Source organism: Myotis myotis, unplaced genomic scaffold, assembly GCF_014108235.1.
Source record: "Myotis myotis isolate mMyoMyo1 unplaced genomic scaffold, mMyoMyo1.p scaffold_m19_p_3, whole genome shotgun sequence".
Lineage (NCBI taxonomy): Eukaryota > Metazoa > Chordata > Mammalia > Chiroptera > Vespertilionidae > Myotis > Myotis myotis.
This window is the reverse complement of record NW_023416335.1, coordinates 14,500,260-14,788,617: the sequence shown is the minus strand read 5'-3', so window position 1 is coordinate 14,788,617 and position 288,358 is coordinate 14,500,260. Positions and strand designations below refer to the sequence as shown.

Below are 288,358 nucleotides of genomic sequence, written 5' to 3'. Positions count from 1 at the left end.
TCCTGCACATCTCCCACTGGGGATGTGCCCGCAACCCAGGTACATGCCCCTGACCGGAACTGAACCTGGGACCTTTCAGTCCGCAGGCCGACGCTCTATCCACTGAGCTAAACCGGTTTCGGCAGAGCTACCTTTTTAAAACCCTACAATATTTCCAACCTCTAGTAGTGCAATTGCACCTATGATCTCGCCTCCCACAACTGCAGGCGCTGCACATGTGCACACAGGCTCACACACAGTATTCATCCCTCTGAATGCCCACATTTTTAGTTTAATTGCCACATATGACAAATATTCCTCTGTTGTCAAGACCAAGTTTGACATAACCCATATAACAGCTAAAAATATATCCTGAAGAGACCATTTTTCCTGAAAAAGATTGCCTTTTTAAAAAAAATCAAAATTTAGAGCAGTTCTACAGATGAAATTTTATTACTACTTCTGTCTGTTCAGAGGACAACAGTAATACAATGAGATATACCATCCCTGCCTATAGATTAATTACTGACTCATCGAACACTAATTAAGACGCCTTTGCTTGCAATTCTATCAATTAGACTTGTGTCCCAGACAGAAAACAGTCCACCTGAGAAGCCCGAGCAGCCAGGATGTGAAGGGTGAGATTAAATCCACAGGCTAGTGAAACAGAGTTATTGGAGGTGATAGCTGGACACCCAATGGGGGGGAAAATAATGAGTCTCAAACCCCAGAATCCTGCAACTTAAAAATATGATTTTCAAAGTGAAAATTTTAGTAACTAAATTCCCTGTTTATATCTAAACTAGGGCCCAGTGCACAAAATCACGTGAGACCCAGACCTGGCACGCCGCGGGATGCAGCGTCAGTCATCTCCTGGTGACCATCATTATGGTGTTACGACCACGGGGTTTTTATTATATAGACTAGAAGCCCAGTGCGCAAAATCATGCGGCACCATCCACCAGCACAGCCTCGCTGCACTCACAGCCCCGCCCACCCATGCTGGTTTTTGGTGTTACGCCACAGGCCTTTTATAATATAGATGAGTGGTCTTGAAAATCAAGAACATCTCAAAGAATAAAGAGAAGAAAATTATGAAGACAAGATAAGAGGCTCAGAAAATACACCCAGGAAACTATGTGTAAAAAATTAATGTTTGCCCAGGTGGGTATTGGTATTAAGATATGGTAACAGTATTGCAGTTACATTGAGGGTGAGATTCAGATTGGTGCTCTTATGAGTGAAATGATAAGATGTCAGGGACGTGTCTTAAAATTCTCGAGAAACAAACAGAATGAAGGAGAGTGCAATGAAATAAAATAAGAATGATAATATGTTGATAATTGCTGAAACTGGATAATGGTTCATGGAAATTTATTATACTGTTTTACAAGAAGTTGAATTAGAACCAAGTGCCCGGCCAGTGTGGCTCAGTGGTTGAGCATCGACCTATGGACCAGGAGGTCACAGTTTGATTGATTCCCAGTCAGGGCACATGCCTGGGTTGTGGTCTCTATCCCCAGTGAAAGATGTGCAGGAGGCAGCTGATCAATGATTCTCTCTCATCATTGAGGTTTCTATCTCTCTCTCCCTATTCCTTCCTTTCTGAAATCAATAAAAATATATTAAAAACAACAACAAAAAACACACAAACTAACAGAGAAAGGTGGAAAAAAGTTTTTTTCAAAGGGTGGAAAATTGAGAGTGGCATCAGCATGGTGGACCAGAGTCTCTGAAGCTCCTACTACTATTAAAATATAACTAGCTTCTTGATAAATTATAACAGACAAATGTTATAATGACAATGTATGCCCCACATACTAGAAAATAAGAGAAATGTTCAAGAACCAGAAACAAACGAATAATAAAAGCAGAGACCTAAATCTTGAGTTGGGAGCATACGTAATACACAGCTAGCTAGAAGAAGAATTCGTAAGAGCAGTGGCCCTGAAGAAACCTCCTCATTCCTAAATTAGCACAGCCTTTTATCTCTGGCTCCTTTGCCACTTGGCATAATCCATGTTACATATAGCAAAAGTTCATCCCTTTTTATTGTTGAGTAGTATTTCATCATTTGGATGTACCACAATTTTTTTTAGTGGATTTACCAGTTGAAGGATGTTTGTATTAGTTCCAGTTTGGGGCTATTATGAATAAAGCTACAATAAACATTTGCATACAGATCTTAGGATGGACAGGTTTTCATTTCTCCTAAGAGTGGAATTGCTAGGTCACATGTTAAGTGTTTGTTTAACTTCAAAGAATTTGCCAAGCTGAAGGAAAAACAAAACTTAAAAAGACCAAAAAAAAGGAAAAAGAAATTGCCAAACTGCTTATCAAAATGGTTGTACCATTTTGTATTCCCACCCACAAAGCAGAAACGTTCTGGTTAACCCACATCCTTGAAAACATTTGACACAAATAGGTCTTTTTTATTTTGTCTATTCTAGTAAGTGTGTAGTGATATTTCATTGTGGTTTCACGTTGCATTTCCCTAATTTCTAAGGGTGTTGAGTACCTTTTCATATGCTTATTTGCCATGGTGAAGTATTTGTTAAATTTTCTTTCTATTTTTAAATGGTATTGTTTATCATCTTGTTATTGAATTTTAATTATCTCTATATATTCTACATCCGAGTTCCTCATCAGATTTGTGTTCTACAAATATTTTCTCCTAATTTGTTGCTTTTTTATTCTTTCAACAGTGTCATTTGAAAAGCAGTTTTTAATATTGATTTTGTTAAATATATCTATTTTTCTTTCATGCTTTGTACTTTCTTGTGTCCTAGCTAAAAAATCTTTGACTAACCCACTATCACAAATATTTTCATATTTTCTTCTAGAAGTTTTACTATTTTAGCTCTTATGTTTAAACCTATGATTCATTTTAAGTTAAATTTTGTATATAGTTTGAGGGAAGAGTCAGGTTTATTTATTTGTTTGTGTTTTTACATATGAACGTCAACTGTTCCAATGCTATCTGTTCAAAAGAGTATCCCTTCCTCATGAAATTACCTTTACATCTCTGCTAAAAATTCTGTTGACCATATTTATATGGATCTATTCCTGGACTCTCCCTTCCATTATATTTATCTATATCCCTGTCAGAAGACCAATGCCTCACTAACTTAATGATTGCAACTTCATAGTAAGTTTTAAAATTATGTGCTGTAAGTCCTCCAAATTGGATGTTTCTTTTCAAAATAGATTCTTTGTGTATAATTTTTATTAACAAAAGTGAAAATTAAAAAAGAAAGTCCACAAAGAAAAGAAAAAGACAAGTTAAGAACTTGAAAAAGATATTTGCAACACATATGAACAGCAATGAATCTTTTATCAAATATATATATGTATTTCCTACATATCAATAAAAAAATACACACAACCCCAATGAAAATCAGAAAAAAAACACCTACAAACATTTCACACGAAAATGAAACAGTAACAGCAAAAATAAACATAAAAATATTCTCAACCCCTTGATAACGAGAGAAAAGCAAATTAAAACCAAAATAGGTTATCATTTTACAACTTAGAAAATTTTGCAACTTGGGAAATATTAAGAAATTTGACAAAATTAACTGTTGGTGAGAATGGGAAGCAATAGAAATTCTTAAACACTACCAGTGAGAGTAAAAATTGGTAAAACAAACAAACAAAAAGCACTTGGAAAACATTTGGCTTTATCTAGTACAGTTGAACCATAAAATTTTAAATCAGAAACAGCTATAATATTGTTTAGTGACACATAAAATATTTTTTAAAAGTAGGAGAGATGAATATTATATCAGAAAAGGATACTCAGAACAATTTAAATGTACTCTTAATATCCTAATTCCAAAGATTAATGTGTATAGAGTTGTTTCATAAATTTGTCACTATTATTATTTTAAATGATATTATATTAAAAAGAAGGGTAGGTACCACAATACTAAGCAGATGTAAACAAAATAACCTGAGTGAAATGTAAATTTCAGACAAGATGAAATTTAAATTTATAAACATTTCGGATAGAGGCATAAAATTCAAATGTCCAACACACTTTGCTTTCTTTCATCCCAATTACATTTAATAGGGCATTATCTAAGGAAAAAGAGAGAGAGGGTTGGGGGGAGAGAGCGATATGGTCTCCACTTTCTTGCAGCAGGACTTTAAATGTTGCTTGGCTATCTTGCCAGGTTACATTGATTTCCTAGGAGCTTTACAGTTTTAACTGTATACTGAGGCATAATAGAGAGAAAAATGTACCTGCGTAGTATACAGTTCAATGAATTTTCAAAAACATAACAACCTGAGCAGTTAGTCCCAGATCAATAGCAGGACATTTCTAGTGCCTCAGAAGTGCCCTTCGTGCCCCTTCTGGTCACTACCCCCACCCCTCAAATCAAGATAACCACTAACTTGATTTCTATCAGCATAGGCAAGTGCTGCCAGGGTAGCAGCTCTCTGTTTAACAACACAGAGGATGGAATCCATATTGTTTTGTATGGCACCTAGAATGAAGACATTTTAGAATGGTCATATTCCTCACTATCCCATGTGTACTCCAAGACACCAAAAATAAATAGAAGTAATTATTTGATCCTAAAGGTACATCTTGTGATGCTATACACATGTTAAAAAATGATTATATATATAACAATGGGGTGACTTTAAATATATATATTTAAAACAGTGGGGTGACTTTATACTCATTCCAAGTAAGAAATTTTCAAAATATTTATTGAGTACTGCTACATGCTAGGTACTGTGCTAAGTGCTTTGCATATATAATCTTAGTTTGTCTTCATACAGATTCCCTTAAAAGTGAGCATAATTATTATCCTTATTTTCCAAAATAAGAAACTGAGTCTTAGAGATGTGAAGCAACTTTACTAAGATCACACAGGTAATAAGAGTGTCTTTCTTACCCCAAAGCCCACATGCTCTTAGTTATACTATTAGGCCTTCTAAAGATAGTTGATTTCTCAGTGTGTAGATAGAAAAAGCAGAAATAGCTACTATGTACTCTGAGTCTATACAAGTTATCAGATAAACTGTGTTCTTGACCACAGGAGAGGACATAATCATTTAAGAGGTGATATGAAGAAGGGAAAACTAAGATAACCCCAAATGACCCTTGTCTTGGGCAGGCCCCTGCATCTCCATAGACTGAGCTTACTCAGGGTAAGTGCCACCTTCCCACAGACTTTCAGAATATCCGTGTGGAAGAGGAACTCTGATGTGCTGGGCTCTTTTCTACATTCAGATCAGCTCAGAGGTGGGAGAGGCAGGGAGGAACAAGAGAAGAGGTTGGGGGCAGAGGGACTTGAGATAATGGAAGGTACATGTATGGCCCACACCGTTATTTTCAAAAGCATGAATGTATCTCCATGAGTGGGAATCCATGACTCAGGCCATGCCTGAGTGCCTAAGGATTTGCATGATCTGGAAGTTTTCCCCCAGCTTCCTCAGTGTCAAACAGAAAGTGAAAAGAGTAGAGGCTTGCACATGGAAGAAGTTTTCTTGAGATAATCATCATCACCATCTCAAAATAGTCCCTCCATCTTGTCAGCAAAAGTGATGACATTTGGACCATCTAGAAAACATGCAAAATATGTGAGAATCTACTGAATCTTTAAGAGGTGAGCAGCAATGGAAAAATAAATGTTTGGCAGACCTACCCTGGGGAGCTCATCAAAGCCAGTGAGCTATTGACTAACAAGTCTGAGAGATGGACAGATCTGAGTATATGAAAACAATGCCTTCATTTGGGGGACATATTAAATTTGGGGTGCCTACAAAGATGGTGAGTATGCAGTCAAATATATGAGTTTAAGTTAAGATGAAATATTAGGGCCGAAGATAAATACTAGTATTTGAGAGTGAGTCTTATAAGAATGGTAACTGGATCCCTGAGAACAATTGTAAATAATCCAGATTCTAGACAGCAGATAGGAGAGGTAAGATAATGATGTGAAAACCTGATTACTCAGAACATCAGGCCTTGTTCATGGTGCCACTAGAAGAAAGTAAGAAAAATAAAGAGCATATTGAGGCTGGCCTTCTAATTTAGCTCTTAAAAGTTCAAATGTGTCAGTTCTACCTAAGTACTATAACATAAAAATTAAAAGCACTAAGTTTTAAGACACATAGATACAGAGGACAGACGGACGCTATCAGAGGGGAGGGGGCTTGGGAGCTGGGTGAAAAAGGTGAAGGGATTAAGCAACAACAACAACAAAACCTTCATAGCCCTAACAGGTTTGGCTCAATGGATAGAGTGTTAGCCTGAAGACTCAAGGGTCCCAGGTTCGATTCCGGTCAAGAGCATGTACCTTGGTTGCAAACAGATACCCAGTAGGGAGTGTGCAGAAGGCAACTGATCGATGTTTCTCTCTCATTGATGTTTCTAACTCTCTATCCCTCTCCCTTCCTCTCTGTAAGAAATCAATAAAACATATTAAAAAAACAAAAACCTTCATAGACACAGACAACAGCATGGTAATTACCAGAGGGAAAGGGGAGTAGGGTGGTGAACACGCAATACAATATACAGATGATGTATTACAGAATTGTAGTCCTGAAACCTGTATAATTTTATTAACCAATGTCACCCCCAATAAATTAAATTTAAAAAAGCACTAGGTTTTAGAATCAGGTAGACCAGGATTTGAATCACAGTTCCAAAATGTACTAAATGTATGATCTTGGGCAAGTAATTTTAATCTCTGAATTTTAGTTTCTTCATCTATAAAATATGGTAATATTTATAGTAAATGACTACTTACTAGTTAGAGACTTAGATTAGAATTAGAATCCTATCTAATAAAAGAGAAACATGGTAATTAGCATATGACCGCTACCCTTCCCATTGGCTAATCAGGGCGATATGCAAATTAATTGCCAGCCAAGATGGCGGCCAGCAGCCAGGCAGCTTGAAACTAACATGAGGCTTGCTTGCTTCAGTGACGGAGGAAACCAACGTTCCCCGCCTGCCTTGCCGGCCTCTGAGCCTGCAGTTTGAAACATTGTAACAAATACAGAAGCTAAACAAAACCCCAGAAACCTGCTTTCAACGAGCCGGGATCTCAGATCTGGAGTTATACATTGTTTCGATTATAGAACCCAAACAAACCAGATACCTGCTTTCAGCAGCAGAGGCCTCAGAGCTGGAGCCAGAGCTAAAGCTGGCCCAGAATAAAAAAAAGAAAAAGAAAAAAAGGAGCAGTTGGGAGCTTCAACCCTCAGCCCTTCACCCAGACTGGCCAGGCACCCCAGTGGGGACCCCCACCCTGATCCAAGACACCCTTCAGGGCAAACCAGCCAGCCCCCACCCATGCACCAGGCCTCTATCCTATATAGTAAAAAGGTAATATGCCTCCCAGCACCGGGATCAGTGGAGCTGAGAGGCCTCCCGGCACCAGGATCAGCGTGATAGGGGGCAGCGCCCAAACCCCCTGATCGCCCTGTGGCTCTGTGTGTGACAGGGGAAGGTGCCCCAACCTCTTGATCAGCCCTGCTCTGTGCCTGATACGGGGGAGCTCCCCAAACCCCTGATCACCCTGCGGCTCTGTGTGTGACAGGTTGCGGCGCTCCAACCCCCTCACCCCACGGGCCCTGCTCTGTGTGTGACGGGGTAGAGCCATAACCTCCCCATCGGCCCTGCCCTGAGTGTGACAGTGGCGGCACCCCAACCCCCTGCTCGGCCCTGCTCTGTGGGTGATAGAGGGCAGTGCCCCAACTCTCCTATCGGCCTTACTCTGTGAGTGACAGGGGGGAGCTCCCCAACCCCCTGATAGACCCTGCTCTGTGCGTGACAGGGTAAGGAGCCCCAACCCCCCTGATGGGCCCTGCTCTGTGCGTGACAGGGGGTGGCGCCACAACCTCCCCATCAACCCTGCCTTGAGTGTGACAGGGGATGGTACCCCAACCCCCCAATCGGCCCTACCCTGAGTGTGACTGAGGGTGGCATCGAAACCTCCCGATCCGCCCTGCTCTGTGCATGACAGGGGGCGGTGCCCCAACTCTCCAATCGGCCCTGCTCTAAGCCCGACCAGGGGCTGCACCTAGGAATTAGGCCTGCCCTCTGCCACCCGGGAGCAGGCCTAAGCCAGCAGGGTGTTATCTCCCGAGGGGTCCCAGACTGCGAGAGGGCATAGGCCAGGCTGAGGGACCCCCCCCCCTTCCCCGAGTGCACAAATTTTTGTGCACTGGGCCTCTAGTTATATATATATATGTGTGTGTGTGTGTGTGTGTGTGTGTGTGTGTGTGTGTGTGTGTATTACAATGCCTTGTAAATAATAAGTGTTCAAAAGATGATATATAAAAACATGATGATGATTATAAGAGGAAAATAGTTAGGTATCTGACAAAAATCCAGACACCTCCTTCCATAATGTAGAGTTGTTGCTAGGAAGTAGATACCTAGGCAGGGCCCATATATCCCAAGAAATAAATTTGGAGCATGGTAGAGCCATTATATACTTGGAGGAGTATTTGTTAGGAGAGTTACAAAGAGGAAATCACAAATAAAGTAGCAGTTAGTTCACCCTAATGGGTTTTAGTGTTCACTGACATGGCTCTTGTGAGTTGAGTATCTACCTAAGAGGCACTGGTAGATAATAGTATCATTCTAGTGTCCTCATGCCCCACTTCTGTACTCTTCAGAGCATTAAATACTCAGAGATGTATACTCCAATCTTTGTGGAAGGAGAGAAGCTGATAGTGTTGGTATTAGATAGCCCAGGCTTTTAACAACCCATCATACCAAAGCAAAGTAGGCCCTGAAAGAGGGTGCAGGAGGTGGGAGTCAGCAGAAATGTGGTCAATAAGGAATTTCTGGTGGCAACGTGCCAGGGGGACTTTTAAAAACAAAGATGTTGAAAATTCATTTTTGAGTTATTTGCATTGCTGCAAGGTAAACCTCCTTCCCCCCAAAACTTAAACAAATTTCACACACACGCACACACACACACACACACACACACACACACACACACTACATGTCTATACTACACATCCCTACACAATTTTCTGTAAAGATATGTCTGAGAAGCTTTGGGAAATCTAAAATGTAATCTTGGTTACTTAATAGTCTCTGAGAAGCATTTATTAAAATACTAGAGGCCCAATGCACAAATTCATGCAAGGGGCTTGGCTCTCATAGCCCTGGCTGCCTCAGCTGGCCCTCACAGCCCCTCACAGCATCGGCTGGCCCTCGTAGCCCCAGCTTCGTTCAGACGGTCATCTGGATGGTCATCCAGAAGGTTGTCTAGACAGTTGTGCTGCTGTTCAGCATATTAGCTCTTTATTATTATAGGACTAGAGGCCTGGTGCACGAATTTGTGCACCAGTGGGGTCCCTCTGCCTGGCCTGCAGGATCAGGCTGAAACTGACTCTCTAACATCCCCTGAAGGGCCCCAACTTGTGAGAAGGTGCAGGCCAGGCTGAGGGACCCCACCAGTGCACGATCGGGGCCCGGGAGGGATGTGGGAGGTTGGTCAGCGGGGGAGGCACTGCAGGAGGGCTCCAGGGCATGTCCGATAGGCAGGACCCCAGCAGCAAACTAATCTACCGGTCAGAGCATCTGCCTCCTGGTGGTCAGTGCACGTCATAGCGAGTGGTTGAGCGGCCTTAGCATATCATTAGCATATTATGCGTTCATTGGTTGAACGGACAACTGGACAATTGGACACTAAGCATATTAGGCTTTTATTATATAGGATTGGTCTAACTAAAAAGACAAAAACCTAGTTAACTACATTGTGCCCAAACGGAAGGATAATGGTAAACATGAAACCTGCCTGGGCAGAGGGCAGAGTTAGAGAGTGTTGAGCAAAAAAGAAAAAGAAGGGTCAGAATTTATTTGTGTATATCTGTCCAGGGAGAAAACCACTGGGCCTAGTAGACAAGACCACTCCATGCAGGAGAGAGTTCTCCATTGAAGGAAGTGGATATTTTATAGAGCACTCCATAGTAAAAAATGCCTCTTAAATTATTAATCTCAGCAGTTTTTGTAATAGCAAGAGATCACAAGTAACAGATGTGCCCATCAATTATGGTATATCCATACAATGGAAAAATGTCCAAGTACAGTGTTAAGTGAAAAAGCAAGGCATATAACAGTGTCTAGGGTACTCCAGACGAACATATAAAATGTAAGTGGAAGAAATATACACACATGTATGTTTCTACACATCCATTTTATCTCCACGATGAAGCACAAGAAACAAGTAGCTGTAGACAGGGACTGGAGAACTGGGCCCGTAAGTGGGAGAATGCTTCTGCTTTCACTGTATTCCCTTTGTTTATTTGAATTGTTTAGCATGTGCATGTTTATTATTACCTGAAAAAACACATAGTAAATAAAAAGATAGAACAACAGAAACTATGTAAAGCTTTTTATTTATTTTATTTATTTATTTATTTTTTTTAAATATATTTTATTGATTTTTTTTTACAGAGAGGAAGGGAGAGGGATAGAGAGTTAGAAACATCGATGAGAGAGAAACATCAATCAGCTGCCTCTTGCACACTCCCTACTGGGGATGTGCCCACAACCAAGGTACATACCCTTGACTGGAATCGAACCCGGGACCCTTCAGTCTACAGGCCGACACTCTATCCACTGAGCCAAACCAGTTAGGGCGCTTTTTATTTTTTAACTTTAGCAAGTCAGCTACACACACACATGAGAACAATGAATGGGTAAATAAAATTGGATGTACATTTTAATTTACTCCCTTCCTTTTGATTCTAGCTGCACCAGGGCCTTCCTAAAATTACAATTGGCTTCACATGTACATAAGTCTATAGGGAGGAAATGAGCTGCTCAATTAACTCTTTTCTGGTCCACTGGTGGTTATATTTCTTATTCTTTTTAATATATATATATATATCTATATATATATATACACATATATATTGATTTCAGAGAGGAAGGGAGAGGAAGGAAGGGGGGAGAGAGAGAAACATCAATGATGAGAGAGGATCATTGATTGGCTGCCTGCTGCACACCTCTTACTGGGGATGGAGCCCACAACCCAGGCAAGTGTTCTTGACTAGAATTGAACCCTGGACCTTGCAGTCCGCAGGCCGGCGCGCTATTCACTGAGCCAAACCAGCTAGGGCTTCTTATTCTAAACTGATCATCTCCTCTTGGAAATGTGATTAGGATGATATGATAACACATATACGATATATGTTCTCCTGTGCCTAAGCTGCACATCTAGATCTGAAACTCCAACCGGAAGACGAGATCCCGGAAGGGGGATTTGTCCTGGAGATCGCTGGCTGGTCTACCTGGAACCCTCCATGCCCTGCAGGGGTGGCTAACGCCCAGAGCACAGGAAGGGCGGGTTGCCCAAGAGGCCACGTGCACGTGGATGGCATTCTTCCCCTCTGCATCCATCCAGCCCTTCACCTCCTGGACCCCAGACCATTCCCGGGAGGAAAGGGGAACATGCAGATCTGTCTCACTAGCCAATGGTTCCTACCTCATTTGAGGCCTGAAATATTAGCCAAGGGCCTGTAGGGAACCCAAACAGTCAACCAGAGCAGCGAGCCTGGGCTATTCAGAGACTGTCATTAAAGACGATTTCTTCGGCCTGGGCTCCAGGGAGGAGATTTACCAGAGGCAGCCAGCCTGCCCAGGCTGTGGGAGCCCGTCTCTCACACACGGCAGCGAGGGGGTTTATTCCGACCTGTGCCGATGAGTCACCGTATTGTAGCTGTCTGACAACCACGTCAGAAACAGACAGATGACCTTGACCATGGGACTTTTTCTTTCAGGGAAAATCAAGTGTGTTTCCTCATAGTGGTACTGAGGCTGGAAATTCTCAAATCAGATCAGTGAGAGACGAGAGACGCGTGGGCCTGCCAAGCGAGGGGGGGAGCGGGGAGGGGGGGAGCCAGACCCCTCTCTCCTGGCGGTCTGTGATTCAGTGTGCTTGGGGACCCCGTAGGAGGAACAGCATTGAATTCTGACTATTGCTGAGCTGAGGTGGGAGAGGAGGGTAAATTACTTTTTTGAGGGGGGAAAGTTATAACCGTGTGATTCTTGCTGCCACTAATGATACTGCAAATGCATAATAGGCTGTAAAGCTCAGAAACTGGGCTTTGCTTCACATTCCCCTTCACTGTGACTGCCTGCCTTTCCCCACAGTGAAATGGGGAGGCTGTTGAAAGGCCCACAAGCACCTGGTGCCTTGGTTGAGGGGCCAGGGGAATGAAGGAGGAAATCTTTGTGAACCCCAACAGAGGTAGGAGTGCGGAGGACATTGCACTCTCCGAGGCTGTGAGGTCACCCCCTTGATGGACTCCTGCCTTCCATAGTCTGTGAGCTGCACAGAACACAGCTTGGGGGATGCATAGGGGCTGTTTCCAGAGCCAGTAGCAGTTTGCTGCAGCCCCCTTCTCTCCTCTCCTCTCCATTTCTTCTGCACAGAAGTACCATTCTATCAGCTAATAGTAAATTCCAAAAAAAAGGGGAGGGGATAAAACAACAGGTATTTGGAGATGAGAAATAAATAAGAGTGGCTCTTTCTCTCTGAGCTAGAAGAGGAAGGAATAAGAAAATGGTAGAGATTAAACTCTGAATCATAAGTCAGATGTCTCAGTCCTAGAGAAAAAGGTAGAGAGGATAGGGTAGGGGGATCAGCCCAGAGCAGAGCAACCCAAAACTCAATTTATTTCCAGTCTGTCTTTGTTTTTATTTTGGCTGAAATTTGCTGCAATAAATGTGTATAAAATACACAAAAAACTGATAACTTTGTTTGCTCCCGGGAGGAAACCTCTTATGGCTTCCAAGTATTGAAGGAGGTTTGAATATTTGCCTATTCAAACTACACATCAATAAAATATGTAGGAAATGAATGCTCTTCAACTCATGGCAATGAGAAAACAATGGTCCCTGACTGAGAAATTATGAGGATAATGTTACAGGCAACCCATTAGCAAATGAAACACCTATAGATGACAGTCCTACACACACACACACACACACACACACCTCACTTCCAATACACGGCAGGTTAAAGAAGTTTTAGCTTTGAGACTCAAGAATATGTAAATCTTGCCCTAACCGGTTTGGCTCAGGGGATAGAGCATTGGCCTGCAGACGGACGCAAGGGTCCCAGGTTTGATCCCAGTCAAAGGCATATACCTCGGTTGCGGGCACATCCCCAGTAGGGAGTGTGCAGGAGGCAGCTGATCGATGTTTCTCTCTCATTGATGTTTCTAACTCTCTATCCCTCTCCCTTCCTCTCTGTGAAAAATCAATAAAATATATTAAAAAAAGAATATGTAAATCTTTAATAATATTTCTATCTTAATAATCATAAAAGTAACATACTAAATGTAGAAAATAGTGAGTAGTATTTTTAAAAATGAAATTACATTTCCTCCTACAATCAGAATTAACCCCTTTCAGTACTTGCCCTATCTAGAGGTAGTTGAGTTCACAAGACCAATGCTCAGTCATATCTGACTAAACCTCAGCCCAGAGAGAGAGATGACCGCTTAAAAATTCTGCCAATCCAAATCCATAGATTAATGTTCTGAATATTTTCCATTTAGTCTTTCAACAAATAAAGCAACATTTAAATTTATTTTTAAAAATTTTATTATCTCAAGATAGTCAAATATCTGATTCCTACAATATGGAATCCTTCATAGAATACACCAGTTTTTCCTAATTTGGATAGACTAAGATTGAGCTTTTCCAGAGAAGAGAAGTGGGCCACCATCACCCACAGGCTACTCCATGGCCCACTGATCATGAAGAAGTCCTGGCCTTGAACAACCGCATCTGCATCCCTTGGCTGCCTCTTTAATATCCACGCAACACTCCCTCCAAAGAAATAAAAATTCAGTTTGTTTACTGCATTATATTCCCTAAGTGGCACTCCCTTTGGAAGGCTCAAGTCAGGTGAAGTGAAACAAACCCAGAGATGCCACAAATAGAAGCCATGGAAGGTGTGTTATTCAGCACAGTTTAGAAGTGCAGTCCCCAAAATGTCACACAAAGTATTTATATTATGGGCACATTTGATTCACTTTCCTTTTTGTCACAACGAGGTAGAGTTCTCCCCTTAAAAGTGGGGCTTTGAAGTCAGCCAGAAGGGGACCCAATTATCTAATTGGGACTTTGGGTTAAATTTTTCATCTCTTAAAACTCTATTCCCTCATCCAGGAAATAAGGATAATAATACCTTCCTCGTGGAGTTTATGAGAGTGCAAATGAGAGGATATAAAAAAATTAACCCAATGCATGCTCCATGGTACACACCGAATCAACATTATCCATTTTTATTGTCCACATATTGTGGAAATAAGAATGCCTATGTCACCGAAACCGGTTTGGCTCAGTGGATAGAGCTTCGGCCTGCGGACTGAAAGGTCCCAGGTTCGATTCCGGTCAAGGGCATGTACCTGGGTTGCGGGCACATCCCCGGTGGGAGATGTGCAGGAGGCAGCTGATCGATGTTTCTCTCTCATCGATGTTTCTAGCTCTCTATCTCTCTCCCTTCCTCTCTGTGAAAAATCAATAAAATATATATATAAAAAAAAAAAAAGAATACCTATGTCGTGGGTGAGTAAGCATTGCTTCACAGTTTCCAGGGTCCAAACTCTTATATTCTGTTTTTTTCTGGGTTCTAGATCCCTTGACTTCTCGGGAGCCCCAAAAAAGTAACAGCTAATTTCTTGGGCTCCATCCAGTTCCATTCCTCCACCCCCATGCCCCACCTCCTATGAGTGAGCAAACAATACATCATCGTGAAGGAATGAATTTTATTGTTTAGGATTTGACCCAGATCACAGGTGAGCTGTCCCTAAAAGAACCCTGAACAATAAAAAGTTGGCTTCATTTTTTTTTCCCCTGAAACCCCAAATAGTTTGGGAAGTTTGGCAAGGAGAGGGCACAACTTTTCCAAAACTTGCCCCCGCGTCAAACACTTACAAAGTTCTCTAACATCAGCTGCCAGCTTCCCAGACAAGAGGAGAGCATCCCAGCTGCTAAAGGACCCAGTGAGTGAGTTCAGAGGACTCGAGAGTTCCCAACCACTCTTTTCCAGATCACTGTGCTGGGTCTCAAGGTCACAGAATTTGGAATTTTTTTTCATGACAAACAAAGCACATATCCTATATCCCACAGCTTTGAGCAATTCAACATATAAGGCACTTGTGTTCAAAATGAGCACTTTCCCACCGTTGCGAGGAGAGAGCCATCCAGACTGGCTTGATTCCAACGCGCTTGCTATGCTCCCTACATTCCTCCACTGTGTTCCTAAAAGGACTCTATGAGAATACATACTACACTCCCACGACATTTTCCCTTTGCCCCCCACTCCACCCCTGGCATTCCCACCCCACCCCTACCAAATAATAACTTAAAAAATTAATAAATAAGATGCCTTGCATTTGTGATAGGTCTTCCTCAAAGCAGGCTGTGTCCTGTTTATGAGTAAAGAAATTAGAATGAAATAACTTAGGCCATGAATACAAGGCATTATTGTATTGAATAAAACAAGAACTATAGGAACAAAAGTCAATTCTACCCTCAACATCTCAATATTGAAGAAAAGAATGACTTGATAAAAAAAAAAAACAGAAAGAAAAAAAAAAACAATGAACACAAAACCCCCAAACCAGGACAGCTAAACCTAGCAAATATTGTCTTTTTCAGTTTAAATTAACATGAATCTATAAGCTAGGAGTCAGCCACCTGTAGGAAACCTGTTGAGAAGGTAGAGCAATTAAATGGAGGCTGGGGGCCTGGGGCACTGGCTATGAGGAGAAGTTCATATCCCAGTGAAATATCCATTGGTAGGGTGACCATACATCCCAGCATGCCTGACATGATCATGGATTATGCTTGTAGCCCTAGTTTAAGAAGTAATTGCTCCTCTTTTCTCTCTCAAAACTGCCCTTATTTGGATGACAAGTTACATATTCACCCTACCCATGGGGGTCATTATAAAGGTGATAAATGTTCCATGAGGAATAATAGGGGAGACCCATTTCTGTAGAAGAGACAAACTATAGGTGAGATGATATTCCACAGGGGATGCTGTAAGGCATAAACACCAACAGAGAAACATGGATATTGCACGGGGAAGAGCCAAGCTGCAGGGACATCCACAGGGACATCATATCCTGTCACAACCCCTTGTCCTTTGAACTCCCTGTGCCATTCTTGCCATTTATAACATTCTGGCTTATCTTATAGCTATGTGTTTGTAATACATACAGAGTAATTTTTTCTACTAAGATGTAAATCCCTCAGGATAGATGCCTTATTTTTCTCCTTGTTTCCTCCACAGTGACAAGAAGAGGTTTGTGCACAGAGAAGTACCTAATAAATTCTTGTATCTTCAACTAGAGTGTTGTGATTGAGGTTGCTAGTTGTCCACCATAATCCATTTCATCTTTATTTCTGGGCATATGAGCAGACCACATTTCCCAGACTCCTTTGCAGTTAAAAGTGCCCTTTAACGAAGTTCTCCTCCAAGGGAATGAACGGAAATGATACCTGTCACTTGCAGGCTTGAGACTTAATAGAGTGCTCTGCCTCCTCTGTGTTCTTTTGTTACTTTCTACTAGCAAACCCACCCACCATACAAGCTACAACAAAGTGGCAATGGTGAGACCCTAGTTGATGGTGAAGAAAACCAGTGAAAGAACCTGGGTTCTTGATAGCTAGCGAGGAGCAGGACTGTCCGCCAAATTGACATGTTTCTTTGGATGGCTATGTGAGTGAGAAATAAACTTGTATCTTTTTTATCCACTGAACTATAACGAATCTCTATTGTTGTAGCTAACCCTAACCCAACGAATAGAAATATAAAGCCAGTACATATATCCTAATGGGTCAGGCATCTTGTCTGCCTTGTTTTCACCTGGCAGGAAATAGGCATTAACAACTGTCGGACAAATAAAATCACCCCCTTCCCCGAGGGAATAGAAATGCCCCCCTGAAGCATGTGTGAGAGAAAATTTACTGATAAGACTGAGGCCCTCCTTAAATACCACTGGAAAACTGCTGCTCTAATATGGAAACATTCCTATGTAGAACTGTAACCTATTGTGAGATTAAAATAATATTATGATGTTGAGTCTGAAGAGGGAAATTAGCATTTATTAATTAGGCAGTTCTTCTCCAATACTATTAATGAAAGACAGTCCCTGACCAATTTGACTTCATGTATATACCTCTTTAGAGAAGAGAATGATGGATAAACCTGAGACAGATTAATTAAAATATAATAAGATTATCCAACTCCTTTTGCTCTGTTCCTAATTTTACCAAGCAAACTTGTAATATTATTTGATTGCCTAAGCAAATTTCCCTATTAGAAGAAAAGAAGAAGTACTTATTCACCAATGCATACAAACCCAAATGTTTGTATCCATGTATCAGTCTGGCTAGGCTAGATTATGCTGCAAAAACAAAAACTCTCTAATCTATGTGGTATGCAAAAATAAAGTTTTATTTATTGCTCTTGCTATCATGCTCATCACAGGTGGATCCAGTTCATGTGTGATCCAAAGATCTAGAGAGATGGAGTACCTACTACCTGAATGTTGCTAGCTCTGCCAGAAGGAAAAAATAAAAGAGAGAGAGCTGTGGAGGATCTTGAATCAGCTATTAAATGCTCCAGTGAAAGTGACAACTAGCCTAGTTTGCCAGAGACTGTCCTGGTTTAACACTGTAAGTTCTATGTCCTGGGAAACCCTTCACTCTCAGGCACACTGGGATGGTTGGTCAGAGCTCTAGCCCCAACATGACACATACCATTTCTATTCACAACTCAATGTCTAGAACCAGCCACGTGGCTTCTCCCAACCACAGTATAATCTGAAAATGTGACCAGAAATATTTGCCAAGTCCTCATTTGGTTAGAGTGCCAGCCAAATACACCAAGGTTTCAAGTTTGATCCCTGGTCAGGGCACATACAAGAACCAACCAATGAATGCATAAATAAGTGGATGTTCTTTCTCTCTCTCTCTCTGTCTCTCTCACCCTCTTTCCCTTTCTCTCTCTCAAATCAATAAATTTTTTAAAAAGAAATATTTACCAAGCAGCATTAATACAAACTCTTATCATAAATTGCTATTCTAATTTGTAAATCACTCATCAGTTTTTCTTTTTTTCCATTTTGCTTTTGATTGTAAGGAAACTTGGCTATATAAGTAAATTCTGAATTTGGCCCAATGTATTGAATTTCTATTTCTACACTGAGTTATGCAAGAGTTACAGAGATGAGTAAGCTGTAGCCCTGTCCTCAAAGAATTCAAAATTAATAGAGGAAATAAGATACAAACATTATAACACAAGAAACAGAAAAGCATAAAAAGAGCTGAGGCATTAAGAGTAAGGCGAAATCGCATCAACTGAGAAGACATCCAAAAGAGTAATCCAAGAGGAAGAGTATTACCCCACAATAATATTCGTCATAGACATAAGCATCTAAAAACATCAAAACCATAACATCAAGCCCTCCAGGAAATCTTGCTCCATTAAACAAACCTTCCATTAAATCCTCCCAAATTTAAGACTTTTAAGACTGATCCTAAAATCTGGGGTAGTTACTTAAATGTTATTTTTCTAGACTTACAATAATTTCCATGCTCTTGACAAACTAGAAAAAAAATATTTCTTCAACAATAAGTATTTATAGAATGCTATGTTGTTCTACCAGTGTTATTTTCCTGATGGGTGTTAAGAAATACCTTCTGGATTATAAAAATCTTCAGTAACATCCCTCATAAGGGAAAGTTAGTATTGATGTGTGGGGATGCTTTGTATTGTAATAACTCCTTTTGATAAAAATGACTAACCTTTGCACAGTCCATCTTCAGTTAACAGGGGAGTGGTCATGTCTGTTATCACGTTTAATGAACTGGAGTCAGAAACAGATTTTTTAAAAAGTGATATCTTAATGTTTCTCTCTCTGGAGGACCAGGAGTGAGACTGCAGTAATTAGGTAAGATTTTTTAAGTATTTCTACCAAGCGATAATTTGTGGCAGACTCTCTTCCATCCAGGTTTTGTTAAAGCAGTCCTGGAAAAAGGAATCAGAAGTGGGTAAGACTGATATTCCTTTCTGTGGTGACCCCAGGATCGCAGGAACCTGTCACTCTGACAACTTGTGCTTGAAAACATGACCAGGTCTTCCGCGGCTTTCAGGCTTCCTCGTGACCGTGGAAAGGGCGTTCATTTCACAAACTGATTGTGAAAAGCCACATGCGACGTGCTAATGGGATTCACCCGTGTCTGAGTGCCGACAGCCTCAGCGAGGGCAGCACTCTCGCTTTTATCTGCTCATATCTTGTATCTTGCAGCATCTACCTACTCCCAGATGGTCATGACCTGAGTATCCCCTAACCAGTGTGCCTCCAAAAACACAACAATGGCAATAACCACGGGCTCCCAAAGGTGTACGCCTACAAGGCAGCGTCTGCATATACAAGTCAGATTATCCAAAAGCTTTAGAGGAAATCATTCATTCACAAACACTTATCAGCCCCTACTGGGTCAGGCACCTGCTGAGGAAAGTAAGGCTTGGTCCCTGACATTAAAGGTAAGATACACAGGTGAAGTCAGAACAATGGATAGAACTCCAGTAGCTCCAGGTGCTCTGTCCTGGTGCCGTCCCAGAGGAGGGATGGCATTTGGGCTTCGAGGGCTGGCTGAATTGTAAGAGAGAAAAGGGGCCTTCTTGGCAGAGCAAATAGCATGGAGGTAATTGCATGGCATGCTTAAAGACGAGTGAGAAGTTCAGAGTGGTAGTATCATGAGGGGGGAGGAGAAACAGAGATTTGCTCATTTGTTCAGCAAAGACCTATTAAGAATTTGATACTAAGCCTTGGAAATATCACAGAGACTAAGGCAAACTGTAGATGATGAAGCTCTCATGATTTAGGCAAGAAACAAGCAAACAAATGAAACATGTAAAAGAATTTCGGATAGCGATAAGAGCTAGAAAGAGAATAAAACAGAATAATTCGGTGGTAAGAGAGAAGGGCTTTCTTTCGATAGGTGGTCAGAGACAGCCCTAACGTGGGGAGGGGACATTTTGGCTGGGAACCAAATGTCAAGGAGGCTGCCATGTAAGTTCCCAAGAAGAGAGGTTCCAAGCAAAGTGAAAAGCAAATGCAAAGTTGGGCAGTGATGCACTTGGCCTTACCCACTAAGATGATTGCTTAGAAATCCAAGTTTTAATTCATAGTTGATTTTGAAATTCTATTCAGTCAGTGACCTTTTAACATACCTAAAACTTATATAAATAATCCCTGACAGAGATCAACACTAATCCTTTATACCTATGTACTTCTAAGATGTTTATTTTAAGAACTTTGTAAAGAAAGGTGATCTCCTCTCCACCTATCCAACCGCCCAAGAAAGGAGGTGAGGGTTGATAATGTATAATCCAAACAGGACTAAAAAGGAAAATTATAGTTTTCTATCTAGAGTAGAAAGAATCTTAAAAGTCATCTGCTCTAACCCTTCCCCTTCACCCCCATTCCACAGATGGGAAAAACAAGGATCAAAGTGTTTAACTCACAAACAAAATCAATGGCAGAGCTGGGATGGGAGAACAGCCAGGTCTTCTGACTTCCAGTTTTAATGCTCTTGCCAGGAGTTTTTGTTTGTTTGTTTCATTTGATTTTGTTTTAAGAAAAATTCAAGCCTTTAAGCAATATTAGTTTATTCAACTGGACTGAGAAAGAACATTTACTATTCCCATCCATTTCACTTTAAACAGAATCACACACAAGAACAGGACAATTACGTAAGAGCCCATCTATGAACATCTATCAGATACACTTGGCCTGGCTTTCCCCTGCCCCAACTCCACCTGTGGGCATAAAAACAGCACCTGCTCTCAAGGGCCTCGGAGAGTGAAGTTTTACTGTATACTCCATTTCAGTCATGGGAAAATCAGACCTAAAATAAATAATTACTCTGCAATTGAGCAGGCGACCTTGCAGTGGAAGTGTTTTTTTACTCTTGGGGGAGGGGATTCTCTCCATTTTTTCCCATCAAATGATCAGAGCCATTAAAATCTTGAAGGAGTTAAAAAAACAACAACATTCCCAACCTTTCTGTATGGAAAATGAAAAAAAAAATTTGCCTTGAGAAACTTTTGGCATTTTCTTCTTCCTCCTGGTTGTGATCCATGCGCCTGAGAAAAGCCAGCCGTACATCTATTTTGGTCCACCCAATCCCAGTGCTGCAGGAAGTGCAATGACACCAAGTCCAAGTCGTGCTCAAGTCGGGCTCCGTTTAGTTTTGTGTTGGAAAGACAGTCCTGCCTTCTGCACAGGCTCTGTGGGCGATTTCATAGCTGCCCTGCGAGCTCCCTCCATGTGATTCAAGTCTCCCAGAAGGTTTGTGATTGAAAACACCCTCTGCTTGGGGTTTGTGTAGATATTCCTCTGACACACTCCCGCTCATGCCGCAGCTCCGAGGGGAATTGGATCGTAAGTCATGAAACCAAGCTAATATGACAAGCGGAGAAGAGCCATCTGGCAAGTTTGTCAAACACTTTCCTTGTGTTTGTTAAATCCCTTTTCCGTGTAAGTCACTTGCCAGGAGACCAAGCACACACTTCAACGAATCCTGAAAGTCCCCCGAAACTTTCTCAGTGGGAATTAAGGGCAGGACAATAGTTAAGCCTTTTGAGTATAGTTTGGCTCAGTGGATAGAGTGTCAACCTGTGGACTGAAGGGTCCCAGGTTCAATTCTAGTCAAGGGCACACGCCCAGGTTGTGGACTAGATCCCCAGTGGGGGGCATGCAGGAGGCAGCCAATCAATGATTCTCTCTCATCATTGATGTTTCTCTCTCTCTCTCTCCCTCTCCCTTCCTCTCTGAAACCAATAAAAATATATTTTAAAAAATAAATAGATAAAATTTAGACTTAAGAAGGAGGACTTAGATCCCTCAAAGTTAGAATATTTAATTATGGCGCTATGAAAGAGACATCATTAAACAGACTTGGAAGCTTCTAGAACTACCAATAACTGCTATAACAAACCACCTTTTGGTAGGTTAAGCACCAGATTGTTTCCCTTGACATTCACAAGAGGCTGAAAAGAAGGGAAAAGAGAAGGACACACACATACATGCACACCCACAAGTACACGCACACGTATGCATGCATGTGTGTGGGTCCCCAGACTTAAAAGGCAGAATCAAGTCTTAAGATGGTCAAAGGGTGTGTGTCAGTCCAACCAGGAGAAGAGGGAGAACATGAGAAGGCCTCAGGCTCCCCTTCCAGCTGGTAGTGAGTAGGGAGCATGTCAACTATTAGATGAAATCCAATCAAACCCAAAAGAGTCTTTAATAAAACACCAAATGCCTTCCATTTTATTCCGAAGCACAATTTATCTCTCTCTCATTATTCTCTCTGGGCCCTGGGACCATGGAATGCCAAAAGATTTAAATGAGTCTTGGTTTAGCACCTAATTATTAGCAATTGCTATTTCTGACTTTGGTTTTATTCATGACTTAATCAGTGAAAGGCACATTGACTCTGGGTTTGGAATAGCAAAGTCGAGCTTCCCCCCACACCCTACATCCCAGTCACCCCCAAGTCCCTGCAGCCACCCTCCGCCTCATGCCATCGTGACACCAGAAACACAGGTGTGGCCTGTCCCTGGCCTCAGCTGACCCAACAGCTCGGCAGCTGACAGTGTGAGCTGGGGTGTTGACAGCTGTTGTTACCCAGAGTTCCTACAGAGATAAATGCCAGAGGTGGGGACCTGCAAAGCAGATAAAGTTTGTTTTAGCAAGCCGAGGTGATGTCAGATGAAGAATTTACTAAACAGGAGTCTCCCGCCCTAGGCGAATGAAGGGTTTTAGCAGAGTCTTCAGCTATCACATGTTCCGCACATGTTCCTCACTGCTCACACTGATGTTCCATGAATTCTCCCCACTCCAGGGTGAACTAATTGGAAACTTTAGGAAAAGGTTCTCATTAAACCCTCAAGTACCTATTCTCCCAGGATCTCAGTGGTGGTGGTGGTGGTGGTAGGGGGTGGGTGGGGAGTCTGGCTTCAAGTCTTTATCAGGGATCCTAAATATTTTTACTTCACTTTCTCTATCTTATAAGTGTGGACAGTCAGAGTCAACCCCACATCTCCGGCTATTTACTGTCTCCACAATATTAGCTTTTCCATACTTGGGAGAAGAATTTATTTATTTTTAAAGAAAGGTACCTATAAATATGTTAAATTGGAAGAATTGAAAAGTTTAAAAATTGAACAATTTTGTTTCAAGTAAAGTAACCAAGGCCTAACCATGTTTTAAAATTTTTATTTATTGATTAGAGGCCCAATGCACGAAATTCATGCACTCAGGGGCAGGGGGATTGTGGGGGAGGGTTGTCCCTCAGCCAGCCTGCGCCCTCTCACAGTCCAGAAGCCCTCAGGGGATGTCCAACTGCTGCAGATGCAGGAGAGGCTCCTGCCACCACAGCTGCACTCACCAGCGGAGAGCCTTGCTCAGGGCTTCTGGCTGAGTGGTGCTCCCCCTGTGGGAGCACACTGACCACCAGGGGGAAGTTCCTGCATTGAGCGTCTTCCCCCTGGTGGTCAGTGCGCATCATAGCGACCGGTCATTCCACCCTTCAGTCAATTTGCATATTAGCCTTTTATTATATAGGATTTGAGAGGGAGAGGTGAGAGAGGGAGAGGGAGAGAGAGAGAGAGAGAGAGAGAGAGAGAGAGAGAGAGAGAGAGAGAGAGACAGCGATTTGTTGTTTCACTTCATTTATGCATTCATTGGTTGTTTCTCTCATGTGCCCTGACAGGGGATCAAACCCGCAACCTTGGCATATTGGGACAATGTTCTAACCAACTGTTTAGGGCAAGACCTAAACATTTTTATGCGGCCTCTCCCGACGTGGTGCCTACTGTGCATCTTGAGAAGTTATTTTTCCAGCCCTTTTCTAACTATCCATGTGAATAAGGGCTAGAACTAGTCTGATCACCTTACTCTCATTTGAGTTGGAGTTGTATATATTTATTCAGTTATTTCTTCCAGTTCTATGCTCTAACTTACTTTCAAAGCAACTAAATATCATCCCATTTGATCTTCTCATCACTAATCTGAGGCACGGAAGTGACTGAATGGAAACCAGGGTGTCCTGATTTACAGGAGAGGTGTGGGCTCAAGTTTTCTGTTTATCCCATGTTTACAGTCTCACTGGACCCACACAGAGAGTCTCCAGGCCACTTTCCCACCCACAAGGTCAAAGTCCATTTCCATCCATTCACAGGAGCTGCTAAGTGACTTGAAGGTCAAAAACTCTGCCCCCCCCCCCTCTCTTGACCCCCTGGTCAGGTTAAAAGGGTGAGTAGACAGGAGAAACAGGAACCAGAAGAAATCAAGGTCTCTCAGGGGGTCTTCCCTTGGCCCCAAATGTGCCTCTCCCTCCTACCCCTACCCCCATCCACCAGGTTCAGCCCCATCAGGTTCAGCCCCAACGTTTTGGTTCTCCGGGATCAGGTTTGAAGAGGCAGAAGGGAGCAATGACCACCAGAACAGCGGGGAGCATGAAGCCTTCACCTGAGTGTCAGTCACAGCTGGGAAATCAGAATCATTGATCCACACATGGTGCTGCTTCATTCCTGGAATTTGAAGAAGAAAATGCAGATCACAACTGTCTGCGTGCAAAGCACATTACCGGTCCTGGAAAGCAATGTGTGTTGAGAGAGAAGGATTGGCCTGGGGAGAGGAAGCACGGTGTCCAAGCGCCTACTCCTCCCGTCTGTAGTCCACTGCCTTCCCCTCTTATCTGGGGCATGGCTGCACTGCAGACTAATGCTTAAATATAGACAACAGATGAAAGAAAGGTTTGCAGCTTATTCAGGCATTTGCTTCTCTTTCTCCTTTGTTTTATTCCCAACATAATAGTGCCCTGAATTAGTTGGGTCACAAAGTACCCCAAAAGAGGTGAACTTTATGAAACAGGTGGTGATAAGGGATGGTGTGGAGAGAAGGTACTGAGAACAATGGAAAGTCCAGCAACCCGCATCTGGGAATTTGTCCTAAGAAATAACATGTAAATATATGTATCTTAGCATTGTTTATAATAACCACAAAAAAGGAAAAAAAAAACATCAATAGGACACAAGTTAAAGCAATTGTGATATAGGCACAGAATGAAACACTATAGAGCCGTTTAAAGACAACATTGTAAAAACAACATCTAAAATTTTCCTATTGACATGATTAAATGTCTACAGCATGGCAAGTTTTAAAAAAGCACATTGTGAAGTAGCATTTATAGTATGATTCCATGTTTTGATTTTTAAAAAAGCACATATGTGTGTCATTTAATCTTTTGCAAAAAAGAAAAAAACATATATTATACTTATTATGCTATACTTATTAGACTGGAAAAATACACACTGAAATGTTAATGGTAATTGTGGGTGGGGGTGGGATTCTTGTTTATGTATAGAATGTCTTTACTGTGTGAACTTTTTATAATGAAACACGCACATACACACATGATCAGTTTTCATTAATAAGAAAGCAAAGCCTGGGCTTCTGGCAGGTAATCGGCGGGAGCCCTGACAGCTGGGCTCTGGAGCAAACATGTTGTGCAAACCGCTCATGGGGTGACACGTGCCGCCCCCCCTGCAGCACGTGGCTGCCTCCCGGTGCCTGGAAGGAAGAGAACTCCGAGTGTCTGCCGCTGTCCCCAGCTGCTTTATGGAGCAGACTTGAAGATCTGTGCTTTTGGTCCCTCCTCGGAGGAAAATAAAAACAGCAAATGAGTCAGAGAAACTGGGCGTAGGAAAAATAAAATAAGCCCCCCATGTTAAATACATTCATCTAAATTTGGATGCCATATCCGCTTTCCCCAGGGTCAAGTTCAGAGTGATAAAAGAGAGAATCTGGAGATAATCTCTGGGTTCAGATGCATAAAGACCAGATAAAGCAAACAGAAAAGGAAACGATTATGTCTTGTGACATTTTATGAGGAGATCACCTACCTTTTCTTCCTCTCCACCTCAAGCAGTTTTTAAATGAAGACTCTCTCTGGGTGGTGGTATGTTATAGTTTCTGTTATTTCCCCAAGCAAAGACCTGGACTGGCAGATAAAACCTTTCCAAAGGGGTGAAGAAGGACTAGAAACAGACATGAAGAAGAAAGAGAAACAGACAGGAACAAGCCCTCAGGGCTCTTCCTGTAGGAGATCATCAAATGTATTTTTACAAGAAGAACCTGAAGCTCAGAGAAGTCCTAGGAACTTATCCAAATTCACACAGCTTAATCCGTGGTAGAGCTGAATTGGGAATTCTAGTCTTGTGTACAGACTTGAATTCATAACACATTCTGACATCTTTGGTGGTGTCATAGTGATGACCCCAAACGTAAGAGCTGGATCAGACTCATGATCCATCCAAGGGCAAAGCCTGATATTTTGTAAGTATTATGAGTAAGGACATTTGACAGTGATGGCCAGGCCAAATTGTTGGGCAGCCCCAAAGGCAATAACTCCAAATATCCTTTGGTATCTCTGCTTTCTCTTTCTACCCTGCCAAGCTTCTCCCTTTCCTTTCTTTGGATACCTCCAGTGGAGAGTGTAAGGGGACTAATGTTTAGAAACTCTACGTGCAGCTATTGCACTCACACTGCACCCCGCCCGCCCCCCCCACCACCAAAACACAATTTTGTTTATTTTATCCACATTGTCTCCTTTAATCCTCACAACAAGCCCTTAGACTTAGAGGGTATTCTTATCAACATTTTCAGATGAGGAAGCAGAACCTTCCAGAGGTTAAATACTTTGTGGTTGGTCACTACTACATTGCTTGTACAGTAATGTGCTTTAAAAATCTTCAGTAAAATCAGTGAGATACTTGGACAATTCGCCTCTAAACTATACTCTGGGGCAGTTAGTGAGTCTTCAAAGACAAATAAGGTGCCAACCCTCCAGGCATGATTAACAGATGATTGCTCCTATCAATACCTTCAGAGGAGTTACTTAGCATTTAAATTAGAGTATGGAATTCTACACTAAGGAGTCTATTAATGAGCAGAAGGGCTGCTAGAAATATTTCTATGGTGAAATGAATGCATGATGTGTTCAAAAATAGGCCATTGGTTAGACCGATGACAGTCTCCAATGCCCTTTCATAAATGAGGCCTACAAAGTGGGCAAGTCAGCAGGTCCTGTGTCCTGCTGATGTAGCAGAAGATGCTCCCTGCCCCTCCCAGCAAACCTTCCCCGCAAGGTCCTTGTCAGAGCAACTGCAGGGCGGTTTGGGTGGGCAGGTTGTAGGACTGTGTTGTACCAGCCTGTTAATCAATGTTTGTGTGCTTGACCGGATTCAGTCTAAGACTCATTTTCACTGTATCCGAGAGCACCACTGCTGTCCCTCTTGAAAGAAAGCATGAAGGCCAAAGGGAACAAACAGAACCATGGGAGACCAATGCTTCTGTGAGTCAACAAGTAGGAAAAAATCCTTATTGACTAAACTGTCTTTAATCTTCAGGACCTTCTATAAAGTGAAGCCTTAAAAATCCTACTTCTGATTCAGGAAGATGGCGGCGGTATAGGCAGACGCGTCCCAGGTCGTGTCACTGAGCAAATGGAGTGAGCAGCTGAAACTAGTAACATCCACCCCGAATTGGCGAAATTCCTCAGCTGGCGAGACAGTTTACAGCCGGGAAGAGCAGAACTCCCCTGGAAAGGTAAAAAAACCAGGGATTTGGGCAGGAAAGTTTGCCAGACCTCTGAGCCCAGAGAGTCGGAGGGAGACCGCGTGGCAGACAGCCGCGTCCCTTGGGACAGGCACAGCCCCTGACGGGGGAAAGGAGAACCGCGGGATTCCTGGCGCTGCCGGGGGAATTGAGAGCTCGGTCTGTGATCACAGAGGACTGAGCCTAAAGGGGGCAGCCTGAAGAGCTGATCAGACCATGCAGTCCCGGTAAGAGAAGAAGCTTACAGAAACCAAGCCTTCCCCGTTTCCGCGGCCAGCGTTTGTTTGTTTGTTTTCACTGAACCCTGTTCATGGGACATTTCGGATACAGACACTCACCTGTGCTGAAGAGAGGGAGAGTGTGCGGAGGAGTGGAATCTGGGGAGAGACTGAGGAGAGAAGGGGGGCCGGGAGAGGTGGCAGCGAATTGAGTGCTGAGACACCCCTGAGCCCACGTCTGAGGCAGCCATTCTCTCCGGAGAGTGAGACTCCTCCCCCCAGCCCCCAGGCAAGGAGCACAGCCACACCCAGATTCCACCCTGTAGGAGATCAAGGATTAAAATAACCTGATCAGTCCCTGGGAGTTAACAGGGTCTGGCCTATAGAGGGATTTTCAATCCCAGCAACAACACAGCACTGGTAACTCTTACGCAGCCAGCTCTGGGCAGTGAACTTCCACTGGACAGAGAGGCCCTGTAGCCTCAGAGGCCAACCCCAGAACACTGCCACCCAGAGGCTGACCCACAAACTGACTCTTTGCTAAACACAAAATAAGGCAGTCTGGGAAACAAATGCGGCTTGCTTTAAAATAAGGACTGTGGTTTACAACACAGAGGAACAGTGTATCGCAGGGAAACTCAACACTCTCCTGAATACCGGGCAGGTCTAAGGCGAGCCACACTGAAGAATAGAAGAACCGAAGGACCTTCACTACTGCAATATTTTTTTTTTTCTTTTTTCACCTTTTAACTAAGAAACCAATTTTTTTTCTTTTTTTTTTCTTTTTTTTTTTCTTTTCCTCTTCTTCTTTTTTTTTCTTCTTTTTTCCATCACCTGATTTTACCCTTTTAATTACTACCTTCTTATTTTTAACCAGTATTATTACTGCTACCATTTTACCATTTTTTTTAAAGTGCCATTTTATTTTCTCTTTATTTTATTTTGGGATTAGTGTTCTCCATTCTATTTTCATCGTTATATTATTGGTTGTTTCTAGTTTGCATTTATCTCCAGGGAGCTGTTGCTGGAATTTGTTGGGATTAATGGCTGTACTATAGGAGCATTCTCCTCATATAAAAAGTCTCTTCCCCTCTTCCACTTCATTCTCTCTTTTCGCTCTTTTTTTTTCTTTTCCTTTCTTTTCTCGCTTTTACTTTCCCCCCTCCTTTTTCCCACTTTCATTTTTGCACTCCTTTTTTTGGTCCCTAATTTTCTTTTCTTTTTTCTCTTTTCTCTTTTTCTCTTCCTTCTTCCTTATCCCCTAATTCTCTTAATTCAGGTGGTCACCTTTATTTGGGGTTATTAATATCGTGAATATATTTGTGTATAGTGCCTGGTACGTGGTGCCTTGTTGTGTTGTATTTTGTGCCTTTAAATCAACACAGCAGATCCAAGCAACAGCAACCTCCTGAGCACCACACCCTCTGCTGAGGAACAGCAGCTGTACGTGAAACCTCGCCCCACCAGCCAGAAGAGCCACCACAGCTGTGAACAGCACCCACCAGAGGAGTTACTGCCAACTGAAGAGCAGCTGCTACTGCAACCGCCCGAAGAGGAACCGCAGACCAAGGAGTCACTGCCACCAAGGGAGCAGCCACTGAACGACTCAACGTCTAGATATGTCAGTGAGATCAAACATGGGTAGACAAAGAAACCCCCAAAGGAAAGAGAAGGAGGACTCTCCAGAAAAGCAGCTAAGTAATACAGAGGCATGCAACATGACAGAAAAAGAATTCAGAATAAGGGTCCTAGAGTGCATAAACCGGATGGAGGAAAAAATCGACAACCTCAGCAAGAAGCAAGAAGAAACAGATGAAAAAATCGATAACATATGGAAGAAGCTAGAAGAAACAGATGAAAAAATCGATAACATATGGAAGAAGCTAGAAGAAACAGATGAAAAAATCAACAACTTAAGTAAGACCCAAGAAGATATGAAGAGCGATATAGCTGCAATGAAAAACTCCATTGAAAGTATCAACAGTAGACTAGGAGAAGCGGAGGACCGAATTAGTGATTTAGAAGACAAGGAAGCAAAACACACCCAAAATGTACTGCAATTGGAGAAAAAAATGAAAAGACAGGAGGAGAGCCTAAGGGAGCTTTGGGACAACATGAAACGAAACAACATACGAATAATAGGGGTACCAGAACAACAGAAGGATGAACAAGGATTAGAAAACCTATTAGAAGAAATAATATCAGAAAACTTCCCTGAGGTGGGGAAGAAAAAAGTCACACAAGCCCAGAGAGTCCCAAACAAGGTGAACCCAAAAAGACCCACACCAAGACACATCATAATTACCATGGCAAATGTTCAGGACAAAGAGAGAATCTTACAGGCTGCAAGAGAGAGACGGAAAGTTACATACAAGGGATCTCCCATTAGATTGTCAAATGATTTCTCAACAGAAACACATCAGGCCAGAAAAGAATGGACGGAAATTTACAAAGTGATGCAAAGCAAAGGACTGAATCCAAGAATACTCTATCCAGCAAGGCTATCATTCAAACTTGAAGGGGAAATAAGAAGCTTCACAGACAAAAAAAGGCTAAGGGAGTTTATCACCACCAAGCCAGCAATGCAAGGAATGCTAAAGGGACTGGTATAAAAATAAGAAATAAAAAGTTCAGAAAGAAAACAGCCACACAAAAACAGAAATGCCTACAAACAAGTACCTTTCAATAATAACTTTAAACGTAAACGGACTAAATGCTCCAAACAAAAGACATAGAGTGGCTGAATGGATAAAAAAACATGACCCATACATCTGCTGTCTACAAGAAACCCACCTCATTAGAAGGGACTCACACAGACTGAAAGTGAAAGGATGGAAAAATATCTTTCAGGCAAATGGAAAGGAAAAGAAAGCTGGGGTAGCAATACTTATATCGGACAAAATAGACCTCAAAGTGAAGGCCATAACAAGAGATAAGGAAGGCCACTTCATAATACTAAAGGGATCAATACAACAAGAAGATATAATCCTGGTAAACATATATGCACCCAATGCAGGAGCACCCAAATTCATAAAAAAACTCCTGGAAGATATCAAAGGAGACATCGACAACAATACAATCATAGTAGGGGACTTTAATACACCACTGACAGCACTGGATAAGTCCTCTAGACAAATAATCAGCAAAGATACAGCAATCCTAAATGACTCACTAGATCAGATGGACTTAATAGACATCTTCAGAACACTTCACCCGAAAGCCAGGGAATATACATTCTACTCAAATGCTCATAGGACATATTCAAAAATAGACCATATATTGGGTCACAAGCAAAGTATCCCCAAATTCAAGAAAATTGAAATCATAAAAAGCGTCTTCGCAGACCACGATGGCATAATATTAGAAATAAACTACAATAAAAACAACCCAAAATACTCAAACACCTGGAAGCTGAATAGCATGCTATTAAATATTGATTGGGTTACCAATGAAATCAAAGAAGAAATTCGAAACATCCTGGAAACTAATGACAATGAAAACACAACAATCCAAAACCTATGGGACACAATGAAAGCAGTCCTGAGAGGGAAGTTTATAGCTCTACAGGCCTATCTCAACAAACAAGAAAAAATGGTAGTAAATCATCTAACTCTACAACTCAAAGAATTAGAAAGAGAGCAACAAGAAAACCCCAGAGTGAGCAGAAGGAAGGAGATAATAAAGATTAGAGCAGAAATAAATGACATAGAGACCAAAAAAACAATACAGAAAATCAATGAAACCAAGAGCTGGTTCTTTGAAAGGATAAACAAGATTGACAAACCTCTAGCCAGACTCCCCAAGAAGCAAAGAGAGAGGACCCAAATAAACAAAATCAGAAACGATAGAGGCGAAATAACAACAGACCCCACAGAAATACAAATGATTGTTAAAAAATACTATGGACAGCTCTACTCCAACAAACTAGACAACCTGGAGGAAATGGACAAATTCCTAGAAAAATACACCATTCCAAAACTCAATCAGGAAGAATCTAAAAATCTCAACAGGCCAATAACTATGGAAGAAATTGAAGCAGTCATCAAAAAGCTTCCAGCAAACAAAAGCCCAGGACCAGACGGCTTCACAGGGGAGTTTTACCAAACATTCAAGGAAGAACTAAAACCTATCCTCCTCAGACTACTACAAAAAATTCAAGAGGAAGGAACACTTCCAAGCTCATTCTATGAAGCCAGCATCACCCTAATACCAAAACCAGGTAAAGACAACACAATGAAAGAGAATTACAGGCCAATATCCCTCATGAACATAGATGCCAAAATCCTCAACAAAATCTTAGCAAATCGGATCCAGCAGTACATCAGAAAGATCATACACCATGACCAAGTAGGATTTATCCCAGGGATGCAAGGATGGTACAATATCCGCAAATCAATAAACGTGATACATCACATAAACAAATTGAAAGAAAAAAACCACATGGTCATATCAATTGATGCAGAAAAAGCATTTGACAAAATTCAACACCCATTTTTGATAAAAGCTCTCAGCAAGGTGGGAGTAGAAGGATCATACCTCAACATAATAAAAGCCATATATGACAGGCCCACAGCCAACATCATACTCAATGGACAAAAACTAACACCATTTCCCCTAAGAACAGGAACAAGACAGGGATGCCCCCTCTCACCACTCCTGTTCAACATAGTACTGGAAGTGTTAGCCATTGCAATTCGGCAAGAAGAAGAAATAAAAGGCATCCAAATTGGAAAAGAGGAAGTAAAACTGTCCTTATTTGCAGACGACATGATATTATACATACAAAACCCTAGAGACTCCATCAAAAAGCTACTGGACTTAATACATGAATTTGGCAATGTAGCAGGATACAAAATTAACCCCAAGAAATCCGAGGCATTTCTATACACCAATAGTGAACTTTCAGAAAGAGAGATTATAAAAACAATCCCGTTTACCATCGCACCAAAAAAATTAAGCTACCTAGGAATAAACTTAACTAAAGAGGTAAAAGACCTCTACTCAGAAAACTACAGGACGTTGAAAAAAGATATAGAGGAAGACATAAACAGATGGAAGAACATACCGTGTTCATGGATTGGTAGAATCAACATCATTAAAATGTCCATACTACCCAAAGCAATCTATAAATTCAACGCACTTCCCATTAAAATACCAACGGCATACTTCAGAGATCTAGAACGAACTCTCCAAAAATTCATCTGGAATAAAAAAAGACCTCGAATAGCTGCAGCAATCCTGAAAAAGACCAAAGTAGGTGGGATCTCAATACCAGATATCAAGATGTATTACAAAGCCACTGTTCTCAAAACTGCCTGGTACTGGCACAAGAATAGGCATATAGATCAATGGAATAGAATAGAGACCCCAGAAATCGGCCCGAACCAATATGCTCAATTAATATTTGACAAAGGAGGCAAGAACATACAATGGAGCCAAGATAGTCTCTTCAATAAATGGTGCTGGGAAAATTGGACAGATATATGCAAGAAAATGAAACTAGACCACCAACTTACACCATACACAAAAATAAACTCAAAATGGATAAAGGACTTAAATGTACGACAGGAAACTATAAAAATTCTAGAAGAATCCAAAGGCAACAAAATCTCAGACATATGCCGAAGCAATTTCTTCACTGATACAGCTCCTAGGGCACTTGAAACTAAAGAGAAAATGAACAAATGGGACTACATCAAAATAAAAAGCTTCTGCACAGCAAAAGAAACCATCAACAAAACAACGAGAAAACCCACTGTGTGGGAAAACATATTTGCCAATGTCATATCCGATAAGGGCCTAATCTCCAAAATTTATAGGGAACTCATACAACTTAACAAAAGGAAGATAAACAATCCAATCAAAAAATGGGCAAAGGACCTAAATAGACACCTTTCAAAAGAGGACATTCAGAAAGCCAAGAGACATATGAAAACATGCTCAAAGTCACTAATCATCCGAGAGATGCAAATCAAAACAACAATGAGGTACCATCTCACACCTGTCAGACTGGCTATCATCAACAAATCAACAAACGACAAGTGCTGGAGAGGATGTGGAGAAAAAGGAACACTTGTGCACTGCTGGTGGGAATGCAGACTGGTGCAGCCACTATGGAAGACAGTATGGAGTTTCCTTAAAAAACTGAAAATGGAACTCCCATTTGACCCTGTGATCCCACTTCTAGGAATATATCCCAAGAAACCAGAAACACCAATCAGAAAGGATATATGCACCCCTATGTTCATAGCAGCACAATTCACCATAGCTAAGATCTGGAAACAGCCTAAGTGCCCATCAGTAGATGAATGGATTAGAAAACTGTGGTACATCTACACGATGGAATACTATGCTGCTCTAAAAAGGAAGGAACTCTTACCATTTGCAACGTCATGGATGGAACTGGAGAGCATTATGCTAAGTGAAATAAGCCAGTCAATGAAGGAAAAATACCACATGATCTCACTCATTCATGGATAATAGAGACCATTATAAACTTTTGAACAATAATAGATACAGAGGCAGAGCTCCCTCAAACAGATTGTCAAACTGCAGCAGGAAGGCCGGGGAGGGTTGCGGGGCAGAAGGTAGGGGGGTAGGAGATCAACTAAAGGACTTGTATGCATGCATAGAAGCATAACCAGTGGACATAAGCATGGGGGGATAGGGGAGGCTAGGGGACTGTCTAGGGCGGGGGGATAAAATGGACACATATGTAATACCCTTTGTAATACTTTAAGCAATAAAAAAATAAAATAAAAAAAAAAAATAAAATTAATTTTTGTGAAAAAAAAAAAAAAAAAAAAAAATCCTACTTCTGTCATAAGTTCTCTAAAGGTCAAGCTGAATAGATAATCCACTTTAAGTCCTAACAGGAAATAAATGATGTTCCCCTTGAAGTGTGCACTTAGGATGTGTCATGTAAAATTCAGTACCAGGCTAAGAAAATGGGGGTGGGGGGGATGGAAACCATGGACACACATTTTGCGGTGTTCCTTTTCCAAAGGCCGGCTTTATTTTAACTCTGGTAAACCAGGGAGACGCACTCTTGTCTTTCATGTGTTAAGACTCCAAGCTGCTGCTGTTTCAAGCAGATTGTCTGGATCATCAACAAATACTTATTTTTAGACCTGGAAGGATAAGAATTTCCTATCCTTGGAACATCCTCCAAGAGAGGTAGGGCCTTGTTTGTGAGTATTATCAGCAAGGATAGAAAGCAGACAAATCTTCCCCCAATTATTTTTTTCCATTCACATTGACAGTTGACTGGATGTATTTCCAAATTGGACCCCCAAAGAGAAAACATCATGAGCAGGAAAATTGCCTCAATGAGAATGAACAGTGTGTTATTATCTTTAAAACATTCATCTTTGCCTTTAAAACACACGAGCTCACTGCCGGAGACCTCTGTGAACGTTTTCCCTGAATGCATTTATGGTAGTGAGACAAGCGAGACCAACATGTTTCGTGGTACTAGAAACATGTTTCCAGGCTGGAAGGGAGCTTACAGGTGGTCTAATCCAGCATTCTCATTGTACAGGTGAGAAAACAGGCTTGCCTGATGTCCCATAAATCCCTCGAAGAGAACTGGAAGAATGCAAGAGTTGGGAATCTCAAGTGTCCTTTTCCTAATACTGTTATCAGAGGATGGCATGGGTGAAATTCCTCTCCGTTGCTAGTGGGAATGGGGTTCTTACAAGATCTTGAGTAAGAAGAATTTTCTAAGTCTTTCATAGGAGAATGAATAAGTTTTACTTGCATGAAATTACATCCCTCGGTTTCCAAAGTCCCATTTCCTTTAATCCAGTCCTGGAAAATGTGCAGCTGGGGCTTTCGTAGAGCTAGAAACAAAGCCAGTGTCCAGAGTTTCCCTTCCATGGAGAAACTGGGTGCAATGTAGCATCAAGCTAGTTAAAGCCCATGAATCCATTGTGTGGAGTCCACATGGCTGTGGGCCACATGGATGAGTGCAGAGCGTGCAAGCCCTGCAAGCCAGAACGTCAGAGGGCCAAGTGCGCCAGAGGACCAAGAGAGAGAACTCCCTTTGTTTAGGAGCTTATGTATCACAGATTTCGTGCCCTTGTGGTGGTCAAGCCAATTCTTGCCAATGACCTGCTCCCAGGTGTGACTGACAGATAAGCACCTTCCCATGTTACCCAAACTTTACTGGGCATGCATCTAAATTGTAGCTTCCATTTGATCCTTTCCAGTTACTAATTAATAGCCAGGTTATTACAACGATATCAATACCACTTACTAGAAACTAAAGTTCCTGTGGGTTCCAGGCCATCCCACAGAGTTGGGCCATTAATAGATAAAAATCTCTAGATCCTTGTGTATGAATCCTTCTATGTTGAGTCACACTGGGGTTAAAGTGCCCAGTAAACCTCCTCTTCTCCACACTTCTTTTGAAATCTTTAGTTCCTGCCTGGAAGGACTTGAAGTTTTTAAGACTTGTCATTTATCCCTCATTATAACAAACACATGGAAGTGAGACCACACTTTTCACTCCTTGCATAAGCAACTACCCATCCACAACCTGAAGAGCTAAATGGTCAGAGCCCTTGGCCGGGGTGAATGGAAAGCCTTTGATGCTTTTGTGAAGATCTGGAACCTTCAGCCTGAAGTAGCAATGGAAAGGGAGAGAGGCAATGTATTCCAGACATAGTGGATTTCCTGAGCCTCTCCAGTGAATTTCCTGATCCTCAATGGGTCTACTGTCCTGGGTCCACTGAATACAAGGATAAAAGAAATAAAGTGTGGGGCTTGGAGATAAGAGAGAAAACCTAGTTTATTCTAACTTTTCCCCAGAAACTCTAAGCTCCTCCTCCTTATTTTCAGAGCACTCCCCTAGGTCTTTCTCCCTGTTTGACACTGTCCATTTGTCCCTCTACCCTGAGAGGTATGTCTTTCTGGAAAGCAAGGGTGCTCTGGATGCTAGGAAGTCCAAAAGCAAGAGGACCTGGTGATGTTAACACTCAACCTCCTTTTTATTCCTCCATACCTATTCAACATATATGTTCTGAACACTTCTTTCCAGGCTCTGTGTTTAGCACTGAGCCTCTGGTTTGAACTAACTCTGACATTTTCCCTGCTGACATTCTGTCTTACTTCTGGGGAGCTGACCAGGGCTGGTCCTTCCCCCTCAGCTCTTGAACTGAGAACTCTGCGTCCTCCGCTGCCTTTCATCCATTCAACAAAGACTTCCTGATTCATCTCCGATGTTTGAAACACTGTGAGGTTACGCAGATGAATCAGGTAAGCATCCTGTCCTCATTGCCGGAGGGAAGATGGCCACATAAAAATAGAATGCCCAATTGGGTTGTTTCCAGTTTGGGGCTATTATGAGAAAAGCTGCTATGGGTATACTCGTACAGTTCTTCTTGTGGACATGATGTTTTCATTTATTTGGGGTAAATGTGTTATCCAAAGGTTCATTATTGGGTGAGTAGATAAACTATGGTATATTCATCCAATGGAATATTACTCAGAAATAAAAAGAAATGAACTGCTGATACTTGCAGCATCATGGAAGAATCTCCAAAATATAAGAGCAAAATTCGGGCACCAACAACTTCATTCTATTTGATTCTTTTATATAAAGTTCCAGAACAGGAAACACTAATCCATGGTGAGAGAAATCAGGACAGTGATGGCCTCTGGCAGGGGGGAGCTAGACTGGAAAAAATATATAGAGAAAATTCTGTATTTTATCTGGGATGGTAGTTACACAGATGCACACAGTTGTCAAAACTCACCACACTGTACATTCAAAACCTGTGTCCTTCATTATATGTAAATTATACCTTAATAAACATTTATTTTGAGAATCTGCACAGTTTTTTGCATCAAGAACAAACGTGACAGAAAGTTAAAATTTGACAATTACTTACCGATTGCATCTGTATTTGTTAGTTATTGTATTACTGATATACTTTTCTACATGTTCAAAAAATCCACAATAAAAAATACTTTAAAAGTTAAAAAGCAAGACATAGAATAATTAAACCCTAAGTTAGAAGGAATCTTAAAGTTCATTTAAACCAACTTTCCATCTTGAACTTGGATCCCCTTAAAACAGGGGTCCTCAAACTTTTTAAACAGGGGGCCAGTTCACTGTCCCTCAGACCATTGGAGGGCCGGACTATAGTTTAAAAAAAAAACTATGAGCAAATTCCTATGCACACTGCACATATATTATTTTGAAGTAAAAAACAAAACAGGAACAAATACAATATTTGTATTTGCATGTGGCCCGCGGGCCGTAGTTTGAGGACCCCTGCCTTAAAACATCCCTTAGATGGCTTCCAAATTTGACTTGAACACATCGAAGGAGAGCGCTTACTACCTCCTGGGGCAGCATATTCCAAAACTAAAATGATGAGTGCAGTGGCCAGAGAGGCACATGGAAGGGTGACGTGGAAGTTCGGAGAAAAAGGAGGGCCTCTAGACAGCCCACCCTCTTTTGGAACAGGTTCACTTGAGAACTACCATTCATGGAACACTGACTAGGAGTTGCCAGTGGAGATGCAACACTGAGCAGAGGCTGACTGTGTCCCTGCCAGCGGCAGAGCTGCAGCCAGTAGGTTGGTCTGCATCCTTCCTCTCTGTTTTACATTTGCCTTGTCTCCTAGCACTGACCTAGCTCCAGGGGTGAGCTGATCTGGCAGAGAGAAGAGCAAGAGGGGAGGCTGCCCACATGGAGCCTGACCTAATAAAGAGTCAGAGCTGGGAGGCCGGGCTGCATGCTGGGGAATTGCTCAGAGGACCTCTCTTCTCTCCATTGAGGACGCAGGCAAAGTAAAGAGAATATTCTGGAAAGCGGGGCCCATGAAGGACAACACTGACCACACAGAGGAAGCTGGGGACAGGCCAGCTATCCCATGGACATCACAGTGCAGCTGGGCGGCTCTGCCAGCAGAACCCTCCGCTCTCCAAGCTGCACCATCACTGGGGAAAGTGGGGCTCTAAAGACCCTGTGAGCCTGACTGCTTGTATGTCAACCTCTCCCTGTGTACCCTGTGCAGGATCAGGTCCAAGGACAAGCGACAGATTAGCTTTCCTATCACTTAGGGTTCCGAGGTTGCCAGCAACAGAAAACAACTCTGGAAAATCTAGGCAAGAAAACAAACATCTTGGACAGACACAGGGTAGTTCCGGGAATGAGAAAGAGAAATGAATAATCAAACTCTAAACGGACAGGAGCCGGGGCCACCTGGGACCTGAGTGGCAAAATCCTATCAGCAGGCCCAGTGGGACAAATCAGTTCCAGCGACCTCATGTCTGCTCAAGAGAAGGAGTCTGACAGGCCAGCTTGGTGGCTGTATCCATCGCAAGCAGGCAGCTTGTTTGACAGTCCCACCAGAACGGAGGGAAATCATGGTGCTGTGGCCAAAAGAAGGAATATTGGATAGATGAAATGCCTGGCATGATTCCACTGCCCTCAGTTTGTGGTCTGTATCCTCGTCTGCCATTAGGCACTGTCCAGGTAACGCGATATTATGGAGCACATGGCACTCTGCACCTGAGTGCACCAGCTGCACGCAGCTTCCTGCATTCTGCCAGCTTGGATTTCAAACAGGAAGCAGGGCAACTGGAGAATGTGGGTTCCAGAATATAATTGTCTCCAAAGCCACCAGCCAAGTTATGCTCATAATTGTGTGTCCCAAGTCCTGCGGTTTGAACCAACCTAAACTCAAATTGAGTAGGGGTTGTCCCTGAGCAATCCCTGAAGGATCTTTCTGACTTGCCTCTGTCTCCATGGGGCCAAGCAATTCTCAAGTCTTCCCTTGCAAGGCCTGCCCCAAGCGGGGCTTTAGGGAAGGCAGTCATGTGTCTTCTGCAGGCCGGGCTGGGGGTGTATGCAGGTAGGAGAAGAGGTCCTCGGGACTGAAACTAATCTGAGCCTCGCCTGTAATCTGTGCCAACTCCCAAGGTGACCAGGACCAGGAGGCAGGACAAGGTTGGGGGAGGAGGCGGGGGTGGGGACCACACTCACAGGATGATGGAATGCCCATCAGCACCATCTTCAGGCTGGAACGCTTACGAATCTGGTTAGCGTCACTCATTCACCCAGCAGAAGGTGAACCCCTGGAGTGCAGGGTTGCTCCTTGGTTTTGTTTACGGCTGCGCCTCCACTGCCTAGAGCAGAGCTGACCCATCTGGGAGTCATGAAGTGTTTGCAGCACGAGTGGGTATCACTGCTGTGTGTTTACTTCAATACTAGTTGGGGGTCTTCTCACCCAGCAGCAGGGCCTGCCCGTGGAGAGCGGCTGGACAGGCACCTCTGCCATTCGGTCCTGGCCATCGGAGGCGGCTGGGAGACCGGGCCAGGCAGCTGGCCAGCTGCTCTGCAGAGCTCAGGGCTGGGGTGAGTCAGGCGCTCCGCCTTCAGCGCTCAGCTGCAGAGGCCGTGACGCAGACCGGTGGCCCCTCTGGGCAGTCGCTTGCAGCAGAAACACACAGACAGACACACAGAGCCCTGAGCTGAAGAGGCCGGAAGCTGAGCGAGCAGGATGGTTATGTAAGAGACAGAAGATGGGGCATCAAAGGCCTGCTCGGTGCTCCCCCACACTGACTATTCCTGGGCGTCTCGTCTTCCTTCAACTCCAGAGGATGTGATGAAAAGGAGGGAAAGAACCTGCCCTGCATGGAGCTTCATTCACAGAGCTTGGGAGACAAACTCACACCCTGAAGAACTCAGGCACCGCAGGGGCTGAGAGGGAGCCCCTCCCCACACAGCCAGGCCCCTGGAGCCCTCTTTGCAAGGGTGGCTTCCACCCCAGCCTCCTGCCCCTAAGCTGTTTGCTAAGCCCGTGGTCAGATCTCACCCTGCTCCCCACTCCTCACCCCGGGTTTTAGGTCTGTCTGGTGATTATGGTCCCTTAGCTGCAGCCCCTCTTAGCTCCTGCTTTCCCCCACCCCACCCTGCCCCCCAGAGCTTCCTTGCTGTGCTCTGAAAGCACCTCCCTTTGACCGTCAACTGTCCCGGGGTGTTGAGAGCTGGTGTCAAAGCTGTCCCCCATCAGCCTGGCAAAGCTCATCTTCCTCTTTGCCCGGCACAGCCACTCGGGGCCAGTGGAGGACGTTCACTGCACCCCAGACGGACACCTGAATCCCCTTTAGTGCCATTTCCATCCCCCTCCACCTGTACCCACCAGGGAGGGGGCTCAGAAGTAGGACCCTGGACCAGACACCTGAGTCACAATCCTGGAATATCCTTTGGAGTTCCTACCAGGGAACCTTGAGAAGGGTGCCCTCAACTGTCCTCCTCTGTGAATTGGGCGCATTCGCAGGACCCACCTCACAGACCTGCTGGGAGGTGAACTGGGTTACTATAGCACCTAAAACAGCTCATGGCATGCAGCAAATGCTTGATAAATATTTTAAACTATTACCACACCTGTCCTCATCCTGCCTACCCTTCAGGGCCTAACGGGAAGTCCCATGAGTTCTCTCTCTTCTTTGAACTCCCATTGCATTCTCCTCCGAATCACACAGAATGCTTTGTGTCGCACATCGCCAGTAGCTTTTACTCCGTGTGGTTGCCTTTGCTCCTCAGGGAGATGTGAGGAGCAGCGTGAGCAGCGTGAGCAGCTCAGTGTACGGCCTCTCTCAGTTGCCAGTCATACTGCACACCACCAAGATGTGTGTGTGGGGTGGGGGGTGGGGGGAGGTTGGAGGGCTGATTTCTTACAAACTGATTTCAAAACTCTTTTAGGCTTTTCATATTTGAGTTCAAACAACCAAAGGAATATTTTTCACAATCTATTATGTGTAAAATACCATGGAGACAAAAAGAGTAATCAACCCATCTGCTCAGAAACCTTTGAGTCATTCGTGCCTGGCTCTCCCCAGTCCCCATCTCAAGAGCACTCACTCGGCCCTGTGGCTTTCACCGCTTCCTTCCCCTCCTGACTTCTTCACGGCATTGCCCTCCTCTGGGCCCCTCTGCTTCTTGTCTAGACTGCTGTGAAGGCTCCTGGCAGGCCTCGCTGCCTGCTGCCTCCGGCCTCTACCTACAACCCCAGGCATCTCCTACCAAAATACAAACCAACCCTGTCACTCCAAGAGTTAGAAACGGTCAGTGTTTCCTATTACCCATGGAATAAAAGTTCCAGTTCCACACAAAGTCACTATCAGTGTGGTCTACAACCTTAACACACTCAGCTCCTACCATCCTCACTGCATACCTCCCAGCTATCTCATGCTCACACCTTGACAACTCTCTTCCTTCTTTTGAGAACAGCTCTCCTCCCCCCTCTGCTTTGCAACCACCACCCTTCCTTCAAGGCCGGATCAGATGCCACTTCCCTCAACTTCCCCAAAGTTTGTCTCTGCCTCTTTCTGCTCCCACAAACTTGGTGTTTTCCATTATGAGAATACCTGCCACTGTTTGTAAATGAACTTCTCCTACTGGGTGGATACTCCCAGGGGAAGGCATGGCTCCAGCTTTGTTCTTTTGACACCCTTCCCTTGCCTGAATTAGATGATCAAGAAATATGGGATTGCCCTAGCTAGTTTGCTCAGTGGATAGAGCATTGGCCTGTGGACTGAAGGGTCCCAGGTTTGACTGTGGTCAAGGACACATGCTGGGTTGTGGTCTCGATCTCCCTCCCTCATTGACTCAGCTTCAGCCACACTGGCCTCCTTGCTGTTCCTCACCCAGGCCAGGCACATGCCTGCCACAGGGATGTTCACTTACTCTTCCTTCAGCCTGCAATGCTTCCCAAAGGATGCATGGCTCACCCCTCTACCACCTTCAAGCCTTCCTATAGGTCATTCTTCCTGTGAGGTCTTCCCTCAGAACCTGTTATGATATTAGCAATTTACTTTAATATACTTCGGTATGGTCAGCATGTACCAGCTCATTTGAGTTTTAATTCTAGAGATGGTCTGCAACCAAGAGTGCTCGGCTGGCCTCTACCAGAAGAGCTGTACTCTGAAACTGCTATTCTGGGAGCTTCTGTTATCCATCCACATCTCAAGCAACAATCAACACTTCAATTAGCACACTAAACTAAAAAATAGGTCTTTATTGGTGAAACTAGAAACATGTTAAGTAGTGTACCCAGAATGAAGAATTTGCTTTCTTTGGTAAAATTAAAAAAAATGATTTCTGTGAATGGCCGCCAGTAGTCGGCTATTATCATTTAGAGACTTCGGGCCATTCCCTGCTCTTACTATATGTAAATGGGGTATATGAAGCACTGAATGTGAAAGGGACAGATAGAATGTAGGAAGGAAGTTTTGTTCAGAAGGCTTGTAACCTGACCCCGCGTCCATCAGGAGAGACTTGTCCCATAACCAGATGTTGATTTGAAAGGATTTGTGGTGCATGATTCCAACATGGAGGCACAGAACCTCAGAAATGTGGACAGGTCCATGGGAATTCATAATTGGTTACATGAACAATTTGGGACCTGCTTCAATAACATTTATCCTACATAATAAAAGGCTAATATACAGGTTGTCCCCTTGACCGGGAGTTCGACCAGCCTGCCAACTGCCTGCATCCCCTCCCCCTGGCCCTGACCCAATCGGCCCCCCCACCACCCCTATTGGGGCGGGCTGGCTGGACCTTACCTGTGCACGAATTCATGCACTGGGCCTCTTGTTTGGTTAATAAACCGCATAAGAGAATCTGGTTTGAGATGTGTTTTGATTATTCCCTGATAGTGACATTATGCGGGAGTGGCAACCCTCACTACCTCAAACTTAGTAGCTTCCATTATTTACCCAAAAGGTCTTAAGAATCAAGCATATCCAAAACAGCTTGGGTCAAATTTTAAATGGCCTTATTTTAAATGTTTACCATCCTCCCAGGCTCTGCATATCTCTCTATTCCTGTGTTATTTTTGTCCATGACCTATACTCAACATCTAACATGCTATATATGTTACTTTTTTTGTGTTTGTTGTCTGTCTCTATCTGCAGATGATGTAAACTCCATGAGGGCAAGGTTTTTTATCTTTTCTTGTCTGTTTTGTTCATGACCATAACCCAGTGTAAATAACCGTGCTTGGTATAATAACAATGCCTGGATGTCTGTTTAATAAATGAATAAAAAAAGATAAGGGAGTACTTCGAGAGAATAGACAAAATGATGACAGAGTTCAAAAGGAAGAGGATTATTTTGGGCTGGAAAATCAAGGAAACATGAATTTGATTGTGCCATGGGACAAGGAGAACCAGTGTAGTCTAAATGCATAGAGATGAATTTATTGCTTGCCAGGGAAAGAGAATCGCATCGTTTCAGAAAGGTCAGTGAGTCTCCGTGAACTGAAAGTGAAAGGGACAGAGCTAATGTGGAAAAGAAGTTTTGTCTAAATTTCCAACTGATTCAAAAGTGAAGTTTGAAGTCTCCCCTGAGATGGGCTATTATTCTGGTTTTGCATCACTCGGACATGGGGCAATTCTCAAGCAGATCCAGGATGGGTTGCCTAAGGGCCTGCTGGGAGTGAGCTGGGGATTGCACAGAGGGCACATTCACATGTGCACGCTCAAAGCTTGGCGAGATCTTTCTCAGACTGTCTCAGGAGACCCAGGAGCAGGGCATTTGGGGCAGAGAGAACAGTGTGAGCGGAAGCACTCAGGAAAGAAAAGAGAGAGCTGATCTGGGGAAGACACAGGCCAAAGGGTGATTGCAGATGAAGGGTCAGAGATGTTGGTGGAGGAGGTAGAGGTTCCACTGTGGAGCCCTTGAATGTGGCCACCAATAGAGTCATCAAACATTTGTAATCAGAAAATATGCCCAGCTGTGTTGAAGACGATCGATCCAGCAGCAGCGTGTAGCAAGAAGAGGCGGGGGTCAAGTTAGGAGGCTGGTGTAATATCCAGATGAGAGGTAGTAAAGGCAGAAAGACTAGAGCAGGCTGTCAGGGAGGTGGTCAGAGAAGAGGGCACGAGAAGTCACAGACAGCTCTAGGTGAGGCCATGGTCAGTCTAATGCCCACTGCTGTGTGTATCTCCTGTGTTGACACTCTCCCAGATCCTAAGGCCTGGGGGCTCAGCCAGGAGGCCACCAGCCTGTCATTGTGGTTTGGCTGGCCAATGGGTGGAGGTGGAGGGAAAGGCAGGAAAGTACAAATTCCAGTTGTCAGTGGATAATGTAGCTGCTCCAATACACCCCCCCCGGCCCCGCCCCCAAGCCCGCACTGACATGCAGAGGTGGTCACTCGGGGAGTTCAAGGTCTTTAGGGCCAGCAGGTGGAACAACCTTCCATCTAGGAGGTGGGGGTTCAGTGAGCAGCATCTAGCCCTACCACCAGACCCAGCCAAGGGAAACAAGATTCAGCCAGCAAGAGCCCAGGCCCAGGAGAGGTTTGGAGCTGAAATCATGGTGAGAGGCCAGACCCAAGGTGAGGCTACCGAACGAACCACAGGGCCTGCCAGCGGGTAGGGGAGGGTGCCAGTCACAAAGCCAGGATTGGTGGAGGGACAGTGGGGCTCAGAGACATGTGTGTCTTAATGAATATGCTGAGGGAGGCTGGGAAGCCCTCTTTTTACTCAATCTCTCCTTCCCCACTCCTCAGCAAAGCTTCTGGCAGACACTCAGCTATGGAATGGGCAGCGCTTATTTAACCTGTGTCGTTTTCTGTTGCATTGGGAAGAAAGGGGGTGCTTCTGAGTCCACGATACCCAAATAAGCCTAACACAGCTTCCCCTGCCAAGCAAAACAGGCTGGCTTCTCTGTAACCTCGTCCCCTTTCGCACCTTCTGGAGAAGATGGGAATTAGCAGTGGGAGGACAGGGAAAAGACACCCAAGGGCCAGCTGCTTCCATGCAAAGCTCTTCACATGACTGACCTCTTCTTTCTCTTCATTCATCTGCCAGAGGGTGCTGCCCACCAGAGCCCCGACCTCAGTGGATGGTGAGCGTGGGAGAGACGTGGGGGTGGCCCTTGGAAGGCACTGACTCCGGCAGCTCTGTAACAATCTTCTGATTGAGAAACTCTGTCCCTGTCCTCAGGGACGTCCTCCACACACTGCCATCTAGAGCAAGGAGAGCCAAGCTCTCCCAGCGAATCTGGCCCTCTCCCATCTTCTTCCCCTTCTTCGCTCTCTACAACTGCTCTTAGCAATTGCTTCTGACTCTCCTGACAAGCCATCAGTCATCCTGAGCCTGGGAAACTGCTCATCACTGGAAGCTAACATCTAGTGCAAGAGGCTTTTGCCTTGGTCTCACTCCCCTGTCCCTCCCCGTGATTGTTAGGGTAATGCCCTTAGAGATGAGGCTCCCTAGACCTCCCCGACCCTCATCCCAGCAGGAGAAGGAGCTGCTGTGGGGAGGGTCCAGGAGTACAAAGCAGGCTCAGCTGTGCATGAGGGGACCAGGAAGGGCCCCAGGAGACCAAGATCCTGTCCTGGAGGTTCTGAGATGTCATGAGGTGGGCACAAGGGATTGACCCATCAATGCATCCATCTGATCTCTGGATGGGCATGTCTTTGGGGACTTAAGAGAAGTGAATGACTCAAGAGACAAGACAGGGGAGCTGGGTATTGAGTCAGGTACCACGCCAGGCTCTTTCATGTCATCTCACTGAATCCTCGGGCTTGCCCTGAGGTGTGTGCATTTCATCTTTGTTTCACAGCCAGGGAAACCAGGGCTCAGAGATAGTAAGAAACCCACCTATGGTCACACTGCTAGAAAGGGCCAAGCTGGGGTCCAAATCCAGCTCTGGCTGACTCCAGAACCTAAGCTCTGTCCATTCCCTGAAACTAGCCCCTGAGGACAGAATGTCAGGAAGAACAATGGTGAGGGGTTCAGGTCTCTTTCTGGGGAAAGCTCTGGTATGTCACCAAAATTCGTATCTTAAAGTTCTAACTCACCCGTTCCTCAGAATATGCAGAATATGATGCAAAGCCATTGTCTTTAAAGAAGTAGTTAAGTTAAAATTAAGACTTTAGGGTGGGCCCTAATCCAATATGACTGGTGCCCTGAGGAAATTAGGACACAGAAGAGAAGAAGGGCATTGAGGACACAGAGAGAAGGCCACAATCTATAAACCAAGGAGAGAGGCCTCAGGAGAAAGCACTCTTGCCAACCCCTTGATCTCAGACTCTGGCCTCCAGAACTGTGAGACAAGACATTTCTGCTGTTTAATCCACTCAGTCTATGATCCTTTGCCATGGCAGCCTGAGCAAACTAAGACCAGTCCCCATTCACTAAGCGGCCTTTGTTTTCTAGACCTTCTGCAGGAATTTCACACTGAGTTATCTTCAGAGTGGAGCCCCATGCAGGAGGCTGAGCAATTGCTGGTGTCCACAGAACCCCTTAACTAACCGTATACTTTGGCTACAAAACTCAGCATATGACATATGCCGTTGTCAACTATCTTTCCGTTGTGATGATCATGGCAACCACCACCTCCGCCTCCCCTCAAAGCAAGACCTGTAAGAGTGTAGGAGAGTGTCAGGTGGACAGATGCTGACCTCCCTGACTGCAGGCATAGCTGACCTTCAGGCACTAGCTGGGTGGGGGGCCAGGCACTTCCCCTGTGGCCTAATTTGAGCAACTACTTTTCTTCTGTAATGATCACAGGGAAACAAAAGATGCCTCACTCCCTGGCGCTCCCTGGTCCTCCCCATTCCTGCCTGTCAATCATCACTGCTGTCGCCCTTCCAAACTGATAAGTAACTGATGATGCACTGATGGCAAGAAAACCCAGACTGGAGGTGGAAGAAAATCCGTCTCTGAATTTTTTGAACATTTAATTTGAATACATCCTGTCACAAGTGAAGATGAGTTAACACTCAACCAAAGAGAGTGTGGGGAGGGAGAGAAAGCCCCTTTGAATTGCAAGGGCTGGGAGAGGAATAAAGTGGGTTTACAAAAATGAGCCCAAGTATAGAGGGGGAGGGTGGAAATAGATGTTTCAAGAAGAAAACATAAATGTTATACACAGATGTATGTGTATGTGTATGCATGTATATGTGTACATGCATTTATGTATGTAAGTGTGTGTGTGTGTGCGCACACACACACACATCTCTGCAGTTCAAGGCCTTGGGGAATCCCATACAGGAAAGGGCCTTTACCAGCTGTCCCACAGGGGAGGTTTAACCCCTCTCCAACATTTTTCTTAATTCTTCTGTCCATTGGAAAAAAGGCACAAAAACAGGAGCCCTCATAAATAAGACCGAAAGAAGAAAAACCCCTACATTTTTAGCATTCTGTGGTTTATTATTCTTCAAATTTGATAACTTCCAAGTGGAAATCCTGATCATTTTTAGAAACGATTTCTTCTGTGTTTTTCATAACCCTTAAACCAACCACAAACACCCCCAAAGCAGTCTGCTCTAGAATTGCATCTCTGACATATGTGTAAAATATTGAACAGCAGGCTTTGTTTACTCTATTTTTATGCACATGTATAAAACACGAGAAGGACAAACCTCTGCCTGACTGACCTAAGATTCTAGACGAGAATACATTCTGACCACACTTCATTTCAAGCGTGAAAAATAGCCCATCCGAAAGGGAAAAATATATGCGGTGTTTATGCCTCAGGCCAGGAAGTGTACCCTTTCGCTTGGGTTCTGCCCTGAATAGTCATCTAGACACATCAGCGCCTCTCAGTGTGACCGCCCTTGTGAGTTTCAGTTGGGCGGAAGCAGTTAGTTTGGTCAGAAGTTCCCCTCAAAGAACATGAGAAGATGAGATCTGCGGGTTTGGGACGGGGCTGGAGAGCGCCCGGTGCTCCTGGACCGTGCACGGAGCAGAGGAAGCCTGGGGCAGTTGGGGGGGAGGGGCAGACTAGTCAGCGGCTGAGGCTCTGGATGGGTCTCTCCAAAGAAGCGAGCTGCAGCCCTGGGCACCAGCAGCAAACATCACAACCACATAAAAGGAGCAGGAAACGGTGGCCAGAGGAGCCGGCAGCAGTGGTGGTGTGGTAGAGCAGGTAGTGTTTGCAACAACGCGAAGAGCACAGATGGAACAGAGGCTGGGGCGTGCAGGGTGGAGAGATGGGAGGGCTTGTGGTGTTTTTTCTGCGCACAGTCAGAACAATCAATAAATGAACAGATCTCCGTTCCAAACTTTCTGTGCTCGACTCTGGCCTGAGGACTGTAGAAGTTTTGTCAAGATCCAAGAGCAGATCTTACAGTGTTGCTAAGGCAGATAATATGAACAGGGGTTATAATGTGAATTAAACAAGTATACAAGACGAGGGTGGATGGGAGAGTTGGAAGGGGTCGACCTCAGCGAGTGTACCTCAATCAGACTGAGGACGTTTTTAGCAAAGGCCAGCTTAGGAGTACCCTAATTAAGTTAATAACAATGTACCTACCTATATAGTTTAAGTTTAAAAAATGTGGCTCTCAAAAGAAATTTCAATCGTTGTACTGTTGATATTTGGCTCTGTTGACTAATGAGTTTGCTGATCACTGGTCTAGGTGTTAGTAACATTCCCATTGAAAAGATGTGGAAAGTGAAGGTCAAACTTACCCAAAGTTCCCCAGCTGCTAGATGGCAGAGCCCACATTGAAAACCACATTTGTCAGCCCCAAAGCATGTGTCCGTTCTCATTGCACCAAATGACACCCAGGTCTGGAGAGGACGCGGCTCAGACTCAGGGTGGCATCCAAAGGGGCCCTGAAAAAAAGGGCGTTGGCGGCCTAGAGGACAGACCTCGTCACCTAGTTACTTGGTGGGGAGGTTCAAGACTGGCATAAAGGACACAGGGCACTGGGAGTTAGGGCTGGGGTGGGGGTGGGGAGAGAAATAGATTAAAAATAGAGTTGGCGGGGTGCTAATTAGTTAAGCCCTAATACATGGGATAAATAGCAGGATGTAATTAACCACTGCTTAAAGAGGACCCTAGGTATTCCCCTCCGAGAATAAATCGTGTGGATTGTTATGCTAATTCCTGTTCCTTCTGATGCTGGTAATCTGAGAATTCCATCCAGCTGAGAGAGGCTGTTCAGATCCTGACTTCAGAAAACCACTCTTCAACTGAAGTGAATTGATCAGTCTCACGGGGTGTCAAAGGCCTTGGGGTTTTTGCTAAAATAGTTAGAGATGACTATTTAGGAATTGTTGGTTCTAGGCCCCTTTCTTCTGTCTACCAGAACATGCAGAAGTAAGGACTCTCGGGTTTCTAAAGGACTAGTTTCTAATCTAGAGCCACTGTTGGCGGAATGGGACCTGCTCCTCTTATTCAAGCAAAATTCTAGTTGAAATTCTGACACCTCTTTTTGCACTGCCGACCACCTGGTCAAGCTGTGATATGGCTGTAACGAGGATCAGAATATGCCATTCTGGCATACGGGTTATTTTGAACTAAAGGCAATTGGAAAAAGCAGACATAAAAAGAGCTCTCCGTCACCCTTCCCATCTGCCTAAAAGCAGGCTGTAAATTGCCTGTGTGCAGGTGTCTCCTTCTGCCCCACCAGGAAGAGATCAATCTTTATCACCAGAGGCAGTGATGGAACCAAGATGAGTCTGCACAAATAACCTTACTAAATAGCCCTTATGTACCATTACTTTCCCCCATTTATTCCTACTCACCTTCCCACAACTTATCAGCTCCAGAAGCCCAAAGCCCCTTTCTTTTGTCTAGTCCAGTGGTTCTCAACCTTGGCTGCGCATTAGAATCACCTGGGAATCTTTTTTAAAATCCTGATTTCTGGGCCTCATCCTCCAGAATTTTAAAAAGATTCCCAAGTGATTCTAATGTGCAGCCAAGGTTGAGAACCACTGGTCTAGTCACTTCTTGACAATTTATTGTCCTTTGTTAAAATGGCGTGTAAGCCCCCGGGTCTAACTACTTCTTTGGATTTTCATTTCTTTTCTGGGAAGTCCCTGTGCACCTGTAAAAAAAAAAATTAACATCAATTAACATTGTTTGTTTTTCCTCCTGTTAACCTGTCTTTGTGAGTTTAATTTGCAGGTTCCAGGTACAAACCTAAGAGGACAGAGAAAGATTATTTTCCTCCCCTACAGGTATGATGAGAATTAACCAACCATCACAGAAGAAGACCTCACGGAGGCCAAGATGTGGAGGTGAAGAACAGCTGAAACATCGGAAAGGCTCAGGACAAACTCTCCTCACACTTGCTAGGCAGGAAGGACTGTGTGCAGGACGAGCCAGCAGTGGGTAATGATGACCTGGGGCTGCGGTAGCAGGCAGGCGGCACCACAGGGGCTTCCTATACATTTGTTTTACGGTTTCATCAATGAAGAAATCATGCCCCAAAGCCCAAGATTTTCTTTGATCATCTTAATTTTGGGTTGTTTCATTGCTTTCAATAACAGTTTTGGAATATGCATGAACAATGTGATTTAATGTTTACTTCTCAATGAGAATTTTTATTTAATAAGTTCACAAGTCCAAAACTCTTTTCTGACCTCATACTCCAACACATTTGGAAAATATGTTTATTGCTGTGTCCTTGGAACAATGATTCAGACATTTTGTTGTCCAAAAAAAAAAAAAAAAAAAAAAAAACAAAAAACCAAAATAATTACATTATTTTTTTTCTAGCTTGACAAATGGTAAAATTAAGGTATAGAACAGTTGACCTGCTTAAGGAGACAATGAAAGTTATAGAATTGGGCCCACACCTAGGTCATCTTGCATCTAGGTCAGCTCACAGCTCATGGTCCAAGGCATAGATTTTCTACAGCCTTTGCATCATCTTGGCTCCCTTGCAGCTTCAGACCAATTGTTCATCTATTTTTAGCAGGCAAAACCACTGGGGAAGAAAGAAGCTAACAAATGAAAGGAAAAGATATAAGGCACAAGGGCAGAATGAATATCAGAGGTGGGATAAAAGTTAAAAAAAAAAAGTACCCTAAAATAAATTCAGGGTAACATGTAAGTAGATGAGATGTATGTTATGCACAATTGAATTTTTCTTTCATTTCCCTAATCCCACAACAGGGTTCAATTCTTTTCTTGACTGAACCCCCCTCACATTTTGTTTGTTCTTCCCCAAGGCCATTTATTAGATCCTGCCTCCCATAACATACCGTCACAATCACACCCTGACCAGACCAACTAGGTTATAAACTATTTGAAGGCATAGGCAAATTTCTTCCCCCCATTGAATTTAACATGCTTGTTGGATAACCAGGAGTGTATTCACAGCTAGAGTGATTAACAGCAACAACAAAACTGCTGGGTCCATTTTTATCTTCTATTTGGAAAAGCATTTGTTTCCAAAATGTGATTTTGAAAAGCTGAAGAACTGGCGGGGACATTACCGCTTGCTTGACTAAACAGATAAATAAAAACCACCAACTTTGCTCTCCGTGAGCACAGGAGGGACAGAAAGAGAGGAGTTTGAGCCTGCGCTTTGCGTTGTGGCATTTGAGTGCGCCTGGCGTGGGGGAGGGAGGGGGGAAGGCTGCTGAAGCTTGGCGTGGGGTTGACAGGGGGCTCTCCTGCTCAGATCACACCGTGTTGGCAACAGACCAGACATGAGGAACCCGCAGGACCTCTCTTAAACCTTTGTCACCTTCATTAATTCAATAATGATTTTTCAGGCAAGTTTCATTCAGGCACTTTGGGACAGGGCAGTGAGTCAGAGGTTGGCATTCAAACCAGAATAGAAGCCATAGTCCTCTCTGGGGAGCGTCCTCTGGGCTTTAAATTCCCAGATCATACAACTTCCTAATTGGTAAGAAATGTTCTTAAACAAGAGCGTAGGTTTCACCAGGCCTGACAGTGACTCACCAGGTGCTCCAAGGACTGTCTGATGAGAAAGAAGTTGGATTCACATGTCACAGTAAATTTCTAAAGTATTTTCCACCCGGAGGTTTATTGCTAAATATAAGTAAAATATCTCTCCTTGGGCAATCCCATTCCAGCTCCAGCAGATAAGCCTTCGGTAATTAAATTAACTTTGAAATGACATTCAGACAATGTCTTCCTTCCAAATGCCTTTGTTTTCTCCAAGATCTTACTGTCAAGCTGTTTCACAAGTTCCCGCGTTCACCGATTAAGCGCCCCACCCCCAGCCCGCATACTAATTGAGACGTTTTATCCTCTCTGTGTTCGGTAGGTGTAGAGCAGTCCCCACATTGCATTCATTTAACTGTGTTCCCAAAGGCCCACACACTTACAATACCAAAAATTTAAAAAAAAAAAAAAAAGATCCAGGGTGCTTAAAAAGGATCCGGATAAATGCAAAATTTAAATCACATTTACTGAAACGCACACAACTGACAGCAAATTCCTGAGTTGAGGAGAGAGGATTTTTTTTTTTTTAAAGTAGTCTCTTTCCAAAATCAGGCATTCGCGTCCTTATTACAGGGGCTCTCGGCTTAAACCCTTTCAGTCCGAAGCTGATCCCCGCCCCCCCCCCCCCCGTCCCCCCCGGGCGCGGGCGCGCAGGCGCGGGCACGCACACGTGGACACACAATCACTTGCACGCGCCCGCCCACACCCCCTTCCCTGCGAATCTCCCGCGGGATTTACAGGTTTCGCCACCGCGGATTACTGTCAGGTGCAGAAAGCAAGCCTTTGTTCCGTGAGCATCCTGCCCCCCACCCCCCGGGTTTGACTTATTTACTTGCCACGTGAGCTCTGAGCCGGGGCCGGTCCGGCGGGGAGGCCACCCCAGCGCAGGGGAGACAAAGGCTGGAAGCGCGCGGCCAGTGCGGCCCGGGGACGTCCCCCCAGCTCCGGCGACACGTGCGAAATTGGCCCGACCTGCCTGCGACTGAGCGGCTCTGGCACCAGACGTTCTGTGCCAGCCCGCGGGAAGGCGTCGGTGTTCCGTTGCGCGGGGAGGGGGCCCGGCGGGGGCCAGAGGATCCCTGGATGGTCGGGGCAGGGGGACTCCGCAGAGAGGCGCGCTCCCGGGGTACCAGGTAGAGCGAGGCTTTTAGACGGAGCCTCGCAGCCACCGCGGTCTAAGAGAGACCGACAGTGGCCCCCTTTGTCCTCGGGAGGGAGTACGACCCCCTCCATTCCCGAGAGGCCAAGCTCGGAGAGCCTTGGACCGCTCTCCTCACAGTGCCCGGCGTGAGCGACGCGCCTCGGGCGCAGAAGTTAAGGGCACCAAAAAGTCAGTGGTCAAAATATGTATCCTAATGCAATGCTTTCTGAAGCGATTAAAATTAATGCCAAAAAAGTATGTTGAACAAAAACACTAAATTCTAAATAGAGACAGGATCAGTGCAGTGCCCTGCTGAGCCAGTTTGTAGCCATAGGTCAAGGGAAGATTCCCCGGGTGTCGGGAATTTGTGGCGCAAGGGGAGAGGAGCGCGGGACTCAGGCGTCGGAAGTGGAGGCCCCTGAGAGCCGGGTAGGGGAGTGGCGGGGTGGCCCCGGGGGCCGGAGGTGAGAGATCAGGAGGGGAACAAAGGCGGGGCGGAAGGCCAGTCGGGGGTGGGAGAAACGGGAAGGGTTCGGTCCTTCGTTGCCGGGGTCGGACTTCCACTTGGACCTGGAGTGTAAGGCTCCGCGCCGCCAGCGAATCCTGCAGGGTTCCCGCTCGCTGGTTAATTCTCACTAACAAGACTTGGCAAGATGTCGGGCGAATAATTTTTGGCTTTTGTTGTGTCCGCATCGCGATGCACACAAGCCCCCTGACAAAAGCGGCTTCTGGGAAATTAAATGCATAACTAAAAAACGGGGGGTAGCGGGAAAAATGCTACCTGACCCGGAAAGGGGACGCCCCAGAGCTTATTAAACCCTGGACGGTAAATTTCTCAGGGTCTAGCTTCGCACCAGATGTGGGCCCTCATTGTTATTTCCCGAGAAGACAATTTGCACATGTGCAATACGGGGTGAGGACTTTTCCAAGTCACATAAATAAATAAATAAATATCGGATTTTTTTTTTAATTTTTATTTTTTTGTCTACTAGGGTTAAACAAACATCTTTAGGAAGCGTGGACGGGAGTAGCACCCTGCCTTCCTCCAGAGGAGCAACGTTCCGGCAATGAATGCCTCCCTCTGGATCTTAAAGCAGCTGCCCCAACACCCCGCTCCCATTACTGGACTTCGGGGCGGGAGGGCTTTTCCTTTCATCTTCTAAGTTGGGGTTTGCCCACGTCCTCGGGAAGCTATAAAGCTGATTTAATGGCGCAAGATGAAAATCGATCACGCTAATGCATAAGCTAACGTCAGAGGAAACGCACTTGAAAAAAACGGCTAGCCGGGCCCAACGCACTCGGTAAATCTGGAGCGAGGAGGTTCCGGGCCCTGTCGGGTGGACGGCGGCATCACGGTCCCCACTCTGCTTGGATGCGGGGAAGGGGACTAGCGAGGCTGGGAGGGGGGAGGGGGAGGAGCAAGGAGGTAAAAAGGACCAAACCCGATCCCTCGCCTCCGTTAGGCCGGGCTCTCAGCCGGCTACTTTCTTCCTGCCAACGCCGCAGCCCGGGTGGAGTCCCGGCACCGCCGCTCGCGTTGGGTAGATCGCGGATGGCGGAGGCTCGCGCCCGCGGGCTGACGACGAGAGGCGCCGCCGCGCTCCATTCACAAAGTGCCTGCGCGCAGCTTGCCTGCGGGTCGGCGGCCTCCTCCCTCTTCCTCTAGGTCCGGGTTTTATGAATGGGCCGGGCGACTAGCGCCCAGCGGCCTGTTTACTCCGCTCTTTGTGACGTCGCGGCCTCGTGACTGAGCGCGAGCGGCCCGCACTCCATTCACCCGCAAGGGAGGGGGCGGGAGGAGAGGCCGGCGGGGCGGAGGGGGCGGGGATGGGGCGGGGAGCCCGAGCTGGGGGCGGGAGGCGGGAGGCCCCGAATGGAAAGGGGCGGGGCTTCGCCAGGTAGTACTGAAGCTGCCCTCTCCCGGGGGAGAGCAGAGGAGCCTTAATAAATCTCTAAGCCGAGGAGGAAACTCTGGCTGGGGCAGTGCGCCGAGCTCCGGCTGCTCCTGGGGTGCGGCGGCCGAGCGGCGGCGCCGGCGGCGGCAGGAGCAACACAGCGGGCAAAATACAAAGAGGCCAGGACAGAAGGGAGCCCTCGGCCCACTCGCGTAAACACAGCCCCCTTCACCGTCGCCTCCCCCTCGCACCGCGCGGTGCTGCCGGGTGCCCGAGGCCGCTCGGACTGTTCTGTGCCTGCGAGACTGCGGAAGGAAGGCTACTGGGGACCAGACGGTCTCCTGTGCGAGTCCCTGAGGGCCAAGTTTCTGGCCACTTTTGCACGCGCCCTCCTTCAGCCCTCGCCCGCCCCTTCCAGCCGCCCAGCTGTTGTTCGCCGCCTCGTGTGCCAGCGGCCCCGGTTCCCAGCCACCATGGTGACGGTGGAGGAGCTGCGGGAGATGGACTGCAGCGTGCTCAAAAGGCTGATGAACCGGGACGAGAACGGCGGCGGCGCCCTGGGGCTGCTGAGCGGCGGCAAGTGCCTGCTGCTGGACTGCAGACCGTTCCTGGCGCACAGCGCGGGCTACATCCGAGGCTCGGTCAACGTGCGCTGCAACACCATCGTGCGTCGGCGGGCCAAAGGCTCCGTGAGCCTGGAGCAGATCCTGCCCGCCGAGGAGGTGCGCTCCCGCCTGCGATCCGGCCTCTATTCGGCCGTCATCGTCTACGACGAGCGCAGCCCGCGCGCCGAGAGCCTCCGCGAGGACAGCACGGTGTCTCTGGTCGTGCAGGCGCTGCGCCGGAACGCCGAGCGCACCGACATCTGCCTGCTCAAAGGTAAACGCGGGCTCCAAGGGCGGTGTATCGGGGCTGAGTGGCCAGGGGAGGAAGTCCCCGGGGGGGGGGGGGACTCGTGGCGGCGGGGATCCCCGCGAACTCCTTTGTGCGCGTCGATGTGCACGGGTCTGCCCGGGTTTGGGGCGCTCGTGTGCAGTGCGAGCTCCTGGAGTCCTCGGGACGGTGAGCGCGCGTTTCCCCCGTCACCTGCCATGCTGCACCCTTCCTGGCAGTTCTGCGTTTGTTTACACTCACTAACGGTCTGGCCTCGCGGGCGAGGCGCCTCTTCCGCGTTGCTCACCTTCCAGGGAAGCGCTCCTAAGTGTCACTGTGCGGGTGGGGACAGGTTAGGCCTGTTAGTTTGGCGCGCCGAGGCCCTGTACCGAGGTCCGACCCCGAGAAGCCAAGAGGCGGGGAACGGGTGAAGGACGGGGAGCGCCAGTTCGATGGTACACCTGCCCCTCGGAAATGCACCGGGAAGGTCGGGTTGTGGACGTTGCGTGGAGCGGTCTGTACCCACCCCCCGCTTCCCCCGCTGCCGCCCAACTCGAGTACCTCCCGGGAGAGGTGGTCCACTCCTCCGGTGCCGACCGAGCTAGAGGCTCTACCCGCCGGCGCGGGAGGCGGGAGGAGTGAGTGTTTGGGGAACGCAAGGCGGGACAGTGCCTCCCTAATATTCAGGCAGCGGAGTAGTACGACCTTTTGTTCAGGCGCGATTCTGGAGGACCAGACGGAAGGCTTGATGTAGAGAACCCTGGTGCAGCTCTTCGGGGAGGAGAGTCTTGCCAAAGCTGGAAGCCGGTTGCCGACCTCATACCGTCCAAGTAGCTGGAGGGAAGGTGCGCCGGCCGCACCTGCGGACCCGGCCGCGCCGCTGGCCCTGTCGGCCCTCGCGCGGGAGGAGCCGCAGGACGCGGGGAGCGAGGGCGCCCCTGGCCGCGATGCGCCCCTGCGCCCCTGCCTCCGGCCGCCGCATTCCGCGCATTCTTTCGCCCCGTCCGGTCCTCGCTGCCGAAGCCGGGAGGCGGTTCGGACTCCAGCCTTCAAGGAGCCGCTCGGTTCCTCCTGCCGGCGCCGCTCGCCTCCTCCCTCCTTTCCCTTCCTCTCCCGACCGGCTCACCCGGGAGGAAGGGAGACGGTGGGGGGAGGAGGGCGGAAACCTCTCCCCGCCGCCCTGTCCGAAAGGCTGCACAGAACTGCCCGGCGGCGACGGGCCGGGCTGGCCCCGGTGAACAGCGGGGGGCTTTGTTCTCGGCAGTTGTTTCCTGGCCATTTGACCTGTCAGCTGCTGGGGAAACGCTGCCGTTGACCTGTGGTTGAACCGCTCAGGCGATTTTGCTGATGCTTCTTTCCGTGGGAGGCTGCCTCCTGCACCTCCGGCGGAGCCCCGTCCTCCTCCCTTCTTCTCAAAGCGCTTTCAGAGAAAGTGCCAGGAAGGGGCCGGCGCCGCAGGGACCGCGCGCGGAGCTGTGTCCGGTCCGGGTCCCGGTTAGACCGTCCGCGTGGGGCCGGGCGGCGGCATACGCCCGCCTTTCCGTGCCCGGCGCTGGAGGGAACAATAAGAGAAGCTGCTTTGGGGCGAAAGTCCCTTCGCGTGGCCGGGTGTGGACGGGTGTCCCCCTTGCTGCGCTGCCCTGGGGCTCCTCCTGATTTAGAGCCGCAGCGCGTGCCTCCCTCGGGGGCTTCTGAACCCAGAACCCTTCTCGGGGGAGGGCAGACCCACGTGGAGTCTGGGTTCGTTTTGTTTTATTTTTCTTCCTGGAAGATATCCGGAGGGGACCGCCCTAGAGCGGCAGCTAGGGACCTTGGCCCTTGGGCTTCCGGGCGGGCGCGCAGAGACTCAGGCCCCCTTCCCAGGGAGGGAAGCATATTTTTAAGGTTTCCTCCTCTGGCTTGCGGCACCTCCATGGGTCCCCCAACCCCATCGGGAGAGCCCAGAGCCAGATCGATTCCGAGAGACGCCTCCCGGACTAGCCACTCTGCAGGAGGCAAATGCTGATGTAAAGACTGGGTAGGACCCGAGCTTCTGGGTAAAATGACAGTCCCCTGGCGGTTGTCGAGGTGCCTGGCCCACTGAAAAGCAGCGTTCCAGGGGCTGCTGCCTCCCAGGCCTGCACTGCCTCCTGTTGTCGGACCTGGTGCGGCCAGGAGGACGACCCTATGCATCTCAGAGTCCTCAGACATCCTCCCTCTGAGATGCAGAGTGTCTGGGCCTGGGTCTCAGGTTCAGCTTGTCTTTTCAGGAGCAGGCCATGGGCGTAGCCAGGAGGGGCCTGGGCTGCATGAGCAGAGGAAGCCTGCCCTTGGCAGCCAGGCCTGACATTCATTCTCAGGGGGGCCAGCTCTTCCAGCTGGTTCTGTGGGCTGGCGGGCTGTCTTGGAGGTTGTTACCTGGGTCATATTCTGTTCAACTGAGCTTATTGTCATATACGTGCTAAGCTGAGGCCCTCTTAACACAGTTCCTCTTCCTTCTCTTTGCCTTTTCCTGGAAAAGGCTTTCACCCTGAGGACAGAAAGAAATTGGGCAGCCTCTGCTCCCACGCCCCTGGGGAAGGTGCTGTATGGGGGAGGCAAGCAATGGATGCCTCCTGCACCCCAGTTGAAGGCAGCGGGGTGGAGGCCATGCGTGTTGTGGGGTGGGATAGGGAACGAAATAAAGGGAAACACCGGAAACAGCCTTAGATGATCTTTAGTCAATCCCTGAATTGATTAGGGGTTGGGTCATTTGGTTCCCAGTGGAGCAGTTCATCTTATTTTGTAGCTCATGGGCTTTTCTGTGTGTCTCGCGTCATGTGTGGTGCTGGGTGTGGAGTACACGTGGTTAGACATGAAGCCAGTCATCCAGTTGTTGGTGTCCGCCATCCGGAGGGACCATAAAAATAGCAGGGTATATGTTCAGAAGTTATATTATCCTTCCTGGCCAAAGGCTATTTAATTCTACCAATTATCATTATGTTTAACATTTTGATTTTTCTATGTTTAAAATTATGTTTAAAATTTCTGTCTCTTTGACCGGGCAGTTGCAGGTGGTTCATAACTAATACCACAGGTAAGAATTCAGAGTTAAGAGTAAACTTTACTTAATACCAATAAAATGCTGCCAAGTTTTGCTAAAAGCAATAACCCAAATCACTACATTTCTCTGGTCTTTTTTTGCGATTAAAATTCCCATTGGGGTAAACTTTTTTAAAAAGCTAAGTTTATTTAAAATCCTATGAGGCATTTTTAGGGACAGTTTAGAAGTTTCAGTTTTTCAGCTTTTATTACAATACACCTCTCCTTTCAAATCCCTTTCTCCTTCATAAATCCTTGGATTAGGGTTTTAGACCACCCCCCCCTCCCCCCACCCACACACACACTCACCTTGGTCATTAGAGAAAGACAAAAAGAGAATTTTTTTTATCCTAATGGAAGTCATTCCTTACCCCATCTTTCCCAAATAACAAATCAGTCTGTTAAAACATTATCTTTCCCTTTTCCTGTCTAAAATTCATCTCAGCTCATGACCGTTGTCAGTTCTTCAGGTTCTGAAATAAAAGCTGAGAAAGTGGGAGGATCCACCAGATATTCCAGCTTCTCACTCCCAGTTGGAACTCATGGGCCCCTTGGGCCCCAGGCCTGGCCAACCATTCAGAAGCTGATATCACACTTTCTGCAGAAAACAGCCACCAAGGGCAAAAGAGAAATGGTTTGGGGGCGTGATGGGGCTCAGCCAGCAGCCCTGGCAACTCTGGTGACTCTCTCCTGCCTGGTCTCACTCTGTCCCTACTTGTCCAGCCCATCTCAGGTCCCCAGGAGGTGAATAGCATAGCCCCGGTGTGGGGGGGGGGGGGTGAGGAGGGGAGGAGGATGCTGAGTGAGGTCACATACCTCCTCCACCCAAAGGGACTGGCTTTTCTCCTTACAAATAAGACACAGAGCCTGTGACAGCCAAGGATTTTAGAATTACAAAAAAAAAAATAAAAGGGTAGGCCCTAAAGATAATTTCTACCCCCTATTTAATTTGTTACAGAGTTACAAAGAATGAAGCAAACTCACTACTTTTTGCATCATTTGAACTGGATGCTTCCAACACACCAGTAACTGCAGACAGAGTGTCCCGGTAAATGGAGAGTGAAAACATCATCCTTACTAAGCCCATCGCAGCTCCCTGGGGCTTGTCCCTGATGCTTATAAGAGAGCTGGGCTGCACCCACCAAGATGGGCTGCACAGACGCTGAGGGGCGGAGAGAGGAGGGCGGCCTTTTTTAAGGAGCCAAGACATTTCTTTAAAAAGGCAGGACATCTGAAACCAGATAGCTGGTTTCCTTACTGGGAGGCAGTTCCCGCCTAACAAAGGGGAAGTTTGACAGGAAGGAAAGTTCCCTGAAACGGAAGCCAGCTTGCTGAACGCAGCAGACAAAACAGGACTGGGAAGGACTTGCAGACAAGACCAGCCGAGTGGGGCCTCAGGTGTCAGCCAGTTGTCCCAGGACAGGCAGCTTTGTGGTGAGAAGCCCACTTAAGTAAAATTTAATAACTGAAAACTGCTCAGCATTCCATGGGTGCTTACTAAGTCAACACCCACCTCCAGGGAAGTGCTCAAAGCCAAATGACCTTCAAATGACCTCAGACTTTCTTGCTGGCAACATATGCCTCGTATTGATAGGATGTCTCTGGAGAGCCGGGCTGCGAGCCCTGACTGTGAACGGGTGATATGCTGAGTGTTAGGGGGGAAAGCAGCAGCCACATTAACATTGGCGAACCCGGTCCCGCCAGTGCCAGTCTTCCCCATCACAGACCCCATTAAGGGCCCTGTTATGGTGATGGGATCAGCACCGCATCAGCCTGTCCTTTCTGAAGCGCCCTACACACACTCTCCCAGCCCTGCATGGACGGGAGGCCAGTCGGCCATCATTGCCAGTAAACTCTGAAACGTGCGTTGCCGTGAGAGTGAGAGGAAAAGGAGAGCACAGAGTTGAACTAGAAATGTTCCCGAAGGAAGTTGGCTGAGAAATTATATTCCCTCCCCCCCCTCCACCCCCCCAGAAAACCCAACCATTCCAGTTTTAAATGTAAGATGAGAAAATCAGAACTTTAAGACTAGGAAGCGTATTATTAAATAAGAACATGGAAGAAACAAACAGGTGAAAATGAGTCAGAGTCTATTATGGGATGACATTTACTAGGGCATAGAGAAAGCAGGTGGAATCAGTAATGAAATTGTTTTGAGATAACAATGAAGATCTTGAGCACATAATGTCAGTTTGTAGTTCGCAGATAATTAAATTGAGGAATTTAGAGGTGATATAGTCTGAAATCCTTTCATTCTGAGGGCGGGAATACAAAGGGTGAGGAGAGAGTGTGCTTGCTCAAGCTCCCACTGGCGCCCGCACCCTGCGCTCTGCCCCCTCTCTGTGCACCTGCAGGAGGCATGGGCTCCAGCCCGGCCCACGGTGTCCTGTTGGAATAAGCCTTCTTCTCCTAAGTTCTGGATAAAACTTGGTGATTTAAATTGAGCCCTGACAGGGCTGTGGCTCTGGTGTTTGCGTGGATTTGGGAGTGTGGAGGGGAGGCGCTGGGAAGCTTGGGAGCATATTTTGACCTCCCCACCCCGCCACAGTAAGAATTCATTTTCATTTCCATCCTGACCCAGTACAGGGATGCAGACACACCTGAAACCAGAGTTCCGTGAAATTATAGCGTCTTTAAATGCCAGTGCATTCTAGCAGTTTCTATTTTATTGCGTTAAATTTAAAAGGCTGGTCACAGCTCCTCATGACAACCTGGAGGTAGGAAAGCACTGGAAAGAAGTGGGGTTCGGTGAAATGCCAGCAGTGTTCTGCCGGGGGGGGGGAGGGGGTTGCATGAAAACGGTGTCTTTGCATGTTGCAACCAGCAAGCAGGCCGTGCCCTGGAGGAGGACCACCAGGAGGGCAGAGCTGGGTGAGAAGCAGGGTGGGCCCAGACAGCTGGTTAGAAGCCGCCTTTGAGGCCAATGGGCTGAACGCTGGCTGTGCCCTTTCCTGGGGCTGCCCTGCACCTCAGCTTCCTCCTCTGTGACACTGGAACTAGCCACACCTTCCTCAAGGGCTGCTGGTTGGACACATGTATGGGAAGAGCCTGGCATGGTAAGCATTTCCTCTCAAGAGTGCCCATCATTTTAATTAACACGGATCTGATACAGAGGCGGCTTCCTGCGATGTGGCCTGGTAGGGTAGACTTGGAGGTTCCTAACGTGCACGATTCCATGTACCCCACTCGCCTGCATGCTTCTGGCCCGAGGGCAGCCACTGGCCCCCCAGAAGGCCCTCCTTTGTAACAACCAGCCGGACCCCCAAAAGCCACAGGTCCAGAGTGAAAACCCCTTTCATTGCTGCCGCCGTCACAGATGTGGCCCTTCTGTGCTCCTGTCCCTCCGGCTGATCTGCTTCTTCCCTTAAGTCCCTTTCTGCTTGTTCTTTAAAGATCCGCCAGAGGGCACTGACTTTTCAGCATGTTTCTGTTCTGTTCCAATAGTGTCTTTTACTGACCATTTCGGGTCTGGCCTCTGGGTCACCTCTGTCTTGTCCCCCCACCGGCCACTCCCCCGGGGTCAGCCTCTGACTCAGGTTCTCTGCACCTCCCGGTTGATGGAGCCTGGGAGGCAGCGGATGTCCCAGGCCCGGGAGGGTCTCCAGCCCAGAAGTGCGGTACCTGTCCTTCTGCTGGCTGAGTGTCGGGTCTGAAGACTCCAGCTGGAAAACACAATGACGCCCAGGAGGAGAAGGGGCCCAAAATCTGGGAAGTGGCCAGGAATGCTGGGGTCCCCTCGTAGGTGCCCAGAAAGGAACCTTCCTTATGCGTCTCCCTGAGGCCAGGCGCCCACTGGCCGTCCCAGTCAGTCCTGCGAGGACTGCTGGCGTGGGTGCTCCATCCCATTACATGGACGAGGAAGAAGCTCAGAGCGGCTGCGTGCCGGCCCCAGGCCCGTGAGTCTGACTGCACAGGCTGTGTCCCCTCCAGAGCTTCAGTCTGGTGCCCTTCCTGTACCTTCTCGGCAGTGGGAAGAACATTCTTTTTAAAAAATATATTTTTATTGATTTCAGAGAGGAAGGGAAGGGAGAGGGAAAGAGAGATAGGAACATCATTGATGAGAGGGAATCATTGATCAGCTGCCTCCTGCACGCCCCACACTGGGAATGGAGCCCGCAACCCGGGCATGTGCCCCGACCGGGAATTGAACCGTGACCTCCTGGTTCATAGGTGGATGCTCAACCACTGAGCAACACCGGCCGAGCCACGTGCTGACTTTTGTGTAGGTGTTCAACATGGTCTGTTGACTGATCCATTTCCCTTTCTACTTTCTCCGAAGGGGAGGAAGCATTTACAAGGTTTCCCGTCTCAGATGTTTGGGGGGCAGCGGTGTCGGCAGCTAATAAAGGAAAGAGGGGGCAGATGGGGGTGATAAGGGGAGGGAGAGCTGCCCTGTGCTGAGGTCACCGCTGAGGCCACCTACCGCTGAAACTGGCAGCACGGGTGGGCCCCTCCCCAGGTTGTCTGTCCAGGGAGGCTGGTCATTATGACTCAGCAGGAGCAGGTGCCTGTGACTGGAGAGATAGCCATTTATTATCCCGGTGAGGGAGGGAGGCAGCGGAGGGGAACAGAGCCTCCGGTCAGGGAGGAAGAAGTGCAGGCCCTGTTTCTGTAAGCCTTATGATGTGGCAAAGAATCATGTCCCTTCCTTTCTGAAGCAGCTTCTAGGGCTGGAATTCTGGGCAAGAAATTGACTAACCATCACATGTCAGCATATTGGAAGGTTACGATGAATGTTACAGGGAACAGTGGCACCAGGTCACTGAGTCACCAGGATTTAAAGGTACTAGCTACACACGTGACCATCAGTTCAAGGGGTCCATTAGAATAGTTGTTCCACAACAGGCAGGCCCTACTGAATTATTTTTAAGTAAATTTATGGTTTAAAAAATTAGATATAATTGACATGTAACATTAGTTTCAGGTGTAAAACATAATGATTCGATATTGACTATATTGCTAAATATCACTGCAATAAGTTTACTTAACATCTGTCACTGTCTAGGGTTTAAATTTTTTTTCTTGCGATGAGAACTTTAAGATCTAGTCTCTTAGCGACTTTCCAATATGCAATACAATATTAATAGCTATAGTCACTAAGTGGTACATTACATCCCAGGACTCATTTATCTTACAACCGGAAGTTTTGATCCCCTTCATCTACTGAATTAATTTATAATCCATCTTTGGTCCTACAGAAACTGCAAAGTGAAACACAAGCAGGGCCAAACATTGACGGTAGTTGGCAAGTTACTGCAGAGCCATGTCCAGAAGTCACAGGATCTGAGTGGAGGCTGAGCATTTCTCGTCTCGGAGTGGTTTCCTGCCTGCCTCTGCCCAGCCAGGCCTTTCTGCTTGGCACCATCCCACAGGTTTAGCTCTTTTCACTGAAAAGATCTCCTTTCCCCGGAAGGTGATCTCACAGATAACCATCCCAGGGCTTAGCAACTCTCAGGTCAGGAAATCCTCCCTTGCCCCAAACCTGTGTGTGTAGCAAGAGGGGTTTATTTAGATTGAAGCCCATTTCCTCTTGTTCTGGCCCCTTGTCGACGGAACAGCTGTTCACAAGGCTGGTCGACTGGCATCGGCTTTGTTGCCGAGATCCAGAAGGGCTCCTGCCAGAGTAACCTTTTTCCTTCTCCCCCCACTGCAGCTCTCCAAAGGAAGGGCTAAATTGGGGAAAGACAGACATCTTTGCAGGTTTCTTGTTCTTATGGACACCCACAGCAGCCTTGGCCTGTCCTCACCCTAAGGGGCTCCTCTGGAAAGAGGCCCTTCTGCATGCCCCCTGCACATCTTCCTCTGTGTGTCTGTATCCCTGAACGTGGACTCAGCATCTCTGGAAAAGGCTCCATAGCCATTTTCTCTGGGCCCACAGCGCCACCCAGTGGTAAATGCAGGGACAGCTCGCCTCACTCAGTGCAGGGATAGGATTCAAGTTCTTTGTGGTTCCTGTCTGGCTTAGTGACCCCATTAACCTGAACTTCTTTCTCCTCACAGGTGGCTATGAGAGGTTTTCCTCCGAGTATCCAGAATTCTGTTCCAAAACCAAGGCCCTGGCAGCCATCCCGGCCGCAGTGCCCCCCAGCACGGCCGAGTCCTTGGACCTGGGCTGCAGCTCCTGTGGAACCCCACTGCATGACCAGGTGTGTGGGGGCTTCTTTTCAGAGTTCTGCTTTCAGAGGCTTTGGATATTGGGATGGGTTGTAAGGTAGGTTAGGAATAGGTTATTCCTTGGAATTCTCCCTCTTCCCTCTCTTACTTTCCTAACTTAAGAAAAAAATAGAAAGACATAACTCTTGCCCTAGCCAGTTTGGCTCAGTGGATAGAGCATCGGCCTACGGACTGAAGGGTCCTGGGTTTGATTCCGGTCAAGGGCATGTATTTTGGTTGCAGGTTCCCCAGCTCTGGGGTGCATGCAGGAGCCAACCAATTGATGTGTCTCTCACATCAATGTTTCTCTCTGTCTCTCCCTCTCCCTTCCAATCTCTAAAAATCAATGGAAAAATATCCTTGGGTGAGGATTAGCAACAACAACATTTAAAAAGACGTTACCTCCCTGATTAGTCTCTAGAGTTATGTGTAGACAAACAAGGAGGCTGCTGAGGCTGGACGTGTGGACCTACCCTGCAGGAAGCTGAGCGAACACCCTTCTTTGAAGGAGTGGCCTGTGGACCCCACCCCGTCCAGAACACTCAGGCTGCCCCCACTTATAAATGACATAAATGGCCAGCCAGCTCTCCCCCAAGAGAACCGGCATAAGCCATTCCATTTCTTACAAGCCCATCCCTTCCAGCCCTTTTCATGTAGATGGAGAGGGGTGCACTTATGGAACCCAGCAACTCTGCTCCCCAAATCTCAGATTGCTTAGGAAGCCGTCCTTCATTTAAGCCAAGGTTACCTAATTTTGCCAAGATCCCTCCTTTTGTCTGTGAGGCCGGCATGGCATCTATTTTTGACGTAACAAGTGAAGAAGTATCCAACCTAAGAAGTCCTAAACCACCCAACAGATAGCTTGGTGATGGGCAGGTGTAAGCTCTTAAAGTCACAAATGGTGGACAAGCCAGCACCGTGTCTGTCTCCCTCTATCACGGGGGAGCTGCTTGAACAAGGCTTTCCTGTCCTGGCTTCTCTGCAGAGGGCAATGTAAAGGCGAGAGGAGTCCCACTGGGCCACCGCTCCCTTCAGGAGCCTCCTCAGGATGAGGGGAAGCCTAGAAGGGCTGTGTCCAGGCATTCTCCCCAGGGCGGTGAAAGCCCTTCTCCCCGTCCCAAGCACCCCAGCCCTCTTCCTGCCTGCTTTGCACTCACGATGTTGGGGGTCTGTTTTCCCTCTCTGATGCAGGGGGGTCCGGTGGAGATCCTCCCCTTCCTCTACCTCGGCAGTGCCTATCATGCTGCCCGGAGGGACATGCTGGACGCCCTGGGGATCACGGCCCTGCTGAACGTCTCCTCTGACTGCCCGAACCACTTCGAAGGACACTATCAGTACAAGTGCATCCCCGTGGAGGACAACCACAAGGCTGACATCAGCTCCTGGTTCATGGAAGCCATCGAGTACATCGGTAGGTAGGCTGGCCCTGGTGGGGACTGGGTCCAAGGCAGGGTGGGCAGGGTGGTAGGGACCATTTGTAACTCCTGTGGGGGAAGAAGGGATGGAGAGGTGGTTGCCAGGGTGTACTCTGCCTGCCCCCCGCCCCCCTTCCAAAGGAAGGCCTGCCTGTTGCATGGTGTGCTGGGCAGGGATGGGAAACCTGATCCTAGCCCGTGCTGTTAGCTTGCAGAGCCAATAGCCTTTCCCTTCCATGTCTCCAGGTTATATTGGTGATAAGGCTCCTGGGATGGGGAGGAGGACAAAGAAAGGAGAATTGAGTCATTATTTTTATTTCTGCAGAGGAAATCCTTGAATGTATTGGGGTTTAGCATGTGTTTTTTCCCAAACTCAATGCATGGGTTAGGTTGTCTCAAAAACAGCCTAGAATGGTGGGGATTCGACAGCCCCTCCACGTAGGTATCCTCCCTGCCCCCTTTCCGTGGGAGTGCCCCATCCTCTGACACCTGTCCAGCCCCCTCGCCCTCCCTGCTTCCCTCCCACCCCCACTGCTGGTCCGGCCGCCTGCCTAGGCATTTGGGGCGGCCTGTGTGGGGTGGGGCGGCCTGTGTGGGGTGGGACGTGGCTGCGCAGGCGGGGCACTGACGCCTGGCTCCCCGCAGACGCCGTGAAGGAGTGCCGCGGCCGCGTGCTGGTGCACTGCCAGGCGGGCATCTCGCGCTCGGCCACCATCTGCCTGGCCTACCTGATGATGAAGAAGCGCGTGAGGCTGGAGGAGGCCTTCGAGTTCGTCAAGCAGCGGCGCAGCATCATCTCGCCCAACTTCAGCTTCATGGGGCAGCTGCTGCAGTTCGAGTCGCAGGTGCTGGCCACGTCCTGCGCCGCCGAGGCCGCCAGCCCGTCGGGGCCCCTGCGCGAGCGCGGCCAGGCCACCCCCACGCCCACCTCGCAGTTCGTCTTCAGCTTCCCGGTGTCGGTGGGCGTGCACGCGGCCCCCAGCAGCCTGCCCTACCTGCACAGCCCCATCACCACCTCCCCCAGCTGCTAGGGCCGCGCGGGGAGCCCCCGAACCAGGGGCCTTCAGCGACAGCCGGGACTGCCCGGCCGGGGACAGGCCCAGGCCCCTGCCGTCACTTGTCCCCGGCCGGCCGCCGGGCCGCCAGATGGCAATAAGGACTCTGCAGACCTGTTCACAGCCGGCAGAGCAGCCCTCCGACCTCCAGCAATAACGCCGCCGCCGGGCGGGGAAGACCTGGGCGTGGTGTGGGAGTCCCTGTGACGTGGCGGATGGGAATCTCTTACCTCATTTTTCTAAGCAGTAAGGCTTGAAGTTCGGAAACCCACAGGTCCTGGCCAATGTGCCCACGCAGTTTTACGAAAGGGCGGGGGAGGGGGGAGGCGGGACAAGAAGACGACGAGTTGCCCGAAGTGCCTGGTTCTGTGTGCTTGGCCCTTTTTGTGGTTGAGGTTACAGGGACTTTCCTCTAAAGGAGTCTTCGAGGACCCGGTTTTCCCTTCTAAGTCACAAACAGGTGAATAATTCTGCTTCATAATAAATAAAAGTATTTATTAAGAGCTTCCGCGAGAATCTAAGTACAGGGGGTCTAGCGCAGTGACTGAAGGATATGCTTTTGTGACGGCATAGCGGCGGCTGACGTCACAGTGGGCACAAGAGGCGGCTGACGTCACAGAGGCCAGGAGGTCCGTGGCCCCCCCCCCCACGGGGCCAGGCTTGCATCTGGTCCGCCCGGACTGGCGCTGAGGCAGGCAGGGCGCGGTGGAGGAGGAAGAAAGGGACTGCTTTTTAACAACTTTCCAAGCTGGTTCCTGGGCACGTGGACGCCGAATGACTTCAAACCACAACAGCACAGCCTTTTCTCTCTGATGCTCAATAATTCAGTTCGGCAGGTGGGAGCATTTTTCTCAGCCACCTGCCTGAGGACTTGCAGACCATCTGTGACAAATGCCATATCCTATCAGGTGCTCTAGACACGCTGGGTGCAGTTCAGCTTGTCCCGGGCCCTCGGGGAGACCAGCCAACTAGAGGCACACCGGAAACGAATCCTTTTGTACATGGAAATACCACCTTTTCTCCTTTGCATACATACGTTGGAGATTTTCATGTTCGGGGGTTACTTGGCATGAAGTGCAACCAACAAGTTTAAATTCCTGGTTTAGGGGAATGTCTTCAATGGCCCGCTTTTGAATAAAAAGGGGAGTGGACCCCGCGTTTCAGGTCTCCCTGAAGTCCAGGATGGCAAAAGCGTGAGAGGGGAGTTGGGGTAGAGACTTTGCTTAGGAGGTGGCTGTGGGCTCCTGTGAAGGTCGTCATGGGCATTTGGGTGCCGTTTCAGGGTCCTGTCTTGAGATACTGCCACGTGAAGGGGCCTCCCAAACAGAGGAGGGGCTTCTGGAGGGAGAAGGGGCTTTCTGTGGGTTGGGCTTGCGGGGAGGGAGAGGGAAAACAGCTACGTGTTATTTTGTAGTTGTGTGGAACAGTGTTGTTTCGGAGTGCCGGATTAGAGGTAATTGCAAACTTGTCTAGAAATGAGAGCATTTTTTTAGTCCCTGGAGAGCCTAGATCTAGATGGACATTCTTGCTCGCCTGTGGATAACGTCCAGCCTGTGTCAGGGCGGTGTTGGGGTGCACGTCTCAGCCTGGCGGTCCAGACAGGGCCTGGTTCCTTACATTTCCTTCGCGAACGTGAACCCGTGTTGGCATTATTCGTCCTGCCTCTGTCAGGCCCTGTCCTTGGGTGGTGATGCCCGAGATTCCCTCCTTCCCCGGGAGCTGCGCAGCTGAATAGTCAGGGGCGAGGGGTGGTGGGGCTGGGGTTCCTGGACAATGGAACTGTTCAGACACAGCACAATTGGGCGTTCCCCCCTTTTCCTTGATTCCTGGAAGTCCCTTCGTGTTTTGTGGTAAATGAGGTCAGGTGGGTTCTGCAGCTGAAAAAGCTATGGATTCCAACAGTGGGTAGGCCTGGAGGAGGGCTGCTCGAGGGGGGAGGGAAAGTATACATTTGCCAAAACCTATGTATCCTTCCCCAGACGATCCCAGCCTCATGGACGTCAGAGCTTGGCCCATTCAGGCCTTCCCCCGCCTTGCAATGCGAGTCTTCTAGCGCAGTGTCAACTGCTATTTATAAAGCCATCTTCTGGGTACTGGTAACAGCGTGAGTCCCCAGACTCTCAGAAATAAAGTAGAGAATTGGCTTGATTGGAAAAGGGGGTTTGGGGTTATTTCATCATCAGAGGCCACTTGGATGACTTGGAGTAGCTCCGTGAAGATACCACCACAGGGTCAGTCCAAATGGCCAGTGGCTTTCAGTCGCCATCCCTCCCATGAAGTGGCCCCTGGTGATGAAGCCTTTCTGTAATGGCCGCTTCCACTGATGATCAGCTGTGCTGCTGGCTACTAAAGTCAGTGGACTCTGTCTTCTGTAGAGACCAAGGAGTGCTGCCAGTTGCCTTTCAGAACCGGTGCGGCGTAAGGGTGTTTTTTATGGGATGTCAATTATACAACCAATAAGATGTTCACTACCAAAAATTCAAATAACACAAATACATGAGTAAGGGAGCAGCAAGGGAAATGGACTTGGCTTCCCCATGGAGCAGCATCCGGCTGAAGTCACCGTGAGCAGGTGGCCTGGAGAGCCCAGCTTCAGTCCTCTCCTGAGGCCATTGTCCTCAGGTGCTCATTCCAGGTGGATTCCAGATGGATTTCAACAAGGTTGGGAAGCCACGAGGCCATTTTTAAAATCCTTGGAAGGTGGACAGAGGGAGGTGGGATGGGTGATTCAAATGTGAGGGGGAGGGGCTGTTGGCCACCAAGCCCACCTTAAAGCAGTGGTGACCTGCCCACTCCCGTCAGTTGGGGAGCTTAGAAAACCCTGCTGCCAGGCTATCCCAGACCAATTCAGCCAGGATTTCTGGAAGAGGGCCCCAGGCATCAGCATGTTTCAAAGCCCTCCACGCCACCACCAGGGGCTTGTCACTGACTGGTTCAGCCTGGTCTCACTTGCAGTCCCAGCCTGGCTGAGGTTCAAGGTGGTTTCTCTCAGGAGCTCAAGGAGCATGTGACCTGAAGGGGCCACCATTTCATGCTTGAAAGCTGATCTGGGGAGTATTGTTAGGGAACTGAATAGTGTCTGCATGTTGATGTTTTTCCTTGGAAGTCTCCTTGTCTGTCAAGATGGAGAGTTTCACCTCTTTGAAGATACCCCTCCCGCCTCCCAGGAGCACAGGGGCGATCGGCCTTCCTCAGAGTTTGAGTTATCCCAGGGGGAGGCTTCTTCACCACCGAGCAATGCAATACTTGTAACTTGTGTAAATAGCCCCATCTTCCGGAGTGATGTCATTTCTACATTTGATATGCTTGTATCTCTGTAGGATGTATATAGTCTAGGGGATTTTCTTTTTTTTTGTTTGATTTTGTTTTTTAGAAAAGTCAACATGTCTGTTTTTATTTATTGCTTGAAAAAGATCATTTGACAAAAAATAAATGCATTTTCAACCACCTTTGGCTCAGGCTATCCTTTCCTTGGAAACTGCTGCTATGATGACTTGGCAGGGGAGGAAAGATTTGGGCTATTTAATACCCTTGTGCACTTGGCAATATCTACAGTGGAGCCCGGCTCAGCGAGCCCACTTCTGCTCTCTGACCACCACTCAAGGATGGTGACAGGAGAAGACCGATAGAAATCTCCAACAATCTGATTTCTCTAGGCAGAGAGACCACCAAGAATTGAATGATAAGAGACAGGGAGTGTCTTCCATCTGAGAAGGTACTTTGTGCCCCGCACAGGATGGCGCGATAAGGATGGCTCCTCAATGGCAGACGTCAGTCTTAAACAGCCCAAGCACCAGTGATTAGGGCTGTGACAAGAACGTAGAAGGCAGTCGCACTGCTGGGACACCCCTCCCCACGGATAACATTCCCACGCTGACTCTATGTCACCACTTTGGTTGGTTGTATATGGCTTAAATTTAGTAAATTTACTAAAAATCACTGAATCGCTTCAAATGGGTAAATTTTATGGGATGTAAATTATACACCAATAAGATGGTCACTACCAAAAATTCAAATACAAATAAATGAGTAAAAAGTGAAAGTTCCTCCGCCATATCCCCACCTTACATCTCACTCCTTTTATTTTTAGTAACCGAAAGGAACATTTGGTGTAATGACTTTGAGACATTTATTTATGCATTTTATAGTTATGTGTCTGACAGGATACTATTCGAGGCATCAGCCAGGATCTTTCCCCTGGGTGTTCCCTGCCCTCAGTCTGATCAGCCATTTACTCTTACTGCCCCACGTTAGGGATGGCGCTGGAGAACACAGACATGGAAGACTCATCCTGTCTCTTGTGCTGCCAAGGCACAAAGCAATAGAGTTGGGCAAAGGTGCTTGCTCAGTCAGGTGACGGTGGTGCACGCACACACGCACGCACGGGAATCCCAGCCGGCTTTCCCATTTCAGGATGCACGGCTGGCCCGTGTCTCACACAGTTCTGCTTCACCCTTTTTAATGGCTGCATAATATTTGATAATGTGGATCAATTACTTACAAATAGCAAAAAATTTTCACTTTTTATTTCTTCTTTAGCTTAAGAATTATATAGGGCAGAATTTTAACCATTTTCATCTCACAGCATACCAAAATGTATTTTTGTTGCCGATCTGACAAAAAAAAAGTATAATTAAAAATACTATATATTTTTATTGATTTCAGAGAAGAAGGGAGAGAGAGAGAGAGAGAAACATCAATGAGAGACTCATTGATTGGCTGCCTCCTATACGCCCCCCACTGGGGATCTGAGCCCACAACCCGGGCATGTGCCCTGACCAGGAATTGAACCATGACCTCCTGGTTCATAGGTCGACACTCAACCACTGAGCCACGGCAGCCGGATTTCCACATCTTTTCCTGGCTTGATAGCTCATTGCTTTTTAGACTGAATGTTATTCCATTGTGTGGATGCAGCAGTTTGTTTATCCTTTAACCTAATGAAGGAAAGGACATCTTGGTTGCTTCCAAGTTTGGCAATTATAAGTAAAGCTGCCATAAACATATGTATACACACGTTTTCAAATATCGAGAAGCATGCTTGCTGGATTGTATAGTAAGAATATATGTTTAGTTTTGTAAGAAACTTCCAAACTGTCTTCCAAAGTGGCTGTACCATTGTGCATTCCCACCAGCAATGAATGACAGTTCCCACTGCTCTACATCCTCACCAGCACTTGGTGGTGTCCATCTTCCACAGTTTGGTCCTAATAGGCGTGTAATGGCATCTCATTGTTTTAATTTGCATTTCTCTGATGACATATGATATTAAATATCTTTTCATTTGCTAGTCACCATCTGTTTATTTTCTTTGGTGAGGTGTCCACGTTTGGGGCTATTTTTCACTTGGGTTGTTCATTTTCTTAATACTGAATTTTAAAGAGTTCTTTGCATATCTTGGATAATAGTTCTCAATCAGATATCTTTTGCAAATATTTTCTCCCAGTATGTGGCTTGTCTTCTCGTCCTCTCCAGTCTTTCACAGAAGTTTAACTTCAATGAAGTTCAGCTTATCAATGTCTTCTTTTCACGGCTTATGCCTTTGGTGGTGTGTTTTAAAGTCATTGTGGTGTGGGGTTTCCAGTTCTGCAGCTAAGCAGCTTGCAACCTGCCACCCTGTCTTAACATGTAAAAGGCTGAACAGACTGAAAAGTCAACTCTCCTCAGATGCATAAGAGAGGTAAGGACACAGGGAAAATGACTGTCCCCCAGAGGGAGAGACTGACAGGAGAATACGGAATATAACAATTTACCGGACACGAGACACGAGTGGAAACCGCTATGGGAACCAGGGCTGGGTAGGAAAAGAAGGCCATACTTAACGAATTGCTGGAGGCTCGGGGTGGACAATTCTGGGAGTTAAAAACTCCAGGGGGACCCAGTCAGAGGGGCCACTGTAATTTTGTGAGATTTATTTCTAGGAGCTCTAACAGATTCCCACAGTAAATACTGGAGAAAAATCTCCTTGTGCTTCTGGCAGGGGGAGAAGAAACTAGTTTGAAATATGCCTGAGCATCGCTCAGAACAAGTCCTGCCCTTAGCTCTATTCATTCTCTTAGTAACTCTACAAAATAGCTGGGGCAACTATGGCACAGGGCAGATGAGGAGCTTCCTAAGGTCACGGGGCCAGTAAGTGGCCGAGCCAGGCTAAGAGCCAGGCAGGCTGATGACGGAGCCGGTGGTCACCCCATACAGTTCTTTGGCAAACCTGCTGCACTAAAGGGACTGTCCCGTCACCTAAACTTCTTGCTCCACTTCCATTTTATTCTGGGACCCCAATAGCATTTGATTGGCATCACCTTGTACATCTTCCAAATACTCCTGTTAAATAACTATTTGGCAGACATAAGAGTAGAGACAGAGCCGTCACAGAATTTCCTCGGAGTTGTGAAGCAATTTAGTAGCATACGTCATGGTTTCCTAACAGCTTCAGCCCCGACGTATGGCCAATGATTCACATCCATGCTTTGTATCACGTACTCCTGACATGTAAGCAGGATCAGGAGTCAAGATGAACAGACTTACTTTACAAGTCAGTTTCTGGCCAGGAAAAGTATGTGAAGAATCATATTAACAAAATGAAAATGTTACCTACATATTGTCTTACTTAAGCTGAGCTGTTTTATTAGCCAGACGACAGGTGGAAATTAGTCACAAATGAAGACATAAACTCACCTCCCCTCCACTTCTGTTGCTCAGTCCAGGTCCTCAGGGTAGATGCCAACACAGAAAACCTGGCAGCTAGTCCCAACTTAATGGGAACAGATGACCTTTTATTATTCCTAATGTAGCACCATATGCCCCTTCTGCCTGAAGGCCTATTGGACTGCCTGATGACCCTAAAATCATGAGGAGAAGTGAACAGTGCAATATGGTAAAGGTTCACAAGTGCCATCACAATATGGTGGGCGGGCCCTAACCTGAGAACTGGGCCACAACAACCAGGTACTCAATGTTGACAGTATTATTCAAAACCAGTTCTTCAGCTGGCCAGTGTAGCGCAGTGGGTGAGCATCGACCCATAAACCAGGAGGTCATGGTTCGATTCTTGATCAGGGTACATGCCCAGGTTGCAGGCTCAATCCCCGGTAGGGGGTGTGCAGGAGGCGGCTGATCAATGATTCTCTTTCATCACTGATGTTTCTCTCTCTCTCTCCCTCTCCCTTCTTCTCTCTGAAATCAATAAAAATATATTAAACACATGCACGCGCACACACACACATGCACACACACACACAAAACCAGTTCTTCAAAATTTGCTGCCCAGGAAGCACCGTCCCTTTATAGTAATAGGACTTAGTTTCCTAGGAATTTCCTGTAGAAAATACATCCAATCCAGCAAGTGATTTATAACCATTCCTCCCACCCCCCATAAACACTTCCCCCAGTGCCTCTAACCCATAGGAGTTCAGCTATAAAAGCAGGCCCTTGGAATCCTTCTGTATCAATGATCAAACCAAGTTGCTGATATTCCAAGTTGTTTATTCATATTCCATTTGCTTTTAATGCACAATTCAGACCATTTCTATTTCTAACACAGCAGTAACCAAAGGGGAGGAACTGAGTCCAATGGCATTCAGAATCTGACCTCACTAGACACAGATGATAGAAAACCTTGCAGTAGCAGCACCTCGCTGTCCTCATTCCTGCTTCAACACTCACACTCCATACAGTCAGGGTTTGGTGGTGAGTATCACTCAGAACCATAGTCTATAGTGGGAAGAATTCTGGGATATAAAAGAAACTATTTCACAATTTAGTGTCAGTTTCTTCATCTATACAATGGGGATTAAAATACCCGCTTCTGCAGGGTTGGTAGGAATGCATACGACACACCTGGTTCACTGTATGGGCTCAGGGAGAGCTACTGTTATTTGCAGGGCTGTCAGTGCTTCCAAGTACTGAATTTATGTCTCCTGGCGGCTCTGACAATCCCTCTGGCAAAGAAATCTGATAAAATTCTAGCTTCCAATTTGCTATCTAGTGAATCAGTAGGTGTGGAGAAAGGAGAGGGGGAGGAAAGAAACCATTTTCTCAGTACTATGTGCCAGGCACTGTGCAAGGCATTTCATGGTCACCATCACAGGAGGCAAGCATCCCCTCTCCCGCCTCCAACAGGACAGGTGGAGCCAGGGGCTCTCTGAGCACCAGAGGTGGGCAGGGCCTCTGATCCGACCTGTTAACTGGTGCGAGGTCTGGCCGGCCCCCACTATTGCAGAGACATTTCTAAAAGCAACCTGCGCTCACTGACCTTCTGTAACTCTCGCATGAGCTTAGAGGTGAGGACAAGGCACTCCCAGCACAGACCACACTGGAAAGTCAGGAGGGAAAACGGTTGTTTGGGTTCTGACAGTTTTAGGTCAGTTGTGTTAAGGTTGGGCAGGTTAAAATGAGCAAAAGGGAAATGAAAACACTTCAGAGCTAACTGCTGTCCACATACAGGATATTTGAAAAATGTTTTTATTGAATATTAAACAATTACAAGTACTGTAAGTTAGACATTTAGCCAAAGCACAATTACAGGTTAAATATAATCATAAAGATGCCTTAAATAGGAACCCACCACGCAGGCAGGTTAGCTCCTCGCGGCCCTCTTTTGGAAAGTAGAGGGGGACGGAGAAAAGGTCTTCCATTCCACGTGAAAGAAAGTGAAGGCTAGAATTACATGCTGTAAGCCATCTTCCATGACCAAATCGATAGGGTTGCCAGATTTAGTAAAAGAAAACACAACAAAGCAAAAAACCAGGATGCTCAGTTAAATTTGAATTTCAAATAAATAAAAAAGAATATTTTTACTGTAAATGTATGGCAAGTAACGCACCAAACATAGGTAAGCTAAAAAATTATTTACCTGAAATACAAATTTAACTGGGTGTCTTGTATTCTCTCTGGCAATCCTACAGATAGACAAATGCAGAGAAGAAAGGGGAGGGGACCGAAACCCTTGCCACAGAGGGTCACACAGACAAAATAAAACTACACCAACAGGGAACCAGAGTCACTCCACTGGCACCACACAGAGCACGACACCAGGAGAAAACACAAGTACTGCGCTAAACGCGGTCGCCGGGAAATACTGTCGATTTCCTCCCGGCTGGTTTTGTAAATGTTTTTGAGAAACCTTGTTGAAAAAGTACCTTTTAGTCTGTAGGTATCAAAGACAAACACTACTATCACAAAGACAGGATGAACTTGAAACAATGGAAGCAGAAGCAGGCATATATGCACATGAAGAGTTTAAATATTTCGTATAATGAATACAAGGGTTATATAGTCAAGGTCATCTTCTAGCTCTAGGCTGTTAGCCTTGCAGATTTGGGTTCCTTTCTAATTTTTACTGTTGTGTTTTCCAGCTTTTTTATCCTGAACCGTGGGAGGGGCAAGGAGTGTGTAAGGGACTCCACTATCAGTTTAACTGCATTTCTCTGCAAATGCTTTCAGGGTTGTCTGCAGAAATAGGCAGACAGATAAAAAAAATAACAAAACCATCTGAATTCTGGAGAATGAGAAATCCGTTGGAAAAGATGGGTAGCAGGGTGGGGTGTGGAGATGTGAAAGTGTAAAACAGAAAATATAAGAGAACGAAGAGCCACAACGCAGCCACCTCTCCAGTGTGAATGCTGTTTCAAAGGAGGCAGGCCCATGCGGATGCACAGAACCATCACACCCGAGCACATCTGGTCTTGGAAAGTATAGGGAATCTTTAGCTTCCTACTGCTCTTCACGTGTCACCATGGTTTATGTTTTAAAATGACTGAAAAACAGCTTGTGCAACACTGAAATTCTACAGGGTACCGCTTTGTGAGTTGTTGCTGTATCTCCCACCTACACAAAACTTAGCAAGTTTTGAAATCTTTCTACATTTCTCCAAACCAGATGATTTGGCAACTGGAGGATTTCCGACATAAAGAAATTGAAATGGGCTGATTGTATCAGCTCTCTGCATGGAAGGGAGCATGACCTATGAAATATACCCTCATCACATAAGCCTAACAGGTGTGAGATACACAGAGACATAGCCACTCACTGACACCTTTCAAACACCAAGAAATGGAATTCCAACTTTTTATTAGGATATAAAAGGTTTAAAAGTTTCTGCCATAGTTAAGGCTTTCGTAAGAAATATTTAATTGTATATTAATTTCAGAATCCACAAAGTGTCTGAAGAAGCCTCACCTTGAAGGGTGGTTTTAAAAAAAATGCATTTCCTTGTTGCTCACTAGATGTGCCCAACCAAAGCTCAAACATTGTCTTCACAATTACTTTCTTTTCGTTTCTCTGTCACTGATTTGACATTAAACAAGTTTAACTTTAGTCTTGAAATAAATTTTTGACACATGAAACCCTGTATTAATGTCGGTTTTTAGTGTTCCCTGAATGACTAAAAATCTCTTTCACTATGCAATATATCAGCCCAAAAGAAAACTGTCACGCCATGGGCATTTTTGGTAAGAAGGCAGTTTATCACAGATTATCATACAAATGGGGTCTGGGCACACTGGGGAAAGGTGCTTAAAATACACACCATTCCTGTTTCAAAGAGTTTACAGAAATCCAGAGAGTGCACATGTTTAAAAAGAAGGTGTGTGACATCCAATAAAACCATTGTGCAATTGGGAGATGTACTGAAACAGAAAAACCCAGCCAGCTCACTGAATTCTCACGCTGTTCTTCCAGAGTACACCAAGTTTTGTTTTTGTTTTTTGTATAAAGGCTATAATAATAGAATATTAATCTATATTACTTTATTTGCCACATTCAGGCATTTCTCAATGTCTATCAATGCACTGAGAGCAAAGAGAAATTAGTCTAGCCTCCAACATCAAGCTCAAATGAACACAAGGATGCTGTTTCATGGAAACATCCTAATGATGTTTATTCTATTTATGTTATTGAAAAGCTAGAAACTCTCAATTCCAAGAAGGAAAAGGTCAGTAAAAATCCTGGTTGTACTGCTGTTATTTTGCAGGCATAGAATTAGAACTCTGGGTTCCATACTGTCATTTGTTTAACGAAGTAGCAGGCTGAACACCTGGGTCTGGGTGTGATATGGAGACAGAAAGGTAGAGTCTCCTTTTGCAAGATTCAAAATGAAGGCAGGAAGAAAATGAGTGGAGTCAAAGGTAATTGCTGGCGCTATCTATAATTTCAGATGAGCAGCCTGGGGAAAAAGGGAGGCCAAGTAGAGGGAGAAAGAGTCCAGTCCAGAGCACTTAACTTGTCTGTCTCAAGCATCCAGGCTGGCCATGCCTAGTACCCTGTCAGCACTGCAGTAGAGCTGATGGTGTCCAGATTCTCCCCTCATTGTTTGCGTAAAGAGCGGCCAGTTCAGGGGAGGCCATGTTGGAAGTCCTCAACTTGCTAGTGTTTCTGTAGAGTAGGTACGTATACAAGAACCTAAGTGGACTTCAGCCTAGCTCAACGCCACGCTTTTACATCCCAGAGGGTTTTCACAGTTCTAGATGGGAAGCCCAAATGTAGCTGACTTTTGCTAATTTGAGTTCACTCATGATGACCTTTGGTTTTCAAGTTGTGAAGACATGTATTTGGTGCCTGTGAGATGTTAATGAACCCATTCTCTTTAGCAGATGAATAATATGTACACCTTCTTCCAAGAACTACTATATACTTGAATCATTACAAGACAAGAAGCACTGCAAATGTCTCCCTTACATGGTACCTTTACTCGGCACACAGAACAGACGATACATAACATCGGCAGTTTAAATACTGAACCACAGTTTAACTTCTTAAGTGTAAGGCTGAAGTTTAAAACTGGCACATCCATTAATCCAGTTAGCGTGATGGAAACGACATACAACCACAGTCGGGTAGTGGCCTTTTTTTCAAAGCTATAAAGCTTTCGATATCTATACCATAGTAACCCTTTTACTTAACTAAAAATCACAGCTGTGTTTACCATTTTAAACTATATCTAAGTGGGGAGGTAATATACACTTTCACAGCTACTGAAAACTACACGGATGCCAATTTCACCAACCCATTGTTACACAGAAAAACAGAAGGAAAAGGGGCGGGGGGAGAAAGCCCTCTTAATGAATATCAAACTTCAAAGCTCCATATGGAATTCTAGGGCTATTAAATAAGGAGCCAAGACACACACTGAAACTTGATCAGTAGCAAAAATGGAGGCTAATTCTTGATTTAATTTTGAGCTAGAAAATTCAAACTAATGCCCAGTGCCTACTTCTAGCAATGGACTCAAGCCAGAGAGAAAGTGAAATGTATATTTTAAGCGCCATTCTAGGAATTTTGCATGTAACTATTTTATTTTTCTTTAGGCAATTAAATGAGGTCACAGCTTAATCAGCCTGCATTAAAAAACAAATTAGTTTTCAGGACTTTAAGTTGAAATGGCAAGTCTGTGCCACCCTGTTTTTCCTTTTCTTTACCACATATTACTTTGCTTCAAAGCTGAGTAGGCGCGCAGCATGTGAAAGCAATAAACCAATGCACTCATTCGATGTCCAGTTAAGTGAAAAGGGCGAACGTAAGAACTACAGTGCCTAATTTTTCACAAATGTCTACGTGCACTGAGCAAATGTTGATTAAACAAGCTAAACAAAGTAGTAATTTCATGAAGTAACAGTATGGTATTTCTCCATCTTCATTAAGAAAATAACTGAAAGAGCTTTGGTTTCAAGTTTTTGTTCTCCTTGTCTATAAGATGTTTGAAGAAACCACTCTAAAATTTAGTGCAGGGACCTATCTAAACTATCTGAAGAACCTCACTCAAAATAAGCGCCAAATCTTGAGTAAACAAAAAAGTCCTTGCATTTGTGCCTATTTATCTGCTAAATAGGATTTAAACCCTAGCTTTCTAACATAGAGAAACAATAAGTGATATTTCTGTGACTCCAATGAAGCACAATATTTTGACAGAATTTGGATAAGGCAGCTGTTCTGGAGCAATGATTCTGGTGGTGCGGATTAAATGAGGAGGATTTTTTCTTTGAGGCGTTCCCGCAGTCCCTTTCTGCTTCAACAGCCCAGAACCACAGGCTCCTCGCACGGAAGCGGCTTCTCCTTCCCAGCCCTCCCTGGTTGTCTCACCTCCAGGCTTGATGGCAGCGCCCCTTCCCTGGCTGCGCTCCGGTGGGTCCCAGCAGGTCCTGAGGCCTCTGAAGCTGGTACTGGAGATAGCAGGCTCTCACCCTCTGCTTCTCACCTTGGGAGCTCCAAGCCAGGCTGATGTTTGTGCCTTTCCCTTGTAAGACTGGCCAATCAATAAAAGGACTGAAATCTGATGTTTTCCCTTTCCATCTCAATTTATGTTTATAAGAAGTACACATATAAAATAAATCAAAGTGAAAAAAGTGGAGACTAGTCTTGTTCAGCCAGAAGCTTAGGTTGCATTGCTAATGATTTTAGTCAGTGTGACTTTGTGCAAGATATCATCAAGAAGGCTCCAGCTTATTATCAAAGTAAGAAAAAAAAAAAAAAGCCAATGACGCCTGTTTAGAAAAAACTAAGAATGAGCCAGGGTATGCGTACTTGTTATATAAATGCCATATATAACAAAGCAAATGTAGTGTGTGAATTGGGAACATTTGGGAACGTACTGGTTATGTTTTCTTTTTTTCCATTTCCAAGTCTAGATCAAAGCAATCTTATTTTAGAAATGGATAACTGCAATGAAAGTGAGCCTGAGATATATTAAAAGGCCGCCCCTGTAAACATTTCCTCAAAGGGAACAGCAGCAGTTGAGTATGTATCAGTTACTCATACTATATCCATCACTATAGCAATGCTTCGTAACGACAAACAGCTTTTCTAGGCTGTCAGGGATTTATAGAATGTTGGTTTTGTTGGAAACAGTCCATTCGAGTCCAGTCCTAGGTTTCAATCTGATCTGGCTTTCCCAGGGGGCATTCACTAGGTCTTCTGCTCTGCGGCAGTTGCAGTCTGTGAAGGAGCTTCCGGCTTCATGATCTGGTACGTGATGAGATACTCGGGGTATGCCTGAGGGACAGGAACGAGAAAGGTCACCCTTTTGGCAGCTACAGTAGTAAAGCCTTACTTATGTGAAAGCCTCAGAAGCTGTTGATCCAAACCAATATTCTACTCCATATGCTCAAAGTCTACAAAGGCCATCCCATTAACAGGTGCCCGAAAGAGGAGATGCACCTATATGTCTGCATACACACTTACAAATCCTACAATCTAGTCATTGTTAAAATGTTGTGTGTACTTTGAATACTGTACATTGGTTACACTGCATTCCTCCCTCATTAGAGAGCCAGGTGCCTTAAATAAGAAAACCAAGGCAAGAGAACAACTCTCCCTTGTTCACCTCACCTAACACAGTGCTCAATATAGCATGTGTTCAATACAAGTGCGTTAGATGAAAGAATAACTCTGCTGAACCAATTTTAAATTCATCACAGATGATGATGTAACCCACTGATCTCTAAGAAGAAAGGAGGAGATATGTTGAGTCACCAATAATGTAGAGGAGACAGTTTGAAGATAATTTTTAAAGCCATCCAAATATGAAAGAAATGATCTTTACACTAACATAAAATATTGAAAAGTATAAAATATACTCACAGTTATGAAATCACTAGAGGCCTGGTGCACGAAATTCATACACTGGGGGAGGGGGCGTCCCTCAGCTTGGCCTGCACCCTCTCGCAGTCCGGGAGCCCTTGGGGGATGTCTGACTGCAGGGAGCGGGCCTAAGCCAGCAGTCGTATTTCCTTAGCACTGTCACTGCGCTCACCAGCCATGAGCCAGGCTTCTGGCTGAGTGGCACTCCCCCTGTGGGAGCGCACTGACCACCAGGGGACATCTCCTACATTGAGCGTCTGCCCCCTGGTGGTCAGTGCGCATCATAGCGACTGATTGTTCCGCCAGTCAGTCAATTTGCATATTAGCCTTTTATTATATAGGATTTTATTTTTGTTGAATGTTTAGGTTTACATTTTTCATTGTGATTAGACAGTGATGGGTCCTACAGGTTTTTTTTGTCACCGTCACTGATTATATTAATACAAATTTCTAGAAGTGGAATTACTGAGTCAAAGTGAAAGTATTTTCTCTAGAAGTCTAGAGTTTCTAATTTAAACAAAAATTTGACAAATTTATTCTTTGGTAGCTCTTAAACCTTTTTATTTAAAAACAACTGCAAACTTACACATTAAGTTGCAAAAGTGAAAATGGTACCCCAAACAACTGTATACCCTTTACCCATTTCCATTTATTGTCAAGGTTTTATATGTCTTATTTGCTTAATTATGTACGCTTCCTCCTACCTCTATATATACCAGGCAGACAGATAGACAGATACACAGACACTTTTTTTCTGAACCATCTGAGAGTAAGTTATATATATTTTCACAGTTCTTTATCCCTAAATACGCCAGTATTTATTCCCTAAGAAGAGAGGTATTCTCTTACATAGCTGGGGGTGGGTGGGAAGAATTAACCAAAGAACTTGCATGCATATATGCCTAACCCATGGACACGGACAATGGTGTGGTGAAGGCCTGGGGCAGGGGGCTGGCTAGAGGGATCAATGAAGAAAAGAGCGACATCTGTAATACTTTTAATAATAAATATAAACTAAAAAAACCACACAATTTTATAATGCTAGACTTCTATCTATCTATCACTCACATTCCAATTTTGTTTGCTGATTTAATTTGGGGGCAGAACATTAAGTTAGTTGTCCTGTCTCTTGGATTTCATTTAATCTGGAAAGTTTTCAAAGCCTTTCTTTGTTTTTTATAACATTGATGTTTTTGAAGAATCCAGTCTTCCCACATTTTTTATTAATAGAACACTCCTCATTTTGACTGGATGAGATTATGCATTTTTGGCTGGAATACTACACGGATGATGTGCCCATCTCAGAATGTCACACCTAGAAGCACACACTGTCTATCTGTCCCTTATTGGTGATGTTAATTCTGATCTGGTCTGGTATGGCCCCCCCTCCAATGTATAATTACTATGATTTTTTTCCTCTTTTCTAACTAATATAAAGACCATGTAAATATCCTTTTCCTTGTTAAAATCCCCTCGATTTAGCATCCATCGATGATTCTTCCCTGGTCTAATTTTTACCACAATGGTTCCAAGATGATGATTTTCCCAATCTGGTACTCCCTCCACATACACCCATCTGCCCATGGCTTTCTACTGTAAGCAAAAGCAAAAGCCTTCCTTTCCTCTTCACTTATTTATCTATTGTTATCAGTAAAGCATTATGAATTCCTATTTTTTTCCTAATGGTTTAAAATTTATTACTGTGCTTATTTGGTGTTCAAGTTGTCGCAGATTTGGCCAGTGGGATGGATTGCCTTCACGCTGGCTCAGTGTCTTTGTAACCAGCCCCCATGATTTTTTTAAATTATTTCCTTTTTAAAATATATTTTTATTGATTTCAAAGAGGAAGGGAAAAGGAGAGAGAGAAATATCAATGATGAGAGAGAATCATTGATTGGCTGCCTCCTGCATGCCCCCTACTGGGGATCAAGCCTGCAACCTGGGTTTGTGCCTGTGACAGGAATCGAACCCGGGACCCTTCAGTCCACAGGCTGACCCTCTATCCACTGAGCCAAACTGGCTAGGGCCCCATGATTTTTTTTTTTGAGCATTTCATTACTTCCTGGCATTCCAGATGTTCCAGGCTCACCTTGCTCCTATTCTGTTCTCTTGTTCACAATGTTACTTGGTTGACAGGTGACTAATGGGTTTTGTGTGTAAAGTTGATGCAAAGAATTTTGTTATCTTCATTCACAACCTGAAGCAACTAATGCTATCAGACTATGAGGTAGGTATTTTATTAAATGGCTTTCTTTAACTCTTACCTGGTATAAGTATACTGTATTGTGTTTAGTAACTGTGTATGCTCATCTGATGAGTAACATACCTGTTCTCCTCTGTAGATGACGTATTCGGCGTACGCCAGCCCATTCACACTTGGTCTCCCAATCACTGAGTGATGTCCTGGAGGGGCATGAGCCATTTTCATGGTGCTGAATTGCAGAAAGGATTTTCCAAGGGTCACTCGACAGAAAAGCATTTGTCTAAAGGAAAGAGGAAAGCAATGCCTTGAAGGAAGCTTTAAGTCTTAAAATATAATGGTTAGGTTTGATTAAAAAAAAAAACTTAACACAAGGCAAGCTAACTTAAATGTCCCTTTCATATTCATGAGTAGAAAGGATGAGATCTGACATACTGATTTATCATAAACAGTAGGCGCAATAGTTACCCTTGAAGTTTAAAGTCGTTTTGGTGTGGTTTAGAAATCAATCATAAAAAATACCTGGCATGTTTTGACCAGTGGAAAAAGAAAAATACTTGTGAAAACCGAGTGCTTATACGGAATAGTAGGAATAAAGTGAAGAAAATAAGCAAATGGCAGCAGCAGCTGAAGTTAAGATTTGGCTTTACTCATTGTGAAAAGTAAAAACTGGGATGAGATAATAACAGTAAGAGTGGCTCATATAAAAAAAATACTTGCTTAATCACAAGGCTGACAATTACACTACCTGGGCAAAACATGAATTGGAGCAGATGTTAAATATTATAGAGGAGAAGAAAGGTTGGCAAACTATGACTCATGAGTCAAATCCAGTCTGCCACCTGTTTTTGTAAATAAAATTTTATTGGATCACAGCCACACACTTATTTACATATTGTCTATGGCTGCTTTTGCACTGTAAGGGCAGAGTTGAGTCATTGTGATAGGAATCATATGTGGCCCATTAAAGTTCAACAACACTTAATATAAACAATGTTTAAACTAAACAGTAAGGTTGGTCACACTGTTAAATGTAAGTAGTTATTCAGATAGTTTGTTTTTAGTAAAGGAGTCTGATCTTTGCAATATAACTGATCAGAGATATTATTTTCAGTCAATTAAACACTGTGCCATACTTAGTATAATTGGGTCCTTCCTAGGCTGGCTGTTTTAGTGTGATGCTACTGATGACCCTCTGGGACGCTGGCTTGGTTGCAACTGCATTTTCTTGGACCCAGAGGAAAGGGTTTTGATCACCACAAGAGGGAGGCTTTCTGAGCTCCATACCCACATTGTGGCAGCATCATGATATCATTGGCCTCTGCCCACTAGGCCAGGTAGGCCCAGTGCCATGGCCACTCCCAATCCATATGTCACACAAAGCCTGACCTGACAGGCTTGCCTCCCACCTTCTGCTTCCTGCCCCAGGGCTTCACTTTGCTGCGGAGGTGGGAGAAGCAGCAGGATCTGCCCAGCGGCCCATTGGGCTGCAGGGTGTAGTGCACAGGTGGGGAGTACTAGTAATGGCTCCAGCCTGCTCACCCGCTTGCCTCGTGCATTGTCCTGCATTCCAGAGATGCAGCAACCCAAAATGGGGCTTGAAGGGATTACCAAAGGCCTGTGGAGCAAATGTTGACCAGTGCAAGACAGGAGCCAGCAGATAAATTCGTCTCTCTTCTCCCACGATGTTCTGTTCTGAGATGCTTTAGTTCATACGGCTTCTCTGAAGATGACTTCTGGCCTGAGCAACCAATTGCACTCATCCTGAAACTGCCCAGCTCCCGATGAGCCTGTCTATCCTGCCTCCTCCTGGACCTCACTTCTTTTTATGCTCTCATTCCTGCTTCCCTGGGATTGCACTCCCAAGAAAGTGCTGGTGAATAAACTTTCGCTTCAGGCTGTTTCTAGGGAATCCTGGCTAAGACAAAAGCCATGGTTCTAATTTTAATGAATGACTGTTCATCCTCATCTAGGTTCACTTTTATTGTTTATTTTGGTTCCAGACGAGTTAATTTGAAGCAACAAAGAGAAACTTTTGCATGTTACCAATCACAGTAGACTTAATGAAATTTCTTTCTGTATATGGCATCCATCTTAGAACTGCTGACCGCTGCAATTTGTTTCAATGTAACTGAGAGTGGTATGTTTTAAGGTCAACAATTACAATGAATTTCAAGGTTATTTGGGTCTTTTTTGAGGTTTTAACTGAATTATAAGATTTCTTATTAACCCAACTTTGCAAAAAAAAAAAAATATTTGATTAATTTAAAGAGAAATGTAATAAACTGCAATCTCTGTAAAGTACAATTCCTTGTATTTTTTCTATCGGCAAGGAAGGGGGGAGGGAAGGGAATAGAGAAGGAAATTTTTTTTTTCACTGACTTTAGAGAGAGTATACTATTATTCTCTCCAATTTCTGAGCTTTAAAGTCCTATTTAAAAAACTAATATTCATTTGTTTAATAGTTCCAGTTAATATTCTGAAGTTGGACTTTTTAAGGCCTATTATATATCCTGCCTTAAGACATTACTAGCAATATCAGAAGCACATTAAAGATTCTACTTGTTTATAGAAGTTGTGTGTCTTAGTTCAACATGACTCTCTAGTCAGAGCTAAAGGTTCTTTGTTCTAAAGAAATAATTCTGACCCTTTTCTTGTTGATTCTGAAGCAAGAAATGTGAAGCCCAGGGAAGAAGCCAAGATGGAGGGAGGTTCATTGTAATCTATGATTGGTTGACATATATTTGGTTTTATCACCACTAATATCAGCCCTGTTATCATTGCTCCTCTTAGGGCTGGCTTATCAACTATTCCGACCCAATTTCCAACCTGTGTGATTCATTAGGATTAAGACTGAGAACAACTGTGGCTTCTGCATAGCCTGAGAAACTGTTCATGACCTGAGGACAGCAACCATTCCATGAAAGCCAAGATGCTCACCTGTGGCATATATAACATGACCGATCTTTGTGCGTGGGGCAACCTGTTCCTCCTCCAATCCCATAAACATACTGGTTGCTTTTAGAGGAGTTTTCAGCAAAATAAATCCCAGCACCAAACATTCCTCCTATATATGCATGTCGCTCATCAAATCCTTTATGAATAATGGCATTAATGAAAGGAGAACCTAAAAATATAAAGATAGTAAAATTAGTTTTTGGACACTTTTCTAGAGTATCAATTAGTTACATACTATTTAAACTTGGTAGGTTAATACTAAGCAATTAATATTACATAACTGAAAAGTTTATTTTGTAAGATGTCTACTATACATAATTTATAATGTACTAGAACAGCGGTTCTCAACCTGTGGGTCGCGACCCCTTTGGGGGTCAAACGACCCTTTCACAGGGGTCGCCTAAGACCATCGGAAAACACATATATAATTACATATTGTTTTTGTGATTAATCACTATGCTTTAATTATGTTCAATTTGTAACAATGAAATTGGGGGTCACCACACCATGAGGAACTGTATTAAAGGGCCGCAGCATTAGGAAGGTAGAGAAACACTGTACTAGAATCTTATCAGGACCTCTAGTGCTCACCAAGCTATTATTTTGCAAATGCATCAGATTTTTAGGTAGCAAAGTATAATGTGGCTTTGAAAATACAGATTATTTTATACCCAATCTTTAAGCAAACACAGATAATCTGATAAACTAAAACAATTATGCTAAACTATAATAAAAAATATTTCATTTTCTACATGGCTCAACTTGTAATATAAGTTCTGAAACAATTTCAGATCATTTGTTTTCACTTTAAAAAGCCCATATAAGAATGTAATGCATTAGAAAACTGGAATTGACTGTAATTATTTGGGAAAAAACCAACCCATTTTTAATGTAAGATGAATATAGTCAGTAACACAGGCTTTTTATTCTGCTGGAATTTGTGAAAGCCTGAGAGATGTCTGTAATTACTGGCATGACACTCACCATGAAATAACATGCGCTCATTGTGATGGTTGTGATTCTCTTCAGACACTTCCTTTTGTCTGTGACAGAATCGTTCCCTCAACTTCTTGTTGACAACTTTTTGAATCTTTAAGGATGAGGAAGAAAGAAGCCATTGAGTGTAACGTACGTTAATTGGCAGTTTATGATTTAAATTAAAAGTATGTTAGAGGAAGGTCCAATTTTTGTTTTGTTTGCTTAAAACATTACTAAAAAACTAGAGGCCCGATGCACAAAATCTGTGCAAGGGCCTTGGCCCTCATAACCCCAGCTTAGTCCGGAAGGTCTTCCAGACGGTTGTTCTGCTGTTTGGTCTAATTAGCATATTAGCTCTTTATTATATAGGATAATAAAGATGCCAGGTTAGTGTAATTCAGTTGATACTCTGGTTTTTAGTGACGTACTTTTTTTAAAAAAAATCTTTATTGTTGTAAGTACTACATTGGTCCTCCACCCCCCCCCCCCCACCCCATTAACCTCTTAAGCTTGCTCCTGCCATACCCTTCCCCCGTAGGCCCTTAATGCCCCATTGTCTGTGTCCATGGGTTATGCATACAAATTCATTGGTTGATTTCTTCCCACCCACCCTCCTCTGCCTTCCCTCTGAGGTTCAACAGTCTGTTCATGCCTCTATGACTCTGGGTCTATTTAGTGACATAATTTTTAGGTATGGTTTTTGTTTGTATTCTGCACTAGACCTGGCTATACCTCAGAGCTACCTGAGGAAGAGAAGGAAGAGGTGGAGGAAAGAAAGGTGGAAGAAGATGGAGAAAAGAAGAAGAAAAAAAAGCAGGAGGAGGAGGGGGAAAAAAGAAAGGAAAAATGAAAGAAGAGGGAAAAGGGGATATCTGTAATATTTTCAAAAATAAAGATATATTTTTAAAAAATTAAAATAAAAGAGGAGGAGGAGGGAAGAGATTATTTCTAGGCTCCTCCCCAGACTTATTGAATTTTAGGATACAGGGGCCTGTCAATCTGTATTTTGCAAAAAGCTCCCTGGGTAATTCTGATGAGCACTGGTATAATTTCCACAGGTCTATTAACCCAAAGGATTAAATTAATTCTCAATAGGCTTTGTTCATCTTCATGATATCCCTTTGGAAAAAAGCATACAGCAGTCATCTATTCCATATTATTAATTAAGGCACTGAGATGAGGAGATATATGCATTCTGATATAATCACTGACTCAATTAGATGGAAAAATCCAGGCCTTTATTGCTACTTTGAAATGGTGATAAAAATGAGTGTCAGCTATGGTCTGAATTGATGGATGAGCAGGGAGTCTCATCACCATATCTGCATCACCAATACCAGCTGACCTGGCCTGTGTGTGTAGCTTTGATGTTTCCTGGATGTCTCGACTTCTAATGAAGTACGATCTTGAGGGTTAAGACTGTATCGTAGTGAGGAGGGTGACACGTGACTGCAGGGCAATGGGTGAATGATCATCCTTGATTTGAAAACATGACTTTAAAAACCAATTTTAATCACTGTTTATAATTGCTTTTCAGAAAGCCTTGCAATCCAATTTTCATCCTGAAATTTTAAAAACTTACTCGAATGACATTGTATCTGTTGAAGATGCCGCCGGCATTACCACCATCTCTGTGTTCTCGAATCGTACTTTGCATCTACAGAATAAAATAAAATAACTTTTGAAAATATGCCAGTGTATATTCTAAAGATACTCTTTCTGTTGTTAACATTTCAATTCTATTATACTGCTTCACTGATTAGTCTAAAATTTAGCACTTATAAAAAATAAATATGAGTCCACTATAAATTGATCAATAAGTTTAGTAGGTAAGTATTTCTGGTGAGAAAATAATCATAAACATAAATATTAAACAGCTGCATTTTCTTTTCCTTTTTTAATAAAAGCTTTGAAAGATTTTTCAGTAAACACAATGGGGAAACATAAAACATCACATTAAGTCACCTACATGACTATTTTATGTTATTGAGAATGGAAGCAACATTGTGACTAAGTCAAACTAAAACTCCTCATATTCTATGAATATCTCACTGGACAAATGCTAAAAATAAACAAAGAATTTTAAAGAAATCAATAATTTTTGTTTCCTAGGTGAAATATTCCATATTCTATAGACCAGGGAAAGTTGAATATCACATGTAACTAAGTGGAATAACTTTCTTCTCAACACTACTCATCCTTCTTCCACTTTCCAAATTAAAAAGAATTATTATAGAAAAGTAAAATGTTTTGAAGACCTAAATTTCTCATAGAATTGACTCAAAGAGTTAATTCTCTAACTTACCACTCCATTTCTGAAGTTATTTACCACATTTTGACATTATTATCAGAATTTATTAACTACTAGGAGATTAGGCAATAAGACATTAGAAAACATGATGCTTTCCTGAAAAACTGGTTCAGGATGAGCTGAAATACTAGCCTAAGGTAACTGTCCTGAGTTTCCAGAATGGGAATAACAGGGGCACTATTTAAAAAGAAGAAAAAAACAAAAATGTAGGCATGCCTTTCCATGCAAAATAATGCCATTAGGCACCTTGCTTATTCTGTGTCAGAGCGAGGCAGAAGCCATGGGTAGAGAGGGATCTCTATGGCACCCTTCTACCAGCAGGTTCTGACAAACTGCCTTACTATGGTACTTTTAAAAGCATTGTGACTGAAGAAATGAAAGGTGACTCCAGTCATGAGGCATACTGTCTAAGCATATGTGAAAATTAGGCATATTATTTTATAATCATGTTCTGTAACACTACATAAAAATCAAGATGGAAATATATTTGCTATCTAGGAGGCAAGATCCTTACTCCACATCATTTTTACGTAGCATTTCAGCAATATAAAAAAAATAGTCCTAATAGGGTCCTTACTTACATGGTTTTCAAGAAAGTCTACAGAATAAAGACAGATCTGAACCATCCAATGGAAACCCTAGGCTCACGATGAGAAGCCATGTGGCAGAGTTCTAGTCCACAGTCCTATTCTAATTTTGGCAATATTCCACTACAATGGCTAAGGGAGACAGAATACTACATAGGCAAATGTAAGTAAGTCAAAGTGAGACAAGCTTACCTAATCTCCTGGAAAAATAGGTTTTAGGAAAAGATAACTAAAAATTCTGATGTACATTACCTCTTCTTCTACTGACTGATATTCCTTATCCTCTGGAGCAAGATCCAGCAAAATAGTTCCCTGATTAACACAGTGAAAAGTCAAATAAGGGTTGGTGCCTGTAGGAAAGAAAAGGTAACACAGTTAACAGGAGTCCACATTATGCAGGTTCTATTTTAGGGAAAACTTTGTCAAAAGTAATTGATATTTTGGAAGAAGTCTAAACTATTTGTAATTTGAACCTAATTATGTACAATTATATAAATCAAGTGAATCCAAAGACATGTGAAATAATGGAGATATGTTTGGGGATCAATTTTATCTGTTCTTAAAGAGTTCCTTGTACACACAGCAGGGTTCAACAATTACTTGTCTAACTAAATTTGATCAAAAACATTCATGAAGTTATGTTTGATACAAAAGAGAAACACACTGCAATTATAATGTATTCAGGTCTAAAATATAAGACGTATCCTTTTCTAAGAACTCTGTGAGATGGCTTGAAATGGTCACTCATAATAAGTTTAAAATACATTATTATTGTTAATTTCATTATCCCTGTTCCTTTAATACAGATAAATACAAAGACTCAAGATCAAAACCACTAACATTTAGTTTCATGTCATTCCTGAAATTGTATTAGCTCTGCAGACTAATTGACTAATTCCAGTTATTTCTTTCCTCTCCTCTTGCTTTCCTACAGTGAAAGCACTTCTAACAAATAGAGAAATGATAAACACGGAGGCATACAAAGAACAAAGATAGGAGGCTTGCAACAGCAAAGTGTGATGACAAAAGACAGAGCTGACAGGTGTAAGGGAGGGAGAAAAGTTCAAGGTGAGGTAAGAGAGGAGGTCAGATTATGAAAAGCCATGTTGTGAATGTCTGACTTTATCCTAAAAGTAACAGGATTCTGTTGAAGGGTTATTAGCAATGAAATGATATGATCTCAATCATGTTGAAACGAGTCTTCTGGTAACATTGCAGGAAAGGTACGGAAGGGAGGAGAAGGCGAAGGCCGAAGAAAAGCTGGAAGGTGGTTGTGATATTCCAGAAGAGAGATGATGGTGACCTGGATTAGGTGACAGCAGTGGAAAAGGACAGAAGTGTAGATTCCGGAGACATTTAAGATATAAAGTGTGTGAGAGAGGGAAAACTGACTCAATTCCAGCTAGAGCAATTAGAGGAGAGCAAAGCCAGTAAGTGGGATGGGGAAGGCAGTCGAGCACATGAGCTCTGGGGTCAGACCACCTGAGTTCAGATGCCTGCCCTGACATTTATCTTACACCACAAATATCTGAAATTTATTTTTTCTGAATAGCTTACCTTGTTGTCCACCTAAAAGTCTTTCTACTCCTTTGATTAGTTTATGGCGGTGTCCATATGCATTGATGCCTATTTCTTTCAACTCTTCATGACCCATATCAGCCAATACATCTAGGGTAATCTGAAAAGTGAAACAAAATTAATTGATTAATCTTTAATAGTTCCTCAGATGATGAAAATTCTTCCATTTGTCTTCAATGCTATCTATGTATCTATTCAAATTAAGAAAATTCTGTTTCCATTATAAGCATGAACTTAAAATTTTCTTAAAGTTTTCTTGATAATTTTATCAGCTTTCTGCTCACTTTAAATACTCCTTAATTGCGTGTAGTAAATGGAGAATTAAAATGGGACGAACAATGCTAAAGAAATAAAAGATGATCATTGCTGTATTTCCTTTTCATTTTTAAAAACCAGCACCTTTTGCTTGCTTCAAGATACAAGAGGGAACAAACGTAGGCCTGAAAATGGGGAAATACCAGACACTAGTATCCAGCAGGTAGCCACTGTGAATGGTGAGGAAATGGAGAGGTGTTTAGCACAATGAAACAGAATGTGGCAAAAAGGAGTAAGTGTATTAGGTAGTGAGGACTTATATAAAAGTAAGGAGGAATTCCCAGAGCTAAGAAATATTCAAGCACACAAAAAAAGACTCCCTTACAAAGTAGTGAAATTTATATCATAAATAATGTAGTTACCTTATAGACCATTTTATATAGAAGCTATGTAAAGAATTCCAATTTGAAGATGAGAGTTGATGGATTTTAAGTTCTCTTATAAATTCTCAGATTTAACAATTCCTGAAGCCTAACATACATTCTATATTTGTACAAAATAGTTATTGTTAATTTTTGGTTATTCATCCTTATAAATGCAGATGATTCAAAATTATCTAATTCTTTGGTTGGCTAAAAGTAACTGTGACTGACTCCACCGCCATTGAGTGGCAGTGCTCTGAATGCACGGGGTGAAATCATGGCTGACCACATTTCTTGAGGGCTGAACATGCAATTTTCCAGCTCAGAAGAAACTGGTTCTGTGACCATCCAAATACTACTTCACAAGATTAGCCTCTGATTTTTTCTTTCCTTGGAAAACTGAGAAATCTTTTTATAGATACCCCTTTTTGAACTCAAATGAGATACTTTTTATCTATCCATAGCTTCTCTACCTTTACACTTGTATATAATATTTAAAAGACTGATAAATTAGGCCTGGAGCTCTTCTGATTTTTATTGTTAGAATGAAATATTATATAATGAGTCTGATCTTCTCAGTACAACAAGCATTCATCACTCAGTCTTTGGAAATAATTTGCTATATTGCTCCTAAATGGCCATTTAAGAAATAATTGCTCCACTGCACAAAATGGGCAATTCACTTCCAATCACCCAAAGGAAGTTTTCAGCAGCCTTTAAAAAGCAACAGTTCTGAAATATACATCTTTGAGACAAATAGTTCATTATATAGTAGGAACCTTTATATGTTTAGCTAGATGGGATTTTAATATAATTTGGAACCATGCACAAGGTTTTCATTATTAACATCCCACTGTTTTCCTTCTAAATATTCTAAACTTCAGTTCAAATAAGGACTGATGTAAAAACAGGGCTTAATATCTATGTGGTAGCTTTAATTCATACAGTGCTTAAGCTTTTCTGAATTAATACGTGTAGTACATATCTGGAAGCAGAAACCAGGTCAGCAAATTACAGTATTTGTCCGTTATATAGCTCCAATCATAAAATAATTACCTCATTTATTTCTCAAAATAACCCATCAATAATGAGATGAATAAGTGCCAACAATTTTTGGAAAGAAAATAATGATTTTTAAAAAATTCTTTTGAGGCAGTTTCATAGCCTAAGTTCTGACATGTAATCAAACATATTAAACCAGACTGCTTATACAGATGTGACAAATAACAATGAAAGACTCCCATTATCTGTTAGACTATTTGGGGGAGAGATATAAAATACTGGATTTCTCCTGGCTTCTTTAGAAATTTGTTGTGGGTATAAAAATAGCAGTTTAGAAGAAGAAGGAGAAAAAAGTGAAAAATAACTCAATATTAAATGACTCAAGAGAGCTTACCTGTTCTGTTTCAAAGATGTCCCGAAGGTGTTCAAGACCAAGGCTTTTTAGAAATTGGCTGATATTCATGTCAAGACCCGCAACTAAAACAGACACAAAGTTTCAGAAAAAAGTTTATCAATCTAAAGGAAGTTCCAGTATTTTTTAAAGCCATGGCTCTCTGACACCTGTGGCTGTGCAGATGACTTTACATAGCATAAAATAATCCTAAGTTTCATTCAGATACTTCAAGTTTTTTCTGAATTTGGTTGAGAAGTAAAAGCAGTTATCTTTATCAAGTCAGTAGTATTTATATTAATTTTAATATTATAGTGCATAACATAATGCTTTTAGTGTAATATTCAACTGTAGATATAAAATTCCAAATTTATTCAGCTACCATTTTAGTTTTCATTCCTTAAATAATCTGTTTTTCCTGATATATTTCAGTAATAAGACCCAATTTCCAATGGTTGGAAATTGATGTACTGAGATATACACAAGTAAGGACAATGTAGATGCCAAGACATTTATTCTATGAAGACATATTTCTCATAAGCTGCTGTATATATGAAAACCTACAGAGAGTTAAGATATCTGTAAGTGAGGTGTTCAATGATTACCAATAGAAAAAAAGGGAATCTGTTAATTAAAACAAACAAAAGACAAGAACCAAATAAGTATTCCCAGGGCATACTCACCTTCTCCTTCCTTCCTTTCTGTGCCCGCTGCACCATCCCCCGTGTTGGACGCCCCTCCTACTGCCAATTCCGCTAAAGGGACAGTGAGGTTATCTATGCTGCTGGCAGCGGACAGGCAGGAGGGGGTGGATGCTGGTGAGATGAGAGAGGCACTCACTACAGTGGCCTGAGGTTTAAAACAGGTAGGTAAGGCCTCTGGGGGCATGGCATCTATCAGCAAAGCTCTGATATCGTCAGCCTAAAAGTGATACAAAAAACACAAAAATACCACATTTTAAAGTGGTAAGCTTTTCGTCATTTCTTCCTCTTCCCTTCCCTTATCCACAGCTCTGGAGACTATAGTAGTTTCAGTAGGTAGAACTGGAGAAACTATTAATTAAAAAAGTATTTCATTTTTTGAGCACTGAATGTACAGTTTGAAGGCTATAGTTAAGAACACTATTATACCTATACTTGAAATATGCTGAGAGTAGAGTAAGTGTCCTGGCCAGACTACAAAAAAAGAGTTAACTATGAGAAAAAAATCTACGAATGTGAACTATGTTGACTCCTGAAAATACTTTTAACATTAAGTGAAAAGTGTACACATAATTGTTCAGATTACACGTGTATTTAAAGGATATGCAAGTTAATAAATATGTGAAGAGTTAAAAATATTTCATCTTTCATTTTAAAAAGCACATTTCAGAGTGTTAATTTTTAATCTTTGCTTTAGAAGTAGTTTCCATATTTATTTACTGTATTTTGTTTATATTTAAGCAACTACAATAGTTTTTGTTCAGCTATTTAGTGCACATGATTTAATGTACAATTAAAATCTGCTGAACTTTTAGAGGAACAGTACTTTAATTTGGCTAGCTACTCATGAACTTCATAGTTTGTTAGCCATAACTGGTGTCAGAGGATGTGCGAGACAGCTTCCAAAGACAGCCAGACATCCATCCATCCCTCTGTATGCATGTCTGTTTCCCTTCTCTAGAATCTGGCTTGCCCATCAGTTGCTGTGACCAATAGAATGCAGAGGAAGTGATGGTCTGAGGCTTTTGAGCCAGGATTTAAAAGGACTGACAGCTTCTACTTTTCCTTCCTTAGAAGCTATCCTCCATGCGGTAAAGAAGTTTGGGGTAGACTTCTGAGTGATGCATACCATGCAGAGAGGCCCTGTAGGATGAAAGGCCATCCTGGACACTGCAGCTTCAGCTGAGGTCCAAGTAAGGTAAGTGCACAGACAGCAGAACTACATCGCTGAACTCAGTCAACCCACAGAATCACTGTATTAATAAGCCACTCACTCAATTTTGGTTAAGCTACTAAGTGTTTTGGAAATCATTTGTTACTTAGCAATAGATGCATGAAACAGAATGTGTCTTGGAAATGTATTTCTGGCTTAAAAATATGGTTAGTTAAGGTGACCATTATTAACTCAGTGATTTTCAGAAAGTTCAGGAAGATAATGTGTGTTTTAACTTTGTAGTTAAATAATATTTAACCATAAAAACTAAATTCTTAGTTTTGAAAATATTTCTACAGTATATCAGTTTATTTTTCCATCTTCAGAAGAGTAATATACTGCCCAGAAGTAAATTTTTTCTAACTATCCCAAAGCCTCAGGTAAATTATCATGAACAGCAGTTGCTCTAGAGCAGTGGTTCTCAGCCTGTGGGTCGTGACCCCTTTGGCGGTCAAACGATCCTTTCACAGGGGTCGCCTAAGACCATCCTGCATATCAGATATTTACATTACGATTCATAACAGTAGCAACATTACAGTTATGAAGTAGCAATGAAAATAATTTTATGGTTGGGTCACAACATGAGAAACTGTATTTAAAGGGCCAGAAGGTTGAGAACCACTGCTCTAGAGTAATACACCTAATGTAGAAGGGATAAGATATTTTTGTAAGTATAGTTCTTTGAGAATACACTCTACGTATTTTTCTATGATTTATCTTTTCCCTCCAAGTTAAACATGGAAAAAAGAATTACATTAGCTTACACTACTTAGTTTTTCTTAACAGAGTTTTAAAGTATATTAAAAAAGCAAATTAAAAAAATTTCAGAAGGAAGGAAGTCTGTTCTTATTCTAAGTGAAAAATGCATTTTAATACTAAAGGCCCTGGTATGCCCTGCAATGTAATATCATCTCTGAAAGTATAAAAAGCAAGTGTGAGGATTTTGAAATGAGGACTTACTGTTGCCAAATCTAAAGGTGTCTGACCTTCTTGGTTCTTCATAGTTGGATCTGCTCCATGTGCTAGGAGGAGGGCACATAACTGGGTCCTTCCTTTTTGGGCTGCTTCATGAAGAGGAGTAAAAGCCCACTTATCTGTTGCATTTACACATGTGTTGTATTTTATCAATAATGCTGCTATGTCCACATGCTGAAGAAAAGAAAATGTGAAGAGTTAAGAAAGATTACCTGGTAAAGCTCCATCACAGACACTTCCTTTATTTCACATTTCATTCCCTCTAGATCTCTATGAAGAAGTTTACTCTATAAAAGGAGTATTTACCCTACCCGCCTCCCCTGTATTCTGGACTACATCCTTCCTTGCCTCCTACAGGATATCAGTTCCAAAATTATTATTTTGTCCTGTAATCCTAATTCTTCATGGGAAAATTTAACATTTTTATTTAGCCTTCTAACATATTCAGGCCTATCTTAAAAACAAACATTTCTCTTCTGACCCATTACTAGTATAATCTGGTTTATTTATTAAAACAGTCATCTCAAAGCTTCTTAGCCTTTGGGAACGTAACATAACACAACAAAACCGTATTTTACAAAAACTAGTCTGTCACGTCCAAAATGACTTGGGGGGTGAGGTTATTAGCAGCAGACACATTACTAATAACCTGGGCATGAGATGATGAGATCCTGAACTGTGGACTGTGCCGGTTGGAGAAGGAAAAAGAAGAGCTAAATCTGAGATATTTTGAAGGGGAAAAAATATTGGCTTTTAGAAAGACAAATTAACTACAGAGGAAGGAAAGAAGAAAAGTCCTTTGTAGGAAAAGTTTAAGTAGGAATCCTATCTAATAAAACACAAAAAGGGTAATTGACCGTACCTTTGCTACGCTTCCCATTGGCTAATCAGGGCGATATGCAAATTAACCACCAACAAAGATGGCAGTTAATTTGCATATGTAGGCTCCAAGCGGTGGAGCGAAGCCAAACAGCCCCGAAGCCGGATGAGCAGCAAGGCCTCACGGCCCGGGAATCAGCGGAGCCGTGAGGCCTCATGCCCCCGGAATCAGCGGAGCTTCAAGGCCTCACAGCCCCATGGCCAAGCAGAGCCGCGAGGCCTCACGGCTGGTGGGGGGGGGAGGCCCTGGCCGGAGCCCAGCCAGAGCGAAGGCCTGGGTCCTGGGTCCCGGAGGAAAACTGGTGCCAGCAGCCAAAGGAAGGGAAGGCCTATTGCATGAACCTCTTCATGCAACAGGCTTCTAGTCTATAATAATAAAAGTGGAATATGCTAATTAGACCAGACAGCACAACCATCTTCTGGGAGTCCTTCCAGATGACCTTCGGGACAAAGCTGCGGCTGTGAGGGCTGAGGCAAGCTGCCGCGGCTGCGAGGGCCAAGCCCCTTGCACGAATTTCGTGCATCAGGCCTCTAGTGAAATTATAAGAACAGCAAGGCTCACTTGGGGTATACAGTTTTTGGGATAAAATATCAAAGCCATGATATTCTGTAAATGGTCAGACACAAAAGGTTGAAGCACAGATAAGAAGGCATCAGTTATTCATTCAATTACCCACTCACCCATCAACCAAATATTTATTGAACACCTACTAAGTGCTTGGCACTAGAGGTAGGAACTCCAGGGGAATGACAAATTGGAATACTGAGTTGAAAGCTATAGCTACTTGATAAATGAGCTCATTAAGAAAAGGAAACAGAAAGATAATCACAAGGGGGATAAAGCCTTAAGAACAATATTTTGGGAAAGGAGAGTGGAAGACAAAAGGGGCAATAATAACAGCAGAACTAAAAAGAGGCAGGACTATGAAAAACAATGTAGGAGAAAGTTTCAGGAGAGTAGGTTCTCTCAAATAATACCAAAGATTTCAGCTTCTTTAGAAAGTCCTTATAAAACAAGCTTAAGACAATGGATTATGCAAAGGTGATACTGATGCAATGATTAGGCTTTTGAGAATAATAAAAATTAACTTTATTCTTATATACACATTTAAGGATGCTAGTTTGGTTACCACTAAAGTACTTCTGAAACCCTTTTCAACACCAATATTCTATAATCTTTGTGTGCAAGTGGCACATTGGTGTCCTTTATGGATACATTTCCTGGAATAACTTGATTACTTTAAAAAATATATCTGTTTTTATTGATTTTTAGAGAGAGGGGAAGGAAGAAGGATAGAGAGAGAGAAACAATGATGAGAGAGAAACATCATCAAATGACTGCTTCCTGCACATGCCCCACTGGGGCCTGAGCCCACAACCTGGGCATGTGCCCTGACTGGGAATTGAACTGGTAACCTCTTGTTTCCTGGTTGACGCTCAACTGCTGAGCCACACCAGCCAGGCTAACTTGATTACTTTTGATAATTAACTCAGAAGAACATTATCTTTTGAGAATAAATTTCTAGCTCACGCTATTGCTCAACTTCAATATATTGAGTTATCTGAACTGAATTTCATGAGAATGGGAAGAGACAGTGAAAGGGAAGACAAAAATCCCAAGATGGGATTTAGGACATGTTTTTTCCTATTTTCCTTAAGACAATTTTGGCTCTCTTAAAGGTACCTATTTCAAAAAGAAAAGGCACTTTTTTTTCCCTAAGGTATCATTACAGTTTTTTTTTTTTAACATAATATAAATACTTACTCATTTTAAGAAAGGTAATTTGAGAATACAAAGAGAAGGAAACTTATTAGAAAATACAAATCAGATTTGTATAGATTTCTAATAAAGATTTCATATTTACTTTGACGATATAAAGACCAAAAACAAAAAAAAAAAGAAAGCATAATCAGGGGAGGATTACTGAGAATAGGATGTTTTGTGATCTTTTTGGGATTTTGAATAATATCATCATTATAAAGCTAATCTTAACATGAAGATAAAAATAGGCACCATCTATAGTACTATGTCAAAATCACTTAAAACAAAACAAAACCTAGTCATTTATCTCCCTTATTAGGAGGATACATCTTAGTTATTTTGTTTAGTTAACCAAAAGCATGGGATAATTTCAAGCTTTTTCACAGTAAAGTTACAACTTAAATTGTTTCTGATATTAATTTTACTCTACTCCCATGGGTACTGAAAGAATAATACAATTTGGTAGACTAATTTTCACAGGCTTCCAAAATTAGGTAGTCCAAGGATAATTATGTGTATGTATATAAATTATGTGTATGTATTACATATATGGTGTGTATTATTAAACTTTCTTTAAATTTATAGTTTATGCTTGGGGAAACCAGTTAAAGGCTTTTAAAACTTGCTGACAAAAGTCTGACTGAAAGAGTGATAAATAAAAAGGAGTATATTACTACCCACGTACACTAAAAACACAATTATTAAGTTTTTTAAATATCTACACCACTGAGGCAAAAATAGAAACTGAAATTTAAGGCTGACACATGCTATAAATAAGCTGCAGGTCAGTTCTATACCACAGATAAGAGCAAAGTCCTGAAAAGTGAAATGGTGAAGATACTAAGTACTGGCAGGCCAAGAAAAGGAACTGAACCCTTAGAATGTTTCCAGGAGAAACAGTCCATTTAATATGGTTTCAGAATCCAGCTTTCAAATGTTTTAAATGACAAATACAATGTAAAAAGGGCCCTAATTTAACGTAGGTGGGAAGCAGAAGAAAAACATGCTTGGTTTTTGCAGGGGGCCTGAGGGAGTCAGGATATTCTCATTCTGAAGGGCACGGAAGAAGAGAGTAAGAGAATATGAAAATCACAGTGACTAGTTTTTATTTATAGTTTGTCAGGCATTGGTAAACCTGGAAACTGTCCTCATCAGTAGTGATCCCAACTGTGAGACCCCTGGTACGCACAATCTGGCATCTGTGAGTTTTATAGCCCAATTGGGACTAAGTGGATGAGCAGACAAGCACAGCAGCGTTCATGCTCTCCCTGTGTGATTCACTGGGCCTGAAGTGGTCCGTGGTGACTCCAGGCAGTCAGTTCCAACATATGGCACCAAGGCAGCCAATACATTCCTCTTCCTCTTTTGGCTGATGATTAGTTACAGTGTTTTGAGAGCATGGCTGGACTTTCACTGTATGGTTTTAGCTAGTCAATTCAAATTCTATGAAACTATATATACCAATAGCTCAACAATTTACTTGGTTATTTTAAAAATGTGGATGATAAACATAAGCAACCACAATTTCCATGTCTACAAAGGATTCCTGGCTTTTATAATTTCTAAAATCTACTTGCAGTAGAGTATTATCTGTATCAATAAGTATTAACTGAGCTGCCATTATATATTTATGATTTTTTTATAATAATAAAAGCATAATATGCTAATTAGACTGAATGTCCTTCTGGACATCCTTCCTTCTGGTCAAAGCCGCAGCGGTCAGGGGCCACAGCAGAGGTGGCAGAGGTCCCCAGCCATGGCAGCGGCAGGCAGGGGCCAGGGCCAAGGCTCTTGCACAAATTTCGTGCATCGGGCTTCTAGTTGTACTATAAAAAGTGTGGTCCTTGGCCAAAAAGAGTGTTGAGCTTAATTGGGAAGGCTAGAAACACTCTGAATAGAAAATTATAATTGTGCTAAATTATCTATTTATTTCGTACATAGTATACATTTAACAAAACAGTAAATGTCAGTAAAGTTTTCTAGACTTAAACTTTAGCGTGCTCACCCCATAGGATGCTGCATTATGAAGAGGAATTAAGCCACCTTTGTCTTGGGCATTAACATCTGCTCCATGCTCTAGAAGATATTCTGCTACTTCCAGGTTATTGTAGCCGGCTATTAAAGTAAAAAAAAGGCAAGCATGTCAGTTTAAAGGGGAAAAAATTGTATATAAATAATAAGGATCGAAAAAATGTTAAAGTTGTAGTACTTTTTGCTTTAAAAGCTAATACTATTATCACATAATTAAGAGACTTTACAGTAAGAGATTATATAAAATTTTGTCAATCAAAAGCATTTACTAAGTAGTACTCTTTATGCTCAGCATTCATCTCCCAATAAGCTGTAGTAGGTACCAGAGGAGGGACAGTGAGGCTTAGGCATGCTCATGATGCTGACCTGCCAGGTGCAGAGGGGTTGAGTTTCTACCCTGGGTGTCTCTGCAGTTGATATTCTCTGGGGTGCAGAGTTTTTGCACTCTTGCCAGGCAGCCCTTCTTGGCAGCATCCAACAAGGCAGCATCTCCTCTCAGCAAGTCCTGAATATCCGTGTCTCCTTCTTTAACCAAATCTAAAGGTGTATTTCCATCTCTGTTCTTTTTAGTTGGATCTGCTCCATGCTACAAAGAAAAAACAAATGGGGTTTGTATTTTCTGTAGTATCTTTCTTTAAGTTAGTTTATTTAACTTTACCTTCACTCATCCAAGGAAAGTTATCTATTCTTCATGCATTTTGAACAACAGAGGAAGTATCCTGTTTTATTTTTCAAATTCCCTACTTAGCAGTGTACTGGATCAACTTTCTAACTACTACTAAACCAAAGCCCTAAGTCTAAGGATGGTGAAATGGCGAAGATACTAAGTATCTTTTACTTTTTATCCAATATACTTTCGCAGACTCCAAGCTGTCTTTAGAAACACCGTTTCCTTTTAAGAATAGTCTGGATGTAAAATTTTGATCAGATTTCAATTACACAAAGATATTCAATGAATAGCATGAAAAAGAAGTAAAAAGAGGAGCACACACAGGTAGAAAAAGTACTTAATTCTAAATGCAGAAGAAAATTTGGTGATTTTAAAATATTTTTATTATAAGTCTTAACATCTATCATGAAATGAGGTATAAATATATTAACAATTAATTTGCTTTTAAGAGTTTAATCATATATACTATGAAATAAAGTAAATAAAAGTCAAGAATCTTTATTATGACAGTCTGCTATTGGCCCACTGGAGAAATTTGAAAGATACAAGCTAGACAATGAATTCAGTGACTTACTAACCAGTGATAATAGAAATGTGCACCAAATACAGTGTTATTCTCAATACTCATGATAATATATTTGATGCCATAAGAATGGTGGAAGAAGAATTTTATTTATATTTAACCCAGGACAAGTTTTTCTCTAGTTAAAAAGAGAGAGAGAGGGAGAGAGAGAGGGAGAGAGAACGAACTACATGTCTAGTCATTTTTCACATCCTTTAAAAAGAACACAAAATTATTTAGTTTCACATAACTATTAATTTCTACTATTTCATGTATATACCAAAAATTTATATAAATAACTTTGTTTAGAGATTACCTTACATTTTAATTAAAATCTGATATTAAAATAAAGTTTTTATAAGATATATTAAATAACGTTTAATAATGAGGAGTTTAACAATAAAATAGCCAGTAAAAAAAATCAAACTTGATAAAAAAACTTGTTTTTCTTTGTACAAATGTTTTCTGATATCAATACTATAAGTATTAGATAAGCAATGCAAACTAATTCAACTCTCTCCAAAACCTACCTTGATGAGCTGTAATTATCTGAACTTAATCAAATCAGTTCAGAAGGCACTTCAGACACTACTCAAAGCTATGTAAGTATCATGACACCACACTTAAACATCCTCCTAAAAAGGAAAGTGGAAGCGGCTCTATAGCACTTATTGTACATAACAGAATTTACCTTGATGTAATTGTATATACTAACCAAAAATAAATATAATTACTTTATAATTTTTAAAATTACGTACTTTTAAAAGGAGCTTGCAGATTTCATACTTTCCTTTAGCTGCTGCTTCATGGAGAGGGGTAAATTTCCATAAGTCCGCCACATTGACAGAAGCCCCATGCCTTACTAAAAGCTCAGCTACCTCATAGTGTCCATATGAACAAGCATTATGAAGGGGCACCAGGCCACTAAATAGAAAAAAATTATTTTTAAGACATATGACAAATCTTTTGAGTTAAAATGATAATTATGAAAATAATAATGAAATTCTTCTATGGCATTGACCATACTACAGACTCACTTAGAAAATTCTCCTCTGGTCTTGAAGATATAGTCATCCATTTCCAAGTGAGGCTTAATAATTTTTAAAATGTCCCTTTAAATATAAGGACTTTCCATAGTTTCTTAGTGAAGGATATAAATTCAGTAATCCTTATCCTTAAAATACATATATCCTTGAAATACACACACGCGTGCGCACACACACACACGCACACACACACAGAAAAAGGTTGCATCACAATACTTTCTTTTTATTTTATTGAGTTAGAGAAACAAAGAATCAATGTATGTGCCCTGAGTGGGGATGGAACTGGCAACCTTGGTGTATTGGGATGATGCTCTAACCAACTGAGCTAACTGGTCAGGGCCTCCATCACAACACTTTTCATTTAGGTTTCATCCCCTGGCAATATAAAGCAACACTACAAAGTGATTTTAGGAATAACTACTTAATAATTTGGTTTATCCTCTCTCAAATTTTCTTCCATTTGGGTTTTCCTAACGATAACACTGCAATCTTATAAAATGTACAATGCAATTTAGGTTATTTATTTAGGCAAATTCTACCTTTCGGTTTTGGTTTTTATTTTTATGTTTTTTGTGTAACAGTTTAAATATTTAGGTGCCAAGCAATGAAAACTCAAAATCTAAGTGACAAACTTAAGTATTTGTTAAAGAAAATAATGGTGTGAACCATAAACTCCAGTCAGATGAGAAAATAAAGCCACCTTATTATGAGCAAACTATTCTGAGATGACTCTAAGTTCTGCTGAGAAGGCAGCTGATAGTCTAAAGGGACCAAAAATGTTCCCATAAAAAAGGGTGCATCAAAAGGGTAAGTTTAAGTTGCACTTAAGACATGGAACAAACTAGGTACAAGTGCCTTTTTATTTACAGATCATGCTTTTTTTTTCCTTTTTAATGTTTTGAGATCAAAATTCTAAGTGCTAAAATGGGCAATATTAACAAATGTTGCTCTCCGTACACTGTAATACTTTGAAAGAGCTAGTGGTACTATTACTGAATACTTATGTCTGATGTGTCCCATAACAGTTAATTGAAGTTTAAGTTGTATGGTTTAGTTCTATAGTATTGCATAGAAATGTGCTTACTTATATTTTGAGATGACGTGAAATTAACTCAGAAGAAGCTCATTTCAATTAAAACTTCCTCTTGCATTTCTAAATAGCTTTCATGGTTGCTTTAAAAACTCTGTCTAGCCCTAGTTGGTTTGGCTCAGTGGACACAGTGTCAGCCTGGGGACTGAAACGTCCCAGAGTCTATTCCGGTCAAGGACACATGCCGGGGGTTGCGGGATCAATCCCCAGTAGGGAGCATACAAGAGGCAGCCGATCAATGATTCTCATCATTGGCGTTTCTATCTTTCTCTCTCTTCCTCTCCCTTCCTCTCTGAAATCAATAAAAATATATTTAAAAAATAACACAACTCTGTCTAGATAAACAGAAATAATTTAGTAAACTAATATAAAAATATAGATGTGAATTAGTAAAAAAATAAAATGTTTCTATTTTAATACTGATGACTTTGGGATGGATGGCTTCTTTTTGGAAGAGATTATACATTTTTTAAGGCAAAACAAGGGTTAAACAATAAATTACAAACTATATAAACACATTCATACTATATTATAGGCATTAAAAGGATGAGATAAACTATTAAATACTGATATGGAAAGATATTCAAGATATACTACTAGATGAAAAACGGAAATTGCAAAGCAAATTGTCTGGAATGACATTATTTATGTTAGAAACAACCACAACCCCCACAGCAGCATACACACTAGTACATGCATTTAAAAAATTGGGAGGATTACAACAAAATTTTAATGTTGTAATTAATCTCTAAGAGGTGAATTTTCACTTTCTATACTATACATTTCTATGTTTTAGTTTATACTTTAAACTTTAAAACACTTGCATTACTTTTTTTAAATAGGAAAAACAATCAAAGACCTAAAAAATATTAAAATACTTTTTTTAAGTCTCAAAAGAATGAATCCCAAACAGTTGGATTCTAACACATACCCTTTGTCTTTGGCATGGACGTCGGCACCGTGGTGTAGAAGGTACTCCACAACAGACACACGATTATAGCCTGCCGCAAAGTGTAAGGGTGTAGAATGCCGGCCCTCTAAATCTCGGCAATTCACATTTTGAGGGCTGCAAAGTTGCTTTTATGGCACATACACACAGACAAACATAAGAGGAACATTAACATTTAGTCACAGACTTTGCTCCAAAATACTACAGGTATCTGGATAACTTGTAATTTTCTAATATTTATTTCCAAAGAATAGATAATACAAGTGATGTTTAAAAATCAGTAGTATGTCTAAAAATATTCTTACTATTTACAGAGCAATTGACTCTCACAAAATCCTAATAAAAAGGAAAAACCCATAATAAAACAAGCATTTGCAAGGCAACTGATGCCTTACTTTTTCATTTTTTAAGGCGTTTGCTCCCCAAGACTGCTAGTCACAGCATTTTTGCATGCTCTTAGCCATTCTTCTCTCAAATAAGAGCAACCCCACTTGACTGCAGAGTTACCCAGAGTTCTTGTCTCCTCTGATGGGGCAAGAAAAAAGGCTCTGGAAAAACTGTATTAATTCTGCTTGGGCCACACACTTGGCCCTTTGATCCAAAAGTAGAGTTTGCTTATTAATAAGTGACAAAGTTTAGTTTGAAAAAAATAATCTGGTATGACTGCCAATAACAATATTGCAATTGGCCTTTCTTAAAAAACAAAACAAAAATATAATAAAACCAACAAAGCCATGCAGTCCACAGTGCTTTACTTGATCTTTGGGGGATGTTTGTCTAACTCTACAAGTCGAACTGATTGTAATTGTATTCTAATTTTTGGTTTTACTTCCACCTCTTTCAGCTATGCCCTCCAAATCTCTCCTCTATCTCCTTTTCTCCTTTTGAATGTTACCATTTCAGTACCAACGCCACTCTCCTTGATTACAATCAGTAGAAGCAAAGTAAGGACTGACAGGCTGCATCACCAGTGGTGACAGACGAAATACAATGATATTGGAACAATCATTTACAATTTGTAAAAAATGTCATATTCTTTCAGTAAATTGCTATCTGTGAAGTTGATAATTATCTCCATTTTATAAATAAACCAAGGCTCAGTGAGGTTAAGTGAATTCCTTTTTAATGGGGTTGGTAAGGAGTAGTAAAGACTCAGACCCTGTTCTCCTGATCTTTTTGGTGCATGGCTGGTTAAAAATGAAGAACCTGTTTCTATTGATATACTCAGTAGGGGCTTTCACACTGGTAGGGTGAAAACAGGACTTTTCAGACGGTACAATTTTTACATGACAGAAATAAGTCTGGGCAGTATTAGGGAGAGCCTACAATCGCATCGACTCTATGTGGAAAAGCACCAGACTCTAACTTCTGAAGAACATTATCATCTGATCAGGTCAAACATCTTATCTTTTCATGGTAAGTGAGTCTGTGGCTACATTAACACATAAATTAGAGAATAAAAATATACAATTAAATAAAAACGAATAAATTAATACATAAACTAAAAAGAAAGGCTGTAAAAATTTCTAGTAAACACCAGTGGTGTCTTACATGATTGAAGCACTTACTCTTCTGGTTATTATTTTTTAATTTACCTTTTTTTTCTCCCCAGAGAAGACTGGCAAAATCGGAATGAGGGAGGAAATGAAGAAACACAACTCATTTTACCAGGTTATAAAAATAAAACCCCATTCTGCTTATTAAATACTTGCTTTTCGATATTTGGAATTTTTTTAATCTCTAGTCTGTTTTACTTCCTTTTTGAATGACAAAGCAATTTCACATCCTTTCTAGCTGCTTTATATAATGTCAAATATGTTACTCAGCAAACAGCTTTTCTTCTAATATCTAATTTCTAATACTTTCTAAAACCTCTAGGAAAAGAAATTTATGCAGCCTAATTCTCACTTAATTTGTGCTTTTTCTTCCACCATTTTGATTCCATTCAAAAAAATATAGTTGGTCTTTTATTGTGAATAGACTGTTTAGGAAACCGGAAAGGAGCAGTATATTTACACACAAAAGATAATGGAATTTTGTTAATTTATTACATTAAAAAAGTTTTAATTTCATTATAATGGGTACATCTAGCAATTCTAGTGCTGATATTACCATGCTGTGACACAGAAAAGGAGTCCTAATCATTTTTTATATTTAAACATTTTCCTTTATTAGGATACACTTCAAATTACAGAGTATTTTTAAGAAAAAAAGAAAAACACACTGTAATTTTAGATCTAAGAGAACTTGAAATTTTCTCTCCAGTGGCTATTTATTTACTATTTTCTTTAAGTAACTTAGATGTTATTATATGATGAAAGAAAGACTGAAAGTGACCAGATATTAAAACAAAAATAAAATTTCTAGGCCACAGAGCTTAAAAAGTGTGTACCGTCACTTTCAAATAGTATACGTCATCAACAGTGCTATAATTAGTTTACTAAAAGTCACAAAAATAGAGTTGGCTTATTAATAAGTGACAAAGTTTAACTTGAAAAATAAAATCTGGTATGACTGGCAATAACAATATTGCAATCGGCCTTTCTTAAAAACAAAACAAAACATAATGAAACCAAAAACTATATCCCTTTCTTCTATCTTCATCTCTACATGAATGATTGTAGATGGGAAGTGTGTGTGTTTTTAAAAGTATATTTGATATTAGAATATACTTTTCATTTGAGAAACATTAAATTTATAACCATTGTTTATACCACAAATAAAGGTTGATTAAAATTTTCTTAGCAAGCAGAGTTACATAAAAAGGAAAACCCATCTTCTGCATATAAATAATTCCTAATGGTTGCAGGATCATTCTTTCCCAGAGCCAATGTGAGAATCTCTTGGAAAACTTCAAGAAACAATGTTTTAAACATTATTGTACTACTACCTGGGCTTGAACTAGCTTAGAAATTTATGAACGCAGCCAAAAGTAACAATTTAATTAATGTAAGTGAAAATAAAAGAGCTATCACATAACCACAAGAAAAGTGACTAAAGAAGAGTTTAATGAATGTAAGGCACATACTAGGAAACTTTTTGTGGTTAGAGATCTCTCTTGTTTATGCACCTATTATGCTCATTCCTTTCATTGTTTGGATTTGAGTAGGTTCACTTACAAGCTTAAAGTGAAATGGTTAGCAAAGCTTCAATAGTGCTACTCAAGACATTAAAAGCATTAACTTACCTTCACAGTTTCCAAGTCTCCAGCTTTAGATGCCTCTAAGAGTCGATAGTCAACATCAGAAGTACGCATAGGTGTACTTTCTGCATAAAAGGAAAGACTAGTGTTGACTTTCAAGGAATCACAGAGTAGTTAAAGAGGGTAAATTATTTGGTGAAAACAAAGAGAGAGATTAAAGGATCAGATTCTGAGACCTATCTTTTTCAAACAAAAGATAAGTGGTTTCTTACTTCAATCTATATCCATCTCATCCTAAACCAAATTTAAATAAATTCTAAGACACATAAATCCGTCTCCAACCCTGCTACTCTATTCTTCAAACTTTCTGGTCAATACTTGACATAGGGGAATGAAGATACAAAGCACCACAAGATCACGATCATCTTCAAGACCGATTGGTTTTACAAAGTGTTGTAGCAAAGCTTTGCCATGGATTTTGTTATGCAAACCTAGGGAAGCCACTCAGCTTTCAGTACTTAATGTTCAGCCTTTCTTTTGGGCCTCAGTTTCCTCAATATGAGACAGAAGTACTACTCCTTAAATCAGTGATCTTAGAAAACATAATCAGTGTACAAAAAAAGGCCTACTAAAAAAAAAGAAATTTAATTCACATTCAAAATGTCTGTAAAATGGAAGGCATTATGCTAATTGAAATAAGTCAGTCAAAGAAAGATAAATATCACATGATCTCACTCATTTGTGGATTATAATGAACAATATAAACTGATGAACCAAAACAGATCCAGAGACAGAGAAGCATCGATCAGATGCTCAAACCTCAGAGAGAAAGTATAGGAGGGTGGGGGTAAGGGGGAGAGATCAACCAAAGGACTTGTATGCATGCATATAAGCCTAACCAATGGACACAGACACCAGGGGGGTGAAGGCATGAATGTGAGGGGGGGGGGGGCAATAGGGGGTTAAGGACATATATGTAATACCTTAATCAATAAAGAAAGGAAAAAAAAATGTCTGTAAAATGAGAGGTGTGATATAAATACTAAGTAGAATATAATTAAATTGGGCTGTTAAGTCTATAAGTATGAGGCTAACAAATGGAGTCTTTTGATTAATCCAATATAAACAAAACAAAAATGCATTATACATTGGCCTCAATGAAAATGTTTTTTAAAAAAATGAATGTACTATATCACTCAAAATACATTTATGAACAATAAGTGCGACTTTTATAATGTGTACACACATTCAGATAATAGAAATAAAGGACTGAAGTCCAGGAGAGTGGGTTTAGACTGGGCTCTATTAACTGTGACAGACAAATCACCTAACAGCTTAGTTTTTGCACCTATTAAGTGATTGCTGGTTTCCCTTAAATTCCTTTCAGATTTAAGATTGCATTACTTTATGATTAGAGACATCTTTATTCAGTCCACTGTGCAAATGGGAAGATCTATTGATACTAAAAAAAGGTTTTAGATTTCAGAAGAAATACTTCTCTTTCTACTCTAAAGTGCTTCGTTCAGGAAAAAGATTTTTACAGAGTGAGTTATGGGAACTCTTTAACGGAAGACAAACTGCATTTATTTAGTCATAATAATAATAGCAAATAAAACGTTAAGATTAAAGGGAGGAAAGAATAGAGTATTTCATCTAATAAAGTACATTTTTGAGATATCAAAAATTATTTTTCTTTGAGTGAGAGATTATTACATTTGTTAGTTAGGAAGCGTTGAGGAAGGGAATTAGGTTTTGCTCATTTTTATATTCCTTTTTACATGAAGATCATTCAGAAAGGATCTGCTGAATTGACTTCCATGCTATTCTATGTTGGGCCAATGATGTCAAATCTTACCTCGTTGGCTTCCCTTATTCTGTCTTTCACATCTCATTTGCCTCCATTCTAACTGTGCATGACATTACTGCATTTAAGGTGTGCATATTATGTCCCAATGATAGTGATTCTGGTAGTTGGTAAAACTCATTGAAATAGCCTTAGGGAATCTATAGATGATATTTTTAGTTTATCATTTCAACAGAATAAAATGACAACTGTTTATGTACATAGAGTTAGAACTTCAGATATTTTCAGATTCTAGCATTTGAAGGATACAATTACTATGGCTGAATTTTTAAATTCTAAAAATGATTTGAAATTGGCACACCTGTCGATGCAGACTGATTTATAAAAGATATAATTTTACAATCACACAAAAATTGCTATCCTATATAATAAATAAAACCCTAATATGCAAATTGACCAAACGGCAAAACAACCGGTCTGTGACGTGCACTGACCACCAGGGGGCAGACACTCAATGCAGGAAGTCGGGCTCATGGCTGGTGAGCACAGTGGCAGTAAGGAGCGAGGGGTGTCCAGGACTGTGAGAGGGTGCAGGCCAGCCAGGTTGAGGGACACCCCCTCCACCCCCCACCTCCCGCCCAGTGCATGAAATTTCGTGTACCGGGCCTCAGATGCTTCTGAAAACTATGAGAAAGACTTAGTCCTAATCAAAGAATAGAGTTATTTAAAGATATTGGTTAATTACTATACAAATAATGCATCCATTATAAATCCTGAATAGGTTTAGATTCATTTTTAGAAATAATGTGAACAAAGTATTAGCTGAAAGGACACACACACAGCCCAGGACCTTTATACAACGAGATGCACAATTAAAAAAAAACACATAAAAATGAAGTTAAAAAGGAAATACAGTCAAAAGAAGACTAGCTGATATGCAAAATACTGTATTAATAAAATTCTTTATAAGCACACTGACTTCAAAGAGGATGAAAATAAATATTTCACCTAGGGTCAAAGGCTAGAGATTGGTTTCTAATTTTTTTAGAAACCCTAATTCTTTCTGTCTCACTAAAATGAAAAAACAAACAAACAAAAAGCTAAATAAGGACACACAAAAAAAATGTCAAATATCCACTATACTATGTTAAAAAAAGCTAGAGTTTCAAAGCCTGAAAGGCCGTTGGTTATTTTAAAAAATCTCCTGTAGACTTGTTTAGTATTGGACTACAAAACTGGCAATAGGTCTGAATGGCTTATTTTAAAATGCAAATAAATGCAAATGGGGATTTCAATTGTAATTTAGCTATCATTAATTCCCCAAATCCTGACTTCTGTAAAGGATTAGGTAAAAGCGATGCAATAACCACAATGGAATATATAATCAGAAGAATTCAAGTTAAGATCTGTTCAAAAGAACTGTCTGTGATGCTAGTAATACTCTATCTGTGCTGTTTAATACAGTAGCCACCAGCCACGTGTGGCTATTGAGTGTCTGAAATGTGGTTAGTACAACTGATAAATGATTTAAAATTCTAATTTTAATTTTAACTAAATTTAGCCACATGTAGCTAGTGACTAACAATTGGATAAGTAGGCTTAGAAAGAAAAGTCCAATCTTCTAAAACAATTTTAAAATGCTCATTTATAAAAAAAACTGCTTATTTTCTTTAATCTGACATTAATTTTGACATAAATATTGCCAGTAGTTTATAATTAAGACTTACCGTCATTTTTTTTTTTTTAATGTTATAGTTAGGACATTTAATATAGATTTTTGGAAGGTATCCATATAGTTAGACCATATTATTTATGTATTAACTTCTGGATAGTAAAAGGGATATTACAAAATATTCATTATAAAAAGGGGGTCCTGCACCTGATGGAGTAAAGGACTGGGCTACAGGTAAGAACAAGAACTAGGACTTCTGAGTTGTAGTCTGTTGCTTTCCCCATTTTACTTTTCCACTTTGTTATGTTATTCTGGAGCAGATAAATTCCACAGTCAAAATTAAAGAAATGAGAAATAAGGGTCAGGTATAGGAAATTTCTGTTGTAGCAATTTCATCATTTTTCAGTAGGTGGATTGTGTTATTTTGTCTAATTTTGGGGTTTTGGGAACTAGTGTCTATTTTTGTATCAGTCTTATGTATATTCTTCCTCAATAAACATGCATATTCTTCCTCAATAAACTAAGCACTTAAAGTATCAAACACTGTACTAGGTGGGCACTGTTAATACTCAGCCAGGTTTTATAATTATATTTAAGCCAGGAAAACACAAGATAATTTCAGAAAATTGCAATGAAGTTAAATTACAAAACACAGGTCAGAATATAACATTTGTAAGAACAATTAATTAAAGATCCTAAGCAGATGAATGACCTGAAATTTTCTCTATTGACAGATTTTAGAGCTACCATAATTCCACACTGTTTATATGAGCTTTAACTAACCTTTGATTGTAACACACAAGTCAGGTTTTTAATTTAAACCTTTTTCTCATGATACCTACTTCACCTCACCAAAAAAGCTGACAGAGAGAGCCATTGGCTAAACTATAAGGAAGGAAAGGCAGCAAAAATATTCAAACAAACAAACATTCCAAGGAGCTGCTAAAAACAGGAGGTACTAAGTTTGTCTGTGTTCATTAGGGGATGGGACATGGGAGAGAGAGAATAATGCAATGGTTAGCGATTTGAACTCACCACTCAGGATCTGCTGCACTGCTTCGTTTCCCATCTGCGCTGCAGTAAAGCCTTGTAAGGAGATGATGGAGGGGTCAGAGCCATAACTCAGCAGGAGGCGGCAGGTCTGCAGGTGACCTGCGAGGGCAGCTCTATGCAAAGCAGTCTGACCAAGAGTGTCCAGCGCATTCATCTGTAAAATCATTGATGGGCACATGAAATCGAATATCTAATTTTGTTCCCTTTTATACTCAAGCAAATAATTTCAAATGAGAAAATGCAATTGACATAGCTTTTGAAAAATGCCAAAGATAATTCATTATTAATTTCGCTCACTGATTCCGTAGAAATATCATCTTAAGTTAGCTTTCTCTGATCACCTTACTGAAAATCATAACAAACCTATTCTTTCCCTAAATGACCATCTTTCTGTCCATCTTCTACTCCCTGCCATTCCCCTCAACACTAGAATATGGCCAGGACTTTGTCCGATATCCACTGCCTATCACATTAAAGATGTACATTAAATACTTCTGGATGAATATGTTTTATCAAACTTGTTCTCAGATATAAAAACAACAGAATATGTAAACAAAGACAGTTAAAGTGATTCATTACGTTTTTTTCTAATTTTAGTAAATAATTATAATAACATGACCTAGTTGAATTACAAACACATTTAACAAAAAGAATATAATTTGAAGATTCACATGTTCCATTTTTAAAGGTCTGAAGAGTTGTAAAGAATAATAATTTAGTTAGTTTTAAAGCTAGGATATTAAACTTCTGGACTATGCTCATGATTTGATCAAACCTTACTGATCCTAAGCTGTTTTCCAGGATGCCATGTAAATACCTTCTACTCCAGTCAGCCCAAGTCCATGTTCATTGTACATATTGCTACTTCAGAGAAAAGCCCTTCTTTCTGCTGCTCTGGATTATGAGATCCAGTGAAAGTCCCACTCTTCTAAGAAGCCCTCCTTGAATATTTGAAGCCTCGATAATTTCTTTCTGAACACCTATGTCAAGTCAGTGCTATCTGAAATATTATAACATCGTGATAGTTTGCTTCCCAAGTAAAACTAAGGTTATTGACAATATGGACTATATTAGGTTTTCTGGGTCCTCTATAAATTCCTGTTAATGGTGCATAGTAAATTATCAAATATCTGCTTGCTGCTTATTCAAAACATTTGTGCACACCTACCAAATGCATGAGTAAGAAAAAAAGGGGCTCTCGGCCACTGGAGCTTACCGTTGCATCGGTGAGTGTGGCAGGGGAGCCAAACCTAGGTTTGAAATGAATGACTCTTTGCTTTTGCATCGGACTCGCTGGCTCCCTGTGGGTTCTTGGGAATCATGAAATCTGGGCACAACATTTGGGGGCTCGTCCGGGATTCCCAAGACCATCGAGGGACCCCCGATCCGAAGAGTCTGACTGACCGCGGTATGTGTGTGTCGTTGTATGTTCTGTTCAGTGTGAGCTCGTTTCTGGAATCTGTAATTGCCTGAGGGGTCTAGGCGGACGCGCCATGAACGACCACAGGCGGGGGAGAGTTGGAAGACGTTCCGCTCCCCAGGAGGGATGGATATGCCCCTCACCCCAGGAGGGATGGATATGCCCCTCACGAGGGATGGATATACCCCTCGCGGATTTGAGACGAGGCAGGTCGCTCCTGCCGGTTTGGCGTAAGGCCAACGTCTAGTTGCTTCCATGGAGTTGGAAGCCTGTATTTTCGGGCCCTGTTTAGTGTTCTGTGTTTGTACTGGACGGATGTTATGGGATGGACTCAGACTGCTCCTTTGGGTATTGTGATTGATCATTTCAAGGAGATTGGGGGAGGCTTTAGAGCTCCCTCAGGAGTTGGGAAGTTGTTAGGAATTGAATGGATTGTTTAAAGTCTGAATGAATGTCTGGTGAAAGTGTGGGAGTGTGGAGGGAGGGGGATTGCCCTCCCCCCTCCTTTGTGTGGCGGTCGGGCGGCCGCCTGAGTGAGGGTCTGTGGAAATAGGTCACCCCCTCCCCAAGTAAATGCGTCTGGGATTTCTGTGCACGTGTTAGGAGAAAAGCTGGCTTAAAACTTATGTGCGCACCGTCCATTTTCGGATAGGGTTTTGGGCTAGCATATTTAATTTGCTACCTAAGATTTTAAAAAGTTCTGCAATATAATGTTGGCCATCTCTCTTTTAGGGGTTTTGATTTGCTCTTCCCTTGTTTATTGTGAGAATGAGGAAATCATATTTTCTGTCAGAGAACAGTTTAGACCGCCACAATGTTGAGCTGCCTGACTTGGCAGCCACCATGTTGGCCGCATGGCATGCCGTGCCCCTGGGGGCCGCCATCTTGGAACAGCAGGCCCCTCCCTCTGACTTAGTCAATCACAAAAGGAATGTCTGCTCACTGAGGCAGGATGGGATTTCAGGGGTGGAGTTTTAAGGCAGAGTTTTACTAAGGAAATGCAGATGGGCCAGAACGTGTGCCTGCCTCCCAGATTTATTTAATACTAAATTAGCAATCACGGTCTTAATATAATTTTAGTGGTATGATAGACCAATGTTTTGAGCAGTTGGCTTTATAAGGCCCGACAATAGAGCTTGTATTTTTTAAAGGGCTTGTAGATAGAGAATTGAAAAGCTTTTACAAATTCATAAATGCATCCAGGATTTCTGTGCACATGTAAAGGAAAAGGCCAGTTTAAAAACGAGTGCGCATAGTTTTGAGCTGAACTTGACCTTTTGCTGTGTACAGAATAAAAACCCAAGACTGTTTTGGCCTTAATAGTTATGGGTTTGCTTCTTGAATTCCCCAGCAGGAAAATTGTGACCATTTTGAAATTTAGCAGCTATGCCAGGATAGCAGTAATCCAATTTCTAAAGTAAAGTACAATTATTTCAGGTAGAAACTGTGGTTTAAAAGTTCTAGCTACCTGGAAAGCATGGCCTTGGTATGATAGGAGGAAAAAGAAATATTAAATGAATGGTAAACCAGTGAACTGGGACTTGTCACTGATGGTGGATTGTGAAAAGGGCTGGACGTGGCCTAACTTCTCCTTCCTTGGTACCCCTGAAACGTCTGAGGGTACTTCTGGCCTTGGTTTTCCAATGTGTTAAATCTGTCGATTTTGTTGTTTCGCCGAAATCCTCTTGAAGGACATTGAATGGTTCTTTCCTTCCTCTTTAACTTTTGGGGGATTGTGTGAATGGATTACTGATGTAGATTATCAAGAATCTCTAAGGTACTTGTCCTGTATCTGGAGGAATGGCTTCTAGATGGTATTCACCATCTCTGGGACTTCCGGAGGGAAGTCAAAGCTCGGACTGGCTAAGGGTTCGGATCTGGCCTATCTTTTAAAAAGGTAGAAAAGAAGCATTCCTAGGCAGTTTTCTACTGCCTCTGTTCAGGGACTTGTTCTGTATCTCGACACAACTGAAACTGATTTGTTGGTATTTTGTGGTATAAATGTGGCATGCACCTCGAAGTTCTTAATGGGGAATGTATCTAGTTATTGTGTCTATTTAGTCTTGATTTCCTTGTTCAATATGAGTACCATTTCTATCTGGATGAGACGTAGGTCAAAAGTCCTGTCCTGGGATGTGGGAAAGGGAGGCCTCCACATCTGTTCCTGTCTGCTCACTGAAAGGGTGTAAGTTGGATGTTTATTTGATGTTTGTATGTCTACTTGGGTATAATTATTTGTTCATGTAAGTGTGGAAGTCTGTGGGAAAAAAAAGGCACACGCTTGCCCCAAGAGCGCTTGCTCTCTGTCAGAGGTGGAATCTGCCCGCCTAACTAGTAAACATCTCTGTCTGTTTGTTTGCTGGGAACTTTGATTTGCTATGTGATATTCGGTGCTGGGTTGGGATTTTGGAATTCTGGGGTAGATTTAAAAAGTATTTGTGGCTTTTCTAGTCTGATTGGGACATTTAAGGGTGGGGCTCACAGTTCCTCAGGGCAGAGATTTCATGGGACCTTCCCCCTGCCTGTGCTGAATTAAATAATACAGGCCAGTGTCATTTGGCTTGCTGGTTAAAGGAAGACAATGGGCCTTAGAATCTGTAAAGGTGAGCGGGAATGAAGCTGGTCAAATGTACTGAAAGGGTTTGGTACCTGTTGCTGCTGTAACTGATAAACAGGGTTACCTAGAAGCCATCAGGACTTTGAAGTTCTCCAAGAGAGGAGGAATCTGTCTGACTCGGAGACTGGCGAGGACTGGGTGGCTTTTCTTTAACAATCTCTTTCCTTGAGAGGGCTCCAGAGGGCGCACGAGGACATTTGGCCGCGCCTCCGCGCCATCTATGAGACCAGCCCAACCCCAACTCCTCATCAGCACAGACCAGGAGATTGGGTCTACGTCAGAAGGCACCGCCGGGAGACCCTAGGGCCACGTTGGAAGGGTCCCTACATTGTGGTGCTGACGACCCCCACCGCTCTCAAGGTAGACGGCCTCGCGACCTGGGTCCATCCGGAAAGACTTCATCACCAAATGGAGCATCGATCGAGATCAACGCAACCTGCTCAAGCTACGGCGTGCTCGACCTGCCTGATGCCGGTAACATGACTCGCGATCACTCCTGTCACCAGGAGCCCCCACAATACTGTGTAATACATTTAGATAATGCCGGCATCTTCATGGACATGGCTCCAAAGAGACAAGGACAATTTATAGGATCACATGTTTGGTAGCAGAAGATTTGGCTGCCTAAAGCGGCCATGATGCCAATATTATGTTTCATTGTATTGATATGTTATATTAACCTTTGATTCTTTTGCAGGTTTGAATGTATGTTGGCTGTCCTGGAAGGGAGCTGTGTGGGGTGACCCCCAAAAGTAAAGGGTGCCTAGCTGCCAAGAGGGCAGGGGCCCAACTGGGCAGGGCAGGGTGCCCATCAGGTTTTGGTCTCTTTTGAGAGACAGCTAACAGTTGGCAGCCTGTAATACTGTCTTGCAGGCCTGAGTCACCATGCCATGTCAGGGGTAGTAAAGCTGGAAAAAGCCTGTTTAGAATAGAAGGTCTGAGGCATGGTTATGCATAGAAAGAAGGTTTTATGCCAACAGTTACTGTTTTGTTTTAAATCCATGAAAAGGAATTAGCAAGGAAAGTCAGAAAATCTTAGAGTAGATAAGTATGTTTTTCTCCTTATGTAATTCCTCCGAAATCTGGCAATGCTAAATAAGTACGTTTCTTTGCATAGATTCAGTAAGACTGGTTCCTAATAGTGGTTTTATTAACGGAAAACTTTGACTGGAGTATCATGTTTCGAAGAGCCCTATCTGAGCTCTAAAGACTTGAAGCCAGTAAAAATGCCACGAAGAAAGCCTGGTATCCTGCTTGGGAGCCCTGAAGATGGCTGGCGCTGGAGCGTCAGGCTGATGCCCTACCATCACTGGCGGTTGGTAAGAGTAGAAGGGGAGCAGTAAAGATGCCTCTGCATCCCTGCAGAACCCCACACACTCTGGGCCGCAAAAAGTAGGAGGGCTACTGAGATGGGCCTTAAAGCCTGGAGCGTGGGCTCAGGTGGAGTTGCTACAGGTGAGGGATTCACCTAACTCAGCAGATACTGCAGGCAGGCTTGATGGCAGCTGGATGGCTTGGCTTCCTGGCCCTACGGGGCACATTAAGATTCAACCATGAAATTCCAGCAAAGGTAATCAGTTACCATTCTTGTTGTGTGTATGCAAACATCAGGACAGTAGATAAATTAATCTTGATTTGGCTTTTTGATAGCCATGGAGGAATTTTAAGAAGAAAAATCCTGTTTCAATAGAAGTTGTTAAATCTAAAATGGTTTCTTTCCCTTCCACCGGGCCATTTGTTAAGCTTATAGGGATAGTTCAGTTGATAGTTCTGTGTGCCCAGTATGGGCCTCTAGCAATGGTGGAATAGAAATGCAGTCCGTCTCATGATTGAGCCGGAAGTTCCAAGACAAGGGGGGAATGAAAGGGCGAGGAGTACGCCCTCCACCTTGCCCCAGGGTAAGGGCTATGCCCTTCATCTTAACTTGGCCATGTGCTCAGCAAGCTTCTTCCCGGAAGATAGTCAAGGGAAGTGCACGCCATCACTATGACCACATCCTGTGTACTCACGCCTGGCCAATCAGCAGGGCCCACAGTCCTTTCTCCTCCCCTTACCCCAAACCCCTATAAAACCTCTCTCCACACAGAGTTCTCGCTCTCGGCCACTGGAGCTTACCGTTGCATCGGTGAGTGTGGCAGGGGAGCCAAACCTAGGTTTGAAATGAATGACTCTTTGCTTTTGCATCGGACTCGCTGGCTCCCTGTGGGTTCTTGGGAATCATGAAATCTGGGCACAACACTGGACTGAACCTGACTACAGAAATTGGCAAGAGAACCTGACTAGAACCTGGTGACTGAACCTGACTGGAGAAACTGGACAGAACCTGGCTGGAGAACCAAGCGAGGGAACATGGCTACAGAACCTGGCTGGAGAACTTGGAGAACCTGGCTGGAGAACCAAGCGAGGGAACATGGCTACAGAACCTGGCTGGAGAACCTGGAGAACCTGGCTGGAGAACCTAGCAAGAGAACATGGACACAGAACCTGGCTGGAGATCCTAACCAGAACTTCGCTGGAGATCCTGACCAGAACTTGGCTAGAGATCCTGGCTAGGCTGCTGATCAACTGAACGCCGTCTCCGTGTCATTCCTTCTTCGCCGACTCCGTCCACCCCTTTGGGGACCCCTGGACCTGCTGGGGTTGGACCCCAGCAGACACTCACATCCCGCATCAAGCCACCATCGCTCTGAACTGTGTCTGTGAGCATCTGTGCTTTACCTCGATTTATGTTGTGCATCGTTAGCAGGATGTGTTCTAAAGTATCGGAAAAGCCTATGAGAGCTCATCAAGGTGTTATACTTAGCATCAGTCTGGATGTAATTAAGTGTATTTGGTGTGACTTAGTAGGTTATTTTGGGAGGCTGAAATGCCCCCAATTTTTTCCATATAAATGCATGGTAGCCGAAACCGGTTTGGCTCAGTGGATGGAGCGTCGGCCTGCGGACTGAAAGGTCCCAGGTTCGATTCCGGTCAAGGGCATGTACCTGGGTTGCGGGCATATCCCCAGTGGGAGATGTGCAGAAGGCAGCTGATCGATGTTTCTCTCTCATCGATGTTTCTAACTCTCTATCTCTCTCCCTTTCTCTCTGTAAAAAATCAATAAAATATATTTTAAAAAAATAAAATTAAAAAAAAGAAAAAAAAGAAAAAAAAAAAAAAAGAAAAAAAGGATTTAAGACAATGAGTCTCCCTGTCTCCAGTCTTGCATCATTACAAGTAAGGCCGTCACACTTGGTTAAGCAAGGGTTCATCTAGATTCTTAATGGTGGTTTCCAAATTCGCCATGAAATACTGACATATTTAATTACAGCAACTTTGCCATCAGAAAAATGACTGATTATACATAGACAGCATAAAAGCACAGCCATTAGCATGTACTGATGGAAAACACAAGCTGCCAAAGTAACTTCTTGATTTTTTTCCTATGAATATTTCTTTATTATTTCTTCACCACAGGAGAAAAACTTAAATTTGAGAATATTCTAATCACTAATATTTTTCTGGAAATTAGATAAGAAACCCACTAACTTCTTCAATTATAGTTATAAAAATCCTCAATGCAGCTTATTAAATCATGGGAACATGGTTTGAGAATTATTACTCCAAAATACTGATCTTACCAAGTTATTCCTCAGCTTAGTGACTTATTCAAATAAACCTGAATGAACCCCTCAGCATCATTTAAGACAACCCACAATTTACTTTTGTACCACCTTGCTTTCTGTATTTTTCCATCACCGTCTGATATGGCTATGCTCCAGCTTTATCAGATTATGAGAAGCCCTATCTACTTTATGAAAGTTAGTTTCTAAAGTCACTGCCAAAAGTAAAATATGCCTTTGGTCAAGATTATCCTTGAAAACACCGTAGCAGTACAATAGGAGAGACGGATGTAAAGTTTCCCGGTAAACCTAACACTAGCTAGCTTACCTCCAGTGTCTGAGCAGATTGACTAAATAGCAGATAAAGTATAGAAAGTATCTTAAACATTAAAAACAGTCTATGTGTAATAAGAGGTCCTCTCTATAAATATGTATGGTGAAGCTGAGCGTAATATAGAAAATAGTAGATTCACTTCTATTATCTCACTTCTTCATGGGCATGCACTCATGGAGTGAAACACTAGCCAAAAATCACCACTTATTAAAATTCTTTAAATTAATATTTCTTGTTCCTCTTCTTTCTCTCCATGTTTTGAAAGGGGTGGCCCTGAGTGCAACTCTACTGTGTATTCTGTGTTCTCATTTCTCTACCACGCTCTTCTCTCTGCTTCACATTCCTTCCCTTCATATATACCTATCAAAATCAGAACCAGTTGTTCATCTCCTAAGAATTCACTTAAGAAAGGGATGCAACTAACACAACTACTAAGCTCTGTGTTAGATGCTTTTTGTAAATTGTCAGCTATTTAGAAGCAATGATTATGACAATCTGCAATGTTACTTTTCCTGCACTTTCATCCTCCCTAAGAACATAGCTGGAGCTTCAGAAATGCCTTCTGAATGAATGAAAAATAAAAATAGAATAATATGTAAATGGTTATTAGAATTAAGTTATAAAAGGAACTTTTTAGCTAAAACAATTCCAACCATTTGAAGAGAATTGATTTGTAACCCTAAGCTAAAAACTTGACCATATATTGAAGCTCTATGTCCTCCTTCCTATATTTATATATAAGGCATTTACTAATTTCTATAAGTAGTATTATATTCTAATATTTCAGAAAGCCCAATTTTCTCAGACAAAGTACAAGTCAGACCAGAATAACACAAATTCTTCGCTTTAGTAAATGTATGCATTTTTTGTTATGAAAGAATATTATAATTCTTCCCTCAAATTCTAAATGGTATTAGTAACAAAAGAATATTTGTGGAGTGCTTTATCAGACAACATAGTGGGGGCACTATAAGAAGTCACTGAAAGGTATTAGCGAGTAATGTAATAGAGGCACTCATTCCATAGAAACAAGTAGAACAACAAAGCTAGAACAATTTGGTGATACTTAGTACAACCCACTTAGAAAGAATAACAATGGAAAACAGGAAAATATTAAACATTCTATAAGGGTTTTTGTGAGGAAGAATTATTTCTCACTAGGTACAAATGTCAAATTTCTCAGGTCCACTAATCTTAGGACTCCAGGCTTACCCCTCTATTGTCAAAATATGACTGGCAGCTCCATGCATCCATCACTCCATATATTCTCATCCAAGGCCAAAAGGCAAGTTTTTTACATCTATTTTAAAAGAGAAGAAACCTTTCCCAGCAGACTTCTCTTTATGGTTGGGGCCAGAAATGTTCCCTAAACTCATGTCTACACCAGTCACTAGCAAAGAGAATGAAATTACTAAACTTGTTTCAGATCCAGCCTTCCCTGAAGCTTCCATACATGCAAAAAAAAAAGTTCTATAGGATCCGCAGGTCAATTTCCACCAATGGGCTATTTTATATTGCCTGCAAACTAAGAATGGTTTTCACATTTTTTTAATGATTGTATTTTAAGTGGTTATATAAATATCTACATAAAATCATCAATTTTGTCTCTTGGCTTACAAAGCCTAAATATTTGCTATTTGGACTTTTAAAAAAATGTTTGCTGACCCCTGTTCTGAAGCAAGGAAGAAAGGGAAAAATAACTACTGGATGAAAAATCGACTATCTGCTTGAGCCATTACAGATCTTTAAATTGATTCAAAATTGAAAAATTGAAAAAAGTTTAAGGTTCCCAACTTCCTCTTTATCAATACTGCTAATGTGCTACATTTGTTTATCTTTTTATTCAGTCATGGGATATAATCAGGGATCTCTAAAAAGTGGCCAACCTCATTTTTTATTCCATATTTTCTGAAGTGGCCCAACACACAGAAGAGCACAACGTGCTTGCCATCCACAGTAAGTGTAGGTTGCTTTCAGAGGGCAGCAGTAACTGTTTTACATGGCTACAGGTCAATCTCCATCCCCCGATTTTTAAAAGGACAATCTGGAAGGATTTGTGTTACTGCTCTAACTCCATTTCCCAGTGAAGAAGAGTGATATTTTGGAGCTAGTGTAACTTTATTTCACTGTGATCCCAGAAAACTGTTTAAAGGAGGCTCTCCTAAGTCTGGATTTATTATTCTAATCTCTATCATTCTATAAGATAAATGACAAGTGAGTAATTCACTCTATTGTTGGAGAAATATAGAAGATTAAATGACTCATGCATGCCACCCACAATAGCAATAGCAATACCGGAAGCACTAAAAGAAGGCCAACTCAAGGACAGAATATAGCCTATGACCTGGAAGATCTCTGAGACAACACTGTGTTTTGTATTCTTGGCTTTGACAATTCTGACTCACACACTGACAATTATTCACTGAGGCAAAAAACTTGGGCTTAATTACATTTAAAATATTCTTTATATATAAAAATCAAACTCTTAAAGAAACAAAGAAATACAGTCTAGTATTATATATATAATTGCCTCAATGGTGATCAAGCTGAATTATCAAATAAATGAGATCGCCACTCACAAGGATTCTTCTAGAGCTTTCAAATTAAAGTGTATGTATGTACTGCTGTCCAGAATGTTTTCAATCTAAAATATATATTTGACAGATTTATTTAATATACATCATTAATTTACTCTCCATATTTTAAAGACATAAAACTTTAATTCTTAATATTATTTGGAAATACCAACATACATATTTATTGAAGAAGTCTGGGAATGTTAAATCAGTTTTTCTGATCAAGTCATTTTTAGACCCAGTCCTCTCTATTTTTCTCTATCAAAATATCCACTATTAGGATATGATAGAGGATGCCATCAGAAATGCTTACTCTTCAGCACTAAAAAGGCTATTTTCACTAAAGTACAGAAACTGCCTCAAATAAGAAAAATGCTACATTTAATGTGCTATACTCCAACTGTATAAGGTGTCAGAAAAATAACAGACATCTGGCAGTTTTAGAGATGAAACAGATTCCCTCCCCGTCTCCCTGCTGTATCTACAGATAGCAACCTGAGGTATATATCTTTATTTCTATCTGAGTAGAATAATAATTTTCTTAAAGAGGCTAATTGGATGATAGAAATTTCAAAGGTATTTGTCTTAAAATGTATAGGACATAAAATTATGATTCAAACATGGCAAAACAGTCCTGGAAACCAGCAAGCAGACTATAAGGAACTGGCTAAGGGGAATCTTTCAGTGTGAAATAATCTAGTCTCAAAGAGCTAATCTAGAGGCTGAGTTCATTTCTCTACTAAATTTCAAGCTACCATTGTCCAAATCACTCATTTGGTAGGTAATCATGAACTGTTCCGTGACATTTCTGTAATCAAGCATTTACTATTAACTCACATTGTAACTCTACTTTGATTAAGAAAACATATGTATGTCTAAATCTTAACCTGATTTTAAGTACCTGAGAGTTGACACTAGTCTCTGTATTCCTTTAGCTAGAGTGACAATGTGTATCCCCCCACCCCCCAAATCAAGACACCTTGTAGTGAAAGTGTACAAAAAAAGAAATTAACAGGTGTTAATGAACATACAATAGAGCAGCGATTCTCAACCTATGGGTTGTGACCCCTTTGGGGGTCAAACGACCCTTTCACAGGGGTCGCCTAAGACCATCGGAAAACACATATATAATTACATATTGTTTTTGTGATTAATCACTATGCTTTAATTATGTTCAATTTGTAACAATGAAATTGGGGGTCACCACAACATGAGGAACTGTATTAAAGGGTCACAGCATTAGGAAGGTTGAGAACCACTGGTTTAGGATAATGTCCTAATGTGCTGATTAGGACACATGTAAAGTACAATGTCACAAGATGCTGAAAGTGAACAGATGAGTGAGTTTTTCCCTGTCTGGGTTATGTTTTGTACTGCCAGTGTATTAAGGAGGAATTTTGATCATCTTCATAATGTAAAATATATAAGTGTATTTTGAAATAACAATGTTCAGCACATTGCTATTAAATTCAGAAATCTACTTTAAAATAGAAGTTTACTTCATTGACTTTTATTCACTTTACAGCACTGTGCTGTGGCCTCCCTGTCAATCCCTCCCTCTCAAGCTCCCATTTTGCCTTAGGAAACACCTTGGGCGTAGACGTGACTCAGGTTGACACATGGACCTTAGGAGGTTGCCTGCAATAACCTGTGTACTAAGTATTAATACATTTCAAATTCTTTATTCTTAAATAAAGACTAGTATTTTAACAAATTAAAATTCTTTAGTGTTGAGGTTATTTGAAAAAAAATTACCAGTAGGAGTGTGAAGAAATATAGATAGATATTCTTTAAAATAAGTGGGCGATATTTTGACTATCATTCCCGTAAACCATCACTGATGTTAACTATAAAATATATTAATTCCAATATTAACTTAAAACAATGTAAAGCTGAAATATATTTCAAATGATAAGACTGTAGTTACATTTTATTACTTTATAAGAGAATAACAGTAAATTACAATAAAACAAATTATTTTTACTAGGAACAAGACTTAAATCAGCTTTTAAAGGAGAATGAATGAATTCAAATACATGCTAACAGTCTTATTACTTTCTCTCAGATTTTCCTGAAGAAATTAACAGTCTTAATTAAGAGCACCTATCTACTCAATGCCAAGTCTGGCACTTCATTTCAGGTGTGTGCCTTACCTTTGCTCCGTGCTTATGCAGAACTTCCATGACATCATTGTGAGCTCTTTCTGCTGCAACATGCAGTGGAGTCATGAAACTATGGAGAGGGGAAAAGGAAGAGGTGATTTACTAACTTTTATTGCATTTCCCCTTTAGGAATTGAACAACAACTGCAATTACACTTACTCTTTATTTTTTTCATTAACATTTGCTCCTTTTCTAAGTAACAATTCTGTCACTTGCTTTCGTTTGGGATGCAGGGAGGCCACAGCACAGTGCTGTAAAGTAAATAAAAGTCAATAAAATGAACTTCTATTTAAAAGTAGATTTCTGAGTTAAATAGCAATGTGCTGAACACTGTTATCTTAAAATATACTTATACATTTTACATTATGAAGATGATCAAAATTCCTCCTAAATACACTGGAAGGACAAAACATAACCCTGGCAGCAAGATGAAATTATGCTCTTGGTTAAGCACTAAGAAATACTTTCATCTTTTCCGATAGCCAATAAATAATTATCCAGTCCAAATTTACTGCCTCTCCAAAGCTACAAAAATCTGTAACTAAATTTCTCAATTCTTCATTAGAATGAAAGCACTGGCCACAAAGGTGGATTTGTTACAATATGGTTGGGTAAAGGCAAATGTAAAATTAATTCCCAAATCAAGGTTGAGCAAGTCTATTCTCTCACCCATGAAAGCAACAGCCTCCTGAACCAAATTAAAAATCAGTGCAACCATTAAAATGCAAATCCCTGTCACTTCAGATACCACAGTTACTTTAAGGTTTCTGAAATAAAAATCATATTTTGTGCTTACACTGCAATTATCAACCCACAGAATGGATTAACAATAAAATCTTACCAGTGCAGTTTCGTGAGACTGTGGTTGTTTGAAATTAATGATTTCCAAGGCAAGTGTTTTTTTAACTTTGGCTAGGTCTGCTTCTCTGGCTGCTTGTAGTAAAGAATGACCTTTAAATTCATCTATTAATAAAATAATAATTGAAATGAAATTTTTAAATTTATAAAAATCATTAGCATAATTGTGAATTAAGACAATTATTAACTTCACACAGTCCTCTACGTTAGCAACATCAGCAGCATGGTGATACATTAATGAAGGTGCAAAAGATGAGGGTGTAGGTTAATGAAAAATTATGAATTATGTATGATCTGAAATAAGGCTTTTTATACTTATACTCCTAGAGTTCATAAAGATACACATACCAATATATTCACTCCAGGAAAGTTTTCAAATGAGCAATCTAACTGTCCACCAAATGGAAACTAGTTAAATAATTTGTGAACACTTATACACTGAAATACTTTACAGCTCTTAAAAAACAAAAAAAAAGACAGACCAACATTTACTGACATAAAAGCATATATTAAATGAAAACTCAAGTAACGAAAGAGGAAGGATAGGCTGATCGAATTTTTGTGTGCTGTGCTACCATTATTGCCTCCACCAATAAATGTAAGTAATGATTATTGCTATAAGCAAGTAAGAAATTTTTAAAAAGAGATTTCTAAATTAATTACATAAATAAGAGTCTAATACCCTTATTTATTAAAAACATATAATCTTATTTTCTATTTTACAAGTTGGTTTGTATTCTGATATGACAACTTGTTAACAAAAAACTGAAAATTGTTCTCCAAAGACACAGATGACCAACAGACATATAAAAAGATACCTGAGAGAATTATAAACTGTCATATGTAAGGAGTAGGATCCTGACAACTGCAAAGTAAGGTGATGTACTAAGAACTGATTTCAAGTAAAAATTATGGTTTTGCTTGGCTTATCCATTAGTCTAGAGAAATTTAAACTGAATTCAAATCATACTGAATTCAAATTATCAGTATTTTAGACTACTTCCACCAAATCATAAAAATTATCTTATGTAAATGTGGGCATGTGATTTCACTTTGGCTATACCACACAAAAGAAGTAAAACAGAATTGTGCAAACTTGATGATATATATTATTACCAACAGCACAGGAATATAAGCTCTAAGAACTCAGAGATATTTTTCTAGTTTTATTCAGATGTATTTCCAGTGCATGGCACATAGTAGGTATTCAATATATGGTTTTTGATCAACTCATCCTTTACAAAAAGGGAGGGGGGAGCCTCAACTTGTGAATTAGAATTAGGCTTGAATAAACACAAAATATATATAGTATATAAATATAAGATTCCTGTGGAATCATGAAGACAAGTTTAAGATCAGAATTAATATAATATAATCAGAGGATTATAAACTAGTGTACGTATAATAAATAGGGATATCATTTACAATATTAAAAAGTGATTTAGTGCAATGGAAAAGTTAGAAAGGGGATAGAAATTGCTAAGGTGGTGATGGTGTAGAAATTTGAAATAGGATAATCAAGAAAAGTCTCACTACAAAGGTGGTATTTAAATAAAGACAAGGAAAGGGGAGTAAGCAATGCTGAAAGCAGAAGGAACAGCTAGTGTAAACTCCCCAAGGGAGGGAGGAAGTGAGGGAGAGGGAAGGAGGGAAGCAGGCAGGGAGGGAGGGAGGAAGAATGGAAGCATATCATCCAAGTTAGACAAAACACCAGCCCTTATAACTAAACAAAAGTGAGATAGTCTAATCTGCAACAAATAATTTTGACTTCAGGATATAAATACATACAAGTCAATCTCTCCCGGAGCTCAGGAGTTGGCGCCATATCCACAGCACTTTTCCCATGGCAATTGACCAGTGTAGGATCAGCACCATGGCTAAGCAACAGAGAGCAGACTTCTACACGATTCTTGGAAGCAGCCTCATGCAGAGGAGTAAACTGCCAGAGATCCATGGCATTAACACAGGCTCCATGCTGAATTAAGAGAAAAGTTTTAGGTCAGTAATCATTTTGCTGGATTAAATAAAGCTCAGAAGACATTTATTTCACTGTAAAATTCAGTTACAACTCTTTGAAATGTCAACAGTATTTTAATTTCAGCTTTTATAAATAGTTTAAGCAATGATAATATTTTAAAACTGCTTTTCTTAAAAATCTTATTCACCAATAAACACATGGAAACCTCATGATGAGTTAAAAAGAGCAAATGAAATTCATTACTTTTTTATTTCTTTTACCTTTAGTAGCAGTTCTGTGACTTCATAATGTCCATATGAACATGCATTATGAAGAGGCACAAGTCCACTAAATGAAAAAAGGCAAAGTAAAATACTGAAATTTCAAACAACTTATAGTCATTTATCCAAGAAGTGCTAAGCAACAAAAATCTAATAAATCCTAATACAATTATGTTAAAAATAAGTATTTAGTAAGATGATTCAAAGCACAGATAATTTAACCTTTTGTATTTCCCTTGTATTCTGTGTATACAATCCTTAAATATAATGATAAAAACACCAATTAGAGAAGCATTTAGGCAAAATGAAGAACATGTGCTGACAATTGCATGCTTTATATATGAAGTGTTTACATTAAATAAATGTTAATTGATAGAGAATTAAAAATTCCTACTCTTTTGTTTCATTTTCAAAGTAAGTACCAGCACAAGAATTAAATAACCAAACTACCATAACTTGATTTTAAATGATCTTTCTACATGAGTCAAAGACCCCCTTTTTTGTGCTGTACTTCCCTTGATGACTCACCTATTGTACACCCATCTGTTTTCAGACATGCACAAGGAAACAGAGATGTACAAGAGCATCAGGCATTTGTACCCCTATACTATCGGGACACCATTCACATATGGCACAAAACCTGGTGCAGGCGAGAGAGAACAGAGTACGGAAAAGAGCAGATTTGGAATGAATGGATTCCCCTCGGGTAACTGTCTCAAGTACTGAGTTCTTTATTCATTTCTATGTTTCCTGACATGGAAAGGGGCAAACTGAAAGAAACCTCCTTCAGGGCTTCTCTTCTTTATGCTGCCAATCACAAGAGTGTAACATGAATCTATTTACCTGGGTAGTAAGGTCAAGTTATCTTTTAGATCTTAAGGTGGGATAATGAGAAATGTTAGCCCATCACACAGGACAGCAAACTGGATTCATACGTCCCTGGAGACTAGATAGAAAACTCGTACAAAGTTTTTCAAAATACACTTACGCATAAAGTAAATGACGTGATTGCTTTCTTAGTCCCTCTGCCCTAACCCTCCAACCCCCACCACATCAACCTTCATACGGATCTTTTAGGTTTTCCAAGTTCAGATGTCCAAGATTTCATCAGAGAAAAAACAAATTAGAATACTGTATAGTTATGATTTTGGGTTATTCATAAGAGATAATCTTTTCATTCCAGATAAATGATAGCTATATTAATAGATTATCATAATTTTCAATTTGTCTTATCTTTCTGAAATGCAACTGGAGTTAAGAAATAATAATTGCAATTGAAACAAATTTTAAATAATAGAATTTCAATAAAATTAAACTAATTTAGGAAACTATTATGAGACGTAAGAAGTAGTATATGAAAATAAAATTGAAGTTGCAAACATTTTTAAAATGCTACACAGGCTGTAAAGAAATGGTCTATATGACTTTCTTCGCCTAGTGTTCAACAACTTCAGCATATAAGATGTTGAAAACAAGCATAACAATCCATGAGCAAAACCATTAAAGGAAATAAACTGCTACACCTACCCTTTGTCTTTTGCATGAACATCAGCACCGTGCTGAAGCAGCAGCTGAACTATCCGAACTCTGTTGTAGCCTGCGGCAAGATGTAAGGGCGTCGACTAGAAAACAGAAGAAAAACACACCCACTCCTTCAGGTAAATAATTCTTGTTTTAGCATTTAATCTGTATTTGTTTAGATTTAAACACAATGAATGTTAACATACACAAAACATACTGAGTTAAAGTGTCAAAAATTCCTATTTCCTAATTGAATGAGAGACAATTCACTCACTTCAGGAGTAAATTCTAACTTCAGTGCCGTGCACCTGTTTTCTCCTACTTTTTTTATTGTTTAAAGTATTACATACAGTATTACATATGTCTCCTTTTCCCCCATTGACTCCCCCCCCCCCCATCTCCACCGCCCAGTACATGCCCTCAGCCCCCTAGTGTCTGTGTCCATTGGCTATGCTTATATGCATGCATACAAAGGCCTTTAGTAATCAAGCCCTACCCTAATCTCTCCATATTATTTCTTTCTTCTTTCTAGCATGAACCACTCTCACTATTCTCAGAAGACATGTCAGGGCTCACATCCCTCATAACCGAAAACATGCTTCTTTGTCCTATTTAAATCTTGCCCACCTTTCAAGTTCTAACTTTTCAATTACAATTTATCAAAAAGACTAACTAAAGATGCAGCTCTCAAAATTTCTCTTTAATAGGAAAATTTGAAAAACCTCCCTAAAGAACTATTTGAAGAAACTTTAGTAGAAGTAAAAAGGACAATGGACCATATTCATTCCAAGCAGCTGCTAGCAATGGGTCAAAACTAATTTGCTACATTGGATGCAATGAAATATGCCAAGGTAGTATTTACGCCCTCTAGTTCATATACTACACATGCAGTATTCAAAAGGAAAATATCGTTTCTTCCCAACTAATTTCTGCCACTCTGTAATTTGAACCAAATTAAAAGGTTCTCTATTAAAACTTAATAATAATTTTTAAAAATCAAAACTCATCTTTTAAAAAATTAGAAATAACATTATTTTAATTAAAAGGTTCTTTACAACCATAGCGATTTTTCTACTTGCTCATTTACTTAAAGTTTAAATACTGCAACATCTGTTCAAACAGGGTCAATATACTTTTATGTACTCTCACTTTTCCTGTTTTCTATTTGGGCCTGGGAATTTAATATAATTTTCAATTTATTTTCTTTATGTATTACTCCAAATATCAAGATACAAGAGAATTACGAAATACTGTATTATCTATTACTGTGTTCATAGTACTCCACACATTTTATATATTCTTACAGCCTCTAAATTTAAGAAATATTTCTGAGCAATCTACAGCTAATAATGAGGAGACCATCCAGATTTTAAGAATCCTGAATAGGAAGTCAGGAAACCCAATTATAGCCTTGGATCTTATGAAACTGTGAAAGTCATATTACCTATGTATCTCAGCTTCTTCATGTGTAAAACAGAAATAAAATAAAAAATTTTGTATATAGTTGATTCAATAATAGCTTTTATTTCTTATTTTTGAAAATGAAGTAACTAAATGAATACATATACACACAATGTTTATTTAGAAGGACAAAACATTAAAAATATCTAGTTTCTGGATTTTTAAAAATCATTTTGAGATTAAAAATTATTTATAATGCTTTAAAAATGGTAATATATTTAGTTTTTAAATGGCTAAAATTCAAATAACAAATAAATTAGAAGGCTCTGTAACTAACAAGGTAGAAGGTAATAGGAGGCCTGAAATAAAGCAACTGTGAATAAATGGAGTTAGGGGCGAGTGTCAAAAATTATTCGGCAGCAGAATTAATAGAATCTGATAACTGACTGATATAGATAGCAAGGGGTACAAAAATTCCAGTTTGGAAATGTGACAGATGAAAGAAAGGAAGGAAACAGGGGGAGTGAGGGAGAGAGAGGAGAGGAGATCGAAGGGGAGGAGAGGAGAGGAGCTGAGAGGGAAAGAATCTGAGGTCTGGGTTTATTGAATTTGAAGTGCCTGATACCCTAGTGGTAATGGGTCTAGAATTCAGGAGAGGTGAAAGTGGGGCACAAATTTGGTCATCACAGGTATTCATAGAATGTCAGCATCTGCCATGTATCTGGCACCATGTTAAGTGCTAGGGATAGCATGGACGTAAGAAAGGTTCCATACTGTGCCCTTAGGAGTTTTCTTATTCCTTAAAAACAGAAACTCCCTAAATGAAATATATATAAAACAATTTTTGATGTAGGAGGACAAAGGATGAGGGGGGGAAATGTCTAGTTTCTGAGGAGTCAACTAGAGAAAGCAGACAAATACAGTTAAATGTGATGACTACAAAGGGAAGTTCAGGATGGCATGAGAGGCTAGAGGACATACACCAAACCACTCCAGAGGTGAGTAGAAAGGAGTGGGGTCAGGGAAGATTCTCAGAATTGCTTCCAAAAGGAGACGAGCATAAACACAAGTCACTGAGGCAAAAGGATGGGGAACTTTATTCCAGGTAGTGTGGAGAGCACATATTAATACCCAGTGGACATGGTACAATTGAGGAACTCAAAAAATTTCAGTGGTTAAGTATAGTATGAGATTGGGGGAGATTATAAGAACAATGGGAAACCCCTGAAAGACTTTAAACAGAAAATTACTTAAGACTAAAGTTTTGGAAAGATCAGTCTAGTTACTCTATAGATAATGCATTGGAGGGGGAGGGCAAACCAAGTGACAAGCAGACATGAAGAGAAGAGTGCAGGACTAATATAGGAGAGAGTTAATGACAGTGTCAGTCAGCAAAATTGGTAGCAGCATCCAAGCAGAAGTAGCTGAGCTATGAGAGTGGATGAATTCCCAGGGAGAGTGGGTATAGAACAAGACAGATGAGATTTTCTAAGCAGTCATTCTAATGTGAATGCTAATTATGCAAACTAAATAGTATCACTAGAAAGCACATAAAAATCTGTAAAACGCATGCAATAAATTTGAGGAAATGGTAGAAAGCAAAAAAACCAAAAAACAAAACAGTACAAATTGAGAACAAAGGATGATTTAAACAAGCTAATACTACTAAGAGCCCAGAAGTATTTCCTCCAGAAAAAAATTTACAACTAAACATTATACACCAAATGCTATCTTCTGATACAAAACAATTAACTTCATGTGGCCTAGACTACATTTAGTGAATTGTTACTACATAGTGCCAGCTTTACATCCCAACTGTCAAGTGGCAAAGCGATGATAAAAGTAATTTTCTAAATGCTAGGATAATTAACAGAGTATAATTTCAGTTTTGAAAAAAATAAAGCAAACCCATTTGTAAAATACACGTTATTTGATATTTTTTTGGTGTCTGTAAACTAGTAAACATAAGAATCCAACATTTAAGACATTATACACTGCCAGTTTATACTCCTCAGATTTATTCTTAAGAGATTTTTTAAAAAAATGTTTTAAAAGTCAAACATGTACAGTGATAAAGTATGGAACAATTTTAAATACAAAAAGTCTTTCTAAAAATTTACCTAAATATTATTTTGCTGTAAGAAAAATACTATTACTAATATTTTCATATTATAAAACATTTATTAAAAAAGGATCCTTACTTAAAGAAACCCCCAAATTCAAAGTTTTCCTCTTAAAATCAGGCCTTTAAAAAAAAAAGCCATTTATATCTTTGCTTTTCTGATACAGATCTTCAGGGCAGTAGAAAGCATTTAAGGTAGCTTTAAGTTATCCTACATGCATAGCTACAATAGTGACAACTGACAACTGTTATAAAACTGTGGGTGTAACTTTAACATAGGTCCAGGTAGCACAATATAAGGAAATGAGTAAAGGCTTTAAAGTCTTGGTTTTGGATTCTTGCTTTGGTATTTGATTTTTTTAAAACAAAAATATGTGCTTGTTTAGTAATTAAAAAGAAAGATAAAAGTGCTTTAAAAAAGTAAAATACCTTCTAAAAAAATTAAAGGCCTTCCAGTAACAAAATATTTTCCCACTTAAATTTAATTTTACATATGATTTCTTAACAAACTCAAGCAACAATGGAAGACAAAATATTCCTGAGGATTAAAAAGAAAAATAAAAGAAAAATCTTACAGATAAGTTATTAGCTTTGGAAAACCTATATACTATCATGTGTCTAGAAAACCAAAATTTAATTTTTGGATCTTTTGTTTCCAGTGAACAAAGAAATCATGATAACTATTTTTCAAGATTTAAATGTGTTATCACATATTCAATCCCACGGGAATTTTAGCATTTACATTTTAACACAAAGCACATATTGCTATCTCACAAATGACAGCTGGGTGCAGGGGAAAGAGTTCCCTGATCTAATGGTGCTGAGAAAGCTTCTGAGGTTAACAATTACCATATAAAAAGAATATCTCAACCTCTGTAGCACTTTTAATCTAGGAAGCATAAAATATTATAAAATTTAATTCTGAATTTCTTGAGACTATTATTATTATTATTATTATTATCCTATTTTTATAAAGTACAAAGTTTGGGACATTCCTTAAACAAGATTTTAAAATGAGATTCCAAAATATCAATACTCCAGAATGATTTATCCTTTCCTTTTATTCTGTCTTTGGACAATACTTTTGCAATAAAAACACAAAAAAAGATTATCAAAGACTGGTCCTTAAACTGCCATAATCTTTCCCTAACACTTGTCACAAAATAATATAGTTATTTATGTATGTCTCCTATAATCCATTCTGAGCTCACTGAGAATGGAGAACGTATCTCAATTTATGTTTTAAGGCAGCGGTTCTCAACCAGTGGGTCGCGACCGGTCGAACGACCCTTTCACAGGGCTCGCCTAAGACCATCCTGCATATCAGATATGTACATTATGATTCATAACAATAGCAACATTGCAATTATGAAGTAGCAACGAAAATAATTTTATGGTTGGGTCACAACATGAGGAACTGTATTTAAAGGTCCAGAAGGTTGAGAACCACTGTTTTAAGGGCTAACAGTATTTTATATATAGTAGATGTTAAAAAAAAAAAAAAAAAGTTATTGCCAGCTTTTGATTTACATTACCAAGAAATTTCTGAACAGAAGACACGAATACTTCAGCTTGGTGAATCTGACTTTAAATCTGTGTGAAAGGTTTACAACTATATTTCTATGCAGGCCTGTGTGATGTTTGCTGCATTCCCTAGGAAAGGACAAACCACAACCGTGAAGCCATCATGATGTAAGTCATCGGAGAGCTGTCTAACCTCATGGTGTATTTCGTAGTTTGGTTTTCTTTAAGATGGAGATTCAGTTTGAAATAAATCATACCCTCTGGGATTTTTCAGACTAGGGTGACCAACTAATGCTGGTTTGCTGAGGACTTTCCTGGTCCCAGGAAACCCATGCAAACTGAAATGGTTGGTTACCTGACCTAGCCAGACTTAATGCTAGATGAATTTCTTGGTTTCTAGAGCACTCTCAAGTCAGAAAATTGTGTGTGCCTGTGTGTGGGTACACATGTGCAAGGGTACACATGCATTTGGAATAAGGCAAGACTTATTATTACTTTACCAAATTGGGAGAAGAAACCTATTAGGAATCGACTCAAGAGATAACAAAAGGTATTACTCTTTCTATCTAACAATTCATTTCTTAAATAAGACTCAAATGTAGTTTTTTTCAGTTCCATACAAGCTCAATAATATAACATGCTATTCAAATTTTTCCTCCAGACTCCTGCTCTACAGTTAAAATTACCAAATCCTAAATAATAAAGAGCTAATATGCTAATTAAACCCAACGGTAGACCGACCTTCCAGACAACCAGTGGGCAAGGGGCAGGGCAGGGAGGTGGGGGGGGGGAGGACTGCGAGGACCAAGCCCCTTGCACAATTTTCGTGCCGCTAGTGGTTTCATAAGATAAAACTTCATGATCTTCTCAGCACTTGAACACTCATGTGCTCATCGACCAGATTCAACATACATTGATTATGAAGACTTTGTTACACTGGGCTTCTGCTATCACTTTCATCTTTTCTTTTCACCACTGAAGTATTCCAAAGCAAATTCAAGACACAGTAACCTACATACTTTTGTAGGTGCCTCTAAAAATTATAGGCATTTTCTTTCAAAACTCCTAATATTTTTATTACATCTAAGAGAAGAGTGTAATCCTTGGTTATCATCTAATGCCCATGTCAATATTCAAATTTCCTGATTACCTCAAAAACTTTTAAAGTTGGTTTGCTGGTCAAGATCAATACATTTGGATATTGTGCCTTCAACAGTCTTCATCCTTTTTGCTTGTTTTTTTTTCATAATACTGCCTTGTTGAAGAAACTGTTAGTTCCTTTTTCTTGTGATTATTTAACTTGTGCCTATATCTTCTTGTATTTTATGTAATAAGGAAGTTAATTTTCCTCCTTCAAATGAAACTTGAATATTTCATAGGATAGTACTTATGGTGGATAGCAATTATTATTTTTTAAAATACATTTTTGTTGATATTAGAGGGGGCGGGGGGAGAGAAAAGAGAGATGTGAGAGACAAGCCCTGACCAGGAATCGAACTGACAATCTTTTTGTGGAGGCGACGATGCTCGACCAACTGAGCCACACCAGCCAGGGAAGAGCCGTAATTATTTGCCCATTACCTACCAATGGACATGTAGGTTGTCCCATCTCTGTTCTGGCTAACTTAACAAAACATCTCTTTCAAATTTATTTGGTTGAGATACATCAATGTTTCCCTTCTACACATAAAATAATATATTTGCCATTAATACAAAATTCCCAAGAAAATATAACCACATTTATCAGAGCTTATTAAATTTCTTTTAGATACAGAGACATGATCAATTTTAAGAATTTCTTTGAGACAGTGATACTTAAATCAGAATCAAAATAAATTAAAAGCTAAGGAATCAATATGGGCATGAGTCCATGGAAATAAATTTATCTCATGACTGCTGCCTATATTTTGAAGGGATATTTTCAGTAGTACCATAATGAAGATTAGACAATATCCTTGAAGTTTCTCAACTCTTGGGCTATTATAAAAATAATTTAAAAGAGAAACTACATCTGGAAAATAAAAATTAATGAGCCAAAGAAGAAATAAATTTTTAAAAAGATATTTTATTCACAACTTTCTTACAAATTATGTCTTCTTTAACTTGTTTTTTTTTTTACAGATAATACATTACTAGATCCTCTTATAATAAAGTTTTATTTCCTATTATGAATCTTTTCCTCTAGTCCTTGGCCTCTTGGTCAACTGTTTACTAAAGCACAGTGCCTAGAGCTAACCACACCTAACCATAGATATGGTCTCATGTCAGTGGACTCTATTAGTACTATTCATGAATAGACACGATACTACTCATATACTTAAGAGTGTTTAATGTTTTTAAGTCACAATCTCTGTAATGGGGAGAGCTGGGTGACAACAGTATTTGGCTTCCTCACATAGTTATTTTCAGGCTAAAATGAAGTAGAAAATACAAAAACATTTTGAAAATACAAAGTATTTTTTTGAAAACAATAGCAAAATATTGTGGGTACTTCCTACATAACAAATACTATTCAGAGTGTATTATATGTATTAACTTGTTTACTTTATACAACTGCTACCAGAGCTAGAAACTATTAGTATCTCCACATAACAAATGAGGAAACTGAGGCATACGGGGATTAATACAGTAAGTTAGCAGATTCAGAGATTCAAATCCAGACAGTCTGACCTCAGCACTCTCCCTCACCCTCTTCCTTTTCCTTTGGCTGGGCATTCTGGATAGGATGTTTAGAAATGCCCTAGTACGGCTAAGTGGCAGGAAGAGTTATTTTTGGTGGCAGGTTGCCTTAGTAGTTCTGACCACCTTAGTTAGCTTGCTGATCCACAGGGTACCACATGTCAAATGCTGTCAATAATGAGTGTGTTCATACCACTAGATGAGCACCCTAGACATGTATAACTTCTTAACAACAATAGAAATTGTTTAAAACAGTAAATATTGGAGGACAAGGAAGAATAGAAAAATACTGAAATTGGAGAATTTATCTGCCTCTTTCCCAGTGCAGGATTTTTCTACCTATCTCTAACACATAGTCATGTGGTCTCTTTTTTGAACTCAAGATGTCCAGCTGTCTCAACTGCTTTACATGGACTAACTTCCTACCTACCATCCCTCCTTTAAGTGTGAAACCCTAAATTCAACACTAAATCCACATATGGTTTGGTACAAACAAGTGCACTCTCATTTAAAAAAGAAAAGTGTTCAAACAGAGCCAGATAATACAGTTAACTGTCTGTCAGAGTTGTCACAGTGAAGGTTCCAATACTGTCCTCTTCCAAAAGAGTTTTTCTGAATTCTACATAGACAACGTGACCAGAGGTACACTAATGCTTGACATTTTACAGCCTCAGAAAGAATGTTCTTTCAAAGTAACATATATGGTCATCTTTAGAAAGGGATCTAAAGCATTTGTAAATTTGTTGAATTTTGAAATATAAAGCAATATTTCTATACTTCAACTGCCTTCTATAGTAAAAATTTATTTTTAAAGTGATAATGTAAAGGACTTAATCTTTTCTTAAAAATATTTTTATTGATTTGTAGAAAGAGGAAAACAAAGGAAGAGAAACATCGATGTGAGAGCAAAACATTGATTGGCTGTCTCCTGCACGCTCTACTGAGGATCCAGCCTGCAACATGTGTGTCCTGACTAGGAATCGAATTGGCAACCTTTCCATGCACAGGATGACACCCAACAAACTGAACCACATCGGTCAGGGCAAAGACTATCTTTATATCAAGTGCATGTACTGGGAAGAGAAAAAGAGGAAGAAAATGAACAAACAAAAAGAACGGGAAATCCACAGGGTAATCTCTGTGAGAATAACACTCTGAATACCAACTTAATTCAATTTTAACTTAATATTATCATTGTGGAAACTCCAAGGGGATTCTTCAACAGCCAGAAATTTGTTTCTCTTTTCCAGCCACATAATCAGCAGAAAAATTGAAATGTATGCATGAAAATGAGTTTCTAGCATGTTCTCTCAGGGTTTGTATGGAAAAAAATGCTTAGCACTCTCAGAGGGTGCAACATTAATTTTGCATTGTTTAATGAGAAACAGCTGGCATACTTTATGGAAACCAGGTTTCTTGGTCTGATGTAACATGATGTTTTATACTTTAAGAAGAAAAGTATTCACACTACCTAAACCTCACAGGAATTCCTCTTCATAATTAATATTTATAATCTTAGGTTTCAAATCTAAACATCCAAGATTCTAACTAATGTTCAAGAAACAGGAAACACGTTACACTGACAGGCACTTAAAGATTATTTATGAAAGAATCATAAAGAATCATTCCACCTTGGATCATTAGATAGCTCTTTTAACTGTGTAAAGAGGGAGAATGGTAAATTCCTTTAGTTGATTTCAATGTGGCTAAGACCTCTAGGACTTTTGAGATATGTTGTCACGTCATGTTCCTTCAGCGACGAAGTCCTTGTTGTTTCTGGGTTTGCATATGTGAATTCAGGAGCCAAAGGTAGAAAGGAACAGAGATCTCTAGCTCTGCTCCCTGTCCACAGGTCCCTCCCCAATCTTACAGGTTTCGAACCCTCTCTGAAACTAAAAGATTAGAATAGACATTATCGTATTCAGAGTAGGATATATCATGTTACTATTAAAAAATTAAATATCTTAACAAAAGGAAAACCAATATATGAAATATAGTATAGTTAGAATTAATCTATTTCCAAACTACTAATTTGGCTACCCAAATATGCATTTCAAAAAATTATGCAAGGTACATATAGTGTTTTTAAAGTTTTACTATTGATGCCATTATTAGTGAAGAAAGATGTTTTCTTAGTCACTGAAAACAGTCTTTTTTTTTAAAACAACAGAATATTATGAAAATTCTTGATGCTTTTAGAAATTTCCTCATAATTCTAATTGAACAAATGAGTGAATGGATAAATATGTATATGATGTGGAGAGGGAAAGAAGTAGGCTTCCTGGGCAATTATACTTCGTTAAAAAGAAAAAAGAAAAAGGTAGTGATACAAAAATAAGCAAGTGTGATAATGTTTGTCACCCAGTCCCCTGAACGCGTAAGTTGAGCCCTAACCCTCAGTGTGATGCTATTTGGAGAGGGCCTTTAGGTGGCCTCCCTTATAATAAGGGGAGTGGTGTCCTTATAAAGAAGAGACACCCCGGAGCTTGCTTTCTCTCCATAAGCCAGGACAAGAGCCCCTCATCAGAAATTGACCATGCTGGCACCTTACCCTTGGACTTCCCAGAGAAATAAGTTTCTGTTAAGCCATCCAGTCTACTGTATCCCAGCCTGAGCACCATACAACTGGTAAACAATGAATTAAGAAGTCAACAGTTTATGTTGGTTTTGTATTACTGCCAAACCACTGTTCTTAATAATGCTAATTCAAAGCTACAGATAGCTTCAAAGTCTTAAATCCCAAATCTTCACTTTTTCTGCTTCTCATCAGGCCAGAAGAGTTTCTGAGATCAGACTTTTCTTTGTACCTAAGTAAGCCTTTTTACTCAGTAAGGTTCACCCTTTACTAAAAACATTTAAGAGTTTTTTTCAAAATACTGTCAACTAATGTTAACTGAACAGTTTAAGCTAAAGAAATCATAATCAAATAATAATCATTATAGGAGTATTTTTAAATCTCTTTATCATTTAATAATTGATAAATAAAAATATATCACCAGGGTCTGGTTGGTGTGGTTCAATGGTTGAGCACTGACCTATGAACCAGGAGGTCACAGTTCGATTCCCAGTCAGGGCACATGCCTTGGTTGCGGTCTCGATGCCCAGTGTGGGGCGTGCAGGAGGCAGCTGATCAATGATTCTCTTTCATCACTGATGTTTCTCTCTCTCTCTCTCTCTCTCTCTCTCTCTGCCTGGTGCACAAAAATTTGTGCACTCGGGGGGGGGGGTCCCTCAGCCCGGCCTGTGCCCTCTCGCAGTCTGGGACCCCTCAGGGGATGACCACCTGCTGGCTTAGGCCCGATCCCCGGGGGATTGGGCCTAAGATGGCAATCAGACATCCCTCTGGCAGCCCGGCAGCCCTCGGGGGATGTCCACTTGCCAGCGAGGAGCGGGCCTAAACTGCAGTCGGACATCCTTAGTGCTGCTGAGGAGGCAGGAGAGGCTCCCACCACCACTGCTGTACTGGCAGCCATCAGCCTGGCTTGTGGCTGAGCAGAGCTCCTCCCATGTGAGAGTGCCCTGACCACCAGAGGACAGCTTCTGCACTGAGCGTCTTCCCCCTGGTGGTCAGTGTGTGTCATAGTGACCAGTCATTCCCAGTCTTTCTGCTGTTAGGGTCAGTTTGCATATTACCCTTTTACTATATAGGATAGAGGCCTGGTGCACAGGTGGGAGCCAGCTGGTTTGCCCTGAAGGGTGTCCTGGATCAGGGTGGGGGTCCCGCTTGGGTGCCTGGCCAGCCTGGATGAGGGGATGATGGCTGTCTGCAGCTGGTCACACCCCCTTCAGGGTGGGGGTCCCCACTGGGGTGTCTGGCCAGTCTGGGTGAGGGGCTGAGGGCCATTTTCAGGCTGGTGGGTGACTGAAGCTCCCAACCTCTCCTTTTTTTCTTTTTTTTTATTCTGGGATTTATTTACTTTCTATGGCTGTCACTGGAGCTGAGAGCTGGCTTTAGCTCTGAGGCTCGGCTCCAGCTCTGAGACCTCGGCTGCTGAAAGCAGGTATCTGGGTTTGTTTGGCTTCTATAATTGAAACACTGTTGCAGCTCCAGCTCCGAGGCCGGCTGGCTGAAAGCAGGTTTCTGGGGTTTGTTTAGCTTCTATAATTGCAACATTGTTTCTTAGAGTGCAGCTCAGAGGCCGGCAGTGGCAGTTGGGGAACCTTGGCTTCCTCCATCACTGGAGCAAGCAAGCCTCCTGTTCGCTTCAGCTGCCTGGCTGCCGGCCACCATCTTGGTTGGCAGTTAATTTGCATATCGCCCTTAATAGCCCATGGGAAGCGGGTTGGAGGTACGGTTAATTACCATGTTTGTCTATTTTTAGGTAGGAGATATATATAATCACCCAGCACCCATTCCCACTCACCTGAAGCACTAGGACAGCAGCAATGCCACTGAGGCCACTTAGTATGTTTCTTCCTGATCCTCCTATTCTCTTGCCACTCGACCACATGAATATTTTTCAAGCTACTGCTGCAGTTATAATCTACCCTACCCTATTAAGATTTTACTTGTAGAGACAAAAAAAGTACCTTTAAACGTAGATTGTTACAATTTTAAAAAGAGATTCAAAAGTGTCATTTTTGTAATTTGGCCTCTAAATCAAATTTTTTTTTTTAAATATATTTTATTGATTTTTTACAGAGAGGGAGAGAGATAGAGAGTTAGAAACATCGATGAGAGAGAAACATCGATCAGCTGCCTCCTGCACATCTCCCACTGGGGATATGCCCGCAACCCAGGTACATGCCCTTGACCGGAATTGAACCCGGGACCCTTCAGTCCGCAGGCCGACACTCTATCCACTGAGCCAAACCGGTTTCGGCATGGCCTCTAAATCAAATTTAACAATGAATCACACACACAGCAAAATGACGTAGTTATTTTCTATACCTCAACTATAAACTCAGAATGCAAGAAACTTGTACTCTTTGGATATGAGTGTAGGAGAAACCACAGTTAGGAGGGTGGCTAAGCAGAACTAAAATGAACTCGTAAGTTTTACCACCTACTTTTTAACACTATGGTCTCTTTCTACTAGAAATTCTTTTCTCAAAGAGAGCACTGTTGGCACGGGTACTAATTACCCTCACTAGCAGAAATGTCATGCTTGACAAAATAGAGACTGTTTTCGTAGACGTGATTCCCTAATGAAAAATAAAAAAAAGACATTTTCAAGGCCTTATTGTTATAAAATGAATATACATAAGCATAAAGATTTTATACAATACATCCCAACATAAGTAGGCAAGAAAACTTGTTCCAAGGGATTTCTGCAATATAGTAAGACATGCACCACTCAGCAAGATATTCCTTAAAGATGTGAAGTGATTAGATATATAATTAAACCTAAAGCACTTGAAGCGTTCCCTAATGCAAAGTTACTGCATTTCGACCTTCTTGTAATCCCAAGTAACATCTGAAGTATGGTCTATGAAAGTTGAAAATTAGAATATGGTATGACCTTTTAGCTACCAAGATTTGGCAAGAACAGAGGACAATGCTATAGGCCACTAAAGGCCATAGGGAGCCAGGCATGTGCCCACACTTTCTTAAAGGAGAAAAATGTTCCCTATAAACTTTATTAGAGCTACCAGGAGACTTTTACTAGTGTGACTCTATGGGCTCTTAAATATTCCAATTATATATTATGGTAATTACTACTAACTGATAAAAAAAAACCACCTATATAATAAAAGCCTAATATGCTAAGTGTCCAGTCATCCATTCAACCAATCAAAGCGTAATATGCTAATGATATGCTAAGGCCACTCAACCGCTTGCTATGACATGCACTGACCACCAGGGGGCAGATAGTCGATCAGTCAACCAGTCGCTATATGATGTGCACTGACCACGTTAGGGGGCAGATGCTCTGACCGGTAGGTTAGCTTGCTGCTGATTGGGCCGGCTGATTGGGACTGAGCGAGATGGGCCGGACATGCCCTGGAGCACTCCCACGGTCCCTCCCCGGCTGGCCAATCTCCCATATCCCTCCCCAGCCCCAATCATGCACTGGTGGGGTCCCTCGGCCTGGCCTGTGCCCTTTGGTAATCCGGGACCCCTCAGGGGATGTTTGAGAGCTGATTTCGGCCCAATCCCACAGGCCAGGCCCAGGGACCCCACTGGTGCACAAATTTGTGCACCGGGCCTCTAATCCTATCTAATAAAGTGGGAATATGCTAATTGACTCTCACACTGTCACAAAGATGGCGGCACCCACAGCCAATAAGGAGGAAATATGCTAATTGACTGCTGCGCCCTCAAAGATGGTGGCGCCCAGTCCCCTCAGCCCTGCCAGGGTGGCAGCTGCCCAGGACCAGCCAGAGGCGCAGGCAAGCCTCGGATGGCGGCGGCCTAGCTGCCAAGGGCCGCCTGAGGCTCAGGTAACCAAGGCCAGCCGAGGCTTGCGCTGCCGGCAGTGGCAGCAGCAGAGGTGTGATCCCCTGATCACTGGGTCGCCTCCCATCCCTGAGGGCTCCCGGATTGTGAGAGGGAGCAGGCTAGGCTGGGGGAAGCCCCCTCCAGTGCATGAAAATTCATGCACTGGGCCTCTAGTAAATTATAAAATGCATTATAATCTTAAAATGTTAAGAGTTGAAAGGTATCTTAGAGCTAATGTGGCCGAAACTGTTATTTTTTAGGCTAAAAAAAATTCAGAACTCAGAGATAAAATAAAATTTGCCATGATCACATAGCTAATAACAATATTAACTCAAAATGGTCTTTAACTTTCAAGCTCCTGCTTTTTCCCATAACACCACAATCCCAAAAGATGCAATTGGACATATCTAAAATAATTTTTGGGTCTTATTTTGAAACTAGATCCCCGGTGCATGAAATTCATGCACTGAGGGAGGGGGGGGTCCCTCAGCTGGCCTGCACCCTCTCCAATCAGGGACCTCTTGGGAGATGTCTAACTGCCGGTTTAAGCCTGATCCCACTAAACCGGCAGTCGGATATCTCTCTTGCAATCTGGGACTGCTGGCTCCTAACCGCTTGCCTGTATGCCTGTCTGATCGCCCCTAACCTCTCTGCCTGCCTGCCTGATCACCCCTAACCGCCTCTGCCTGCCGGGCTGATTACCCCTAACCACCTCTAACTGCCGGCCTGATCGTCCCTAACTTGTTCCCCTCCCGTCCTGATCTCCCCTAACTTGCTCCCCTGCTGGCCTGATAGCCCCTAACCTGCTCTCCTCCAGGCCTGATCGCCCCTAACTGCTCCACTGCCTGCTTGATCACCCCAAACCATCTCTGCCTCAGCCTCTGCCACCATGGTTTTGTCTGGAAGGACGTCTGGAATGAAGTCCAGAAGACGTCCAGTCTATCTGATCTAATTAGCATATTACCCTTTTATTAGTATAGATCTTCACTATTTTCCCAAGGAGCTATGAAAGAACCACTTTCAGTAACCCACCTGAGAAATGATGCAACAGATAATAAGCATTGATTGAATTACATTTTCTCAGACTAGAGGTAATTTAGTTATCTATTATTAGATAACAAACCACCTTCCAAATTAGCTGGGCAGTATTACCCTAGGGTGCTAGGATGGCTTATGTCACCTGGAGGCTGGACTGGGAGTTCAAGCAGAGGCCAGGATGTCTGGGACCCTGGCTGGTTAGGTTCACTGAGAAGCCTAACTGAGCTCAGGTGGGTCTCTGGTTAGAGGCCTTAGTTCTCCATATGGACTTCTCCACATGGCTGCTTGGGCTGCCTCATGGCATGGCAGCTGGGTTCCAAGATAGAGCATTCCAAAAGCAAGAAACTGGCAGCCGCCACACCAATTCAGGGGCTAGTCCTGGAAATGGCATAGCAACACTTCTGCTTTATTTTATTTGTCAAAGCAGCCCTCGGCTTAGTCAGAGTCTGTGTAGGAGAGGACTAGATAAGGGCATAAATAATGAGAGGTGCAATTCATTGAGGGCTCTTCAAAATAACAATCTATCATAGAAAGACTGTTAAAATGCTGGTCAAACATGATATTCAAGGAAGATTTACACTGAAGGAGAGAGCTGTTAACCAATAATACTGTATTACAATATGACAAATGTATATAAACCTAAGTTTAAATATAAATACAAAAAGTTACCTAATCCCATATGTTCTTTGTGCTTCATGGATGTGCTCTGGAATTTAAATGGATACCGAAGCATTATTTTCAGCCAGATATTAATTTTAATAAGTATGTTCTTATTAAAAAATATATAGCTCAAGAACATATTTCTGAATTTATAAGCTGCTAATTTAAAAAAATTTATTAATTCAATGAGTTGTTGGGTGGTGAGGGGACAATGGCCAAGCTCCAAAATAATTAATTCAATTATATGCTTTGTAAATTACCTGCTAACCTCATTTTATCCAAATGCTACCTGGGACTGAGCTTAGATAATAAAGACAGTTTAAGTGGGGAACACTAGAGTACTCAAAAGTATGTAGGTGTCCATTATAAATATGTTCAAAAGCTTCAAAAATGTATCAAGGGAGTAGGAACCTAATTTACTGAGGTTCTACCATGTGCTACAAATTGTATACAATAATCACATTATTTTACTTAATCCTCTCAAATGCTTTGTGGAATGGGATGATTATTCCCATATGAATGAATACACTGAAAACTGTACAGGCACAGTCACATACTTAGAAAATAAAAGAGCACAGAATAGAACCCAATCTGTCTGACCTCAGAGCCTATTTGCTCTTTTAATTACATCACACAATTTTTTATGATGCCTTCAAGGGATGGTACTAAATTTTACTTTATTTCTAATTGATCTATATTTTAAAAAGTGTTTAAACACTTTACTTTTTTCTGTTTCCACAGTCTTATAAATTATTAACTATTTTATGGAAGCAAAGATTTACGCAGTAGAAATATGACATTTTAAAAAAACTCTTCAGTTAATCTTTCTGAATTTAAATCATGTTCTTCCAATTGCCTGTTAATCTAAATTTGTGGTTTCTTACAGAAGAGCATACATGTCTAAATACTAATGCTTTGAAAATAAAAGGGCCAGAAAACAAACCCCACCTTAAATCTACACTTTATAATTGTATTACAGGCAAAAGGAATCATACATTTTTTAGTGTGTTAGCTTCAACGTATTGGATAATGTCTTAATCATTCTATCAATTTTTAAACTCCCTGTAAACCAATACCACTAAACACATTTTTATCTCCCATGACACTTTATAGAGTAACCTACATATGTAAGTACTGAATGTTGGTTAAATGAGTGAAAAGAGCAGAAAAAAATCTGAAATACCAGAAATTACATTTAATACTTTATAAAAATAAAGTTCCAACCAAATGTCAGTTACATTCAATATTTATTGACATACAATCATAGCAACAGGAGGCATTGCAAAGATACATAGTACTCCTATTTAAGAGTATGTACAATAATGCCCAACTCCAACCTCCTCACTTATAATTCTGATAAATTCAGAATATTTATTCTGAAAGAGGATAAAGGCAGCCAGGAAAGGAAAATAACAAGAGAGGGACCTAAATGAATTCTGAAGAAGGCTCAATGTTAAGATAATTTGAGATGTATTCAAATATTAACAAGAGACCACCACGTCCTTAAATTTACATTAGCAATCAAGGCCAGAACATCTGTATAATTGCTAATAAAACATCTGATAGAGCAGAGCCAGTGTGGCTTGGTGATTGACCATCAACCTATGCACCGGGAGCTAACGGTTTGAGTCCTGGTCAGGGCACAAGCCTGGGTTTCCGGTATGTAGGGGGCATGAAGGAGGCAGCTGGTCAATGATTCTCTCTTATTATTGATGTTTTTCTCTCTCTCTCCCTCTCCCTTCCTTTCTGAAATCAATAAAAATATATTCAAAAACAAATAAACAAAAAACATCTGAGAGAAAATACTGTAAAGGAAGATTAAATGAAAACAAATTTAAGTTTGAAAATACAATCTGTCTTAAGGATCTGGTTGTATTTCACTGCAATTCAAAGTAATTGTGGAATGTTGTACCTAATCATTCTGGACAAAAGACACAGAAAGAATAACTTTTATCTGTGCCCCCATGTTTCTAAAGTGACCATCATTAAAACATGTATATAATTCTATAAAAGTATCATTGCAGAACAAAGTGTTTTTTAAAAAAAAAATCTGCCTTTGCTCTTTAGGGAAAAATAAACAACTGCAAATTTCTAAAGTAGTCAAGTTCCACTTGATTTACATGTAAAATAAAAGAATAATATAAAAATATAAATTACTTAAAATCTTAATGATACTCTATTTTCAGAATTCTATAGGTTAGAAAAACAAATGTGTATGGGAAATAAAAATATTAACATTTACATATTAACTAATTAGATAATCATGAAGTCACAGAATAGAATTAGGAGACTATTTAAAATTTACACTGTCATTGTATAATCCCACGCATTACATTAGAAAGGAATGCTGAAGTCTAAAACCCCCACACATATCTAGGCAAATTCTCCACCTACTAGTTAATGTATAAGGAACAATTCTTTTCTAAAAACATTACAAAATTGACATTTCCATGGGCTTTTAAATTTGCAAACCAGGAATCATAGTAAAAACAGAGACAGTCAGGGACTCAGTTAAGCATTAATATAGTTATTTAGAAACCCTCTAAAAATGAATCTGATTCTGCACTGTGTCCTAAAATGTAAATTCAAGAAATAAAGCTATATATCTGACTAACTTACTATATGTGTATAGTGCATTTATCCTCTTCATATAAAACCTGAGTTCCTAATTCCAGATAAATACATGCAAATGGATTGAAAAAATATTAAATATATAAATCAGACTTGTAATTTAATAGGTAGATTTGCTTACACATTTTTATTGACATCACTAATGAGAAAACAAAAGATAATGTCATAACTAAGGGAACTTATCCCAATCTCCATTAGCACCCAGAATATTTACTGCTTTGTGGCTTTGCTGCAACTGGTATATTTAGTAAGAACTACTTTGTGCCATAAACAAGGGTAATATTTAAATATAAACATTATTCAATTTTAATTATGAAATTTTATTTGCATTTTGCATATCAATGGAAAATTTTAAATGATTTTTGTTATGTGCAGAAATGCACTAAAACCTAATAAATGCTTGTTTAATACTTTCTAATTTGGGAATTGGTAATCTAAAAAGAGTATATTTTGAAAAATTATTGCATTATTAATGTTATGAATCATTCAGTAGAATATTTGCAACATGTTCTTTAAAATGTTCTAAACATTAAAATACATGTCACCCTCTCTAGTACAATTACTCAAAATAAATTAATAAAATAATATTAGTAATAATATATAATAGAAAATATAAAATCCCTATTCACATATTTCTGAGTTAATTATCTAAATGATAAAGAAAACGGATGACTTTTTTCACTCAGAGAATAAAACTACTCATCAGGGAACATATTCATATCTTAAGGTCTTGCTACATGCAAAGTGCCTGGCTTGGTCCGATGCAAAATACAAAAGAGAGTTAATATATCAATGGAAGAAAAAGTCATGTATGAATAACTACAATTCAATAACTCTAGTAAAAGCCATTGAGTAATTCAGAAAAGGAGCCATAGGAATTTGGTTTTAGCTAAAAGGAATGAGGGAAGTATATCCTCTTTTGATAAGAAGGAAAGATAAAGGAGCTCTATATATATTTGTGTAGGGGGTGAGGCAGGGAGAAGAAGTAATTTGTTAATTATAAGTGTTCATGCTCCTTAATTATTAGGATTGCTGAGCTCAAAATGGGCTGTCAAGGTATAAGGGTAAAGATGGAAGAGTAAGGCTGGGATGGAAATCAACTCCTGCCGTAGTATTCGCACATAAATTCTGCAATATTAAAATGGCTATGGAAAACTGAAGTATGCTGGGTTCTATAAAGAGCTCTGTCTAAAGATATTGCTGCATTTACCATTCATAAAAATGCCCTGTCCTGCACTGTGATAAAAGTCACGTTATCTACTGAGAGGATCCAAACAAAATTTGGAGCTTTAAAGTAACTCAAGAATGTTAAAAATCCTCAAAGCACCCTCAAAATTTAAGGGGAAATAAGCAGTTATCATGTTTAAAATCTCCACAAAGCTATTAGTAGTACTTAGTAAATCTCTGCTGGTTTAGAGTTTTATATATACATAATTTAATCTTGCATGAAAGTAGAAGTCTCTCCTCAAATTATCCAGAGAAGTGGAACACTCATTAGGCCATGTGAAATAATATACAAAAACAAACAACACATATTCCGAGGATTCAATCCGTGCCACTATTCTATGGATTTCTTTAGAATGGAAAAAAAGTGTGGAAGGAGTCAAGGAAAACTGAATAATTCTAATCTATAAAATCATCACTCAGAAAAATAATTTTTAAAGGCAAAATATGTATTATTTCTAAGGTACACCATCCATCCTCATAGTTTTCATAGCATATTTCAAAATAAATAATCTCAAAGGAATTAATTCTTTAAGTTTTAGGCACAAGATGATTTCCCTCAATATTTGCAGTGTAATGTTAAATATATTTTAGGTTTTTAAAACATAAAAGAAATCTTTTAACATTAAAAAATTAACTGCCATTTAAAGAAAGACTTTATAGTGTCAATATACCATGTTAAAAACTTAGCCAATAAAAAAAAATAAACAAAAAGCAGGGCTGTCACAGAGATCTAAAGAAAATCATTAGCAACATTTTCTCAGCTTTAAATTGAAAAAGTATTGGTATCTAGTAAACAAATCTTCCTCTGCCAAGTAAGAAATAAAAAATGCATATATCCTAACAAAAATGGGTAAATAGGACATAAACAGATATTTCCAGTTTCCATGATCATACACAGAAAATAATATGTTATTATAATTTTAATCACCTACAAAACTGCAGTTCCATTTAACAAACAACTTTCAGTGTCTGACATTTAAAGAGACAGGCTTAAGATCCATGCTTCACCAGCTCAATGAATATGTCACAACTGCCAATAACAGATACAGCAGCATTTTATGTTACAGTGAAAAGATGCCAGGAAATACGGCTATATATGCATACAGATATATGCCAACTTCAAACATTTTAACGGTAAAGCAAGAAGAAATTACTGAAGGGGAAGATAATATTTTAAATAACTTACCTTTCGTCCATCACTTGCATGGCAATTCACATTGAGAGGAGTCAGTAAAGCCATTAGTTTTTCTTCATTACCGCTCCTATAAAAAGGTATGTTATTCTTTTAAAATTATAGAGCTTCTTATGTATATTTATAGATATTTTTCACAAGAAGGAAAATAGTATGGGTTTGCTTCAATTTCTTTTATATGGTTTTAAATGACTCTCTTTTGCTATATTCAATTCAATTAATATATTCCTAATTAATTCCTGTTAATCACCATGTAGTGGTACAGCTTGGAAGATCTAGCTTTCTACATTTTTATGTTTTATTTGTCTGCAGAAAGTCACCTTCCTAATTACAAGCAAACTTTATTCTGATAAGTGATCTAAAACACAGGAGTTAAAATATATACAAAATGCAGTAAAAAGCTAATCAATTTAATTATAAATGAACAAGAACAAAAGAAAATGAACGAGAATTTTAACATTTACTTTATGCCCCTCATTCAAGCTTTTGGAAATTAGAAAAAATTTTAAAGAAAAATGAAGGTATAGATATTTAAATACTCTGAGAATATCATTGGAAAAGCCGGACAACTAAGGTTTGCAGGTACCTTAGATATGTTCCAAATACAATTAACCTTTTAATCATCACCAGACTGAGAGACTGCCTCATTTAATACACCTAATCATGTAAAGTAAAATACACAAAGATTTACTATAAGGTCTTATCTGCATTATTGCATAAAATCAAGCAAGACAATACCATGTTATAATTTTTATAGTCCTCTACCTGCCCACCCCTTATTCTCCCTTAAATGCATTATACTCACTTAAAATGAATGGAATCACTTACCTAGCAGCTTCTAGGAGTTCGTCTTTCTTGTATTCACCTAGATGATTACAAAATATCATGCTGTTAGCATTTGGCAGAAGACAGATTAAGAAATGCAGTAGGCAGCAAAGAGAATTAAATAGAGAAGAACAGAAAAAGATAGTCCACACCCCGCTGGGTGATGGAGCCGTGACGTTAGCCAGCTTGTGAAGGCAGCATCACCAGTGCCTTGGAGACGGGCAGCAAATTGACGCAGCTTCTTGTCCAATCCTCAGATGAAGTAGCTTTCTTCAGACAACCAATGAATGCTAAATCTCATGTCCAGAAACACATTCCCTCTGATAACAGCATGCCAGCTGAAGACAATACGCCCTTCCCCCCGCCCTTTTCTATTCAGCCTGTCACAGTATACTTGTGAAGCATAATACATTCTGAGACAAAAGCAAAATAATGTGGCTCTTTAAAGGTACACATTACTTGTCTCTAAAAAATTCGGTTTTTTGGTAAAGACATGGAAAGTTAAAAAACACACAATAATTGCCATTGCTGAGTTTTATAGCAGCAGAAAAAAAATCAGAACCTTGAAGCCTTTGCCTGGATAGAGTAGGTCTGTAGACTAGAAATACATGAACTATGTACCAAATGCTATGAACCTCTTGGAGGCAGCGCTACAAAAACCAAAACAGTGAATACATTTCTAAATGACAATAATTTTCTAACATGCTATAATCTTTATACGTTATACAAATCCAGTACCAAGTTGTAACAAACAATAAACCATAAAAATATTTTTAAAAAGCAGGCTGGGGTCTCTGTGAATGAGCAGATATCTAACTATTGAGATGTGAATACATTTTTTTCATTCTATTTTTTAATATATCACAGACTAAAAAGAGGTATATAATTTAAGACCTTCAATACAAACTTCCTAGGGTATTCAAGATTTAACAAACACGTTTCTTTTGAAAGCTTAATTAAAGAATAAGAAATTTTAATAATATAGCGTTTGTTCATTCAATAGAGAAAAAGAATAGCCAGGACTATGATTCAGCTTTAATAATACATGGACTCAGTTTGCTATATCACTGAAGAAATACTTATGTTTAATGCTATGAAGAAATAAGTTTAAATTATTTTTATAATCTTACTGTAAATATAGATTTCTTTGCATTTTGTTTCTGTTTTGCTACAGAATGCAGACTATTGATGCAAACACTATAAAGACACTTCAGGACCACCAAGCACATGTTTAAGTTCTATAACCCATCATTGGTAAATATTCTTTTAGTTTAGACTCAGTCTTGCTTCTCAAATTAAGATTACATTAAAATCTAAGAACTGTGAAAAGTTATTTTCTAATAAGGAAATCATTTTTAAAAATCTATTCTTCCCTAAGGAAATTTTATATACCAATAAAATCATAGGTTCAACAATAAACATAGATAAGCTAGAATGCATGATTCCTGATAAGAGTTGGCCTTTCCTATTTCCCATATTTTGCACTCCAGATTCTTTAATTGATTTACAGTTTAAGATTTGTATTATTATATCCCTCGCCAATAAAGCTGCTGACTTCCCAAAACCAAACACCTATCTTTACTAAACATTTTAGTTGGCAATATGGAAGTTGGTGAGTTAATCATAACCTCAAATATCTTAAATATCAAGAGCAAAGAAAATCACATTATGGAATTATCTATAGAAGTCTTTCAGTCAATGAACATTTATTTGAAAGGCCTATACGCCAGATTCAAAACCAAGAGAGACACTATCATCTCTGTAGTCAAGGAATTATTAGTCTATCAAATGAGACAGACAAGTAAACAAATGATTACAGTAGAGTATAAAAAGAATCGTATGAAGTTCTATACAGAGTGTAAAGACTAGTCTAAGTGGGAATTAATAAAAGGCAGGTAATTATAGTTCAAGGAAGATTTCTTGGAAGATGGGAAACTTGCAGAGAGTTTTGAAGGAAGACAGGTGATCCTCAGGTAAAGAAGGCTGAGGGAGAAGGAAAATGGTAGCTCTGCAAGCCTGAAACAAAGGACTTGCAGGGGAATGGGTATGAATGAGGCAGAGAAGAATTAGAAAGATCATGAATGACCCTCTAAGAACTCTGAACATTATTTTGAAAACAATGAGGAAATATTAAAATATTTTAACAAAGGGAGTACAAAGTATATTTAAAGATCTGCAAGTTTTGTGATTATGTAAACTATTTCTATGCTCTACTCCAGTGAACTTCAGTTGGGAAGAAAAGTGGCCCAAAGCAAAGAGGAGGCGGACAGAATAGGACAAGGAATTTTGACAGTTTATATTTTTGAGTAAGTATACAGTAAAAACATTAAAATTGGGGACTGAAAGTAGCTACTATTGAAATCTATGTCATAATAAATTTGACTCCAATAAGCTAGGTAGTAAAACTGCAAAGTATTTGGGATCTTCAAAGCTAAAAATCAGTCTACCTACAGTTTTCTCCAAAAGGCACATTTTTGCAAAAATGTTATTCCCTCATAGATTAGCTGATAATAAACCAAAGTGTTCAAAAGAAAACATTTACATATATCTGACAGAGTCGGACATAGGTGTTACAAATGGCTTTCACTCTTACTGTTAGGGAGCCTAGTACTTTAATCAGCTTTGCTGCAATACATTCCAACATCCACTATCTGGTGCCCAAGGACTACAATCCATAAACAGTCTAAGCTATTTTTCAAATGCTACATCGCAGCTACAACCAACATAATGAATACAGGAGGTCTTTACGCACTCTGACAACAAATCTAAACTACTTATTTAACAAACCACAGGTTCTGTTCCATTTTAGCTGAGAATCTGAAAATATTCTGGCTGAGACTATGGTGCTCTATGGAGCATTTATATTCTTTAATAACATTCAGATAAAGGCTAGCAATAGATCAGTCGGAAACAAAACTAGACAATTATAATCAAGATAATAGCAGCCAGGAATGGAGAAAATGGATGGCTTAAAATATTTTTCTTTGATTAGAATAAAGTAAGTGGGATAAAAAAATAAGCAAGCAAAAAGTTTATTTTCCAAAGTCTGAATTTTTATTATTAGTAAACTAATGATAGGATACATGTAAAGATAAGCGTGCGCACACACACACACACACCCACCCCCCCCCACACACACACACGAATATAAGTTAATGTGTTAAAGAGGTATGTTATCAGAAAGAAGGTTGAAAATAAAGGCTAAAACATAAAGATTAAAAATAAAACTCCCCTTGTATTTCTCTGAAGTAGTTAGAAGACAAATTACTTTTTGAATAAAAATGAAGAAAACCTACATCAATAAATAGAAGTCATGATTATTGACATCTCAATTTTAACATTTTAAGGGGCTTCTGACCCTTTTTTCAGCAACTGACAGGGTCAAAGTAGACTTGATTTTGTAAAAATGAGTTCATTTGGCTTTGCTGAGATGGAAGAGCATGGAAAGATTATGATCATGAAATCACAAGTTCTTAAAGCAGTAAGTAACTAAAAAGAATTATGACCTTTCTTTTCTCTACTTTGAAACCATGCATAATACATGCCTATCAGTAACATCTCTTGTTATATGGCATGAAGGGGGTGTAGTTTGAAAGTCACCTTTCTCCTGTCACCTCACCCCCAATTTCAGTCACTCTCCTAAGGGACCATCTGCAACAGATTCATTTACAGTTAATGAAACTGACACTAAGGCAGTTAAGTGAGCTGTCTAAGGTTTCATGAGTGTTATTCACTATCTGTTAGGCCCTGAACATGGCTAATATATGAGTAAAAATGAAACAAATCTGAGCTCTCAAAGAAGCAATGTAAACAAAAGAGTAACAAAACTGTAATAGCAAAACAATTTTAAAAAGCAATCCCAATAACTAGTTTTAAACAGATAAAACATATTTATATAATATAAGCCAAATATTTTCATCAAAACTATATTAAAGCATTGGAGCTTTCATATGAGCTTGTAAACATGGGCAAAAGAAGAAAAGTAATTTTAGTTAATATTTTGGGCCAAGGGACTAAGAATGAAGAAAATCCATCCCGAGACTATTCAAATGATCAATGCATTTTGCATTCCCCATAACATGCTTTAATTCCTCATGCTTTAGGTATCTCAAGGGAAGAGCTATGTATATACTTCAATCAAGAAACAGATTCATAGATACAGAGAACATTTTGACAGTTGCCAGATGGGAGGAGAGTTGGGGGGGGGGAAATGGGTGAAAAAGGTGAAAGGATTAAGTAGTACAAAGTGGTAGTTACAAAACAGTCATGGGGATGTAAAGTACAGCATAGGGAATACAGTCAACAATATTATAACTACATTCAGATGAGTACTAGATTTGGGGTGATCACTTTGTAAGTTATATAAACATCTAAACACTGGGTTGTAAACTAATACAATATTGTCATCAGCTGTAATTGAAAAATAGAAGAATATTATAAAACAAAACCTGTTATCAAGGACTTTATGTTGCCAAGTATTAAGTAGTACCACGAGTTTATAATTTTCATACAAATATTTTTTCATCAAGATACTAGCAAATATAAGAGTTGAATTGATTCTTGTAACTAAACTGACAGCCTATATATAAAATAAAATATTAATTTAGGCGATATATTCCATGTTTTCACTAATAGTTTGAGAATTTGGAACCAGCTATGTAGTGATAGAAGGAATTTCACGAAAGCACCAGGGGATAATCTAATCTCAAGAAGTTAAAGCTATGTCTTCCACCAAGATCAATTTCAGATTAACTGATATTCTAGTATATATAAACGATGACTCTAAGAATTATTGAATTATTTTTTTCTCCCTATAATCTTTCATGAATATTTTCAGGACAATAGGGGGAAAATTACAGTTATCAGCATTCTCAATGCTTTTTTCTTACTTCTGCATCCTGTCACTCACTCTTCTCATTCATTTTGCTACTTGCTTCAAAGTCTAGAATTATGATCAGACTAAACACTCAACAGTCATTCTAAACATAGAATAATTTGGGGATTTCAAGATCTACGCTTGAGCAGAGTATTTTCCTGGTGGAGATCCTTTCCTTCTCTTGCCTCCTACAACTTTGACCTTTGTAATTAGCCAGTATTAGTTAACATTAAACATAACCTGTGCTATAATGTTATCATAACAAAGTATGCTAATACAGTATCCACCACTCTCACATGGCTACTTACTTTTAAGTGAATCATAAAAAAATATTTTAAAAATACAAATTCTGTTCCTCGGTTGCACTAACCAGATTTCAGGTTTTTCAATAGGTACAGGTGGCTAGTGCCCACCACACTGGACAGACAGAATGTCAGACAGACGGTTGAAACTTTTTTTGGACCATGCTACTCCACAGTGTGTTTATGACAATTTAAGAAGTCATCTTTTACTCTAATAAACTACTTTTCATATATTCTTACTCTTAAAATTGTTACTGCCAAAACTCTATAAACTTTCCCCCCCTAACTGAATACCAAACAACTTATTCATCAGTATAAAATACAGGGGGAACACTGGACTGTGTGATAAAAGATCTGGAGTGTGTGCTAGCTCTGCCATCAATTTCCTGGTGTGACCTCGGGGAGAGTCACTTTAGCTTCCTGGAAGCCTCCATTTTATTGTCATTTGGAAAAATGAGGTGGAGGGTTAAATGACCTCTGAAGTTTCAGATCTAAAACTCTTACCTTGTATTTGATTCTCAATACTGCTCAGATCTGTTTCTAAGACAATTTTAATGATTCCTGAACAGAATTTAAGGGAAAACAAAATTATCTCGGGAAAAATCTCTACTAAACTATTATAGAAAGTAGTACCTGGAATTATAGGGTAAGCATTAAGCAATTTTATCTAAACGGCACTATTATCTATTGTGTTGGTAAATTAAAAAAAAAAGTTCACCTAAGTATGGAAGTAGACATAAACCAGGAAGATTATTATTTAAGAAGAATTTTCCAATTCATTAGGAAAATGGAGATGTGTCTCACTCCCTGAAGGACAGCTGAAAATCATTTTTTCAAAGAAAAAAAAAGACACGACCCCAATATAATTATACTATCCTGTGCCACAATATTTAAATAATAAAAAGTATAATATATTTCATTCCAATACAAAAATCTAAACCAATATCCTAAAACATTTAAAAAACACAATATAACATTCAAACTTAACAAAACTCTGGAAAAAAAAATGTAATCAATATATGATTATTAGCAACCAATTTCTTGGTATGCAATGACATGACTTTGCTTAGTCTCAATAACATCTAAGATACATATCCCATTTATAAACACTTATCAGGGTTTCAAATGATTTATACCTGTTTCTGATATTTTGTTAACTGTATTTGAAATGTGACTCGACTTTTTGCTGAAATTCATTTTTCTGTTAAAATGTAAGTATTAAAATTTGGAACATAAATATAAATACACACTGGCTGAAAAACTTTTAAGATATATACATTCTCTAAAGTTGGATATTAAAAGCCAAGAGGAATGTTTCTCCAGGACGCTGTTAACCAATGAGACATTTGGCAAAGTGTGTCTACCAGTATATTGGGGGACAGCACACATATACAACTATCATGTGCTGAAAGGTTACAAAACTTAGCAAACACTGTCACTAAAGTGGGAGCAAATTCTCTGAGTGAGATAAGAAGGGCGCTCCAAGATATAAGGAATTTAGTATGAGATCCAGAGCACAACTTCTGGACAGTTATTTGGTAGGATAGAGTGATGATGGGAGAGAGAAGGAAAGGGAAGGGAAGAGGGAAAAAGGAAAAAGTCAGAGAGAAGGAGAGTAGTAAAATAAAGGCAGGAATGAGGTTAGGAAGGGAAAAGAATCCAGTAATAAAGTTTATGAGGTAGACACTGAGAAGGCTAGAGACTCAGGAGTAAGTAAAACATAAGAATACTGAGCATTAATGATCAGAATAATGCCGAAATGAGGCTCTTCTCAGTAGGTAATCTAGGTTTTTAAAGATACATGCACTAATGATGAGAATTCACGGGTATTAAGGAACAGTGATGATTAATGATGATTTATAGAGGCAGCACAAGCCTTCTGTAAGACTACTCACTCAAATGCATATGCCAGGAAGTGACTGAGAATATGCTTGGATAATGTGTCAAGCACACCACTAATCACTTTTACTGAATTTTGTAGAAATGAACAACTTTACCCAAAGAAATACAGGGCACGGGACCAAAAGACTTGGTAAATTCACCGTTTTTCTTGCTAACTTAAAAGAAATGGAAGTTTGAGGAAAAGGAGCAGCTGGCTATCCATGAAAGAACAAAATCAGTCTTGATCTTAGGATGCAAAATGATGACAATTGATGATGAGTATTAAAAGAAGAACATAAAAAATGAGGATCAGATATAATGTCCTGCAATTAGAGATAAAAAATGTCAACTGTTCAAATATATAAATCAAGATTAAAAATTAATTTAAGTAAGACTAGCCCAGATTAAACTACTCTGAAGCTGGTTTGACAGGAAGCTCAGTGAATCGATGTGACAAATTTACAAAAAGGTAAAAGGAAACTTATGTCGTATCAGCAGAATAAAAAAACGAATGGGGTTATTTCGTCTACAGTATAAAAGACTGAGGTGGTAAGAGAAGGTTATAATTATAGGAAGGATTCTAACTTCTATTGTCAGTATTTCAGAGGAACGCTAAAAAAGAAAAATGCTTAGCCATATACAATGTAGTTCCAAAAAGAAGTGACATGTACTGTATTTGGCTTAACAAATGGGAGAAATATTTCTAACCATTTAAGTTATTCCACAAAGAACTAATTATGGCAGAGAGCTTATAGGGCTATAGCACAGAAATGCCAGGTTGGAATATAGCATAGAATCCTTATGGGGTAATGGAGTAGATTAGTAACCTCTAAATCTAAGGTCCTTTCCAGATCCATGGTTATATATATGACTTTCAGGATACAGCTGTATACTTGTTAATTATAATAAATTTGGACTTAAGTTACACATGATGTGTTCTTTACTATCTACTCTTCATGAGATCCAACCACTGCTCTCCAAATTTAATTCACATATAAAATTATATATAAAAATCTTATTTGACAGGCACTTTACTTGAATGAACTAATTTAATCCTCAAATAATGCTTCTGTTCTATTATTACTTCCATTTTACAGATGAGAAAACTGAGCAATAGAAGGTCACAGAGTTAATGTATGAGGTTCCTTATGCTATTGTAACAAATTACTAGAAACTTAGTGGTTTAAAACACAAATTTATTCTCTTACAATTCTGGAGGTCAGAGGTTTAAAATGGATCAGCAGGGCTGTATTTCTTCTGAACACTCTAGGAGATAATCCATTTCCTTGCTTTTTCTAGCTTCAAAAGGGTGCCCACATTCCTTGGCTTGTGGCCCCTGCATCACTATGACCTCTGCTTCCACATCACATCTCTTCTCTGTCTGACCCTCTTTCATCCTTTCTATAAGGACCCTTGTGATTTTATTGGGGCTACCAGAGAACTTAAAATAATCTCCTCATCGCAAGATCCTCACCAGCAAAGTTCCTTTCACCTCATAAGACAACAGTCACAGGTGCTGGGTATTAGTGTATGGCCATCACTGGGGTCCCATTATTGTGCCGATCACAGCTAGTATATGGCAGATGGGAGATGTTTAACCACAATAAGTGCTGCCTCTCAAACACTGCTCCTCTAGAGATGGAAAATAGAGTGACTATACCTTCTAACGTATTCCCTAAAAGCTGCTAGGAATAAAGAATTTTCTTCAATAGGGCATGGGAAATTTAACATCTAGGATCATAGACTGTAAAGCAACATATGGAATTCTACTTGGCATGACCTTCTTTTTGGAGAATAAGCTGTTTCAAAAAATATGTGGTGAATATCTAAAGAAGGCAGCTACTCTACTTTTTGGTTAAGTTAGCAATAATGGAGAAAACATTCTTTATCAATAAAAACACATTTGTGTACTCTGAAGAAAAAATCTGGTGAAATTCTGAGGACCCACATTCATATCTCCTTTTCCATTGCAAAGGAATTTAATTTCTTATGAAATCATGTTTTTATAATGTAAGGAATAGTCCATTTCTAGCTATTAGTACTAAGTTAGAACCAGGGAAAATATAAATCTAAGTAAAAAAGCACAGAGGACATGCGATTTTTGTCTGCCCCAATGCCATTACATCCTTCTTCTGGAAAGCGTTCTGTCCCCCATTTGGGGGAATTGCTCCTCCTTTTCTATGGTTATGTCATTCTGGTAGATTTTCCAATCACAGAGTCCTGCTCCACCCCTGACCAATAATCACAGTCCAACCACAGACCAGTGATTGGTCAGTTCAGAGTTCTTCCTTGAGACTTTTCATGAAGAGCCTTCTTTTTACATTAGAAAAAATAATAAGAGCTTTAGTGTTGTATCCCCAGAGCTGCCAATAGCCATGCTCAACACAGAAGAATCTAAGAAATCAAAAACACACTGACAGAAAATGGAGAACAGAGAAGGCAAAGAGAAAGAATAAGAAGAGGGCAGGAAGGAGAAGGTGTAAGAGTGAGTGAGGGGAAGGGGACAGAGAAGGCAGCAGAGTAATGCTCAGGAAGTGGGACAGAAAGGCATCGGGTAGGTGGGTTAAAGAAACAGAAACAGTCAGATACATGATATAGTTTGAGTCTCTGGATCCAGCAGACTCTGATGTCAAATATATCTTTGCCTTGATGTGGTTTGTACCCTTAAACAATAAACTTCGTCAGTTAAATAAAAGCAATTTGATTCATGAGTGTTTTGAGCAATTTGACTCAATGTGCTTTATTATATTCCCTATAATTCCTCCCACTTCACCTTAAATAAAACAACTATCATATTCAAACCAATCTTTAGCAGTGAAGCCTCCAACCTACTTTAAAAACATGGCCTTAGGTAGATTCTAAATAATTTAACACTGATATAATTTAGTTCGTTTATTTGCTTCATATTGTTTTTTGAAAATGTTTTTATTGATTTTAGAGATAGAGGAAGGGAGAGGGAGAGAGAGGGAAACATCCATCACTTACCTCCTACATACCCACTACTGGGGATTGAACCCTTAACCCAGGCAAGTGCCTTGACTGGGAATCAAGTCAGCAACCTCTCAGTGCATGGGACAACACAATAATATATCCAACACAAGATAATAATGATGGTGATAACAGTAATACTTTTCAAACTTTAAAGCACTTGATTTGCTAACAATTATTTCTCCTATAAATCACCAGGGAGATAGAACTTCATTTTTATTAACATCAGTGAAAGAATTTTAATTAAAAAAACTAACATTTAAGGAATCTCAGAAAACAGATTTCTCCATTCCTCTTTATAATAAAACAGCTTTTATGTAATGAAAATGAGGCGTGTCATTTGATCTTACTATCCTAAAAATTTTGCTGGGTCACTAGAATATTGTAATCACACTATGCGAAGAATAGAAATGTATACATTCATAAAATAGTGGATAAAATAGAAGGGCTTAAGTAATTTCCAAGAAAAAGTAAAAGCTTCTCAGAGGAAGGTAATGAGAAAAATCATGCAGATGAACTTTCCCTCTTCTCTACCAAAAGAAACAGAACCTTACAAGGAATAAATCTCTGTTTTCTTATTAGATAGAAAACCTCATGCAAAAGGAAAGATCTATGTATTGGTAATAAGTTCCTATCATACAGATATTTGATATTTTTTACTATACTAGTTGGTGACCTATTAACTTGTAGCAGCTTCAAGTATATCCATGTGTCAACAATAAGCCATAGTGAAAAATATAAATTTGTTACTATATTTAATATATTTTGCTTTTTGTTAGTTTTTATCTTTAAATTTACTTTATATATAATGATTTCATGAAGTACATATAGATTTTGGCCTATTTTTATCTACTGTAGAAATGGACCAACCCTTCAATGTAGCAATCCTTATGAAACTTGACTAAAGATTAATATGCAAAAAAGTAGTATTTTAAAATATGAAGTTTGAGATAAATTAAAAATAAAATTAATCTAGGATTAGTACCATATTTAATATTGAGGAAGTTTAAGTCGGCCCTACTGATAATGGCAGTTTCTAAACAGGCATGGACAAGGCCATAGAAAACAATGTCCCTCTACAAGTCCATACCACAGCTATATAAGTGACCCATAATCCTTTAGTAATAGAGTTAACTATTACTTTCTTAATAATGACATCACAAGCCTGGCTTCAGGATCAGTTCTGCTAGTCACGGACTACCCAAGGCCTCTGTGTATGTACATGTGTGTGTAGGTGTATATACCTCTACCAGCAGCTAGAGTAAACACTAAAGCACAAAATTCTACGATTTGCAGATTGGAGATCTTGCTTCTTTATTAGCAAGATATTAATTAACACCTTAGGAAAACTAAAGAAAGGACACTTTTGGAACTTGAGATAAATAAGTTACTGCCTATTAGCATCTTCAGGAAAAAGTTCCAAGGTTATACAAGCTTTACCTTTAAAAAAATAACCAGCAAACCAGTTCATGCACATAGGCAAGCACACTTTTACCCTCATTCTAGACAGTAAGTTCCTGTGTTCACGTTTTGCATGATTCTGATCACTTGATGCCTCCTGCCTGATACAGAAGAAAGTGCTATCTATTTGGTAGAATGATACGGTTGTTGAGAACAAGCTAGAGAAGAATTGTATATTTTCTCCTTTTGCTTAGTTGTTCATTTCATTTATTTTGTGTCAAGCTTTTAGATGACCCAGAGCAACTGGAGAGTGAAATTGAATAAGATCATATAAGGCAATATTCTTTTGACAATGTCAAGCAAAAGTATGGAAAAAACAAATATTCTAAATGGAAAAACACACAAAAATGTTAGACTGAAAATACTAAGCCTCAAATGTGGGTAGAGAACAAACCAGGAGCAGTAAATGCTGAGTTCTTGCTTTAGTAATTTCTGCAGAGAATCAATTGCTCCTTCCTCTGTGCTTCATAACACTTCCTATATTGTATGAAAAATCATTTGTGGTTCTGTTCTTCTTTGCCCAACTTGAGCTCCTAGAAGTCAGAGGGACCATATTTTATATTCATTATTATATTTAAAAAAGAATACCTATTTCACTTTCCCATCTTGGAATAGCATATATTTCTTAAAAAGAATGTCTTATCTAGAGGAAAGTCCATTGTAATAACAGAGGACTATATTATATCTAGGCTTAGAACTAAGAATAAAAGTATCACAACATCACACAAGAAACTCCTGAAAGAAAAAAAAGTTCCAGTAAGAAGAATTTTAGAATCTATCTAATTGAATTACTGTGGGAAGAAAAAAAATTTTTAATAGCAATCAATAGACTAATTAAACATATAGCTATTTAGGTTATGCAAAAAGAACTTGTTATTTTCTTCCTTTTCTCCAGGAGAATACTGGACTAATTAAAGTAGTAAGCTTTTATAATAATGAATAAAATTATATTTTTATATATAGCACATTTTATTTACCCATTCATCTCTTAATGGGCACATGGTTTGCTTCCACCTTTTGGCTCTTGTTAATATGCTACTATGAATATGAGTGTACAAATCTCTCGTACAGTTTTTGCTTTCAATTCTTTTGAATATATATCCAAAAGTTGAATTGCTGGATCACAGAAATTCTGTTTTTATTTTTGAGAAACCTCCATAGCGTTTTCCATAGCAGATATGTCATTTTACATTCTCACCAATAGTGCACAAAGGGTTCCAATTTCTCTACATCCTCACCAATATTTGTTATTTCTGTGTTTTGTTTTAATAGTAGCTATCCTAATGTGTGTGATGTAGTACCACCCAAAATTTCTATTTCTTTTTAAAACTATGTCTAATGAATAAATTTTTAATAAAAACTGACTTCCCAAGAGTCTGGGACTTCAAAATATGGGTAAAATGCAAACCTAGCTGAATAATTTCTCATTAAATTATTTTAATAAAGCAAAATTGGTTATTACTTGGTCTGTGTTTTCCTTTCACTGAGTTAAATTTATATGAAAATAGATAAAACATTCATATTTTCTTACTATTATGAGTATAGTATAGCTGCTTTATGACACCAGGGCATAAAGGAGTAAAGTACTAATACACTTTTAATAAGACTGCTATTATAAGTCCTGCAACAGAGGTAAAATAATGAACTTTCTATGCTTTGATTTGAGTTTACTTGAATTCTTATGAGATTCTAAAGTATGTATGTTTATTTAGTAGTATTTTCTTTGAAGGTATAAACCAAGGTTCATATGCTAGAAAGAGTTACATTTTTAATAGAATTTATTGGGGTTACACTGGTTAATAAAATTATATAGATTTCAGGGGTACAATTCTATATTACATCGTCTGTATATTGTATTATGTGTTCACCACCCCAAGTCATGTCTCTTTCCATCACCATTTACTGCCTTATGACCTAGCAACTCCACTTCTGGGGACTTATGCAAAGAAACATGAAACACTAATTCAAAAGAGTTAACACATTTTTATTAAAGACACTATTAATTCATTAAAAAAACTAAAATATCTCCAGAAAAGACTTGATAAGAAATTAGGTCTAAAAAATTGTATTTTGATATTCCAAACTAATTAAACTGAGTCATATTTCAAGGAATAATATTAAAAGACTTATTTTATACATAAAAGAACAGTCTGACAAATTACACCTAGTTCATGGCTGCTCATATTTATGAAGGATGACATTATTTTGGCCCATCTGCCACCATCTCAGATTATTTGTCACTAGCCCAAATAGCATAAAGACACAACAAAATTGAAATTATGCTTGTGGAAGTCTTAATATGACAAAAGTAGACAATTATTTCAAATAAAATCACATTTCTAATTTGTGATTATAAAATAATAGTTATACATTTTAGAGAAAGTTATCGTTAAGGGCAGTTAGCACTGTTTAAATACTGAAATGATTCTTCCTTTATATAATCTCTCATTCTGTGCTAGCAAAAGATACTATACATTCATTTTGAGTAAACATGACTTAATTGATAGAACCAACAATTTGTGTAATAGCTTCTGCAAATAATTATCCAGGAATAGTGACAAAGACTACCTAAGAGTGAGTTATTATAAAATTTCAGCAAGCTATTTTCAGATTCTTGACAGCTTAATGTTTTCTCATCCTAATAACCTTAAAAGATTTAAGCCAAACACTTCTACATCAAGTTTGTAAAGAATTATCTGTGGTTGTTGGAAATTTTTACCTTGGAATATAAGAAGACTTGGCAAGATTATTTGCCAAGGAATGAAACTAAAAAACATTTTAAAATTTATCCTCTGCTTTGTGTAAGGTGAATAGACTGAACTAAGAAACTGTTACATCTTACAGAAAACAACTTGTGGAGATATATCCTAGGGCATATGTTGAAACTAACAGTAATTCCAGAAATTATTTTCGAAAAGGCACATAATGTATCAATGTATCATCATAACTGACCACCAGGTGGCCCTGTGTATCATTATGACTGAGTTACAAAATAAATGTCTCTTTCTGTCTCTCCTTTGTCTCCTTTTCTCTCTCTCTCTCTCTCTCTCTCTCTCGCTTAGAGGTTGTTTTATAATGTTATGAACACTCTGTGACATTAGAGTTTATGTAAGCAAATCCCAAAAATTTAGCTCTTGTCAAGATAGACAAAGGTAACCAGAATTCTGTAACTTATACAAAATTACCAAATTCTCAAGCATTTTTGGCTTTCAGTTGAAATATGGGAAAAATGAGTATAATCTATAAAGAAAAGAAATTTATAAATAAATCAGACTCACTGCTATTATATGAAAATATATCAATTGCTAAGTTTGAAATCTCCTAGAGGGTAGAGACAGTACCTTATTTATCCTTATATACTTAACAACTATCAAAATATCTGACATGTAGGTGCTAATATAGTGAATTGGAAATACCCAATCTAATAAAGAGGGAATACGCTAATTGACCATCACACCCTCACAAGATGGCAGTGCTCACAAGCAATAAAGAGGAAATATGCTAACTGATTTCCATGCCCTCAAAGAAGGCAGTGCCCACAGCCACAAGATGTCAGCACCCAGTCCCCTCAGCCCCGCTGGGGTGGCAAGCGCGCGGCATGGCCGGGCCTGCCCCCGGGAAGGTCCGGCCGCTCCACCCACGCCTGCCTCCAGAGTCCCCCAGTCCCCTCAGCCCCCCAGCCACCCAGGGCCGACCGGAGGCGCAGGCAAGCCTCAGATGTTGGCTGCCCAGCCAATGCCCGAGGTGCAGCAAGCCTTGGATGGCGGCTGCCCAGCCACCCAGGGCCGGCCCAAGGAGCAGGTAAGCCTCAGATGGCAGCTGCCCAGCCACCCAGGGCCAGCCCGAGGCTCAGGTAACCAGGGCCGGCCAAGCCTTGCGCTGCCAGCAGTGGCAGCAGCACAGGTGTGATGGGGGTGTCGCCTTCCACCCCTGAGGGCTCCCGGACTCTGAGAGGGGGCAAGCCAGACTGAGGAACTGCCCCCTCTAGTGCAAGAATTTTCATGTACCAAGCCTCTAGTGTACGTGTATGTGTGTGTGTGTGTGTGTGTGTGTGTGTGTGTATGTATGTATATATATATATAAATAAAGTTAAAAAAGCATTCAACTCTTAAATGTTGGAGAAATAATTTGTATTTTAAGAAATATCTTTAAGGAAAGTGTTAATGCCTTCCAGCCAAAGACCACCAGAAACACGCCCATAGTAGAACACACTGGGCTCGTTACTTGTTACAGAAAGGGAGAACACACGCCATGGGACCAGTGGGGCAGCTCAGGAAGAGGGTATTAGAAAGAATCTACTCTAGCATGTGAGATTTGTTGGAAGTTTTGGAAGGGGGGCGCGCCTAAGAAAACAGAGGTTAGTTCTAGATTGGATGCTGTTAGAAAATGGGGGTTAAGTCTAGGATCAAAAACAGCAGCTATCATTCATATTAGCGAGATGATGATGTTTGGTATTTTATGAGTTCACAATGACCTTGTTTTTGTCTGTGGCCTGTTACAACAGTTCTCATGTATAAGGCACTATTTTCTTTCTCAAAAAAGTACATTTAATTGATAATGAAAAAATTATTCCTGAGTACAAATTAACAACAACAAAAAATTTTTTTAAAAGATGAACCTGTTTGGAGCACTCTTAGTATGCCAATTTCACTCTCAATCATTGCCAACTAATAACCAAAAACAGATTCCTGAATCTAATGGATCCAACCAGATACTAATTTACTTACTTTCTACTATTATAGTCTAACTGAAAATGCTAACGGGTAAACAATTCTCCAAAAAAATAACTCAAATAGTGTAGCCTTGTATTTAATGATAAACCTAACGTTAGTATGGTCACAATGTAAAAATATCACAATTACTTGAGAGACCTTTTGATATATTCCTGTATAAGTAAGTACTTGTTCATGATGCTTTTCTACAATTACCCTTTGGTCAATAAATAAAAGCACATCTCCCACTGCTCCTAAACTTTCCTGATTGTGTTGAGACATCCAGCTTTACTAGTATACAATTTACTGAAAGACATGTAGAGATGTGTGTCTTAAAGGAAAATGAGGCCTGGCCAGTGTGGCTCAGTGGTTGAGCATCAACCTATGAACCAGGAGGATCAATTACCAGTCAGAGCACATGCCCAGGTTGCCGGCTCGATCTCCAGTGTGGGATGTGCTGGAGGCAGCCAATACATGATTCTCTCTCATCATTGATGTTTCTCTCTCTCCCTCTCTTCCTCTCCCTTCCTCTCTGAAATCAACAAAAATACATTTTTATTAAAAAATAAAATGAATGAAAGATACTAAGTATAGGGCTGCAAGTACTCAAAATAAGTCCTTTTGCTTCTGCACACTCCTTCAACTCACTCCTCACTGTAATATCCTCACAACAAAAACCAAAATCCCCTAACTATGATACTAAGAACTCAAGGTAGTTTCTGAGGAATACCCTCAGTGGTTACTTAATCCATTTAATTAAATCAGAGATAAATACAAAAGTTATTGAACTGCACTAAACACATAAAACATAGTAAGTATATGCTATATTCTCCTACACAATAAAAAAAATATAAGGTCTTTCATTGAAAAACACCCAGGAAAGTCATACAAATAAAGGACTAAATGAACAAGATTATATAATGGAAAGAAAAGAAAATCAACTATGTAATGTATTTTAAAGTGATCATATATAATTCATCATTCCAATTAAAAAATGGGTTTTTTTTGTTTGTTTTTTTTTTAGAAAATGGAGAAATGATTGGTCAAAAATCAAAAGAAAGGTGCTCTTACATCCTACCAATAAAAATTGTCGATAGGCTATTTTCCTGTATATGAGCAACTTACAGTTTGGAAAGCTTAATTGATTTTTAGACCAATTAAAGATAGGTCTATTTAAAAGACTAAATTAGTGGTCCTGAATTTTAAACTTCAAGAATTGATAAGATAGCATTCTGGTTTCCTTTAAATAACATAGAACATTCAGACTTTATTATGGACAATAGCAAACCTATTTATAAAGTGTGATGATAAAAATCTAGCAACATTTTCAACCAGCTTCATAGGAAGAAAGTTAATTTAGTAATAGAAGTCGGTAAGACACCGATTTGTTTTGAGGGTAAACTGTTAGAAGGCAGCCATTTTGCAAACTTAAGTCTTTCTTCAATCTATGTAGCTTTCTAAGGACTTCACTCACTTTGTTCTCTAAAATTTTAGGACATCCCCACCCCATTTCCATCTCTTTCAATTAAGTTTACAGAAAATTTTACAATCATTCATTATTTTAAGTGCTCTTTCGCCCTGTAAACTGGGCACCGATTTTAAATAGATATACATTCATTTCTCCTGTGGGGCTTTCTGTACATCATCTTCCTACTTTTTGTCATTCCAAATAATATACTAATCTCCTTTCTGCTTCCATAGCTTGTAGCACATTTAAAAGAATTTCCTACTTCACATTTTCAAATATTTCTTAGGACTATCTTTACCTTCATACTTCGGCCAACTCATGTTTAAAAATACAATCTCAGCCCTGGCTAGGTAGCTCCGTTGGTTAGAGCGTCCTCTTGATACGCCAAGGTTTCAAGTTTCAATCCCCTGGTCAGGGCACATACAAGAGTCAACCAATGAACGAATAAATAAGTACAGAAACAAATTGATGTCTGTCTCTAAAATCAATCAATCAATTAAAAAAATAATCTCAACTTTGTTTAACCTTTTTTCTCTGAAAAGTATCACATAAGGACCTAAAGTGAAAAAATATTTGGAATACTCTTTTCCATTCTCTCTTCTTTCAGAAACAAAATGTGTAAGTATCATTCAATAACATTCAGTACCATTTCTTCCTTCTGGAAAAAAAAAAAAAAAAGTAATCATGTAAAATGTATGTGTGTGTATATATGTTGAGACATGGACATGGCTGTATGACCATGGCTATTTTCTTCTCCAAGAGATTAGTAGATCTTTAGGTCTAAAACCTGCTATAATTCACCAACAATATTTAAGCATGGCATTTGGCCCAAACCATACTTTAAATCAGGGGTAGGGAATGTCCGGCCCACAGGCTGTATAAGGCCTGTGAAATCATTTGGTCTGGCCCTACCAAGGCATTAGGGGGGATTTAATGAAATGTTTGACCAACTATAGCAGGCTAATTTTTAAGTTGATAATTTTGTATGGCTCACAGATGTCATAAATATCAAAATGGTCTTGGCAAAAAAAAGGTTCCCCACCACTGATTTAAATAATGGAGAGAGTAAGTAGCACTCACATGAGAACTGTGAGTAAGGTCAATATAAGGAAATATAAAAGGGTCAAAGAACTTTCTATGAAGCACTAGTCCTTTAAGCTGTCAGATGTTCCCAAATCCTATATAATAAAAGCCTAATATGCAAATTGCCCCCTCAGGCAATTGTTCGACTGCTCACTATGACGTGGGCTGACCACCAGGGAGCAGCGCGGAACATGGTGGGTGTTGGCAACGCAGCGCTGGCAGCAGGCGGCAGTGGAGGTGCTGCCAGCCCCGATGGGCCCCAATGAAAACGGGATAGCGGCAGGATAGTGGAGCAGGTGAGTGGGCAATGCCAGGTCAAGGAAGGTGGGTGCGAAGAGGGGCACAATCGCCCCACAGATGGCGACCAGCAGTGGTGGTGGGGGGCCCAGGTTTGATCAATCAATCCACAGGCAGGATGGTGAGGGGGTGGCACCAGGCCAAGGTGGGGTGCCAGATGGGGCTGCAGGGATGTGAGGCTGGGGACGTGAGCTGGGACTGAGAGGCTGGGGGCACGAGCTGCAGCCCGATTTCTGCAGGCCACCCCAAGGGACCCCATCCGTGCACGAATTTGTGCACCGGGCCTCTAGTCTATACATATAAAAGCCTTAGTGACAGTTATGACCGGTCAATTGAATGACCAGTCGCTATGTCGTGCATTGACCACCAGGGGGCAGACGCTCAATGCTGGAGCTGCCCCCTGGTGGTCAGTGCACTCTCACAGCCAACCTCCCACACCGACCCACCTCCCGCGGTCCCTCCCCCTGGCCCACCGGCCTCAATCGCCAGCCAAGGGATAACATCTGTGCATGAATTCGTGCACCAGGTCTCTTGTTAAGAAATAAAAGCCCTGGACTGGTGGCTCAGTTGGTTGGAGCATTGTCCCTATACACCAAAAGGTTGGGGGCTTGATTCTAGGAAACATACCCAGGTTTCAGGTTCAATCCCAGGTCGGCATGCGTATGGGAGGCAACCAATCAATGTTTCTCCCTCACACTGATGTTTCTCTTTTCCTTCCTCTCTCTAAAAATCAATAAACATATCATTGGGTGAGGATAAAATATAAATAAAATATCAAGATGAACGTATATAAATATATATCCTTAAGAGAAAGGAATAAGCAAAATCACAAATTTTGGCATAGTAGTACTAAGCATAAAGCATTTAATTAATGCTTCCATTTTTAATTTTCTTTCCCTTCTGTATTCCTAGCTAGCCTTCTCTTTTATAAATCCTCATTAATATTTCTACTTGGTATGTTTTTTTGTTTTACAAAGAGTATGAGCAAGTAGTTATTTTATGTTCCCTTATTAGGTTTTAAAAATGAAAGAAGACTTATTTTGCAACCAAGTTCACAAAATTTGTTGCTCTTCTGGAGAAAAGGATATTCTCCCATGTCTGTCTATTATTGCCACTGGCATTCTAATAACTTCTTAAAACAAGAGTCATTTTTATGTCCTGTCATAAGCAATATATCATTCACTTTCAGTGCAATGGAGGGTAATAGAATAATAAAAAAACAACATATGGAAAGCTTAGAACATCAATAGAGAAAAAAGACTCTTTTTCACCCACCTGGGGCCTATTTCCAAACACTGAAGCCCAACACATAAAACTAGAATTATAAAGAACAATGAGTTTTTCCACCCAAAGAAAAAAACCAGAGGGAAAGAACATAAATAAAAACTGATACACAGAATGTTATTCCTCTTCAGAAAGAAAAAAAAAATGATACAAACTGGCAAAAATACAGTTCTGATCATCTACAAATCAATAGGCATCCTATTTGTAAAGCACTTCTTATCTAGCACCGATTTCCTGTCTAATTAATCTTCTAAAAACTAAAAAAAAAAAAAAAAAAAAAAAAAAAAAAAAAATTCCCACACATAAGAAAATATTCAGTCAGGTCAGATAATTAGACATTTTTCATCTTCATTCAAAAAGACTTGAGCATATGACTTACTGTATGTTTCTCCTGCCCAGTCAGGCCATCAGTTCAGAAGACTTTCAACGTCCACATTCAAAGAGTCTAGCAATTCTAAGACTGTAGGAGGATGTGCTCAAATAAATGTACAATGTTTGTTAAGATGCTCAAAATTACTGACACTCTAGGTAAGCTCCACTCTTTCCCTGAGAAAATACTGGTCACCTCCCTGTCACAGTCAGATGCCCAATCAGAAGGCTAGTCTGGTTAAAAAGCTTCCTGGGAAGACTAGTTAGTACCCACCTAATGCCCACTAAGGCAATGCATTCTCATAAGATGACGTGAATATATGCTTTCTCACATCGGAACGTTCAGCTTTTTGTGTTCTTGAGTAAAGGAAAGGAACAAAAGGGGTATAGATATCATTTGTTTCAAAACAATCAACAAATTTAATGCCCAGGAGAGTAATATAGAAAACAAGGAGGTTAACGGTTATAACAATGTCCTTAAGATGGTGTTAATATGTTAATTCCTTATAGGATACAAATAGCAAACAGTATTTCCAGAAATGAATGAAGAAGCCCAATAACTGAAATTCTAAGAAAGCAGTTTATAGAAATCTACAACTAAGTGCAGGCTTGATAAGGAGATTCTTAGGAATGCTTTCCCGGTTAATCCCTTATGTATATTCTTAAATTCAAGTTTGGTGACTGAAGTTAATATTTCACAGAAATTCTATGATAACTATTAAGCGAAAGCTCAAAAACACATTCAATTCTTATAAAGCCTTAATTATTTGTCACCTATTAGTATCACCTTCATAGATTAATAAAGACAGTTTTCCTGGGACTGCTAATCCTTTACACTCATTGCCTGTGGTAGCTACGTGAACACACGTGGCCTGAAGAAACATATTTGTGTTTCACATAACAAAATAATTTGGTACTCCCTGACCCTTTGTGGGGTGGCTGCTTGCAGGAGGATGGTGTCTCTTCCGGGGGGAGCAGGGGGCGAGCTATGAGGATGAGGACACAGTGCTGTGTGGGGCAGCTGACGGCAGGTCACAATGGACAGTTGAGGCTTAAAGGCAGCTCAGGAGGGGTTGCAGTTCAGGCTGAGGCAGAGGTTCTGGAGAGGACATGCAGCAGTCTTCATGAAGGACAGATGAGCAACAACACAATGCTATGGCAGGGCAGCGCCCAGAGCAGCCATGTGCTATACATGTTCCGTGGCTCCATGGGCAAGCTGCAGCAGCAGCTGTGCAAGGGCGAGTTCGCCATGTTCACACGCATTCCCATATTTGAGAGCGATTTCATCCAGATCAGTAAAAGAGGAGAAGTGATCGATGTGCTCAACTGTGTGCAAATGGTCACTGTGGGCATCGTGTACACCAGCCCCGACCTCACAATACCTGACGTCATGCTGCTGGCAGGCTGGCAGCAGTGCAGTCGGTGCCGAATACAACCGACACACCCAGAGCTCCACTTGAAGCTCGCCACTGGCACTCTTTTTACCTACAATTATGCCCCCCTTAAGATGCAAAAGAAGATGTGTTTGCACCCTGGGACGACCTGGTGTTCTTCCTGAGGCTGCCAGCGGAGGCTTACAGTAGCAACCACACCATACCAGCTTGGGACATGATGGACATACCTGTGCTGGAAGCAGAGGACAGGAAGAGCCCAGCAGTAAGGTTTTGCAGAGATTCTGGGAGGGCCTGTGTGCGTCAGGAGAGCAACTGAAGGCTCTCGGGCTGCTCTCCTGGGCTGCCTGGATAAACACTCATGTGGAAGGGCTCAGGTCAGAAGAGCCACTATGTAGAGGTCTTGTCACACTGGGGAGGCCCTGTGTGCTTCTGAATATCCGAGGTCCCTTAGATGTCAGCTCCTCTAACCATATACCTGATGTTGTAATGCTGTCAACAGCATCCTAGTGTCCAATCTGTTCTGGAACACTTACATACTACAGTGGACTCAGGCAATCTGATCTGCTGTAGGGTGCCACAGGCCAACGCTCTATCCACTGAGTCAAACCAGTCAGGGCCATATCAGACCAATTTATAAATTCTTTATTTTTTTAAGGATATAGCAGGCATTTATTTGTTTCAAGAAATGAAAGAATTGACCCACTTCAGAAAACTTTAACTCTGCTGAAAGCCCTTTTTAACTCTGAGAAAGCCCTTACTTTATTTCGGCCATAAACTGATTTTTGTATAAATCTGTGGCATTGTAGCATGCTTTGCACACTGGTTAACAATTTGTTAGTAGCTCTCAGAAGGTAAGATGGACATAATTTTTGCCCAGCAGTCTTCCTTTAGGAATCTGTTTTGTAGAAATGCTGACAAGTGTATAAAGTAAAAGTGTGAGGATGTTCACTGGTGAATTGCACTAGTGCTCTCCCTGGTACTGCAACTATCCAGGCAAAACCTCAGTGATTCTTGTGGGGTGTCATAGGGGGATTTCTAGACTTGGTGACTTCAAAGGTTCTTCTATTCTAATGCTAAGCTCTTAAAGACAGGTGACAGCCCTTTCTAGTCTCACTTTATTTTCTTCTTTACTTCCCTGTTTCTTCTATTGACACAGGCCATGGAGCTCCATAGAGAAGGTGGCCAAGACCTGCTCAACGTGAGAAGCCATTCCACAGTCGCTGAGGTATCTGGGGCCACCTCTCTTGCTTATGCTGATGGGGAAGGAGTCCAACAACCTGCTTCATGCAAATACTCTATGCTTAGGGACACATTGTTTTTCCTAACCCCGGCACCGGCAGGGCCTGACCAGGAGGCATTACCAGGAGCAGCAGCAGTAACACCCAAAGACAATGTGAGTATGGTTGCAGGAGGGGAGATGATCAACAGGCCTGTTACAGAGACCATGAAAGGTCCAGGAGCTGAACCCTTCATCTCAGTCTGGCAGAGTAAAGAAAATATGAGTGAACAGAATGGAGGCCAGAGAGTCTCCCAACGCTAGGCTGAAGCCCTTAGGAGAACACTCCCACCAAAAGGCCGTCTCATTCTGGTGGGAAGTGGGAAGACAAGTCAACCCTAAGATCCCAGGGACCACTCAGGGAGATCAAAAGGAGAAGGACCAGAGCAGCCCAGGGGGCCAAGGACATGGCTCCGCCCACCAGAAATACAACAGCCTCAGCATCTCTCCAAAGGGGTCTAGATCATCTCAAAAATCAAGATGGAGCTGATTTAGAGCTATTTGGGGGAGAGGGATAATCCAGAGATCTGTTCCCTTGTCCCTCCCCCATTCTGCAGCTCTCCCAGGTCTAGGAGGGAACACTCTAGCCCAGTGGTTCTCAACCTTCTGGCCCTTTAAATACAGTTCCTCATGTTGTGACCCAACCATAAAATTATTTTTGCTGCTACTTCATAACTGTAATGCTGCTACTGTTATGAATCGTAATGTAAATATCTGATATGCAGGACGGTCTTAGGTGACCCCTGTGAAAGGGTCGTTCCACCGCCAAAGGGGTCGCGACCCACAGGTTGAGAATTGCTGCTCTAGCCATTCATGGAACTTATGCATACAGACTGGAATGGATCTCCAATGTTATGATCCACCTACCCATTTTAAGATAGGAAAACTTAACTTTTCTGAAGTGGGTCAATTCTTTCATTTCTTGAAACAAATAAATGCCTGCTATATCCTTAAAAAAATAAAGAATTTATAAATTGGTCTGATATGGCCCTGGCTGGTTTGGCTCAGTGGATAGAGCGTTGGCCTGTGGCACCCTTTGCATCTACAAATCGTGAGGGCTTGTGTGAGGCTGAAAGCAGGCTTATCCAGAGGGAGGATAGACACTAGCATTAGGTAATTGGGCTTCACTCCAAGCTTTCCCATTCAAAGGCTGTCTGACCTCAAAAGCGACATTTAACCTCTCTGAACTTCCGAGATAATAATCTCTAACCAACAGGGTATTATTGTAAAGATTCAATTAGTCTCAAGTTTAAGTCAATTAATCATAATGCTCAGTTCCCAAGATCCTTAGGAGCCACCAGGAAGACAACTTGAGAACAGAATCAGGACCAGGCGAGTTAGTTTCAGATCGGGTGGTCGCTTCAGAGCCCCACTGGGGCATATGGAATGTCAACCAAGGGTCACTGGCGCCAATTCAAATGCCAACAGGAGTCACCAACTTGGGGGCAGTGAAGAAGGAAAGTTTAGTACAAAGAGCTCGAGGATAAGACAGTATGGCTGTGAAAACGGCACTGCTGTGGAACAGCTGGATAACACTATGGAGCTGCTAGGAAAACAGCATGGCCCTGAGGCCCAGGCCCCTCTTCAGCTAGCCAGCTCGCTCTACTTCATCCACTCCACTTGGTCCCCTCCCAAGCTAGGCCCCTCTTTTTTTTTAAATTGAATTTATTGGGGATGACATTGGTTTTTAAAATTACATAGATTTCAGAGGCACAATTCTATAATGTATCATCTGCATATTGTATTGTGTGTTTACCACCCCAAGTCACATCTTCCATCAACATTTATCCCCCTTTTACCCTCTCCTACTTCCCCCATCCCTCTTTCCCTCTGGTAATACTGTTGTCTGTCTATGAGGTTTTGGGGTTGTTGTTTTGTTTGTTTTTTTGCTTAACCCTTTCACCTTTTGCACCTAGCCCTCTCCCCGCTTCCCTCTGACAGCTGTCAGTCTGTTCTCTGTATCTATGAGTCTGTTTCTACTTTGTGTGTTAGTTTATTTTGTTCATTAGATTCCACATATAAGTGAAATCATATGGTATTTGTCTTTCTCTGACTGCTTATTTCATTCAGCATAATACTTTCCAGGTCCATCTACGCTGTTGCAAAGGGTAAGATTTCCTTCTTTTTTTACAGCCGAGTAGTATCCCATTAAGCTAGGCAGCTCCACTCCACTCTGCCCAGCTCAGGGCTACTCTATGCTAATCTGTTCCACTCTGCTCTGGTGAGATGTCTTTGGTGTTTCAGCTCCAGCTGGGGAAAAGTAACCTTCAGTTTTTGGTCTTCGTGGAAAGTATATTTATTCTAAATGCAGATGGTTCATTTGTTTCTGTCTGCATTCAAATTTTAGGGCTTTCCCCCTAACCTTGATTTAATTTTGTGGGTTTTTTTAAAATATGTAAAACATTAACGTACTTCTAGAGTTAAAATTATAACCAAAAGGTATACTCTACAACAAATTGCAATGAATATGCTATAAAGTTGCTAGTTTATAGGGAAAATTGACGGGTGCTCTCAGGTATACACTAATAAGTTATTATGCTTCACAAATATGTCATTTTTGATGAGTTGAAAAATCATGCTGGTTTTAATGATGTAAGCCTGCTGGCTTTAATTACATAAAAAGGTTGATGGGAGGAGCTTGAAATATTAGAGTGTTGGGTTATCTAAACACAAAGTGTTTCTATTCCCTCCCACTCCATTAACTGCCTGAAATTTGTGTAAGACTTACATTATTTGAGCTGCCTTTTACCAATAAATAGTTCAAACATTTTGAATATTACATCTTTCCTTATAGATTCTAAATATTAATGTTTGAAATGAATGTTATTCAAGCCTATTGACTAGAGAGTAAAGATTTACGAATAGCATTTATAAAGTTGGATAAATCAATTTATTACCCAATTAGTTAATTTTATTATGATAATATGATGATAAATCATGCAGGTATTATTAATGAGTTAAGTTTTTTTAAAGAACAATCTTTAAGCTAAGAAACGAGTGAGACATTATATTGGATTGGATTTAAGCTCCGAGTTTATGCGTCAGTCCAATTTTTTACATATGAGCTATACTACATCCTTCTCAATGAATGAGTAGGTAAAAAATGTGATCTATATCTATCGCAATCCGGAACAGCTGGCTCTTAACTGCTCGCATGCCTGCCTGCCTGATCACCCCTAACCACTCTGCCTGCCTGCCTGATCACCCCTAACTGCTCGCCTGCCTGCCTGATTGCCCCTAACCTCTCGCCTGCCTGCCTGATCACCCCTAACTGCCTCTGCCTCAGCCCCAACCCCTCAGCTTCCTCTGGAATGATGTCTGGAGGATCATTTGGCTGTCCAGTCTCATTAGCATATTATGCTTTTATTATTATAGATGTTTCTCTCTCTCCCTCTCCCTCCCTCTCTGAAATCAATAGAAATAAACACAAACACACACACACCCACAAATACAACTACTAAACAAATTAAATAGGTGCTAATTTAATGTGACCTAGTCCTATATAGTCTTTTAAAAAGGTACTAGTTTTTTATTCCTCTTCTAAATTATTTTCATATTTTTAAGGTTTCAAAAAGTGTTTCAATAACTTTTGATAATAAAACCTTAAATTTTTCTATTCATGTCCAAAATTATAGACAGATTAAACCATTAATAAAACTTTAACAGTGAGGGGATTAACATTTACAATCTATCTTTAAAATGAGTATTCACACTATTTTATTGCAATGACAAGTTTTAACTTTCTTGCCTAGTACTAAAGGGAATTTTTAAAAGGAAATTCATGCTAATATAACAATAATTTTCCCCTGATAAAACTGAGATGGAGAGATGTACAGCTTTTCTTGAAAACTAAGGTATTACCTCTTACGCTTTCTTTTCTAGGAAGAATGCTGTAATTTTAGGCTTCCTAATAACTGATAAACAATAATTTCTAAAGTTAAAATTAAGAACATGAGAAATCTGCGTTTAATCATGTAGGCTAATAGTAAAACTACACTATACATGATATGAAATATGTTACATTGTAGTATAGCTATTGTGCAAAACAATGCATTAATAACAAAAGAAAAGAGTAAAAAAGAGGCACTGGTCAGACATCAGGAAGTTTGATGTGACAGCTACACAAAATTTGATCCTTTCAGAAATGAAATGTTCTCAATCAAAGGAGCCATCCAAGAAATCTGGTGATAAAAGGCTCAGTACATACCTCACCCATCATACCAATTAAAAAATATTTTTAACACACTGTTTTAAGAGGTACACATGACTATCAGCAATTCAAAACAATTTTTGGAAAGTAGAAAATGTAATAGACTACTACAATATGACATGAGATGAGTATTTGTAAGACTTGGGAAATATGCTGCCTTGTTACCAGTAATCAGACCCGAGATGTATTTGTTTACTTAATCATTTTGTGTACTTGTCTAAGTCCTGGGCACAATAAAGTAAGCAAGACAGATAAAAGTCCAAATCCTTATAAAGCTTTCGATCTATTGGGGTAAACAAACAATAACTTACAAAAAGATGCAACTTCAGATATCAATAAGCCCATGAAGAAAATAAAGTAAACTAACGGGATTGAGGATAAGATGCCCTGTCTGAGGAGTAAATCTTTGAGTGGAGACTTAACAGATGAATCACATTAAATTCTGGGGCAGTGTTCCAGTTTCGGTAAATAGCATGTGTTAATCTAGACACAGAAAAAGGCTTCATCTGTTTGAGCAACAGCAATCATCCAGCTGAGCTGAAGCAGAAATCAAGAACAAATACAGAAGACAAGATCATTGGTATGTAAGGCAGGCGCCATATTATGGTAGGTTATGGTTAGAGTTTGGATTTTATTTGGGGGTAATGAGAATATATTACAGGGTTTTCTAATCATAGGGCAGAGTATGCTTTAGAAAGATCACTCCAGCTATAGTAAGAGCTAAATGAAGTATAAGTGGAGACACAGAGATCCATTATGAGACTACTGCTGTCACGAAAAAAAAATGATGAAGGTGTGTAAAGGGCTGAAGCAATGAGGCTGGTAAGAAATGGTGGGACTGGGAATTTGAAAGCATGGTAGACCAAAATTACTGCCAGGTTACATGCAACGTGTAAGAAATAAAAAGGAAAACTAGGCTTGAGCAAAACCTAGTAATCAAACCTATATAGGCAGGGTCCAGATCACCTAAGTCCTCACTGATCATGTTGAAGGCTTTAGTGTTACCTGAAAGCAGTAGGAATCACTGGAGAAGAAAAAAAGAGGTAGGATGCCAGATATAGTTTGTTGATTTAACACACCAGGCTCAGCAAGCACATACTGACCCCTCAATACTGCCTCTAGCCTGAGCCACAGCTGATTTTTCCTGGAAAGACTGGGAGCCTGCCAATCAATCATAGATTAGGATTTCCTCAGAGGTGCAATGAATCCAGATTAAGCTTATTCTTATAAACTTATTCTTATATTTGCTTGGTGCAAATATATCTTTCTTCCTTACTCCTGTACCCCCAATTCTACTAGGAAACTGCTGGGACCAATTATCATGGCAACCCTGTGATCATCTACCCTCACCCACTTTACATCCCTGTCATCCTTGGTTCTGCTTTGGTCATCTATCCTTTCTCAAACTCTCAGACTCAATCTATTGTCACTTCTTCTCCTGATCCAACTTCCCACTGTGCCCCACAGAAATCCTCCTCACATGATTAACAAACACCTCTACATCTTTACTCTCTTCAATAAGCATTCCCTTTGTCAACCACATTTATCTTCAGTGTGGCTCTCCCAAAATAATACCACGAAGCATTGCAGCCCGTAAAAAGGAAGCTCCTCCTCCAAATCCTACACACGCCAGCCAGGAATGGAGAGATATAACATGTTTGTAGATGCTAAGACTGAATATGGTAAAGAAGTACAATTCCTATGGAATTGATAAAGTGACAAATTCTCAAGGAAGCAAACAACCTACCTAAATGGTAAACACTAGAGGATTGGCTAAAAATAACCTAAAATATATCCATAGAAGGATATTATAAAGTTGTCATAAATTCATGTTGCAGAAGAATACTTAATGCCTTTTAAGAATATTCATGTAACTGTTAAGAATAGAAACTTCACTCATAAGGTAAGGAATGGTGCCACAATTCAATCTGCCATAAAAATAATGACACATCATCCAGAATAATCTATAACAATAAAAGCATGATATGCTAATTAGACCAGAAGACCTTCCGGTCAAGCCGCGGTGGCGGGGGCTGAGCCCCTTGCACGAATTTTGTGCAGCGGGCCTCTAGTCTCTAATAACTCTAAGTCATTCCTTTCAAAAGATTCCCTTTTATCAATGCTTAATCTTTTAAATTTAGCTTCAGAAATAGTACTTTCACTATAATTCCAAAGAATTGCTTAGAAGAGAACCTGCATGGGCAGAAATACATTTGGAAATACATTTCACTTAAGTGTTATTTCACTACATTATATAACATGAATGTGTAAATATCAATAGCTTATATTTTCCACAAAGGTAATTACTATTACCAGAATGCTCTAGAATGTTTTTTTAAATCATAACTGAAAAGTTGTATGTCATTTCCCAAAAAAAGTAAATATTCTTGAAAAGAATAATTAATGAACAGTATTATGATCAAGAAGAATGAATATCATCCTTATCTAAGCAAGGTGCAGTGATAGATGCTTTTCAAATCAAGTCTAACATATATAGTATCTGCTCCCCAGGAATCTTCAGTCTCCATGACGTATTATGCCACAGCTCTTTCCCAAACTTTAACAGCCAAGATGATCTCCCCTAAAATCCATTCTAAATTAGGAGGTAGCTTCTTCTTGCTAATTAACTTATATTTAAAACTTTCTCTTAGAAAAATATAAGTGGACCCAAAAGCAGTGTTGCATTAAATGAATCGAACAAATGGACAAGATAGGTGTTGAGGGATGAAGAGAAGGAAAGGTCAGAAGGAGGACACTCAGATATAGAGACAGTCACGGTCAGCATTTGTAATCTACCTCCATTACTCTGAGCCATATTTCTCCTTTCGTCAGAGACCAATCCAACGCTGCGATTGTTGTCAGGGCTTTGTTAAAAGAAGACACTGAAAGGCTGCAGAGCCTAAGCAAGCCTGAGGCTATATATTTTAATTTCATTATTTAAATTTTATAATTATATTTAAATTTCTTCTTATCTACACTGGTTTAAAATAGCTATATTTCTCTAATGTATGTTATCTTGATTCAGTATCCCAATCACCTAACCTTTTAATTGAGAAAAATCATATTACTCTGATTTAGCAGAGATTATATTAATTTTAGCACAGTGGGAAGTTGTCTTCTATACAGAATAATTAACCAGAATTCCGCATTTTTTCAAAGCTTTCTGTATATAAATGTTTTCCATTCACCTCAGAATCTTTGTTTAAAATGCACAGCATGACACCAAACTTAAAAGTGAACAAAACAATTTATTTTCTTCAAATATGGGCAAATTTAAATGAAGCAAAAAGTCATTTACTTGCACACAAGCACTAAAACAATACTCTTAGCACTGCAGTGACTAAGAGGCTCCAAATTTCAAAGGTCAGTTAAGTAAAAGAAGGCAAAGGCAGCAAAACTCAGATGCTAAGAATAAAAACAAAAATAGATCCAATGCAGCATTTTGAGAATGAAGATCAATGAAAACAGTTGCACAATGCCATATTACTTATAGCATTATTTTCTATACAAATTATGAGATATCATTTCCTCTTTGGTTGTTGACATTTGTCTTAATAAAACCAATAGTTAAGCCCCAAATTTTCATTATCTGAAGTAAAAAGGACATTGCCTCAGTTAAAAAGTAGTTAGGTAACATGGTAAAATGAAAAGATGCAACAAAAATATAACCAGGGTGGCAAGGAAAAAGCAGCATCATATTTTATTTAACTATTAATTTAAGTAATACGGCAGCAGGTTGTCTTTCCAATCAAAACTACTTATAAAGTAATACAAATGCCCTTGTTTGCTCCATAGTGAAGGTCTTCAAAAGAGTCAACTAGAAGATGAGGTACAAGAAAATTATGATCTAAACAACAAAAAATGACTACAACATTAGTGAGTAACATATGTTACCATTCAATGCTATAATTCTCAGAAATTCTAACTAGAATAAACAATCCTATTGCTTAATGCTTGTAAGAGCAAGCATAGCAATTAAATGAGACTGTTAATGTACCAAATCAATAATGAAGTAGAGATAATGGCACATATTTTTGTTGAGCTTAATCAGTAGAAACAAATAAAATTCAGTGCATAAAGATTTTTCTAAAATCAAGCCAGTAGTTCCACAGATGAACTAATTCGGTAGCTCTCGGTTTTCTTACCTGTAAGAACAGCTTTTGCTGAAGGATCTGCCAGGTCCAGGGCTGATTTCCCATCAGTGTTCCGAATGTTTGGATCTGCTCCGTGCTGCAGCAGCACTGTGCAGGGAAAGCAGAAACAGTATCTTACCTCAGGGATACAAAGATTATTTACTGGTAAGTGTCGTCTCGGCATGGTGTAGGCATACACATACATTGCACAATTTTTTTCTTTTTCAAGAAAAAAAAAAGAAGAAAGAAAAAGAACGGGGGGAAAAGCACTGCAGCAAAGGATCCTCTCTAGAGTAAAGCAAAGTTGGCAAGTTCTGGTACAGTATTATCACATGACTTAACATCATAAACACGAAACCAGAAAAATCTTGCAACAGACAGTTTGGGTTTGCCTCCTTCTGGCAGCAGGATGGGGAGCTGTGTGCTCACTGCCTCACACTGTGCAATACGCTAACAGTGAACCTGCCCTATCTTTACTTCCACTGTGGCTGCTTGTTGCTGTTGCTGCTGCTGCTTTACTGCTGAATTTCCTAACACTTCCTCTTCTCAGAAGAGTTGTAATACTGTGCAAGCCTTTTAGTGGCTCACCGCTTACATATGAATCTCTCACCCTAACATACTGGCTTGCTTCCAAGAAGTTTCACAGACATAGTAATGCATGCAACTCTAGTCCCCTGCAGTCAAGCTGCAAAAAAGGAACTGCCTTCTACACTAATTCTTTCTACCGAAAGTGTTTAGAAACAGAAACTCAATCACTATAATAAATGCTAAGGAATAAATGTGGAACGTGCTGTACTGGGTAGAACGTAGCTATAGAGATCGTTTAGATAATGGGGGCTCCCAAAAGACAATCAATGTTTAAGTAAAATCCAGATATAATAATTTGTTAACCCCAAACATTTCTTAACTACATCTGATATGCGGGGCTGGGGAGAAGACCCAACCAATGGTTAAACTAATAAATATATTAAAAACTAGCCCAAATAAGCAAAGCTCAATCACAAGTTATTCTACTAGTTCAAATAGTTAAGATTTTGTGTACGCCTGGAGAGAACAGTTGTTACCACTTTACCACTATACTGTAGCATAAATTTAAAACAAAACAGAAATATTTCATTCAAATAAATATTTTAAAATGTGTTATATATAATGTCTAAAAACACCTACTGCTCATGAGTCCCAAATTTTCATTCATTAACAGTTCCATGTTAAAGTACTTACATTCTTTTGGAATATTTGGAAAGTGATCCTCTTCTGTTACTAAATAATAAGTCCTGCTATTTATGAAGCACTTCATCTCTCTTTAATGCACAGCAATCTAGTCAATGACTTTGTTATAACATACAAAGGAAGAGCCCTATCTAGAATTAGGACACAGCTGCTGGGCAGTATTTACCAGCATCTCCTGCATTAAATCTTTGGCACTCTCAGATTTGGGGAAGAAGAACTAGCCATGGCTTGAAAAGATACAGTGAGATTTTGCCAAAACTTTCTATATTATTTTATTCTCATTTATTTTATTCTTCATTAAGCAAGAACATAATTATTGTTTACAAATTGACATAAGAGTAAGTAGAATAAAATAGCAAGTAACACAATACCAAACTGTAGCTACTTTCATCATAATGAATAAGCTTTCACAGCAATAATTTCTTTTTTTATTTCAGGAAGAAACCCCAACATCAAGATTCAGCTTTTAAAGGGTCCTTATCATGAAGCGACTCATGTATCAAATGTAAAGCTGACAGCTATCGCAATATATTTGTAGCAATATATTGCTGAGTGATTACAGACAAAGGTAGAAAAACAAAGAATTAACAGCTACCATGAAAAGCAGTTTTTTACTGCATACATCAAGAAATAGCCCTAGCCAGTTTGGTTCAGTAGATAGAGCACTGGCCTGAGGACTGAAAGGTCCTGGGTTCGATTCCAGTCAAGGGCACATGGCTGGCTTGTGGGCTTGATCCCCAGTAGGGGATGTGCAGGAGGCAGCTGATCAATGATTCTCTCTCATCATTGATGTTTCTATCTCTCTCTCCCTCTCCCTTCCTCTCTGAAATCAATAAAAATATTTTTTTAAAAAAAGAAACAAAGCAATATGTTAACTGACATATTGGCTTGACAACAATATGATGGGAACTTTCGTTTTGCAGCTTAATGAGTGGTAGAGGCAAAACACTGAAAGCCTGTTGTTCCTCCAAACGTCACTTAAAATCTCAATCTTTTTTGTTGTAACCAGGACCTCACCTATTATACCTTTACTATTTTGCAACAGAAACCTGCCATTAAAGTTTAGTTGCAGTGTTGCTTTTCTTTAGGTGATAGATATTTAAAGGAGCAACCTTTTTACTAGAAATAACGTTTTTCTAAAGATTTCTGAGTCATACCTAACTCCTTCATTGGACCTGAACACAGAAACATCCACTGTAGAGTAATGTGCAACAAGGAAGAAGAAGCTGAATATTCTGAACCAGATGCTGATAACAAAATCCACATTAGAAAATATCAAACCATTTTTAATTCACCACATATGATTTAAAAAACAATAACACACCAATAGAGTTAAGAGTTTTTAGGAGCAAGAAAGGTATCTAAAACTAGATCAGAGGGATCTAAACTTACCTAACTTTTATAAAAAGGGATTATTGAAAGGATTAAATGAGAACAAAAGTGGCATAATATGTATCAGCTAATAATAATATTTAAAACACATTTTAAAAAATGTAGACCCTGTTTGTACGTGCAACTCTATCACTAACTACTAATTTTGTCCTAAAACCAGATCTTCAGATCTTAACTTTTTCTGTAAAGGACCAGACAGTAATAATTAGGGTCTATAGACCATATGGCCTCATTCTCAACTACTCATCCCTGCCTCAACTCCAATATTACAGGGGGAAAAGCAGCCACAGACAATACTTAAAAGAATGTGTAACTGTGTTTCAATAAAATTTTATTTAAACACACTGAAATATGAATTTTTTATAATTTTCATGTGTCACAAAACATTGTAAGTCTTCAAAAATCACTTAAAAATGTAAAAATAATTCTCAGCTTACAGGACATACAAAAAACAAGTTGGATGTAGCCCATTGATCATAGTTTCCCAATCCTGACCTTAGGCAGTGATATACTAGTACAAAGTGAAGTCTATGGACTATTCTAGTCCCAGAACTTTTTGTAATCCACCTACATTGAGACAAACACAGAAATTAAGAGGGAGCATTTAGAATTATACATGTCATTTTAAAATTACTTTTTCTAGTACTTCATTTTTATTATAGTTTACAAAATGATTGGCCTGCCATGCATTGGGGATAGGAAGAAAAAATGATTATCTACCACAGACAGTTTGATACCACAGACAGTTTGAGAAGCACTGAGCCAGGGCACCTGTAAAAACTCTGGGCCTCAGTTCCCAGATCTCTGAAGTGAAGGAGTTGAACTAGGTAGATGATTTCTACATATCAAATCCCTGATAATGCTCGTTTAGAGTTACAGCCAAACACTTGAAGCATTAATATCTAATTTTTTTTTAAAAAAAGGAATCTTCTAATACCAGAACAGCAGCACATACATGAGGCGAAGGTAACAACAATGGCTTTTAAAACTGCCCTTATGTCCTTGAAGTGGTGGCACGTAGGGCTCTTTATTCTGGATGCTTCAAAGTGCTTTCAAAATTCTTAGTTACTAAAGTGAATAATAAAATGTGACTACTAGTACATAATATAATTAGAAATTCATCTTGTAAAAATCAATATAGTGACAGCACACTATTATCTTTTAAAGTAGCACAAATGTCTGAAGCAAAATTCCCAAACTATACAAACAATATACAGAGTAAAGTTTCAAAGAAAAACAAGGAAATTAAAATCTGAGTAACATCCAGTACATAAATTCAAGACTACTGTGGACATTTGAAAGCTCCTTGTACCAATTAGGGCATTATCAGACTTCAAATCTCAAATGACTCGGCTGTATCCAGTGGTTCTACTGATGCACCTTCAATCCATTGATCTCCTTTTGATTTGAGAAGGATGGAGAAAAATACAGCAGCTGGTACAAAAGCAGATTGTTAAAACTAAGGTAGGTTCACAATATTCAAAATGTCATCTGCAAAAGAGCTTATGGCTAGAAGGACATGTGATTGTCCTATTTCTGGTGCAAGCGTTTAGCTACAGTGAGCCTGATTCAGAAAGCATGCCCTTAGCCTGTGACCAATGCAGTGGAGACTAAAATCGTTCCATTTAATTCCTCAAAACTGTTACATTTAAGCATTCACATCATTTTAATTCTTCCAAATAAAAATATTCCTACACATATGTAAATTCATCTTGTCAACTTCCTATAGAAGCATACAAAAATGCTATTATAAATTGCATTTAACTATAGAAATATTATTAACTGATTTAAGAAGATAGAAGTAAAAACAATGTGAACTGCCCAAACTAAAAATGTAATAAGCCTGTTAGGTAAATTATCAAAATGTGTTTTAGTATAGTTTTCACTTTAAAATACTGTAAGTTCTTGGTTTGTTATGTGAATTTTAGAGCTACTTTAATGGTCTAAAACTGCTCCTCCTTACAATGATAGTAAATTTTAAAAGAAGTTACATTTAAGTTAAAATATGTAAAAATATCACTAGGTTTTAATTTATATAACAATTCATTTTATTTTAACTAGCAGGTTTTTTGGAACAAGTCTGTTTTCAAAGCTCAAACACAAATCTAATAAAAAATAAAACACAATATTTAAAAAACAACAACAAAACAGGAAAAGGCAAGTCATAGACTAGAACAAAACATCTGCAACAAATTTATGTGATAAAGAACTCAGATCCAGAATATACAATGAACTCCTATATATCATTAATAAAAAGACAATCAACCCAATTTGAAAAATGGGAAAAGACTAAGATACTTCATAAAAAATATACAAATTACTAATACTTGAAAAAAGCTCAACATCACTAGTCAACAGAGAAATGTAAAAGACAGGCAATGCCAATTGTTAATGAGGATGAACTAAACTAGAACTCTCATACATTGCTGGGGGGGCATATAAAATGGTGTAACCACTTTGGAGGTCAGTTTGGCAGTTTCTTATAAAGGTAAGTGTACATCATTACTGAACCTGCCAATTCTACTTTTAGGTATTTATCCAAAAGGGAAAAAGTGGTCTACACAAAAGACTTCACATGAATATTCATATGCTTCTCTATAATAGCAAAATATTGGAAACAATCTCAATATCCATCAACAGACAAAAGGTTAAGTAAATGATGGTATAGCTATACAATAGAATAATGCTCAGCAATAAAAAGAAATGAACCACTGATGCATACAAGAGGGATGAAATCTCTAAAACATTATGCTGAGCAAAAGAAGCCAGACAGTGAAGAACTTACTTCTAGAATGGAAAACTAATTTATAGTGACAGAAAACAGATCAATTCTTGCCTGGGGATGGTGAAAGGAAAGAAAAAAACTGACTACAAATGGGCACTAGAGAACTTTTTAGAAAGATGAAAATGTTCGATTATTTTGATTGTGGTGGTGGTTACAAGGGCATATACATTTGTCAAAACTCATCAACTTGTACACTTAAAATGGATGCGCTTTATTTTATTATCTCAAACTCATGTTATAATTCAATAAAATTGATTTTTTTTAAAATTCAAGAGTGGTTTAACTGCAGATTAGAAAAATTAACCTGAAGAGAAAATTATTGAACTGTAAAAGATGTCAATAGATATTTCCAAGAATGCTGGCTGGAGAAATTATCATAGACAAAGCACAGAGTGAGAAGGTCTAACATGTTGTAATCAGTCTTAAAAAAAAAAGAAAAGAAAATACACACATATGTAAAGAGATATTGCCTAAGATTTTCACAGAACTAATAAAAGACACCAATCTATAGGTTCAAGAATCCCAAACAAGATAAACTCAAGAAAAAAAGTTACTATACATATAAATTAAGATCAACTACAATTTTAAAAAGCTCTTACAAGAGAGCATGTAAGTAATAGTATACAAAATAATGAGAGATAATTTGTGAACTATTCTAACTATAGTAGTATATGTTAAATAATATAGAATATGTTAAGCAATAATTTAATTATGTTTCTATTTCCATGTATATTGCAAAAGGCCATTATTCTGCAACTGTAAAATATGCCACATTCCTATTCCTAGAAAAAACTTGACTTATGTAATATCAATTAAACAATGTTCTACTTTTAAAATTATTTTAAATAAATGGCAATAGTAAAGTAGATATATTCAAAGTTTTTCTACAATACTACTCTGCAACCAAGGTCTGGTTAGCCAAACCAAAGAAACTCTTTGATATAAATTTAATACTTATTTTCATTTAAAAAGTATTCTGGTTTCTCTTTACATTTTTAAAAGAATTCTCTTTAGTTATTAAGATCCAACTTTTTCACAGTAGTTTCCACCTCTATATAAACTAAACATTTAAATTCTTCAAATTCTAACATTCATAAGAGATAAACACTGGCTCTGTATAAAATTAAATTTGGTAGTCAAGAAAAATGATAAACTCCTCTTTTAACATACTCATGTTAATAGGTTTCTCTTAAGAACATAAGCTAGACATTTGATGCTCAGTGGTGTCTTTTTACTGAATGAGTATTGACATTCATTGAGAGAAATAAGCTTCTTTCATTTTAATTAGTATCCTTTGGAGAAATCTCTGAGAACCTCATAATATGAAAGCATGGCTAATGTGACTGACATAAAGATCTTCTAAAATGGAGATTTAAGAACAGGTATTCTAGTAACATGAACAGAAAACTGAGCAAGCTGGGCTTCAGGAGAAAAGTTTTGTAGTAATGGTTCTGTGGTCTTCGCTTGGTCTTGTTAGACAAATAAACATAGGAAGTGATTTCCCACTAATCATATGTGGGCACTGGGTGCTTGGCTGATACCCCTTTCTACTTGTAATGAGTACAGGCTTTCTTTCTTCCTCTCCCCTTATACTGGCTCTTCAGCAATAGGCTTTCTGACAACTCATGCTGCAGTCACAGTCCTTTTTCCTTCATTGTCATCCTTTTTGGAGTGTGGTATAAGGATCAGAGGGAACTGGCACCACTGGCTTACCCTTCTTTTCACTGTCTATATGTAAGTAATAAACTATCTAAATCTAAGAGTGGCTTGTTGCTTCTTTACCGGTAAAATCAGTCAGGTCTTGGCTTGTCCTGCAGTGTGTACTACAGTGGGGAGCTGTCCCATGCATTAAAGGATGTTTAAGAGCAACCCTGACCTCTATCTCCCCTGCTGTGACAGCCAAATATGCTTCTAGACCAGGGGTGGGCAAACTTTTTGACTCAAGGGCCACAATGGGTTCTTAAACTGGACCGGAGGGCTGGAACAAAAGCATGGATGGAGTGTTTGTGTGAACTAATATAAATTCAAAGTAAACATCATTACATAAAAGGGTACAGTCTTTTTTTTCAATAGTTTTATTCATTTCAAACGGGCCGGATCTGGCCCGCGGGCCGTAGTTTGCCCACGGCTGTTCTAGACATTGCTAAATATCTGCTTAAGAGGCAAAATAGCTCCTGATTGAAACCACTCTCTTTAGGTTCTTAATGGCCCACCACACCCAACCCTCCTCACACATATACACACAAGGTATAATACATGAAGGTCTATACTTCTTCCCACTGTCCGAACACTTTTATATATATATATTGATTTTTAGTTTTATATAATAATTGATTTTTAGAGAGAGAGAGAGATCAATATGATAGTGAAACATCAACTGGCTACCTAGCTCACAACCCAGGCATGTGCCCTGATGGGGAATCAAATCAGCAACCACTCAGTAAGCAAGATGATGGCCAATCAACTGAGCCACACCAGTCAGGGCTGAACAGTTTTGGGTTTCTGCATTTGATTTAATTTGAAGAAAGAGTTCTGTGGTTTAAAAACGTAATAGGAAATAAGTAAATACTAAATCAGTAAAGTACAATAGTAACTAATAAATAAGTTTCTAAAAATAATCATAAATAGTAATAAAAAATGACCTCCAAGGATCCTTCTAAATTTAAGATACTGTAATCTATGAATATATCTTTGAGTACTGACTTTTTCAATTAGAGGGTTTTTAATCAGTAAGGGAGAAAATACTTTAGCTAGCTTACACAACAGGAAAGTATATGAAAGAATATAGGTATCCCAATTAAAGCAAATGCAAAAATGCATCCAAAAATTTATCCTGCTTCTGTCTATCCTATCTCTCAGCACCATTGCAACCCTCCCTTAGATACAAACACACACACCTGTATCATCTGAATCTTAATTTCAAGTTCTCACTAAAGAGACTCTGGTCCGACTTGCCTCAATATCTGGTTCTGGACTTCAAAAGTTTGGCCAAAGAAGACAGAAGAGCCAATAAAAATGAGGCATGGGTCTCTACTGCAATAAGTATTATGTAGGTGTGTTTATTCATGGTAAATTAATAAGTTTACAAAAAGTATACTATCTCTGAGTGAAAGATTTGGGACTTCCATTTTTATTTTACACATTTCTATACTGTTCTGTTTATAACACGTGTATTATTTTTCCAATAAGAGAGAAATGAGAGAGATAATTCTTTTCAGACAGAAATTATCTTTATGCATGCTGTTTAAGTATGTTTGCCAAAATAATACTTGTCTTAAAACTGCTACTTAAAGTAATTAATTTGCAACCAATGGAGAAATAATTGGATTGTTTTTCCTGTCAAGTGAACAACATTAAATAGGGTGACAGCGTTAGACAAATAAGACCAATATAAAAAAAATCCATTAATTTAAAATCTGTGATGATTCAGAGGCTGTAGAAATAAGCCTTAAGTAGAATAGTCAAGAAGTAATTTTCTACTGTGTAAAAGTCAAGGTTTTTAAGACAACATTTTAGTCTCTGCCTTTCATACAAAAGTCACCAACAATTCAGAATTCTGGCTACATCTGGGGCTAGCTTACTTGTGATACATTACTTAATTTCACCTCAGTGTATACCTTGACTATAATGTGCCTCAATAGATAGATACCCATTTATAACTTTTCCCTTGTACTTCACTGGAAAAAATAAGACAGCATTCAGTTTTTAAATTCTCTACTAACTCTGATTCACTTACTAATGGCAATATGCCATGGCTACGGTGAAAAGCAAAGCTGTGGTCCAGAGCTGGTCCTCTGGAACCAGACTGTGTGGGTTAGAATCCCAGTTCTGTCTCCTCCTCATTTTGGGACCCTAGGAAGCTACTTCATCTCTGTGTGCTTCCTCTACTGTAAGTCAGAAGATAATAATAGTATCTACCTCACAGGTTATTAGGAGGACAAAACAAATAATATTTGAAGAGCTCTTAGAACAGTGGCCAGCATATAATAGGCATGAGTATAGAAGAATTTTTAAAAGAAACATTAGAAAATATATGATCATGCACTCAAAAAATTAATCCAAGTAAATAAAATTTTACTGAATTTATGTGGGAGAGCTGTTTTGCTTTAAAAAAAATTTTTTTTAATTATTATAGAGAGAGGAAGGGAAATGGAATGGAACCATGACCTCCTGGTTCATGGGTTGACGCTCAACGACTGAGCCACACCACCTGTGTGGGAGAGTTGTTCTTTATGACCAAACTTTGACATGAAAATTTATAATTAAAAAATCCCTCAATTAAATGTTGTTCCTACTGTCAAGTTTTCCTAGAAATATATAAAATCAAGATTTTAAAAAATATATATATTTTTAGGAAATTGAGAATATTTTAAAAGGCCATTCCATCTTGAGTAACTTAGATATAGATTATTCTATGTTCAATATTCCATAATACATTCAAATCAATTTTATACACTTTTTACAATAGTGAGTTAAGCCAGTCCACAATATATTTGTGAAATCAGCATTATCTGCTTACACAAACCACAATGCACTGGAAGATAAAGTAGGCACTGGAATAAATATGAGAATGATTATAATAAATCCTATGTCTCTACATAGAAATCCCCCAGTCTAGTCCAAAAGAAAATACTGTTCAGGAGTCAGACAAACCTGGGCTTTAGAATGCTCCTCTGTCCTTAGCAATTGTCTGACCTTAGGCAAGTTACTTCGCCTCTGTCAATCACACTTTTCTCTTTCATTAAACACCACCTACTTCTGAGGATTGCAGTTATAATTAAATGAGACAATATATATATAAACCTAGGTTGGTACTTGGTGCGTAACAGGGACTCAGTAAATCCCCTGTCCCTTCAACCAGGATTTTTCATCTACTTTCAAAAATAGAATCATATACACAGAGAATGGTAAAAGAAGATATCTGTTGGGTTGAAATAAAGACAAACTGGCAACAGTCCTAGGAGCAATGAATTCACTTGTGCTAAGTCAATTATTGTTTTATGCTCCCTTTTATTTAGGGAGAGATTACTTTTTCTATAACTTGACTAGATTCAGCTAAGTGAAACACTAATAAGAAATTAAGCAGATAAATTTACAGTCTACATAAGTTTATTACATGATCACAAAGTTTTTACTGTTCTGAGGGACAATGACTATATGAAAAAAGATGCTTCCAACCTGTTTCTGGGAGAGCCTTTCTGAATCATTCCTTAAATTGTTAACTCCACCTGCCCTCTCTCAAGGCCTCAAGACTTTACTAGCATTCCATGCAAACTCTCCATTAGTTTTAAAACATTAAGACCAATTAAAATAAGTTTTAATGCTACTAGTTACTGGGTTTAAAATTAAACATATAAAAGCATTTTTTGCAAGTAACACAGGACTGGACCTGTACCATAACATTCTGATTCTGCTTTGAACTTCAGTTTCTTAAGAAATTATCTCACAATTATTACTAGTATTCCCCTATACCTCTGAGAACTGATACAACAGCTTGAAACTTAAATATACTGTTGTACTTTCAATTTGAAGGAGCCAAAGAATAGAACTCTTAATTTTTCATTTCTTGAGAAATTTACTAAATAATTTTTAAATAATTAGTTTTCTTTTCTTGGATTTAATAAATTATCCTATTAGCAATTATTCTTAGTGACAGTATTCAATCACATTTTTTATATCCCACCTCAGCTCCTTTCCCCTATGTTGAGGAGAAAAAGACTGTCTTTTTTTTTTTTTAACGTAATCCCTCCTCTACTTTCGCTTCTCTCATTCCAAGTGCATTACCATTTTGGCAGCTTGAAGAACTATCTGCTCATAATTAATTTGCTTTAAAAATATTAATCATTATTCATACCTATGCTCAGTCATAGCCAATCACTATAACTTCATACTTCAGCTATTAAAATATTTGTGGGGGAAATGTCGGTTACACTATAATTTCCCATTATCCTATCTGCAACATTCCCACTGAATAGGTTAAAAGACCTAAATTGCAATGGGGGTGTGTGTGATTTTATGTCTTATTAAATCAGAATTCAAGTTGACGACATTACAAAGGATACGAAACAATGGATATAACACTAATTCACATTGATGGAAACAAAGAGCAGCATATGGTAACTGCCAACTAGTCAGTCACTCAGCTTTTACAGTGTCAGTATACAAACCTGATCTATGAGAACACCTGACTGTTACCACCCAAGGGAAAAGAGTGTGGAAGGAAACAAGCATTTACTGGGGCTCTTCCTGCTTTTTTACTTCACTATCTTCCCATAACAACCCAAAGCAGTAGGTATGATGCTCACTGAGCTTCAAGGCAACTACATTATTTGTGCAAGATCAGTTTTTAAATCACATAATGGAATTCATACCTACTTCTAAACTCATTTAATTTCTATCTTATCCTTCTACACAAGTGCAAGCCAAGGTCATCCCCGAACTGTAACATTCAAGTTTTCCCCCCTTATGTGAATTCTGAAAGGCATATATTGGTCATAAACACCTTATCTACTCCTATGGCCAATACTCTCTTCGTATCTCATCAAACAAGCCCCTGTGGGAAAATGTGAAACCACAACTTGGGAATGACATGGAAAACAACCCATGACAGCTGGGCTCCATTTTAGGTGAGCCACCAGAACATTTCCATATTTCCCACTCTTGTTCCCTCAGTCCTCATGCTCAAACATGTTCTTTTCAAAAGGCCAACAACACAAAGCTGTGCCCCAAACAGCCAAATAAAATAAATTCCCTCTATCTCTAATCACGATTACTTATATCAGAGCAAATTTTGAAATTTTTAGAGGTTTGACATAAAATAAATATTTGGACACACAGTGGGATTTCTTAATGTTTTACTTATACTGTCATATCCGAGGGCAGAATGAAACTCACAGTGAGATTTACATTCTTCATCCTGGGTTCCGTTAAAAAGCCTAACACTCACCCCATTTTAAAGACAATCAACAGATTCCAATAATTAAAAGAACAAAGCGAGTACATAATATATTTTTTAAAGCCTGAAATTGCAATTATTATACTTTACAACTTTCTACTTTGGTCAGCTGGGAAGGAGTGAGAAGGACTCAACAAATCTTTATCATCAATCTGGACCTCCTCTGAAATCTCAGTTACTGCAGAACTGCACAAAGTGAGGACACAGTCCTAATACGAAACGAGTTTCAGATAACATGATAACCTGTAAAGTGAGAACTGACTGAGTTACATGAGCCATTTGCCTCAAATACCATTTTCATACAACCTCAAACTTAAGCCAGGCATCTCACTGAAATCCACAGATTGTTCTGAGCTATCATGGTTAGCCTAGAAGTAAATGCAAATGTATAAATAATTCCTTTAATGGGCAGATTGAGCAATAAGCAAAGCCTTTTATCACTTTAAAAAAAATAAATGTGGGTTTTTTTTTCTTCTTCTTTTTTTTTTTAAACAATTTCTCCCTCTCTCCCTTCCTACTTTAAGTACCTTTGACTTATTTCTTAAGGCCTTAGGAGAATAAAGGCATGCATACTGGTGTTTTTCTGGTTATTCTAATAAAATGCAACATACAAATATGAAACTCAACACACATATTTGCCACCATTATCCAGAATGTCTACTTAAGTAGTCCCAAATTTATTAGGTAAATGAATAAATATTCTAACCTTCTTGAAAACAGCTGAAGATAAACAGGCAAGTCATCAAAATAATGGTGCTCACTATCAGTGGGGATTATTTCGGAGGGGAAAAATTACTAGCATTCTTGGCTTGTCTTCTCCTTTGTAAGTATGCAGGTATGGAATTTTGCCATGTTTTACTTTTTTATGAGAATACTACATTGAGACTTTTTAAAGAAGATCCCAATTCAATTTTTATATGGAAAACTGCAGTTAAAAATGCCAAAGGAAGGTATTCTGGCAGGATAAGGGAAACGAGACAATAATGAAACAAAAGCCAGTGAATCAAATTCTCAAGGCTTTGCTGAATTTTCAATGAATTTTTATGAAGTGTAAGGAAGGTGTGGGAAATGATTTTTCTTAGTCTAGCTCATTTATGGATGACATATGGATAGATAATATGACAGACTAAATAAAGAGCCCTGGCCCTGCCGGAGTAGCTCAGCTGGTTAAGTGTCCTCCTGTGAACCAAAAGGTTGCTGGTTCAATTCCTGGTCAGGACACATACCTCGGTTGAGAGTTCGATTCGTGGTCCGGGCACCTATGGAAGGCAACCAATCAATGTAACCCTCCCTCCCTCTAAGCATGTCCTTTGGTGAGGATTAAAAAAAAAAAAATTAAACTTGCTTTTCAAAAAAAAATTTTAAAGAGTCCTAATGTTGAGTTCTCCAACAGCCACAATTACTTTAGCTTTTATTAAGAATCTGTGGCTTCCCAGAATTTATGCTAAAATAAGGTTTAAATTTATATTTACTAGTAATGAAAGGGATAGTCATTAAGTAATGTTTATAAAACAATTTAAAAATAAAAAATAGTCTAAATTGCCTAAAGTAGGTGACTGATTTAAAAAATAATGGTTATCTATGTATATAAAAGGCTAAGTGTCTGTCCATCCAACTGGTAGCTATGTTTATATATATAAAAGGCTAAGTGTCTGTCCATCCGACTGGTTGCTATGAGGGGGACTGACCACCAGGGGGCAGACGCTTAACACAGGAGCTGCCATGACGCGCACTGGCCATTTAAAAATAAACGGCACTATGGACCTGGTGCCAACAAACCAACACTCAGCTTCCCCCAAGTGGGACACAGGCCCTGCCACCACCCTAGAGCAACACCCCACCTTATCACTGCCAACACTGCCAAGACCCCATGGCGCAAAATGTGGCCCACAGCCCAGCCCACCCGGAAATGGTCGCTGTGGGCACCAGGTAATGACATCACGTAGCAATGCCCAGCTTCCTCTCCCTAGTGACTAGCCCACTTGGAGTTTCTTCAGCCCAGGAACATGGCTTGCTTTATAGCCAGGTGCAAACATTTTACACTTTAACCAAATGTTTGTGAAGCGTTTTCCCGTGCCTCATCTCATTTGATCCTCACAGAAGTCCTGGAGTAGATAGATAGGAAACTCAGTAGAATCCTATTTTCTTTTCATTAGTGAGATGCAAATAGCAATAATAAAGTATTTCTTCTAACTAATTTCCTTTCAATGTGCATGAATCTGTGCACCAGGACACTAGTTTCTATATAATCCTTCACAGCCTTTAAAAATGAGATTAGATAGAAATATTCACTGATAATGAAGTATGTTCACAACACAATGTGAAAAAATGAGAAAACAAACAGTATGCATGGAATGATCCTAGTTTAATTTTAAAAAGGACTATGTGCACAGGTACAATGAATCTACCAGCACTGTCTAACAGAACTTACTGTAATGATAGAAATTTCTATATCTGAACTCTGTAATAAGATAACCAAGAGACAGATATGGTTATTAAACCCTTGAAATGTGGCTAGTACTACAGAAGAACTAAATTTTAATTTTTTAAATTTTAATTAATTTTCATTTAATGGCTATAATATTGGATAGGCTAGGTCTAAACAGGCATATAACAAAGTCTGATAGTTTTCTCATTTTTCCTTAATGAACATCTATTACTTCTAATAATACTGTTAAGACAAAACTAGAAAACTGTTACTCTTTGATATACTATACTTACACTACAGAAGATAAGAATATACCAGAGGCAGTCCAGCACTGATCCTACCTTCTGTTCCCCCACCCCAAGTTCCAGGACTTTTATCAAAGGACAAGTAACCATGGAAGTGATCAGGTAATTTAAATTAACACAGAGTTTGTACAAGGAAAGTAAATATATCTTTCTAGATAGCAGATATACAAAATGGTATTATAAGGAAATTATGAGAGGGATATTACTTTAGGACTGAGTTATAATAATAAAAACAGTTTAAGTTTCAGTAAATAGATTATTTTGGAACTTTGTTTTTATTTTAATTTTTTTGTAAAACTAGGTAAAGTAAATCTACCACTGTAAACTTGCTAAATATTAGATGATCTAAACAGCTAAAGAAAGAATAAAGAAGAATTTGTTTGACAGACTTAAAGAATGAACTTTTTTATGCTTAAATAAATGTACTCTTTGTTTTCCTTTATTGATCAAGGCATTACGTATGTGTCCTTATCCTCCCATTGCCCCTCGACCCTCATGCCCTCATGCCCTCACCCGCCCTAGTGTCTGTGTCCATTGGTTAGGCTTATATGCATGCATACAAGTCCTCTGGTTGATCTCGCCCACTTACCCCCACCCTCCCCTATGTTCCCTGAGGTTTGACTGTCTGATCGATAAACATACTCTTAATCTCACTAAGCAGAGAGAATTTTTAGTTCTCAATTAAGAAGAGATTTCCTTTATAACAACTCTATATCAGCTCTATAGAAAGTGGCAAACTAACAACCTTCTCCTTTCTTCACTGGTAAATGGTAGGGAATTTGAATCATTAGCCTCAGGCATAGGATGAAAATATTATTAAAATTATTTAACTAAGTACTTTGAGGTGCCTCATGGGAAAACTTTTCATTATTGTGTATCATCTATCCACAGTAATTTTGGGTAAATTTACCAGCGTCACCTTTTTCTCTCTTCTTCCTCCCTACCTCAACTCCTCAGTTCCTGACAGGAGCAACTCTCATGGGTTTAATCTGCAAGTAACAACAACAAATGTTTGACTGCCCATTCTTTATATAAAAAGTCCATGGTAACCAGAAGTCAATGCTTGATTAGAATCACCATTCAACAACCCATCCTAATGAAGAATAGTAATGATTTGACAAATGGCAGATAATGTGACACAATTTATATCTGACTATAAAACGTGTTTTATATTTGTATTTGAATATGGGAGCATTGGACATACTGCAAATTCACATTACTTTAAAATGAAAGAACCTCAAAATATCATCTAATCAAGAAGAAATAGAAAATTACTCAGCTTCATCACCCACACCAACACAGACTAATGCAAAAAATCTAGATAGAACTGAGCCGCCATCTTGTGAATTTGTCATTCCACACACATTTCTTGAGTATACAATTAGATACCGGTGATAGAAATGAGAACACAAGAAGGAATAAGATTATTGTTAGTTCCCTACCACAGAGAACTAACAATCTATCAGGCAAAAAGAACCAAGTAAGACCTAAGCAGAATACTACAGGAGCATATAAAAAGGTACTAACTTATTTGGAGCATGTTCAAGTTCACACCTTACATGACTCAGTTTAAGAGACTGTTACCTGGTCCTACAGCCAAATTAGAAAGTAAATATATTTTTATTACAGCAACTGTAATTTAATTCATTACTATATATGTATCAATTGCATATGCTAATTAGTAAGAAGGAAGGTATTTTATACTGTATTTTGGACCCTGGTTCACTTGGGGATTACCTCCAAGATATACTTTTCTCAGATAAGTCATTGCTCTTAAGAAATAATTTATTATTTATCTTTAGTTATGAATTTAATTTCATAAATAATGTGTTATCAGTCAGGGTAGTCTAGATTATGCTGCTATAACAAAGTGCTCCAGAATTTCATAGGCTTATTAGCAAAAAAAGTTCATTTCTTGCTCACAATACAAGTTGAGAAAATGACAGCAGGGGAGTTTCCTTACTCACAGGCCCAGACACTGAAGAGGGCTCTGGGTTAAAATGTGATACCCTAAATAACCAAGATAAGAAAATACAAAATATGGTAACTGTGCTCTTATTCTTAACACTTCTGCTCAGAAGTTACATATTTTGTTCCCACTCACATTTTGTTAGGGAAAAAAGAGGAAGTAAATATATTTAGTGGACAAAGGACTACTATATTTCTAGACTAGTCCTTGCCCATGTGGTGTGACTGAGTTGCTGAGCATCTACCCATGGACCAGGAGGTCATGGTTCCATTCCCAGTCAGGGCATATGCCTGGGTTTCTGCTCAATCTCCAGTAGGGGGCATGCAGGAGACAGTCTATCATGATTCTCTCTGATCTTTAATGTTTCTATCTCTCCCTTCCTCTCTCTGAAATCAATTAAAACATTTTTTTAAAAAAAGAGTAGTCCTTGATATTTTAAACTGCTCAGACTTCCTGTCTCAATACTATGGGAATATGAAAAGCTATGAGAATTCTACCAAAGTCAATGACATGAAGAAATAGCTCAAAAAACATCTACATGTCTTTTGATCTCAGAAAACAGAGGGAAAGCATAAACCAAAAAAAAAAAGAGAGAAATGTTTAACTATTAGGAATTAATGAGTGCTCCTTTATGGAATGATTCAGGCAACACAGAAATAACCGTGCATTTTAGGTAATTATTTTCTAATTAAACAAGGTATACTTGACTTTACTCTTAAATCTTAAATATAAGCCACATAATATGTTCAATTTTTCATTATGGAGTAGCTTATTCTTTCATTTTAATTAAAAAAATATATCCTAAACAAGTTATTATAAAGCACTTCAGAGACCCTTAAACCAAAAAACGGCTTTCTGCATTTCCGCAATGTAATTAAAACTATAATCTTACTTCACTAGAAACTGTTTTTAACCTAAAAATAATTGTCTAATAAAAATCTTACTTTATTATTCCAATGCTAGTGAGACACCAAATACATTTGTATTTAACTGACAAATTGGGTTTTACCAAAAATAAAATCCTTTGCTTGTCTAAAGATACCACTAAGAAAACGAAAGTCAAAGTACTGACTGGGAGAAAGCATTTAGAATACACACATCAAACAAAGATTCACGTCCATAACACAAAAGAGCTCTCACAAGTCAACAATAATAATACCCCCCAAAAAGGTCAAAAGATCTGAACTGAGACCACCCAAAGAATAAATATACACAAATGACCAGTAGTCACATAAAAATATGCTCATCACATTCAAACATTAGAGTTTCTTATCAGGTTCAACATATACTTATCATTCCATTCAGCAATTCCATTCTTAGGCATCCACTCAAAAAATGAAACAATATGTTCAAACCAAGAGCTATAAAACAATGTTCACAGAAGCCTTCTTCAGAACACTCAGAAACTGGAAGCAACCCAACATCCACCAACTGTGCTACATCCATATGATAAACACTATACATCATCAACAAATAGGAATGAACTACTAAGGTGCACAATAATATATACTAACAAACTTTTAGCTTAAACAGACCGAGAAAAAAAATAAGACTCAAATAACTAGAATCACACATGAAAGGGGTGCATTACTCCCAAGCTTACAGAAATAAAAGTGTTATAAAGGAATATTATGAACGGTATGGAAAAACTGGGTAGGCACATGCAAAAGAATGAAGTTGGACCCTGTATTTCATATCATATACAAATATTAACTCCATATGGATCAAAAGACCTAAAAATAGAGCTAAAACTATAAAACTCTTAGAAGAAAATAAGGAAAAAGCAGACTTAACTATTAATCAAATCACCAAAACTAAAAAAATTTTTTTTTGCTTCAAAAGCCACTATCAAGCAAGTGAAAAGACAACACAGAGTGGAAGAAAATATTTGCAAATCATTTATCTGGTAAGAAACTTATATCTAGAATATATTAAAAAAAAAAAACTCTTACAACTCAATAACAAAAAGACAATCCAATTTAAAAAATGAACAAAGGATATAAGTAAACATTTCTCCAAAAAAATGTGTACCAATAGCCACAACTAGCACATGAAAAGATGCTTGGCAAACCACCATGAGGCTCTGGCACAGAATAAACATTTTACTCTGAGTTGACACAGAGAATATTACAGTGGGGATACAGTGCAAGACAAGGTAGACAAGGTTCCTGTGTTTCTAATTCAGGCACAGAATAGAAATAGAGTACACACAGAGCTGAAAACAAGCAAATAAATATCTACACTAATAAAAGAGAAATATGCAAATTAACCATCACTCTGTCACTCCGCTACACCCACCAGCCAATCAGAGCGACTATGCAAATCAACCCAACAAAGATGGCGATTAATTTGCATATGCAGGCACGGAGCAAAGACTGAAGATGACTGAAGATGGCAGCGGCCACGGAGCTGGAGCAAGCAGGAGGCTTGGGTTGCTCCCGGTGACAGAGGAAGCCAAGCTTCCCGCTGGCCCTGGACCCCGCTCAAGAGCTGGGGGAAAAAGAAAAAAAAAGAAGAAAAAAAAGGAGGGGCTAGAAGCAGCTAGAGCAGAAAAGCCAAGCCTCACTGCTGCGGCCGAACCAAAGGCCTGGGTCCTAGGTGCCGGAGGAAAACCGGTGCCAGCAGCTAGGGGAAGGAAGGCCTATTGCGTGAAACTTCGTGCAACAGGCCACTAGTATAACTAAACAAATATATAATATCAGGTAATAAGGGCTATGAATTACAATGAAACATGGTTAGTAAAACAAGATATGGTTAAAGAAACCAGACAAGCAGGGGAGGGTAAGAAATTATGACAGCACTGTCTACACAGATATTACACTAAGGTGCTTTACTTGCATTCTCTTCATTTAAACTTCTTAACACCTATATGAAGTAGTTATTACCCCCATTTTAAGAGCTAAAGAGAATAAGTAATTTGCTCAAAGACCCAGGTATCTTTGACTTAATGCCATTGAGTGTAATTTAATGCGGGGGATGAGGACACATTTGTAATACCTTAACTAATAAAGAGTTGAAAGAAAGAAAGAAAGAAAGAAAGAAAGAAAGAAAGAAAGAAAGAAAGAAAGAAAGAAAGAAAGCTATTTTTTTAAAGTTCTAATTATTAGATTTTAAGTAGCAGTTTGAATTTTGGGCTCCCAAGAATTATTTGAAAGAAAAGAGAAAGAAAAAGAAAACAAGTGGCAGGAACTTGCTCTATTCAGTCTTTCTTACACCCCAAAAGCTAAAGCACTGCTCTTTATGAAGAGAATTACAATTTAATCCTTCTCTTCTATTCTTTTTAGAAGGTATTCCACTGTCTTCAAGCTTTCAAAGTTGTAAATGGAAAGTTTTATCTCCTTTTTTCCCCTTTGTAGGCAACTTATTCTTTCTACAGGGAAAAGTTCATACATCTTCCTCAGTGTTTCTTCTCATCAATACAGCATGAAACTCCATAAGCCATTTCAATCTCAAGACCCAAGTTTTTCTCTGCTTATCATTTAATTATTATTAATCTCTACATTGGTTATTTCTTCCTTCTCCCCACCCCCTACCTTCTGGAACTTATACATATGTAAGGTTTTAAAATAATGTTGACTTCTTGGGTTTACTTATTTCTTCCTTTATGATTTCTGTATTGGGGGACATTTCTCACAAATGGTCTTCCAGACAACTAACACGGTCTTTCTTTAATTTATCTATTGAATTTTCTATTTTAGAAAAAAAATTAGATATTTTTTGGTCCCAGGAAGTTTCTTTCATACTACACTTTCATTTCCCAGAGGGATCTTTTTATTTTTATCTTTTCATTCAGGTATTTATCTGACCCCTTAAGCAGTCCTGGATATGTATTCTGATTGTTCATTCAATCTTCCCCTCTTTGGCTGAGAAACGTTGCTATTTTTCATTAGGCTTTCTGGGCTTCAAATTTAGATATTAGAGTATTCCAAATATTGAAAATCCCATAAGTGTTAGAAGACTATGCACCTCTATTATCTTCAGGACTGTTTACTGTGGAAGCCAGTAAGCTCTCCATTCCCCACTGAGGAACCCAGAGGGAACATGCTCTGTCCCCTTCTCACTGGAGAATCACAGACTATAAGGAGAGATGGGAGTATGGTAAACATGTAAAGAGTGTGAAGGCAGCAGGAATTTTTAAATCAAGATTCAAGAGATGTCTTTGTTAGTTTAAAGGTCCCATAACAAAACCTCTATTTACCTATCTTCTCAAGATCTCTACATCAGTCTATTCATTTGGGAATTTCAGAAACCAATTGTGCCTACCTAAACAGAAATGGCAGGAGGATGGAGGACCAATCTCAGAAAATAAATTAAGCCAAGCCAGCATGGCTCAGTGGTTGAGTGTCAACCCATGAACCAAGAGGTCACGGTTTGATTCCTGGCCAGGGCACATGTGGGGGGCGTGCAGGAGGTAGCCATTCAATGATTCTCTATCATTATTGGTGCTTCTATCTCTCTCTTCATTTCCCTCTCCTTTCTTCTCTGAAATCAATAAAAATATTTTTTAAAATGACATATACATTTGAGTTTTATAAATATAACTAATTAAACTGAAATGGATGCCATCCAGGAAGACAACAATTATATAAACCAACTAGCCATGGGTTAAACAACCATCCACTGTCTTAAGTATGAAGAAACAGATGATACACACAAAAGAAAACTAGGCTTGTCCTCTACAAGCTTTAGATTTTAAAATGAAAAATTTTATACACTAAAGCAAAATCTAAAGTATACATATATATACTTAGATATCTATAAAAGAGAAAGAAATGCTGATTAAATACAATTTCATATAATCTCAATATTTAAAATGGTTGAAAAGTTCAATTTTGTTTGAAATTGCTTTTTCTTTAGACTATGGCACATGTTGAAAATATTAAGCTTTGAATTACTATATTTGAATTACTCACTCAAAGCATTCCAGTCCTAATAAAATAGCTGGTGTTCAATTTCAGCAACATAAAGAGAAAAGCTTTGATAATGTTCCTTGAATCAAACTAAAGCATCCAAATATGTCATCCAATTCAGTAAGAATTTGTAGTTTATAATGGTTCTCATTGATGTAAGGATAGGAAATTTGCAGTCTTTTAAAGAGACTGTAAATTAACTAAATTTGGTAACAGTAATCTATCAAAACTGAGTTCCATACCAGTTAGCATTTGACTTGCATTTGGAGGGTTCACGTTGTGAATCTTGTTCTTAACCAACTTTAAATTGCTGTCTCTTTACTTCCCTTTTAATGGAAAACAATCGCCTTTAAGAATAAGAAGTAATAAAGACCACCCTGCTAATTCTAATGAAACGCTATTTCCATCATAATAGGAAACGAGAACAGAAAACTTTATTTAACATTTTATACCTGTCAGGTTGATCTTACAACTTAGTTATCAGCAAATTATACTTACCAATGCATACATCGATTTTCCCTTTAATAGCAGCTTCATGCAGAGGGGTATAGTTCCAGTTATCCCTGGCATTTGGATCGGCTCCTTGGCACAGTAACAGACTCACAACCTCCGCATGGCCAAAAGAACAGGCATTATGAAGTGGGATGAGACCTCCATCATCACGAGCATGGACATTAGCGCCCATCTGCAGCAAATGTTCTACGACATCCTTCCTTCCAAAACCTAAAAATAAAGAGGGAAAATATCTTACATTAAAATCAATTTTGCAAAAAGAACCATTAGAATTCCTTTAACAATATCAACAAATAAGAACTGAAGTGCTATATTCTACAGCAAAAAAAGTAAAAAAAAAGGCTAATATTCAAACGGATTCTTTCATCTCAGAAAATTTAGAACTAAGAAAGCTCTTCCTTTAGTATTTGGGCAGTTTATTAAAAAAATTTTTTTCAATACCTCTGTGTGCTGGGCAACACATGACTCCTGTCCAAGGCATTCACTTTCCCCTCATGCTTATAAGACAAAATCAAATGTATAACTATATTCTAAGAGATAATGGTTATTTAAACACTGCTGACAACCAAATCAAACACTCAACATAACAGTACAATAATTGGAGAAATATGTGGTGATGGTTTGTTGACAAGTTATTTAAAAAATAACAATAAAAGATAATGCCAAAACATTTACTCTTGGGACTGGTGGCCAAACTAAATGAAATGGGTGGTTAAGTGAAACAATTCAAGCTTGGATTTACTGAGTCTGAGGAAACAATATGACAAACAAGTGGAAATACAGACATGTGAAAATGCAGAACCAGAACACTGATAAGAAGTATCATAATTTTTAGACAGAAATAAAAGGGGGAGGGGGGCCAGAAAAGACCTGCAGCAGAATGGGGCTAGATAAACACTGAGAAAGGTAAAACATACCATGAAAGTACAACTTTATGGAAGTCAAAGGCCACCAACATTATGCAATGTCCAGCATGATGAGGATTTTAATGAGATCAATAGACGGGAAAAACAGCCAATGACAATTTTAAAGTAATTGTATTATGGTGATGAAATGAGCATTCTGATTAAACTTCCAGACTTCTTTCTTTGTCCAAAACTGTCCTCTAATTCAGTCTATCAATTTTCATTTTCAATCGAAATGCTTGAGAATACTCATTTCCCTACTCTGTATATACATTAATATAATTTATAAGATTTAAAGCAGAGAGGCAAAAAAAAAATACAAATGCTATTTACATTTTTGGTTCAGATATTTGCATTTTACTTTTGAAAATAAAATAATTGCAATCTCTCTTAATCCTAGTCATCAACTTTTTTCTTTAGAGATACCATTACATAAGTCAATGTTTGTTACACCCCCACATATTTTTATACTTTTCGTGTTTTTAAACACATAAGTTTATGTATTTAGATATTTCTTAATTATATTTAAATACTTCCATGTATTTCATGTTAATATATTTGTACATTATATTCCACATTTCATATTATTAAAATATATTACATATTCATATTATGTCATCAATATTGTTTGGTTCAACCTATATTAATGAGAGACTAATAATTACAGCAAATATCTTCTCTTCTTGCTGGCAAAGAAAAACTCAATTTTCCTCAGGTATTGGACAGAAAGTAATATGGTCAGAAAAGGTAATTCTTTCCCCAGTTCAGGGAGTGAATCCTGATTATTCTAAGCTATACGGGTGATTCATTCCCCTCCGTCAGTAACTGGCAATGAGACAGAAGGAAAAATCTAGAAGCTTATGGAATGATTTTTCTCCCCACTAAGAGAAGGTGTATGGAGGATAAAGGTCCCCTTTCTCCTCTTTCCTCTCTACTTTAAAAAATTCTCATAGAAGGTTATCACATTGGAGCTGCTGATACCATGATGGGAAGGTCGAGAAAACTATGAAAATGCTGACATGTAACCCTACTGTGCTCACAGAGTGCTAAACGAACTCTTGAACTTCCTACTTCTAAACTTGTCAAGGAGGAAAAAAATATCCTTAGGCTTTATGTTTCTGTTAGCTGAATTTTTTTCGATACTTATAGCTGAACCCATGCAAACTGATATAATCATCTGTTCATATGTTTACTGACCATTCAAGTTTCATCTGTTAAGTACTGGTTTGTTGTCTTGACCCAATTTTTTGTCTTTTTCTTATTGTTTTCTTATTATCACCTGATCAGGGCCTGCCGGCCAAACTCTCAGTCCCTCACCCTGGCTGGCAGTCTCCAACTGCCTAATGGGGAACAGGGAACCAGGGGTTGGATGGCAGCAGATACGGGCAGTGACGGGGCCCTGACCGGCAGAGGCGGCGGCAGCAGGGTGCAGGCCCAGCTGCCAGCAGCCGGGGAAAATCAGCCCTGATCGCAGGCCAGCACGAATTTCGTGCATCAGGCCTCTAGTAAGCATTATAAATATACTCTCTCCATTTATGGCTTGTCTTTAAACTCTGTTTACAATGTTTCTGATTTCATACAAGTTTTAAACTTTAACAGAGTAAAATTTATCAATCTTTCCCTACAATGTTTGTGCTTTCTACATGATCTTTAAGACACCTTTCCTATTGCAACATTTCCTTCTAGATTATTTTTATAATTTTGCTTTTCACATTGAGATGTTTAATCTACTTATAAGTGTAATGTGAGCTAGAGATCTAATTTAGATCTCTAAATTAGAGATCTAATTTTCCATATCTTTTCTGTCAGTTTGTTTAATAGTTTAACTTGAAAATAAGTCTAGACATTGAATAGGGCAATGTCAATCTACTTTGTTACCCTTAAAAAATTACCTTGAGCCCTAACCGGTTTGGCTCAGGGGATAGAGCGTTGGCCTGTGGACTGAAAGGTCCCAGGTTAGATTCCGGTCAAGGGCATGTGCCTTGGTTGTGGGCACATCCCCAGTAGGGAATGTGCAGGAGGCAGCTGATGGATGTTTCTCTCTCAGTGATGTTTCTACCTTTCTATCCCTCTCCCTTCCTCTCTGTAAAAAAATCAATAAAATATATATTTTTAAAAATTACCTTGACTATTCTTGCTCTTTGATGTTCAATATGAATATCTTCAAGTTCCATGAAGAAAATGTTAGAAATTATTTTTAAAAACTCACTGCTTCGAATTAATCCTGGAAAGTTGACAAATTTACAAAACTGAGTCTTCTAATCTATGTATATGATACACCTCTCCTTCAATTCTGGTCTGTTAAGTTCTTCTATTTTGTGTTGATCTTCATTAACATCTTGCACGTATTTATCACGTATTATTGGATATTTTAATGTTTTGTTGCTTTGGGGTTGGAGAGGGCAGTAGTACATTAGGGAGGTCAGTAAAACCAGATCAAACGGCGCCTCTGAGTCCTAAGTAAGGAGTTTGGATTTGAGCAGGGGGTTGTCTGCTAGCAGATATGGCTAGAGTACAGGGATAGGGTCAGAAAAATGGGCAAGGGCTAGGTCATATAGGCCCTTTATATCAGTTAGGAACATATTTGGCTGCAAATAACAGAAAATAGTAGAGGCTTAAAGAAAATGTAGAGATTCACATGTCTCTCACAACTTGTCAAAGCATTCAAGCTGGCACAGTTTAACAACGGTATTAAGAGCTCTTTAAAACTCCACTTTGGCATCCTTAGCATGTGTAAGTTTTCTTCTACTAGCTTGTCACTTCCTCCTGTTTGCAAGAGTGCTACACCTCTTCAAAGCCTGACTGCATCCAGGTTCCCATACAAAAAGGGAGAGAGGGCAAAGGGAGAAAAGGCTTTCTTCTCTTAGCTTTTTATTATTAAGGAAGCCTCTCCAGATACTTTCATCTATATCTCATTAGCTGAAAGTGTCTCATCTATCCAGTTACCCAAAATGTATGGAAAATCAAGACTTTTATAGCTGGGTGCACTGCTGCTAAACAAAATCTATAATCTCTTAGTAAAGATTAAGAGATGCTGGGAGCCGGTCCATCCTTGCTGCTTGACACAGTCGCTGCAGGGAAGAAACATCTGCACAGCATATGTTTCAAGGGACCTGGCATATATGGCATACTGTTCTTAATATGTTTGCTCACCTTCTTGGCGCTATGTGTTTTAACCAAGGTCACCTCTCCAGAAAGGTTGTTTCCCCAGGAAGGGATTTTCCCCTGAAGTTAGGGAGGGAATAAAACCTCTTAACTAAGTGCCAGGCGGGTAGTTAATCACTTTAACTACGAACAATCACGCTTAAGCTACATAATCTTTACTCCCTGGAATGGAGATAAGAAACGCCCTAACCTTTGGAATAGAGATTGATAGGATTGGAATCAACTGGTATGAATACAGATGTAACAAGACAACAGGACACAGAACCTGGAGAAGAACCTAGAGAGAAAACCTGGCGACCAAACCTGGCTGGAGAACCTGGCTGGAGAACCTAGACAGAACTTGGCTGGAGATCCTAACCAGAACTTGGCTAGAGATCCTGGCTAGAGAACCTGGATAGATCCTGGCTAGGGGACCTGGCTATGATGATCACCTGAACACTGCCTCAGTGTCATTCCCTCTTTGCCGACTCCGTCCTCACCTATGGGAACCCCTGGACCTGCTGGGGTTGGACCCCAGCAAAGAGAGAAAATAAATTGGGTGGATAACCAACCATATCTACCACAACTTTGTAAATCATGAGTAACAAGTTCTGATTTTATTATAAGTACTCAGGAAGTCATTTATAACACAAATTACTTGATTCTATCTAAGTCTTAAAAGGATTATCAGTCACTTTATAAAAGATAAATTGGAGAAGGTCAAGAGAAAAATCAGAGAGACAGGTTAAGAAAAATTTTGCCATAGTCTAGGCAAGAATTGATGGTGACTTAGAATAGGATAGTGGCAGTGTAGATGGTTCAAAAAAGAGAAAACTGGGATAGGCTTTAAAGCCAAAAGGACTGACCCCCAAGTTTCTGGCTTAAGCAACCCAGTTCCTGGAGATGCCCTCTGGGGAGGGTCAAGGCAAGCAAGGAGCAAGAAAAAGTTCACCTGATGAACTGTTCTTCTCCAACTACTAAACTAAGTACCACAAACCTTTTTTAACTTCAGAAATTACATTTCACATATTCAAGATATTTTTAAAATATGCTATTCCAGAATTACATTATTTCACATATTCAAAGAAATTTTTTTAAAAGCATTGTTGCTGGCACTGTGAGAAAAACCTAAATTTTTAACACATAATCTAACCTCAATATACTCAATAATTTTCTTTATTATAATGTTACTAGAGGCCCGGTGCACGAAATTCGTGCATGGGAGGGGGGTGTCCCTCAGCCCGGCCTGCACCCTCTCTAATCCGGGATCCCTCTTGAAATCCGGGACCGCTGGCTCCTAACCGCTCACCTACCTGCTGGCCTGATCCCCCTAACTGCTCTCCCCTGCCAGCCTGATCACCCCTAACTGCCTCTGCCTTGGCCCCACCACCACAGCTTTGTCCAGAAGGACATCTGGTCTAATTAGCATATTACCCTTTTACTAGTATAGAGGCCTGGTGAACAGGTGGGAGCCAGCTGGTCTGCCCTGAAGGGGGTCCTGGATCAGGGTGGGGGTCCCCTTGAGGGTAGGGCCAGCCTGGGCAAGGGGCCTGGGGCAGTTTGCAGGCTGGCCACGCCCCCATCGGGGTGAAGGTCCCCGCAGGATGGTGTAGCCTGCCTGGGCAAGGGGCTGATGGCTGTTTACAGGCTGGCCACATTCCCATCGGAGTAGGGGTCCCCGCTGGGAGGCGTGACCAGCCTGGACAAGGGGCTGAGAGCCGTTTGCAGGCTGGCCACAGCCCCATTGGGGTGGGGGTCCCCACTGGGGGGCATGGCTAGCCTGGGTGAGGGGCTGAGGGCTGTTGGCAGGCTGGCCACACCCCCATCAGGGTGGAGGTCTCCGCTGGGGGGCGTTGCTGGGCTGGGCGAGGGGCTGGGGAAGGTTTGCAGGCCGGCCAAGCCCCCGGCTTTGTCCAGAAGGTCTCCCAGTCTAATTAGCATATTACTCTTTTACTAGTATAGACAGAGTTTCAATTAGGGCCATTCAAAACATTTCAATGTCAAAAGGAAGGTCATTCGTATCTATTCACCAGGAATTTAGGGAAAGAAAATTGTTTTACTTATGTTCAGCATTTTACTGCCTAAAATTAAAGCTTCAAAGGAACAACTTTGTCCGCTATTAAATTTGTAACAAACAACTATGACTTCTAAAATTTAATAAAAGAAAAAAATTGAAAGTGTTTGCAGTATTTTAAAGTGATGTTTTTGTTTATGGTAACAAAGTCACAGCTTAAAGACATTTTTCACTCTAATTGTACTGCCAGGAAAGCCACAACCACTGTACTTCATTTGAATTACTAAATCATTGATCTATACTTATACACCCAATGAGAAAATGTGTATTATCTCATATCTATTTATTTTTAATTTTTCCCCTTAAGTATAAGAAGATTATACACAAAAGATACTCAAAGTGACAGTAAAATAAGTTTGGGATTGTCTGGGAAAACAACTCATGAAGTCTTTTTTTTTTTTCTTCTTATAATTGTTTATTGTTACAGGTATTACATATGCCCCCCCCCTCTTTGATTCCTCCAGGCCCACCCCCACCCCAGGCCTGCCTTCAGCATCCTACTATCTATGTGTGCAGAATCTCAGAGGGAAGGGGGGGTGGGGAGGAGTAATAACCAATTTTCTTAATTTTTAAATGACATCTAACTTACTGATAATATACAGATCTTTTTTTAACAAACCAAAATAACTCATGAAGTCTTATACATATTGTATCTATTTTCCAGACAAAGGAAATCACAGAAGGTAAGTTGGGAAAGACAAAAAATGTACTTGGTGACAGAAGTGACTTGTTCACTCTTCTCTCTAAAAACATTAGGAAAAACTAGAATCTAAAATATTAAAATGACCTACTTACTTTCTTAAGCATTATCAATTCAATCCACTTAAATAAAAAAAATCTCTTAACAATGACAAAATTACTTTCAATAAAATAAAATTGAGCTATGATACACTTACGGAAAAGCTATAAAATTTTTAAAGTAATTTTCTTTCCTGGCTAACAGACTCATCATTCACCAAGACAACACTGGTGATTCCAGATATCGGTGAACATCTCCAAACATTCATTAAACACAGTAACTTATAATTTTACTGAATTAAAAATCTTAATCATACTTTTATCTTGGCTGCTGTGCCCGAGGCAGCCTCAAAATTAGAGAGGGGAACCTAGCAGAGCAGACCCATCTCAACATGATATTCTAATTCTATTAACTTTCTTGTACAGGTATACCTTCTAAGGTCTCCCAACATTTTCAGTTTTATTGCATTTTAAGGAGAAAATTACATGCCACAGTTTCTCTAATCTGGGGATTGAAGAAAATTTTGTGATATATTCTTTAAAAAGGGGTTTTCCATATACTCGGTTAAATTTGTGCAGTCCAACATACTTAGAACCATAGACACCCAGTAAAAGATTCCTGCTTAATTTATAATAAATGTTCCAAGACAAAGAAAAATACATTTTCTATTTAATATTCAAAGTCATTACTGGTTCCTCTTCTGATTTCAATTCTAACTATATTAGCCTTTAAATAAAGAACTATTTTATACTTCATTAGATCAGGAGTCACTCCCTGTTGTTTCTAAAATAACAGTTTAGAAAACAAACTACAAAATGACTTCTATAAAGTCAATGAAGCTGCATGTTTTTCATTTGTCAAAGGCAGACTTGGACAGATTAATTTTTCCATTTTACAGACCTGATTTAAAAAGGAAACCGTTTATACTTAAAGAAAATTATTTAAATAGCAAGTGTGGTCAAGAATGTGTGCCTTCCCAAACCCAAGGAGAAATCACCAGAAGCAAAAAAGGATAAGAAAGGAACCCCAGATTCCAGCCCAAAACAAAACAAAATAAAACAAAAACAAAATGAACAGTCCTGGCCAGTTTTCTCAGTGGTTAGAATATCGGCCCCAGGACCGAAGGGACACGGGTTCAATTCCCGGTCAGGGCACGTACCTGGGTTACAGGTTCAATCCCCGGTCCTGGTTGGGACACAAGTGGGAGGCAATCAATCGATGTGTCTCTCTCCCTCGATGTCCACCCCTCCCCTCTCCCTTCCACTCTCTCTGAAAATTAATGGGGGAAAAATTCTCATTCCTCAGGTGAGGATTAAAAACAAACAAACAAATCAACAATGAAAGAAATCATTCCTCCTTGGGGAAGAAGGAAAAAAGGCTGAGTGCCACTGAAAGAAGAAACATCAACTTAAGAGCTGAAGATCACGTATTCTAGACAGGCCGGGCCAGGGGAAAGTGTTCGAATTGTGTCCTTTTGACTCCCTAACATTGTCCAATTGTCCCCTATGCTATATGTGGAATATGGAAGCAGTATCTCCAGTGGAGCTCTAGCCAAAAAGAAGAGGGTTAACACCAAGGCAGATAAAAGTTGCCTGAGGTGAACTTAGAAAAGGGTCAGAGAAACCCTGAGCAAGCGGAGTGTACTGAGCAAAACTCACCAGCCAGAGCCCCTCTCCTGAGACATGTCCCTATGTGCCTCACACCTGGAGGACCAAAACCTAAGAAAACAGGCTTTCACCACCCCTAACACCAATGCCCATTTAGGAATATATATACGCACAGCACTGTCTTAAAAACTTTCAGCAATTTGAGTTCATTTCACAGACTCAAGGCCCAGAGTTCCTATAACTCTAAAGCTTGATTAATACCAAGGCAGTTTTTCCCCTGAGATAATAACTACCTTATAAGCTTATAAGTAGTAAGTAATAACTGCACAAATACTTTCTAAATCATAAAAGGTTGCGCAAATATTCAATATTCTTAATCTCACTAGACTTGGAAATCTTAACCTGGGTTCCATATGTCCTAAAGCAATGATTCTCAATCCTGTCTGCATTTTAAAATCACCAGAGGAGTTTTAAAAAAATAAAAAGCCCTACCCCTACTCCTGCAATTTGATTTAACTGATCTAGGGTTGAGAATCATTGCTCTGAAAGTCATTATCAGCATCGGCATGCTGATGGGACTTGTTAAAAATGCGAATTCTCAGACTCTACTCCAGGCCAGCTGAATGAGAAATTTGGGGAATGTGGCCTAGCAAGCTGTTTTAACAAGCCATCGGGTGACTGATGCAAAGTTTGAGAACCATAGTTCCAGTGCTTCTGAAAGTTTGTAATTCTCTGAAAATTACATATAAAATTTGGTACTTGAGTTCAAAACTACTTACAAAGTAATACTAATATGAATTTACCTTTTCCACCATCAGGACAGTGCTTGATTTTATATCATGTGTTGGTCATTTGGAAAGTGTACACACAGTGTTCTTGATGATACAAAAGCAATGGTAATAAAGCTGCTGACACCTTGGCATGAATCAAGACAAGTGGCACCAAACTATAGTATTAGCCATTGTATTCTTCACCACCAGGCCCTCAAAGTTAAAATAAAAATTTTTAAGAAGCCCTCAGTTTCACTTAAGAATATCCTTCACGAAAATGTAAATATTATTGTTACTAAATTCCAACTCTTGTGTACATATCTCTTTAATATTCTTGTGACAAAAATGAGAAATACACACTAAGCACTTCTGCTACACACCAAATATGACTGTCTTGAGGAAAAAAACATATGCACTTGTTTGAGTTCAGTTTCATCTGTGTATCTGGCAGAAAATTTCTTGAGAATGAACAAAGGGAGCCTGTCCCTCCAAGGAAAACAGTAGATAGTATTTGTTCCCAATGATAAAATTTGAGCTTTCAAATAAAAATGAGAATTTTATAAAACTGGCATCTGCCACCATGAGCTTAACAGTTTCTCAATACTTAAATACTTTTACGATAAGATTGGTGATGATATTAACAAATGTGTTTATTATATAAAGTGAAATGTGTCAACATTTGGAAGATACACAGAGGTCAGTGAACTCATATTTTTCAAATTACCAAACATGAATTGGTATAAGAGCCTTTTGTGCAAGATAGGCTAATGAATTTTAGCATAACAGAGTATGAAAAACTTATTAATATGGCTTAAAATCCCATACTGCAACTAACCTTTAGGAAACTGCTAGTTATCAACTTTGGGTGTAGTATCAAAGAAAACAAATCTAAGGTTATCTGAAAATGCTATTAAAAGATTCCTTCCCTTTTCAACTATATAGTTATCCAGGATTTAAAGCTGAATTGTCTTCATATACTTCAAATAATAAAGTACAACAAATGGCATGAAGAAGCAATGAAAATTTGCCTGTCTTCCTTCTTCTATTAAGTCAGGCATTAAAGTGACGTACAAAGGTAAAATAATGCCTCTTCTCAACTAACCTTTATTTTAGAAACTAGTAATTGTTCATTAAAAGTGTGATTTACAAGTGGACCTTGAGAAAGAAGATACATACCAAGAAGGGCTCCTAGTAGCTAACTGGGCTCAAATTAAAAAAAAAACAAAAAACAGTCTAGCAGCCAGTTCTAAACAGGGGACTCTCACACAAGCCACACTTCAAGGAGAAAGCTGTAATGACCTGCTGCCTCCCACAATTAACTACCTACCTGTCTGCACTGTGTGTCTACCCACTGAGCAAGCCTTTATAAAGGAGTTCCTGGAATTGTATTTCAACCAATAGGACTGAGGCTTTCCCCCCATCCAATTAGAGCTGCACAGCTATCTCTATCAGCATATTTACTTAACAATCAGAGTGGCTCCATTCTGACCAATCAGGACAGTGCCTTTTGGGCCAATCATACTGCAAGGATTTGGAATTCTCATTTGCATGAGGATGGACCAATCAGGAACTAGGGGGGTGGGGACTTCTGCCTATATCAGCCACCCTCTGGCTCAGAGAACACACTTTCCCTTTCCATCAAAGGCTGGAGGTAAAAAATCAAAGGTTGAAACAGAAACACTGAAGATGCCTTGCTGGACCAAAGTGGAACAGACTGGCACAGGCCAGAGCAAAGCAGACCAAAGCAGAGCAAAACTGTCTAACCAGAGAGGAGCCTCACCTGGAAGGCCACCTTGTAGCCATGCTGTTCCATAGCCAGTGCTACCTCTTAATTGAACTGTAACACTATTGAGCTGTTCTCAGAGTTGTGCTTATCACATTTGAACTATTTGCACTTAATAAAGCTTCCTTTCTCCACCCCACCTCAAACTGGGAATTCCTGTTGGTGTTAAATTGTCACCAAGAACCATCGGTTGACACACAAAGTTTATTATTGTTACTTCTTTTTTTGAAAAATATATTTTATTGATTTTTTACAGAGAGGAAGGGAGAGGATAGAGAGTTAGAAACATCGATGAGAGAGAAAAACCGACCAGCTGCCTCCTGCAAACTCCCTACTGGGATGTGCCCACAACCAAGGTACATGCCCTTGACCGGAATCGAACCCGGGACCCTTCAGTCCGCAGGCCAACGCTCTATCCACTGAGCCAAACGGTTAGGGCTACTAACCAACTCTTGAACTTCCTACTTCTAAATTTGTCAAGGATATTTTCTTGCAATGACAGAAAGTGTAAGTTGGCATCTCTTCTCGAGACATTAGAACAAAAGAGTAAATGTGCTCATTAACTATAACCCCATATCATTTCTTTCTTAAAAAAAAAAAAAAAAAAAAAAAAGACAAATTTCCAGAATCACCATGAGAACAACCTAAGCTTTTGGAAATGGAGAACTGCATATTTTATTAACAAGATGGATGAGAATGTCAAAATGTTTTTCATGGCTGGTGAACATATCAAAATGAAGGCATCTTTTCAGTGTCTAGTTATACACATACATATCCTAGGTTTTCAAAAGCATGATAACTGGGCATTAGCTGGACATCAGGAGGTTTAGGCTATTTTTAAACTATACCTGATGATACAGGGGACTTCAACTTTAAGGATATGTGGTAAATCAGTAAATTCAAAACCATGCTTTTTCAGTTTGTAGTTAATAAAAATTATCTGCTAATACCAAAGAAACCAACAAACAGTTGCCACTGACCATTAGTTCAGTTTGTGTTACACCAAAAAAGCAAGAGGGAGAGGAAACTTTGCATTATTTAATTTTTTCCTTTGCTACAATTTAAAAAAATCACTAGTCTAAGTTGAATAGGTAGCTGACACAGAAAACAGTTTTTTGAGAAAACAGCCTCAAAAAAAAAAAAGTTCAAATTCAACACTGCTGATTCTACACACAGATACCTGAGCAAACAGGCAAAACAAGTTTCCACTTGACCAAGAACCCAGCAACACACAGTTAGGAAAAGCAATACTGGAGAGCTGATGAAGCCTTAAAGGAAAACTCAGTAGGCACCCAAAAACAAAATACTTAACTTGCATCAATTACTCAAAATCGAATGATTTTTAGAAAATGATCCTCAAAGTTAGCCCTGAGCACCTAAACTTTAGTAGAAATCCCCAAAACCTACCCTACTCAATTCCTATTATAAAAAATTGGTCCCTCCAATCAGGGCTATATCCTACCTTCCTGAGAGATTCCGTCAGAAGAATAGACATAGGCCAAAGTAATTTCAAGGACCCTGACATAGAGGAAAAATAAAATTTAAAAGACACTTGTCTCTTCAATTGTGTCTACTGTATATTTTACAATCAACTACGGAAAAGATTTATTTGTCCATGAAGCAAAAGCAAGCTATTATATACATTTAAAAATAAGCCACTCTAGCGTTTACATCAGCATTTCCTCACAAAGATATTTACGCCTTTCCAAAACCTAACACTACAATGAAATACATTTTCTTCGTATTATTTACATTCCTAGTTATACACATACACATATATGTATATATGTATCCTGGGCTCTAACTGAAGATTCCATTTTTCAATATATTTATGCTCACAATTTCACCCTGTATATCTTCTATCAACCAGATGTACTTCTTTGGCCTTTTAACTGCCAAAGAATCACCTCAAGTCTGAAAGGAAGGAAATGCCCAGAGGAGAGAAAAAAAGGCAGGTGACCAGACTAAAGTTGTCAAACAACCTTCTATGTAAAAAGACTGTGAAGAAATCATTTCATCTATAAAATATCCTTAGCAGAACGTCTCTGATTAAGGTGCCCTAGAAAGTGGCACATGGGCTATTTAAACTGAGATATAAAATGGTGACACTTCATAATTTAAATGCTACTACTGTAAGAAATGATCCTGCAAACAACTGAGAGACTTCATCTAGTCTAGGTCAGAGACACCTATGTCCACCATCAGAAGAGAGGACAAACGGACTTACCCTCAACATCTCAGACCTCTATTTTTGTCCTTGCAATTATTTAGCAATTAATTCCTATAAAAATGAGCAATGGAAAAATATCGAGGTCAAATCCCATGCAAAATTCTTATAAAAAGAATTTGAGCCGAATTGGACCCCTATAGATAATAAATACCATAAGAAAATGCTCACATCATAGACAAAATTATGACTTACTATTTCAACACTAGATAAAAGACAATATGAAAAATGATACAAGTTGGCATATACCTGAACTAGACATAAGATGGCAGAACTCAGAAAATAATTCAAAATTAAGAAAAATCATTTCAGAAATAAAGACTAAAAAAGGGAAACAAAAGTGAAAAACCCCCACAGGTAATGCATTATAATGGGGATTAGCAAACTATGACCCATGCACCAAATCTGGCCATCACCTGTTTTTACAAATAAAGTTTTATTGAAACACAACCAATGGATACCTTCATGGTGCAAAATCACAGCTGAGTATTTGAAACGGAGACCATATAGGGCACAAAGCCTAAAATACTTATTGTCTGGCCATTTACACAGTGTTTCCCAACTCCTACAATAAGAGAAATGGAAGGTAAAAGAAGAAATATTTTGAAAAGCAAAAATAAATGAAGCTATACTAGTATATATTTTTTTAAAGGATACAAGAGTAAGTGACAGTTATCAGTGGCTCTGAGGAGGTAACTACAGGCAGTTATTATTTAAACGGGCAGGGTTTCTATTTAGGATAAAATATTTTAGAAATGGACAGTGGTGATGGTCTTACAACACTCTGAATGTTAATGCCATTGGAGTGTACACTTAAAAATGGTAAATTTTATCTTACATATATTTTATCAAAAAAAAAAAAGAGCAAGTGGCAAATCTGGAAGACAGGCAAAGTTCCAATATACATAAAACCAAGAAAAGAATACTAAAAACTGTAATTTAAGAAAACTTGAATGCATATATGCATAACCCATGGACACAGACAATAGGGTAGTGAAGGCCTGGGGCAGGGAGTAGGGGCTGCCTTAATGTGGTCAATAGGGGGGAAAAAGGGAGATTTATGGAATACTTTCAACAATAAAGATTTAATTTAAAAAATAAAATACTATGAAATCTCAGAATTCAATGCTTTGTTAAAAGCCTTTTTTTAAAGACCTCACCTGAATTTTTCTTTAAAAAGGAGACCTCATCAGAATATATTGACCCTTTAACAAAATTATGTCACTACGAGGCACTGAAATAAGAAGATATCATCACTCTAAATTTATATGATTTATAAAGTTTTGACTGCTATCCTTTGAACAATAGAAAACTGGGGGTCAAGGATCTTACCTGTAGAAGAGAAAGTCTTACATAAACTCTAGTCAATAATATAGGACTGTGTCATTTTGATATAGCCATCCTAAGAAGTCATTAGAAATAGTGTTTTGAGAACTGTATCAAAAATGAAAACTGAAGATTATGTTTCAAATTGTGGATAGGGTGACTCCATTGTCTCTAAGCCATATTTTAAACAAACAATTGTCACAGTCCAAGATAGGATAGAAAGGATTCTTAATTGTGCTGCTTGGAAAGAATTTTGGTTACTCGTGGTAATATTTTTTAAATGTCATAAGGTTTAAATATGATTTCATATGATTTCTGAGATCTTTAAAAATTGATTCATTTCATTCTATAGAACTGTAAACTCATTTTAAAATGGAAATAAAGACATTAATTAACATCCTTCCAATCTTTATTTGGCTAGTTAGTTGGACTCATCTTTTAAATCCCTGCTTAAAAATCTCTATCTGGAAAGACAAAAGTCCCTATTATCCGCTCCAACAGATAGTATAATAATGTACTTTTCTATCACTTTAGGCTACATACTTTGGGGGGTTTTGTTATTACTGTTCTTGTCTAGCTGTCCCTACCAGACTGTAAGCTCCATAAGGGTAAGGACTACTTATTTGCCATTTCAAAATTGTATCCGTATTTAACACCTGTTCTATGATAATAAAATATTTGTGAAAAATGAACTACAAGTTTTAAACTTTTCCATCCATCCAAGAGATTGTACCTATTTCCTATCTTTAAAACAGCTATTCAGACAATTCAATGAATAGCATTCCAATCAACTAATCGTCAACTGAGAATTACTTTTAACTACTCAGACTATACATGATGGAGAAGACTAAATTTAACAAAGCTTTAATCTATACATAGAAACATAAAGTATGGTAAACTGACTATAGGGTGGTTTGTTTTTATACCATGGAGAGTTTTACTGTTTTTGTTTTGTCTTGTTTTCCACAAATGTACTAAACAATTTTTTTTTTTTTTTTCGGTAACAGCCAGTTCAATAACTACAACATAATTACAGGACTAAAACAAAATAAAAAGTAACTGTTACGACAAACAGAAGTAATTTGGGAGATATGCTCTACTTCATGTGTGGCTAATCCTAAACAAGTTCATTATTACACAAATAAAAAATGTAAATATCATCTATGATTACTTACAATGCAATAAGCTGAGGAGTGACAAGATTTGTGAAACAATATTAAAATAGTCAAATTTGGAATAAAGTATGCAAAAAAACAACTTTGGTTAATTTATAACACCAGGCATAGGACTTTCATTTGGCCTAAAGAAAAAGAAATGCTAATTCATCTAAAATAAGCAGTATCCTGAAGCAAATATCTGGTTAGATGAAAGCCTGTTTATGATTCAACTCACTACATTCCCAATAGTAATGTCTACTTGCCAAGAATGGATCCAGTAATCTAATAATGATTTCCTGTGTTTCTCTTATTGTTGATCTGGCCCATTAATGAGTCACAAACAGCATTTGTAAATAATGAAATGTAATCGGATATAAAATATCAGAGTACAACACGTGTAGGAAGGGAAAGTATTGTTTGCTGAAACTTTTGATTCAGTTTGTGTGTGTGATAATGTAAAATATGTTTCTAACCATTGGTTGCAATAAAAATTGTGTGAATCTACTCTAGAAATATATATCCCCAATTAGTTCCTTTCCCCAAAACTGAGAAAGTAGAAATTCTCCATCACAATTACTCACAAAAATTAAAAGTGACATCGTTATAGGTTATAGGCTATCATAGTTGAAACTTGATTTCACAAGCTAGTCTAAAATCAAACTGTTTTGAGTTCAAATCCAGATTCCACTACTTCCTGTGTGAATTTGGACTTATTTAAACGGTATGTGCTTCACTTTTGTCAACTGTAAAATGGGGATAAGAATATCTTGCAAGTTTTGGTAACAATAATAATATATATCGTAAGTTCTTAAATCTTTTTCCATTAATAGAGAAAACTGAAGGCATGATATATATAAGAAACAGCAAAAAACTTAACAGAGGTATCTTTGGCTTGTTACCTTTGATGTCTGTGTGTGTGGTGCTTTTTAATTTTGTATATTTCTGTCCTATATAAATTGTATAATGAATATTTTAACATGTATATTTCTAATGTCATGTTTCTGATGTAGATAACATAACCTTTATTTTTAAATACATTGGCAGTAGTTATCTAGGCTGTGAGAATATGTCCTTTGCTTTTGTTTTATATTTCTGTAGTTAATTAAAATATACTAGATGTTTTTAAAATTAAAAACCTAATTCCAAGGTTTAGGAATTAGAGCTTTTTCTTGAGAACTTATGTGCCGAGTGCTTCTCACTAAATACTCACACCATCTTAGTACAAAATTTTTGCCCATGAGAAAACGGAGGCAGCTGAGATGAGCTAAGCTGTCTCTGTTAGACAAGAAACAAATAGCAGTAGCCAGGACTTCAAATCCTATATTTCTTCTATTATCACATAATGCATCCAAATATTCTTCTCCAGTTGTTTCATAGAGAGATACTGTGACCTACCAATTAGACTGTACACTTGAGAAAGGGGGAAAGTTTCACAAACTTTACTTTTGTCTCCCACTGGCTTACCAGGACTAGGACAGATCTTAAACACTTGTGGAGTCGCACTCAACTTCTTTTGTTCCACGCTCTCCTCAAGGGACAAAACGAAATAAACCAGCAAACAAACGACAAAACTACTCTAAGACTGCCCAAATCTAACTTTGTTCCTACATAGACAGAACCGAAAAAAAGTTTACGTATACCCATATCCAGGGACTACCAGGAAGGGGTTTCGGGAATGAGTACAAATGTCACCAAACAGAATGGATTCCCACGTCCCCCCACCACGCCCCCGTCACCCAGACGCTAAGGAAAGGAACCTCCGTGCCTAGCCCCTCCGCGAGGGGTTCAAGAGCCAGAACCACGCCCCCATCTTGTTCCATCACAATAACTTCTTTTTCTTTCCCTACCGGGCCCCTAACTTAAAAACCCTTAAAAAGCAATAATGAAAAGTTTCTGACCTGCGGCGAAGTGCAGGGGAGACGATTTCCGGCCGGCCATGTCCTTGGCGTTCACGTTGGCCGCGTCCACCAGCCGCTTCACCCGGGACACGTCCCCATTGCGGCAGGCCTCCAGCAGCTCCCGGAGGGCCCCGCTCACGGCCGGGACCCCGGGACCCGGCCCCGCGGCCCCCGGCCCCAGTGCGGCTGCGGGGCTAACTCCCGCCGCCTCGGGGCTCTCCGCCAAGCTCGATCCCGGGGAGGACGGAGAAGAGGAGGAGGAAGAAGTTGGGGAAGAAGAGGACGACGGGGAATTATTACTGCCACCGCCGGCCGGGTTGGGAGGGACCCCGACGGCAGATGAAGCGGAAACCCCCGGTACCACGGGAGCGGTGGCGACGGTACAGATTGTGCTGGTGGTACTGCAACAGCTGGTACTGTCCACCGGGTCCGGGGATCGGGGCCTGTCGGGCGGATCCCGACTGCCATCCCCCTCTGGCAGCGCTAGGCCGTGCCGCGGGGAGGCGAAGGGGGCCAGGCCGCCCGCCGTGGGAGAGGCTGGGGTGGTCCCCGGGGCCAGGCCCGGGCTGAGTGGTGGGGGAGGAGGTGGCGGCGGCGCCGAAGCCCCTGGGGCGGGCTGGAGCTGCTGCTGATGATGGTGGTGATGATGCTGAGAGCGACGCGACGCCGCCATCTTCGGACTCCCCCAGCACTGTCACTGCGGCAACGGCCCCACAGCCCGCCCTCACTTCCGACTTCCGGACCAATCAGCATCCAGCGCACAGGAAATGATGCTTGGCGGGGTGGGCGGGGTCGAGGAGAAGTAAGGAAGTATTGGGAGCTCGGAGGACGGCCGCGGAAGGGGGCGTGGCCTGGTGGCTGGGAGGCGGGCTTTGTGACGCCTGGGCGGGCCGGCGGGGAGATTTGAAAGCTGCAAGCAGTGTCTACCTAAATGGGAACTTTCCTGCATTTCTCGCTTTCAGCTGGCTTACACATTGCCCTGCTCCGTTCTCTGGTCCAGTCTCCTTTAGTTTTCCTTCTCTTGCCCAGAGCCTGCTCTTCAGGTGTAACTCAGTGCGAGAAGAAAATGTGTCGTTTTTCATCTAGCAAGGGGCCTCGTTTGAAAAATGGAATACTAGCTACCTCACAGGATTGTTAGCGGGGTTCAATGAGCTAACACATGTACAAAGCGTGTGTCCGTTAATAAAACATAACTATAATCAGTCCATTGGTAATTCAGTCTTCTCTCCCTACCCTTCCCCAGTTATCCCCTTGATCTCGATATCCCTTCTCTGTAAGTTTTCTCACTCTGTGTACTTTTTAAAATTATATATGTTTTTATTGTATTTTGGAGAGAGAGGACGGGAAAGGGATAGAGAGGCAGAAACCGATGAGAGAGAAACATCATCCATCGGCTGCCTTCTGCACGCACCCATACTGGGGATGGAGCCTGCAACCCAGGGTATGTGCCCTAATGGGGAATCGAACGGTGATCTGTTGGACCCTGTGTCCACGCTCAACCGCTGAGCCACACTTGCCGGGAAGTACTTTTTTTATATATATCTTTTTATTGATTTCAGAGTGAGGAAGGGAGAAAGAAAGAGAGAGATAGAAATATCAATGATGAGAGAGAATCATTGATTGGCTGCCTCCTGCATGCCCTCCGCATGTCCCCCACTGGGGATTGAGGCCACAACCTGGGCATGTGCCTTGACCAGGGTCCAACCCTGATCTGGTTCATAGGTCAATGCTCAACCACTGAGCTACACTGGCCAGGCTGTGTACTTTCTTAATACTCCCTTTTAAAATAGTGATTCTTATTTCCACGACTGGAATTCAAGCTCTCATTTACTAGCTGTGTAAACTGGGCAAGCTATTGAACTATGTGGTGTCTACCGTTCCTCTCTGCAAAATCAAATTCGTAGTTGAATAGATGTTAACTATTAAAGTTATGATTTTTTCTGTGATCTCTGTACTTTTATTTCTCACCTTAAGCTCGACTCAAATAATTGTGGCTATGTTCCTTTCTCTTTAATTCTTTTTAACGGAATCTGTCCTCTCCTTTCACCTTTCCTCCCCCTCCCAAACTAAGATAAAAACCTCACTGCTATCCATCACTCTTCTTCAGATGTCATTTTCAGCAACTACTTTTTCTCTTCTGTCTATACCTACTGTTTTTGTCTGCCATCAAAAGAGGCAGGATGCATGGAATAATCTTAGTGAGGTCTCCATTTCCGGCCCCCTGTTCAATAGTAAACTAGGCATTGTGGGAGTTTATACAAACAGCATTATTCCAATAGAACGGACACAGATGGAGATTTCTGTGTGTTAAGGAAAAGCAAGGTTTACTTGGGTCAAGCAGAAATTTAGCATTGAAGAATATTGAAACGGGTGATAAATTGTGTCACATGTTATTAATATAATCCTATCTAATAAAAGAGAAACACGGTAATTGGCATACAACCGCTACCCTTCCCATCGGCTAATCAGCAAGATATGCAAATTAACTGCCAGCCAAGATGGCGGCCAGCAGCCAGACAGCTTGAAACTAACATGAGGCTTGCTTGCTTCAGTGATGGAGGAAACCAACGTTCCCCGCCTGCCTTGCCGGCCTCTGAGCCTGCAGTTTAAGAAACATTGTAACGAATATAGAAACTAAACAAAACCCCAGAAACCTGCTTTCAGCTAGCCCGGGATCTCAGAGCTGGAGTTGATACAGAGTTTCGATTATAGAACCCAAACAAACCAGATACCTTCGTTCAGGAGCGGAGGCCTACGAGCTGGAGCCTCAGAGCTAAAGCTGGCCCAGAATAAAAGAAAAAAAAAGAAAAAAAGGAGCAGTTGGGAGCTTCAGTCAGCGCAAACCAGCCGGCCCCCACACGGGCACCAGGCCTCTATCCTATATAGTAAAAGGGTAATATGCCTCCCAGCACCGGGATCAGCGGAGCCGTGAGGCCTCCCTGCACAGGGATCAGCGTGACAGGGGGCAGCGCCCAAACCCCCTGTCCGCCCTGCGGCTTTGTGTGTGACAGGGGGCGGGGCCACAACCTCCCTATCCGGGGAAGGCGCCCCAACCCCCTGATCAGCCCTGCTCTGTGTGTGACAGGGTGCGGCGCCCCAACCCCCTGATCGGCCCTGCTCTGTGTGTGACAGGGTGTGACCAGCTGCAAACAGCCACCATCCCCTCACCCAGGCTGGCCAGGCACCCCAATGGGGACCCCCACCCTGATCCAGGGCACCCTTCAGGGAAAACCAGCCAACCCCCACCCATGCACCAGGCCTCTATTCTATATAGTAAAAGGGTAATATGCCTCCCAGCACCGGGATCAGTGGAGCCAAGAGGCCTCCCATCACCGGGATCAGCGTGACGGGGCAGCGCCCAAACCCCCTGATCGCCCTGTGGCTCTGTGTGTGACAGGGGGCGGGGCCACAACCTCTCTATCGGCCCTGCTCTGTTCCTGACAGGGGAAGGTGCCCCAACCCCCTGATCGGCCCTGCGGCTCTGTGTGTGACAGGGTGCGGCACACCCCCCCCCCCCCCCAACCCCACAGGCCCTGCTCTGTGACAGGGTAGAGCCATAACCTCCCCATCGGCCCTGCCCTGGGTGTGACAGTGGTGGCTCCCCAAACCCCTGATCCTCCTGCTCTGTGTGTGACAGGGGGCGGTGCCCCAACTCCCCTATCAGCCCTACTCTGTGAGTGACAGGGAGGAAGTGCCTCAATCCCCTGATGGGCCCTGCTCTGTGCGTGACAGGGGGGAGCTCCCCAACCCCCGATCGATCCTGCTCTGTGCATGACAGCGGGGAGCTCCCCAACCCCCTGATTGACCCTGCTCTGTGCGTGACAGGGGGGAGCTCCCCAACCCCCTGATTGACCCTGCTCTGTGCGTGACAGGGTACGGAGCCCCAACCCCCCTGATGGGCCCTGCTCTGTGCGTGACAGGGGGCAGCGCCCCAACCCCCTGATTGGCCCTGCTCTGTGCGTGATAGGGGGTGGCGCCGCAATCTCCCCATCGACCCTGCCTTGAGTGTGACAGGGGGCAGTGCCCCAACCCCCAATCGGCCCTACCCTGAGCGTGACAGAGGGTGGCATCGCAACCTCCCAATCCGCCCTGCTCTGTGCATGACAGGGGGCGGCCCCCCAACTCCCCAATAGGCCCTGCTCTGAGTCCGACCAGGGGCTGCACCTAGGGATTAGGCCTGCCCTCTGCCACCAGGGAGCAGGCCTAAGCCAGCAGGTCGTTATCTCCTGAGGGTTCCCAGACTGCAAGAGGGCACAGGCCGGGCTGAGGGCCCCCCACCCCCAGTGCACAAATTTTTGTGCACCAGGCCTCTAGTATATAATAAAAGGATAATATGCAAATTGTCCCTAACAGCGGGACAACTGGGAAGGACCCGTCGCTATGATGCGTACTCACCACCAGGGGGCAGATGCTCAATGCAGGAGCTGCCCCCTGGTGGTCAGTGCGCTCCCACAGGGGGCGCTCTGCTCAGCCACAAGCCGCCTCCTCAGTAGCGCTAAGAATGTCCAACTTATGGCTTAGGCCCAATCCCTCAGGCAGCGGGCCTATGCTAGCAGGTGGACACCCCCCAAGGGGTCCCAGACTGTGAGAGGGCACAGGCTGGGCTGAGGGACCCCACCCCCCACCCCCGAGTGCATGAATTTTCGTGTACCAGGCCTCTAGTTAATATAATAAATGTGATGTTTATATTCCTACCTTATAAATAGGTAAGTTTATTTAGAACTACCATCTAAATACAAGGTCAGGAACATTTATTGTCATCTAATATGGCTTTACAGATTATCACTATAACATTATTCATCTTTCATAAATGTGTGTCATTGTTCATAAATTGACAACTGTGTGGCTGGATAGGAAAACTCCATCAGCGCAACTAAAGTCTGTCCACAACACACATTCTCCTTGTTTTGGATCTTAAATTAGTGCACAGCACAGGTAGCTTTAAAGAGCAGGGGTGAATCAACATACCTCAGATGTTTGTAACTCATCTGGGGAGAAATAAGGAGTATCTCATCTTGATTCCCTATTGGCCAATTATTCATAGATCAGGAGAAGTAGTAATGCTCACCTTAATTTAAAATGCATCTCTCGTGTCTGTTTATCAGTGTAAAATAAATAAGAAAATTTCTGCTGCATAGAGATAAAAAGGCTGCATTGCCTAAAACTACTGGTAAACTGCCTGAAAATCCATTCAATCAATTGGAAATTGCTTTTTCCCCCTCCAGTAGAAAGTAGTAAAAGTACTTAACATTAAGTATTTATATGGTTTAGGTTTTTATGGCCTAAGGTTGAGTTCTAAACACAAAAGGGCAGATATCATTACCTAATATTTTATAGCTAAATGCAATTCCATGAAGAATGCACAATAACCTAGTGGAAAAAAAAGCACAAAGTATGGTGTCAAACAAACCCGGGCTGGAATCACATCTCTGAAGATTACTAGTTGGCTAATCTTGGTAGATATACTTCAGCTCTGTCATTCCAAAATTCTGACTTTATTGTAGCATGAAGATTAAAGACCTAGGTATTTTATAAGTACTCCTTGACTGTTAGTTTCATTCTCTTATGTGGCATAGTTTCAATAGGAACTCATAGCCACTATTAATAGCCATCTCCTCACAACTTCCTTTATGAAAAAGATAGTGACTGGGAATAAATACCCACCATTTTACACATAACAGGAATTTTAAGAAATGAAAAATCAGGTTTGTTTCCTCATCTGAAAATTTAAGATTTTATACAGTCCCCTAATATCTCCAAGAATAATTGTTGAGGATCATTATTGTGTAGTATCTGATCATTTTGAAAACTGTTTTCAGAAAAATCATGTCCAAGTGGTTTAAAAGTGTGAGCACATAGCCATGTTGTTGATGCAAAAGAGCCACCAACTCAAAGGGCCCTCTCCTTCTGGACTGCATTGATATGTTTGCTTTTCCCCAAGGGGATTGTATGGACACACTGTAAGTTTCACAGTCATAAACTTGCACAGTCTTCATATTTCACTAGATTTGATATGATTATTTCATCCATGTACTACTCATTAATCTTTCCCAAATCCAAGTTCACTGGGAGAAGCTTGGATTTATTAAGTCCGTCAAGCCATGATGGATTTAATGCCTGCAGGTTGTGGAGCACCAAATACTGACCGTGGGGAAACGCTTACCCTGGTGAAGATTGGAGCAAAGACCTCTGTGAGCAGAGACCACCAGACCGACTGGATGGGAATGAGTGGCAGCCAACCAGCGAGAGATACTAGTCAATGCCTGAACCCGTGGTGCGTCCCTTCCACCCACTGTCTCTTCCTGCTTGCTTGCAGTTGTTTGGCTTGTTGAAGGAAATGAATGAAAGCCATTTGCGTTCCATGATGTTTGTGTGCAATTTCTCTTGGTATGGCCTACTCCTTCAGATCTTGTCTTTGTTTTGATGTTGTTGCTCAGAATTAAACATTAAGTAATCCAGGAGAACTCGTAACCTCTCTGTAAACTCATCTGCAAGGTAGGGATATGAAGAGTCATTGTGAGACATAAATGAATGAATATATGCCAAGTGCTTAGAACAGTTTCTGACACAGGATAAATGCTATGCAAATGTCAGCTGTTATTATTAAGAACTGGGAAAGGCTTCTGTTATGGGATGTTAAAGAGTTACCTGGGGGACATATTCAGTACAAGAACTGTAATAGGGTTAACGTACATCCTACCTCAGCGATATATCAACTTCCTACCCTCGTGTGATAATTTAGTTCACATAGATTCTGATTGCCTTTTTCTTTCATAAGACATCACACTGGCCCTTCACATTGATGACAGTATGCTCATTGGATCTTGTGTGCAAGAATTAAGAACTACTATAGACTTATTAGTAAGACATTTGCCTGTCAGAGGGTAGGAAATAAATCTGACAAAAATCCAGGGGCCTACCACCTCAGTGAAATTTCTACCAGTCCAGTGTCTTGGGGCATGTGATGTCCCTTCTAAAGTGAAGGATAAGTTGTTGCATCTAGCCCCTTCTACAATTAGAAAAGAGACACAATGCCTAATGGATTTCTATGGATTTTGGAGGAGACATATCCTCAGAGTGTGTGACTCTGGCCTGTTTACCGAGTGATCCAAAAAGTTGCTGAATTCGAATTGGGTCCGGAAGAAGAGAAGGTTCTGCATCAAATCCAGGGTGCTATGCAAGCTGCTCTGCCACCTGGGCATATGATCCAGCAGATGCAACGGTGTTTGAAGTTCATGGCAGATAGGGATGTGCCTTGGAGCCTTTGGCAGGCCCCTATATATGAATCACAGCACCGACACTTATGATTTTTGGAGCAAAGTATTGTCATCCTTTGTGGATAATTACTCTCTTATTTGGAAACTTAATATGCTATTGGGTCTTGGTAGAGACTGAATGTTTACACATGGGCTCACCAAGTGACCATGTGATGTGAGCTGCCCATCATGAGCTGGGTGTTGTCTGACCCACAAAGCCGTAAAGTTGGGTATGCACAACACACTCCACGATCAAATGGAAATAGTGTATAGGAGATGAGCAGGTCTTGAAAGCACAAGTAAATTACATGAGAAACAGCCTTACATGCGGAGCCAAGTGTACATGGCTCCCATTACTACTACATTATTCTCTCCCAGCCCACATTTGTGGCCTCATAGGTAGTTCCCTTAAATCACTAAACTGAGGAAGAGAAAATTTGTGCCTAATTTACAGATGGTTCTGTACAATATGCAGGCACCACCTGAAAGTGAAGCTATAGCACTGCAGCCCCTTTCTGGGACACACCTGAAGGACAGTGGGAAAGGGAAATTCTTCCATTAAGCAGAACTTTGAGCTATGCACTAGATTGTTCATTTTGTTTAGAAGAAAAAATAGGTAGATATGCACTTATATACCAATTCATGGGCTGTGGCCATGGCTTGGCTCAATAGTAAGACTTAGAAGGAATGCTTGGAAAAGTAGTACCAAAGAAGTCTTGAGAAAGGGTATATAGATCCATCTCTCTAAAGTGATGAAAAAAACAAACGTAAGGATATTTGCATCTCATGTGAATACCCACAAAATAGTGTTCTCAGTAGAGGAGAATTTTAATAATCAAGTGAGTAGGAAGACCCATTCTGTGGCTGCCAGTCAGCCCTTTCTCTCAGGCACTCTTGTCATCATCCAATGGACTCATAAACCAAGTGGCTATGGAGGCAGGGACAGAGGTATGCCTGGGCTCAGCAATATGAGCTTCTACACACCAATGCTGACCTGGCTATAATCACTGCAGAGTGACTAATCTGTCAACATCTGACACCAAAATGAAGTCCCCAATATGGCACCATTCTCTGGGGTGATTAGCTATCTGGTAGCAGGTTGATTATATTGGATCACTTCTTCATGGAACGGGCAGTCTTTTGTTCTTATTGGAATAGACACTTACCCTAGTAACGGATTTGCCTTTCGTGCACACAGTACTTCTGCCAAAACTACCTCTGTGGACTTAGAGAATGCCTTATCCACTACCATGCATTGTAATAAGCATTGCTTCCAGTCAAGGAACTAATTTCACAGAAATGAGGTGTGATAATGGGCCCATTTTTATTCAATTTGGTGGTCCTGTCATGTTCCCCATCATCCTAAAGGAGGTAGCTTGATAAAATATTAAATGGCCTTTGGAAGACCCTCGAGGATAGCACAAGCCAGGTGGCAATGCTTTGCAAGCCTGGGCATTGTTCTCTGGGCAGATATATATACTATAATTCAGTGTCTAATATATGGTGTTGTTTCTCCCATGGTCAGGATTCACAGGTCTTAGAATCAAGGGCTGGAATTGAGTGGTACCATTCACTATTACCACTAGTGACTCACTAGCAAAATTTTTGCCTCCTATCCCTGAGAGCTTATGCTCAGCTAGTCTAGAGGTCTTAGTTCCAGAGCAAGGAATGCTTCCACCAGGAAACACATTAATGATTTCATTGAATTGGAAGTTAAGACTGCCACCTACCCACTTTGGGTACCTCATGCGTCTGAATTAATAAGCAAAGAGGGGAGCTGTTGTATTGGCTGGGGTGATTGATCCTAATTACCAAGGGAAATTGAGCTGCCACTACAAAATGGAGATAAGAAAGCGTATGTCTGGAGTACAGGATATCCATTAGGGAATCTTTTAGTACTAGATGCCCTGTGGTTGAAGTCAATGGAAAAACTGTAACAGCCCAATTTATGCAAGACTACTAATGGCCCAGACCTTTCAGAAATGAAAATTTGGGTCACTCTACCAGGCAAAGTACCATGACCAGCTATGGTGCTTGCTGTGAGTAAGAAAAATATGGAGTGGGTGATAGAAGCCGATAAATACAGCTACAATCATTTGGCCAATTGTAGAAATTAGGACTTAAATATTACAAATAAGTAATTCTTCCTTAAGTATTTCTTCCTTATTTTGTTATGGATCTACATACGTTTCCTTCCCTCTCTTATCCCCTTATCGTATAACATACGACTTATTAATAACAGTTAACTTTCTACCACAGTATTTAAGTTACAATATTTTTTATCAAGGGGAAGAGTAAACTGAATCATCTGAGAACTTGGCATCATCTTCTAAGGAAAGGGTGAGCACATTTTCAGTTGTACACAGTATAGGCTGAAGTATGATTTCCTCATTGTATTTGGAGATTAAGGACAGTTTAAGAAGATGGGCATGGATGCCAAGTTGACGGGAGGTGGATTGTAATGCTTAGTTTTATATGTCAACTTGGCTAAGTTATTGTACTCAGTTATTTGATCAAGCAATAAGCTAACGTTGCTGTAAAAATATTTTTGTAGATGCTTTTAACGTCTACATTCAGTTAATGTTAAGTAAAGGAGATTTTTTTCTTTCATAATGTGTGTATCATCCAAGCCGCTGAAAGGAAGCAGACTCGACCTGGGTAAGGGGGTATTTTTAACATTCAAACAAGTCCCATTTACATTATTTGACTATTCTGTTCATGTGTATTATGAAAATGAGACTATCTTATTTTAATTACACTCTAAATAGACATCATTATTTATTTTCTGAATAACATCTTTTTAATAAATAAAAAGGAAGTCCTTGAACATTATCCCTGTTATATATGTGTACTCTATAATTGGGGGGACTACTTAATCTTATTTGCCTTCCAAATTTTGAGAAAGTAGGGCCTAAGTCTCATTCAGAATGGATTTCTCTGTTACCACCAGCTCCACTACACTGCTTACTCTAGCCTTCCCCAACTTGTCGTGGTGAGCCTTGGTATTGAATAGTGTCCCACAGTGAATCAGTGTTTCGCTCATTCTTTCAAGAAGCTTGGCTTTCTCCCATCCCATACTGCTTTCTGCATTCAGACTTCCTGACATTCAGAATACGCAAACTATACACACAAAGCTGACTTTGATCAGGAGTAATTCTGGATCTCACAGACGAGTGGGCAGCTATTGCTGCAAGAAGGCACAGCAAGGAGTTAGCCCCCTCTCCAGTTTCCTGCTGTGCCCTCCATCTCTCAGAGATCCTGTGTCTGGCTCAGGAAGAAAATGTGTGCTATTGGAACCTAGTCCCATGTGAGACCAGCATGGCTATGTTATCTCCTGTCCCGGAACCTACCAAGCTGGTCTAAACTTCTGCATTACAGCCGTAGCTGGTTTGGCTCACTGGGTAGAGCCTCAACCCAAGGACTAAAGAGTCACAGGTTTGATTCCAGGCAAAACATGTACCTCGATTGCAGGCTTGATCCCTGGCCGGTCTGAGCCTGTGTAGGAGGCTACCAAAAAATGTGTCTCTCTCACATCAATGTTTCTCTCTATGTGTCTCTCCCCCTCCCTTCTACTCTCTCTAAAAATCAATGGGAAAATATCCTTGGGTGAGGTTTAAAAATAAATAAATAAACAAATAATAAACTTCTGCATTACAAAGAAAGAATTGCTTCTCTAGCGATAGAATTTGATGTCTTCCTTTAAATTGTTTTGCTGAAATATCTGCTAAAGTGAAGTATGCACAATGTGAATTGTTGTTGCTACAGTGGGACTTCTATTCCTAACAAGAGATTCTATTCTTTCAAAAATTCAGAGGGGCCTTAAAGAGAAAATTTAAGCCCCTTTCTTCCATCCCTTATTTGACTATTCAGCATCTACCTCTGTAGATCATTTTACCTTTAGGGTTGAAGAGCTCGAGGATTTAGCCTTCTTCTTTGGATTCTGGGATTGGTATCATCTTTATGGTGGAATTCCTATAATGCACCAGATTCTTTTGTCTATAATCCAACATAAGCAGAGCTGATGTTCAGCTAAAAAGCAGACATCGGGCTGTATCGATTGTTGCTGACTAACATCTATCTAACTGATTGGTGGCTGAGCCATACAGGTTGTTAAATATTTTTAACATCACCCTTGCATATGGGTCCTCACATATAGAGGGTTGCAAATAGAGATAACTCGACTATGTTGAAAGCTTCATGGAACCATGCCTTCAATAACTGTAGTTCAGTTGTTTGATACAACACTGAAAACATCATAGACATCCAATAAAGACTAATCAGCCAGTTAGGTGCAGTGTGTATTCGTGAAGTATCAGTATTGATTACCCAGACTTTATTATAAAATGTGAGTGGTATTAATGGCATTATAAGCATTGGAGGAGCTATCCCTCTGGGCACCCAGGTCTTCTGTGCTTCAGGGGCAGACAGAATGCAGCGTAGTTGGTTACACTCTGTAAGCAGAGTGCCCAGAATCTTACCACACACCCTCTTGGGAGAGCTCCATGCCAACCCAAGGTCACCCGAGGAGAAGTTCTTATGAACACCAGTGATCTGTATCTTTATAGAGTATCATCTCAGCACTAAGTTGTACATAATATTTGAACATCAGCTGGCAGTTATAGCATTGGCATTTGAATTTATATCTCAAGTGTACTTACACTTCACAAAGGGCTCTGTTCCATTATCATGGAATTTTTATTGGATTCCCATTCTAGTTTTTTAGAAAAGAAGCAGAGAAAGAAAATGGATAAAATGTGACTAATGTGGGTAATTGCCTTTAAAATTTTCACCAATACAGTACTCTCAAGTTCTTTTTATCGTTTTTCTTTGGCCCTCTGAGAAACAAATCTCTTTAGAAATTTGAACTTATTGGAAATCTTTAGACTTCAGCCAATCCTTTCTAAAGAGCAAGGGCATCATTATGGATTTTCTCAAGCACAAAAAGCGGTGCTCAACCTTAATTATACCAAGCTTCCATTGATTTGGCTGACTTACTATTTTAAGCCTGATTAACATTGGGGAACTTATAATCATCACCACTGAGGCTTGGAGAGGTGGGAGAGACCACAAAAGGTCAGCTACCAAGGATGGCCATCATTCGAGGAAGGGGACACTCCCAAGTGACAGAGACACTTATTAAGATACAAAACCCAGTAGCTCTTGGTAGCAATTGAGAATACTGACGGTGCTTATTGCTCATGTGAAATCTAAGTAGACATTAGTAATCAGAAAGTCAGAGTTTACTAAGAGAACTAATTTCAGAAGTACAGTGCATTTATATAATAGCACTATCAATAGCATCCATTTATCAAGTACATACTACAATGCTTCTCAAAGTGTCCCTAACAAATGTAGAATATGGACCCTTCATGGAACCCACCACTCTCAGTTTGCTGACTTGAAGTCTGTGTTATTCCTATTTTATTTCCAGTTTTACTTTCTTTAGAATGCCTGGCTTCTAAGGAACATTGCCAGGGATATTCATATATTACTGAATCAGCTTCAGAGACTCTTTTCCTATTATGATTTATTACACGGGCCACAGAAAACAAGTGATTTATTACAAGGGCCACAGAAAACAAGTGTGGGCAAGAGAATAGTGGGAAAAAAATACTTGCTGACAACCACTTCTCACTATTAGTTCCCCTTACAACATAGGAGTCTTGGCCTTACCCAGCTGTGTCCACAGAATATGGCCACACATTTGCACCCAAATTTCTACCCTTCCACTTGCCAAGTGATTAATTAGTCCAGACTTTTCCTAGGTTTCTCCTCTTTAAATATTCTTAACTCCCAGGGTTGCTTTTTTCTGCTAATGAAGTCAGTTTTTCCAGCCTGCCTCTGCTACTGGGAGAGTGAGATTGTTGAGATCAGACTCCACTGTCCTTTGACAATGAGAAGGCCTGCTCTGTTTGTCTTGGTTGTCTCCAGCCCTGTGGTCTTGCTGACATCACTAGGCCAGCAGCAGCCAAACTCCAGCAATCCTACAAAAAACAGTCCCTGGTTAGGAATCACTACTTGCTGATGGGCCTACCTGAGTCTATTCAATTTGGAAAATAAAATGGGAAGATATATAAGGATGTTTACAGAAACTATTTCAGCTATCTTGACATATTTCCATACTAATATTCTCAAAAGTAGTCATTAACACAGAAAGGCGAATGCCATAGAAGTCTTTATTTTATAGTTTTGGTGGCTTTGTTCCAGGTATAGCACAGCTTTTCTAAATAAAAAATTATGATAGTCACTGGAAAGACATGGAATGTTAAAACTAGAAGTAATTTTAGACACAATGTTGACCAAACTTCTAAGTTTATAGCTAATATAGAGTTTCCTGTTATGTCTTAGAGCAGTGGTGCATGTCCTGAGCCCAGACATTAGGGTACCTATCCAGAAACGATCTCCTAACCTCTCCAGTCAACACTTGTTTGAAGACAGAATTGAAAAGTGCTTCATGCTGTGAGTTATCCTATTGTTTAACCAGCCTGACTTTCCAAGTTCAGGTTTTGAAGAGGGACGGAGTGATGTCGATAGGAGAACAGCGTTCTGGTTCTGCTTTGGAAGGTTGATGGTGGTGCCTTAATTCCACTTTCTCACAGTGGATGGAAATTTCTTCAGAGCATTTGCTCTGCTTTTAGCAATAATGTCACTGTATCGATATGATAGTCCACATTTGACAAGCATGTGCACACGCATTCTTCCCCTTGATAATTACAATCCTGGGAGGTTGATCACATAACTACCCCTAATTTTCAGGAAAACCTGAGTCTGGAGAAGGTGAATTGACTTGTTCAAATTCTTTCATCTCATGGATGACAGAGGTAGCCCCAAATGTAAATGTTTTGGTTTCGAGTGTGGTATTCTTTCCAGTAGAAAGAGGTGCATCTCCATTGTTCATGGTATATGTGCCCATTAGCCGCCAGTTTGACCTCATATCAGCTTCTTCCCTTGCTCTGCACTGCACCACATGGGACATTTCCCAGGCTCCTGAGCTCCCTGGTGGGTTCAGTCAACTGGAGATACTGACAGGAGAGGAGGAAGAAGGGAGAAGGCTCAGCTTCCTGTGGCTTCTCTGGGTAGTGGCCTCCATGGTCTGTCTCCTGCCAGGGAGCCCCTTCTTCATTGGAGCCAGATCCCCCTGGAAACCTCCGCTCAGACAGTGCAGGCTTCGGGGCTTTGGTGGTATCATCTCCTCCTATTGGACCTCTAGCCCCAGCCCCAGGAGAGGGTGCTCATAGAGTACTGCTCCTAAAGGTGACTGACACCTTTATTGGACAAGCTTTGGACATGGGAAGGAGTTTGTCATTTTATGGGTACATATTTTGATCCTTGGCTTTAAAGAAACCACTTTAATAGTGCCATTTTCTACACTGGAATTTCTTGGTTACTTGAAATTATACAAAATTGAACAAAATGCAGTTCCCTTCATCACCATTGTCACTCCTGCCCCCTTATACACACAGTGGTGGTTGGGTCTCTGTATTTCATGAGCACAACTAGCGATTAGCAATAAGGGTACAGTTGCAGTCTGTATTTCATGGTAGAAATTTTGTCTGCCTCCATCATTCTAACTTTGACACTAATTCAGACCGCTTTGAGTCAGTGGCTGTCAGACTCCAGAGTGTATCCGAACACCTGGAGGGCTTATAAAAGCACAGATGGACAGCTCTTCTCCAGAGTTTCTGATTCAGTTGGTCTGGGGTGGGGCCTAAGAATTTGCATTTTCATCATGATTCTTTTATTATAGTAAAATACATATAACAAAACTTACTATTTTCCCCATTTTAAGCATGCAATTAGGTGACATTAAATCCTATATAATAAAAGCCTAATATGCAAATTGTCCCCTTGGGCAGGAGTTTGACTGACCGGGAGTTTGACCACTTGCTTTGACATGCACTGACCACCAGGGGTGGCACAGAACATGGCTGGCGTTGGCACCATGGCACTGGCAACGGGTGGCAGTGGAGGTGCTGCCGGCCCCAATGGACCCCGACTAGACCGGGACTGTGGCAGATGGTGGAGCAGGTGAGTGGGCAGAATCAGGCCAAGGCGGGTGTGAACAGATCCCCCACTGGTCACCCCGCAGACAGTGACTGGCAGTGGCAGTGGACGGGGGGCAGGGCTGGTGAGCAGGTGGTGCCAGGCCAAGGCAGGTGCCAGCAGGGTTGTGGGGCTGTGAGGCTGGGGGTGCAAGCTCAGGCCTGATCTCCACAGGCTACCTTGAGGGACCCCACCCATGGACGAATTTCATGCACAGGGCCTCTAGTGTATTCATAATGTTATACAACCATCACCACTATTACTTTTAAAATGTTTCCATTATCCCTATCAGAAACTCTGTACCCATTAAACAATAACTCCCTATATCTGACCCTGCCAGCTCCTGGTAACCTCTGTTATACTTTCTGTCTTCATTAAATCTAACTTATATATAAGTAGAATTATACAGTATTTGTCCTTTCATGTCTGGCTTACTTCATTTTACTCCATTTAGCATAATATGTTCAAAGTTCATCCATGTTGTATCACTCATCTGTTTGAGTTCCTGCTTTCAGTTCTTTTGTATATATACTTAAAAGTGGAATTTCTAGATCATATGGTAACTCTGCTTACCTTTTTGAGGAACTATCATTTTCCATAGTGGTTGCCCTATTTTACATTCCCACTAGCAATGTATAAAGTTCTTATTTCTCACCAATATTTGCTGTTATTTTTTCTTCTTTTAAAAAAATTTCCTTTCTAATGGGTGTGAAGTGGCATCTCATTGTGGTTTTGATTTGCATTTACCTAATGACCCACCTAGTGTTCCACAGGTCCCAAGCCTATTGATGGTAGTGCTCTAGGTTAAATATGCCTGAGGACCTTGCCTGCATACACTTCCCCCACTGGGGCCCCTATTTATGGCTGAGCTGAATATTGTGGTTCTTACTATGATAGCAGGACACACTTCAGCAAAAATCATGAGAGAACTTTAAGGAACAAGGTCATGGGGGTAGAGAAAGAGAGAGAGAGAATGAGAAGAGAGGGAGAGAGTGGGGGCTCTGCTTTTATTAGGGTCTGACAGTGAGGTATCTGGGGTTCTATAATTCACTCTTTGTTGGGAAATTTAAGCCAGAGGAGTCGGAACCAGAGCACCGGAAGGGAGAAAGGGGGGGGCACTTAAGTGGTCAGTTATCTAGGCTACCCAGGGATTTCTATAAGAGGATCTTCATGGATGGGGCAGCCTGGCTCCTTATTTAGTTGGTTTGCTAGTAGCTGTGTCATGCAGCTGGCAATATGCTTATTTGAGATGGATGTCTTTTGACATGAATGCTTCAGCATCCAAAGGCTTAATAATGTCAGGCTCTGACACTTCAGCTAATGATGCTGAATATCTTTCCATATGCTTATTGGCTATATATATGAAACTAGAGGCCCGGTGCATGAATTTGTGCATGGGTGGGGTCTGGCCAGCCTGCCCTGATGGGGGCCAACCAAGGGCAGGGCTGGCCAGGGGGAGGGGTTGCAGGCAGTTAGCCAGCCGGCCCTGCCCCCGATGGGGGTGGGGCAATCGGGGGTGGGGCCAGCCAGGGGGAGGGGCCACTAGTGGTTGCGGGGGGGGGGGGGGGGGGGGGGGGGGCAGTCGGGGTTTGGATTGGGCCAGTTGGCCACCACAGTGCACGTCATAGCAACCTGTTTTTCCAGTCATTCCATTGTTTGGTCACTGGGCTTTTATATTTATAGATGACTATATAAGTCTTTCGCCCATTTTTGAGTTGAGTTGTTTGTTTTGTTGTTGTTGACAAATAATTTGTTCTTAGCAATTTCCCAGGTGATGATGGTCTGAGAATCACACTTTGAGAAAAACTGCTTTAGATTATGTATGTCAAGGGATTGAATGCCAGCCTTGTTTGTGATACAAAGTTGGGTAAAATTTTCTTGGTGTGTGCTTTTAATCACTTCCTGGGTATAAGGCTTTTGACCAGTCATATACTGTGGAGGAAGAATTGCTGGGTCGTATGGTAATCCTGTTTAACTTTTTCCCCATGCAACAACAGTGGACGCAAAGGCAGCCCTAAAATGAAAAAATCCCAGCACTAAGTCACCCAACACCTTCAAACTCACCAGAGATTGTGTCTGGATATTATAAGGCCTTGGGGATACACATTTTACTAAAGCAGGACTCAAAAGGATGTTAATACTCACCAAAAGATTTAGAAAACTCTTGTTTATATAGCATCATGGAGCCTCAAAACTGCTGACCAGTAGGAGTCACTTTATACTTTTTTTTTTTCAGTTTTGTTACTTTTTGTTTTGTTTTTAATCCTCACCTGAGGATATTTTTCCATTGATTTTTAGAGAGAATAGAAGAGAGAGGTAAGGCAGAGAGAAATATTGATGTGAGAGAAACGCATCGATTGGTTGCCTCCTGCATGTGTCCTGACCAGGGCCTAAGCCAGGGAGGACCCTGCAACCGAGGTAAGTGCCCTTGACAGGAATCAGACCTGAGGCCCTTCAGTTCGCAGGCTGATGCTCTATCCACTGATCCACACCAGCTAGGGCAGTTTTGTTACATTTTAATAGAAGGTTTTTAGAGGGATTATTTTTTAGGTCTTGTCAGCACCATCAAAGGTACTGAGTACTCCACAGGGTACACAGTGCTGCCAAGCACCTTAGAGAATTTACATGACATGGAAAAAATGTGGTTCCTGCTTGTTGAGGAGCTTACAGTCTGGGGGCTGATAACTCACAATCTAAGGGATGCGTGAACAACAAAGTTATTTAAGACTATTCCTCATCCCTCATGCTATTGTGGTGTGAATCATTTGGAGTTAATCTAATCAGGATGAGAAACAAGACTAAATTTAGTTGAGAATTCTTTGAGGCTCATTAAGTTTTTTTTATTGAATTTATTGGGGTGACATTGGTTAATAAAATTATGTAGGTTTCAGGTGTACAATTCTATAATACATCATCTGTATATTGTATTGTGTGTTCACCACCACCCCAAGTCAAATCTCCTCCCATCACCATTTATCACCCCTGTACTCCCTCCTACCTCTCCCCACCCCCTATACATTTTTTAAAATGAATAATTATCTTAAAGAACTCTTGCTTAATAGACTGAGTTAGAAGAATTATGATTGGCTATATGAATATGTAATTAACATGATTTATTTGTCAATTACTGAATATACATACATTTCCTACACTTTTATTGAATTTGAGAAGTTAATTAGTATGACCATTAAGCAAAACCTAGGGATCATTATGCATGAACTATTTCCTTATAATTCCAATAAGCTGATTTCAAAACCTATTAGGTTTGAAATTTCATTTACTAGTTCCCAAACATTTCCTCCTTTGGTTATTGGATCTCCGTACTTATCCTTCTCACTTAAAAACAGTCTAGATCTGTCTAAATGGTTTACAACAGTTCTTGCTGGGCATACATAATTAAGTTTGTTTCCTATGAAAATCTGTGGAAATGTCCTGTGGAATTCATTAGAAAAGTAGAATTTGTCTTATTATTGTTACTTAGTATTTATGTAGCAATTCATATTTCCAAAATACTATATAATCACTAGTTCCTCTTGAGTTATTTTAATGTTACTAATTATAATGTCCTTTGGATACAATATGTGATTTACTTGCATTACGCCTTTCAATATTTCGAGGGAAAGGGGGATTAAAATGGACTCTTATAATACCCTGCATCGGGGGTCCACTAAATCACCCCCAGGTTTGATGATTCACTAGAAAGACTCACAGGACTCTTTAGTCAAACTCATAATTATGGTTTATTACAGCAAAAGGATGAAAAGCACCATCAGCAAAAGGAAAAGGCATATGGAATGCAGTCTGGGGGAAACCAGATGCGAGCTCCCAAAGGCCCTCTCTCAGTGGATTTGCACAGGATGTGTTTGCTTCCCCCAACAACAAGTTGTGACAATCCTTGTTCAATGTTATCTGCCAGGGAAGCTCATTAGAAACTTAGTGCCTAAGGTTTTTACTGGGAGCTGATCACAGAGGCAACCTCTGTCCAGCATGAACCACATATATACAGATTGCCAGGAAGAAAGCAGGGGTTCAGCATTGTAAATTTATGTCAACTGACTGGGCCGCAACACCCAGATATTTGGCCAAACATTATTCTGGATGTTTCCGTGAGTGTGTTTTTGGATGAGATTTACATTTAAATTGGTGGACAGTGAATGAGGCAGAATACCCTCCATAATGTAGGTGAGGCTTATCTAATCAGTCAAGGGCCTAAATAAAAGAAATTCTGCCAGCAGATGAGCTTTGGGCTTGAACTCAACATTGGCTCTTCCTGAATCCCCAGCCTGCTAGCCCATTGTGCAGGTTCCACAATCATGTGAGCCAATTCCTTAAAATACGCCCCCTTCCCACCACACACACACACACACACACACACACACACACACGCGCGCACATACACACACATCTTATTGATTCTGTTTTCTGGAGAACCCTGACTAATACAAGGATAAACCATATAGTTTGTACAAACACGTTAGACACAGCGAGCTGCTCTGATTAGTCAATGGTGGGGACATTCTTGAAATCTAAATTCCAGATGCCAGCCAAGGACCAATCTTGCAGCAAACCAGGCCTGCTGTGCTAACTCCATTCTGCATATACCCCCATCTCATATACTTTATACAGAAAGAGACAAAAAGGAACAGGGAGGGGGTCTTGTCTCTGCTGGATGCTTGTGCATATATACCTTGTTTATAAATCAAGGGGGGTTTTCTTATGTCCGCAGGGCTGGGGGAGCAGTCTTTTTCCAGATAAAAGCATAAACGAGCTGCAGCATTCCTATGCTTTCCCCTTGTTACTGTTTAGCATTTCCTGTCTATCTTATCCGACTACATTCCCCAGGTAAAGCAGCTGGTGTCAAAAAATGTTGATCCAACCTGTAATCCTCAGATCTGGGCTGTTTGCAGTTTCTGTCCTGTGAGTTTTGAACAGATAACATAACTTTTTCTTTTAACTTCACAGGAAATTTCATGCTTGACTGTGCCCTGAGATATGAAGCATGACAAGGACTAGCACCCAAGAACTTGTCAGAATAAAAACGTTTTGACAGTGGTCCTCCAGGGGTTGTCCCTCTCTCGCAAGCCATCAACAGTGAGGATGCTCCTGTGATGGAGATGGCAACTTTCCAGGCATAGCCAATCTGTACTTCTTCACTTAGCAGGTCCAGATAAAGGGTAGGCATGGATGAACATGGGAGAATACACCTTTTAATTATTCACCCCATCAGGCTTTCATTCTTCTCTCATTATTGTGACAGTCTTATCTAGACTCCCTGTGTCTTTTCTCCAATTTTCAATTTCTTTCATATATTGCTATAAGAATTTTTCTAAGAGCGTTAATCTGGTCATATTGCCTCACTCAATCACAACTGACTCTATGGTCTACTGAATAAATTCTCAAGTCCTTGACATTTCATTGAAAGAATGTCCCAGTGTGGCCTGGATTTATCCTCCCAGACACATTTCTAGCCACCTCTGTGACCCCCCCAAATCTACGAATCCACCATATCATGAAGTTCTGTGGCTTTGTAAGAACCACTATGGGTAAGCTATGCATTCTTTGAAGTAAACTTTGTATTGAAATACACAAACAAATAAGTGCACAAACCTTAAGTGTAACCATCACCCAAATCAAGATATAGAGCATCACCAGCATTCCCTTAAGTCTCTTCAGACCCTCTCCCACTCATTCCCTGCCCCCCCGACTTCACTCACCAGTGATTCATTTTTCCTGCTTTTCAACTCTATATAAATGGAATCATACAGTATGTACTCTTTTATATCCAGCTTGTTTTGTTCAACATATGTTTGTGAAATTTATCTGTGTTAATGTGTATAATAATAGTGGGTTTGTTCTCATTTCTTTATTATGTTTCAATTTATCCATTTTATTTGGAAGGATGCCAGGTTTTCAAACTTTTTTTGGCTATTAGGAATATGCTGCTATAAATATTCTTGTGTATGTGTTTTGATACCTGCATGTATGCATGACTGTTGGATATATACCTAGGAGTAAAATTACTGAGTTATACGGTATGTGTACACGTACCTTTAGTAGGTATTGCCAAACCGTTTGCTAGAGTGGTTGTGTCAATATTCCCTGCAGCAATGAATGAATGTTCTTCCACATCCTTACCAACACTTTTATTGTGGTCCTTTTTTCATAGTAACCATTTTTGGTGGATATGTAGTGATAGCTCATTGTGGTTTCAATTTGTGTTCCCTGATGACTATTGATGTTTATTGGCCATTTTGAGTTTTTATCTTTTGTGAAGTGTTTATTTAAGTCCTTTGCTCATTTTTTTTCTAATGATTTTGGGTGTTATTTTTATATTACAAGTTATATATCCTAGATATAGGTCATTTTACACACATACACCCATGTGAATATTTATCCCATTATGTGTCTTGCCATTTCACCATCAAGTATTTTTTGATGATACAAATTCTTACTTTTAATGAAGTCGAGTATGTTCAATTGTTTTTTTACGATCAGTGCTCTTTTGTGTCCTGTTGAGAAAGCTGCTTGCTCCAAGTTTATGAAGACTTTCACCCATGTAGAAGCATTATTGTTTTGTTTTTTACAATCTGAAATCTTCCAGACTTGATTTTTATATGATGTGAGGCGGGATATCCAGTTGATCCAATTTATTGAAAAATCTCTTATCTTCCCCATTGCATTTCAGTGGCCCATTTGTCATAAATCACGTAGCTGTATTTGTTGTGAGTCTATTCCCAGATTCTCTATTCAGTTCCATCAGTCCATTTATCTATCTTTGTGCCAATACTGCCTTGTCTTAATTACGACAGCTTTATAGTGAGTCTTGATATTAGGAGTGTTAGTCCTCCAACTTTGTTCTTTAAGGTTATCTTGGCTATCCCATAGTATTTACATTTTTCATATAAGCTTAGAATTAATTTTGTCAATTTTCACAAAAAAATAAACCCTATGGTATTTTGATTTGTATTTCATTGATTCTATATATTCATTTGTGGGAAAATTTATTTTTATAATATAGAATTTTTCCATTGGCACCAATGGTTTATTCATTTATTTAGGACTGCTTTGATTTTTTAAAAAGATGATTTATAGATTTTTGTGAAGAGGTCTTAGCTAATACCATATATTGTTTAGGATTTAAGCATTTATGCTCATGAGACATACGGCCCTATAATTTTCTCTTCTCATAATGTCATTGTTAGGTGATGCTGTCCTCACAAAATGAGCTGAGAAGTGTTTCTGCTCTTATATTCTATGAAAGAGTTTGTTATGACTGTTATTCCACTATTAATTATGTTTGGATGAATTTGCTGGTGAGGTTATCTAGGTGGTTTTTTTTTGTGAGAGAATTTTAAATTACAGATTCAATTTCTTTAATAGGTATATGCTTAAAAGTTTAAATTTATTTTTCTATCAGTTTATTAAATTGTGTTTTTCTTAGGATGTGTACATTTTGCTCAAATCATCAATTTGTTGACATAATGTCATTTATAATATCAACTTTTTAACATCTGTTTAATCTATAGTAATGTTCCTTTTATATTTCTGATATTCACAATTTGTGTGTTATTTCTCTTTTTCTTATCAGTTGTGCCAAATTTTTATCATCTTTAAATGTCTTTTCAAAGACCCAAATTTTGTTGTTGATTTTCTTGTTTTTATATATTCTGTTTTATTAATCTTTACTCCTTGTTATTCCTTTTATTGTATGTCACTTGGGTTTAATGTACTGCTTTAAACATTGCTTGTGATGGATACTAGTAAGATCTGCATTGGGAACACTTTCTCTGTAGTGGTGATAGGTTGTATCAGATCATTCACCTTTTCATTCTTTTGTGTGATCAAAGTCTTTTCAAATGAGAATCTCCTAAGAAACTAAAGATACAGTTTGTTAATATAAAAATCTTATACTTTTTTAGAGGGCAGCTTCTAAGATGCAAAGCTGAGATCATAATTTTAATTGTTAATATAGCAACTCAAAATGTTTCCCAAACATCTGGATGATGGAGATCATCTTTCACACACTCATCTATATCCTAACCAATAAAAGATAAACATGGTAATTAGCCGTACATCCGCTACCCTTCCCATGGGCTAATCAGGGCAATATGCAAATTAACTGCCAGCCAAGATGGTGACTGGCAGCCAGGCAGCTTGAAGCTAACATGAGGCTTGCTTGCTTCAGTGATGGAGGAAACCAACGTTCCCCGCCTGCCTTGCCAGCACTGAGCTTGCAGTTTGAAACATTGTTACAAATATAGAAGCTAACCAAAACCCCAGAAACCTGCTTTCAGCCAGCCAGGATCTCAGAACTGGAGTTGATACAGTGTTTTGATTATAGAACCCAAACAAACCAGATACCTTCTTTCAGTAGCAGAGGCCTCAGAGCTGGAGCCAGAGCTAAAGCTGGCCCAGAATAAAAAAAAAAAGAAAAAAAGGAGCAGTTGGGAGCTTCAGTCACCCGCCAGCCTGAACACAGCCCTCAGCCCCTCACCCAGACTGGCCAGGCACCCCAGTGGGGACCCCCACCCTGATCCAGGACACCCTTCAGGGCAAACCAGCTGGCCCCCACCCATGCACCAGGCCTCTATCCTATATAGTAAAAGGGTAATATGCCTCCCAGCACCGGGATCAGCGGAGACAAGAGGCCTCCCGGCACCGGGATCAGCGTGACAGGGGGCAGCACCCAAACCCCCTGATCGCCCTGCGGCTCTGTGTGTGACAGGGGAAGGCGCCCCAACCCCCTGATCAGCCCTGCTCTGTGTGTGACAGGGTGCGGTGCCCCAACCCCCCACCCCCGCATGGGCCCTGCTCTGTGTGTGACGGGGTAGAGCCATAACCTCCCCATCAGCCTTACCCTGAGTGTGACAGTGGCGGCGCCCCAACCCCCTCATCGGCCCTGCTCTGTGTGTGATAGAGGGCGGTGCCCCAACTCCTCTATCCGCCCTACTCTGTGCGTGACAGGGGGGAGCTCTCCAACCCCCTGATGGGCCCTGCTTTGTGCGTGACAGGGGGCAGCGCCCCAACCCCCTGATTGGCCCTGCTCTGTGCGTGACAGGGGGTGGCTCTGCAACCTCCCATCGACCCTGCCTTGAGTGTGACAGGGGGCGGTGCCCCAACCCCCCAATCAGCCCTACCCTGAGAGTGACTGAGGGTGGCATCGCAACCTCCCGATCCGCCCTGCTCTGTGCATGACAGGGGGCGGCGCCCCAACTCCCCAATTGGCCCTGCTCTGAGCCCGATCAGGGGCTGCACCTAGGGATTGAGCCTGCCCTCTGCCACCCTGGAGCAGGCTTAAGCCAGCAGGTCGTTATCTCCTGAGGGGTCCCAGACTGTGAGAGGGCACAGGCCTGGCTGAGGGACCTCCTCCTCCCCCCTGAGTGCACAAATTTTTGTGCACCGGGCCTCTAGTATATATATAAAACCCTAATATGCAAATAGCCTGAACAGCAGAACAACCGAACAACTGGTGGCTATGACGTGCGCTGACCATCAGGGGGCACGTGTGGAACATGACGGGTGTTGGCAGCAGGCAGCAGAGCACAGAACACGGCAGGCGTTGGCCATGGTGGGATGGTGGAGCAGGTGAGCAGGGGCGCCAGAACACAGCAGGGTGCCAGTCACTATCATCGGGGCGAGCCTCTGATGGTTACTGAAAATTCTTTGCTCCTGTGCACTGCAGTCCCACCAGGTGCTCACACCTGCTGCTGGTGCTGGAGCCACTGCTTGTACCTGCTAACCGTGCTGGCCCTGCTTGCACCCACTGCTGGCACCAGCTCCAATCACTCCCGGTGCTGGAGCAGTGGCAGTGGGGGGCAGGACTTCCAGAAGAGAGGGCACTGGGGTCCAGGTCAGGAGGGGTCAGGTGAGGGCATGAAGGATGGGCCGAGACCTGCCCCTGTGCCCACCGCAGCCTCATGGCTCACAGTTTCTTTCAAGGTGCATGAATCCATGCACTGGGCCCCTAGTATTATTATATATTAGGAAGTGACTTAGCACGAGGAAGAATTAATTACCAGACAGTGGTGGGGACAACATGTCACTTTTCATCTCTTTTAAAAGTAATCTATTAATAGGACTGTACTAGTTCCCTAGCCCTGCCATGACAAAGTATCACATAGGTGGCTTAGAAAAACAGAAATGTATTGTTTTATAGTTCTGGAGGCCTAGAAGTCTGAAATCAAATCATGGCAGGACTATGAACCCTCTGAAACCCATAGGGGTAACATCCTTCCTTGCCTCTTCCCAGCTTCTGGGGGTTTGTTGGCAATCTTTGGAGTTCCTTGGCTTAGAGATGCCTCAATCCGTCTTCACACGGCCATCTGTCTCTGTATTCAAATTTCCCTTTTGTAAGGACACCATTATACTGGATTAGGGCCTATCCTAATGACCTCTGCAACAACCTGATTACCTGATTACCTCTGCAACAACCCTATTTCCAAATAAGGCAGTGGTTCTCAACCTTCTGGCCCTTTAAATACAGTTCCTCATGTTGTGACCCAACCATAAAATTATTTTCGTTGCTACTTCATAACTGTAATGTTGCTACTGTTGTGAATCGTAATGTAAATATCTGATATGCAGGATGGCCTTAGGGGACCCCTGTGAAAGGGTTGTTTGACCTCCAAAGGGGTCGCGACCCACAGGTTGAGAACTGCTGCCCTACTGGGTATAGATCTCGCAACTTGGGCATGTGCCCTTGACTGGAATAGAACCTGGGACCCTTCAGTCTGCAGGCCGACACTCTATCCCCTGAGCCAAACCAGCTAGGGCCCACATATCTTTTTGACTGACACAATTGAATCCACAAGGAAAACCTCTTTGCTTGTTGGGAAGGCTTCTCAGGTGGACAAATGGAAAGCCAGACAACGGAGAGGGGAAGGACCAACATGCCATAGACAGGCAGCTAAACACTCCCCTTGAATATGTAGACGTACAGCTCCAATAATTGAAAAGCTGCTCCACAGATCCACCAGCCTTCTTTGGGCAATGCTACCTCCAGCACGTGATCATACTTGCTTTAGTCCTTGGAGTGAATGTCTAATCACATGTACCTCCCATATGAACAAAGTAATTTGGTCCTAGGACTCAGATAGCACTGTAGGAAACCTGGCTCAGCACTGTGAGGCTAAATTGTACAAACTGCTTTCAAACCTATGCATGTTAAACTAAACCCGTGTTTTCAAGGTGGCAGTAACCTTAGGAGAAAAGTCGTTTTTCAGAAAATGGTCAGAAGTTCATGCATGCTCTTCTAAAATACATCAAAGCTTCTCTCTGGCGCGCCTTACCTTTCTGAAATTTAGTACCTACTCTGCTCCCGTGATCCTCTGTGGCTGTCTCAATGTTTCTTTCTAAATTGCACTTTAGCAGTACCACCCTCTAGGCTGCATCAATAGATTTTTAAGACCAGAAAGCAGAGGGGCAAATGAACTACTAAAAATAGGTACATTCCTGGGTCAATTAAATTCAACTTGACATCCTTAGTGCATCTGTAATGTGATAATAGTGATGATCTGCCTCATAGCGATGTCGTGAGAAATAACAAATTAATGATGGGAAAGCACTCTGAAAATAGAAAGGGCCCCATAAAAGCTTGTAATTATTAACGATAGTCATTTGCCAGTGACCTAGAAATTACTGTTAAGTTATAGCATTTGTCTTGTCATCCATTCTTTTTTTGTAATTTTTGGATTTCCAGCCCCAAGCTCTGTGTTGAGAGAGATTATATGTTCCTACACTGCACTACAGGAGCCATCCAAAGAGAAACTTAGAAGCAACACTATCTCTGTATTTTTGCTTTAATATTTTTCTTCCCTGTAGTTGAAATTAGAGGTAAATTCTTGATATTCATTCATTCATTCATCCATCCACCCATCCATCCATCCAACTATTATTTATTGAGCATCACAAGCCCAGACCTGGGTTCTGGGGATACAAAGATGAAAAAAAAATTGACATGTTACCAATTCTGTTGGAGTTTATAGTTTATAGAGATAAAAATGAAATCTGGCAATTATAAAAACTATGCAAAGTATACTGAGATGGGAATAGCAGAGGATGCTAGCAAGGGGCAAATAACCCGGGTACAGGAGTATACAGCCAGGGAGTGGATTGATAGATAAGGTACTGTTCAGGTGAAACTTTATGCCTCTCCCTTCAGGGTCATTCTGCTCCTTTCTATCACACTTTCCTAAAAGAACTGTGCTTATATATAAACTGCCTTTCTGCCATATTTCTCCAGGTAATTAACAGTTCATCAATGCTTTTTGTCATTACTCTCTTTAAAAAATTGATCAGGTGAGGCAGATCTTTTACCAAATGAAGAAGTGTTTGCCTTATCCCCTCAGCTATTCAGGCGGCAAAATGAATAAACAGGAAACTAGCCACCAGGAAGATGTACAATAACTGTTAGGTTTCCATGTCTGCTGAACCTCGAGCATTTTCTGTGAAGAGTACAGAACTCCTCCTGCAGGTTCAGTGTTATCCTGAGACTAGCAAGGGCACCAGTTAAGGGAATATACTAGTCAGGATCTTGCTTGTTAGTCCTGCTATTCTCAGTGCCTGCACATCCTGGTACTCTGGCCTCTCCTCTTTCCTGTGTCTTGGTGGTTAAGATTCTAAGTAACTTTCCAGTTCCTTGGAGGTAGGATGTATCCCTTGTTCTTTCTACACTTTCCAATAACTGGCTTTTTCCACTCCCACCCCAGCCTGTCCTTGTGATTGAGGAGTCCCTCAATCCACATCTCCTAGTGACTGAGCCCTCTTTTCTGACTGTAGCCATGACACACTGGGGAGTTCAGCTATGGCTTCCTTTGTCCTTTTCTGACAAGCAACTTTGGACCCCAGACTTGTTTGGTATGACTTGTTAATGGTACTTGAATCTGGTCTATTCACTTCTTCCTTCCTTCCACAAATATGTATTGAGGCCCTCCTCTGATCTAAGCTTGATCCTGGGGACACAGAGGTTTAAACTAACCTAGACTTCCCTATACAGCTTTTTTCTAGAACCTTCCCTGGGAGGAACCACGCAGCTTCTCAGTCTACTAGGGGGGAGACACATTTAAAAATAAGGTCAGGTAAGGCCAGGGTTTGAAGCAATTACTTCAGAAAAAGACTGCTCCCCAGGGAACTTAGCAGAGCAGCTGTCCACTGGCTCTGCCCAGCTTGGATCTCTCTGTTCTGACTTTAGACTCATTCAGCTTTGCTCAGCAATTGTCTCTCCTGCCAGCACAGTCTGACCCAACGAATGGCAGTTCTTTCTGCTCAACGCATCCTGTAATTCCTGTAATGGGCTCTGATTGAAACCATGGATATGTATTTTGGGTTTGGCTTTCCCAAGGGCCTAGAGGGGATTACTTTACTCTGCAATTTCTTGGATATGACCTATTGGGCCAAAGTTTCAGAGCTTTGTCAAGAAGGTGGATCTCAGCTTCCACAAATACAGATTTTACTGCTTGGCTCATAACCTGCGTCACCAGCTGGACCTGTCCTCCTGCTCCCACCAGAGCATGGCTTTTGTGGAGAGGGGTGGGGGGGCGGGGGGCAGTAATGGTTTGCCTGAGAGTTGCATCAAGTTATAAAAAGGACCTGCTCTGAGCTATTGGTTTGGAGCCTGGCTCTGCCACCTATTTACTACTGTGTGGTCTTGGACAATTGACTTAACATTTATAAACCTCAAATTCTACTCTGTAATCAAAGGAGGTAAAAATCGATTTCAGCAGGTTGTTGTGAATATGGAATAAGACAGTAAATGTAAAATACTAGCACAAAGCCTGGCATACAGCAGGTGCTTAAAAATATCGGTTCCTTCATAATATTCAGAAGAGGTGCTTCAAATATGGCATCAACTTGATCTCTCAAATCTCCAATTAGGTTAGTATTTTATTTACTTCAGTTGGCACCAAGTTATTATCATCATCAAATACATTTCTGAACTAGACACAGGAAAAAAAGAGACAATGCGTTAAAATCAACCAAGATTAGCAAACTCAAGGGAAGAGTGTGGTTTTATATATGAATTCTTTAACTCTTATCACTCACAGAAATGTCACCTAACAGTGCTCTGTAAGTATCTGTTAACCCCCAGCAAGGAGTAGAATGCTTTATGTAATTTAGAAATCAACCTTTAGGTCTGGGTCAGCTGTGCCCTTCACTGCCTACTTTCTAAACTCCAGGATTTGGAGAGAATCAGATTTTTTTTTTTTTAAAGTGATCGCTATGGGAGGCTTGTAAGGCTGTAGGTGAATGCAATTATGAGGTTAAATTCTAGGGCTGCTAACCTGGCAGTCCTATTATCCCCAAGGATGAATTAATTTAAAGTGAGTGAAGAAGAGCTACAGTGATCACTGTTGGAAGGCCCAAGGAGTGCTTGTTAGGAACGGAGTGTGCGATGGAATGCTAACGATGGCCGTGTAGGCTGAGTATTTCTGAATGCTTTAGGCACAAAATTGCTTTTGTTGATGTAGCTCTGTTTCTTGTGAAATTTGCTCCTCAGGGGAAGTGTAAAAGGAAAATGTAAGTCTTTCTTAGGTCTGCTGTTCAGGGGGAAATGGCACTGTTTTCACACAATGAGGAATATAAGGTAGGAGAGGGTGATGGTTATAGTGCAAGTATTCATCTCCATTTTGTCATTCAATATTAGGCATAGCACAGAGCATGTGACTCTGAGAGCTGTTATGGAATACGATGCTGTTCATTAAGTACATTACAGCTGTTATTTTGGGGATATAAATCTTCAGATGACGTAGCAAAAATATGGTGAATTCCTTTGAATTGTCACCAAAGGAAGATGGAACCCCAATTTCTCACTCTTCTAGACAGAGCTAGCACTGTGCCCCTATCACCGTTTCCCTGAGGTTCACTACTATGCTGTTTATGGAAATGCGAATGGTGCAATACTACAATAAGCAAAAATTAGCCCTGGCTGGTTTGGCTCAGTGGATAGAGCATTGGCCCTTGGACTGAAGGGTCCCAGGTCAAGGGCATGTACCTCGGTTGCATGCTTGATCCCTGGCCCTGGCCAGGGATCATGTGGGAGGCAATCAAACGATGTAGTCTCTCTCACACTGATATTTCTCTGTCTCTCCCTCTCCCTTTGACTCTCTCTAAAAATCAATAGAAAAATATCCTTGGGTGAGGATTAAAAAATAATAAATAAATAAAATTTTAAAAAGCCACAATAATTATACTCCAGATTTGTGAAATATTTTCCTTTAAAATAGTTCCATATACTTTCATGTGTTTTCTCTCCTTTAAAAACCCTGGAAATCTTTTCCACACGTGTTTCTATATGTTAGAACCGCAATTTTCAACCTATTTCATCTCATGGCACACAGAAAGTAATTACTAAAATCTGGTGACACAGCGAAAAATATATTTTTTGTTGATCTGACAAAAAGTAGGTATAATTTTTTTTTTAAATATATTTTATTGATTTTCTACAGAGAGGAAGGGAGAGAGATAGAGAGCCAGAAACATCGATGAGAGAGAGACATTGATCAGCCGCCTCCTGCACATCTCCAACTGGGGATGTGCCCGCAACCCAGGCACATGCCCTTGACCGGAATCGAACCTGGGACCTTTCAGTCCGCAGGCCGACGCTCTATCCACTGAGCCAAACCGGTTTCGGCTAATTTTTGTTCTTTAGCAGAGAACAATTATTGTTGTGTTGGCTGTTGTCGTTTTTTAATGTGACAATCGAAGGGAAAGGAGGTCAGTGTCCCTGACTAAAGAGTCAGGTATTGCCTGTTTTAAAAATTCTCGTGGCACACCAGTGTGTTTTCTTGTGGCACACCAGTTGAAAATCACTGTGTTAGATTAAAAGTTAGTGAGATTTTTATTGATCCTACAATTATGGGCTTATTCATTTTAAGGTACTCCTATACCTAGGAGAACAACCCTTTTGAATGCTTAATCAAGGGGCTGCAATCTGTAATTCATAGGTTTTAGTACTTTTTCAGCCACCGCCTTGCTTCAGGTGGTTTTAGGGAAGTACTTTCACCTCCTGTGGTCTCCATTGTCTGATCAGAAAATAAGGATTAATGTAGAACAAGCCATCCAAATGTTTGGCTAGCACTGTTTCCTGAGCAATGTTGCATCCAATGCCCTAAGAGTTCCACATGGGCCTCCTCTCAGGTTGTGAGGAGGGTTGGTGGTGACAAAATGCAAAAGATGCTCATGGACACCCTCACCATGAAACTGCCCACCCTTGCCTTCTGTAGGTTCCATTGGGCACCCCAGACTCCTCCACGTGCCTCTAGCTTCAGATAGGAGTAGACACCTGAGCTTCTCAGTGACTTTGGTGGCAACAGCCCCCCAAGCAGCCCCCACTAGAGACATGGGCATGCATTAAATTGCTGTGTCCTGTGCAAGTGCCCATGTGATTCCTCACAATGGCTGCTTTGTCACCTTTCACACACTGAGACTTGTGGCCATCTCTGTGGCTGTGCTGCAGAGTCAGGGCCAGGCTCAGTTACTCACGAGATCTTAGCAGGTCAGTTTTCCCAACCCCTTCCTTCATTCCATCATCTCATTCTTATTTCCTTGAAAATGAAGCTTCAACAAAATGCTCATTGCAAAGATAACTCAATAAACAGACCTAATAGGTTCACAATTTCATACCCAACAGACTACTCAATTGTGTATGCTTTTGAAAGCCACGTTTTTATATTGCATGTGGTAAAAAAAAAAAAAAAAAAAAAAAAAATTCTCAGACCTACAGAATAAAATTTCCTCTGTTTCTCATTCTTTCTCAACTCCTCCTATCTTTTAGGATAACAAAACAAAGGATTTTCAAATTAAAAAAAAAAATTCCAAGAATGGACTATACCAACTTACCACTTACATACCATGAATTTTCTTCTCTTCTAGTCTCTATTCGTCAGTTCACATTCACAATGTTTTAAGTTCTGAATTTCAACATATCTTAACCTGGTTCACAGGTCTAATCCTTATCACTAAATCACAGTCCTGAGCTGATGCTATAGATTGAAGGGACTCAACATAGGAGGGTCCGTGAATCAACAGTTTTCTTTGATTTCTCTAAGAATCTGAAGTTAGCACACTTGCCTTTGGAATTCTGCCTCTCTTTTATTTAAGAAATCCATACACAGATCTCTCCTTTTGACAGTATATACCTCAGGGAGACTTCCAAACAGCCTCCAAAAAGACAAAGCTGCCAAGAGGTAGTAAACAACATTCAATAAATAGAACCTGTTTGGGTGAGTGCCTTCTGGTGCTGTGTGTTTTGATGCAGTTCTTGGAGATTTTCCCAGTCAGTTAATAATTGATGGGCTATTTGAACATATCGAGGCACAAATATACAGCTTTAGGTGGGCAATCTCTTATTTGTCCTTATTCACTCCCCAATTGCCTCCAATCATAATAGTTCTAGTGGTGTCCTTCAGAACCAAGTCCAGAGTTTAAGAATTGATTAAAAGAGTTTTCTGATGGATTTCACACACTTTCCAAGGAACTCCTCAGGGTTGACCATACCAGGTATTTTAGTTATTCTATTTAAAGGGACAAATCTTTTCTAATGCTTAGCTAAGGGACTAAATGCTTAAGAAGGGAACATTTTTAGAAAAATAATCCTATCTAATAATAGACAAACAGGGTAATTGACGGTACCTTCGCTACGCCTCCCATTGGCTAATCAGCATGATATGCAAATTAACCGCCAAGAAAGATGGCGGTTACTTTGCATACATAGGCTCCAAGCGGCGGAGCAAAGACTGAAGGCGAGCTGGAGCAGGGAAGACGGAAGGCGGCTCCGGCTGGGGCTGCAAAGACAGAGGATGGAAGGCGGCTCTGGGTGGAGCCACAAAGACAGAAGACGGAAGGCGGCTCCGGCCAGAGCAGAGGCCTGGGTCCCAGGTGCCAGAGGAAAACCGGTGCCCGCAGCCAGGAGAAGGGAAGGCCTATTCCACGAATCTCTTCATGCAACAGGCCTCTAGTTATTTATAAAACAATGTCTTTAATTGGACAAGTGAGAAGATGACTTGTCACCTATGTTCTTGGCAGATAGGGGGGCTTTTTTCAGCGTTCTGGAAAGTTCAGCCCCAATTTCCCCTTATTCTGGGATGGGGCTGACCATGGCTGTGGAAGCAACAGACCCTTCCTTTGTTCTGAGGCAGGACTATGGCTGGAAGAGCTGACAAGCCTCCCGTGTTCCCAACAGGTGCGTAAAGGAAGAGCCTGGTGCAGATCTGAGGGGAGAAAAGCAGGGAAGCCAAGTTTTCATTACTTAACAGAGAAATGAGGTAGAGTACAGGGTGGCTTGCAAAGGTACATAGCACACAGCATTGTGGACACTAAGCAAGGACATCAAGGGGAGTGGTGGGTGACAGAGAAAGAATGTGAAGAGAAGAATTAAGATGAAACTAGGGCTGGGGTTGGTACCAAACATGCAGCTAGAAAGCCCAGGACACATGAAGAGGACAGTGTGACCGGTGCACTTAAGACCAGCATGAGCCCAGCCTCCTGGGAAGCAGAGCTGTTCCCATCTTCTGACCACAAAGACATTCCTCTCAGTTGTTATCTGGAATATCTGCAACCTCATTCCTGCCTCAGACAGGGTGATCAGGTTTTCTGTGGTCATTCAGTCAAATAGGTGTGACAAAGCTTTCTCTCTGAAACCACACAATCCAGCTCTGTCTTCTTGTTCTCTCTTGCCTCTCTCTTTAGTTCTCTACACAGGAGGGAGGACAAAGAAAAGGAAACATTCGTATTTTTGTTACTTGTATGTTAAGTATTGGACCAGGCGGTTTGTTTGTGTTATTCCACTTAGTCCTCACAATGAACCTATGATGGAGGAACTATTTCTCCTATTTTCTAGATGAGGAAAGAGGCCTCCAGAGGTTAATAAATTTACTCGATGCTGGTATGTGTCATAGGCAGGGTTTAGACCTGCAGCTGACTTAGATGATAGATCGGGCATAGCTGTAATTTCTGCTCAAATCAATCAGCCAACAAGATCTTTTTAAGACCTACCTTGTGCCCAGCCCTGGAGATGTTCTATAACTCCATCAGGATCCCCCGTCTATTTGCTAACTCTCAGCATGGGGAAAGGGCAGCAGAAGATATCTGTGGCGGAAAGAAGAGTGGAAGGGATTAGATCTTTTATATATTCCAGTGATGTTTCTTCTTTTTTCTCCTGATCATCCTCCCTTAAGCAGTGTATTAGTCAGGATATGAAAAATGAGAAGAAAGCCATTTTTTTCCCCAGTTATTCTTTTTCTAAGCAAGGCATAGCTAGCTATAAGTAATTTTAATCCATTTTGGAGAAAAGACTGCCTGCTTGGCATGTTTTTATCCATAACACCACCAGGCTGTAGGTGAATCCGGGACAAAGTGTCTTCATTGTGTTATACGGGAGAGAAACAGAGTCAAAGTCAATTTTCACTCTGTACTGAATAGCATTATGCGAGAGTGGGTAGTTGGCTCATGGGAAGTTAAAGGAGAAACAGGACTAAAATGCTTTAATAGTCTAGAGACTAGCACAGTGAAATGAATTTATTGCTCCTAGTAGGATCCCCAGTGGATGGCATGTAATGAAACTCGCTATCTGATAAGGCCGCCTTGGTGTAGGAGCTCACTGGCAGGCAGGAGCAGCATACTGAACACTGGCTGTCAGGGAGCCTTAGGTGACCCTCACACCTGCAGGAGAGGTGGCCGACTTCTCCCCTGTCTGGGTGAGCTGATACGCAAAATAAATGTGTGAAAACTCTTGAGGGGTGGGTCATGGGCCTATTAATCGTGCTGGCCTATCAATCCCATCTCCAGAGGTGGCTGTCCAGATATGAGACTTACTCCAGCAGTCTGACTGGAGTTGATTAGCCATAAAATGAATCACATCAATTTGTTTTCTCTTTCTGTTTTTAACAGACCCAGAGGCTCAAGTAAGATCTCTAGATGCTGAATAACTAAGTAAATTAAGTTGGCACCTCTGACCTCCAACCACAAGGCCATTCACCAGATAGAAGAAAATTGATAAAAAGGAAGGGCAAACCACTATTTTGAAAGGCGTGTAGGGAGCTTTTTGTGTAGAAGAAAATAATTGTGTTAGGAAGAGGCTTTTTGTTTTGCCAGGGAATCGAAGGTTAAACCATTTCCATAGCCTCTAAGATGGAAAGGAACTCAAGAGACTAACAGAGTGCAAACAATTTTAAAACTACAAAAACAGGAGTAGGAGAGAAACAAAGACATCTATCTAGACATAACTCCAATGAATGTCCATGGAGAGGGGCAAACAAATCCATTTACCACTTTCTCCTTGTCACTAAGAGGTAGATCTTGAAGCTTCCATTCCATTAGTCACTCTATTTATGTACATGTAATATTAAATCATTTCATTAGTTTTTCTTACATTCTAATTGATCGAGTGTTGTCTAAGGATAGAGATCATATTATTGAGGGGAATACAAATTGACACAACTACTTTGGAACACAACATACCCTATGGACCTTAACATACCCTAGTACCTAGCAATTCCACTCCTAAGCATATAGTTCAGATAAATTCTTGCACATATACAACAGGAGATATGTACAAGAATGTTCATAACACTAAAATCTGGGAACAAATGCCTATAAATGAAGAGAGCAAATGACTGGTAGATTCACATAATGGAATATTACACAGTAATCAAATAATTTTGCAACAGTATGGGTAAATCTCTGCAACATAATATTAAGTGGAAAAAAACCAACACTGGTCAAATGAATCTACCCTTTTTATAAAGTTAAAAACAATTCAAAAATATTTTAAAGGATTACATGGAAATACAAAGAACACACAAACATGGGAATGATGATGACAGAATTCAGTATGATTTGGGATTGGGTGGGAAGACCATTGGGTTGGATGTGGCTTTTATTCTGAGTGGTAGGTTTGCAAGTGCTTAATACAATTACTAAGTAATAAATAAATAGAAGTGGGCCATGCATGGTCCAATAATGAGAGTATAACCAAGGATTATGATGATGACTCCAGTTCTGGCCACCTGTGATCCAAAGGGAAGAAAGAGATAAATAAGAATAAATTATGCTGAGCCCAGAGCACTTCATTTAGCTCTTGATATTTAATAGGATTTCATAGCCACTATTATAGAATAAAATATTAGAATCAATCTGGCTTCTTGGTAATAGTATTACTCATCATTATTACTCCAAGTAGAGTGGTTCTCATATGCTGATCCAAGTTTTTGAATCTTGAATCAAGCACTGACATAATTCATATGCAGAAATTATTTTTGAATAATCCAACATTTATTATTTTTAACATTTTATTATGAAAATTTCAAGACCACAGTAATGTTGAAAAAATTTTATAGTGAATGTTTATATACCTACCATCTGGATTCTACCATTAACATTTTACTCTTATTTTTCCACATACCCATCTAACTATCCTCTTATTGTCTATCAATCTACCTCAGTTTTTTGTTGTACTTATACGTAAACTGCAAATCTCAGCACACTTCTCCCTAAATTCTTCAACATTTAATGAGTTCCAACATTTATTTTCATTTCTGACTTACAGAAGGCTGTAGATGAAAAAAAAATCAAGGCATTTTTTTTTGAGTGAGAAAGAAAAGTGAATGTCAAGTCAATTTGAATCTGAAAGCAATAGAAAGAATGTGTTTTTAAGTGAGCTCCAGCACATCAGGAGCAGCATGACCAGAAGACGGAGTCGATTTTAAAAGTCGCCCCAAGGAAACAATCCTGAGCCAGGCAGTGCAAAGGTAAATGCACCTGCAGAACTGTTGAGAGGCCAAACCAAATCCCAAAACTCTGAATGGCCCACCTATCAGCACATGTGGCCTCTACTAAAGGAGCATCCGCAGCCTTCCTGGGGCATTGTTGCTCAGATTTTGTTCCGAGCTTCTTCTACAGGTAGGAGAAGCCTGAGCACAGACTCTTACAAGCAAACACGGCAGACGTTGGCAAGGCATTTCTACCCCAACACCACATCGTGAGTATCTGACCACGGGGACAAGATCATTAGAGATACCACTCTCCCAAATCTGTGCCCTCCTGCCTGGGACTTCTAGGTGCTTGGGGGGTCTTCACTTCCTTGCTCTTTAAACCCCAATGCAGAAGAGACTATAGATTGAGTTACTGTCGTCCCAGTAAAGCTCATTGCATAAACGTTTTGCCTCCCACCAAATAATCACTCCCTTGGTTCAGCTCTACCAAAAGCCATCTAGGAAAACCAATTCTTGGTATTGTGGGCTGTTATCAGAGGGCTCCAGTTACACACGTAACTTGGAGAGCACGGATATAACTTGGATGGAAGTTAAACATAAATATATTTAGCTTGTTAGATTAGCAATCAATCATTTAGGACAGGGCCATGCTTTAAAACAAGAGTCAGCAAACATACGCGGCTCACAGCCTGCTTTTGTAAATGAAGTGGTATTGGAACACACTGGGCTCATTCATTTACATTTGATCTCTGGCTGCTTTCATGCTCAACAGCAGTGTGGAGTAGTTACAACAGAGATCCTATGGCTAGTAAAGCCTGAAATATTTACTCATTGGACATTTACAGAAAATGTTTGTGGACCCCTGGTTTAGTGATGTGGCTTTCAGAAAAGGTATATTTTGATGGAGTGGGGAAGTACCCATGAAAGCGAAGTCTCCATAAAGTGGAGTCCCCTATGGAGATGTGTTTCCTTCCAACTCACACTTCATCAACCAAAGAAACTTGGCTCCAATTTCTCTTATACTTTGGCTTTTTGCATAAATGTTCACTTGAACAAAAAGTTCAATAGCTTTTAAAAGTTCAAAACAAAACAAAACAAAACACAACACTGTCTAGGGCAGTGCTTCTCAAAGTTGGCTGCACAAGGTTGTCTGGGACCTTTTAAAATATACCAACACTCTGCCCTGGAATTGAAATAAAATAAAATAAAATAACAGACAAAATTGAGTTTCCCAGGTGATTCTACTGTACATCCAGGCTTGAAATCCTCTGGTCTAGGAAGCAAGGAGGCGAGTGCCAGGTGAGGTGCCCTGTAGAAGCCTCGGACAGTGAAGGGGTGGACGAAGAGTGCTGAAAACCTGTCGGGTCTGACAAGAGGGAACCTGAAGAGCTAAGAGAAACACAAAATATAGGAGTTGAATCAGAACTTTTGTAGGTCAAATCTCTTAAAATTAATGTATAGCTGACCCGGTGTATCTTTATCCATAATGCAAGTCAGCTTAACATATTCCCCCCAGGCCACTTAAGCCAAGATGACTGCAGTTAAAAGGTGCAATTCAGAAACATATTTAAAGTTGGCCTTGATTAAAAGAACAAGGTAACCAGGATTTTTAAATATGCGATGCTACCACACAACTGCCCTGTACCTAGTCCAGTCCTTAGGGCCTTGCGGAAGGTCATTTCACTCAGGAGTAGCTGATGAAAGGGCAGTGAGAAAAACTGAACTAAAATAACACCTTGGTTTCCACTGGTAGGAATGTAGATAGGCTACATTCTCATTTTCTTGCAAGGTTCTCGCTAGCATGTTTCCTAGCGATGCTCTGTAACTGTTGCCCAGGCATCTTTGGAGCTCAGAGTGTCAGCTACACAGAAGAGGGTGGGGATGTGGGCTGTGGAGGGGCTGGGTTAGGATGTTCCTAAAGGCTACTCTAGTCAGAAGAATCTCTAATTCTACAAATAAGCAACCAGAAATGGTCTCTCAGGGATACCACTTGCAGCCAAGGGGAGAGGGTTTTACATTTCCTTTAGAGAATAGTGCCAACAATTGTGACGAGATTCCTTTTTCTCCTTTTTTTAAATTGAGGTATAATTGACATATAGCATTATATTAGTTCAGGTGAACAACATAATGATTTGATATTCATATATATTACAAAGTGATCACCAGTCTAGTTAACATTCATCATCATATATAATTACTAGATTTTTTCTTGTGATGAGGATTTTAAAAATATATTTTTATTGATTTTGGAGAGAAAGGGAGAGGGAGAGGGAGAGAGAGATAGAAACATCAATGATGAGAGAGAATCATTGATTGGTTGCTTCCTGCACGCCCCGCACTGGGGATTGAGCCCACAACCCAGGCATGTGCCCTGACCTGGTTGAACCACGACCTCCTGGTTCATAGGTCAACACTGAACCACTGAGCCTACACTGGCCAGGCTGATGGGAATTTTTTAGATTTCCTCTCTCACGCAATACAGTGTTATTAACTAGTCACCATGCTGTACATTACAGCCCCATGATATTTATTTTATTACTGGAAGCCTGTAGATTTTGACCCAGTTCATCTCCTCCCACCTTCAAAAATTCCTATGGACCCCCACTGGGAGAGATTCCCCACCAAATGTGTTGGAGGTGGGAGGGTGAAGGGAGAAGGAGGGGGGACATATACAAATGGGGAGGGCAGGCACACAGCCTTAACCATGTGTACTTCTCAGCCCTTTCAGGATTGGAATTTTTATTTTTAGAAGTGGTTCCTCTTCCTTAGAATGCCTTTTGTCTTCCTATACCTGCCACATTTTACCATTTTTCAACACCACTGAGGAGTTTTCTCAGGTGGTCCCTGGCAGAGTCACTCACTCCCATCGTGCTTCTGTAACACTCGATTTACTTCTCTATTTTAGCCTTGAATTGATTCATCCTCATGTCTGTCTCCCAATGGGCTCCTTGGGATGGAAGCAGGGCCTCAGTCCTCTTTGCACCCTGGTTGCCCGGCCCAGAGCAGACATACAATATAGACTTATGAAGCAAATCTTCTGATGGTTGTTGTTGTTTGTATCTTAAAACTATGTTTAAATTGTCTCTTTAATATGATAAGGTACATGAAGATTTAGAAGATACTTTCAACTATAAACACTTACTAAGAATCAACATTGTTGTTAAGAACCAGGCATTGTGGCTATTCTGAGGATGCAAAATCGAACGGAATAGTTTCTGGCTTCCAGGGCATGACAGTTTAGTGGGGAGGCTTACATAGAGGAAAGTCAGCTGAGCTAGCTCAGAGCATGAGCAAGGCAGTGTGGGAGCCCAGAAGGATGCGTTTACCTCCCCTGAGAGTTTTAAGAAAGCTGCCGAGAGAGAGTACCCTATGAGAATCCAGGCACGCTCCTAACTGAATCTTTGTGTCCATGGGAGAGAGGGCATTTTGGAGGCTTTAGGTCTAGAATCATGGGGGGAAGAGTACAAAAATATACTTCCACCTCATTACTTTTTGGGGAACATACTTTCTTTTCTTGGACCCCAACTGTTTTGAAGATGACCATTCCTTAAAAAAAAAAAAATAAGGAAGATGAGCACTCCTTCAGCCCATTTGTTTGACCAAAAGTTGGCAACCCCCATTTGAAATGATCATAGGATAGAAAAAGCTATTTTTTCCCTGTAAAATTAGTCTGATTTTACACAGACCAGCAGGCAATAACAAGGCTCCCACATCATTTTGTCAGAGAGAGGCCTGTAATTTTAGGGTGGGAACCCATCCATTTACACAACCAGAGAATTTCCCTCGTGCGCTGTGTTCCATAGCAATTTGTGGCCTCACGGAATGCCATTTATAGTTCCCGCAGTGGCAGGAAAATTAGGGGGCAGAGTGCTTATTACTCTAATGGCAAAGCCAAAGGGTACATTGGTCCTACTGGTCTACTTTACCTTTATGCTAGCAAGGAACTTCTCCACTTGGCTTTCAGCATTGAAGAAGCCATGAGTCGGTCAGTGCACCTCTTAGGTATTATGTATCAGCTTGAAATTCTTCTCATCAGCTGCTAACTGTGACCTAAGGTCTGAAGTCATTACCCAGATTAATGTTCTATTTTTATTTATTTTTTTTTAATGTCTTAAATCCTTCTTTGGGGAGTCAACAATCTGGGCTCAGGAACCTGGATCTCAATGAAAATGAGGTCCCCAAAGAAGCCCTGACTGTATTGTGTATAGCCTCCTGTCATCATTTAAATGCTCTACTTTATTCTTGCTAAATACTTGGATGGTTCCCAATTTGCACGTTGAAAGGAAGAAATAAACATGATCGCTTTGTCTGGATTGTGCGGAGAGAATTCATAGCAGGTTCCCCCTTTGTTGTGCTCAGCTAATTGCTAATTATGCAGTGATAGATGTAAATTGCACCGTTGGCATTTCAGGCTCACAGGCTCACTAGCCATTCCTTCCACTCAAAGGAGAAAGGCTGAAATATAAAGAGATTATCAATCCTATCTTTATCCACAAAAATAAAGTCTAAATGGGTCAAACACGCCTTCGGAAGAGCAGAAGAGGTTTTAGGGAGGAGGACACCAGAGGTGGGTTCTGACCAGACTCTGCCCTCATTTTACAGCAGAGGGTTATGAGGAAAATGTTCTGTGAGTCTCAGTTGACATGTAGGGAAGAATGAATGGTCTTGCTTGCAGGGGAAGCAATGCCTCTAGTCTCCTATTTTTGTTCAGAGCAGAGTAAGAGGTTGTAAGAGTGATGCCATGCCTTTGAAAGGCATTGCATTTTAAGCCTTTCTCACATTCTACCTCCTTGAATAGTCTAATGACACAGTATTGAGTGTGTCATATTTTTTTTAGTTCCTTTTCTTTTAATCTTTATTGTTGAAAGTATTACATAGGTCCTCCTCCCCCCCCCCCCCCCCCGTTAACCTCTTCTAGCCCGCTTCTGTCCTCCCCTCCTAGGCCCTCACCACCCCATTTGTCATATTGTTAACTGCATGTGGTACAGGAGGAAATTAAAGACCAGAGAAAAGCTAATGATTCAGCTAATTAATGGTAGAGTAGATAATCCCCAATATCCAAGTAGCCATCAGTCTCATGATGATGTGGCCACAGCCAAGTCTCTGTCTGCCTTAGCATTATATTTATGTGATTTGGAATTTTGGATTTTAGGCTCATTTTGAGTATAGAGGTTTTAATTTATAATTGTCTTCTTTTCTCTCTATTATATCCTTGATGCTGGAAAAGTAAAAATTAGCTCAGATTAAGAAAGTGAAATATCTGCCCTGCTATACATCTTTCTGGAATAACAGATAGCAGATAGAGCCAGATGCCACACAGTCCTGCTCAGGGTTGAGCTTATCAAAACACTGCTTCCTTCCACAGTGAGATACCGCTTCAGACTGACACAGATGGCTGTCATAAAAAACGTGCAAAGTAACAAGTGTTGAGAATGTGGAGAAATTGTAACCCTCATACATTACTGGTGAAATGTAAAATGGAGCAGGTTGGTGGTTCTTCAAAAAGCTACACACAGAGGCCCTGCCCGGGTAGCTCAGTTGGTTAGAGCATCATCCTAATATGCCAAAGTTGCCGATTCGGGGCACGTGCAAGAATAAACCAATGAATGCATAAAAAAGTGAAACAACAAATTGCTGTTTCTCTCTCTGTCTCTCTCTCCCTCTTACTATGTCTCTCTAAAAAAAGGCAACAACAACAAAAAAAGAAAAGCTAAACATAGAATCACCATATGGCCCAGCAATTTCATACCTGGACACATGCCCAAAAGCATTGAAAGTAAGGACTCAAACAGATATTTGTACATCAACGTTCATAGCAGCATTATCCCAATAGCCAAAACGTGAACACAACCTGAGTATCTATTGATTGATGAATGGAAAAACCAAATATGTTATACACATACAGTAGACTATTTATTCAGCCTTACAAGGAAAGAAAATTCTGAAACATGCTACAATGTGGATGATCCTTGAGGACATTATGCTAAATGAAACACAGCAGTCCCAAGCAGACATATTGTAAAAATTCTGCTGATATGAGACTAGAGGCCCATTGCACAAAATTCATGCACTGGAGGGGGGAAGGGGAGTGTCCCACAGTCTTGACCTGTAATCAAACTGTGACCTCCTGGTTCATAGGTCAATACTCAAACACTGAGCAACACCAGCTGAGCAGTTTGAAATTTTGATTGTGTAGCAAGCTACTATTCAGATGGTCCTGTGATTTCCTTCTCTTTTAACAAAGCACATTCTGTGTACCTCCTCATTTTCCTTCCATTTCACTCTGCTGTTTATTTATGACTTCCATGCTATACATTGCTTGTGGTTCAATTTATGTGCTAAATAATACTGCTGTAAATGAGGTACTGCTATTTCCTGGTCTTGTTTAGATCTCATCAGTGGAGCTCTATTAACTCGCAGATATTTTCAGTCACAGATAAATTGCTCTGTTCAATTTGCATTTCAATAATTTTTTGATTTAGACATAGGGTTGGTAATGGGCATAATAATTCAGGAAGGGTGAATTGAAGAGAGGGACTCTCCTGAAAGGCTTGCATCCTTAGCAGCATTTCCAAATAGTCACTATGTTCCAGTGTGCAGTATCTTCTCATATCTGAATAAATAAAGTTAATTATCTTTATAAAGCAGTGTTGGGTATGCTATCAGCTATTTTCTTCTCTTTATACATTCTGCTGTTGATTTTAATTCAAATTGGTTTGGTAAGGAGTTTTGCCCCAAGGGTCCATTTTAATAGAAGCATTTTTGACTTGTCATAATTTACTGGAGTGAATAAACTATTAAAATCATGATTTCAAAGGCCCACTCTCAGAAGAAAGGCACCGATCCTTGGCTATGTGGCTTGATTTCTGCTTGTGGCCTCTCAGTCTTCAAACTTTCATTAAGTCTTTCCTTTGTGTTTATACTGTTCTTCCCACCTTTTCAAAAAGTGAGAATTTTGAGGGAGAGACTTAGGTTTGTTTACTTAGAGGACCTACCCAGGGCTGGACAATTAGTAAGTACATGGAAGATTAAATAGACTTATCTACTTAAAACCTAAAACATAATACTATAATACTTCTTGTTTAAAGAATCTCTCTCTCTCTCTCTCTCTCTCTCTCTCTCTCTCTCTCTCTCTCTCTCTCTCTCCTTCTCTCTTTCTCTCACACACACACGTATTATGCACACACAGAACTTAGAAGTCGTTTTATTTTTTTAATGTATTTTTTTATTGATTTCAGAGAGGAAGGGAGAGAGAGAGAGAGATAGAAAACATCAATGATGAGAGAGAATCATTGATTGGCTGTCTCCTGCACACCCCCTAATGGGGATTGAGCCTGCACCTGGGGCATGTGCCCTGACTGGGAATTCAACCATGACCTCCTGGTTCATGGACCCATGACATTCAACCATTGAGCCACAATGGCCGGGCAGAAGTGGTTTATTGATCGGTTGCTTTGTCTTCGAAATGCCAAACAAATGGTCTAAATGATTTTTTTTCATGAATTTATGGATGTTTGCGCAGGGTGAGGAACAGTTCATCAACTATCCTGACAGGTTGTTTTCGCCTTCTGAAAACAGTTTTTAAACAAATGAACAAAAAACTGGATCCATTTACTACCATGAAATTGTTTTAACCCCATGCACTGCATAAAACATAAAAGTGTGTGTGTGTAAATATATCAACATACACACAATATTGAAATTATAACAGGGAAAATAACTTGACCATTATCTTTTAAGGTGTTTCTCTCTCTTTTGAAAAAATAAAATAAAATAGTCATACATGAAAAGTAAACACTGTAGAGAAGAATAAAACAACAAAAGAACTCGCTTTCCTCGACTCCCTGGAACTACTCTCCAGAAAATATAATTATTAACTGCTTTATACAGCCTTTCAGATATGTTTAATGGACACACACACACACACACACACACGCCATGCACTCTATAGGCTGCTTTGTTCATTGCTTGACTGTTGGCTATAATGAATATCTTTTCATATCAGCAAATGAAATTCCATCTCTTTCATTTTAATGGCTGCAAAGTATTTCCTTTTATAAGTGTACAAAATTTATTTTTAAAGTCTCATATTAATTTAAATCTAATATTTTCTATTAAAACAAAGTTGTGTATGAACACTTGTGCAAGGTATGTTTGTTTTAGATTTTGATAGGTATTATCAAAAGAGAACGCCAATTCACACTTCCACTAACAGTGTATGAAAGTGACTGTTTTCTTGCATCCTCACCTACACTGAGTTTTATCAAGATGTAAAAATTTTGATAAATAAAATTTACTATATCTTTATTGTTTTGAGTTGTCTTCCTTCAATTACAAACACCCTTTTTATATTTATTGACTATTTATATTTCTTTTGTCTATGAGCTTTCTATTCATACTTTTAGTCCATTTTAATTATTCTTTCTCTTATTGATTTGTAAGAGTTTTTGTGTATAATAAGAAATTTGGCCCACTCATATTCATTTGTTAATTAGTAGAAAAAATGTATTGAGTGACTATTATGTTGCAGGCATCAGAGATGGTACAATGAATAAAATAGATAAAATCCTTGCTCTCTTGTAACTTACATTTATTGGGAAGAAACAAAAAAATAAACAAGATAAATAAGCAAAATCGTAGTAAGTAGACCACGCAGGAAGATGTGGTGATAACTTGAGAAAGGTCTCTTCTGATTACTTCTATTCTCTCAGCAAGATAGGAAGCAACATAATTCATGAAGATGAGGGTCAGGGAGAAGATGCTGGAGATTTGTGTCTGAGGGTGGGAGAGTAAATGGATTACAGACATGTAGAATGATGTCTGAAACACCAATACATCACATTATTAGTCTTGACTATAATGTGAGACCAGTCAGCATGTTTGAGTGTTTTTTATTGTTGCAGCAAAATTCAACTGAATAGGTACACATGGGAAGTTAGCAGAACAAGAGATTTATCTAAGGCTGGGATTTTTCCCAGATGTATTCATTTGCTATGGCTACTATAACAAAATACCATAGGTAGGTTGCTTAAACAACAGATATTTATTTCCTCACAGTTTTGGAGGCCGGAAGTCCAAGATCAAGGTACTAGCAAGGTTGGTTTCATCTGATACCTCTCTCTTTGGCTTGCAGATGGCCACCTTCTCACTGTGTCCCCACATGTCCTTTCCTCTGTGCTCATGCATCCATGGTGTCTCTTCCTCTTCTTATAAGGACACCAGTCCTATTGGATTAGGGCCCCGTTTCCTTGACCTCATTTAACTTTAAGTACTTCATTAAAGGCCCTATGTCCAAATATAGTCACATTGGGGTTTAGGGGCTCAACATATGAATTTAGGGGGGACACAATTTGGTCCATAACACCAGGTGTGTTTGAAGAAAAAAGAGGGGACAAGAGAAGTGAAGACAGATGCCAGCTAGTGGTTATAATGATGGAACGTGGCATTTAAGTTAAGCAAGGAATTAAAAACTCAAGGTGGTGAGACAGTAGGCTTAATGCTCTTCTTTATCTCTGTGGTAATAGTTAAATGCTTGTTTAAGATGGGATACCAGAAAAAGGTGAAGGGATTAAGCAAAAACAAACAAATAACCCAAACACTCATAAACACAGACATTAGCATGGTGATTACCAGAGGGGAAGAAGGAGTTGGGAGAGGTAGAAGAGGGTATAGAGAGGATAAATGGTGATGGAAGGAAATTTGACTTGGGGTGGTGAACACATAATACAGCATACAGATGATGTATTATAGAATTGTACACTGAAACCTATATAAGTTATTAACCAATGTCACACCAATAAATTAAGTTTCTTTTAAAAAATGGAACACCAGAGAAAGCCAAGTGGAAATATAGAAGCACGTGGTAGAGGAGAATGCCTGATATTGAACTATACAGAGGTTATAGTTGTTGGTAATGAAATGTTTGACCACAGGAGAATCAGTAACTGAGATAAGGTGAATGACATTGGAGGAACCAGATGCAAGATGTCACAAGGGTCATCTCTGCACATGTTGCAATCATGAAGAACTATGACAGGAGTAGTATTGAAGAGAATGGAAGGGAACCAGGACTGCAAAAGTCTAAGCAATGGAGGGAAGTAGCCAATGAATGACTGTAACAAAGAGCACTAGTCCTAGGATATGACATCTGAAGTGGGGGAGAGACAGCTGGTGATCTGGTCATGGCAACGAGAAGCCGAAGAGCTGAAGGACACCTATGTGAATTTCCAGGTCTAGCGATTAAGGGAGAGAGGAGAGAAAACAGATGCCCCTGGACAGCCTGTGAGGAAGCACTGAGTTCAGGGACAGCCAGGTTGTAGTTAGAGCAGGAAGTTGATGGGAATGCTCAGAGAAGACACCAAGCATGTAGGAGACCTGCTTCTGAGTGACAGTGCAGTGGGACAGTTTTAGGAATTAGGGTAAGGTGTGGGGTCAGACATGGCATGTCCGGGCCAAATGGGAGTGAGGGTCCAGATAATGGGGGAATCTGAGCTTTTGAGGTGATTGATAAACAGAGATAAAGGTCAGGATGAAGATTAGTGTTGATGATCTCAAAGGGGTTAATGGTGTGTAGGGGGTGCTATGAAGGTAAGGTGGAGGTGCTGAGGACTGAAGTTGGTGGAAGAAGGAGCTATGCCATGAGCATATAAGGTAGTAGGGAGGTTTTTAACTCCTGCCAATAGAGGTGTGAAGGCCAGGTGAGAGGTGGTCATATATGCTGCAATTGCTTTTTAACTCTGATTATTGGTCTTTTGACTTTATTAATATACTAGAGGCCCAGTGCATGAAATTAATGCACTCGGGCGGGGGGGAGGGGGGAGTTCCTCAGCCTGGTCTGCACCCTCTCGCAGTCTGGGAGCCCTCAGGGGATGTCCGACTGATGGCTTAGGCCCTGCAGGGAGCAGGCCTAAGCCATCAGTCGGACATCCTTAGTGCTGCCGTGAAGGAGGGAGAGGATCCCGCCACCATTGCTGCACTAGCCAGCCGTTAGCCTGGCTTCTGGTTAAGTGGAGCTCCCCTTGTGGGAGTGCACTGACCACCAGGGGGCAGCTACTGCATTGAGCGTCTGCCCTCTGGTGGTCAGTGTGTGTCATAGAGACCAGTCGTTCTGCTGTTTGGTCGATTTGCATATTAGTCTTTTATTATATAGGATACTTATAAAACTTTTTATTTGTCATATTGTCAAATTTATCAATCTTTTTCCTTCATGACTTTTAGGTACACTTATGCTTAGGAATGTTTTCCTTATTCCAAAATCACAACCCTTTTTTAAAAAGGAGAACATTTTAAAATGTTTTGCTTTAGTATTTTTATTTTTTATTTGGAGTCTATTTTGGATTGATGAGTTTGTAAGAATCTGGATTTTTGTTTTTTCTACATGACCAGCTTAAGGTTCCAACATCATTTATCAAATAGTTGACCATTATTCTATGTTTTAAAATATCCTAAATTTCTCTTTGAATCTTTATTTATCATATATTCACATCGTCTCCTCTTAGCTCCTAACCAAGTCTTGGACTAAAAATTCTTAAAGTTTCTGTGCTCTGAGCATTCTATCTCTTAGTTTATAATAAAAATCTGAAAACAAAATTCTTCTACCTTTAAAATTCAGATGTATCCTTGGACATTAAGAATCTCAATGAATTGAGTTTGATGGCACCTGGTGCTGGGACATTCATGCTAATCCTGCCATTTGTGTTTTGGGGGCAAAGTTGTTAAAATAACTCCTGAATAAAGCCCCTCTCACTCTCTTTTCTAATGACTTGATATTTGACTAATATACTTTCTCCAGAAGAATGTTTGCATGCTGAGCCATGGGAAAATGGCAATATGAAATTCACAGTTCATTTACAGAATGACAACTCCAATAGCTGTTTATATTTCAAAGTATTATAAATTATATTAAAGGTATGTGTAGAGTAAGGCAGGAGGCTATCCAGCTCAAATAACATCATGGTATTGCAAACCCCACAAAAACTACCATTATTTCTTGTTTGTTTCTTATATTTAGAGTCCTCGCACTTCTCAAATTCTGAAATACTGCAGTGAATGTATAAGACGTTTGATTCTGAAAAAGAGGATGGACCACAAAACAGCATTGCCCTAGAGAAATGAGTAGCAGGCCTGCATCACTGACACCTACAGTTCATCCTGTCGGACTAAAGCCCTACTCTCTTCTCACACTATTGTTCATCCGTTATGTGCTGGGGAGTCACAGTGGTCTTCCTGCCTCCAGCTCTGTCTCCTCATCCATGGTCAGCTGGCTTCCCCAATTCTCTTTCCAATATGCAAATGAGAACGCAAGGCTCCCCCTGCTTAGGAAGGTCTCCTGACTCTCCACTGCCTAAAGAATAAAGCTCAAATTCTGGAGCCTGGCATGCTGGATTCTTCACATTCTGACGCTAACCTACAGCTCTAGCTGGATCTCCTGCCATCCCTTCCATGCATCTTAAAATCACTTCCTATCTGGCTACATATTATCTCATTTCAAATCTTGTTTACAGAGTTCCCCATGCCTGTGACACAACACCTCACATCTCTTCTCCCCCAGACTGGGAAAATATGACAGATCCTGTAAGGCTCAGCTCAAACATCACCACCTCTTGGGAGGTTTCTCTAATCCCTCGGGCAGAAACCATCACTTTCTCATTAGTATTCCTATAAAACTTACTTTATGTCATTATTAAACAGTGCTCACTGGTACTTAGAGGGTTGATTATGACACTGGTTCTCTCACTGAATTGGGACTGCTCCATCAGTAAAAACATATTTATTAGTAAACATGTTGTACTGGCATAGTTGCACTGAATTGAGCACAAGCATTATCTTGTTTTATCAGTGGGCATTTTTATAATCTTCATTTTCAGATAAAAAAAATTGAGCCTTACAGTGATTAAGTAAGCAACTTGCAGGCAGATTATATATCCACTCAGAATATTCTGTGCCTGAGACTCAATCCTTTTGTGTGATCCCAAAGCCTGTTACTGTAGGAAAGAACTAGCCCTTGTGCTGCAAGCAACTTGACTTCTCTCAAAAAGATATTGCCTTGTGTGGGAGATCCATATGGTGACGAAAGCTTCTTACAGCCTGTGTGACCTTGGGCAAGTTACCGAATATCTCTGAGTCTTTGGGCTTACATCTGTAAGACTGAGATAATGAACTGCTTAACTACCTCTTTGGGCTTTTGAGAGGATTAAATGAAATAATGTATGCAAAACACATAAAGGCTGGCAGAATACATTAGTAATGGATATCTTCTCTTCCCTTTTCTCTCCCTGCCTTTCCCACAAATACAACAGACCATCCTCAGAGGCCTATCTGGCTGCCCTGACCAGTGAGAAAACCAAACAGGGGCTAGAGATACAGAGATAAGTAACCCGAGGGATGACAGGTTTAGACAGAATTATCCATAGCTAGAATCATGCCACTTCCATGAAGACCTTAAATCAATAATGACTTAAATATATTACACCATTGCTTTTATCTCCTATATTTATTTGGGGTGGGGGTGGGGAGAGAAATGGCCTCATAGAGTGCTGCAGAAAGAGGGAAGCACTTCATGGGAAATTATCTCTTTTCTGTCCTAAACGAACATTTCTTGCCACAAAATCTCAGAATTTGGACACTGGCTTTCAAATTCAAAAGAAAAACAACCCTAGTTTAGAGATTCTTTTGATTTGCTTTTTGGCACCACTAACACCATTATCAAATGACTTCAAAGCTCTGGGCTTCAGTGATAAGATCACAGCTCTCATGGCCAGTCAGAAATTGGGGAAGGAAAATTGTTTTAAGACTTTTGGGCGGTCTGGTTTTATAGAACTTGTGTGTTTATTTCATTCAACTTCCAGATATCAAGAATATGTTTAACACCTATGACATGCGTGGAACTAGAGTATCAGGGTGAGAGGCAATTTCTGGACTCTTCCAAGCTCTTCCTGTTCAGTGGCCAAGGCAAAGAGGTAAAACACAGCAACTGATTTGAATGGTTGGAGTTGAGATAGGTAAACACGGAGTGTCAGGAGAATGCAAAAAGTGATGCCTAGCCCATGGGGGAGTCAGCAAGTGGGTTGATAGTGGTGACAAGCTGCCCAGAGCAGATTTCCCAGAGTCAAAGTCTTGGAAGATGAGAAGGAGTTAGCTAGACTAAGAAGGAAGACATGGCTTTCTTATCCTAAGACTCAAACCAGCTACTAGAAATTAAAACCAATCTTCACTGAGTATTTTATCTTACGAGTCCCTCAGACAGTATTTCAATTAATCTTCATACGACCCTTGTGGGATATGCAGTTTAGAAATGAGGAAATATAGAGAGCTTTTGAAAAACCTTCCTAAGGTTCCACTGCTAGTTCATGGAGAGGTTGGGATTTGAATCCAGGTCGGACTCTAAAATAGTTAGTCTTTTTTATTGTGCCAAGCAAATTTTATATAGTTCTCAGTAATATTTGCATTCACTACAAAACAATTATATTGACAACTGTGACATCATAGAATTTAAAATTGGATTGAGATAAAACATATGTATGTATGTATGTCTTTAAAAGAACAAGAAAGGAATATTTCTTGTGTGAGTAAAAGTTGCAGCAATACAATGGCATTTATGAGAATATGATTATTTTGGCAAAAGACATGTAAGGATTAGTTCTCTAAAAATAATGCACAGCACATGCTGTTATGGAGTTGAATTTGTGTTATTCCAATTCTGTACCCAATGCTAATAATCTGAAGCCAGTTAAGCATATTATTGTGAATGTGCCCTTACCTTAAAATTTGGATTAAGATCCATACGAATCTCTCTTTTTCCCTGCCAAATCTCATAATACTCCAACCTCTCATACCCCTTCTTACCTGATGATAAGGCAGGTGTCATCTTCACTTTACAGATGAGGAAACTGTGGTTGTGTAGGTCACTCAAAGCCTTAGCTGCGAAGAGTGGCAAAATGACTGTGAAAATGCAGGACTTTCAGAAGCAGAAGGCACTGTGCTTGGAGCTCGCACATAATTTTATATTTAATTCCTGTAATAACCCTAGAACACAAGTGTTTCCCCCACTTTTAGAAATGAGACACTGAGGCTCAGAGATGGACTATAATCCAGTTAAAGAGCTGAAAAGTGGCTGAGTTGAAATTGGAACTTGCTTTTCAAAGCCACATGTCTACACATTTCTGCAAGCCATGTATGTTTTCCTGCCATAGTCCAACCTTGAGCATAGGGCCTGTCACCTTGTGGGTACGCTTTGGTGCCCACTTTTGTGGAGTGGTGATAAATGGAATGTGTGTGAAATATTCCTAGATAAAGTCTTATTTGGCAAAAAGAAGTAGAGAAAATCTTACTGAAAATATTCTTGGGTCTTTCCTCCAGAGTCCATAAGCATGATATTGTATGAAGTACTTGCCTAGGCCCCCAGCTGCCTTATTTATGGAAACATTCTGGCTTTGTCCTTACCCCAAACATCCTTCTACAAAACAATCTTGCCCTTAGTCTGACCCTGTAGGCAATACATGGCCTCTCCAGTTAATATTTGACTAGAGTCCAAATGTGAAATTCCTTTCCTTATTTATTTATTAAGAATGCCATTTGTCATAGATGACCATCTGCTAATGAGTCACATTGGCTTTGAGTTGGATTCTCGGTTATTCAGCAGATATTGATTAAATAGCTATTGTGCGCAAGGGAGAACATTATTAAGTTTCCACGAGATGGCAGAGAAAACCTGTTGTCTTGTGACATTCTCCAGACTCAGAATTCTAGTCCTGAGCTCCAGTATTGCCTCTACCACCAATTACTATGTGATGTGGCCTTTTGAGCATCTTCGGACATCTGTAAATTTAAGATGTTCACCGGATCTCAGTCCATGGCCTCACTGTATCCTTAAGGGATATTTGAGAATGTGTGGAAGTCTGGGGTCATCAAAATGATTGAGGGGTGCCACTGACATTTCGTGCCCCGAAACTGGGGATGATAAATGCCATGCATTGTAGGGATGAGTCCTCCACCACAAGAAAACATATCCCAACCAAGATTGTAATTGTTTCTCCACTGAGAAACAATGATTGAAACCCTTCCCAGGTTTAGTGTTCTCTAATTCTAAGACAGTGACTGAGAGGCAAATTACAGTTCCATTAACTTTGACAAAGTCAACAAGCAATGATGCTAAATATAGACAAGCTACTGGCAAATTGCCTTCCAAGGAGCAAAAACGAAAGAAAAAAAAATGTGGGTATTAAATATTAGTGTTCTTTGCAATGCATGCTGGCAAAGAAGTGACTAAAATACCATTCATGATTGTAGCACATTTTCTATTAATTATCTTAGATAATTTGTAAAGCAATAGCTTGCATGCTACATGGAACGTTAATTCTGCTAATGATTTGTGATTGCATTTTTCCTTGATTATCACAATAATCTTAGCTCCAGAGCACTTTGTTTCTATGAAAGGGCCCTAGACTTGGTCCACTTGCCTTTATATATACCACTGATTTGCATTTGTAACAATAATGGAAGAGCTATATGCTCCAGACTTACCGTTGTCTATTTTGTTTTGCCAATTAAAGCTATTTAGTAATTTAGTAAGGATAATGAAAATGACTCCCAGACATTTTAGTAATTTGAATCATCATAAGCCTCTTGGTAGCATGGTGCTGGCTGGCACCGCCATCCCAGGCCAGCTCTACAGCTGTGTAGAATGCATTCCCTCTGGCACGGGCCCATTTGTGTTCTCTGTGCCTTGTGAGATTAGAGGGTTCCAAAGCTCTTTGCAGACAATAGAATCTATGTTTAAAATATGAACATACACAAAAATGTTTTTATTGACCAAATCAAAGTTTTGAAATTGTTCTCCCATTCCACTGAGTTCAAGAATAGGGCCCTAGCCAGTTTGGCTCAGTGGATAGAGCGTTGGCCTGCAGACTGAAAGGTCCCAGGTTCAATTCTGGCCAAGGGCACATCAAGTGATTGCCTTCTGCACAAGCCCTGACCAGGACCTGGGCTGGGAAGAAGCCTGCAACCAAGGTACATGCCCTTGACCGGAATTAAACCTGGGACCCGTCAGTCCAAGGGCCAATGCTCTATTCACTGAGCAAAATCAGCTAGGTCCTGACAGATTGATTTTAATGAATTTCCACCAATCTTTAATTATGATCTGGAAGCATTTATCTGCAGGAATCAATCTTGGAAGAATTTTTTTTTAAAGGAGTCCTTTTAAATGCTATTGTAATCTGTTTAAAAGCTCAGATTTCTGCATAGTGAGCATTTTTACACAGGGACTCACCTACAATGGGTACAAAGTTTCAGGCCACCAACTTTAAGATCTGTCTATATATCCACCTTTGGTTAGTCTTAGTCAAGCCGAGCCATTGATGAACAAGAATTCCTTTTTGTGGTTGAATAAAAGGACTAGGGGAATTACCCTTAAAATAGAGACAAAAAGAAAAAAGAAGGGAAATGTTTTATCCCCTGTGTATTGTCATTGGAGAAGAGACTAGGACACAACAGCCAAGCTAAAGAACGGATGTCATTGAAACAAGAAATCTGGGCCAGACCAGTCCAGCACACAAGGAATTGTGGGAATCCGATGCTTTTGAATATCACTTTAAAAGGCTCCACCAGACACACACACCTTCAAATGATGTTCCTAATTGTTCTTCCTATTTCTTTTCCTTTCACAAGTCACAAAGCAAAAGGGGGAAAAGCCCAGCGGGAAGAGCCAGCTGCTGAGCCTGTTAGGAGAAGAAAGAGCATGGATATGATGTTAATTTTGCTTCATTATCTTACACTCTACAAACTGGCTGGCAGGTGAACACTCTGCCTAGAGAATCCAGGAAGTTTTCATCAGGAACAACAGTATGCCTGGTGCGGCCATATTATCTAAAAATATCCATGAACAAGGGTAGGAGAAAGGAACAAAAGCCTATATGTGTTGCATCCATTCTCCAAGGCCATAGATTGCCAGTAGATTGGGGAAAGATAACAGGCTCTGTCTGCTCTCCTCAACTGAAGACATTCAGCTTCCAGAACACAGGCACATTACAGAGAAGCTGAAATGCGGACTGTGATTATTTCTGTGAGCTGTAGCTACATCTATATCCGTAGCATAGGAAGGCTTTGCACAGCTCTAAACTATTGTTCTCTCTCTCTCTCTCTCTCTCTCTCTCTCTCTCTCTCTCTCTCTCTTCCCCCCCCCCCCCCCCACATACACATTGTTCAAAGCACAGCGATCCTGATCTGCCACTCATGAAATGCAAATGCCGACACTGGGGGAAAGCCAAAGAATGAGAATTCCATTTAAAGTAGGAGGCAGAGATCCCCCTCCCACGTCCCCTCAAATCTTCCCACGGGGACAGAAAGAGCAGTCGTATTTTTCTGCTTTGTTTGTTTTCCAGATGGGACTGCTCAGACCACATATCTGGCCTTACCAGCTGGCTTTGGGACTAATTCTGTGTTTGACTGAAAATCATGCTAGACATGCCAACATTTCTTCATTGTGTTTCAGACAATTCATGCATGCTACCACCACTTTCTAGCTCAGACAACCACCTCATCTCCAAAGATTAAAAGATACATTCCTGGGTCACTTCTGGCAGTTTAGTAGCTCATGCTCAGCAGTGCACCTTAGTGCTCTGTTCTTGCAATTTCTTCTCACCAGCAAAACCACTGGCCTGCTGAAGGAAGAAGTTAGCCCCGGCCTCTGCCAGCCTCAGTTAAGACCATGCACTCACAGTCCTATTCCATCCACAAGTCAATCTTGATGCGGGTAGAAGAGTCACTGCCAGAGTGGGCAGATCAGTTGGTGGGGTACAGAATTAGAACTGCTGCTGTAACCACACTCACTGTCCCGAACCTCCGGTGTGACCTGGGGGAACCTGCATGCCTGTTGGGTGGAAGAAGTTTCTTGATCACTGAGATCTTGCTTTTCCTGCATCAGAATCATTTAGGCGTGTTAAAAAAAAAATGCAGATCCTGGATCTCACCGCAAATTTATTACATGAGGATGGGCCTGGAAATCTGTATTTTAACACTAAGAGACTAGCTTATGAGAAGTATAATGCAATGATTAAAAACACAAGCTCTATTTGTGTGATGTTGGGGAAAATTACTTAACTTTACTGTCAAATGGTGATTGAGGATTAAATTAGTAAATCCATTTAAAGAGCCTAGAACAGTGCCAGGCACATAATAAGGCTTAGTACATGCTGGCTACTACTATTATTATGTAACAAACATCCCTGATAATTATTTAAAATCATGTTTGAGATCCATAGGCCCAGTGTGTTCATCTTGGATTCTAAATCTGCTTTTTGCTTATCCGTCCTGATTTGCCCTGAGTTTGGAGCTCTGTATTGTTCCTCCAACCTGTTTTCCTCAAACATAGATCCTCTTGACTCTTTGGTGTGCCAGGAACTGGTATCTTGTCTAGTTATCGCCTGTCCTCCAATCAAAATGGACTGGCCACTGAGAATAGGCCAGTGCTGCTGTTGGCTTGAAGCAGTAGTTCCCAACCTTCCTAATGCTGCGACCCTTTAATACAGTTCCTCATGTTGTGGTGACCCCCAACCATAACATTATTTTCGTTGCTACTTCATAACTGTAATTTTGCTACTTTTATGAATCATAATGTAAATATCTGATATGCAGGAGGTATTTTCATTGTTACAAATTAAACATAATTAAAGCATAGTGATTAGTCACAAACAATATGTAATTATATATGTGTTTTCCGATAGTCTTAGGCGACCCCTGTGAAAGGGTTGTTCGAACCCCAAAGGTGTAGCGACCCACAGGTTGAGAACCGCTGGCTTAAGGGGTACCCACTCTCCAAGTTGGGGCCCAACCATAGAATTAGGACTCCTTAATCATTCAACATAATTCAGTGTTGATAACTGTTCAAGCCTAGCCAAAGCTACTATGCTACTTTGGATACAGTACATTAGAAAAGGGGTCCTTCCCTTAGGGACTTGTCCTCTGGTGACCAACTGCCCCCGTCCTCTTGGACTGTCCTGGTTCTTGCACTGAAAGTCCTAGGTTTCAGGAAACACCTCAGTTCTGGGGTAACCAGGAAGGTTAGTCCCCCTGTGCCTGACAGTTGCTGGGTCTCCAGTAGGCTGAGTAGAAATGCCCAATTGGACTCTCCATTTGAGGCCTTGACAACCTTCAGAGGTATGAAGCTCAGACCTAGAGAGCCCCCTGATTGTGTTGGTTTAGGACACTCCGATCTGAAAAATATAATAATACTTTCTATTTGCAAGGCTGACAGTGGAGCAGAATTGTATTGAATGCCTTGATAGGGATCAGAGGATTTTCACAATAGGGTGCTTCATGTAAGGCACTCAGAACTGGTATCTTCTGGTCTGTCATGTTTCAGATGTGAACAATAGCAAGAGCTATAAATAGCATTCTTCCCTGGGTCTGAAGCATTATATGCTAATTACATTTCAGTCGGAAATTGGCAGAAGAGCTTTCTTTCCTAGTTCCCCAAAAAGAGATTTGGGAGGGAGAAAAGGAGGGTCCAGATTTTATAGAGCTGTAGAAATTGCAAATGTTGCCAAGGTAGTTAATCAACATCCAAAGACAACATCAAGCCTCATCCTGCATCTGCACATCTATGCCTCGAACCCCAGTGGGGTGAATAATAGCGTGGAAATGAAGGAAATTACCTGAAGGAAATTGCTTGAATGGGACTGTTCTAAGAGGAGGGTAGGGCTTACTTAATTAAAGTTCAGTTTAATTATTGCTATAACTTAAGGAAATGGAATGCCATGCAGTAATATGGGAGTATGAGAGGTTTGGGCTTTGTTGTATAACAGTTAATTTCAAATAGTTTGCTGGGGAAGGCATGATTAAATACAGGACCAGGCTGATAAATGAATCATTCGGGAAGTGCATTTTTAACTAAATGGAAATGAGTCTAAGAAGAATTGGGGGAGGGGATCATTATAATTATTGTGTGGCCTTAAAATGCAGAAGAGGGAGGATGGTCTCTGGGTCAGAAGAAGAGCAGAAAGGCTGAGCTCTGGGCTCTGTCTCTTTAATGGGCCCCCTCGTGGTCCAGGATACAGCGCAGGAAGTGGTAAATCCATTACAGCACCAGGCTGCTCATAAAAACCCGGAGCCTCCTCTGTTCTTGGGCTCACATCCTACTCCAGGCCACCACTAAACCCCTGCGGTTTCCAGGAAGCCAACAAGCCCTCCTGCAAAATCCATATAAGCCCACCATCTCCCTACTCAAATCCTGGCATGAATATTCTCTTCCTAGCACTTCCACTGTTTTCTTTATTTCATGTGTCAACTGGGGAAAAAAATCTCATTTCTTACCTACCTCAAAGTAAGACTCTAAGATAAGACAACATAAAGGTATCAGTGAGAAAAGAGATGTATCTAGTCGAGAGAAAGCTGAGAATAAGGATATAAAATATTGTCTTTTCATTTATGAGAATCATCCACAGTGAATGAACAAGGTGAGGGGAAAGCCTTCAACCCATGCAGGCCTTTATATGTATTATGCAATATATATAAATCCTCTCTACATATATACACTATACATAAATTTTATATATAAATATATAACTTTAATTAAGTTTTTACTTTTTATTATATACATAAAAATGTATAAAACTTTAAGTAAGCCTTGCCATTTTCTTATAAATTATCTAAAATCATGAGTTTTTACTGATACTTTCAATTCCAATAGAAGCCCATGGGGTTTTTCCTTGCTTTTTTCCACTCTACATTTCCATGTCTTCCTTCTTCCACAATGAAAATCCAGGCTCCCCCAAACATGATCACATATATTTTTTGCTCAATCTTATAATCTACATAAATAGCTATTTTTTTTCTATTTCTATATGACTACAGAAAACAAAACGAAACAAAATAAAACCAAGAAAATCTCTAACTTCAACATTTTAAAAAAAAATAATTTTATTGATTTTTTACAGAGAGGAAGGGAGAGGGATAGAGAGTTAGAAACATCAATGAGAGAGAAGCATCGATTAGCTGCCTCCTGCACACCCCCTACTGGGGATGTGCCTTCAACCAAGGTACATGCCCTTGACCAGAATCGAACCTGGGACCCTTCAGTCCCCAGGCCGACTCTCTATCCAGTGAGCCAAACCAGCTAGGGCTAACTTCAACATTTATGTGTCTGTTTTTCCCCCTAGACTGAGGACATATAATCAAAGTACTATGTTTGACCGTTTCCTGCATTAATTAATTCACATTTTGCCCCATCATTATGGTTATGCTTTTCATTTGTAACGCTTTTAAGATCATTTATTCCCATTTGCATTAAGTTTTAGGTTTTCCCCCTACCTTGTTGACTTAATTTTTTAATTTGTTGACATGCTTTTCAAAGTCACACCTATATTAAAAGACCTGCTCATTAATGTTTTATTTCTTCCCTTAGCCTTTCTACTCCATTTTCCTTATTTCTTAGAGGTAACACATTTTATTATTTTGTGGTTCATCCTTTTGATGTGTGTATGTATCCTCTCCCCCACCAAGTCAACACATTTTGTATGTTCTTTGGTTTCCCCTTGTTTCTTACATGAAAAGGTACTGTACTATATAAACTCTTTTGCATTTTTCTTTTTTCTTTTAACAATATATCCTGGAAATCACTTCATGTAGGTTTATAAAGATCTTCCCTTTTTTCCCCTCATTGCATGCATGTTCTATAGTATTTCACCAAGCCCCTATGCTTGGGCATTTAGGTATAGCCAATAATTTACTATTACAAATGATGACTAACCTTATGCTTGTGTATTTTGTATTATTGTATCTTCAGGAGGGGCTGCAGGCTGAAAATGAGAGCTGTTTCCTTGAGGGCTTTGTAAGATTCTGGCATAGGTAGTCCCACCCTGGGACCCAGAGTGGATTGTGCAATACAGGTCTGGGGAGAAGGGCATCACCCATTTCCATCTTACAAATGACTGGTTCTAGGGGTACAGAGGTGACTTGAGGAACTTCATGCCCTTTGTCACCTTGAGTCAGCTTTGCAGACTCCCAGAGACAATACTAATCTTGGGAGAAGAAATTTCATTCACTGCTGTGATACCCAAAACTGTGGTCATGGCAAAGGCCAGGCACTCTTGAAAGTGACTCGTGGACAGTCAACATTTTAAAAGAGTCCAGAGCAGAGGACTGTGTGCACAGGTCGCATCCCCCAGACAAGACCAGGAAGACTTAGGGGTAGGGGCTGAGAGCTGCCTCTCTGTACCACTGGGTTTAATGAGAACATAACCTAATCCATACTGTCTGTGGGTTTAGGAAAGCTCAGGTTATAAACGAACAATAACTTACAGCTTTGCATAGAGGACATGAGTAAAACATAAAAAAAATCACATGCTATTAGAATTATGATGTGATTAGGTGCTTTTGTAGATATGTTAAAACATTGATTAGGTAGCTCAGAATAGGGGCAGACTTCCCATTTCCATTTTATTACCATGGAATCAATCATTTGAGTGGGCATTGGACATGGAGCATTCATCTTGAAAGATTAAAGTCCAGGAGAGAAATGTGTTCAATGGGAGAGGAAAGCTGGCTGTCCCTCTGCCTGCCACTTCAAAGAGGGATTTACCTTGGTGATTTCACCACAGTCCAAGGGCTGGCCCAGAGCTTTTCAGGTTCAGAAACTGAGAAAATTGGATTTGTCAGCACTGAGGTAAGATCAGTCAATCGGGCCCTCAATCTTACTGACCAAGTTCACACGGCAGATGTGTAAATCAAAATGCCATTTTATTAATTTATAGTAAGAAGTCAAATCAGCCAGGAGATCAGACAAACATTCTGTGTCAAACACCTTCTCTCCCTGTGCTGAAATCTGCGTGGGAAGTCAAATTGTCATCAGAAGACAGCCAGGCGAGCCTGGGATCAGAGCTGCAAGAGGGAGCTGGCCTTCTGATTGGAATGTTACACAAGTCAGATGCTTCACTCCCCACCAAAGGATATAGCTAGAGAGATTAGAGGGACCGAATTCTGGGCACAGGTCACATGCTGCAAGACAGACCTGGGCGTCCACAACTCTCTCTTTGTCTTTTTGTCCCACACCGATCACACCTCTATGCTACATGTTCTTTCTCCACCTGTGTCTATTCCATTGATGAGGTTATAGCCCAGGTAGCTCTCTTTTTTGACCTTGCCCTTGCCTTCACCCCTGCCTACTAAGTGAGACTGAGAAATGGACAATTGTCCCAGTGTGGCCCTAACCTAGAATTGGTTGGCAGTGTCTGCTGTGTTCTTCTGAGGTTAGAAAGCTTCATATAATCATGTGTGATTAGTGTGTAAACCAAGCAAGGCTTCCAGCCTTTGTCTGTCAACCTTTAGGCCAGATCCTTGCCGCAGAGGAAGCTAATGAATTGTTAATGATGGTGATCAATGCCTTTGTCTCAGTACAGGGACTGCCTCTTCTCTGCAAACCATTTGCTGCCTTCATTGAACCCAGAGTAAGATGCTGTTGGGGGCTGGGCTGAGGAGAGAGGGTTGCCGCACACCTAGAGTTACAGGTTCATGCTCCACCTTGGCATTCACATGTGATATTTGAAATGCTCAGGATGTTAGCTGACACCTTTATGGAAGTAAAGGAATAGCCTAAAGGTAACAGGTCTGGTTTGGTTTGTGGGGAAAGAGATATCCACTGCTCTGAGTGCTGCCCTTTGTTATAGTGTCTATCTTCCCCCATCATGCCTTCCTTAGGCACCGCTCTTACAAACAGAATGGCCCATGAGAGCCTTCACTTGACTTCCACCAGATTAATAGATGACAGTTACTGAGAGCTTGTCACGTGCCAGACTCTGTTCTGAGCCCTTTACATATTAATTCATTTAGTCTTCACAATAATACTGTGGGGTTTGGTGCTATTATATCTTCATGTTATAGATGAAGAAATGAGACATTGAAAAGTGAAGTAACTTGCCCAAAGTCACTATTGAGTAAATGGCAGAGCCAGAATCCAAACCTGGAGTCTGATTCCTGAGCCTTTCCTGTTATCTGATGTGTTAAACAAAGCTAAGATGTGTCTTTAAATGTCTCCAATTCTCCGCATTGAATTGTTTAAATATCAGCTGACTATACAAGCTCTTACTATTTGAATTTATAGGAATCTGCTTATATATTGGAGTATTTTTTTAAACAGTAAATACTTGATTCTACCAGTTATACATCCTTACATGCTATTTGTCTCTCTGGAATGAACATAGTTTGTTAAAAATAAAGGGGCTACCCTACAGAATTTCTATGTCCCCTCCCAATGGTGACTTTCTGAGTTTATTACCATGACCACTGCTACTACTTTGTATTTGTAGAGAATTTAGCAATTTACATAAATTATTTTATTTTTCCATTAAATGGACTTGGAGTCAAGAAGTAATACTTGTTTACCTTTATGTTTCCAGAAATAGCTACTACAGTATTGGACATAGTAGGTACTGCTTATACATTTATTAACTTGAGCTCATTTTCATAATTATCTTGCAACATGGGCAGGAAACATTATCTTCATTACACAGATGAGGAAA

The 288,358-nt window shown here is 40.4% G+C and overlaps 2 protein-coding genes and 1 pseudogene across 3 annotated transcripts; 2 read left to right on the top strand and 1 right to left on the bottom strand.

The window, feature by feature from the left end:
* The first annotated feature begins 55,639 nt into the window (after positions 1 to 55,639).
* DUSP4 (dual specificity phosphatase 4) lies at positions 55,640 to 69,338 on the top strand. 2 transcript variants are annotated; one of them, XM_036298710.1, is made up of 4 exons: positions 55,640 to 56,505; positions 65,560 to 65,705; positions 66,904 to 67,123; positions 67,773 to 69,338. In XM_036298710.1, exons 1-4 carry the CDS (start codon positions 56,100 to 56,102, stop codon positions 68,156 to 68,158), a joined length of 1,158 nt encoding a protein of 385 aa, XP_036154603.1. In that variant the 5' UTR covers positions 55,640 to 56,099; the 3' UTR covers positions 68,159 to 69,338. The 2 variants fall into 2 exon arrangements, with proteins under 2 accessions (XP_036154603.1, XP_036154604.1); XM_036298711.1 differs by lacking the exon at positions 55,640 to 56,505 and adding an exon at positions 62,404 to 62,615.
* Positions 69,339 to 76,626: 7,288 nt separating this feature from the next.
* TNKS (tankyrase) lies at positions 76,627 to 226,555 on the bottom strand. Its single transcript, XM_036300913.1, has 27 exons — positions 225,845 to 226,555; positions 208,200 to 208,424; positions 185,740 to 185,835; positions 153,997 to 154,033; positions 153,163 to 153,238; positions 132,319 to 132,413; positions 130,792 to 130,858; positions 130,342 to 130,528; positions 128,537 to 128,658; positions 127,855 to 127,946; positions 127,687 to 127,765; positions 114,967 to 115,138; positions 110,501 to 110,580; positions 107,296 to 107,441; positions 104,987 to 105,152; positions 103,363 to 103,582; positions 102,971 to 103,080; positions 98,310 to 98,498; positions 96,119 to 96,356; positions 95,439 to 95,521; positions 93,345 to 93,465; positions 92,040 to 92,137; positions 90,472 to 90,546; positions 88,896 to 89,001; positions 87,894 to 88,080; positions 85,080 to 85,236; positions 76,627 to 82,165 (listed from the first exon to the last, which is right to left on the bottom strand). Exons 1-27 carry the CDS (start codon positions 226,515 to 226,517, stop codon positions 82,079 to 82,081), a joined length of 3,984 nt encoding a protein of 1,327 aa, XP_036156806.1. The 5' UTR covers positions 226,518 to 226,555; the 3' UTR covers positions 76,627 to 82,078.
* Positions 175,703 to 176,424, top strand: LOC118651213 (annotated as a pseudogene).
* Positions 226,556 to 288,358: the final 61,803 nt, after the last annotated feature.

Bases quoted from the DNA above. Each gene is read 5' to 3' on its own strand.
- DUSP4 (XM_036298710.1), top strand. From the start codon at position 56,100: ATGGTGACGGTGGAGGAGCTGCGGGAGATGGACTGCAGCGTGCTCAAA. The intron at 56,506-65,559 runs GTAAACGCGGGC...TTCTCCTCACAG, and splicing joins CGACATCTGCCTGCTCAAAG to GTGGCTATGAGAGGTTTTCC. The intron at 67,124-67,772 runs GTAGGTAGGCTG...GGCTCCCCGCAG, and splicing joins GGAAGCCATCGAGTACATCG to ACGCCGTGAAGGAGTGCCGC.
- TNKS (XM_036300913.1), bottom strand. From the start codon at position 226,517: ATGGCGGCGTCGCGTCGCTCTCAGCATCATCACCACCATCATCAGCAG. The intron at 208,425-225,844 runs GTCAGAAACTTT...CTTTATTTTTAG, and splicing joins TCCCCTGCACTTCGCCGCAG to GTTTTGGAAGGAAGGATGTC. The intron at 90,547-92,039 runs GTAATGTACATC...TTTATTCTGTAG, and splicing joins ATCAGTCAGTAGAAGAAGAG to ATGCAAAGTACGATTCGAGA.